At 49.1% G+C, this 214,254-nt stretch overlaps 1 protein-coding gene across 2 annotated transcripts; it reads right to left on the reverse strand.

The window, feature by feature from the left end:
* Window positions 1-4,842: 4,842 nt before the first annotated feature.
* On the reverse strand, window positions 4,843-151,662 carry cybb (cytochrome b-245, beta polypeptide (chronic granulomatous disease)). Of its 2 annotated transcripts, XM_072513893.1 has the most exons (15): window positions 151,286-151,662; window positions 128,643-128,905; window positions 113,296-113,606; window positions 70,408-70,503; window positions 70,214-70,324; window positions 66,937-67,021; window positions 46,080-46,219; window positions 37,911-38,092; window positions 31,203-31,332; window positions 31,002-31,094; window positions 25,289-25,542; window positions 20,344-20,506; window positions 15,836-15,982; window positions 8,986-9,110; window positions 4,843-5,794 (listed from the first exon to the last, which is right to left on the reverse strand). In XM_072513893.1, the coding sequence occupies exons 1-15, from the start codon at window positions 151,528-151,530 to the stop codon at window positions 5,668-5,670; spliced, it is 2,472 nt and encodes an 823-aa protein (XP_072369994.1). In that variant the 5' UTR covers window positions 151,531-151,662; the 3' UTR covers window positions 4,843-5,667. The 2 variants fall into 2 exon arrangements, with proteins under 2 accessions (XP_072369994.1, XP_072369996.1); XM_072513895.1 differs by lacking the exons at window positions 113,296-113,606; window positions 128,643-128,905; window positions 151,286-151,662 and adding an exon at window positions 81,586-81,670.
* Between the last annotated feature and the right edge of the window lie 62,592 nt (window positions 151,663-214,254).

Consider the following 214,254-nt stretch of genomic DNA (forward strand, 5'->3'; position numbering starts at 1 on the left):
AACCCCCCCCATCCCCCTCCCCGGCACGGACCCCCCCCCCATCCTCCTCCCCGGCACGGACCCCCCCCCATCCCCCTCCCCGGCACGGACCCCCCCCCATCCCCCTCCCTGGCAGGGACTGCCCCATCCCCCTCCCCGGCACGGTCCCCCCCCACCCCCCTCCCCGGCACGGACCCCCCCCCCATCCCCCTCCCTGGCAGGGACCCCCCCATCCCCCTCCCTAGCACGGTCCCCCCCCCACCCCCCTCCCCGGCACGGACCCCCCCCATCCACCTCCCCAGCAAGGACCCCACCACATCCCCCTCCCCGGCACGGACCCCCCCATCCCCCTCCCCGGCACGGACCCCCCCCATCCCCCTCCCCGGCACGGACCCACCCCCCATCCTCCTCCCCGGCATGGACCTCCCATCCCCCTCCCCGGCACGGACCCCATCCCCCCTCCCCGGCACGGAACCCCCCCATCCCCCTCCCCGGCATGGACCCCCCCCCCATATCCTCCTCCCCGGCACGGACCCCCCCATCCCCCACCCCGGCACGGACCCCCCCCATCCCCCTCCCCAGCACGGACCCCCCACCCCCATCCCCCTCCACGGCACGGACCTCCCATCCCCCTCCCCAGCACGGACCCCCCCCCATCCCCCTCCCCGGCACGGACCCCACCCATCCCACTCCCCGGCACGGACCCCCGGCATGGACACCCCCCATCCCCCTCCCCGGCACGACCCTCCCACCCCCCTCCCCAGCACGGACCCCCCCCCATCCCCCTCCCCGGCACGGACCCCCCCCATCCTCCTCCCCGGCACGGACCCCCCCCATTCCCCTCCCCGGCACGGACCCCCCCCCACCCCCCCTCCCCGGCACGGACCCCCCCCCATCCACCTCCCCAGCAAGGACCCCACCCCATCCCCCTCCCCGGCACGGAGCCCCCCCATCCCCCTCCCCGGCACGGACCCCCCCCATCCCCCTCCCCGGCACGGACCCACCCCCCATCCTCCTCCCCGGCATGGACCTCCCATCCCCCTCCCCGGCACGGACCCCATCCCCCTCCCCGGCACGGAACCCCCCCCATCCCCCTCCCCGGCATGGACCCCCCCCCATATCCTCCTCCCCGGCACGGACCCCCCCCATCCCCCACCCCGCGCACGGACCCCCCCCATCCCCCTCCCCAGCACGGACCCTCCACCCCCATCCCCCTCCACGGCACGGACCTCCCATCCCCCTCCCCAGCACGGACCCCCCCCCATCCCCCTCCCCGGCACGGACCCCACCCATCCCACTCCCCGGCACGGACCCCCGGCATGGACCCCCCCCATCCCCCTCCCCGGCACGGCCCTCCCACCCCCCTCCCCAGCACGGACCCCCCCCCATCCCCCTCCCCGGCACGGACCCCCACCCATCCTCCTCCCCGGCACGGCCCTCCCATCCCCCTCCCCAGCACGGACCCCCCCCATCCCCCTCCCCGGCACGGACCCCCCCCCATCCTCCTCCCCGGCACGGACCCCCCCCATCCCCCTCCCCGGCACGGACCCCCCCCCCATCCCCCTCCCTGGCAGGGACCCCCCCATCCCCCTCCCCGGCATGGACCCCACCCCCATATCCTCCTCCCCGGCACGGACCCCCCCCATCCCCCACCCCGGCACGGACCCCCCCCATACCCCTCCCCAGCACGGACCCCCCACCCCCATCCCCCTCCACGGCACGGACCTCCCATCCCCCTCCCCAGCACGGACCCCCCCCCATCCCCCTCCCCGGCACGGACCCCATCCATCCCACTCCCTGGCACGGACCCCCGGGCTGGACCCCCCCCCATCCCCCTCCGCGGCACGGCCCTCCCACCCCCCTCCCCAGCACGGACCCCCACCATCCCCCTCCCCGGCACGGACCCCCACCCATCCTCCTCCCCAGCACGGCCCTCCCATCCCCCTCCCCAGCACGGACCCCCCCCATCCACCTCCCCGGCACGGACCCCCCCCCCATCCCCCTCCCGGCACGGACCCCCCCCCATCCCCCTCCCCGGCACGGACCCCCCCCATCCCCCTCCCCGGCACGGACCCCCCCCATCCCCCTCCCCGGCACGGACCCCCACCCATCCTCCTCCCCAGCACGGCCCTCCCATCCCCCTCCCCAGCACGGACCCCCCCCCATCCACCTCCCCGGCACGGACCCCCCCCCATCCCCCTCCCGGCACGGACCCCCCCCATCCCCCTCCCCGGCACGGACCCCCCCCATCCCCCTCCCCGGCACGGACCCACCTCCATCCTCCTCCCCGGCACGGACCCCCACCCCATCCCCCTCCCCGGCACGGACCCCCCCCCAACCCCCTCCCCGGCACGGACCCTCCCCCCCATCCCCCCTCCCCGGCACGGACCCCCCCCCCATCCTCCTCCCTGGCACGGACCTCCCATCCCCGTTCCCGGCACGGACCCCATCCCCCTCCCCGGCACCGATCCCACCACCCATCCCCCTCCCGGCATGGACCATCCCCCATCCTCCTCCCCGGCACGGACCCCCCCCCCCATGCCCCTCTCCGGCACGGATGCCTCCCCCCATCCCCCTCCACGGCACGGACCTCCCATCCCCCTCCCAGGCATGGACACCCCCATCCCCCTCCCCGGCACGGACCCCCCCCACCCTCCTCCCCGGCACAGACCCCCCCACCCTCCTCCCCGGCACGGACCCCCCCATCCTCCCCCCCACTGGGGGGTCGGAGAATGACGCCCCTGATCTGCATCCTTCATCGGAACAGTCGGATAGAACGGATTAAATGATATTTTAAATCGGATAGAACTAGAGGAGGGAAAAATACACATAGGAAAATTAATAGAATGAGCTGTAAAGTGTTTAAGTGGAAAACAGGAGATAGGTGAAATGGCAGAAGTTATGTCAGCACAATGACAATGAGAGGACTGATGTGAAAAAAACCAAAGAAATAGGGGTGGCAAAGGTGTGAGTTCAGACACATGGGAAATGGGGAGTCCTTGGCTGAGGAAAATGAAGTCTTGGTGTGGGAGTTGGTATCAATAGAGCAGATGCAATGAAGACTGAGAATTTGGGAGCAGAGAATGTTCTTACAGTTGGCGTAGTGGAAAGAAAAACATCCAGATAATTGTGGGAGTCAGTTGTAAATAAGTGTCTGCTGGAAACCCATGCCCAGAGATGAAGAGAGCGAAGGCCAGGAAAGAAAGAGTCAAAAAATGGACTGTATAAAGGGAAGAGTGGAGTGAAAATTCAAAGTAAAATTAAATACATTTTTGAGAGCAGAGGAAGAGTAGGAAGCAGCACAAACACAGTCAATGAAAGAAGAGGCCCAGGAGGGAGCCTGTGTGAAACTGGACAATAGGTGGTTCAACATATCCTACACATAGGGTGGATTCCCCAGCCATGCCCGCCCACTGACCGGAAAATCCTGCCTGAGGTCAATGGACCTTTATATGGTCCACGTCCCGCCAGTGGCGATCTTGCGGTGGGCGGGGTGGAAGAATCTAGCCCATGGACGAGCATAGATAGAGCTCATATGGGTTCACATAATGACACCTTGGGGGGGGATTCTCGGTTTCTGAGACGGGCAGCACGGTAGCATTGTGGATAGCACAATTGCTTCACAGCTCCAGGGTCCCAGGTTCGATTTCGGCTTGGGTCACTGTCTGTGCGGAGTCTGCACATCCTCCCCGTGTGTGCGTGGGTTTCCTCCGGGTGCTCCGGTTTCCTCCCGCAGTCCAAAGATGTGCAGGTTAGGTGGATTGGCCATGATAAATTGCCCTTAGTGTCCAAAATTGCCCTTAGTGTTGGGTGGGGTTACTGGGTTATGGGGATAGGGTGGAGGTGTTAACCTTGGGTAGGGTGCTCTTTCCAAGAGCTGGTGCAGACTCGATGGGCCGAATGGCCTCCTTCTGCACTGTAAATTCTATGATTCTATGATAAGTGTTGACGCCAACGCAGAATTTGTGGACTTTCACGACATAATAACTGGTGCCAAGCCACACCTGGTCCGGTTCTGCTACTTTTAAGGGGTTAGCACCAGTGCTGTGTGGAACACACTCGATTCCAATGAAAAATGGTGCGGGATTCGCCAGGTCCGTGATTGACACTTGGGAGGCCGACAAGCTGCAGCCGCAGTTACACATTACACTCCCCACACACACGTGTCCCAGCCACAAAGATGGCACTGGTTGTGCTGGAGTGCGCCCATACAGCTGCTGGTTCAGCTGGGGCCAGAGAGCACCCATACCACCTGTGGCCCTAAGTTCACAGTGGGCCGCCAGCGGCGTGTGCAGCTGCATGGCCTCCTTGCCGGCCGCGGCAATGGTGTTCCATTTCCAGCCTCCCGGCCACTCTGACCACACTGTCCACCCCCGACCCTGGTAGAAGCCCCCCAGCCAGCGGCACAACTGTCAGCAAACTATGCTTATATTGGACAGTTTCCGTATCCCTCCCCTCTCCCTCAGCAGCCGCCATGCCGGTTTCACGATATTTAAAAGCACAAGTGAACTGCGCCGTCGGGAACTTGGCCCATCGGAGGCGGAGAATCGCGGAGAACATGGAGAACACCAGGGGCCCGCTAATGATATGCAAATGGTATCTACTGTACGTGCGTTCCGGAACGCATTGGTGCGCTGTCGAGGTGCTGGAGCATTGCGACTTGCCGTCAAATCGGCTCCTGCCACGATTTCGACATTGGAACCAATTCTCCTCCCAATTGCCTTTCCCGATTTTGCGTCGGCTAATGGAGAATCCTTTCCCTTTCATTTGGAGAAAGTGACAATTTAACTGTTGCACAGTATCCGTGCAAGAAATCATAGATAATCATTTGCATCTTCTCTTGGCCATCAAAATAAAAAATGATAATCTTTGAACATTTTTATTAAAGTATTCCTTAAATCCTATTCATTGACACTACACAGAATAGTATTGTGTGATATTCAATAAAATAGGTCCTTATTCTAAAATTTGAGTCTTTCATTACTCAAGGGATTAAACAATATACACAAATTACTTTCACTGTATGAGAACTAGACATATACAGCTTTGGCCTGCCATAGGAGTTCAACATCCAGTGGCAACAGTTTGTAAGGATGTATCTTACAGCAGTTCTTCAAGATAAAGCAGTTTGTCGATTTTCAAAAGCTTTGTGACCCCTCTTAGTCTGTTCGTTTGCATTTGAACTATTGCCTTGAAATTTGATTACCTCAGATGTGACAGTCAGAAAATTTAATTTCGTGCTCATTAGCTTGAGTTGGTCCTTGAACCTCTTTTTCTCCAATGTGTCAAAGGTCCATAAACATCTACAGACTCTGAAAACTCATAAGTAACCATAACATATTGGAAACCTACAAATTAAAAGTCGCATTGAAAATTCTGTTCTCTGATGCAAATGTTTCGCGAAGAGTGTGATCAAAGGTATTAGACATGAGTTTGGACTCATTGATATATGCTGGCAAGTACTACATTTGTCATCAGCTGTTTTCACACAATGTGGGGATTGGCACGATGCATTTGGGAACAGACTGATACAGGCAATTAGCAATAAGAAGGCTGGATATGAGCCAATTTAAGAAAATAATGAAAAATGAATGCCATTGTTAGCAAGTATAGATGCGTGAGGGTTATATCATGCATGAGAAAAATACTAATGGTGTGATCAGAAGAAAGGGTGAATAACAATTGAATTTAGAAATTTTCCTTGTTGAAAATAAAATGCACTCCTCTCGGATCAGCAGATGAATGAGCAATACTCATCTTATTTAAGGTTTTAGCGAGAGCCTGTGGCCCACAGAGGAAGACTCCCACATTAGAGCTGTAAAAGAAAAGATATTACTTTCAATAATGACACTTCACCTTTTTATAAACATACTCTATCTTCTATTTTTCCACTTATATTGCTACTTATGTTTACTATTCAGCTGGGACAGTAACAATTCAGGTAACACTTAAGAGCGTCATCACAGTGGCCAACAAACAAAATGTTCCTGCAGAGCACTGGCTGGCCCTGTCCTGCATTGAAAATGTAGTAGCCATTTTGTGCTGGCAGAGTTCCACAAATAGCCATGAATTGGATAACCAAAGACATTGATGTATTGATCAAGGAAAAAACATTGGAGAAAGCATTGGGGGAAACTTCTGTTCAAATCTTTAACATCCAATATAGGGAAGTTGCTTTCAATTAAGTATTTCTTTTGAAGAAATGCATATAGAACAGTTCAACACATCCTTAAATTGTCGCAAAATGACAACTGGGATTATGCATTTGATGCATTTGGTCTTTTGTATGGGGTTGGAAATCACCGCATTCTGACCTTGAGCCAATAGCTGACATACAATGATACAATAATTACTTTGTTAGCTTCTTGGACTAGTAATCCTAGCTGGTTAATCAAAGTGAGGCTCGTAGATTTGGAGTGTCCATTTGGATTAAAATAATTGGCTTAATTAAGGGCAGAAAATAGGGAGTCATGGTAAATGGTTATGTTTCAGACTCGAGGAAGGTAGATTCTGGTGTTCCCCAAGGGGCAGTGGTAGGATCACTGTTTCTTTTGTTATACGTAAATGAGTTGGGTCTTGGAATGTAGGATAGAATTTCAAAATTTGTCAATAATGCAAAACTTGGGGGAGTGGCAAACAATGAGGACGATATGAATCAGCTTAAAATGATAAAGGCTGGCAGAGCAGGTAGGCACGTGGCAGATGAAATTTAACAAAGAGAAGTGTGAGGTGATGCGTTTTAGGAGTTACTTAATGACACAGTATTACAATTATGAGGTATAAATTTAAAAAATATTTTCGGACTGTTAAATTAAAGTAAAATGGTGAGAGTCATATGACTTGGTTTGCAGTCTGTCCAACACCAAGCCTGGGTCAAAAACAGAAAATGCTGGTAAATCTCAGCAGGCCTGACAACATCTGTGGAGAGAGAAAGGAGTTAACATTTCAAGTTCGGATGACTCTGCGTCAAAGCCTGGGTGGTTTGATTAAAGGAATCGAGGTTGTTTTACTGGAAAAAGAAGCTGCAAGTTATTTACACTTGGAGACAATGGCAACGGACTGTGTGCTAACAGTGGATAGACTGTGAATCTCCAGAGTCTCAGAAGAGCGTTCAGAATGTCAGATTGTAAAGAGTTCTGCTTTAAAATTACCATTTACTTCTATGATAAAAGAGAGTTGGGATCTCAAGGATAGTTTATCAACATTTCCACTTGGAAAAAGGGCACAAATAATTAATCTTGCAGTGGAGATGGGCTTTGAAAGAGGAAGGGTCTAAGACATTCCTCTTAGACCCTTCTAATCGGTCCAGGATCCAGGAGAGGGAGAGCAGCAACAGTTAGCTAAATGCTGGGGTTCATCATGCAGGAGTGCAGGTGAGAGCTTGTGCTCAGATTGAAAAGGCCAAATTCATGATGAGTTAAAATGAGGCTTGGAGAGTGACCTAGCTTGTGCTAGAGGAAGAATCTCTGGGGGAACCCCACCTCCCCCCCCGCATTGTGAACGATAGTTCTGAGTTTACCAATTCCCAGGATGAGAAAGGTAAAGAACAGAAGCAAACTCTCAGCTGCTAAGAATCATCTTGGACTTGGAAGAATAGAATGTATTTTTGTTGTGTTTAAAGAAAAAGGGGAATGTTTCGTTTTGCATTTTAAAGAATAGGTTGTCTTCAAAGATAGTGTTCAGCCAAGAGTGATTTTCGTCTTTTGTTACAGTAAAACTCTTAATATGAAGGGTGGGATTCTCCACCCTTTCATGGCAGCGGGATTCTCTGGTTCCATGGCAGTGAATGGGAGATTTGGCTGAGCGCCAAATTCGCCGTACTCTCCAGCAGCGGTAACAGGATGGACATGCAACGGAGAATCAAGGCCGAAGTCTTGTATCATCCTTTCAACTATTAATTGTACGTTAATGTTTATTTTTGTAAAGTTATCACTCTCTGCAGTGGTTGCAACAATAGTTCTAAAGAGTGAGCAGGAACAGAGGGGTGCATGTGCATAGATCTTGAAGATGTAAAGATATCTTGAAAGAATGGTAAGTAAAGCAAATGGTATCTTGAGCTTCATAAATCGGGGTATTGAGGACGAAAGCAGAGAAATTATGCTGATCCTTATTAAAGCACCAGTTATGCCCCAACTGGAATATTGTATACAGTTCTGGTCATCACACTAAAGGATCCTTGGAAGGGTACAAAAGAGATTTACCCATGTTTCCAGGGATAGGGGGCTGAATTCTCCGCCGTCGGGATTCTCCGTTTTGCCAGCAGTCCGGGGGTTTCCTGATGGCATGGGGCTGCCCCACACTGGGAAACCCTATTGACTAGCCGGCGAAATGCAGAATCCTGATGGCGTGCCGCACCAGAAATCCAGTGCGGCGGGAAGGAAAAATCCATCCAGGGGATTTTGGTTGCAAGGTTAGGATGGAAAAGCTGGGGTTTTGTCATGAAGCAAAGAGATTGATTGGGGTTTTTATCGAAGTGAAAGCTGCTGGCATATCTTTTACATAAATGAAGTTGTGCAGTATCAGCAATGCTCTGAATATACAGTGATGAACACTGGAATCTAAAATAATGCTTGAAACCTTATGACAATACTGTTGACTGTGATTTCTTTTATAACTTGCAAGCAAATGGAGATGACCTTTAACTTAAAGGAAAAGTTGTTGTCTCAGCCCTAATTGGCTTTATTTAATTTTGCCACTTTTCAGCTTATATTCCCCAAGGGGTACAATGAAAATATGTTTGTCTTCCCTAGCTGCTGCCTAGCAACTACATCATAGAACAGTAAGTTATTCAGATATTGATGCCCAACCATGAAGAGGAGTCTTGAGATGTTTTAAATTGAGAGTATGATAATGTCAGGTCACTTAGTTAATAAAGGCTAGAATCCACAGCGACATTAAATATATACCTGTGTCAACAATACAGTTTGCAGAATTTTTTTTTCTTTTGAAGTATTGTCATATAATAAGCCAGCACTTTAGGTTCAGTTACTCTGTTCAAAGACCTACCTTGGGTGGTTGGTTGCAATGTTTTTGAACTCGTTCTCCCAGTTTGGTCTCCCATATAAAGTCTTTTGTTTCAGTCCTGTGATAACATCCGTTTGGGTTTCATGGTGCATGGCAAAGTGAGTGGCCTAACGGGGATGAAAATAAGATTTAACCTCTACGTTAGTGTCCATCGCTGAATGGAGCAGCAACCGTATGATCCAAAGATTATACAAATGGCTACGACTAATTCACTCAGACATTGCAGTGTAAAGCAAATGGATAGAGAGAATACGGTAAAAGATGTTATTGGTGATGTAATCAAGAAAATGTTTAAAATGTATCATTACTTCCTCTTTTATTTGATTAAAATAGTGGAGAAAGAAATCCGATACAATATCTGATAACAATTTGTATGCTAATTTCACCAACAATACTTTCTATCCTGTCGAATGGAAATGGATAATATTTCAAGGCTGTCACATTAACAAAACCGCTGCCAATGGTTACCGCATTAAAACAGTTTCTGGTGAAAGGCCATGCCTGAAATAGGTAACCATTCATTCTTCTTTCAAACACAGATCCACCTGGAATGTATTTTCAACATTTCCAAAATCATATAATAAAATAAATTTTAATTCTTCAGGTCTGTGTTTTGCCCATAATAACATAAGAACATAAGAACTAGGAGCAGGAGTAGGCCATCTGGCCCCTCGAGCCTGCTCCGCCATTCAATGAGATCATGGCTGATCTTTTGTGGACTCAGCTCCACTTTCCGGCCCGAACACCATAACCCTTAATCCCTTTATTCTTCAAAAAACTATCTATCTTTATCTTAAAAACATTTAATGAAGGAGCCTCAACTGCTTCACTGGGCAAGGAATGCCATAGATTCACAACCCTTTGGGTGAAGAAGTTCCTCCTAAACTCAGTCCTAAATCTACTTCCCCTTATTTTGAGGCTATGCCCCCTAGTTCTGCTTTCACCCGCCAGTGGAAACAACCTGACCACATCTATCCTATCTATTCCCTTCATAATCTTATATGTTTCTATAAGATCCCCCCTCATCCTTCTAAATTCCAACGAGTACAGTCCCAGTCTATTCAACCTCTCCTCGTAATCCAACCGCTTCAGCTCTGGGGTTAACCTCGTGAATCTCCTCTGCACACCCTCCAGCGCCAGTACGTCCTTTCTCAGGTAAGGAGACCAAAACTGAACACTATACTCCAGGTGTGGCCTCACTAACACCTTATACAATTGCAGCATAACCTCCCTAGTCTTAAACTCCATCCCTCTAGCAATGAAGGACAAAATTCCATTTGCCTTCTTAATCATCTGTTGCACCTATAAACCAACTTTTTGAGACTCATGCACTAGCACACCCAGGTCTCTCTGCATAGCAGCATGTTTTAATATTTTATCATTTAAATAATAATCCCTTTTGCTGTTATTCCTACCAAAATGGATAACCTCACATTTGTCAACATTGTATTCCATCTGCCAGACCCTAGCCCATTCACCTAACCTATCCAAATCCCTCTGCAGGCTTCTGTATCCTCTGCACTTTTTGCTTTACCACTCATCTTAGTGTCGTCTGCAAACTTGGACACATTGCCCTTGGTCCCCAACTCCAAATCATCTATGTAAATTGTGAACAATTGTGGGCCCAACACTGATCCCTGAGGGACACCACTAGCTACTGATTGCCAATCAGTAAGCAGTGGTTATGCAATTTTAAAAGGGCAGAAGCACTATATCATCTAACTTTCAATATAACCTGGCATGTCCGGTTTAGATGACAAAATCTAAAAGTAGACTTGTCTTGAGGTTAAGATCCAGAGAAATCAACAGAAAATGCCAGGCTTTCTTTTTCCCATACCATTGAACATACACAGAACATTTGTGAGGGGTAGGGAAATAGATAGAAAATATGGTCCATTTTGAAACTAATGGCATAGGTAGGGAGAGACTTGAGGTCCGAGCAGGGACCCTTTGTGGAGCTGGGAAAAATATTAAAGAGCAAGACATCAAAGGTGGTGAGCCCTGGATGATTTCCAGTTTTCCACTTGCCAGTGAACCCAGCAACAGGTTGGAAAAGTGGTGTGGGGGTGGGGTGGGAGGGGGGGGGGGGGGGTGGGGGGAGGGGCAGGCTTCAGATATCTCTGGCATTGGGACTAGTGAAGAACTTATACATGCCAAACAGATTAGCCCCAGACCTTGGAGGTGTAATGTCCTCACTAGGAGATAAATTAATAATAATAATAATAACCTTTATTGTCACAAGTAGGCTTACATTAACACTGCAATGAAGTTACTCTGAAAAGCCCCTAGTCACCACATTCCGCCGCCTGTTTGGGTTCACAGAGGGAGAATTCAGAATGTCCAAATCCCCTAACAAGCATGTCTTTTGGGACGTGCGGGAGGAAACCGGAGCTCCTGGAGGAAGCCCATGCAGACACAGGGAGAACGTGCAGACTCCGCACAGACAGTGACTCAAGCCGGGAATCGAACTTGGGGCCCTGGCACTGTGAAGCAACAGTGCTATCCACTGTGCTACTGTGCCGCCAAATTAGTGCTTTCAGTGACGGTTTAAATGAATTTGGCAGTAGGAGGGAATAAAGACAGAGCAGCTCAAAGGAGAAACAAAATGTTTAGAAATTTAGGGTTGATAAACAGCGAATAAGAATAGTGCAGAAGGAGCATGAACTTAAAGGAACAAAAAAGCAAAGTAGACTAGCATGGTGTTGGGATGCATGTGCATTAATAATAGTTTTACAATTACACTTGATGAACTGCAGCCACAAGTTAAGAATATAAATAGAAGGAGTAGACCATATGACCTTTCAAGCCTATTCCACCATTCAATATAATCATGCTGATTTTCCATCTCAACTCAACTTTCCCACCTTCTTCCCATGCCCCATGAATCCTTGAAGGAACAGAAATCTCTCTGTATCTAACCTTCAATATATTCACTGATGGACATCTACAAACCTCTTGGGCAGACAATTCCAAAGATTCACAAACCTCAGAGAGGAAATTTATCTTCATCTCAGTTCTAAATCATTATAACCAACTGTGCACCCATATTCTAGATTCTCCAGCCAGGAGGTTCTCCCCCTCCTCGGTGTGTTCTGCAGTGGTGGAAGGCGGCTAGTGGTGGGATCTTCTGGCCCCGCTGTTGTAATCAGGGTTTCCTGTTGAACTGCAAAACCCGCGGCGGGGTGCGCGATCGGTGGCACCGTAAGATACCGCCAGCTTGAACAGCCAGAAAATCCCGTCCATCCTCTCAGTGTCAACCCTATCAAACCCTTTGAAAATCTTATAGATTTCAATGAGATCACCTTCCTTAGTTTTCGCATGGTTTATGATAAAATGACTAGAAGAGAGACCTGGCTTTAAAGATGGGCTGGGGTGGGAATGAACATTCGTAGCTACAATATATTCAGGAACTATCGGGGAAGAAAAAATATGGTGGGGATTGTGGGTTTGGTGGCAGTATTGATCAAGGAATAATATTACAGTTGAACAGATGTATGATATACCTGAGGCTTCAAAGATTGAATCAATTTCATTAGAGTTAAAGACGGGAAAAAACACCAGGCAGAACACAGAGACTGGGATTTACAGGTCCCCACGGCATGTTTTCCCCCAGCGGAAGTGCTTGCCATTTGTTGCGGGATCTTCTGGTCCTGCTGATATCTGTGGTGTTTTGTCTGGCTCGCCTGCCCTGCTGTCAGGAATACTGCAGCCGGAGGGTTACCTTTGGCAGGACTGGCAGATTCCACCAGCAGGAAGGGCCAGAAAATCCTGCCCAGAGAGTGCAGAAAGAAATTCAAAAAGGAATTAAGAATGATGAAGAGAGGGCAGAGGGGAATCTTGTGGAGGCTAAGGACATGTCTGAGGTATTTAAATGAATACTTTGCATCTCTTTACAAAAGAAGTGGATGATGTTATTGCTGCAGTAGGCAAGAAGAAAACAGAGATGCAGGATAGGTTAAAAACAGATGGAAAGAAGATATTAAAAAGGTTGGTATCTCTCAAAGTGAACAAGTTGCCTGGTCCAGGTAGCATGCTTGTTCGGTTGCTCTTGGATGTGAAGGTGGTGGCAGAGAACTGGAGGCTTGAAAATATTACACCCTTGTTAAAAATAGGGGAGAGCGATAAAGATGGTATCGATAGGTCAATCGGTTTAATGTAATGAAAACTATGAGGGATCAGTGTCACAGACAAATATTTACTTGCAGAAGCATGGATTAATCAAGGGCAGCCAGTAGAGGCTTTTAAAAGTACCTGACTAACGTAACTGTTCTCTGTAATAAATTAACAGAGGATTGCTGAAGATAATTCAGCAGATGTTGAATAGATAGACTTTCAAAGGCATTTAATAAAGTACCAATTAACATACCTATATGCACATGACATAAAGGCTCAGTGGTAACTTGAGTTTGTAATTGGATAAGGGATAGATAGAACAAAAGAATAGCGCCAATCAGATGTTTTTCTGACCAGAGAGAAGCATGCACTTGAGACCCTCAGCTATCAGTATTCGGGCCATTTCCTTTCATGTTATATATAATTGATTTGGATGGGTTTAAGAACCATAGAATTCCTACAGTGCAAAAGGATGCCATTCGTCTCATTGAGTCTGCACCGACCCCCTGAAAGAGCACCCTACTAGTCCAATTCCCCTGCCCTATCCCCGTAACCCCACCTAACCTGCACATCCCTGGACACTAAGGGACAATTTAGCGTAGCCAATCCACCTAACCTGCACATCTTTGGGCTGTGGGAGGAAACCGGAGCACCCGGAGGAAACCCACACAGTCACCCAAGGCTGGAATTGAATCCGGTCCATGGCACTGTGAGACAGTAGTGCTAACCTCTATGCCAAATTTGATGATGATATAAAACCTAACAACATAATAATTAGTGAGAAGGATAGTAACAAGGTTCAGGAGGATGTGGACAGGCAGGTGAAATGAGAAGTCACATGGTAGGTGCAGTTGAATTCAAGATGGCAATCATCTAAATGGTACCACTTTGCAGTAGGATACAAACACAGAGGGGCCTGGGAATGCATAGTCACAAAAAAAATTGAAGATGGCAGGGCAAGTCGACGAGACATTTAAGTAAAATACTTTGGATATTTGACATCTTAACTAGGTACATTGAATACAAAAGCAAGAAAACTACAATAAACGTTTACAAATCATTGTTTAGACCCTGAATTAAGTATTGCTTACAGTTTGGGGCATCATTTCAGGGGAAGGATATCAAGATCTGAAAGACGATAGAGTGGAGATTCACCAGGACAATACCGGAGTGATGGTATTCAGAGGAGTTCTCAAAAGGCAATTGGATATGGAGAGGACTAGTTGGGAGGATTATGGAGGAAAAGGCTGGGGAAGTGGAACTAAACTGGATCGATCTTTTAAAGAACCGGCACGCAATGACCGTCTGCTATGCTGTAGGATTCTAGTGTGTTATGACCAGACAATCTCCACCATGTGACAGTTCCACAAACTTGAGTGTGTATACTATATATATCTGTGGTTTAAAATTTACCCAATTTCAACATCCAAAAGTCCTTGAGAGTGACTGACTGGGTTACTGGAAACTTACATTGCTGTAATATTTGGGGGTGTTTGAGTCACAAGAACTTTTCTTGATGAAGATCTGAACTAAATTTATCCACATGCTTAGAATACGTGAATCAATTTGTTCCATTTATCCACATGGCTTTAGATGTGCAAAAATATTAACGTTAAAGCTTGACATGGAAAGTATGTTGTTGCACACTAAGTGAACAATTAATTAAACTCCTAAATCCTATGTTCCAGTTATGCTTTTCCATTTTCTTTCTGACCAGAACCTTTGTAATAATACATTGACCACCAAAATATGTGTGAGGTACAAGTAAATACAGTGGTGGCACATACCTTATTAATCCTAATCATCTCTCATATGAAATTAAGTAAAATCGCTGTGAATCCAAAAGTCATGCCAGTACTATGATTTTGTTTATTTCACAGGAATATGCTGAAGCTGAACTAAGCTTTAGTGTCATTCCACTTTCAGGAGTGCAGTGTCTTCATACACTAATGCACTCACCAAATCATTTACCGCAATAAAGAAACATTGATCAACTGAAAGACATTTATTGGTTAGTATGGTGAATTATATAAATATTTGATTAGTGATACTATGTCAGGGGCTAAATTACTTGATACAAGGCAAGTTATGTCTGGATGCGGATCATTAGCAGAATTCTTAATTAGCCATACTTTCTTTTATATACCTCTGGAATGATCAGGTTAGTTGCAGTGCATTCACTGCTGACCTGACTGATATGGGCTAATTCAGCGCAGATTGAGAATAAGCTATGATCTTCCCTCTCTGTAAGGCTAAACCATTTAGGGTCATAGAATCATAGAATCCCTACTGTGCAGAAGGAGACCATTCGGCCCATCGAGTCTGCACTGGCCGCTGCTCTGATACCCTACGTAGGCCCAATCCCCCGCCCTATCCCTGTAACCCCACCTAACCTTTGGACACTGAGGGGCAATTTAGGGTGGCCAATTCACCTAACATGCACATCTTTGGGCTGTGGGGGGGAAACCGGAACACCCGGAGAAAACCCAAGCAGACACGGGAAGAACGTGAAAACTCCATACAGCCATCCAAGGTCAGAATCGAACCCTGGGTCCCTGAGCTAATCACTGTGCCACCATGCGGCCGGTCAGATAACCATTCTATACTGTTTGGTCATTGCAAGGCAAAGGAGGAGATAAACAAGAATCCAGATACATTTTTCATCAACTTTCCTTGATAAAATTGCTGGATGAGTTTGCTGGCAATAATAAATAATTACCTGATTTTCATCCCATCCAGTGAGATAAATGTTGTAGCTCAGGAAATCAGAATTGCCTCTTTCAAGCATTTGTGACTCGAGTGACTGGAGGAGGTCAGCAAACCATTCAAAGGCACTGGTTTCTCGACATAGCCAGTAAAAGTAGATCTAAGAAAGAAGCCAAGAACTAGAATGTTGTATTGTGTCAGTCGTGTAATTTATCTTTTTTTTTCTACCTTTCACAATTTGTCAATATCATTTTTCTCCATTTTTTTTGCCATTTCAGTTATCGCTTTGCCCAACAAGCAGTTTGATTTGACTTTATGGCTTGCCGTTCTATTTGTCCGAGAGCGTTACCCATCATTTTCAGTTTATTAGAGATAAAATATTAGAGATTCTACATCACAGTACTGTTAAGTGCGGAAACGAAAAGGTAGGATCCCCCGTTATCTTACCCAGAATAGAACATGGAACATATAGTGCAGAAGGAGGACATTCGGCCCATCGAGTCTGCACCTACCCACTTAATCCCTCACTTCCACCCTATCCCCCTAACCCAATAACCCCTCCTAACCTTTTTGGACACTAAGGGTAACTTTATACTTATTTTATGGTGAACTTATTTATCTAAAACTGCATATTTCTTTACAAGAAAACAAAAAAAAGTCAGAGTACATTGCTAAAAAGAGAGACATTTTTCTGAAGCTCTTTTTCTAGAAATGTTCAGGCTCTGTATTACCAAGAGAATAAGAGTACTTGTGATAGCCATTCAGCTTATTTATTGGCAAGAATAAATGATCTGACTGTGTGAAAGAAAGTGCCATATGTGACCCAACAAGCTAAAGAAGGGCTTTCGGTACAGGTTTATGGAGAAAATTTATTTAATTTTTGGGGTGTACAATTGTGGTGGTAAAATATGATCAACAATGGTTTTCAGAATCTAGCAATAGATTTAAAAGTATCAGGAGAGAGTGGGAACAGCCTCAAGGACATGAAACAGCAGCAATAATGAGTTTTCATTTACTACTACTGATCTTGCAATGTTAACTAGGAATGAAATGAGAATCTTATTAAAATTTAGTCTAAAGAAACCAATGAAGAGACGTTGACTTATAGCACTGGTAGTATGTTAAATATACTGGCTGTAATTCTCTGGTCGTCGCTTGCGGGCTTTGCGGAAACTTACTTCAATGGGAAATCCCATTGACGAGGGAATTCTGCTGCTAATGCAGCAATGTGGTTGATTCTTAATTGTCCCTTCAAGAACAAATAGGATTGACAATAAATGCTGGGCTAACCGGTGACGCCCACATCCCATGAACAAATAACAGACAATCTCCACCAATAATGGCTGGTTGATCCGCAAATTTTTAATAAAATTCTACAGGGAACCCATTGGACCGCAGCGCCTTACCCATCTGCATGTGCCCAATCGCTGTCTGGACCTCTTCCACCCCCAATGGCTCCTCCAACCCTTCCCTGTCCTCTTCCTCTACCGTAGGAAATTCCAACCCCTCCAGAAATTCCTGCATATCCGTCTCCGCCCCTGGCGGCTCAGACCTGTTCTTGTAAAATGCCTCAAAAGCCCTGTTAACTTTCTCCGACGCAAACACAAGTTCCCCACCTGAATCCCAAATCTGGAGCATCTCTCTGGAGGTTGCCTACCGCCTCAACTGACAAGCCAGGAGGCAACTGATCTTCTCCCCATATTAGTATGCTACCTTCCACGAGCACCACAACTCGCGAACCTCCTTATCACCAGATAATAGATCAAATTGCATCTGCAACTTCTTTCTACTAGCCAAAAGCTCTGGAGTGGGGTCACTTGAATACCTTCCGTCCATCTCCATGATCTCACCCACAGCCATTGTCGCTCTTCCCTTGCCTCTCTATCAAGCTGCGCCTTGAGCGAGGTTATCTCCCCTCTCACCACCATCTTCAGGGCCACCCATTGCACCGAGGGCAACATTTCCCCATTCTTGTTAAACTCCACATACTGATCAATCACTCTGGCCATCTTCACACAGAATCCCAAATCTGCTAACAGCCCCACATCCAAACTCCACGCCAGTCCACTGGACTAGCCCCCCGCCCCCCCCCCCCCCTCACGACCACATCCACCAAGTGCAGAGCATGCTCTCAAATCACTACTGCAGAATATTCCGCTTTCCTTACCTCTGACTGCAGAGACCTCCCCATCACAAAAAAGTTGATACGCGAGTACACGTTGTGCACCGGAGAGCAAAAGGTGAATTCCATGTCTCCAGAGTGCAAAAACAGCCACAAATCCGCTCCACCCATCTTCTTCATGAACACCGCCAGTACCTTTGCTACCCTTGAAAGTGCCAACGACTTTGGTTTAGACTGATCCAACTTAGGGTTCAGAATGCAGTGCCAATCTCCCCCCAAGATCAGCTAGTTCGTATTCATGTCTGGTATGGCTCCCAGCAACCTCTTCATCAACTCTACATCATTCCAGTTTGGAGCGTATTTGCTCGCTAAAATCACAACTTACCATCCAATGTCTCTGTAACTATGACATTCCTGCCACTCTGATCCGCAACCACCTTCCCATCTGGAACCAAACTCTTTTGTTAATTAGTATAGCCTCTCCACCGGGCCCTGCTGTCAAAGTACGAGTGGAACACTTGACTTACCCAAACCTTACGGACCCAGCCACAGGTGGGTCTCTTGCAAAAGCACCACATCGACCCTCCACTCTTCAAATGAGAGAAAACTCTTGCTTGCTTTACTGTGCCTCCAAACCCCCGCACATGCCATGTAACCAATCGAACTCTCCCCCTTCCAGTCAGCCAATTTGACCGCGAGGGAATTTCACCTCCAACCTCCATAATTCTAAAACCAGAACCCACCCAAGATGGCAGTCAGCCCCACCCTTTTGATGGGACAAAGAACAACCCCAAAGCGGCCCACCCAACGAACTTGCCTCTGCAATCTTCAATCCAGCAGGACTCCGCACCTTGCTCAATTCCTCAGGAGGGATGCTGCTCACGCCTTTTGACATCCTCACACGAAAGGCTCTCAAATAGGACAAATTGGTCTGCCAATTACCCCCAGGAACCGGGAAACCAGAACCAAACCCAAGGACTCTAGCAAGAGCTACCTTACATGCGACCCCCTTCTACATGTCGCCACCGGAATGCATGAAGCACATAACCTGCCAGCATTTTCAGTTTTTATGCCTGCTTGGTTTCCTGAGGCTCACTTAAAAATATAAATAAAATAGACAGGCCACCCTCTTCCCCCAGCACATTCCCATACAATCACAGAAGATGTAACACCTGCCCCTTTACCTCCTCCCTGCTCATCAACCAAGGGCCTAAATGCCCTTTTCGGGTGAAAGCACCGCCTTCATAGAATCATAGAATTTACAGTGCAGAAGGAGGCCATTCGGCCCATCGAGTCTGCACCGGTCCTTACAAAGAGCACCTCACTCAAGCCCACGTCTCTACCCTATCCCTGTAACCCAGTAACACCCACTTAATCTTTTTAGACACTAAGGGCAATTTAGCATGGCCAATCCACCTAACCCGCACATCTTTGGACTGTGGGAGGGAACCAGAGCACACAGAGGTAACCCACGGAGAGAACGTGCAGACTCCGCACAGCCAGTGACCCAAGCCAGGAATCGAACCTGGGACCCTGGAGCTGTGAAGCAACTTGTGCTAACGACTATGCTACCATGCTGCCATCTTCAATCTGGTCTATTGCATTTGCTGCTTCCAATGTGGTCCACTCTACATTGGAGATTAACGTAGACTGGGTGACCGCTTTGTTGACCACTTTCGGCCCATCTGCAAGCAACACCCAGACTGTCCAGTCACTTGCCATTTCAACTCACTGTCCTGCTCACATGTCCACATATCCATCCTTGGCCTGCTGCAATGTTCCTCTGAAGCCCCTCGCAAACTAGAGGAAGAGCACCTCACCTACCGAATAGGCACGTTGCAGCCTTCCAGAATTAACATTGGGTTCAACAACTTCAGACTGTGACTATCTCCTCCACCTTCATCCCATTTTTAATGTATCAATTCCTTTTGATTTCTTCCATCCATCCATTTTTCCCTCACCATTGTCTCTCCTCTCCACCCCCACTTGGGCCATCTATCCCCTGTTACAGGTTGTCCTTTGACACACTGCTTACCTTTGTTCTTCCATTAACACATTCTGATCTCTTAATGTGCCACTGTCAGCACCCTTCTTAGTCATTATCCCCCATTAGCCCCCACTTACATTCCTTTTGTCTTTCTGTCCACGACATCTTTGCTGGTCCTCTATCCAGTCCCACTGCTCCACCCCCCCACCACCCCCCAACAACAGTATAAATTCCAATTTCCAGTTCATTCTAGTTTTGACAAAGAGTTGAAACCTTAGCTCCCTTCTCTTTCCACAGTTCTGTCAGACCTGTTGAGATTGTCCGGTTATATCAATTATCAATTACAGTCTGGTAATCAATGCATGCAAGCAAAATAAATCTCCTTTAGTAAACGTGCTCACTGTGCGATTACCTTTTTCAGTTTGAGATCAGGATCAGAGTGAGTGTACTTGTACCAGACCGATTTGAGGATGGATGCAAAGGGAGTAACTCCAATTCCTGCACCAACAAGGACAGCGGTTTCGTACAGAAAGACATCCTCACTGGCTGTGCCAAAAGGACCATCAACTGCAATACTGAAACAAAAACGTTGTTTAAAAAATGGCCCTGTTAGCAATTGTAATCTCTTTGATACCAAAGTATCTCGACCATCAGCCGGGTCTCCCAAAGAAGAAGAGCACATTGGTGATGAGAAGGTCTTGAATGGGGTCAGTGTCTCTGTTAAGGCAATGGAAAGAGAGATTTCTGAAAAACACATTGTCAACATATCCTGCAGCATAATTTCAGGGTCACTGTGTTTGGGAATTAGGATTACTTTATGCCAGGGCTTCAGAGATCTACATTGTGAAATTCAATAACTGGTTGGAAAGCTGGAGGGAACTGCCAAACCTCCCTCCTGGGAATTGTCGTGTTATTCACCCTGGGGTAACATGGACTGCAACACGATGCAGATAAACGATAAAGCATACACCAAACGTAGGCGTTGGTTCAATAAGATTTATTGAACTTCAGTAATGAAGCACACAGCTGCCTGTGGGTTGACTCTCTACTACCCTAAGTAAACTAACTCTAACTATCTAGACCAGGCTAGCTCTGATCCACGTGGAGAGGGTGTTGAATGATTTGTACACCCTGACTGTCACTACAGTTGTCACCAGTGGAAAGAGGCAGAGTGCTGATGCCTCGTGTGTTTTATAGTTGGAAGCCCCTCTCTGGTGTTCTGTCTGGTGATTGGTTGTGTTCTGTTCTGTATGTTGATTGGCTCACCTGTGTGTCTGTCACTGCCTGCTTTTACCTCATGATGTGCATGGGTGCATATTAAGACATCACCCCTTTTAAAAAAAAAAAATTTGGAGGCTGCTTAGAGCATATACAACATATTTACAGAAGTAACTATTTACAGCAATTGGTGAGTGAATGCAGATATACATGTAAGGTGTCTAGCGTGCAGAAACATAACAATATATATACAAAGGAACTATTTATAAGTCCAGTTTTTGGGGCTGTCGTCGGATTCTTGTGGACCGCCTGAGAGGTGGAGGTGGGGATGATGGCGTCTTAACAGGCTGGCATGCAGCCAGACTGGTGGCCTCGTGGAGCGAGGTGTCTGGATAAGGCATAACGACATCTGGGAACGTGAGATCCGGTGGTGGGCAGGCAAGTTTGCATAGTGCCCTTCTGTTGCGCCTGATAATGTATCCATCGGCCATGCAAACCACAACCGACCTGGGAGCAGCCTGTCGAACAACAACAGCTGAAGCTGACCAGCCTCCACCAGGTAACTTGATGCGAACTGCGTCCTTCGGAGAGAGCACGGGCAGATCAGTAGCATCATATGTCAGCTTTTGCCGGGTTCTATTTGCTGCATCTTTTGCAGCACTGGAAGGTGATCCAGGTCAGGTAAATGAATAGCCGAAACAGTCGTCCTCTGGATCCATGGTGGGATCAGGTTCCAAATCCAGCAGCCCTTGCTGCACACTTCGAACGCATCTGCGTTGGAACTGGGATCGCTGGCCCCCTATCGGAGGTGCAGACCTGCTCAAGGCCGCATAATGGCCAGGCTTTTGCAGTTGAGACATCGCCTGCCTCTTGCAGAGCATTGCTGCTTTAAATGGGCGGTGCTGCAGTTGGGGCACGTCATCACGTCGACGTCGTGACGCTCCATGTGTCGTTGCACCTGCGCAGTGTGGTCTTCGGCCGCTTCGTTCTCCCGACCGTGGTGCGCATGCGTGGGACCCCTGGAAAAGCGCGCGAAATGGCCGCCTTCATCGATGCTCCGGCACCGCATTCAGGCGATGGCCTGTACACTCTCAGCCTCATGGGAGGCAAGTTGGTCCTGCTCTGCCGACTTAAGGCGGGAATAGCGACTTTTTGCCTGTTCATGGACTTTGCACGTCTCGATGGCCACTGGCAGGGTCATATTTTTTATTTTTAGGAGCTGCTCCCGCAGGGCGTTGGAGTGGACACCAAACACGAACTGATCCCTGATGAGGGAGTCAGCAGTGTCACTGTAGTTGCAGGATTGCGCTAGAATGTGCAGATGAGTGAGAAAAGACTGGAAAGGCTCATCCTTACCCTGAAGGCGCTGCTGGAAGACATAAGGCTCAAAGCTTTCGTTCGTTTCGACTTCACAGTGACTGTCGAATTTGGCTAAGATGGCCTGGAACTTGGTCTTGTCCTCACCATCGGCAAAAGTGAGCGAATTGAAGATTTGGATGGCCTGGTCCCCCGCAGTCGATAGTAGCAGCACGATTTTCCGGGCATCGGACACACGTTCGAGGCCCAAGGCCTCAATGTATAGACTGAATTTCTGCTTGAAGACCCGCCAGTTGGCACCAAGATTTCCAGAGATCTGTAGCTGTGGGGGTGCCTGGATCTTTTCCATGCCGCTGGAAGGCCGTTGCTGGTCGTCAGTGAATTTTCGAAGGTAAGTTACTTAGAAGCAGTAGCCACTCCTGGTATCATGTAGTATTATTCACCCTGGGGTAACACGGACTGCAACACGATGCAGATAAACGATAAAGCATACACCAAATGTAGGCGTTGGTTCAATAAGATTTATTGAACTTCAGTAACGAAGCACACAGCTGCCTGTGGGTTGACTCTTTACTACTCTAAGTAAACTAACTCTAACTATCTAGACCAGGCTAGCTCTGATCCACGTGTAGAAGGTGTTGAATGATTTGTATACCCTGACTGTCACTACAGTTGTCACCAGTGGAAAAGAGGCAGAGTGCTGATGCCTCGTGTGTTTTATAGTTGGAAGCCCCCCACTGGTGTTCTGTTTGGTGATTGGTTGTGTTCTGTTCTGTTTGTTGATTGGCTCACCTGGGTGCCTGTCACTGCCTGCCTTTACCTCATGATGTGCATGGGTGCATATTATGACAGGAATCTCTTGTGGAGAGACAGGTCAGTATTAAGAACCTAGACTCACTAACATCCCACTTCCCAGCATTAACGTCTCCCATTCCTCCATAAGAGTTCTAAATGTGCAGCTGACTGGCTGCAAACAGGGGAAGATCGAACAACCCAGGGATCACCCACCAGCACTCGGGTAAATCACAGGAGTGGGGGTGGGGGCTCAGCAAGACTTTGTGAATAGGTAGGGTCAGAAGGTAGGGGTGCCCAGAAATCTATACCTACCCTCTGGGGCCACTATGGGGGGGGGATTCTTTACCATGGATGTCCAACCCCTCTATATCTTCTTTCCTGACCAGGATGGTCTGCGGGCTCTCCACTTCTTCCTTGAACAGAAGCCTAAACAATCTCTATCCACCAACACTCTCCTCCATCTGGCTGAACTATCCTCTCACTGAACAATTTCTCCTTTAACTTGTCTCATTTCCTCCAAACCAAAGGTGTGACTATCGGTACCCGTATGGGTCCCAGTGTTTCCTGTCTCATTAAGGGGTATGTGGAACTTTCTTTGTTCCAGTCCTACTCCGTCACCATCCCACAACTCTTATCGGTACATTGACGACAGTTTCGGTGCCGCTTCATGTTCCCATCTGGACCTGTAAAGATTTTTTTATTTTGCTTCCAATTTCCACCCCTCTTACCACCTTCACATGGTCCATCTCTGACACTTCCCTTCCTTGACCACTCTATTTCAATTTCTGGGGATAGACTGTCCACTAGTATCCATTACACCCACTGACTCCCACAGCTATCTCAACTCCAGCTCTTCCCACCCCACATCCTTTAAGGACTCCATCCCATTCTCCCAGTTCCTTCACATCCATCGCATCTGTTCTGCTAATGTCACTTTCCAAAACTGTGAAAACGGACATGTCTTCATCCTCCCTTAATCGGGGTTTCCCACCCACTGTGGTCGACAGGACTCTCAGCCCTGTTCGACCCATCTCCTGCACCTCTGCTCTCACCCCTTCCCCTCCCTCCCAGAACCAGCATAGGGCCCCCTTGTCCTCACTTTTCATCCCACCAGCCTCCGCATTCAAAGAATCATCCTCTGCCTGTTCCACCAACTCCAGCATGATGTCATCCACCAAATACATTTTCCCCTCACTTCCTCTGTCAGGATTTCACAGGGACCGCTCCCTCCAAGATACCCTGGTCCACTCCTCCATCACCCCCAACACCTCACTCTCTTCCTACGGCAATCACAGAATGTGTAACACCTGCCCCATTACCGCCTCCCTGCTCCACCATCCCAGAGCCTAAACACTCTTTTCAAGTGAGGTAGCACTTCACATGCACTGCCTTCAATTTGGTCTATTACTTTTGCCGCTCCCAACGCAGTCTACTCTAGATTGGAGAGACTAAACGCAGACTTGGTGACCACTTTGCAGAATACCTTTGGTCTGTCTGTAAGCAGGACCCAGACCTTCCTGATCCTTGCCATTTCCACTCATTGTCCTGCTCCCACATCCACATGTCCGTCCTTGGTCTGCTGCAAAGTTCCAGTGAAGCCCGCAGGAACAGCACCTCATCCTCTGATTAGGCACGTCACAACCTTCCGACTTAACATTGAATTCAACAGCTTCAGGGTGAACACTCTCCTCCACCTTCAACCCGTTTTTATTTGTATCAATTTATTTTCATTTCTGTTTTTCCCTCACCATTGTTCTCTTCCCCCCACGCCACTTGGGCCATCTGTTCCCTGTTCTTCCCCCCCCCCCCAGACTCAAAGCATTAACTCCCTTCCTTCTCCACAGATGATACCAGACCTGCTGCGATTGTCCAGCATCTTCTGTTTTTGGTCCTACTGGGAGTTCCAGTTTGGGAAAATCACTCCTCAAATATTTAGTGGAATTTGCCCAGTAATTTACTTTCTAAAATATCATATTGACTAGCAGAAATAATATCAACCGGATGCCACAGTTTGCTAGTTCCCTTACCTGGGGAGCTTCCATGCTTCTTGGAATTCCATTTGGTCTCCACCACATACTTTGAACAAACTGTCAGTCCAGTCTCCCATTCTTCTCACATGAATGCTGAAGTGGTCTTCCTCTGGAGAGGAGGTCAACGTGAAAGGGTGCCACTCCAACCTCGAAATTTTTGAGCATTGGACAAAAACATACTGGCCAACCTCCATCTTAAAACCCCGCTTCTTCATCTGCAGCTCCAACACTTTAGAGGGATGGGTAACAACCTATAGGGAGAGGCATACGGCAACAACTGATTGAGCAAACAGCAATGAATTGTACAACTATACACAATAGCACGCAATTCTTGGTCAATATTAATCCTGTTACATAAAGGCTTTGGGTAATATAAATCTAACAGTAGCGAATTTGCTTTCTTTTTCTCAGGGCCATTCAGGTCTCTACACTTCCCTTCCACTTGCCCACTTGGCCAAACCTGTTCTAAAGTTCCTCCATGCGCCGGTCCTGGATTTGTGCCTTTCTTTAGTTTCTTCCTAACTCTCCTCACGCCCTCTTTTAGTTTATTTTGCTCCTTTGACATTATTACCACTAGAATCCTGATCCTAGCCATCCAACTTCCCATACATTATTTCCAAATTCCTCCATATCGCTCCCCACACCCTCCCCTAACATCTGTGAAATTTCTTCAAACCCCACAACCCTCTGGAGTATCTGAGCTCCTTTAATTCTGATCCCTTGCACATCATCAAATTTTAATTGTTCCACATTGCGTTGCCGTACCTTCAAACGCCTGTGCTCTAATTTTAGGATGAACTCTCTGCCTCTCTCTATGCAACTTTCCTCCTTTGCAATACTCCTCAAATCTGCCTCTTTGAGCCTGCTTTTGGTCATCTGACCTAATATGACATTGAGTCATAGAAGGTGACATTTTATGTTAATACTCCTGCGAAGTGCCTGGACATGCTTCATATTAAATATAAGCTGTTGTTGCTGCTTCAAAATTAATAGGAAAATAAATTGGATTTACATATTATACTGTTGAGTATTTATGAGTTGCAGTATTTGGAGTCTATTTTTAAAAATACACTTTCTATTCCTTTTCTTTCCTCAAGTAATATAGCTTTCAAAATCGCAATACCAGCTGGGCAATTGCTTCCATTCTAAAAATTCCTGAAAAGGTGCAAGGGATGTGCCAAAAGAAATTCTCCTTTGTTTCCCTCTTGGCAATTTCTGTAAGATAGGTTCTAATTGGTGCCTCTTCAGAACTCTGTGGCTTAGCTCATGTACTGAATGTGAGGAGTATTGTGGATGCTAACACAGATTTTAAATGTTGTGAAGCAATGCATTGCGGCAGCAAATTTTCGCATGAACCATTTTCCTGGTACGTTTTCCAATTTTCAATCCAGTTCTGGAGATTAAAATAAATAAAAGCAAATTGCTGCGGATGCTGGAATCTGAAACAAAAGAGAAAATGCTGGAAAATCTCACCAGGTCTGGCAGCGTCTGCAGGTAAAGAAAAGAGCTAATGTTTCGAGTCCAATGCCTCTTGTCAAAGCTAACAGACATAGAAAGTGTGGAGTGAGAATGAAACATGTCTTTCATTCTCACTCCACAGTATCCATAATTCCCACTTCCTCTGTCTGTTAGCTTTGACAAAGACAAATCATCGCTTTCAAAAATCATCGCTGTCAAAGCGCAAAGAGATAGGGAGGAACGGGCGGCTAGGCAGCAGCTGGTCGACTCCATACTGGAGGTAGAGCGTAAATACTCCGAGGCCCCGACCGTAGAGCTCCTGGCAGAGAGGAAAAAGCTACAAAGGAACTTTGATCTGCTCCCACCAGGAAAGCAGTGCACCAACTCTGCCAGGCATGTGGGACCCTATACGAGCATGGAGACAAAGCCAGCCGCCTGCTGGCACACCAGCTGAGAAAGCAGGCAGCCACCAGAGAAATTGCACCAATCAGGGATACCAGAGGCACATTAGAAACAGAACCAGAAAAGATCAACAAAACCTTCAAGGCCTTCTACCAAGGGCTGTACACCTCAGAGCCCCCAATGGGGGAGTCCGGGATGACACGGTTCCTTGATGGACTGGACATACCAGTCGTGGGGGAGGGCAGAAAACGGGGCCTGAAGCATCACTAGCACTGGGAGAGATCATGGACAGCATTAGCTCCATGCAGGCGGGGAAGGCGCCGGGACCAGACGGGTTCCCAGCGGACTTCTACAAAAAATTTGCGACAGCACTGGCCCCGCACCTGCGGGTGATGTTCACAGACTCGCTAGCTAGGGGCACACTGCCACCCATGGTAGCACAGGCCTCAATCTCGCTGATACCTAAGAAAGACAAAGACCTAATGGAATGTGAGTCATACAGACCCATCTCACTGCTGAACGCAGATGCCAAAATATTGGCCAAAATCCTAGCCAAAAGGCTAGAAGACTGTACCAGAGGCGGTCGCAGAGGACCAGATGGGCTTTATCAAAGGTATACAGCTTACCTGGAAAATCAGGCGCCTGCTGAATGTGATAATGACCCCGTCCAGGGAGAGAACACCAGAGGTGATCGTCTCCCTAGATGCAGAAAAGGCCTTCGACAGAGTCGAATGGAAATACCTCATAGAGCTACTGGAGCGGTTCGGGCTTGGAACAGGATTCACCTCCTGGATAAAACTCCTATACAACGCTCCTAAGGCGAGCGTACAGACCAACAACACCAACTCCCGATACTTCCAGCTGCACAGGGGCACTAGACAAGGATGCCCACTGTCCCCGCTGCTGTTCGCTCTAGCGATCGAACCACTAGCAATCGCGCTCAGAGAAGCAAAAAGCTGGAGGGGTATCCGAAGGGGCGGCAGAGAGCACAGAGTCTCACTCTATGCAGATGACCTGTTCCTCTACATTTTGGATCCACTAAGCAGCATGGACGGAATCATCGCGCTCCTGAAAGAGTTTGGCGCTTTTCGGGCTACAAACCCAACATGAGCAAAAGCGAGATCTTCCCGGTACACCCACAAGTAGGGGGGGCAACACTAACGGGTCTGCCGTTTAAACAAGCCCAACACAAATTCCGCTACCTGGGGATCCAAATAGCCCATGACTGGAAAGGGATCCACAAATGGAACCTCACCAGCCTGACGGAGGAAGTAAAAAAGGACCTTCAAAGATGGAAAACACTCCCACTCTCCCTCGCGGGGAAAGTCCAGACGATCAAAATGAACGTGCTGCCCAGGTACCTCTTCCTACTTAGATCCATTCCGATCTACATCCCCAAGGCCTTTTTCAAAGCACTGGACAAACTAATCATGGCGTTCGTAGGGGGGGGAAGAATGCTATGATCCCATAGAATGACCTACAAAAAAAAAAATCCGGGGGAGCTAGCCCTCCCAAACCTACAATTCTACCACTGGGCGGCGACGGCCGAGCGAATAAGGGGACGGATCAAGGAGCCAGAAGCCGAGTGGGTGAGTGCGGAAGAGGCATCCTGCAGGGGACCTCCCTCCTGGCCCTCGCCACAGCAGCACTCCCATCCCCACCCAAAAAACACTCCAACAGCCCGGTGGTGATAGCCACCCTCCAATCCTGGAACCAACTACGGCAGCAATTTGGCCTGACCAAAATGTCGGACAAAGCTCCCATCTGCAACAACCATAGGTTCACACCAGCGCTGACTGACGCCACGTTCAAAAGGTGGGGATAGGACGGCGGGACACTAACAGTCAGGGACCTATACACGGACGGCAGGATCGCAACACTGGACGAACTGACAGAGAAATTCCAGCTAGCCAGGGGGAACGAGCTAAGGTATCTACAACTCAAAAACTTCCTACGAAAGGGGACAAGGACATACCCACAACCGCCACGACAGACATTACTGGAAGAGTTACTGGATGCAAGCATACTAGATAAAGGAAACTGTAGCGACATGTATGAGCGACTGGTAGAAAGGGCTGACACCGTACTGGATGCAACAAGAAAGAAATGGCAGGAGGACCTGGGGATTGAAATAAGGTGGGGACTCTGGAGCGAAGCACTGCATAGGGTCAACTCCACCTCCAAGTGCGCAAGGCACAGCCTGACGCAGCTAAAAGTGGTACATAGAGCCCACTTAACAAGAACCCATATGAGGAGGTTCTTCCCGGAGATGGAGGATAGATGTGAACGGTGTCAAGGAGGCCCAGCCAACGGCGCCCACATGTTCTTGTCGTGCCCCAGACTTGCGGGATACTGGACAGCCTTCTTCGAGGCATTGTCCAAAGTGGTGGGGATGAGGGTGGAGCCATGCCCGAAAGTGGCGGTCTTCGAGGTTTCAGACAAGCCAGATCTATTCCTGGGGAGGAGTGCGGACGCCCTTGCCTTTGCCTCCCTGATCGTCTGCCATAGAATCCTGTTCGGCTGGCGGTCAGCAGCACCACCCAAAGCTGCAGACTGGCTGTCCGACCTCTCAGAATCTCTCCAAATGGAGAAAATCAAATTCGCCCTCCGAGGGTCAGACAACGGCTTCTACAGAACGTGGGAGTCATTCACCCAATTGTTCCAGGACCTGTTCGTGGCCAACAAACAAGCGGAAGAATAGCCAGGGAGCCAAGAATCAGGGGAAAGTAGCCAAAGCATGAGAGGCAGAGATAGACCGGGAGAGGGGGGGGGGGGGGGGGGGGACAGCTAAACCTGAGGAAAGAAAGGTGAACCACAGGAGGGGGGAGGGGGGGGGGGGAGAGGGAAGGGACAGGGAACAAGAGAGGAGAACCAGGGAGGTGGGGGGGACGCAGGGAAATGACAGCCGGAAGGAGGGCACGGGATACGATAACAAACTTGGCATCTCCTGGAACAGAGAACAGGGAGAATACAGACGAAAGACGGGAGGAACGGCTGAAGCGGAGGTGAGCGCGAGACGACAACGGCAGCGAGATCCGTCTGGGAGAAGCAAGTGACAACACCAAACCCATTCCAGTATTGCCCACTGTAATTGTTTCTCCGGCACCCAAATGTATATTTACCTCCCCAGTCTCCACCCCCCCAGTCTCCACCCCTCCCCCCCCCTTCCTTCCCCCCCCACAAACTGTTGCCTACCTATGTGTTGTAAATAATTTTGCCTGTTGTACAGAGTTGCTGCTGTTTGTTGAGCTGGTGCACAATACCCAATCGGGTATTCTATTTTATTTTTTATTTTATTTTTTATTATTATGTTTTTTGGTATGTTTGGGTGTGCCCTTCTCTTCTATATATGTATATAAATATATATATATATTCCTTAGGAGCTGGTTTAGCACACTGGGCTAAATCACTGGCTTTTAAACAGACCAAGCAGGCCAGCAGCAGCACGGTTCAATTTCTGTACCAGGATCCCAAACAGGCATTGGAATGTGGCGACTAGGAGCTTTTCACAGTAACTTCATTGAAGCCTACTTGTGACAATAAGCAATTTTCATTTCATTTCTTATTCTGTGTACATAACGGTAAATATACTTTGTTCAAAAACCGTATAAAAAAGCTTTGACAAAGAGTCATTGGACTCGAAACATTAGCTCTTTTCTCTCCCTACAGATGCTGCCAGATCTGCTGAGATTTTCCAGCATTTTCTCTCTCTGGAGATTAAAAACAAGGGTGCTACTTCTAAGCATGTTCATTTGTTTCCCATTTTTCCCACATACACCCTTTGGTTATACATCGGAAAGATTTTGTGGCTGCACACTTTCCAACAAACTTCAAATGATTATCTGCTTACCTTTGTGACGACAACTTTCTGGTGCGATCGCCAAAATCGCACAAATCTCTCGCAGACGTACAGGACCATTGGACCCACCACCCATTTCCAAGTCTGTAAAAAGGATCAGTTCGTTTAGGCAGAAAAATGTGAATAGTTTAATGTGATTACATTGTCTCCCAGAAACAGTACCATTAAAAAGTGAACCAAAGACACACGTACCATTGGTGGATTCCCTGAAAAAACAGGCTCAGGACATTGTGGGTTAGACCCCCATTCCGCATACTTATCCTTGCAATAGGTGGCATTATGCTGCTTCAGGCTGTTCTCCGTTTGACCACGAACAATTCGCCTAAGGATTTGAAGCAAAAATACATTCTTTGTCAGAATGTTAGAGGCTTTGGGCTTGTTTTAAAAAAAAATTAAACACCATTGAGCCCTGACTTCTATTTTTAGAATGCTTTCATCCAGGTCTACCTGGCATATGAAAGTTGAGAGTGAATAAGGGAGTGTGTGTGCATCTGCAAAATCATGAAAGATCTGCAACCATATTTAACTCCTATTATGTTTTGAAGGCTGATAATGGGATCGTTCACATTCTTCAGCGATGATTTTTCCCCCTTTTAAATGTACCATTAATTAAGTTTGTACTGTAGGATCAGTTGCCAGTTTCGATTGTGTTCAGAAGGCTATGGGTTCAAGTCCCACTTTGCATGGGGCTGGTTTAGCACACTGGGCTAAATTGCTGGCTTTTAAAACAGACCAAGCAGGCCAGCATGCATGGTTCAATTCCTGTACCAGCCTACCCGAACAGGTGCTGGAATGTGGTGACTAGAGGCTTTTCACAGTAACTTAATTGAAGCCTACTTGTGACAATAAGCAATTTACATTTCATGTTAGGCACATAACCTAAACTGATATTTCAGTGCTCCAGTGCTGCAATGCCATTTGGAATTTTCTCCATTTAAGGATAGAAGGCAGAGAGTAGCAATGGAAGGATGCTTTTCTAATTGGAGGGCTGTGACCAGTGGTGTTCCACAGGGATCAGTGCTGGGACCTTTGCTCTTTGTAGTAAATGATTTGGAGGAAAATGTAACTGGTCTGATTAGTAAGTTTGCAGACGACACAAAGGTTGGTGGAATTGTGGATAGCGATGAGGACTGTCAGAGGATACAGCAGGATTTAGATTGTTTGGAGACTTGGGCGGAGAGATGGCAGGTGGAGTTTAATCCGGACAAATGTGAGGTAATGCATTTTGGAAGGTCTAATGCAGGTAGGGAATATACAGTGAATGGTAGAACCCTCAAGAGTATTGAAAGTCAAAGAGATCTAGGAGTACAGGTCCACAGGTCATTGAAAGGGGCAACACAGGTGGAGAAGGTAGTCAAGAAGGCATAAGGCATGCTTGCCTTCATTGGCCGGGGCATTGAATATAAGAATTGGCAAGTCATGTTGCAGCTGTATAGAACCTTAGTTAGGCCACACTTGGAGGATCGTGTTCAATTCTGGTCGCCACACTACCAGAAGGATGTGGAGGCTTTAGAGAGGGTGCAGAAGAGATTTACCAGAATGTTGCCTGGTATGGAGGGCATTAGCTATGAGGAGCGGTTGAATAAACTCAGTTTGTTCTCACTGGAACGAAGGAGGTTGAGGGGAGACCTGATAGAGGTCTACAAAATTATGAGGGGCATAGACAGAGTGGATAGTCAGAGGCTTTTCCCCAGGGTAGAGGGGTCAATTACTAGGGGGCATAGGTTTAAGGTGAGAGGGGCAAGGTTTAGAGTAGATGTACGAGGCAAGTTTTTTACGCAGAGGGTAGTGGGTGCCTGGAACTCGCTATCGGAGGAGGTGGTGGAAGCAGGGACGATAGTGACATTTAAGGGGCATCTTGACAAATACATGAATAGGATGGGAATAGAGGGATACGGACCCAGGAAGTGTAGAAGATTGTAGTTTAGTCGGGCAGCATGGTCGGCACGGGCTTGGAGGGCCGAAGGGCCTGTTCCTGTGCTGTACATTTCTTTGTTCTTGTTCTTTTGTATAAGTACTTAGCTGAGCGTGAAAAATTTTTACGAATCCTCTGATTAGCAGCGCCCCCACTACTTTTACGACCCAGTTTGTATGTATAATCTTCAGACTTCTCAGCAATGTCTTGCAAAATGAGATGACATGGTAATAGCATCATTTGCCATTTGTCTGTCATTTAAATTCCCTCGCTTGTTTCAAGGCGAGCAATTCTCCCCATCATTCAGTCGGCCCCCTGGAAATACATCTTGTGCAAGCAGAGTGGAGTTTGCACTTCTACTTTCTCCCCCCAACATCTGTAAAGTATGAGGGCTCGAGATACAGGGGAAATTATCCTGTTGCCTTTATCTCTTAAACTGAAGTCCATTCTGCTTAATCGGGTAGATTTTAAAGTTCCTGTGCCATTTTTTGAAGAGCAGGTAATTTCTTCTGTGTGTTCACCAATATCTATCTGTCAACCAACATGACCAATACAGTTTCATTAGTCATTTCACTCTTGTGGTGACTTGCTGTGAACACCTCAAAATTAATTTGTGTGAAAAATTGAGATATAATAATATTTAACCTTTTATTGTCAGAAGTATGAAGTTACTGTGAAAAGCCCCTCGCCGTCACATTCTGGAGTCTATTCGGATACACAGAGGGAGAATTCAGAATTCTCAGCTGGTACGGGAATTGAACCCGTGCTGCTGGCCTTGTTCTGCATCACAAACCAGCTTTCTAGCCCACTGAGCAAAACCAGTCCCTCTATGATAAGATGCACTATAAATTGATTCCTTTACTTCCTTCTTATGGTGCAACCTGGCAAACCGACAGCCCTGCAAACCCGGGACATGTGCAGATGTAGTTATCCACCTCTTCCCACCCACCCATTCAATACACTGTTCATTGAATCGCTCCCCAACACCGTGTCCCCTCCTCCACAACATGATGATTTATTTTTCTCTCCTATATTGCAGCTACATCAATGAACCCTTCCTGATTCTATTCGCCTAAGTTAGGCAAACATGTTACAGGAGCATGGTTGGTAGAAACTAACTCTTCATGGCTCAGTGGCTAACACTCTTGCCTCCGAGTCATGGGATTCTGCGTTATGATCCCATAAATTGTTTGCCGTATTTCCCACGTTACAACAGCGACTGCACTTCAAAAGCACTTTGTGGCTGTAAAGCATGTTGAGCAGTCTGGTGGTCATGAGAAGTGTCATGTAAATGCAAGCCTTTCCTTTTTTTCCCCTTCGCGATGAGAAAAATCAGCAACTTCAAGTTTCCCAGAAATTCAGTTTATGTGGTGATGCACGATCGATAACTACTAAAACGAGGTTGTAGTACAACTGAAGGCTTTAATAAGCTAGAAGTGTTCGCCAGCAGCTCAGGTACAGAATGAGGGCTGCTGGGACGGCACGGGTTCTTATACCCCGCCTATCAGGGCGGAGCTACCATACTCTACAGCCAATGGTAAAACCCCTAGGTTTAACCAATGGCACTTCAGCCTCTCGGGTACCGTAATACCTGATAATACCACATTCACCCCCTGTTAAAAAGGAGTCCAGCGGGGGTGGTGGTCGGCAACTACAAAATGTAACAACATGGTATAATCAGTAATGGAGGTACCGTGATACCTCCTTACAGTGTTTAGTGATTATTTACAAACATGTCAGACATGTACATTCAGTGTTTAATATTTACAGATCAGTTAAAATGTTGCAATCTGTCGGTCGGGTGCCCATGTTGTCCTTTGTGATCGTCTGAGCCTTGGTGGTGACTCCGGTGGGTGCTTGGGCGTCTGCAACTCTGGGAGCGTGGCTTCGATCTCCATGGCAGCTTCGTCACCCCTAGACGGCGCTAGTGGGAAAAACGGGAAGGGGGCGCCTGTAGGGGACGTCGGTGGGTCGTCGGTGGGCCTAGGCAGGGGCGGCGGGAGGACTGATCCTCCTGTAAGGTGCTGCGGTGGAGGGGGGGGTGGGGGGTGGGGGTGGGACTGGTGGCTGGGATGTACGTGGGGTTCCGGCGGGCGGCAGGTCCTGTAGGAAGACCATATCTTGTCGGCCGTCAGGGAATGCCACGTAGGCGTATTGGGGGTTAGCGTGTAGCAGATGGACTCTCTCGACCAACGGGTCCGACTTGTGCGCCCGCACGTGTTTTCGGAGCAGGATGGGTCTGGGAGTTACCAGCCAAATCGGGAGCGAGGTCCCGGAGGAGGACTTCCTGGGAAAGACAAGGAGACGTTCGTGAGGTGTCTGATTGGTGGTCGTACAAAGCAGTGACCGGATGGAGTGGAGGGCCTCCTGGAGGACTTCTTGCCAGCGGGAGACTGGGAGGTTCCTGGACCGTAGGGCCAGTAGAATGGTCTTCCAGACCGCTCCGTTCTCCCTCTCTACCTGTCCGTTTCCCCAGGGGCTGTAACTGGTCGTCCTGCTCGAGGCGATGCCCTTGCTGAGCAGGAATTGACACAGTTCGTCGCTCATAAAGGAGGACCCCCTATAACTGTGTATGTAAGCGGGGAAACCGAACAGTGCAAAGACACTATGGAGGGCCTTGATGACAGTGGTTGCGGTCATGTCTGGGCAGGGGATGGCGAATGGGAACCGGGAGTACTTGTCAATCACGTTCAGGAAATACGTGTTGCGGTCGGTGGAGAGGAGGGGGCCTTTGAAGTCCATGCTGAGGCGTTCAAAGGGATGGGAAGCTTTAATCAGGTGTGCTCTCTCTGGCCGGTAGAAGTGCGGTTTGCACTCCGCGCAGATTTGGCAGTCCCTGGTGGCTGTCCTGACCTCCTCGATGGAGTAGGGAAGGTTGCGGATCTTAACAAAATGGAAAAAGCGAGTGACCCCCGGGTGGCAGAGGTCCTCGTGGAGGATTCGGAGGTGGTCCACTTGTGCGGTGGCACATGTGCCGCGGGATAGGGCATCAGGAAGCCCGTTTAGCTTCCCGGGACGGTACAAGATCTTGTAGTTGTAGGTGGAGAGTTCGATCCTCCACCTCAAGATCTTGTCGTTTTTTATCTTGCCCCGCTGTGCATTATCGAATATGAATGCCACCGACCGTTGGTCAGTGAGGAGAGTGAATCTCCTGCTGGCCAGGTAATGCTTCCAATGTCGCACAGCTTCTACTATGGCCTGAGCCTCCTTCTCGACTGAGGAGTGGCGAATTTCGGAAGCATGGAGGGTACGGGAGAAGAAGGCCACGGGTCTGCCCGCTTAGTTGAGGGTGGCTGCCAGAGCTACGTCGGACACATCGCTCTCGACCTGGAAGGGGAGGGACCTGTCGATGGCGTGCATCGTGGCCTTTGCAATGTCTGCTTTGATGCGGCTGAAGGCTTGGCGGGCCTCCGTCGACAGGGGGAAGGTTGTGGACTGGATTAGGGGTCGGGCTTTGTCTGCGTAGTTGGGGACCCACTGTGCGTAATAACTGAAAAACCCGAGGCAGCGCTTCAGGGCCTTGGGGCAGTGAGGGAGGGGGAACTCCATAAGGGGGCGCATGCGCTCAGGGTCGGGGCCTATAATTCCATTTCGCACTACGTAGCCTAGAATGGCAAGACGGTCGGTGCTAAACACGCATTTATCCTTATGGTATGTCAGGTTAAGGATGAACAAGATGGCGGCGGCGATGGACAAAATGGCAGTGTCCACCCGTCCAGCGTGGTGTCCGTGGGGGAAGATGACCACGCCTGTGGGTCACACGTGGCCCTAGGATCGGGGGGCGGTGGTGAGCGCTGGCCGGTCGGGGCCCGAAGGGGGGGTTGCCGCAGCGGTCCGGAGTCGCTGGAGACCGCGGCCATGGCACGGGCCTGGCAGACCCCCACAAAGTGGCCCTTCTTGCCGCACCCTTTGCAGGCGGCGGTGCGGGCCGGGCAGCGCGGGCCGGGGTGATTCAGCAGAAGAAACAGCGGGGCCCGGCGGCGTTAGCAGGCCGTCTCATTGCGCAGGCCTGCGGGGTCAGGGGGAAGGTCTGTGGGGCTGCCGCTGCGGGGTGCCACGCAGCCCAGGGGGCTGCCGCGCGGTCGGGCGCATAGGACTGCGCGTTTTTGTAGGCAACGTCCATGGACCCTGCCAGGGCCCGTGCCTCTCTAAGTCCCAGGGTGTCCTTTTCTAGGAGTCTTCGGCAGATATCTGAGGAGCTCATACCTGCTATGAAAGCATCTCTGATTAAAAGTTCCGTGTGCTCGCTCCCCGAAACTTGCGGGCAGCCACAGTTTCTGCCCAGCACCAGTAGCGCCCGGTAGAAATCTTCCAACGATTCCCCGGGCTTTGCCGTCTAGTTGCAAGCAGGTGACGTGCGTAGACCTGATTTACAGGGCGGATATAATGTCCTTCTAACAGTTCGATTGTGGCATCATAGTTCTCCGCCTCCTGGGATCTGGGTGTAGATCCCAGGGCTGACCCTTGAGCGCAGGAGATGCATTTTCTGTCCTTCTGAGGGGGTGCCTCTGGCCGTCTCGAGATAGCCTTTCAAGCACACCAGCCAGTGTTTAAATATTGCAGCCGAGTTCTCCGCGTGGGGGCTGAGTTGAAGGCACTACGGTTTGATTCGGAGATCCATCCTTCCAGCTTAAGTCTAGTAGATTAAATTGATGCGCAATCAATTACACTCAAGACGAAGTGATTTCATAACTGAAGGCTTTAATCTACTAGAACTTGTTCCCCAGCAGCTTCGGTACAGAAAGTGAAGGCTGCTGGGACGACACCATTTCTTATACTCCGCCTGTTAGGGCGGAGCTACGTAACAACAGCCAATGGTAAACTCCTGGGTCTAACCAATGGTCATCAGCCTCTTAGGTACCGCAATACCTGGTACTACCACAGGTATACAGCTGTATTGTTGTTTTATTTGAGTCATCTGAAAAGCATTTACTGAAACAAAGGAACATGGCACTTGAAAGACAGTTTCCATGTACAGTACGTACCCAATTCCATGGATCACAAGTCCAGCAAAAAAGATCACGAAAAGGTGGTGTGTGTACCAGAAGACTTCAAAGTATGACCTCCGGATAATTTCTGTTGATGAAGTTATCATCAGTATCAGAGCCAGAGTGATTGCAATCCCACTCAACCCAGCCACAGTTGTGAACGCCATTATCGTGGGATTCTAGAAAGAAAAGACAATAAATGTATAAACAACATCTTGCCTGATCATTGAAACAAAAATGAAGTCAGCTGCGGGATTCTCTGGTCAGCCAGCCGTGTATTCCACGGCGGTGCATCCTCACCGTCTGCGGAATTCTCCATACTCCAACCAAAGCTATCCCTTAAGATTGCACACTTTAAGCAACAAGAAATAAAACCCACTGAATTATATTTAAAGGGATCATCAACTACTTATAGGTTAGTTGTTGGTGAGTATCTGGCTGATGCTACAATATTACAAGTGATTGGTGCCTTCTATAATTAGGTTCAGTTTCAAAAGTCTACAGGGAGAAGATCACTTGGTGATGAAGTATTTTTTGTTGACTTTAAGGCATCTGCACCATTCAATTGCATGCCCATTTGGGTAGAATCATAATCCCCCCTCTTGGAATAAATCATAGCAGGGAGAATAAACAGAGACCAGTCTGAATCGGCGGTGACGCGGGAAATTCCCGCCACGCCGCTCCGACGGCGGGACATGATTCTCCGGCGACCGGAGAATCGGCACCAGTTCCGCCCGCATGGTCGACGCGGTGCCAGTCGGGGGCTGTTGAAAGGGGCCCCTGCGGCGATCTCCGCGGTCGACGGCCAAATTCGCACCGAGTTCCACCGGCATGGTTCCAACCAGGTACCACCCGGCGGGAGCTCGGACCCGCGGCTGCGTTAGCCGTCCTGGTCGTGGGGGGCGGTGGATCAGACTCGGGGGGGGGGGGGGCGGGGAGGCCTCCATGACGTCCAGGCCTGCGATCGGGGGCAACCGATCGGCAGGCCCCCGCAATCTGGAGGGGTCTAATCTCCTTCCGCGCGGGCCCGCTGTGTCGCTACGCCATGTTGCACGGCTCCAGTGTGGAAACGGCCACCACGCGCATGCACCGGCGCGGAAATGGCCGCTGCACGCATGCGCGGACGCGTGCCGGCAGTGCAGGGCCACGTATCGGGCCCCCTGAGGGCCGCTGAATCGCTGGGCCAAGAAGCCCTTTGACGCCAGCGTGAAACACTCCGGTATTTATGCTGGCGTCAACACTTAGCCAGGATTTTGTAGAATCCCAGCAGTTTGAGCATGACAAGTTGCTAGAAAAGAGATGAGAAGGCAGGGTAGAACGAGAAAACATATTTACCCAGGGGGTGTTCAGGGGGCAATTCTCCTACCTACACAAAGCAACAACCAAAGTTTGAGACAATTCAATGCCAGTAAGGAAGTCCTCACTGAAATTTATCATCTGCCACAACTCCAAACAGATTAGGGCAAGGGTGGCACTGCCAGTGGCTATGATAGTGAATGTGACTATGAACCTTTATGCAGCTGGTTCCTTCCAGGTTTCTATTGGAGGTATTATCATGCATCGTGTAGTTTGCTATCCACTGTTGATAAAGAAGATCACTGAGGTTCTCTATTGAAGGAGAGCTAACTTATTTCCATTCATTCTAGTTCGAAACAAGCAGACAAAGTGAGCACAAGAGTTCGCAAGATTTGCAGGCAACCACTCGGGAGGATTTAAACTAATATGGCAGGGAGGTGGGAACCAGAGCGTTAACTTAGAAGGTGTCATAACTGAAGGGGAAATAGAGAACAAAAATAATAGAACATCACCCTCAGGCAGAGCAAAAAAGGTGACAAGTGTGAGAAGGAAGGTGGTCAATGCAGGATTGAGGGTGTTGTACCTAAATGCGCGCAGTATACGGAACAAGGTAAATGAGCTTGTTGCGCACATTGGAAATTGGCCGGTACGATGTTGTGGGCATCACAGAGACGTGGCTGCAAGGGGATCAGGGCCGGGTTCTAAATATACAAGAATATATGTCCTATCAAAAGGACAGGCAGATGGGCAAAGGGGGCGGGGTTGCATTGTTAGTAAGGAATGAAGTTAAATCGATAGCAAGGAGCGATATAGAATCAGAAGGCATAGAATCTCTTATGGGTAGAGTTGAGCAATCGCAACGGTAAAAAAACCCTGATGGGAGTTATGGAAAGGCCCCCTAGCAGTAGTCAGGATGTGGGGCAGAAAATAAATCAGGAGATAGAGAAAGCATGTAAAAAAGGCAAGATCACAATAATCATGGGCGACTTCAATATGCAGGTGGACTGGGAAAATTAGGTCGGTAGTGGATCCCAAGAAAAGGAATTTGTGGAATGTTTAAGAGATGCTTTTTTGGATCAGCTTGTGGTAGAGCCCTCTAGGGAACAGGCAATTCTCGATTTGGTGATGTGTAATGAGGCAGACTTGATTACGATCTTAATGTGAAGGAACCCGTAAGGGACAGTGACCACAGTATGATAGACTTTACCCTGCAGCTTGAGAGGGAGAAGCTGGAGTCAGATGTAATGGTATTACAATTAAATAAGGGTAACTACAAAGACATGAGGGAGGAGCTGGCCAGAGTTGATTGGAAAAGGAGACTAACAGGGAAGACAGTGGAACAGCAATGGCAGGAGTTTTGGTGGGTTAATAATAACCTTTTATTGTCACAAGTATGAAGTTACTGTGAAAAGCCCCTAGTCGCCACAATCCGCCGCCTGTTCGGGTAAGCTGGTACAGGAATTGAACCCGTGCTGCTGGCCTTGTTCTGTATCACAAATCAGCTGTCGAGGCCACTGAGGCACAGCAGAAATTCATCCCAAGGAGGAGGAAACATGCTAAGGGCAGGACAAGGCATCCATGGTTGACGAAGGAAGTCAAGGGCAGCATAAAAGCAAAAGAAAACGCATACAAATTAGCAAGAATTAGTGGGAAGCCAGAGGATTGGGAATCATTTAAAAGAGAGCAGAGGACAACTAAAAAAGCAATAAGGGGAGAGAAGATGAAATATGAGTGTAAGTTAGCTAGTAATATAAAGGAAGATAGGAAGAGTTTCTTTCAATATATAAAAGGTAAGAGAGAGGCAAAAATAGACATTGGACCACTGAAAAATATGGCTGGAGAAGTAATAATAGGAAAGTACTGAGGGGGTTAATAATAAACTTTTATTGTCACAAGTATGAAGTTACTGTGACGAACTGAGTAGTTACTTTGCATCAGTCTTCACGGTTGAAGACACCAGTGGGATGCCAGAGCTCCAGGAGAATCAGAGGACAGAGGTGAGTGCAGTGGCCATCACTCAGGAGAAGGTTCTGGGGAAACATAAATGTCTAAAGGGCAGCACGGTAGCATTGTGGATAGCACAATTGCTTCACAGCTCCAGGGTCCCAGGTTCGATTCCGGCTTGGGTCTCAGTCTGTGCGGAGTCTGCACATCCTCCCCGTATGTGCGTGGGTTCCCTCCGGGTGCTCCGGTTTCCTCCCACAGTCCAAAGGTGTGCAGGTTAGGTGGATTGACCATGATAAATTGGCCTTAGTGTCCACAATTGCCCTTAGTGTTAGGTGGGGTTACTGGGTTATGGGGATAGGGTGGAGGTGTTGACCTTGGGTAGGGTGTTCTTTCCAAGAGCCGGTGCAGACTCCTTCTGCACAGTCAATTCTATGCAATTCTATGAAGGTGGATAAGTCACCTGGACCGGATGGTCTACACCCCAGGGACCTAAAAGAGATAGCTGAGGAAATTGTGGAGGCATCGGTGGTGATCTTTCAGGAATCACTGGAGGCAGGAAGGGTTCCAGAGGACTGGAAAGTGGCTAATTTAACACCACTTTTTAAGAAGGGAGGGAGGCAGAAGACGGGAAATTATAGGCCGGTTAGCCTGACTTCGGTCATTGGTAAGATTTTAGAGTCTGTTATTAAAGATGAGATTACGAAGTAGTTGGAAGTGCATGATAAAATAGGACTGAGTCAGCACGGCTTTGTCAAGGGGAGGTCATGTCTGACAAATCTGTTAGAGTTCATTGAGGAGGTAACAAGGAAGTTAGACAAAGAAGAACCAGTGGACGTGATTTATTTAGATTTCCAGAAGGCCTTCGCCAAGGTGCCGCATTGGAGACTGTTAAATAAGTTAAGAACCCATGGTGTTAAGGGTAAGATCCTGGCATGGATAGAGGATTGACTGACTGGCAGAAGGCAGAGAGTGGGGGTAAAGGGTTTTTTTTCAGGATGGCAGCCGGTGACTAGTGGTGTACCTCAGGGGTCGGTGCTGGGACCACAACTTTTCACAATATACATTAATGATCTGGAGGAAGTTTGCAGATGATACAAAGATCTGTAGAGGGACAGGTAGTATTGAGGAAGCAGGCGGGCTGTAGAAGGACTCGGACAGGCTAGGAGAGTGGGCAAAGAAGTGGCAGATGGAATACAATGTGGATAAGTGTGAGGTTATGCATTTGGAAGGAGGAATTTAGGCATAGACTGTTTTCTAAATGGGGAAATGATCAGGAAATTAAAAGCACAAAGGGACTTGGGAGTCATTGTTCACGATTCTCTTAAGGTTGACGTGCAGATTCATTCGGCAGTTAAGAAGGCAAATGCAATGTTCGCATTCATGTCAAGAGGGCTAGAATACAAGACCAGGGATGTACTTCTGAAGCTGTATGAGGCTCTAGTCAGACCCCATTTGGAGTATTGTGAGCAGTTTTGGGCCCCGTTTCTAAGGAAGGATGTGCTGGCCTTGGAAAGGGTCCAGAGGAGGTTCACAAGAATGATCCCTGGAATGAAGAGCTTGTCGTATGAAGACCGGTTGAGGACTCTGGGTCTGTATTCGTTGGAGTTTAGAAGGATGAGGGTGGATCTTATTGGAACATACAGGATACTACGAGGCCTGGATAGAGTGGACATGGAGAGGATTTTTCCTTTTGTAGGAAAAACTAGAACCAGAGGACACCATCTCACACTAAAGGGACGATCCTTTAAAACAGCGATGAGGAGGATTTTCTTTAGCCAGAGGGTGGTGAATCTGTGGAACTCTTTGCCGAAGAAGGCTGAGGAGCCAAATCATTGAATGTCTTTAAGACCGAGATAAGTAGATTCTTGATTAATAAGGGGATCAGGGGTTATGGGGAGGGCAGGAGAATGGGGATGAGAAAATATCAGCCATGATTGAATGGCGGAGCAGACTCGATGGGCCGAGTGGCCTAATTCTGCTCCTATGTCTTATGGTCTTATGGAGTGGCAAGAGGAGGAAGATGTGGTGAGTGAGGAAAAGGAAGGGAAGCTGCAACTTTTACAGCTTCTTTCTACCTGGCCTGGACTTGAGAACTAATTGAAGTGCGATACCAGTAAATTCAATTCCAATTCTAATTCACCAACAGTGCCACCAGTAACCATGAAATGAAATAACCCCTGAAAACAGGAATTAAAGTATGAAATTATCTGGCACCCATTTGGACATTCTGAATTCTCACTCTGTGTACCCAAACATGCGCCGGAATGTAACTTCATTACAGTGTTAATGTGAGCCTACTTGTGACAATAAAGATTATCTTTTCTTTTAATAAACATTTTATTGAGGTATTTTTGGTATTGTAACAACAACAAAATAAACAATGTACATGAAACTATAAACATAGCGCAAAAGCCATCTCCCTTCCTTACAGGTCCCACCTTTATTAACCCCCTACTCTAAGCTAAACTACACCCCCCCCCCCCCCCCCCCCCCCACCCCCCACCTCAGCTGACGATTAATTTTCTGCGAAGAAGTCGACGAACGGTTGCCACCTCCGGGCGAACCCCAACAGTGACCCTTTCAAGGTGAACTTGATTTTCTCCAAACAGAGAAAGCTAGCCATGTCTGATAGCCAGGTCTCCGACTTCAGGGGCTTTGAGTCCCTCCAAGATAATAATATCCGTCTCCGGGCTACCAGGGAAGCAAAGGCTAGAACGTCTGCCTCTTTCTCCTCCTGGATTCCCGGGTCTTCCGACACCCTGAAAATCGCCACCTCTGGACTCAGTGCCACCCTTGTTTTAACACTGTGGACATGACATCTGCAAACCCCTGACAAAATCCCCTAAGCCTTGGACATGTCCATACCATGTGGACATGGTTGGCTGGACAATAAAGATTATTATTGGAACCATTTAAATGAACAGGCAACAATTCAGTCATGATCTCATTGAATGGCAAAAAAAGCTTGATGTGCCAAATGGCCTACTTCTGCTCCTATGTCTTATGGTCTTTGTAGCATACAGTCAGTGCAAAGCATGCTGTCGAGTGGATGTCGGCCTGAGCAGTGGATGTAAAATCATGAGAGGTTAGCAACACTTAATGGGGAGGTGCATTTGGCAGCAGCAGGTCCTGAAATCCAGTGTAAAACTGATTTTCGTGCATGGAAACACATACGAATGGCACAAGATTTTCCTCACACTGTACTGGAAGCCTTCTAGAAGGAGATGGAGAGGAGGAAATAAGTTTTTTTATCCATCAGGGGCCAAGAGGCTTGCCAGATAAAATGTGCGAAGACAATAGAAGCAGATAGCCATGGTGGTCGATGCCAGCAGTCTTGCCCCAAAGAGCAGGTTGCAGTGCCACAAGATGTTCAAGGACCACATTCGAGTTGTCAACATCAGTGAATGTATCTTCAAAGCCAATAATTGCATGATTTGTCTCACAAACTGTTTAATATATTACACCTCTATCATTCCCCTAGCCTAAATTCCTATCAATCACAACCCATACTGAACATTCACAACTGGTACAATTCCCTCTCTCTTGCAGTTCAAGGTGGCACATAACCTCAGGCTGCAATATTTAACTGGGGAGGGGGACAGACGTGGCCGCATGTTCTCATCCTTCAGAGGAGACAGTGCGTGCCATCATTGGAGCAGCCATAACTGAAGCCATGGCCAGTGACAAAGCTGGATTGAAAATAACACTCATAAAAAGTCCTCTTTCTCACATTCCACACACCCCTTATCCTTCTTCTGATTTACAAGCTGCAGATACTGTAAACATGAACCTCTTGATTTCTCTCCATCTCCTCACTACAACCCTTATACCACCTGGCCAGATACTGGTGGAACAGAAAAAGGTGGAAGATCAGGAAGTTAATGATGAAGAAGAAGAAACACTGTCACTCATCCTGAGGAATTTCAGGAACCCTCTCCTGGTTCTACAGTATTATAACTGTCCAATTTTGCTTAATTTCCTCTTACCTGTGCCCACCCTTCCCCAGGATTTATCTTCAGGCTGCTACCAATCAGCAGGAGGCCAACAGCGACCTCCTTCAAATTGCCAGGCTGCCTGTGGAGATGTGACAGCTACTGTCAGCTTGCTGAATTAATATTAATGTGGCCCAGTTAATGGGCTGGCCCCCAACCTCTTGGTAACTTCATCACCACATTCAGGTTGGAAACTGGGAGCTGACAAATTTATATCTCTTTCCTTCAAACATCTGTAAGAATCCTAACCAAGGTGAATGTTGGTCAATCTACCTAGAGCCAAGCTCACTTTGACACAAAATGGCACCAAAGTCTGAATCAGACTCAGCAATGGATGTTGCCCTCTGAGAGTTACACCCACACGAGAGCTTGTAGTAAGCTGTGCAGCACACTCACATCTTCCCATTAGAAAGACAATTGCCTGGTGATGATTAAAACAGTAGTATGTGGAAAAAATTAAATGCTATCACTCTTTTGCATATTACCTGCTGAAATGAGAAGATCACCTTTAAAAGTTAGCAACTATTACTGTATCCAGCAATGTCTGCAATTTTCAGGGACTTCAGAAACATCAGTAGAACATAAAACATAGAACATACAGTGCAGAAGAAGGCCATTCGGCCCATCGAATCTACACTGACCCACTTAAGCCCTCTCTTCCACCCTATCTCCGTAACCCAATAACCTCTCCTAACCTTTTTGGACACTAAGGGCAATTTCGCATGGCCAATCCACCTAACCTGCACAGCTTTGGACTGTGGGAGGAAACCGGAGCACCTGGAGGAAACCCACGCAGACACGGGGAGAACGTGCAGACTCCGCACAGAGAGTGACCCAGCGGAGAATTGAACCTGGGACCCTGGCGCTGTGAAGCCACAATGCTATCCACTTGTGCTACTGTGCTGCCCTTTAATAGAAAATTAAAGCTTACCGTTCTTGGGTTTTGAATTGGATTCACATAACTTCCGTTGTTTTCCACTTTAGACAACGCGGTATTAAGTGGTCCCTTTTCACCCAGCTGACAGTCCATAAACCGCTCAAAGTTGAATAAATGTGCAATGATGTGAATGGCTGTGAAGGAAGTGATGTACAGACTGTCATAACCTTGTACAAATATTACAATATATAGGTGAAAACCAAGACTAATGGGATTGATCTATTGTTCAAAGAGATTGTGCATTAGTTAGATAATAATGAGATATATATGGCCAACGGAGTCAGTTCAAACCACGGTTCTCAATCCATTAGTAAAAATGTTTGAATGAAAATCTGATAAAGTTAGCATGGCGCAGTCTGATTTCTTGTTGCTCTGTGAAAATTGCGCGAATGATTTTTTTTTAGATTGCACGTTGCAGTTATAAAACACCATCAAGTATCACAAGACCAACATAATATTATCTTAACTCTATTCTTAATCTTAACCTTAAATTTGTAACGTTTGACTAAAGTTATCCTCTTCAATTTTTCAGTTCCATCACTCCTTGTAGATTGCTGCTTTGTGGAATTGAAGGGATACTGAGCAGAGAACAATGATGTCAAACAAAAGTTAAATGCTGTGGATGCTGGGAATCTGAAATGGAGACAGAAAATGCTCGAAGCACTCAGCATGTCTAGCAGCATATCTGTGGAGAGGGAAACATAAATAATGGCCCTGTTATTCAGAGAGTTGGAAGGGTGAAGGAGAGGCCGGAAGCTGCTGAAGAACCTACAAGGCTGGAGTCTGGAACCCATGCGCACAATCCCCAGAAAACAGGATGTTACCTAAGCCTGAAATTCAGAGGTGAGGGGAATTGCGCAGGCCAGGAGGATATCAGTAATTGGGAGGATTGGGGTTGAGGAAGACTTGTGATTGGAGCTGTGAGGCTGAAGGTGTCTTTGAGGGGCTTGGCTACAAGGAGTGCTGAAAACATTTGTTGGTGTATTCAGCTTTAAGACAGAACATGCTGTATTTCTTGTTCCCTTCCCCCACTCCCCACCCCCACTTTCCCTCTCCTCGCCCTTACCTCCTCCTTCTCTATTCCCCTTCTCTCTCCTCCTCTATCTCCCCTCTCCCCACTTCCTCTATCTCCCTCTTCCCTCCCTCTCTCTCCCCTCTATGTCTCCCCCTTCGCCATCTCCCCTTCCTTCTCTCTCCCCTCTTTCCCATCTTCCCCACCCTCTCCCCCTCTCCACCTCTTGGGTCCTCTGCCCGCTTCCTCTCTCACTCACTCCCTTCTCTCTCACTCTCTCCCCCCTTCCCTTTCCTCTTCCTCTTTTTCTCTCCCTCTCTCTTCTCCCGCTCTCTTTTCTCCCTCTCTGTCTCCCTCTCTCGCTCCCCACCCCCACCCTGCCACCGTCTCTCGAGTGCTATGCTTTGATACAAAGCTCAGGTAGGGATCACAATGTAACTCCAAACATTCTTTCCCGAAAGGGACAATTTAAAACAAAATCTCAACACTTGTTCTTGCATTAAGGATATATTCCTGGAAATGTGATGCCCTGAGCTGGATGTGTGAATCTAAAACACATTGTGTAAATTTGATATCTTTATACTTTGTTCCCTCGAGACTTATCAGGAGATTAACGGTCAGGGCATCATAGGAGTCAAGGGTGCTGAGGATCATTGACACTGCTGTTGAGACAGACAGCAGCGGTGAAGATATTCCCTGGCACGGAGTGAAGGGGGCACTGGAGGATATGGATACGGCCAGGGTAAGCGGAACATAGGAACATAGGCACAGGAGTAGGCCATTCAGTCCATCAAGCCTGTTCTGCCATTTAATTCAATCATGGCTGATCAGACATGTCAATGCCTTTTACACACACTACCTCCATAACCTTTTACGCTATAAAGGCCTGGCCTTCTGTTATAACCTGCCTGCTTACCTCTGGCTGGGGACTAATAGCAATCCCACAATCCTTTGGGAGTATGAGCTTCCCCAATGAAGGGGGCGGAGAAATCATGAGCAGATTCCCATCATAAATAAAGCTGGCCAGTTTGGAACCGGCTAGAGAGTGAGTAGCAAGGGAGTTGCTGCTGCTGTTGTATATATATATGTTATTGTAAATAAATGTTATTTCTGTCTAACCTTCAACTCGTGCTGGATTCTTCGTGGCCCTCATAAAACTGGCGACGAGGGTTAAAGTGAATAGCTGTCTAAACTGCTGAAACCACCTCCCTGGATTTTTGTTGGACAGAGGTTGGAAGTTGTTTTCTATTACACCATGCCTCTATATGGACGTTTGGATGTTTTTGACGCTGCACTGGAAAGCTGGAACCAGTACGCACAACGGATGCGTTACTATTTCCGGGAAAACAACATCACTGAACACGAGCGCCAAGTGGTCATATTGCGCCAGAGGTGCCGTCGTTCCGACAGAAACTGGGGCCAGCCCAGGGGCCGTACCTTCCATTTGGATGAACCTGCGGCGACTACACCCGAGGATGTGGAGACGGAGGACGACTGCCTGCAGCTGCATTGTGTGGCAGCTCCCCGTGTGGCCCCCATTAAGGTGACAGTACGGGTCAATGGTCACCCGCTTGAGATGGAGTTGGACACTGGCGCAGCGGCCTCCGTGATCGCCCAGAGGACATTCGACCGCGTCAAGCTGGGTATACAGACCCTTACATTAACCGACACACAGGCCAGGTTGGCCACCTATAACGGGGGAACCATTGGACACTGCCGGTACTACGATGACCACTGTTGTTTATGGACGCCAGGAGGGGCGTTTCCCACTTATCGTGGTGCGCGGCCACGGGCCCGGCCTGTTGGGTCGGGACTGGTTGCGCCATTTGCGGCTGCAGTGGCAGCACATCCTCCAAACAGTTTCTGGAGGGTTGAGGAGGTACTAGGACAGTACCCAGATGTATTCCAGCCCGGTTTGGGGAAAATAAAAGGGGCCGTAGCCCATATCCAAGTCGAACCAGGAGCCTCGCCGCACTATTTCCGGGCGTGCCCGGTGCCTTACGCCTTGTTCGAGAAGGTAGAAGGGGAGCTCACTCGTTTGGAGACTTTGGGTATTATCAGGCCCGTCCGTTTCGCTGACTGGACAGCACCAATTGTACCTGTAATGAAGCCAGGTGCCACAGATGCTTGTGCGGCGACTATAAACTTACAGTGAATACGGCTTCCTGGCTCGACCGATATCCAATGCCTCGCATAGAGGATCTCTACGCGAAGCTTGCAGGTGGACTCTCGTTCACAAAATTAGATATGAGTCACGCCTACCTACAGTTGGAGCTGAACCCTGCCTCCCGGCCATATGTAACGATTAATACACACCGGGGCCTATATGAATACACACCGGGGCCTATATGAATATACACGGTTGCCCTTTGGGGTATCCTCTGCCTGCGCTATTTTTCAACGCGTCATGGAGGGCATTTTGAGAGGTTTACCGCATGTTGCTGTCTACTTAGATGACGTTTTGATTACAGGGATGTCGGAGCAGGAACATTTGGAAAATTTGGAGGCTGTCCTTAGACGCTTTTCGGAGACTGGAGTCCGTTTACGTTCAGGCGAAGGAAGTAGTCTACCTGGGTTATCGAGTGGACCGTGAAGGTTTGTACCCCGTCGCAGAGAAGGTGTGTGCAATTCAACAGGCCCCCACCCCAACTGACACTTTGCATCTTTGTTCTATTCTCGGCCTCGTAAACTATTACGGGAAGTTCCTCCCCAATCTGGCAACTAGGCTGGCCCCGTTGCACCTTCTGCTAAAGAAGAATCACATCTGGGTTTGGGCTCAGCCGCAAGAAACCGCTTTCCGGCGGGTAAAACAACAATTGTCGTCGTCTGGGTTACTAACTCACTATGATCCTGGAAAGCCTTTGCTCATCGTAACCATTGCTGACGTAGGGAAGTTGTTTCCATTAGCAGGGGAGACTAGGACTCGGGGGCACAGCCTTAGAATAAAAGGGAGTCACTTTAGAACAGAGATGAGGAGAAATTTCTTCAGCCAGAGAGTGGTGGGTCTGTGGAATTCATTGCCACAGAGGGCGGTGGAGGCCGGGACGTTGAGTGTCTTTAAGACAGTAGTTGATAAATTCTTGATTTCTCGAGGAATTAAGGGCTATGGAGAGAGAGCGGGTAAATGGAGTTGAAATCAGCCATGATTGAATGGTGGAGTGGACTCGATGGGCCGAATGGCCTTACTTCCACTCCTATGTCTTATCATAAGTCTTATGGTCTTATCACATGTGATGCATCCCCGCATGGTATTGGGGCCGTCCTGTCCTACAAAATGGAGAACGGGGCTTAGCGGCCGATAGCTTTCGCCTCCCGCACATTGACTGCAGCGGAAAAGAAGTACGCGCAGATCGAGAAGGAGGGCCTGGCGGTGGTCTTTGCGGTGAAATGCTTCCATCAGTACATGTATGGCCGCCACTTCACTATCGTGACTGATCATAAGCCTCTGCTGGGACTTTTCCGAGAGGATAAGCCAATATCACCCATTGCTTTCGCACGGATCCAGCGCTGGGCTTTGTTGCTCGCTGCATACGAGTATTCTCTGGAGCACAAACCAGGAACCCAGATAGCGAATGCCGACGCACTGAGCCGATTGCCTTTATCGACCGGCTACATGTTGACCCCATAACCGGTGAGGTGGTTGCAACCTTAGATTTAATGGACACTTTGCCTGTCACGGCATCAAAGATCCGTGAGTGGACCCAGGCGGAGCCAGTCCTGTCAAAGGTTCGGCACATAGTCCTGTATGGTGGGCAGCATAGACAGCTCCCAGGCGAGTTGCGGCATTTTGCTCCAAGCTGTCAGACTTTAGCGTGGAAGACGGTATCCTCTTGTGGGGGACGCGTGTGATTGTCCCGGAAAAAGGACAGGAGCTGATACTAAGAGACTTACACAATGGCCATCGGGGTGTGACCAAAATGAAAATGTTGGCCTGGAGTATGTCTAGTGGCCAGGCCTCGACACCGACATTGAGAAGGTGGCCCAAAACTGCTCAATTTGCCCGTTTTTTGTTTTCATATAGGACCACCCCACATGCGGTGACTGGAGTAGCTCCCGTGGAACTCCTAATGGGCCGGAGACTTTGCACCCGCCTTAGCATGGTTTTCCCGGACATTGGCGCAAATGTACGCCGCACACAAGAACGGCGGGGACATGGTTTTTCTCGGCATCCGCCGATTCAGCAGTTTGCGCCCGGTGACCCAGTGTTTGTTCGGAATTTTGCTGGTGGTGCCCAGTGGGTCCCTGGCATAATTGTTCGCCAAACGGGCCCTATCTCGTACCAGATGCAAGCCCAGGGTCGTCTCCAGCGCAAGCATGTAGACCATGCTCGGTCCAGAAGACCATCCCTTCCAAAGATTCCCCGCCCCCGGAGCTCATTTCTACAGCCACAGAGACCAGAGACAATGGAAAGTATTCCTCACAATCTTCCTCTGGTGCCGCACTCAAAGCCTGCGCAGGTCGTTGCAGAACCGCATGCAGATAGGGATGCCGAGATGACGGAGGCAGCGGACTCCGAGATGGAGACACAGGACGCCTCAGAGGGGGAATCCTCGGGCCCACGGGCCGTGGATGTACAACCGCTACGCCATTCATCACGGAAGCGCCGTTCTCCGTCTCGTTACACGCCGCCCGATCCAGCGCCTCGTGCAAATGGTGTCCGGCCTGCGGCAAAACGAGTCCGACGCCCTCATTCGCCAGGGTCTTCGGTGGATTCCTTGGACTTCGGGGGGGGAGGGATGTTATAACCTGCCTGCTTACCACGGCTGGGGACTAATGGCAATCCCAGAATCCTTTGGGGGTATGATCTTCCCCAATGAGGGGGGCGGAGAAATCATTAGCAGATTCCCTGCATAAATAAAGCTGGCCAGTTTGGAACCGGCAAGAGGAGAGTGAGCAGCAAGGGAGTTGCTGCTGCTGTTGTATATATATGTATGTTATTGTAAATAAATGTTATTTCTGTCTAACCTTCAACTCGTGCTGGATTCTTCGTGGCCCTCACAAAACCTTCTCAACCTTGTCCCTCGCCTGAGGCGTGGTGACTGATGTACCATCAATTACCACGAGGCGAGAATGGTGGAACAATCGAGGCTTTATTGAACAAGATGTTGTGCCTCTTGTAGCTGGAACCAGAATGGCTGCAGCGCAGGAGAGCACACGCTTTTATACGCCACCTGCTGGGCGGAGCCAGCAGGCAGGGATTTACCGTCGTACCTGTAATATACAGTCAGTGCTGTAATACATATAATATACCACTAGTGGTGTTTACCACAGTAACCCTCAGGTTAATCACCACCAGTCAGCTGTCTCTCAAAAGGGGCATGCAGCCTCTGGTCCTCAGGGACTATGGTGACTTTCATTTCACAGACAGGCAAAGCTCACCAGCGATGACAGATTCCAATCGGCAACAGCTAACTAGGCAGCAACCAACGGCAGCTGTTTCCAACTGGAAAAGACAAGTAAAGCAACGGGAATCAATTCTTTTCAACCAGTCTCAAGTCACTTGTTGGTGGCTGTTTCAGACACCACGGGCCGGATTCTCCTTCCTGATTAGCGACTTCTACAACAGCAAAACTGGTGCAGCATCTGGACCAATCCACCGACCGTTAAGGGGCTAGTACTGCCGCCACGTGGAACATGATCGATTCCAATGAGAGTTGGGATTAACACTCAGGAGGCTGACAAGCTGCAGCTGCATATACACACTTCACTCCCACACACACCATCCCAGACAATAAGATGGCAGCAAGATGAGCGGCACAAAGGTTTAGAGATGCCGAACTGGAGACCCTGCAGGACACCATTGGAGGAGAGGTGGGTGACCCTGTGATGCTCGATCAATAACCCCAGAAGCGAGATTGGAGACAATTGAAGGCTTTATTACACTAGATGTTTCCCCCAGCAGCGCAGGTACAGAAGGCAGCTGCTGGGGAGACACGGGCTCTTATACTCCGCCTTACTGGGCGGAACCAGCAGGCAGGCTTAACCAATGAAAACGGTACCTCCTACACCAATGGTCTTACAGCTTTACAGGGTACCGTAATACCTCTAATACCGACTACCACACCTTGTACCCTGGGGTGGGAAGGAGGCTGCCAACTGCCACTGTTCGCCGGGCCAGGACGCAGGTGGCAGATGTCATCAGCGCCGTGGGCAACACCAGGAGGACCGGCCAGCGGTGCTGGCAGAAACTGTACAACCTCCTCAAGGCGGCCAGAATGAGTAGGGACCATTGTGCCCCTAGCACCAACCCCTTCCCTTCACACCTATAAACCCACCCCCCAACCTGGATGGAGGCTGAAACCACCCTGCATACATGCCGGCATCCATACCAGCTGCCATGGCCAGCTTCACTGGCCACTGAAGCCACCAGCTGGGTTGCATGATTTGGACTGTCTAACACTGAGCGTTTTCTGTTTCCCCCCCCCCCCCCCCACCCTCCCAGGAGAAGGCCGCATACAACCGCTGAGAGGGAGAAGACTGGAGGGTGACCACTGGACCTGCAGCCCCTCATCGTGGCAGAACAGAGGGCATTGAACAAGTTTGGAGGAACCGAAGAAAGGGCATTCGCTGGAGCGGAGGTTGGCATCGAGCAAGGAAGTGAGACCCCACTTGAGTTGCTGTTCCCCATGACACGTGTGTCACCCCCCCCCCTCCCCCACCCACTACCACCCAAACCCACAACAGTCCCACACCCTCCAACAACTTCCACCATCTCAGAGACACTCACCTCGGTTGGGCACTTTAGTTAAGAGGCTCCTGGGACTCTTGCTGGTGCACACCACACACATGCTGCAGTACAACAGGTGGGGGTAGGAACCCGCGAGGAGGCAGACAGACGGAGGGCAGGCTGACCCCAGGGACTAGCTGCCGTCCAGATGGGCTTCGGGCTTCTGGAACAGATAGGCCCATCGATCGTGGAGATGCAGCCGCAGAGCCAGGGACTACATGAAGGGTTGTCGGCGAGCATCCAGCACCTGGAAGTGCAGTTGGAGGAGTGCAACTGCGTGCAGCAGGAGGTGGTGCTGAGGGAGGTGATGGGGCCCATGCTGGTGACTCACGCAGGGGAGCTGCCAGAGCACCGCTGCACCTTGGACCCCCCCACACCCCCTCCTGTCCCCCCCCCCCCGCCAACCCCCTCCTGTCCCTGGTGCTTCGCATGGGTAGCGGGCCCATTTAGGTCTGGTCACCCCAGAAGATGGCCACCAAAGGGGACTCAGAGCACAAGGTGGGAATCGCAGCAGGCCATCTCCACTCCTGATTTACCACCTGGGGCTCCACCCAGCATAATGTTAGGAACTGTAAGGCCAGAAATGTAAACACCAGTTACGTTGGCACGGGTGCAGTGCACATTGTAGCGTTAGGGGCTAGGGCACTAATCTGTATATGTTGGTTCACATTAAATACCTGTGCACAATGTTACAACCTGCCTCGGTGCTCTGTCAGATGGGTGTCAGGTATGGTCTGGTCTGGGCTGGCCGCAGGGGCCATCCGAGGGGGGGAATGGACAGATCCTGAGGGTGGGCTTGGCCCACGGACCACAGTTCAGCCAGCGGTCACTGCTCCAGTTCCACCCCCGCCCCTCACACCGTTCCTACCTCCGTCATACCATTAATTTGATGGTACCGTGTGATGGAATGGTCAGCCCGTATGTAGGGATCACCGAGGTGGATGGTGGGAAGTGCGACCATGGGCAGGAGGCAGATGTTGCCAAACGATGTGGAGCACCAGAGCTCAACCCAGAGGGGCTTGTCATCATCCTCCATCTCATGGACCAGACCCGCTGTTACTGCCAACCCAGGGCCTTCACCCTGTAGTGAGGCTGGTAGGAATTACAGATGGGGTTTGCGGGAGGGGGAGGGGGGGGGGGGGGGGGGGGGAGGGGGTAGGTGGTGCAGCGAGGATGTTCATGGGAAGGAGTGTCGGGGGGGGAGGATGCAATATCGGTTGGCAAGTCTCCCAATCGGTGAACCTGGAGGCATTCAGAGCGGGTCCTGTGTGCGTTGGCCCTGGTGCACGCGTCGTGTGGCCTCCCATGCCTGCCTGGGCCCATGATGTCCCAATCCTCCCCTCCCCCGCATCCTCTTTGATAGAGGAGACCTGGTTTTCATCCCCCTCCTCCAGCATGCCGCCCGTCTGTTGCACGATGTTGTGGAGGACGCAGCAGATCATTACGATGTGGGAGACCCTCCCAGCGCTATAATAATAATAACCTTTTATTGTCACAAGTATGAAGTTACTGTGAAAAGCCCCTAGTCGCCACATTCCGGCACCTGTTCGGGAATTGAACCCGCGCTGTTGGCCTTGTTCTGTATCACAAACCAGCTATCTAGCCCACTGAGCTAAACAAGCTCCTATACTGGAAGGCCCCTCGAGAGCGGTCCAGGCACCTGAACCACGTTTTCAGGATGCCGCAGCACTGGTCGATCACGCTCCTGGTCGCTGTGTTGGCGTCGTTGTAGCGGGTCTCCGCGTCGGTCTATGGCCTCCAGATAGGCATCCTCAGCCACGACCTCAGTGGATAATCCATGGGGCTGGTTTAGAACAGTGGGCTAAATCGCTGGCTTGTAATGCAGAACACAGCCAGCAGCGCGGGTTCAATTCCTGTACCTGCCTCATGAACAGGCGCCAGAATGTGGCGACTAGGGGCTTTTCACAGTAACTTCATTGAAGCCTACGTGTGACAATAAGTGATTATTATTATGTTACCCAGAAGCCTGACCCCCCTGCCGGAGGCATGCCTCGAAGAGGTCAGGAACCGTTGAGTGTGCCAGGATGATGGCTTTGTGCACACTGCCTGGGTATCCGGGGCAGACGTGCATGATGCACATCATAGTCACACACCAGTTGAACATTTATCGAGTAGAACCCCTTTTGATTTGTGTAGATCGGCCTGTCATCTGCAGGTGCTCGCAGGGTGACATGCATCCCATCAATCACCCCCTGGACCCGGGGCGTCTTGGCAACGGCAGCCAACCCCGCTGTCCGGGCATCCTGGTGGGCTCGATCCACATTGAAATGGATGTATTGTGCCGGCGAGGTGTATAGGGCCTCCGTGACTGCACCAAGCTCTGTGAGATTCCAGACAGTTCCCCACTCGGCGCCTGGACGGACCCCATGGCCTAGATGTTCTGGGTGACCATCACCTTGACGGCCGCTGGGAGCGGGTGCTCTCCCCCATTCCCCATGGTGCCAGGTGTGCCATGATCTGGCAGATATGGCGTATTGACCCCTGCTCAGCCGGAGTCTTCAACGGCATGCCCGGTCCAGCAGGTCCTCGAATGACAGGCGCTGCCGGTACACTCGCGGCCTCATGTGGCGCTCCCTTTACATCTCCTCCTCGGCCTTTTGGGCAGCCTGCTCTCCATCTTCTGGTGCAGGCTCCACTGCTGCATGGTCCTGCTCCTTGAGCAACTCTAGCTCGGACAGCTTCAGTGCATCCCCAGGGCTGCGGTGACTAAGAGGAAGCCCACCATTGCTGGTTTAATTCCAATATCTATTGCCTGCAGGGAGTGAAATGCCGACATGTTAGCATGATGCATATCCCCATGCTCAGCCAGGTCCAATGGGCTACATCTTCTGTGTTAAGGCCGTAGTACAGATGCACACAGAACATCTAGTTCTTTGACTAGTAAAATGATCTATTAACAAACATGTGGAAAGATAACGAACGAACTATAATATAGAAGTAATGAGCAAATGAATTCAGTGAATTGTCCTGGAGATACTTGTAGTGCGACTATCCTCTTATACGACTTACTGCCAACTGCCGAATCTCTCCAGTCACATGATGGACCTCTATCACCACCTGCTGGTTGGAGGGCGTACCGATAACTATATACATTGATACATAACATACATATGCATAGCACCACACATGGTGGCCCCGGTTAGGACTGCGGCCCTGCCCCGCAGGTCCCCCTCCCCCTCCCCCATCTCCGCACCCCTGGCCTCATTGATGTCCAGCACCATGGAGGCCTCTGGCTCTGGAGCGCATCCCTGCTGCCAAGGGTACAGTCGACTGGCGCTGCCCTTGCTAACTGTACATTCCGTGGCCCCCCTCCGCCGCCCCCCTATGGGGGCTACTGTGGGTGTTGCCCTTGGATGGGCCATGTGATGACTTGCAGTGGGTGGTGGGTGGTGGCTGGTTGGGGGGGGGGGGTTGGTATGGCAGTGGGTTGAGTGCGGGGGCTGCTGGGGTAGAGGGTGGGAACTGAGTTGCAGGGAGGGGGTGAGGTGCAGGGAGGGGGTGAGGTGTAGGGTGTGGGCTGGGATGCAGGGGTGGCAGGTATTGGTGGGGTATGGGCACCCATATGGCTGGTGGCACTCTGCAAAACCAGGGGCCACGGTGGGTGGTTTGTGGGGTGCACAGCAAAATGGCTGCCTTGCAGGCCGCGGCAATGGTGGTCCGTGTCTGGACACCCAGTCCCGTGGGGAGTTATCCCAGCCCCACGCCCCACCCCGGTCACCGCCCCTCCCCCAAAAGCACTGACAGGCCCCTTCTCACCCCACCACCCAGCCCGGTCAGTATCAGGACTAGCAGCCCACGGTCGCGCCTCTGCACATCCTACTGTGGTGATGTGCATCACTGTGGGTACACGGGAGGTTAATGTAAATACATGTAGGCTAGCTAGACACTAGAGGGAGCACCAGAGACATCACACACACACACACTCAACCAATAGATCAGTTAGATAGGACATGACCAATGGACATTCACGATACACACAGAGCTGACACGACCACAAGAGGGCATTACACCAACCCATATATAAAGGACACCACACACATGATCTGCCTCTTTCCAGTGGAGACAGTCAGTGAATACAGACACAGGGTTGATTCAATATCACTCCCACCACGTGGATTGCAGCAACTGGTTGGTCAGTCTGGGTAGCTACAGTAGAATTAGCAGTAGTGTCAAACCCGAGTAATACAAGTGTAAATAGTTTAATAAACGTGTTGAAGTTATCTCCACATTTGAACCTTCCTTTGTCAAGTGCACCATAAGGAAGCCATTTATGCTACACCTAGGGCATAACAAATCATGGTACCGGCAGTGAACTGTTTCAATCCAGATAGCCATACCTCAGCGTATAGTGACAACCAGTAACAACACCCAGGCAAGATGTTTGAGATCCGGGTTCCGCAGCAGCTCCAGTGCCACGGCGGTCTCCGCGAAAACTGGCGGGCATTCCGGCAAAAGTTTGAAATCTCCCTGATAGCAGCCGACCTACAAAACATGGCCGATGCTGAAAAGACAGGGCTTCTGCTCATCATCGCCGGTGCCAGAGCAGAGGAAATCTTTTAAAAATTCAAGTTCTCCAAAGGGCAAAACAGGAGCGACTTCCAGGCAGTCCTGGACAAATTCGGCAAATACTCTGAGGAAAACACACTCCAACCAGCAAGTAAAGGTAAGAGAAGCGCCAGTACTCACCACGAGGCCGAGATCCCGGAGCAGAGAACAATTTTGATCGGCGGCCATCTTTCTAAAGGGACTGCAATTGCGCAATTGCGCGAGAAGCGCACAGAACGGGAAGGTCCGTTTGCGCATGCACGAAACGCCACGCATGCGCAAACGCTTCCTGAGTATGAAGTCACATGCGTCATGACGTCTGAGGCCCCGGACCACGCCTATTTAAAGGGGAAACGTCCCAAATCAAAGAAAAAATCTTTTAAAGCCGTAAAACAACCTTCTTTCACCTGGAATGACAGCACAATGTCTCAAATTGAACCAGGAAATGAGATTAACTTCCGAAGAACCCTGCAACAAGCAGTTACCTACGCCCAAACCGATGATTCCGACCTTGAATACTTCAAAACCGACTTTTACATTTTCTCTGGACCTCGCGAGCCCAATGCCACCTCCGACGCAAACAGGGATGATGTGGTCCTAGAAGAATACGACTCGGACAAAGGTTTTTTCATTAGAAATGGCGATCCCCGTACTGAATCCGATGCAGACGCAGATTCATTCTTCGCATTTGAGGATCTTCAGCTCAGCATCTACGACATCCCGACTCGTGAGTGCAGGATTATGCTGCGGCCTGAAACCAAGAGACAGAGAGCGGTACAAGCCCTCAGAGAGCGGCCTGCTGCCACACAAAGCGTGGTCTATGCACCGCTCAGGGTTCCCAACTCTATGAAAGAAGACACGCAAGACTCCACACCGCAGTCCTTGCATGAACAAGAAGTGACTCCAGTGTCACAAGCCTCCACAGCGAGCTCGTGGACAGACTCCACAATTGCAGAAACGCAAGACTCCAGAGCGCAGTCCTTGCACAAACAAGAAGTGACTCCAGTGTCACAAGCCTCCACAGCAAGCTCGTGGACAGACTACACGATAGAAGAAATGCAAGACACGAGAGCGCAGTCCTTGCACACAGGACGTGACTCCAGTGTCACAAGCCGCCGCAGCAAGCTCGTGGACAGCCTCCACGATAGAAGAAATGCAAGACTCCGACGCGCAGTCCTTGCAGGAACAAGACCATGAGGGTCTAGCAACGTCCTCTGACCAACCAGCAGCAGACGATGCAAGTCTGCCATGCTCAAGTAAACAGCAAGAAGACTATGACAGTCTACCATGCTCCAGTGCACAGCAGGACGACCATGACAGCCTATCATGCTACAGTGAAGAACAAAGCGACGATGACAGTCCAAGCCCAAATGAAGGACAATAGCAAGACAATGACAGTCCACCCACAATGTTTGCACCATCAGATGAAGACTCTGACAATTTACCCAACCCAAGTGAACAACAAGAAGCTACTGAGGCTCTACCCACTGTATGTGAGACGAGTGATGACAGCATCCCACTTCCCTTGCAAGATGTGCAAACTGACAGACCTCAGCTAGTGTGTACAGAGGCACTCGACGATCACTGTGAGACCACTGGTGACTCCGGTGACACCACGATACTTCCACCCTCATTCGCTCAAACCTCTCCACAAGTTAATGCATTCCTGCATGTTCCGACTCCAGAAATCTCAGCTGACTCCAGTGAACCTGCTAAGACTCCGAATGGGGAGCATCAACATACCACCACTGACTCAGTTAAAACAGACCAGACTCCAGATGGGGAGCAACCAAACGCCGACTCTGATTCACGTAAGCCGGACTTTACTCCAGACAGGGAGTGCCGCAACCTCAGTGACAGCACGCTCAGGGTGACAGCAGATGCCACAATGACAGGAGATGGATCACTTAATAATTACACTGGGTCAGTAATAACAAGCAGCGGCTACAGTCCAAGAGGAATACACAAATATTCACCACAGCTATATCCACACCAGCTATTTTTTCCACACCAGCAGTGCAGCCAATGACAGATCATGCTGGACAAACCCAGTATGCAGGCATGCAGCAGCCAGCAGTCTATGCAGCATATTCTCAAACAGGCCAGCGCTACGGATTGCCCGCTAATGGAATCAAGACCGAAGGAGGACTACCGCAAGCACAATCTGCACTACAGACTGGATGCCTTAGTTATTGCCCAGGATTTGCTGCACCCCAGCCTGGCCAGACGGCATATTCCTATCAGATGCAAAGTTCTAGTTTCACACCATCATCAGGTATTTATGCGAGCAACAATTCTGTCTCCAATTCGACAAGCTTCAGCGGTTCTCAGCAGGATCACCCTGCCTGCACAGCATGTGGCCAGAACCAGTATGTACAGTCTTATCCAACTTCAACATATGGCACATCCATGACCTCGAATGATACCGTTGATGGTACCTCTTCAACGTCAACACCTTATCAGCTACAAGATGCCATCCAACATCACCATCACAAACATCGAAAAAATAAAGGAACTCCAAATCAGACAGCGAAGTGATTTGACCACTTCTTGGTTCCTGTGGCACAGGGATGTTGATGGAGTTCATAACCAAGAGAGACATTTGACCATGATGATTGATGGTTTTTGGACTCACATGAATGATTTGGACTTATTGTTTAATCACTGTTCCCATGACTTGTATATACCTTAACTTATCTACCTGTTTTTTGTTCAATTTTCTTAAAGTGTACAGAAAATATGTAACATATAAAAAAGGGGAGATGTGGTGATGTGCATCACTGTGGGTACACGGGGGGGTTAATGTAAATACATGTAGGCTAGCTAGACACTAGAGGGAGAACCAGCGACATCACACGCACACACACTCAACCAATAGATCAGTTAGATAGGACACGACCAATGGACATTCACGATACACACAGAGCTGACACGACCACAGGAGGGCATTACACCAACCCATATATAAAGGACACCACACACATGATCTGCCTCTTTCCACTAGAGACAGTCAGTGAGTACAAACACAGGGTTGATTCAATATCACTCCCACCACGTGGATTGCAGCAACTGGTTAGTCAGTCTGGGTAGCTATAGTAGGATTAGCAGTAGTGTTGAACCCGAGTAAGAGAAGTGTAAATATTTTAATAAACGTGTTGAAGTTATCTCCACGTCTGAACCTTCTTTTGTCAAGTGCACCACAAGGAAGCCGCTTATGCTACACTTAGAGCATAACAAATCACCTACCTCCTCCCCCTTCCCCACGCGCCATAGCACATGTTTCAAGAATTTTAAAAGCACAAGTGAACCTCGCCGTCGGGAATTCCCCCCAGAGGACACGGAGGATTTCGGAGGCCCTGGAGAATACTGAGTCAGGCCCACTAATTGTATGCGAATGGCGTTTACTATACGTGTGGAGTGGAACATATTGACGCCGCTGCCAAGGCAACGGCGAATTGTGATTTGGCGTGAACCCAGCGCACACCACGATTTCAGCATCAAAACCGATTCTCCACCCAATCAGGTTTCGCGATTCCAGCATTGGCCGACGGAGAATCCACCCCATGAATTAGGTTTTGTTGCCTTGTATATACAAAAAGCTAGTCTTTATTCTAACTACAGGCCATAACTTCCCCGAACAGTGGTAGCACAGTGGCACAGTGGTTAGCTCTGCTGCCTCACAGCACCGAGGTACCAGGTTCGATCCTGGCTCTGGGTCACTGTCCGTGTGGAGTTTGCACATTCTCCTCGTGCTTGCGTGTGTTTCGTCCCCACAACCCAAAGATGTGCAAGGTAGGTGGATTGGCCACGCTAAATTGCCCCTTAATTGGAAAAACATTAATTGGGTACTCTAAATTTATATTTAAAAAAACTTCCTTCAAGTGGCAATCAACATGCATTGCCACTCCGTACCACTTATCTGTGCTAAAATTCTGAAGCGCCTGTCTCTGATTACCTTCCTGTCTCAGGCTGGGTGAGATTCAGGCAGTGTAGCTCCAGCGTAAAGTGTAAAAGAAGTGGACCAAAGGAGGACACCCCTCCCTTTTATGGCCCTAGCTGTCGGAGAGCAGGCTGGTTTAAATGTCCCACTGAAAATAACAGGCCAGAGAGAAGGTAAGTATTTAAGGTAAATTAATGGAATGCAGGGAATTGGAGTTTGGACATGGGTGGGGAGTTGGACATGTGGGTGGGGAGTTGGACATGTGGCAGGGCAGTTGGACATCGGGAGAGTGGCGGAGGTCAGTGGAGAGTTGGACTCGGGGTGCTGGAAGGTGATGGTTGGGCCAGTCGTGAAGTTAGCGTTTCTGGACAATTGCTGGGTAAAGTCTTACCCGGGAATAGAACATAGAACATAGAACAATACAGCGCAGTACAGGCCCTTCGGCCCACGATGTTGCACCAAAACAAAAGCTATCTAACCTACACTATGCCATTATCATCCATATGTTTATCCAATAAACTTTTAAATGCCCTCAATGTTGGTGAGTTCACTACTGTAGCAGGTAGGGCATTCCACGGCCTCACTACTCTTTGCGTAAAGAACCTACCTCTGACCTCTGTCCTATATCTATTACTATCCCTCAGTTTAAAGCTATGTCCCCTCGTGCCAGCCATTTCCATCCGCGGGAGAAGGCTCTCACTGTCCACCCTATCCAACCCCCTGATCATTTTGTATGCCTCTATTAAGTCTCCTCTTAACCTTCTTCTCTCCAACGAAAACGACCTCAAGTCCATCAGCCTTTCCTCATAAGATTTTCCCTCCATACCAGGCAACATCCTGGTAAATCTCCTCTGCACCCGCTCCAAAGCCTCCACGTCCTTCCTATAATGCGGTGACCAGAACTGTACGCAATACTCCAAATGCGACCGTACCAGAGTTCTGTACAGCTGCAACATGACCTCCCGACTCCAGAACTCAATCCCTCTACCAATAAAGGCCAACACTCCATAGGCCTTCTTCACAACCCTATCAACCTGGGTGGCAACGTTCAGGGATCTATGTACATGGACACCTAGATCCCTCTGCTCATCCACACTTCCAAGAACTTTACCATTAGCCAAATATTCCGCATTCCTGTTATTCCTTCCAAAGTGAATCACCTCACACTTCTCTACATTAAACTCCATTTGCCACCTCTCAGCCCAGCTCTGCAGCTTATCTATATCCCTCTGTAACCTGCTACATCCTTCCACACTATCGACAACACCACCGACTTTAGTATCGTCTGCAAATTTACTCACCCACCCTTCTGCGCCTTCCTCTAGGTCATTGATAAAAATGACAAACAGCAACGGCCCCAGAACAGATCCTTGTGGTACTCCATTTGTGACTGTACTCCATTCTGAACATTTCCCATCAACCACCACCCTCTGTCTTCTTTCAGCTAGCCAATTTCTGATCCACATCTCTAAATCACCCTCAATCCCCAGCCTCCGTATTTTCTGCAATAGCCTACCGTGGGGAACCTTATCAAAAGCTTTGCTGAAATCCATATACACCACATCAACTGCTCTACCCTCATCTACCTGTTCAGTCACCTTCTCAAAGAACTCAATAAGGTTTGTGAGGCATGACCCACCCTTCACAAAGCCATGCTGACTATCCCTGATCATATTATTCCTATCTAGATGATTATAAATCTTGTCTCTTATAATCCCCTCCAAGACTTTACCCACTACAGACGTGAGGCTCACCGGTCTATAGTTGCCGGGGTTGTCTCTGCTCCCCTTTTTGAACAAAGGGACCACATTTGCTGTCCTCCAGTCCTCTGGCACTATTCCTGTAGCCAATGATGACATAAAAATCAAAGCCAAAGGTCCAGCAATCTCTTCCCTGGCCTCCCTGGAATGTCTGAGAGGAACCCAGCGCTTCTTTGGGGTAGTCCCCAAATCTGACATTGGGAGCCAGGAAGTTAAGGGCCAAATATTTACATAAATATATATATATATATATATGTATATAACATATATTAGAGGGTACAGGTATGGTGCCAACTCCAGTTGAGGTCTTTACTCTGTTCATCTCTAGATTGACTTTGGCTCTGGGTCATGTATCTTCGTACATTTCTGTGTGGGTGGATAGTACTCAGTCCCACATTAACCCTTTATGTAGCAGACTACACTACTACAGTGACTATTTCATCTGTTCCAGTTGCACTGTTTGGTTCCTTCTGTTAATTGTGTGGAACCAGCAGCCCAACTCCCTCTCACTGCCAGATTTCTCATCTCTCGGGAACCCTGTGTAGTACCGATTAAGTTTAAATCATGGGCGTCAATTTAAATATGTCAGTGTACTGTAAAATGGAAAATGTGTCTGGAGAAGTAATAATAGGAAACAAAGAAATGGGAGAGGAGCTGAATAGTTACTTTGCATCAGTCTTCACGGTGGAAGACACCAGTGTGATGCCAGAGCTCCAGGTGAACCAGGGGGCAGAGGTGAGTGCAGTGGCTATTACGAAGGAGAAGGTCCTGGGGAAACTGAATGTCTGAAGGTGGATAAATCACTTTGACCGGATGGACTACACCCCAGGATTCTAAAAGAGATAGCTGAGGAGATTCTGGCGGCATTGGCGATGGTCTTTCAGGAATCACAGAAGGCAGGACTGGAAAGTGGCTAATTTAACACCACTGTTTAAGAAGGGAGGGAGAGAAGACGGGAAATTATAGGCTGGTTAGTCTGACTTCAGTCATTGGTAAGATTTTAGAATTCATTATTAAAGATGAGATCACGGAGTACTTGGAAGTGCCTGATAAAATAGGACTGAGTCAGCGCGGCTTCGGCAAGGGGAGGTCATGTCTCACAAATCTGTTAGAGTCCTTTGAGGAAATAACAAGGAAGTTAGACAAAGGAGAACCTGAGGACGTGATTTGTTTAAATTTCCAGAAGGCCTTTGACCAGGTGCCGCATCGGAGACTGTTAAATAAGTTAAGAGCCCATAGTGTTAAGGGTAAGATCCTGGCATGGATATACGATTGGCTGACTGGCAGAAGGCAGAGAGTGGGGATAAAGGGGTCTTTTTCAGGATGGCAGCTGGTGACTAGTGGTGTGCCTCTGGGATCGGTGCTGGGACCACAACTTTTCACAATGTACATTATTGATCTGGAAGAAGGAACTGAAGGCACGGTTGCTATGTTTGCAGATGATACAAAGATCTGTAGAGGGACAGGCAGTATTGAGGAAGCAAGGGGCTGCAGAACGATTTGGACAATCTAGGACAGTGGGCAAAGAAGTGGCAGATGAAATACAATGTGGAAAAGTGTGAGGTTATGCACCCCCGCCCCCGCTCTTGCTCATCTTACAGTGGTTAACATCGGTTGATGAGTTGCATCAAAATTGAAGTCACAGTTTCTTCTCCTTTCAATGTTGCACTGATGTCTATCTGCCCACTTTAGTTTCACAGCTGACTGATTGAATTAGTCACTTTAATAATAAGGTCAATTCTTCAGCATGGCACATCGGGGCACCTGATTTCAGATCAAATTTGATCATGGTCCCTCCAGAATACATTCAAAAATTAGGATAAAATCCCATATAGTTGGAAACATCAATGTTGTCATTTTACAATCATGGTTATCTTTGTGTTTGATGCGGCCAGCAAGTCATCTATGCTTCAGCATGGTGTCATGTGAGAGTACCTTTAAGAAATGGATGTTTAAGCAATGTACCTTTAAGAAAACAGTGATGTCAGAGAGTGGGTGGAGCTGAGCTCAGGTCAGCCATTTTGAAGTTTCAGTTTTGAGGAAAAGAGCTTGATGTGTGTGTTTGCAGTGAGCTGGATCTGCTGTGATCTCTGCCATGAAAGACTATCTCTGGATCATTTGGGTGATTTAAACTCATAATAATGAAGCCTTTAACCTGATGTGTTTCTGTTTAAAGGTGTTAAGTCTCTCTTGGATGTTGAAAGGAATAACTGAAGGATTATTTAGTGTTGTAATATTTTCGGGGTTATCTTTGAAGTAAGGGGATGTTAAGAGATCCAATGTTTATTTAAAAGTGTTAAGTTGAGTTCATGGAATAAACATTATTTTGTGTTTAAAAACCCACGTGTCCATAATTGTAATATCACACCTAGGGAACAAGGCGTGTGCTCGGAAAAGCAACAATCGCATTAAAGGGAGAGGTTGGTTGAACTCCATGATACATTTTGGGGTTCTGAAAATGCCTCTCCCATATCAATGGATACAGAATGCACTTACAAACAGAAGCAGGAGTGTGGCGACTAGGGGCTATTCACAGTAACTTCATTGCAGTGTTAATGTAAGCCTACTTGTGACAATAATAAAGATTATTATTATTATTACTTACACAAAGCTAAGTTAATTTCCATGGAGGGGATGTTTTGAAGTCTTTTCTGTGGTGAAGAATTTGATTAGTGCCTTCCAAAACTGATTGATTGATTAAATCCAAAGTTTTCTGATTATAAACACATGTTTTGCTTTTGATCTAAAGAAAAACATTTAAGTATTGCAGCTGACTTTGTCTGATTTCTTGACTTGAATTCAGGAAGAAATAAAACAATGGTGTAAGAGAACTCTCCATAATTTACCTGTGTGCAGGGCAATCATATAAGCTACCAGCTTATGGAAGGAAAGGTTCCTGTCCAATTGTCTTCTGAGAGTTCTTCTGCAGCACTTTAAATTAAAACAGATGTTACAATAAAAGACGGTGACAGGTGGGTGTTTAAACTGATTGCACTGCTGATATCAGCAACACCTGGAACAATGTACAAGCTAAAATAAATCACATCAAAAATTGAGTCCCAGTTTTTTCCAGTGATCCTTGTTGAGTGCCATGTCATGTTGTTGATAATTGTTTGTGTCTCACTCTGAATGTAATGGCAACGAGATCTGACAAAACAGCCAAGGAGCTGGTGTCCACTTTCAATCTTTGCAATGAAGCTTTAATCTCATCAGGAACACAGCATAATCCCAGCAACAACCGGGATTCCTGTGCCGTTATTGTATTTTGCTCCAGTTGCCAAAACAATGGCTTGGACTTTGTGGTCAACAGTGAACGTATAGCAGTAGCCTTTTATTACATTAACACTTGTCTACTGAGTCTCTGTAGGTTTTTTTGCCCTGGAATTTGTGTAACTAGGGAGTCAGTCTAATGTGGGTACCTCTGCAAGGGATCCACTAATCATCGTGCCATACACAAAGCAGTGCTGTGAAAGGATTGAGCCTGGGTTTCCTCAGCTATATGTGACATGACTCAGACAATGCGGCCCAGGGAAAGTATGTATAACAGTTTTTATTAATTTAGAGTAGCCAATTAATTTTTTCCAATTAAGGGGCAATTTAACGTGGCCAATCCACCTACCCTGCACAGCGACCCAGGGCCGGGATGGAACCTTGGACCTCAGCGCCGTGAGGCAGCAGTTCTAACCACTGCGCCACCGTGCTGCCGTGTGTTTAACATTTTGATTTAGTGGTGAATGATGCAGAATAAAAGTAGCAATTTTCTAAAAACAAAATGTACTTAGCACTTGAATAGGCAAATCTAACTTTTTTTGTGAGTTTATTGCATGTCTGTAGGTAAAGCAACTTCAGGCCATTCCATATGTTTCAAAACTGAATCTCTTCCTGCAATACTGGTACAGAGCAGCGTGTGGGTAAGCAGGGTGACTTGGAGAGCAACATTCTGACTAATTGTGTTTAACTGTGCCAATGTGTTACTCAAAGTTGCTGTCTGATTTTTACTTCAACAATTATCTCATGTTTATTTCTGCCACAATATCGAGAAGTTGTGATGTTAACCCCATTCACTCAGCACCAACACTGTGAGCAAGTGTTTCAAATGGCAGACAGATGGTAACCCCTGCCTTTCTCCCGTGCTGCTGCCACCTGAAATTTTAATCCTTTGAAAAATTCATTCACAGGATGTGGACATCGCTGGCTAGGCCCGGATTTGTTGTCCTTTGCTAATTGCTCTTGAGAAGGTTGATGCGACCATCAAATCACTCGAAGACACGTGGAGAAGTAAACCGTGGTTTTAATTAGCTTAGAACTGAGCCTGCCTGTGACCGGTACAACACTGAAGGCGGCCCCGCAGGTCAGCAGCTCTTATACTTCCTGTAAAGGGGGTGGAGCCATGGGCAGAGCCCGTAAATGCCCCAACATATCCCCTGTGGGTGAAGCCACACAATGGCCCATAGGTAGAGCCCACAGGGTTTATAACATAACACAGTGCACTGGTGAATTATCAGTAATTAGACATTCACCACAAAGGTGGTGTTGAACTGCCTCTTGAACCGCTGCAGTCAACTTGGTGTAGGCACACCCACAGGGCATTCCAGTGTTTTGACCCAGCGACAGCAAAAAAACGACGGTATAATTCTAAGTCAGCATGGTGTGTAGATGGAAACTTGCACGTGGTGATGTTTCCGTGCCTCTGCTGCTCTTGCTCTTCCAGGTGCTGTTGAGGGAGCCTTATTGAGTTGATTGGGTTAAGCAGTGATCTGCTGGCTGTAAATCTGGCAAAGATTTTTCTTTTAAAATGGCGTATGGATTTCAACTTGTACCACCATCCTATTAGCTAAAAGAAGCCTGTCTCTACTCTCTCATCATTTTGGTGTATGCATACCGAGTGGTGAAATATTCTCATATTTGAAAGTGTCTTGAAAAATATGCTTCGAGCTCTCCCAGCACGTTCGTGAATAAAGTTAAAACATTGCAGCACAGAAATAAGCCATCTCAGTAAGTCTGCATTTGTGTTTCCGTCTGGCCTAATCCCCCTCTTCTTTTCGCCCTAAATTCCATTTAATATCCAACTATTTCAGGCAACTACTTATTTTTTTATTAAAACAACTTCAGTTTTTAACTTCAAATTTTAACCTCTCATTAAACCTGTCCTTTAAAAGTCTGGTCAGTTGGGTAAGATACTGGAGCACACATGGAATCATTCTTCGACATCAGTCAGTGTCTTCAATGGATGGGAAAAAGGAGATAAAATATTTTTGTCTTGAGATATTGTTTTCCAATAACTAATAGGTGCATGGGAATACCACCAGCCGTAAGTGCCCCTCCAAGCCACACATCACCCTGACTTGGAAATATATCACCGTTATTTCAATGTTGCTGGGTCAAAATCCTGGAACACCCTCACTACTAGCACTGTGGGTGCACCTACATCATACGAACCATAACGGTTCAATTAAGGCAGCTCATCACCACCTTCTCAAGGGCAATTAGGGATGGGCAATAAATGTTGGCCTCATAGGATGCCCACATCCCGTGAATGAATAAATAAAAAGCTCAAAAACTATAACCAGAAATAATCCAGATCAGCAGCATGGTGATGCAACTTTGTGCTGTGCCTTGACTGGTCATGTAGAACCTTAGCTGTGATTTCCAGGCTTCAGTTGAATGATATACCAAGCACGGAAACTGAAAACCAGGTGGAAAGTCCTATGGAGCATCTATCAGCCTATCCAGGGCAGCACAGTGGCGCAGTGGGTAGAACTGCAGCCGCACGGTGCCGAGGTCCCAGGTTCTGGGTCACTGTCCGTGTTGAGTTTGTACATTCTCCCCGTGTTTGCGTGGGTTTCGCCCCACAACCCAAAAGATGTGCAAGCTAGGTGGATTGGCCACACTAAATTGCCCGTTAATTGGAAAAAAATGAATTGGGTACTCTAAATTTTTTTTAAAAATTCTATCAGCCTATCCCACTGGCTGCACCAAAATTAACATGGGAGGGAGCATGGAAAACTCATCACCTGCCAACTTTCTCAACTGAGATGTTGCAAGTAACTGAAAGACGGAGGGGTGGGGGTTTAAAAATATTAAAAAGAAATAAATATGTACACATATTTGTTTCACGCTTACCCCACATGATCCTCTCATGAATGACAACAGGTTTCGGCATACTGGCAGCAGGATCAGCATGCAGTTGAAGTTCAAGCATGCAGCAGGCGCTCGGGCCCATGCCAGAGCAGACTACATTAAATAAAAAGAAAACACATGAGCAATCGTGCTTATGCAGGAAAGGAATTCTGGTGTCTAAAGGGACGCCAACTTACTCCAACAAGTTCCCGTGTGTAATAAAACTTCTCTCCATCCTCATACACGAAAAAGAAATGCACAAAGAGAAATGCATTTATTCCAAGCCACACCAGCTGCAAAAAGAGAGAAATGAACACAATAAGGAATCATGTCACATAGGACTGAGGATAAAATTATTCTCGAGCCTTTTGTAGCTTAACTTCATTCAATTTCTCTATTTCGATTGCAGTCTTCTATATTTTGTTGATATTATGGGCTTTGCTCCTCTGGAAGAGTCACATCTAAAATCTTGTATCAACCATCCTGCTCCCTGCATCGTCCCTGGTGCAGACTTTTATCAATACCAACATTGTCTTTATGGTGCAGAGAGCAAACATTTAGGCAAGGAGGATTGGACGCCTTGTTCAGCTTTCCCACTAGTTAAATTAATGGTGGAAAAATCACTTGGGCCGTGTTACACTCTTGTGAAAGCCTCCTAACTCAATTTTCCTCAGAGCACGTGGTCCAGGCAATAATACATGCTGGTCTGACAGAGCAAAACTTACCTCATTATGAAAGCCTAGCCCATTCTGCCCTCTCCAAATCTAATTGATTGCTTCCCAGAACCTTGGAACTGTGGGTTTTGCCACATCCCTTCCAATTCCACACCAGTCTTTTCTGCCTCATGCACTCTTCAGGCGTGGCCGCACCAGCCACTGTTTTGCTTGATTTAGCTGATCCGAACTCCTCTTCCTTTTACCTGTGTCGCATGCTCAGGTTTTATCCTAGATTTCCTAATTTCATAAAAGGAACTGAAGCACCTTAAACTATTGGACTAAAAATTACACCTGGGTTATGAGAAAGAAACAATTTAGGGCTTTTCTAATTTAAAAAAAACCCATGATGCTGAACACTAATCAACACCAAGACCAAAGTAACAGGGTATAGAGTAATTAAAGGTGAAAAAAAATAACTTTCACAAAAAAATGAGAAAGCTCTTGTCATGTGCAGGGCTAAGGTGAATGATTTTGTGCTCTGATTTTGGCACAGTGAACAATTCATTTTCTTTTAACCACCCAGAATGTGCAAAAACAAAACACAAAAGCGACCCCAATGTAATAACTACTCAAACTTACCAAATAAAATATTAGAAATCTGATTGGTCTTTATTCCTGGATAAAAATGTAAGCAATATTTCCTATCCACAGCTTATTAAGGCATGTTATGATCTTGACATTCTAAGGGCAATTTTAGGAACACAAGAGGAGGTCATTAAGCCCCAGGAGCCTCTTTAGCCATTCAGTGGCTGACAGGCAGAACTCCATCTTGGTTCCATTACCCCTTATGCTTCTGCCTACCAAAAATCTTTCAATTTCAATTTTGAAATTTCCAGTTTACCTCGCCGCAAAAGTTTCAGATTTCCACCACCCTTTCCGGACATCATTCCTGAAAAACCTAGCTCAAATTTTCAGGTTATATTCTCTTGCTTTGCTTTCCTGTGAGATGGAATAGTTTCTCGCTATCTATCCTATCAATGCCCTTGATTACCTTAAACAGGTCAATTAGATCATCCCTTAACCTTCTATACATTTGTCTATGCAACTGGTCTTCATATTGAAACTTTTCAAAACATATTCAACACTTTAGGCAGCTTCCACACTCAGTCATATTTCCCATGAACCAAAACTTGACCTTATTTACAAGTTTATTATGTCAACAATATATCTTTTTATCACTGGAGTGGGAGCACTACCACCATACACTCCTGATCCCTCCAATTATTTGGATACCGCATGCTGACAAATCATATAGTACAGGATGAAAATTATGCTTACTTAGAAGTACGACAAATATAAGCAAGAACACAATCAGTAGGTTCCCCCAAAGTACAATCCTTTTTTCAGTATCTTTGCACTGCACATTCATGATGAATAGTATTAAGTGGGATTGAACTACATCAGTCATAATATATATTTATAACATAACGGCAAGGCAGGAAAAATCATAGAAGAATTTTAATTGCAAGCCTGGATTATATGCTAGCCAGCACTTTTATCTTCAAGAAAGTGTATGGATAAGCTTCAAACATTCAAACCTAATATTTAGGTTAGCTATAGCAAAGGACAAGGAGCAATTTGAGTAAAATTGCTTAATTGGAAGAGGACCAATTTCAGTGGAATGAGAACAGATGTGGTCCAGGTAAACTCGAATAAACAGTTAGCAGGGAAAGCTTACATTGAAACAATGGGCTGCCTTTAGAGAGGAGATGACTTGGGCACAGTTGAGGTTCATAAGGGTAGTGCAAGCAAAGCCAGAACTATATGGTGAACGAGGCAGAGAGTATGAAACAGAAAAAGGGTACTTGTGACAGATGTCAGGTTAATTATACAAATAAGAACCGGTCTGAACTTGGAAAGTTTGAGAGGAAGTGAGAAAGAAAATAAGAGTGGCAAAGAGAGAAAATAAGAAAAGTCAGGTGGGTAAAAGAGGAGATAGTTGAGGCACTGAGCGCATTAGAAATTGATAAAGAATAGATTTAAAAAAGACTGGCTGTACATAAAGGTATTAAGTCACAAGGACCAAATGGGATGCATCCAAGGGGATTAAGGGAGGAAATTGCAGAGGCCATACTAGCCATAGCCTTCTAAACCTCCTTTAATACACGAGTGGTGCCAGAGGAATGGAGAATTGCAAATATTACAACTTTGTTCAAAAAAGGTTGCAAAGATAAATTCAGCGACTACATGTCAGTCAGTTTAAACTCGGTGGTCAGAAAACTTCTAGAAATTATAATCCAGAACAAAATTAACAGTTACATTGGTAAGTGTGACTTGATTAAGGAAAGCCAGCATGAATTTATTAAAGGCAAACCATGGGCAGAATTTGCCGGCCGTTGTGACTCTCTGTTCACACCGGCAGCACAGCCCGGCCCATGGGTTTCCAAGCGGCATGGGGTGGCTTCAATCGGAGATCCGATCGACAAGCGGTGGGAAGAGAATTCCGCCCCCAGCGAACGCTGTGCCGCCAAGAATCACATGGCTGAGGCCTGGAGAATCTCGCCCCATGTATAACTAACTTGATTGGGTGATAGAGAGGGATGATGAGGACCACGCAAATATGCCCGTATATGGATTCCAACAGGTATTTGATAAAGTGCTACATGTTGGTTTGCCAGTAAAGATGACGCCTATGGAGTGAAAGGGACAGCAGCAGCATGGATATCAAGTTGCTGGAGTGAAAGAAACCAGAGAGAAGTTGTGAATAGTTGTTTTCGTATTGGAGGAATGTATATAATGGGGTTCCCCAAGGTCCTCAGGGAACCATTACATTTCTTAAATTAATGATCTTGGGTGTACAAACCACAATTTAAAAACGTTCAGATGACATAAAACTTGGAAGTATTGTGGGCTGTGTGGAATATAATAACAGATTTGCAGAGAGGGTTTGAGGAAGACTGATGGAATTGGCAGACAAGTGACAAATTAAATTTAATGCAGCAAAGTATAAAGTGATATATTTTGGTAGAAAGGACAAGGAGAGATAATGAGTGAAAAGGTACAATTCTGAAGGTGGTGTAGGAATAGAGAGACCTGCGGGTAAATATGTGCAAATTGTTCAAGGTGGCAGGGCAGGCTGAGAAAATGGTTAAAAAGCCATACAGGATCCTGAGCTTTATATACAGATGCATAGGAGTACAAAAACAAGGAAGTTCTTCTGAAATTTAAGCTGCTTAGGAATATTTCATACAATTCTGGGCATCACACTTTAGGAAGGCTGTGAAGGTTTAGAAAGGGAGCAGTAAAGATTTAAGGTGGGATTTTCCACCCGCCTGTGGTGTGTTTTGTGACTGCGGAAATGTCCTACCATTGGCCGGTGGCGGGGGTTTTCGGTCCTGCTGCTGTCAATGGGTTTGCTGTTTGCACTTCCACCACTGGGGAACCCATGGTGGCGGGAATGGGGGGTCCAAAATCCATTCTCTAGAATTGCTAATTGAATCTTGTTCTTCAGTTCAGCTCTCATTAGGGTTTTTGCAAGTTACATTTTGTTTAAAAAAAAGAACGGACTAAATGTTGAAGATGAAGCAAGAGGGTAGCCAGGGAAAGGGTTGGCCCACTGAAGGATAGGCAAGGGAATCTATGTGTGGAGCCAGAGGAGATGGGCGAGGTACTAAATGAATACTTTGCATCAGTATTCACTAAAGAGAAGAAATTGGTAGATGTTGAGTCTGGAGAAGGGTGTGTAGATAGCCTGGGTCACATTGAGATCCAAAAAGACGAGGTGTTGGGTGTCTTAAAAAATATTAAGGTAGATAAGTCCCCAGGGCCTGATGGGATCTACCCCAGAATACTGAAGGAGGCTGGAGAGGAAATTGCTGAGGCCTTGGCAGAAATCTTTGGATCATCACTGTCTTCAGGGGATGTCCCAGAGGACTGGAGAATAGCCAATGTTTTTCCTCTGTTTAAGAAGGGTAGCAAGGGTAATCCATGGAACTACAGGCCGGTGAGCCTTACTTCAGTGGTAGGGAAATTACTGGAGAGAATTCTTCGAGACAGGATCTACTCCCATTTGGAAGCAAATGGACGTATTAGTGAGAGGCAGCATGGTTTTGTGAAGGGAAGGTCGTGTCTCACTAACTTGATAGAGTTTTTCGAGGAGGTCACTAAGATGATTGATGCAGGTAGGGCAGTGGATGTTGTCTATATGGACTTCAGTAAGGCCTTTGACAAGGTCCCTCATGGTAGACTAGTACAAAAGGTGAAGTCACACGGGATCAGGGGTGAGCTGGCAAGGTGGATACAGAACTGGCTAGGTCATAGAAGGCAGAGAGTAGCAATGGAAGGATGCTTTTCTAATTGGAGGGCTGTGACCAGTGGTGTTCCACAGGGATCAGTGCTGGGACCTTTGCTCTTTGTAGTATATATAAATGATTTGGAGGAAAATGTAACTGGTCTGATTAGTAAGTTTGCAGACGACACAAAGGTTGGTGGAATTGCGGATAGCGATGAGGACTGTCAGAGGATACAGCAGGATTTAGATTGTTTGGAGACTTGGGCGGAGAGATGGCAGATGGAGTTTAATCCAGACAAATGTGAGGTAATGCATTTTGGAAGGTCTAATGCAGGTAGGGAATATACAGTGAATGGTAGAACCCTCAAGAGTATTGAAAGTCAAAGAGATCTAAGAGTACAGGTCCACAGGTCATTGAAAGGGGCAACACAGGTGGAGAAGGTAGTCAAGATGGCATACGGCATGCTTGCCTTCATTGGCCGGGGCATTGAGTATAAGAATCGGCAAGTCATGTTGCAGCTGGTTAGAACCTTAGTTAGGCCACACTTGGAGTATAGTGTTCAATTCTGGTCGCCACACTATCAGAAGGATGTGGAGGCTTTAGAGAGGGTGCAGAAGAGATTTACCAGAATGTTGCCTGGTATGGAGGGCATTAGCTATGAGGAGCGGTTGAATAAACTCGGTTTGTTCTCACTGGAACGAAAGAGGTTGAGGGGAGACCTGATAGAGGTCTACAAAATTATGAGGGGCATAGTCAGAGTGGATAGTCAGAGGCTTTTCTCCAGGGTAGAGGGGTCAATTACTAGGGGGCATAGGTTTAAGATGAGAGGGGCAAGGTTTAGAGTAGATGTACGAGGCAAGTTTTTTACGCAGAGGGTAGTGGGTGCCTGGAACTCGCTACCGGAGGAGGTGGTGGAAGCAGGGGCGATAGTGACATTTAAGGGGCATCTTGACAAATACATGAATAGGATGGGAATAGAGGGATACGGACCCAGGAAGTGTAAAAGATTGCAGTTTAGTCGGGCAGCATGGTCGGCACGGGCTTGGAGGGCCGAAGGGCCTGTTCCTGTGCTGTACATTTCTTTGTTCTTTGTTCTTTGTTTTGATGAGTGTCTCACTGAGGTTGGGGGAATGAATGTCATAATATGGGTTTATCATGCTGCTGTGGTGGTATGTCATTGATGAGACCTTGAGGCTTGTGAGTTGAAACATAAACACCTTTATTGGTAAGCTATAATTATTTACAGTTCCAAGTATGGTCTTGCATGGTGTTGCTCCCACCATGCAGGCTGGCTGTTTACAGAGTGTTCTTCAATCGAGACTGTTCTCTTACCATGTGACTACACACATCGCACTGTGGGGGCTGCCAATCTTCAGAGCCACGTTAACCTTTGTTCTGCCAAGCATCTTACATTGATGCAGGCAGACACATATCACAATGAGTAGAGTGTTGATGCCGTCGCCCACAGTGATACTACATAGTGAAGTAGTACAACGGTTCTTGCACTGTGTGGGCAGAAAACGCAGCATTTTTTGCTTTTCTTGCTTTGCCCAAGAGTGTTCTGGGGGCAGATTCAATCATGGCATTCAAAATGAGATTGGATAAGCATCTGAAGGGAAACAATATTCCAGCGTTGCAGGGAAAGAATGAGCCCAGCTGAACTGTTTTTGACAATCTGGCATGGATGTGACAAGCTTTCTTCTGCACTGTAACCATTCGATGTTCGTATTCTGATCAATTTCAAAGACACAATGATATCAGCAGCATTTTATGCCAATGGGCAGCGCAGAGCATCTTCTGACATAATGGGGGTAATTTTGATCCCCAATTAACAGTGACTTTGGGGCCGGTGAGATGTTAAAATGTAAAAATTTTAAACATGAACCAAACCCAGTTTGAACCTTCCCACCTCTGGTTTTAATGGAGGTGAAATGAGGAAAGCATCCAACCCAGGAGACTTCCAGGAGGCAGGACAATCCCTGAAATATTTTAATGAGCATTAATGTCCAGATTCCTCTTACATTCTGTAATCCTTGGAGCAAGGAACCTAGCTAATCTTGGCTGGTGGTCTTTTCATAGAATCTTAGAATCCGTAAAGTGGTGATCTTTCAGGAATCACTGGAGGCAGGAAGAGTCCCAGAGAACTGAAAAATGGCTAATATAACACCGCTGTTTAAGAAGGGAAGGAGGCAGAAGATGGGAAATTATCGGCCGGTTAGCCTGACTTTGGTTATTGGTAGGATTTTAGAATCCATTATTAAAGATGAGATCGCGGAGTACTTGGAAGTGCCTGATAAAAGAGTACTGAGTCAGCACGGCTTCGTCAAGGGGAGGTCATGTCTGACAAATCTGTTAGAGTTCTTTGAGGAGGTAACAAAGAAGTTAGACAAAGGAGAAGCAGTGGACATGATTTATTTAGATTTCAAGACGGCCTTTCACAAGGTGCCGCATATGAGAGGCTATTAAATAAATTAAGAGGAAATGGTTTTAAGGGTAAGATCCTGGCATGGATAGAGGATTGGCTGACTGGCAGGCGTCAGAGTGGGGATAAAGGGGTCATATTCAGAATGGCAGCCAGTGACTAGTGGTGTGCCTCAGGGGTCGGTGCTGGGACCACCATTTTTCACAATATACATTAATGATCTGAAAGAAGGAACTGAAGGCACTATTGCTAAGTCTGCAGATGAGCCAAAGATCTGTAGAGGGACAGGTAGCATTGAGGAAGCGGGGGGCTGCAGAAGTGGTAGATAGAATATAATGTGGAAAAGTGTGAGGCTATGTACTTTGGAAGGAGGAATGGAGGCATAGACAATTTTCTAAATGAGGAAATGCTTAGGAAATCAGAAGCACAGGGGGACTTGGGAGTCCTTGTTCAAGATTTTCTTAAAATTAACATGCAGGTTCAGACGGCAGTTAGGAAGACAAATGCAATGTTAGCATTCATGTTGAGAGGGCTAGAATGCAAGACCAGGGGTGTACTTCTGAGGCTGTAAAAGGCTTTCGTCAGACCCCATTTGGAGTATTGTGAACAGTTTTGGTCACTGTATCGAAGGAATGATGTCCTGGCCTTGGAAAAGGTCCAGAGGAGGTTGACAAGAATGGTCCCTGGAATGAAGAGCTTGTTGTATGAGGAACGGTTGAGGACTCCAGGTCTGTACTCGTTGGAGTTTAGAAGGATGAGGGGGGATCTTATTGAAACTTACAGGATACTGTGAGGCCTGGATTGAGTGGATGAGGAGAGGATGTTTCCACTTTAGGAAAAACTAGAACCAGAGAACACAATCTCAGACTAAAGGGACGATCCTTTAAAACGAGATGAGGAGGGTTTTCTTCAGCCAGAGGTTGGTGAATCTGTGGAACTCTTTGCCGCAGAAGGCTGTGGAGGCTAAATCACTGAATGTCTTTAAGACAGAGATAGATAGGTTCTTGATTAATAAGGGGATCAGGGGTTATGGAGAGAAGGCAGGAGAATGGGGATGAGAAAAATATCAGTGATGATTGAATGGCGGAGCAGACCCGATGGGCCAATTGGCCTGATTCTGCTCCTATGTCTTATGGTCTATGGTCTTACCACCCAATCAGGATTGTACATTCTTCCCTCTATTGGAGGACCAAGTTCCCTCCCTCCCCCTCCACCCTGGTACAGATCCTTTCAGGTTTCAACGCCTCCATGATTGAACCTTTTCTCCACCCACCCAGGGTCATAATTCAGGCCTACCTGATCCTGCAGGTCTGCTGTGGAATCCTCCCTGCCCGACTCTAAGTTAAGCCTGTCAATGAGGGTGCTGTCTGATGCTGTTCTGTTCCCCATGAACATGCTGACCTGGATTTCCATGTTTCATGTCTGAATCTCCAATCCCTCGCTTACCAAACCTGCCCCAGTAAATATCCAGCCCATAATGGCTCAGTTTTAAACCAAACTGAATCACATGGCTGCCACAAAGCATTCAATTGAGCAGATAGCAGAGAAACCAACTCTAACTCAACCCATTGAGGTGGAAAAATTATGAAAAATGAGACAATTTCACAATGTTCAATTAAACTGAGCCAGGACATTTTCACATAAATCATGGGCTAAAATCTCTGAGGTTCTGCATTTATGAGCTTTGCCTTAAATACAAAAAGTATTGGAAAATTACAGCTCTTTTTGGAAAATTTTGCCAATCATTGCCTACTTGCAACAACAGATGAAAGCATCAAAGTACCATTTCAACAGGACATGCATCAAACCACCCGTTCACATGAAAAACTCAAAGATTACAATATAAATAGTGATGACAGTATAAGGCAGTCATGCAGACCGAACATTAAGTGAAACTACATTTTGATTTGTGGCCACCAGCCAGGACCACCCTGATACAATCTGTTGCACAAAAACTATGGCTAGGATCAAATGCTAAAATGGCGGCTGCAGATGATAATTGGTAATTGCTAAAATTAAAGATAGACACCAAAGGCTGTGACTTTGTCTTCCTATTCACAATATCAATAACTACTGTGCCATCACTGGGATATGTTACAGGAATTGAAGGGAGCTGGCTTGGCTATGAGACTTCTCCTTTTATTCCAGGGTAGCAGAGAGCAGCAGTATCATTATGGGATATCTAGATGCCCACACCCTCTGGCTAAGAAAACAGTTGTGACCAGGAAAGACTCAGATGTGTGTCTTCAGCGGTTGCTAAAGAGGATTGTGTTTGCTTCCTATTTTGTGCCTGCAGACGCATCATGTTACAAAGGGGTGTTGGGGGGGGCGGGGGGGTTTGAGTGATGTCAACACTAAAGTGTAAAAGACTAACAAAAAGACTTGATCAATTCAAACATTTAAAAGTAAACACCTTCTTGATATTACCAGCCCTGGATTTATGAATAATAGTAACTGAACAGCTTGTCAAGAATCAATAGCACCCGTTTTTTATGGAAATGGTTGACCCCTTTTTTGTGCCAAGAACTATTCGAGAAGATCTGGATAGCTCTCTATCCATTGTCACGTCATTTACCTTTCTGTGCCCTCAGGCACAATCAGGTACAAACACCAGAAAAGAGGAATTTGGGGTACAAATCAGAAGCAGAATGAGAACATGAGTTAGTAACAAATTTTGGATGCGTTTTGGGAAGAGGATAGAGGAAACTCACCTTTTTTATAACACATACTGGGTAAAATAATCGCACTTCATCGCAAACTGTTATGCAAAAGTTAATTTCCAAAATCTTAACCGGAATAAAAATAGTAAGAAGTTCCCAACTTCACTTCCTAAGTTACATCAATCTGGATAAAACATATTTGCCATTTCTCCTTGCGCTATTAATAACAATTTGTACAACTCATTTTAATATAGTTCAAATCTGTTGACTTCACATTCTAACATTTATTGAATGAAGCTCTCCAGACTCCTTTGTAAGATAATAGAGGAGCTAATCAAACATTACAACAACTTTTTAAATAATCTCTCAACTCTCCCCCCAAAATAGAAGATTCTGGGATGTGGGCATCAATGGTAAGACTATCATTTGTTGGCGATCCCTAAGTGCTCTGGTACAATTATTTCTATTTTTCTCGACAGTGGTTTTGATACAACTGGATACCTGCCTAGACCACTTCAAACAGTTGCGAAGAATCAATCGCATTGGGGTGGGCTTTGTGTCACATAAATGCAAAGAAGGCAGGGTTCCTTCCCTGGAAGGACACAGGTGAACTGGTTTATTTTTAACTGGTTTTGGGCAACTTCAAGATAATTTTAAAAATGTTTTCTTTCTAAATTTTTGTAAACTGAATTCAAATTCTGAAACTACGGTGGCGGGGTTGAACTGTACATTTATTATTCCAGCTTTAGGATTTTGGATTACGAGTCCAATAACATACATGATTTTGTTGGTGTAAATATCCAATTAACAATAAACACACAAACTCACTAATTCAACAAGCTTATAGCTCCCTTGCTAACATGGATAATTGCAACAATACCTTGATGAAAACACACTTTCTGTTTGGTCAAGTGATAACAAATTTACTGCTTGTTATTTGACTAGTTTTACCGACAACATATTGATTGAATTCCATGGCAAAGCAAAGGCATCAAAGGGAAATACCGGAATCATAATGTTCATTATTTAGCTAATGCTGTTCATTATAAAGCAGCACCAGAAAGGAAGTTGTATTTCCAAATTAGAACAAATTTCTAAGAATTTCTCTGTACGATCAAAATGTTGTTATTTATATTTTATTTTCTAAAGAACACACAATTGAAAGCATCTCACTTCTCCAAAATGGCAGTCACAAAACTAACAAGACATAAAATTAACTCAACGCAGCTAGCCTTAAAAATGCTTAAAGCTGTTTTTTAAATTTTTCTTTAACACGAGTAGTAAAAGAAGAATGAAGCAAGATGTAAAAATGTGGAACCATGAATTTTCCTTTTGGATTACTTACAATCACAAAGATGGAAACTCCCTCATTCACCAACCAGTTTCCCATGCTTGAAGTAATGAAGAACTCACGCGCCCACAGATGTAAATTTAACGAAACATAAAAGGAAGTGAGAATTTTGTCTGTGAGCCGTACAGATCCTTCTTCTCTATTGGACAAGAAATGAAATGAATAAAACTAACTGCGTGACTGCATGGCAGCACGGTAGCATTATGGATAGCACAATTGCTTCACAGCTCTAGGGTCCCAGGTTCGATTCCCAGCTTGGGTCACTGTCTGTGCGGAGTCTGCACATTCTCCCCGTGTCTGCGTGGGTTTTCTCCGGGTGCTCCGGTTTCCTCCCATAGTCCAAAGATGTGCGGGTTAGGTGGATTGGCCATGCTAAATTGCCCATAGTGTCCAAAATTGCCCTTAATGTTGGGTGGGGTTACTAGGTTATGGGGATAGGGTGGAAGTGTGGACCTTGGATAGGGTGCTCTTTCCAAGAGTCGGTGCAGACTCGATGGGCAGAATGGCCTCCTTCTGCACTGTAAATTCTATGATTAATTATGAGTACTAAAAATTAAACGTTGTCTCTGATGGATTATTAAACTGAACACCGGACCATCAACATTCTGGGAATCACTGTTGACCAGAAACTGAACTGGACCAGCTGTATAAATACTATAGATACAAGAGCAGATCAGAAGCCAGGAATTCTGTGGACAGCTATTTACCTCCTGTCATGTGAGGGTACCTTTAAGGCATGGATGTTTAAGCAATGTACCGTTAAGAAAACAGTGATGTCAGAGAGTGGGTGGGGCTGGGCTCAGGTCAGCCATTTTGCAGTTTTAGTTTTGCAGTTGGAAAAAGCAGTTGGTGTGTGTCTGTGTGTTTCCAGAGAACTGCAGGAAAAAAGCAAGGTGCTGGAGTTAAAGTCAACCAAGTTAATATGTCTCTGCCATTCTACAGAAAAAATATATATCCTTTAACCTGATGTGATACTGTTTAAAGGTGTTAAGTCTCTTGGAAGTTTGAAGGAACATTTTAAGGAGTTATTTACTGTTGCAATATTTTCTGAGTTATCTTTGAAGTAAGGGATGTTAAGAGATCCAATGTTTATTTAAGATGTTAAGTTGAGTTCATGGAATAAACAGTGTTTTGTGTTTAAAAACCCATGTGTCCATAATTGTAATCCCACACCTAGGGAAAAAGCCGTGTGCTAGGAAAAGCAACAAATCCATTAAAGGGAGAGGTTGGTTGAACTCCATGATACATTTTGGGGTTCTGAAAACGCCTCCCCCATAACAATTGGGGGCTCGTCCGGGATAAAAGTCTATCTATTGGATTGGCTTTTGTGAACTTAAAGACAGTGAAGGATTATTGCTTTTTCGATGTGGTATTTTAGTTTAAGTGGGGAGAGTGTTGTGAACAATGGCTCTTTCAGAGGCTCAGAAGTTTTTCGGGGTGGAGAATGTCACACGTAATACTTTACGGACAGAAACGAAAAACAGACGGTTAGATTTAGCAAGAACATTGCAGTTAACATTACCTGACAAAATGCGAAAAGATGAGGTAATTATGGCGGTGGCTAAGCATTTAAAGTTGCCTGAGATAGAGTTTGACTCATTGGAAATGGCAAAAATTCAGTTGCAAAGAGAACAAATGGAACATGAGAAAGAATTAAAGTGGCTGGCATACGAGAGTGAGAGAGAGGAAAAAGAAAGAGAAAGAGAGAGAGAGGAAAAAGAAAAGGAGAGAGAAGAAAGGAGGAAAGAAAGAATATCACTAGCAGAACAAAAAGAAAAAGAAAGGGAGATACAGATCAGGGAAAAAGATAAAGAGAGGGAGTTTGAACTTCAGAAAATGGCCATGAAACATGACAATCAGTTAAAATTGGCAGACGTAAAGGGAAACGTACAGTTGGATGATAGTGATGAGGATAGTGAGAAAGAACATCATAGTCGAAGGCTTGGTGGGAATCTATTTAAATATGTCCAAGCATTGCCAAGGTTTGACGAGAAGGAAGTGGAAGCCTTTTTCATTTCATTTGAGAAGGTAGCTAAACAAATGAAATGGCCACAGGACATGTGGGTGTTACTGATTCAAACAAAGCTGGTAGGTAGAGCTAGTGAAGTGTTTGCATCACTACCAGAGGAGGTATCTGGGTCGTATGCGGAGGTGAAGAAATCCATCTTAAGTGCATATGAGCTAGTGCCTGAAGCTTACAGACAAAGGTTTAGAAATTTAAGGAAAGAATTTGGTCAAACATACATGGAGTTTGAAAGGCTCAAACAAAGTAATTTTGATCGGTGGATAAGGGCTTTGAAAATAGACCAAATGTATGAAGCTCTCAGAGAAATTATACTTTTGGAGGAGTAGTGCACCAGTGCATCCATGCAGTGGCAGACGCCCTGTATGACATCACGGACCACTATATTCAGTTCCCTGTGGACTGCGCCCACTAGGATGCTCGGGCAGCGGGCTTTGCTGCCGTGGCCAGGATGCCCATGGTACAGGGGGCGATCGACGAGATGCACGTCGCCATGCGGCCACCGGCGGATAACAGGGCTGTGTTCACGAACAGGAAGGGGACCTACTCCATGAACATTCAGGTGGTCTGTGACCACTGCATGAGGATCCTGCACGTCTGCGCCTGGTACCCGGGTAGTGTGTATGACTCCTCCATATTGGCACAATCGTTCATCCCTGCCATGTTCGAGGGAACCCCCCCCCCCCCCCCCCCCCCCCCCGCCCCGACTGAGGGGCTGGTTGCCTTGCGACAAGGGTTGCCCATTGCGGTCATGGCTGATGACGCCTATACGGAGGCCACAGACTGACGCGGAGAACCGCTACAACAATGCCCATGCAGCGACGAGGGGTGTGGTCGAGAGGTGCTTTGGGCTGCTGAAGATGCGCCTGGACCGCTCTGGAGGGACCCTCCAGTACCCGTCAGATAGGGTCGGCCGCATCGTTGTGGTCTGCTGCATTCTGCACAACATAGCCCAGCAGAGGGGCGATGTGCTAGAAGAACCTAGATTGTGGGTGGATGTTTGAGGAGAAATTAACATCTGACATGTGGGAGGCTTTCAAATGTCAGTTGAAAGGAATTCAGGACCGTCATGTTCCTGTGCGGAAGAAGGATAAATACGGCAAATTTTGGGAACCTTGGATAACGAGAGATATTGTAGGCCTCGTCAAAAAGAAAAAGGAGGCATTTGTCAGGGCTAGAAGGCTGGGAACAGACGAAGCAAGTGTGGAATATAAGGAAAGTAGGAAGGAACTTAAGCAAGGAGTCAGGAGGGCTAGAAGGGGTCACGAAAAGTCATTGGCAAATAGGGTTAAGGAAAATCCCAAGGCTTTTTACACGTACATAAAAAGCAAGAGGGTAGCCAGCGAAAGGGTTGGCCCACTGAAGGATAGGCAAGGGAGCCAGAGGAAATGGCGAGGTACTAAATGAATACTTTGCATCAGTATTCACCAAAGGGAAGGAATTGGTGGATGTTGAGTCTGGAGAAGGGTGCGTAGATAGCCTGTGTCACATTGAGATCCAAAAAGACGAGGTGTTGGGCGTCTTTAAAAATCTTAAGGTAGATAAGTCCCCAGGGCCTGATGGGATCTACCGCAGAATACTGAAGGAGGCTAGAGGGGAAATTGCTGAGGCCATGACAGAAATCTTTGGATCCTCACTGTCTTCAGGTGATGCCCCAGAGGACTGGAGAATAGCCAATGTTGTTCCTTTGGTAAGAAGGGTAGCAAGGATAAACCAGGGAACTACAGGTTGGTGAGCCTTACGTCAGTGGTAGGGAAATTACTGGAGAGAATTCTTCGAGACAGGATCTACTCCTATTTGGAAGCAAATGGATGTATTAGCGATAGGCAGCATGGTTTTGTGAAGGGGAGGTCGTGTCTCACTAACTTGATAGAGTTTTTCGAAGAGGTCACAAAGATGATTGATGCAGGTAGGGCAGTGGATGTTGTCTATATGGACTTCAGTAAGGCCTTTGACAAGGTCCCTCATGGCAGACTGGTACAAAAGGTGAAGTCACACGGGATCAGGGGTGAGCTGGCAAGCTGGATACAGAACTGGTTAGGTCATAGAAGGCAGAGAGTAGCAATGGAAGGGTGCTTTTCTGATTGGAGGGCTGTGACTACTGGCGTTCCGCAGGGATCTGTGCTGGGACCTTTGCTGTTCGTAGTATATATAAATGATTTGGAGGAAAATGTAACTGGTCTGATGAGTAAGTTTGCAAAAGACACAAAGGTTGGTGGAATTGCGGATAGCGATGAGGAGTGTCAGAGGATACAGCAGGATTTAGATCGTTTGGAGACTTGGGCGGAGAGATGGCAGATGGAGTTCCGGACAAATGTGAGGCAATGCATTTTGGAAGGTCTAATGCAGGTAGGGAATATACAGTGAATGGTAGAACCCTCAAGAGTATTGACAGTCAGAGAGATCTAGGTGTACAGGTCCACAGGTCACTGAAAGGGGCAACACAGGTGGAGAAAGTAGTCAAGAAGGCATACGGCATGCTTGCCTTCATTGGCCGGGGCATTGAGTACAAGAATTGGCAAGTCAAGTTGCAACTGTATAAAATCTTAGTTCAGCCACACTTGGATTCTAGTGTTCAATTCTGGTCGCCACACTACCAGAAGGATGTGGAGGCTTTAGAGAGGGTGCAGAAGAGATTTACCAGGATGTTGCCTGGTATGGAGGGCATTAGCTATGAGGAGCGGTTGAATAAACTTGGTTTGTTCTCACTGGAACGATGGAGGTTGAGGGGCGATCTGATAGAGATCTACAAAATTATGAGGGGCATAGACAGAGTGGATAGTCAGAGGCTTTTTCCCAGGTTAGAGGGGTCAATTACTAGGGGGCATAGGTTTAAGGTACGAGGGGCAAAGTTTAGAGAAGATGTACGAGGCAAGTTTTTTATACAGAGAGTACTGGGTGCCTGGAACTCGCTGCCGGAGGAGGTGGTGGAAGCAGGGACGATAGTGACATTTAAGGGGCATCTTGACAAATACATGAATAGGATGGGAATAGAGGGATACGGACCCAGGAAGTGTAGAACCTTGTAGTTTAGTCGGGCAGCATGGTCGGCACGGGCTTGGAGGGCCGAAAGGCCTGTTCCTGTGCTGTACTTTTCTTTGTTCTTTGTTCTTTGCTTGAGGCAGAGGAGGTGGAGGGGGAGGGGGAGCAACACAACGAAGGGCAGGCCTCCCCAGATGAGGATAGGGGCAATGTACAGGACAGATGGGCTGGACATGGACGGGAGGCTGCCCATCGTTACTGGCTGGGCCAGTGGACACGGGACAGGTTGATAGCCGCACGGTTCACAGACTAGGGGGTTGTGGGAATCGCTGAGTCTGGGCACCGTCAGCACAGTACGGCACCAACCCATCACCATTACCAACCCACTACCAACCACCCTCACCCCGCCCACCACCAACCACCCTTATCCCGCCCACCACCAACCACCCTCACCCCACCCACCACCAACCACCCTCACCCCACCACCACCAACCACCCTCACCCCACCCACCACCAACCACCCTCACCCCACCACCACCAACCACCCTCACCCTGCCCACCAACCACCCTCACCCCACCCACCACCAACCACACTCACCCTGCCCACCACCAACCACCCTCACCCTGCCCACCAACCACCCTCACCCCACCCACCACCAACCACCCTCACCCCACCACCACCAACCACCCTCACCCTGCCCACCAACCACCCTCACCCCGCCCACCACCAACCACCCTCACCCTGCCCACCAACCACCCCCACCCCGCCCACCACCAACCACCCTCACCCCGCCCACCACCAACCACCCTCACCCCGCCCACCACCAACCACCCTCACCCCGCCCACCACCAACCACCCTCACCCCACCCACCACCAACCACACTCACCCTGCCCACCACCAACCACCCTCACCCCACCCACCACCAACCACCCTCACCCTGCCCACCACCAACCACCCTCACCCTGCCCACCAACCACCCTCACCCCGCCCACCACCAACCACCCTCACCCCGCCCACCACCAACCACCCTCACCCCGCCCACCACCAACCACCCTCACCCCACCCACCACCAACCACCCTCACCCTGCCGACCAACCACCCTCACCCCACCCACCACCAACCACCCTCACCCTGCCCACCACCAACCACCCTCACCCTGCCCACCAACCACCCTCACCCCGCCCACCACCAACCACCCTCACCCTGCCCACCAACCACCCTCACCCCGCCCACCACCAACCACCCTCACCCCGCCCATCACCAACCACCCTCACCCCACCCACCACCAACCACCCTCACCCCACCCACCACCAACCACACTCACCCTGCCCACCACCAACCACCCTCACCCCGCCCACCACCAACCACCCTCACCCTGCCGACCAACCACCCTCACCCCACCCACCACCAACCACCCTTACCCTGCCCACCACCAACCACCCTCACCCTGCCCACCAACCACCCTCACCCCACCCACCACCAACCACACTCACCCTGCCCACCACCAACCGCCCTCACCCCACCCACCACCAACCACCCTCACCCTGCCCACCACCAACCACCCTCACCCTGCCCACCAACCACCCTCACCCCGCCCACCACCAACCACCCTCAACCTGCCGACCAACCACCCTCACCCCACCCACCACCAACCACCCTCACCCCGCCCACCACCAACTACCATCACCCCACCCACCACCAACCACCCTCACCCCACCCACCACCAACCACCCTCACCCTGCCCACCACCAACCACCCTCACCCTGCCCACCAACCACCCTCACCCTGCCCACCGCCAACCACCCTCACCCTGCCCACCAACCACCCTCACTCCGCCCACCACCAACCACCCTCACCCCGCCCATCACCAACCACCCTCACCCCACCCACCACCAACCACCCTCACCCCACCCACCACCAACCACCCTCACCCTGCCCACCACCAACCACCCTCACCCTGCCCACCAACCACCCTCACCCCACCCACCACCAACCACACTCACCCTGCCCACCACCAACCACCCTCACCCCACCACCACCAACCACCCTCACCCTGCCCACCACCAACCACCCTCACCCTGCCCATCAACCACCCTCACCCCGCCCACCACCAACCACCCTCACCCTGCCCACCAACCACCCTCACCCCGCCCACCACCAACCACCCTCACCCCGCCCACCACCAACCACCCTCACCCCGCCCACCACCAACCACCCTCACCCCACCCACCACCAACCACCCTCACCCCACCCACCACCAACCACCCTCACCCCGCCCACCACCAACCACCCTCACCCCACCCACCACCAACCACCCTCACCCTGCCCACCACCAACCACCCTTATCCCGCCCACCACCAACGACCCTCACCCTGCCCACCACCAACCACCCTCACCCCGCCCACCACCAACCACCCTCACCCCGCCCATCACCAACCACCCTCACCCCGCCCACCACCAACTACCATCACCCTGCCCACCACCAAACACCCTCACCCCACCCACCAACCACCCTCACCCCGCCCACCACCAACCACCCTCACCCCACCCACCACCAACTACCATCACCCTGCCCACCACCAAACACCCTCACCTTGCCCACCACCAACCACCCTCACCCCACCCACCAACCACCCTCACCCTGCCCACCACCAGCCACCCTCACCCCGCCCACAATGGGCAGGGCTTACACGGTCACCAGTGGAAGCGGGCCATGGACGATGATGACAACCTGCTCTGCAATGAGCTCTGGGCTCTACATCATGAGACAATGTCTGACTCATGGCCACAGTAACACCCTCCACCTGGACCGTCCCTGCAGGCGGCCTTGACACTGCAGTGCACGGTCCCGTCGTCTGCCCGGGGGGATGGCGAGGGCGACCTGGGGAGGGAGGGAGGGAGGGGGGGGGGGCACACTCACCTGAGCGCGACGTCCTATCACTCCTCACATATACACTGGCGCTCATCTCACACCCCACCCCTGCACACATCGGACAGAGCACAGAGGCAGCTTCTGTAGGTGTGAAAGTGATTTTAATGACAAACAGTTCATACCACATGCCCTAGCCCCTATAACTAATCTGTGCCCTGCATCCGTGGCAACTTATACAGTGTCTAATATTTTGGCCTTACGGGCCCTATGACTACGTCTAGGTGGTTCCCCAGATGGTACAGCAGAACAGGAGGTGGACTCCTGTGATTCCTGACCTGTGACTAGGGACCGCTTTGACTGCCATTTCCTGGGGCAGCCAGGCCTAGATGGGCCAGGCTGCGGCCCGGGTGACTGGGATGGTGAGCTGCCAGCCTGTCCTGCCCGTTGCCCACCAGATGCACCTAGGACGGAAGGGGGGGAGACCGAGGGGTCGCAGTGTTCCGGGACCTCCCCTGCAGGGGGACCCGGAATGGGCCCCAGCACCTCCTCCTCCCTCGCGGTGCCCGAGGATCAGGGGTGCAAACGGATCCAGCACCCGAGACACCCCCGGCACCTGGCGCTGCCAGTCCTGGTGGTCCGCCCTGGTATCGACGAGGGTCTGCAAGTTTGCAGCCATGGAGCTCAGGGAGTTGGCCATCCCTGTCTGCGTCTGAGCGACGCTGGCCAGCACCTGGGCAATGGCACCGATGCCCTCAGTGATGGCCTGCTGGGACTGTGCCATGGCCTGTTGAGACTGGGCCACGGCGTTGAGCGCCACTGCATCTGGCTCTGGCTCATGGCTGCCTGTGAGAGGGCAGCCATGTCCTGGGCCACAGACGCCGCCTGCACGGAAAGCCCCAGGTCCTGCATACTGCGATCCATGTTGGACACCGTCGTACCCATTGCCTCTACTGCGGACGCCACCCGTGCGGTTTCGGCCTGGGTGGCACGCATGACCGGCACCACTCCCTGTTCCTGCATGTGGGTGGACTCCTCCACCTGCGTCTGCAGCTGCTGCAAGCTGGCCATCACCCCCTTTGATCGTCCCTGGGTCGGTGACTGCATCGGGTCTAGGGGTGGGATCGGGGGGGTGCTGTCACATTGTTTGTCAGGCATGATTTGTTAAGTACAACTGTAACAGGCTGTTGCTTGTGTTATGGGCCAGGGTTTAGAGAACCCCAAAGTGTATCATGGAGTTCACGTGACCCACAACTTTTAATAGATTGTGGTCACTCTACAGGTGTGTTACAGCAGAAATGGAAAAGTATTTTTTAAAGCAAAACAATGTTTATTCTTTGAACTCAAGTTAACCTTTTTAAAACATACAGTGAACATCTTAGCAACCATCAATTCAAATACAACCCCCAAAGAATAAAACACTAAATAATCCTTAATAACTTCCCAAACAACATCGAGAAGACTAAAGAAACACCTTTTAACAGAAGCACATCAGGTTTACATTCACTACTGAAAACATTTATAATTCCGAATTCACCAAATGATCAAGTGATAGTCTTTTCATGGCAGAGAGATCAACAGTACACCTGCTTTGTCTGGCTTCAGCTCCAACACTGAAAACGAAACTAAAACACACCTTGCAGCAAACAGCCAAAAACAAAAGTAAAAAGCTGACAGACAGCCCAGCTCCACCCACACTCTGACATCACTGATAAACATCCATTTCTTAAAGGTACATTTCTTAAACACCCATTTCTTAAAGGTACTCTCACATCACGCTTGTCTAGCCTATGGGACACCTCTCCTCTGTGTTTCTGTCTGTCCAAATCCAATGACTCGGTCAAATCCATGTGTTCAGTCTGCTTTTCTTTTTGTTATACTTTGCTGTAGCAGTTTGATAAAACGGAGTGGTTTGCTGGGATATTTCAAACAACATTGCTGTGGGTCTGGGGTCACCTCTAGGACAAAATGAGTAAGGGCAGCAGACTTCCTTCTCTAAAGGACATTTGCAACAATCAGGTCATTCCTGACACTAGTTTTGCGATTCCAGATTTATCTAATTAACTGACGTTAAATTCATCAGTTACCTGTGGTTGATTTGAACTTGTGTCTTTGGACCACTAACCGAGGCCTCTGGATTACTAATCCACTATGATCCCACAATACAACCATTCAGAAAGGTCGCTGGAAACCTGTTGGTCTTCCAGTTCAGAGCAGTCCCCAACTGAGTGTTGCAGGCGGGAACATTCCTAAGCCCAGGACGAGGTGCTGAGGGCTGCACTAATGCTTGGGGCAGCTGCCACAGATTTGATTTGATTTGATTTAATGTCACATGTACCGATGTACTGTGAAAAGTATTTTTCTGCGGCCGAGGGAACGTACACTGTCTGTACATAGTAGACAAAAAGAATAATCAATAGAGTATATTGACAAATGGTACATCGACAAACAGTGATTGGTTACAGTGTGGAACAAGGGGCCAAACAAAGCAAATACATGAGCAAGAGTAGCATAGGGCGTCGCGAATAGTGTTCTTACAGGGAACAGATCAATCCAAGGGGGAGTCGTTGAGGAGTCTTGTAGCTGCAGGGAAAAAGCTATTCTTATGTCTGGATGTGCGGGTCTTCAGACTTCTGTACATTCTGCCTGATGGAAGGGTCTGGAAGAAGGCAAAGCCTGGGTGGGAGGGATCTCTGATAATGCTGTCTGCCTCCCTGAGGCAGCGGGGGTGTATACAGAATCAATGTGAGGGTGGCAAGCTGTGTAATGCTTTGGGTTGACTTCACCACACTCTGCAATTTTTTTGCGATCTTGGGCTGAGCAATTGCCATACCAGGCTCTGATGCAGCCGGATAGGATGCTCTCTGTGGTACATCTATAGAAATTTGTGAGAGTCGATGCAGACATGCTGAATTTCTTTAGCTTCCGTAGGAAGTAGAGACATTGTTGGGCTTTCTTGACTGTTGCATCAACGTGAGTGGACCAGGACAGATTGTTGGTGATGGTGACCCCCAGGAACTTAAAGCTGTCGACCATCTCCACTTCTGAGCAGGGTGGGCGGGGGGGGGGGGGGGGGGGGGGGGGTAGTCTGGTTCGTCGTTGTTTGAGATACGGCCCACCACAGTCGTATCATCCGCAAACTTACAGATTGTGTTGGAGTTAAATCTTGCCACACAATCTTGTGTGTATAGGGAGTGCAGTAGATGACTGAGCACACATCTTTGCGGGGCCCCGGTGTTGAGGACTATTGTGGAGGAGGTGCTGTTACCTATCCTGACAGATTGTGGTCTGTTGGTGAGGAAGTTAAGGATCCAGCTGCACAGGAAGAGGTCAAGTCCAAGATTGCAGAGTTTGGTTATTCGTCTCATCGGGATAATGGTGTTGAAGGCAGAGCTGTAGTCTATGAACAGCAGTCTGACAAAGGTTCCTTGTTGTCGGGTATTTGAGCGTTGATTGTAGAGCCAGGGAGACAGCATCTGCTGTGGACCGGTTGCGATGATAGCGAAACTGCAGTGGATCGAGACCGCCTGGGAGGCTGGCAGTGACCGGTTCATGACCAGCCGCTCAAAGCATTTCATGATAACAGACGACAGGGCCACCGGTCGGTAGTCGTTGAGGCAGTCTACCTTGTTCTTCTTTTGTACTGGTATTATGGTGGTCTTCTTGAAGGAGGTGGGGACCTCAGAGCAGAGGAGTGAGATGTTGAATATATCTGCGAATACACTCGCCAGCTGGTCTGCGCAGGCTCTGAGTGTTCGCCCAGGGACTCCGTCAGGGTCCGTTGCTTTCTGTGGATTCATTTTCAAGAAGGCAGTTCTTACCTCTGATGCTGTAATAGTGGGAATGGTTGTGTCCAGGGCAGTTGGGGCAGGTGGCACTGATGCATTGGCCGACTGCTCAAGGCGGGCATAAAACTTGTTCAGATCATTGGGTAGGGATACTCCAACCCCAGATATTCCGCCTGGCCTTGCCTTGTAGCCTGTGATCTTGTGTAGGCCCTGCCACGTATGTCGTGGATTAGTGTCGTTGGCCTGGGACTCTAGTTTGATGCGGTATTGTCTTTTTGCATCCCTGATGGCTTGCCGTACGCGCATTGGGGGGAGATCGCTGTCTGAGACCTTTCAGCCACAGAGAATGAGGAGAGTGGAATTGTACAGAACCCCCTTGGGCTCACATTGAAGGTGCACAGTGAATATTACAGATATCACAATTGTATTGAAACGCCTCAGAGTGCAACTTGATTTTTGTAGAGAATCTGAATATTATTGCACTTTCCGTGATGGCCATTGTGAAATGTTTGCAATGTTCTTTCAGATATTTTACGAATAAAGTATACTTTTGCAAAATAAAAAAAAAGGCCACTGTCACACAAAGTGATCAGCATTTGGAATGTAATGCTTGACAAGGTGATTTTGGCGAACACTTCAGAATAATTTAAGAAATAATTAGATGCTGCAATGAAGACAGTGTGAAATTGTTCTGGATAGATGTTGTGAGATGGGCTGAATGGCTTCCTTGAAGGTAGTTTGTGATGAGTTCTAACTTACTTTTAGAACAATGGGATTGTTATAATATAATAAGGTAAAGGTAAAGTTGCCATAGTCGCAGATGACTACAGGCTGCTTTCCCCTTTGAGGAGGAGAGCTGACTGGTGGTGATTTAACCTGAGGGTAACCACACCTCAGGCGAGGGGCAAGGTTGAGAAGGCGGGACCATCATGAATAACCTCAGCCGGTGCGGGAATTGAACCTGTGCTGGTGGCCTGGCTCTGCATCACAAACCAGCTGTCAATATATTAAAACCTGAAAGGAAGGAAGGATTTTTTTGTTTTAGCACATTTGAGTGAGTGTCCAGTGCCACCAAGTGGAAGGATAGTGATTTGCATCTGCCCGTCTCGACTATGTGATCTGATCACTCTGGAGAGCAAAGTGTTGTTGAAGGAACACGCCCTGCCCTCAGGAATGGAAAAACCAGAGGGCAAGCGGCCCTGGGATATTCTTATGTTTTCCACTTTTCCCTTCTATTTTACTATTTTTAAAAAACCTCTGCTCTACAAGAGCGGAAATTGATAGATTAAGAAGGATTTCTGATTGGGTTTATCCAATTGACAGTGTTGATTGTGGAAAAACTGGGGCAAAGTTGGAGATGGGTGACGCTACTGATGTGGAACTATGCTTTCTTTTTAACGGGTATAAATATGGGTTGAATTTTGTTCAATGCCTGTTTAATTTGATGGTAGCCATGATGTGGAGATGCCGGCGTTGGACTGGGGTGAGCACAGTAAGAAGTCTTACAACAACAGGTTAAAGTCCAACAGGTTTGTTTCGATGTCACTAGCTTTCGGAGCGCTGCTCCTTCCTCAGGTGAGGAGCAGGGCTCCGAAAGCTAGTGACATCGAAACAAACCTGTTGGACTTTAACCTGGTGTTGTAAGACTTCTTACTGTGTTTAATTTGAGACAGTGTCCAGAGAGCAGGATGGTATAATTGGCAAAGGATCGGGTTTGTGGGGAGGAGAACGGAATTGACAGCAAGAGAATCGAGTATGCTGAGGGTCTGAAGACATTCGCCTGGATATTGGGATGAGATACACAGCACCGTTATTGTGCTGGGCATTATTAAAGATCAATGGAAAGCAGCACGAGAGCCTGCACTTTGTGTTGTTAAATGTGGACGCTTCCACCCTACCTCAGTCGCTTTCTTTTTCTAACAGCAAAACACTACTTGGACAATCCTCTGTGCAGTAACTCATTGCTTTACCTTGCGCAGCAAAGGGACGATGTGCTGGACGAGGAGGAGGAGCAAGGGCAGGTCTCGACAGACAAGGAGAATGAGGGGGAGGGGGACAATAAGCGGGACCTGGGCAAGCACGGGAGGCTGCACAACACCATCACCAGGGCCAGCGCGCACGGGACGCCCTTGTCGCCTCACGTTTCACCGACTAGGTGGGGAGGGGGGTTGCTGGCCAGGGGCATGGACACCACCATCCCAGACCCACCCCACCTCACCTTCCACACCACCAAACCCCCTCACCTCCCACACCACCAAACCACCCACATTCAAACCCCCTCTACGACACATACCTGCAGCACTACGAGCTGGGGGCACTGGGTTGGCAGTGACAGCAGGTATGGTCCATAGGATGGAGGAGGATGACAATTCGCTCTGCGATGAGCTCCGTGCTCCATATCGTATGACAATAGCTGACTCATGCCCACTGTAGCACCTCCCACCTGGGTGATCCCTGCATGCGAGCTGGCCAGTCCATCAGACGGTCCCATGGAATCTCTGGGGTGGGGGTATTGGAAATGATCGGGGCAGGGGAGGCGTAGGGGGGGAGCACTGTCCACCCACAGGGCCTTCACTCGTCCTCCACCTCCCACTCCCACTGGCCAGCACTGACCGCCCCACCCCCGCACCCATCAGACAGAGCTCCGAGGCAGGTTTCAACGGTGTTAACAGGTGTTTATTGTGAACAAATATATACAGTCTGTGCCCTAGCCCTTATAACTCAATTGTGCCCTGCACCCGTGTCAACTTAACTGGGGTCTAACTTTCTGGCCTTACGGGCCCTAACATTGCGCCTAGGTGGTTCCCCAGACAGTACAGCAGGAGCGGAGGTGGCTGCTGTGACTCCTGCCCTGTGACAAGGGTTCCCGTTGGTGTGCGTCTCCTGGGGTGACCTGGCCTGGATGGGCCCGGCTGCTTCTCAAGCATCCGGGGTGGCGTGATGCCACCCTGTTCTGCCCACTGCCCACTAGATGCACCAGGGACAGGAGGGGGGGGAGTCCGAGGCGCTGCGCTGTTCCGGCACTCCCTTGCGGAAATCACCAGCACGGGCCCCAGCACCTCCTCCTCCCTCGGGGTGCCTGATGGCCCCTAGTCTACTCCATGGGGCGGGGGTGCGGCGGGGCCACACCCTGAGGCCCCCCGCCATCTGGCGCTGCCAGTCCTAGAGGCCCTCTCTGGTCTCGACCAGGGTCTGCATGTTCGCGGCCATGGAGCACAGGGAGTGGACCATCTCTGGGACTGTGCCAGCACACTGAGGTACGTGCCACATCAGCCAATGACTGGGTCCCATCCCTCTGGGTATGGGCCACGTCCTTCTGGGTATGGGCCACGTACCTCTGGGTATGGGTCACATCCCTCTGGGTATGGGTCACGTCCATCTGGATATGAGCCACGTCTCTCTGGGTATGGGCCACATCCCTCTGGGTGTGAGCCACCTCCTTCTGAGTCTGCACCACATCGTTCTCTGCAATGGCCTTCTGTGACTGGGCCACACTGAGGAGCGCCTCTGCAATGTCCAGGTGGCTCTGGCACATGGCTGCCAGAGAGGGCAGCTCTGTCCTGGGCCTCGGCCCCCGCCTGCACAGAATTCCCCCGGTCTTGAACATGCTACCCCATATCCGACACCGTCGCCCCCATCGCCTCCACCGTGGACGCCGCCCATGCAGTGTCGGCCTGGGTGGCACGCATGACTGGCACCACCCCTTGCTCCTGCACGCAGATGAACTCCTCCACCTGCAGCTTCAGGTGCTGGAAACCGGCCGTCATCCCCTCCTGTAGTCCCTGGGTCTCTGACTGCATCGCCACTGTGGCTGGGACTTGATGTTCCAGGAGCATGGGACCCGTCTGGGTGGCAGCTGGTTCCTGAGGCTGGTGGCGGGGGGGGAGGGGGGGGGGGTGCATAGGGAGTGGGGGGTTGGGGGCGTTGGGGGGGAGTGAGGAGGTGTGGGATGCGGGGGGGGGGTGGAGTGTGGGGGGTTGGGGGGTGGGATGTGGGGGTGTGTGGAGTGTGGGGGGTTGGGGGGGTGGGATGTGGGAGGTTGGGAGGTGGGATGAGGGGGTGGGGAGTGTGTGGGGTACGGCTATGAGTCTCACCTGATGAAGGAGCTACGCTCCGAAAGCTAGTGATTCCAAACAAACTGTTGGACGTTAACCTGGTGTTGTAAGACTTCTTACCACCCCAGTCCAACGGCAGCATCTCCACATCATAGTATATAAATGAATATTAGAATCAGGTGATCTCAGACTGACTGGGGAGCTGGGTGAGATGTTGTTTGTGCATGATCATACTTGTGCATTATTCATCTGTTGTTTTGTATATATTTGACCCCCAGTTAATGTTAATAAATCGTTTATAGCTTTAGTTACAAGTGCTCTTGTAATATAAATCAGGCCATCCGACAAGAACATTACAGTGTTGTTTTATGGTGTCTCACTGCTCTCTCTCTCTTTCTCTCTCTTCTCGTGTTGTTTTATGGTGTCTCTCTGCTCTCCCCCTCTCTCTCTCTCTCTCGCTCTTGTTATATTACTCTTTGGTAATATATCATTACTCTGCTTTATATATCCAGAATGGCCTGATGGTGTGATTCTTAAGAAACCACCAATCTTCAACTTAAAGCAAAACAGATTTATTGAATAACGAATTGATTAATATTGAGTTTGCACACTCTACAGAACTATAACTAGTAATCAAGTAATCTATATTAAAGTATTAACTAATTTAAACTACACGTGCTATCTATGCTGTGATCTATCTCTCTAACACTCTGCTGTCTAGTCACTCCTGGTTGGAAGAGACCCAAGATCCTTTGAGTTCTCATATTTATAGTGGAATCTAGTGTTGCCCTCTAGTGGTTGTGTTACACTATGATGTAATCATTAACCCTTTACATGTCCCTATATATACATAACACTACTTCCCCCCACTTTTTTAACATTTCTTTCTTATGTGTCAGAAAAGGAAAAATGTATAACAATAATATAACCAAACTTGATATGTATATCTTTGTAGTAGCAACTGAGTAACGATCACACAATTTACTGTAAATATTTACAAATTCAGTCTATTAGGTTTACTTCTTCTTCTCTTTGATCTTCTTAATTGACGAGGAGGTGACGATGATGTTTTTACAGTTATTTGCGTGTCATCACAACTTTGAGTGTTGGTTAAAGTTTCTTGAAATGTTTCATTTAGTTGTATGTCCTGAAAATTTTTAATACGTAGCCTAATTTTTTGAAGTGCTCGACGATTTCGTCGAAGAATGTTTCCTTCAGCCATATATTTTCGATGTACGAGCGTGGTGAAGTTTGTCTTATGATTCTGGCAGGAGCAGACCATCCTCCATCGGTATCTTGATCCTGACGGTGCCACCTGGAGGCAATATTTCCAGCTGAGTTGCATGCATGTCATTGTACATTTGTTGACGAGTACGTTGCTTTTTCATTTTCTGTAGCACTGGCAGATGATCGGGATTTGGAAGTTGTATTGGTGGTAATGTTGTTCTCAAATCTCTGTTCATCAACATCTGTGCCTGTGAAAGTCCAATTGCTAGAGGAGTAGCTTTGTCAGATAGAAGCGCAAGCTGGATGTCTGAAGCAGAATCCAAAGCTTTACTGATGAGTTGTTTTATTATGTGTACTCCTTTTTCTACTTTACTGTTCGACTGTGGGTAATGTGGACTTGATATAACATGTTTAAAATTGTAGAGTCTTGAAAACTCGGTCCAGTCGTTGATGTCAAAACACGGTCCATTGTCTGACATAACAATAGTAGGTATTCCATGCCTTGCGAACGTTTCTTTGCTGGCTTTGATGACCGATTTGGATGTTAGATCTGGTACCTTCATGACCTCTGGATAATTGGAGTAATAGTCGATGATCAGCACATAATCACGATCATTTGAGTGAAATACGTCTATACCAACTTTGGTCGAAGGAGAGGTTACCAACTCATGTTGCTGTAGAGTCTCATTGCACTGCGCAGGCTGAAACTTCTGACGCGTCTCACACGCTAGAACCATGTCAGTTATGTCCCGATTTATTCCTGGCCAGTATACTGCTTGTATTTACCTTCACTTGCACTTCTCAATTCCGAGGTGACCCTCATAAATTTGATTAGTTATCATTAGTCTGGAACTTCCGGTGACGGCGGGCGGGAGGCAGCCGCGCGTTGGAGGGTTCCCGTACGGGAACGGCATTGTCGGGGGTTAATGCCCGGTCCTAGGGCCAGCGAAGGCAGTAAAAGTCGGGAGACAGCACAGAGGAGGGGAATGTCGAAGACCAGCAAAAAAACGGCCGTGAAAAATGCGGCTGAAAGTCCGTCGGAGAGGGGAAAGGTCACCGCGGGGTCAGTAAAGAAAATGGAGGCTGGAGCACCAGGGGAGGACGCATTGCTTATGGCTGAAGAAATAACTAAGGTGATGGCTGCGGAATTCGAAAGGCAGTTTGCAAAATGCATGGAGACGGCGAGGAAGGAGATTAGGGAGGTTTTGAGTGCGCTGGTGGAGGAGGCGATTTCCCCGGTGATGACGGCGGTGGCGAGTGCAGTGGCGGAGGTGCGAGAGCAAGGGGAGGCGCTGAAGGAAGTGGAGGAGACGTTATTGCAGCACGGTGATCAACTTGCCTCGATGGGGAAGGAGATGCGGAAGGTGATGGACATTAACAAGGATCTGCGAGGAAAAATTGAAGACCTGGAAAACAGATCCAGGCGACAGAATTTGAGGATTGTGGGGCTGCCCGAAAGAGTTGAAGGACCGAAACCGACTGAGTATTTTGCCGCGATGCTGGCGAAATTATTGGGGGCGGGGGAGGATCCCTCCCGAAATGAACTGGATCGGGCTCATCGGTCGTGGAAGCCTGTACCAAAGGCGAGTGAGCCGTCAAGGGCGGTGACTCTGTGCTTCCGTAGGTACAGTGTGAAGGAGAAGGTCCTGAGCTGGGCCAAGCAGAAGCGGGTGGTGCGGTGGGCTGGAACTGGTATACGTGTATACCAGGACTTTACGATGGAGCTGGCGAGGAGGCGGGCTGCCTTCAACTGGGTGAAGAGGGAACTGTACATTAGCAAGGTGCAGTGCGGCATTGTATAGCCAGCGAAGCTGAGGGTGACTTATAAGCTCAGGGACTTTTATTTTGGAACGGCGGAAGCAGCGGTGGAGTTTGCGAAGGCAGAAGGACTGTGGCAGAACTGACAAATTGAGGAATGGCCATGTGCCGATGTAACCTCATGACTGTATTTTCTTCTTTTTTGTTTCACTGCGTGCGGGTGCAGAGGCTAAAGGAGCCAATGTTGTATATATTTGGACACGGGAAGGGATGGGATTTTCACTCAAAATGAGGGCTCTTTGGGGTGTAGGTGGATATGTGGGGTGTGTGTGCTAGAAGGGGATCTCTGGGCTTTCCTAGGACCGGGCAAGGGGGAAAGGGACCCGGGCGGGGGCCTCCACGCTGGCTGGTTTAAGCTGGCCAGTGAACGGGAGTGAGGTGGGGGAGTGGCTGCGGCCATCGGAGCCTGGCAGAACAGGGTCCGAGTGGTCTAGCTGGGGTGGAAAGTTGGGGGGAAGGAACCGAGGTTGGGAGGAGGAGCTTTACAAGAGGCAGTGGACGGGAGGAGCTGAAGACTTGGGGGGGGGGGGGAGGGGGAGGGGGGGAGGGGGAGGGGGGAGGGGGAGGGGAGGGGGAGGGGGGGAGGGGGAGGGGGGAGGGGGAGGGGAGGGGGAGGGGGGGAGGGGGAGGGGGAGGGGGAGGGGGGGAGGGGGAGGGGGAGGGGGAGGGGGAGGGGGGCGGGGAGAGGGGGAGGGGGGCGGGGGTAGGGGAGGGGGAGGGGGGAGGGGGGGGCGGGGGGGAGGGGGAGGGGGCGGGGGGAGGGGGAAGGGGAGGGGGAAGGGGGGGCGGGGGAGGGGGAGGGGGGCGGGGGGAGGGGGGAAGGGGGAGGGGGGGCGGGGGGGGTACAACTCTTGGGTATCATGTACGGTACTCTTTCAGAGGCTGGATGGCATTGAGTGTAGGGGGGGGAGGGGGGAGTGGACTCAATAGGTCAATGGTGACCATGGGCGGTCCCGGACTCCTTTTTCTATTTCTCCTTTGTTTTTTGTTTCCACCGTGGGAGGGTTTGGTTTATTGGAAGCATATATTGACAGGTGGGCAGTTGTTTGGGGTGGTGGGAGGATGGGATCATTGGTATTGTTAAGGGGATTGATTTTGTATTTGTTACCATTTACTACTGTTTGTGGGTGGGGTGTAAATGTTTGAAGGAAAATGTGTAAAAGTAGAATAAAAAAATATTAAAAAAAAAAAAAAATTATCATTAGTCTGAGACACAGTGGTATGACTATCCAGTCGAGTCGAAGAAGTAGTCCATCCATGATGGTCAAATCTGTCTGAACATTTCTAAATTGAGGACGCTGCCCTTTCCGCCACCCATTATTGATATGGCGAATGACGCATTGCATCATTGCATCCTTCTTTGTCTCAGTTCGGATTAGGTTGATCTTTTCATCCGAGGCAGGAAGAGTTTCTGCACACAGCTGTGCTTGAGCTTCAACATCTTGTATGAACTCGAAAGGTTCAACTTGCAGACTTTATGGAGCGTGATAACGCATCTGTTATGATCAGATCTTTTCCTGGTGTGCAGATGAGGTTGAAGTCGTACCTTCTGAGCTTCATCAAAATTCTCTGGAATCATGGAGTCATGTCATTGAGATCCCTCTGAATTATATGCAGCAACGGTCTGTGATCTGTTTTTACAGTGAAAGTGGGGAGTCCATAGACATAGACATGGAACTTCAATATGCTTGTTAGTAGTCCAAGACATTCTTTCTCAATTTGAGCATATCGACATTCTGTTGGTGACATCGCTCTGGATGCATATGCAACAGGAACCCAAGACGAGCTGTCGACTTTTTGCAACAGTACTGCTCCTATTCTGTCCTGACTTGCATCAGTCGAAATTTTTGTCTCCTCGTTTGGATCGAAAAACGCTAATATAGGTGCAGTCATTAATTGTGCTTTTAAATCAAACCACTCTTTTTGATGATCACTTGTCCACTCGAAAGAGGTTGATTTATTGATCAAGTTTCTAAGAGCTGTTGTTCTGGTTAACAGATTAGGTATGAATTTGCCTAAGAAGTTGACAACGCTTAGAAATCATGGTACTGTTTTTTCATCCTTGGGGACTTTCATGCCCTGAATGGCTGCAATCTTTTCAGTGTCGGTTTGCACACCATGTTCGGATATTTGGTCTCCCAGGAACTGGAGCGCTGAAGTGCCAAAACTACACTTGGATTGATTCAACTTAAGACCATGCTTGTGTATGCACTGAAAAACCTTTCTCATTTTTCAATATGTTCTTCCTTTGTTAATGACCATATGATAATGTCATTGACGTAGAAACGAACACCCTCTATTCCCTCAGTCAACTGTTCCATAATGCGGTGGAATATTTCAGATGCAGAGATTATTCCGAAAGGCATCCGATTAAAGCAAAATCTTCCGAAAGGTGTATAGAAGGTCCAGAGCTTTCTGCTTGAGTCATCCAGTCGCATTTGCCAGAAGCCTTGCGATGCATCTAAATTGATGAAGATGCGTGCATTTGCCATCTAGCTGGTGATCTCCTCTCGTTTTCGAATGGGACAGTGTTCCCTCGTGATGTTTTTGTTGAGATCCTTGGGGTCTATACATATCCGTAGATCACCTCACAGTTTCTTCACGCAAACTAGCGAACTGACCCAGTCAGTCAGTTTAGTGACTCTTCAAATTATCCCTTGTTGTTGCAGCCTTTCCAATTCTAGCTTTAATCTTTCTCTTAGTGGAGCAGGAATTCTCCTAGGAGGATGCACCACAGGTTTGGCATCCATCCTTAACAAGATCTTATACTTGAATGGAAGCTTACCCATGCCTTTAAAGACACCTGGATAATGATTTAAAATACTTTGGATATCATCATGCAGTATAAGTTGATGCGAAGTTGCAGTATAAATTTGCTGTATTAGGTGTGACTCCTTGCAGGCTTGTGCACCTAAGAATGATGATTTATCTGACTTGACAATCTCGAATCTTAATGAAGTCACGATATTCTTGTTGGAAACGATCAAATAGCATGATCCAATGGATGAGATTGAATTGCCATTGTAGTCTTTTAATCTACAGGCCGCTGGAAGTATCTCAGGTGTTTGCTTAAGCGTTGTGAGATCACGCTTTGAGAGCAAGTTAGCTGAAGCCCTTGTATCCAACTTGAATTTAATTGGACAGTTGTTTACTTTCAAAACAGTGTTCCATTCAGTGTCCAAATTTATGGAGTTAATTAATTTAGGAGGTGTTGTTACTTCAGTGAAGTCTTCCAATTTCTCTATTATTCCTACAAAGAATGTGTTTTCCAGAGTGTAACTATCTGTGTCTGTTGAAAAATTCTCTTCTAAATCTTCTTCTTTGGATTCAACACTACGTATATTAATCTGTCTTGAAGCCTGCTTAGCAGATTTAAATGCGAGTGAGGATCTGTACAGCACTGTGCAGTAAAATGGTTTCATTTGCCACATTGTGAGCATTGTTTTCCTCTGGCAGAGCATGTTTTTTGAAAATGGGAGGTTCCACACCTTGAACACGTCATGACGTTGACGTCCTTGCGCACTTCACTTCTTCGCGCATGCGCAGATAGGCTTTCGTCCGTCTTGCATTTTTTTATGAAGTGCGCATGTGCAGGGTTAGGGTGGGCACGGGCAAGATGGCTGCCATCCGAAACGTGCATCTTCTTCATCTGCGACACTGCCTTAACACACTCAACCTTGTGGTGAATTTTCACGCCCTTTTCACGGAGATAATACTCTTGGTGCTGATTTTTTGATTGATGATGAACACAACACTTTTCGATCGCGATTTCTAGAGTTAGATCCTTTTGCCTAAGTAATCTTTCTCCGATCTGTTCATCATTAATACCAAACACTATTTGGTCCCAAATCATAGAATCATGCAGTGCAAAAAAGTTACAGGATTGTGCTAGCAGTCTCAGATCAGCAACAAAGCTATTAAATGATTCACCTTTGTTTTGTAATCTCTGCTTAAATATGAAGCGCCCCAACATTTCATTAGTTTGGGTTTTACAATGGTCATCAAATTTGGCAAGAATTACATCAAACTTTGTTTTGTCTTGACCTGAGTGTACTGAAAAGAATTGTAGATCTCAATTGCTTATTGACCAGCCATAGTTAATAGCAGTGCAATTTTGCAATCTCCGGTTGCATTAGTCAAATCAGAGGCTTCTAGATAAATTTGAAATTGCTGTTTGAATAAATGCTAGTTTACATTTAAATTACTGGTTATCCTTAGTTGTCGAGGAGCTTGAGCTTTATCTATCGATCCTTTAGTCTTCGAAGTTCTGTTGTTTGCTGATGATGCTTCTCAAGGCGAATAGCTTCTTAGTTTTTCTTTTTTCTGATCTTACTAGACTTTGCTAGCTAGTTTCTGTAGCCAATGACCTGGTACCATGTTATATTACTCTTTGGTAATATATCATTACTGTTTGCTTCATATATCCAGAATGGCCTGATGGTGTGATTCTTAAGAAACCACCAATCTTCAACTTAAAGCAAAACAAATTTATTGAATAACGAATTGATTAATATTGAGTTCGCACATACTACAGAACTTTAACTAGTAATCAGGTAATCTATATTAAAGTATTAACTAATTTAAACTATACGTGCTATTTATGCTGTGATCTATCTCTCTAACACTCTGCTGTCTAGTCACTCCTGGTTGGAAGATAACCAAGATCCTTTGAGTTCTCATATTTATAGTGGAATCTAGTGTTGCCGTAGTGGTTGTGTTACACTAAGATGTAATCATTAACCCTTTACATGTCCCTATATATACATATCACTACAGCTCTCTCTCCCCGCATGTTGTTTATGGGTCTCACTGCTCACTCGCTCTTTCTCTCTCTCTCCCCTCGTGTTATTTTATGCTGTCTCATTGCTCTCTCTCAGCTCTCTCTCTCGCCCCTTGTGCTGCTTTAGGTGGTTATGTTGTTCCGCCACTCTCATTTAAAATATTGCTTCACTGTTGCCTGCCCATTTTCTGTACTTGTGTTCGCAACAGGATGTTTTTCAGTGCTTCCCTCCCTCAGCCTCTTCACTTAACGACTTCTCATTCTTTCTTGCACTGAATCCCATTCAGTGATCGCATTATGTTCTCTGGTCTCCACTGACTCTGGTTAAATAATGTTTCACTTTTAAAATTCTCATCTTCAATTCCCACCCTTCATTTTAAATCTGCCCCTTCCTTTGATGTTGATTTCTGTCTTCAGCCTCCTGCAATGTTCCAATGAGTCTCAACATAAGCATATTTTGATTCGATACTTTCTAGCCTTCTAGACTTAACATTCAACAATTACAGTCCATCATTTCTACCCCCAATGCATTCCCTTTCCCTTTGCGCGTTTCAATTTTACTCTCATTTTTGATTTTGGATGACAGCCGTTCATTATTCTGCCATTCACATCTCCTCTAGGCGCATTGGGCAGAATTCTGAGGCAGTCCATATCCAAATGCAGCAAGACCTGGACAATATCCAGTGTTGGGCTGGGAAGTGGCAAGTTACATTTGTGCCACACAAGTGCTGGGCAATAACTATCTCCTACAAGAGTAGATCTAACAATCGTGCTGAATCCCCCACAATCAACATCCTGGGGGCTACCGTTGATCAGAATTTGAATTGGACTAGCCATATTAATACTGTGGCTAACAGGGCAGGACAAAGGCAAGGAATCCTATGGTGAGCAACTCACCTCCTGAACCCCCTCCGCCAAAGCCTGTCCACAATCTACAAGGCACAAGGAGTGTAATGGAATACTTTCCACTTGCCCAGATGAGCGCAGCTCTAACAGAACTCAAGAAACTTGACACCATCCAGGACAAAGCAGCGAGCTTGATTGCTCCTCCTTCCACAAACATTCAATCCCTCCACCACCGAAGAACAGTGGCAGCCGTGTTCACCATGTACAAGATGTACTGCAGGAATTTGCCAAGGTTCCTTAGGCAACACTTTCCAAACCTACAACCACTACCACCTAGAAGGACAAGATCAGCAGATACCTGGGAACCCCACCACCTGGAGGTTCCCCTCCAAGTCACCCACCCCCCTGATTTGGAAATATATCATCGTTCTTTCACTGTCGCTGGGACAAAATCCTGCAACTCCCTCCCTAACAGCGCTGTGGGCGTACCTGCACCTCAGGGACTGCAGCGGTTCAAGGAGGCAGCTCACCACCACCTTCTGAAGGGAAACTAGGGATGGGCAATAAATGCTGGTTTAACCAGCATCACCCACATCCTGCAAGTTAATTTTTTGTTTAAATTCTCTGGCCTCCCAGCCACATGTTTCTTGGCGGCAGGAGTTGGTGTGCGTTCACTGGAAGTAGCATTTTCTATTCCTGTCGCTGTCAATGGGAATTCCCATTGAAGCCACCCACGTTGCCGGGAAACCCACGGACGGGAGCGCTGCTGGTGGGACGAGAGAATCCCTCCACGAGCGAATTCCTGTCATTGTTTTTCACTTGTTCCATTACCACTTCCTTTGGCCCTGCACCTCCAACTGTTCTGTTCTTCTCTCTTCCACCCTATCTCAGTCATTGAATCATAGAATCTCTACAGTGCAAAAGGAGGCCATTCAGCCTTCGAATCTGCACCGACCCTTCGAAAGAGCACTCTACCTATGTCCACTTCGCCATCCACTCTGCTCTATCCCCATTGCCCCGTAACCTAACCTACACATCCCTGGACAGATGGTCAATCCACCTAACCCGCACATCTTTGGACTGTGGGAGAAACATGGAGCATCCGGGGGAAATCCACGCAGACACAGGAAGAAAATGCAAACTCCACACAGACAGTCACCCAAGGCCAGAATTGAACCCGGGTCCCTGGTGCTGTGAGGCAGCAGTGCTAACCACTTCGCTTTTGTTCTTTCTTCACTCTTTGCTCCTACCCCCCCCACCCCCCCAACCCCCTCCTTCACTTGTGGTGGGGAAAATGCTGGAGTCAATTATTAAGGATGAAATAACTGAGCATTTGGAATGCGGGGACAGGTTTGGTCCAAGTCAACATGGATTCACAAAAGGGAAATCATGCTAGACAAGTCTTCTGGAATTTTTTTGAGGATGTGACCAGTAGAGTGGACAAGGGTGAACTAGTGGATGTTGTGTATCTGGACTTTCAAAAGGCTTTTGACAAGGTTTCACACAAAAGATCAGTGAGCAAAATTAAAGCTCATGGTATTGGATAGAGAACTGGTTGGCAGACAGGAAGCAGAGAGTGGGAATAAATGGGTCCTTTTCAGAGTGGCAGGCAGTGACTAGTGGGGTACCGCAGGATTCAATGCTGGGACCCCAGCTGTTCACAATATACATTAATGATATGGACGAAGGAATTGTATGCAATATCTCCAAATCTGCAGATTACACTAAACTGGGTGGCAGTGTGTGCTTTGAGGAGGATGCAAAGAGGCTGCAGGGTGACTTGGACAGGCTGGCTGAGTGGGCAAATACTTGGCAAATACAATATAATGTGGGTAAATGTGGGGTTATCCACTTTGGTGACAAAAACAGGAATGCAGATTATTATCTGAATGGTGGCAGTTTAGGAAAAGGGAAAGTGCAACGAGACCTGGGTGTGATGGTGGAACAGTCATTGAAGGTTGCCATACAGGTTCAGCAGGTGGTGAGGGAAGCTAATGGCATGCTGGCCTTCACAGAGAGAGGATTTGAGTATAGGAGTAGGGATAGGGATGTCTTGCTGCAGTTATACAGGGCCTTGGTGAGGCCACACCTTGAATATTGTGTGCAGTTTTGGTCTCCTAGTTTGAGGGAGGACATTCTTGTAGTGAGGGTGTACAGCGAAGGTTGACCAGACTAATTCCCGGGATGGCAGTTCTGACATATGAAGAAAGATTGGATCGACTGGGCTTGTACTCACTGGAGTTTAGAAGAATGAGAGAGGATCTCATAGAAAGATATAAAATCCTGATGGGACTGGATAGACTAGCTGCAGGAAGAATGCTCCCAATGTTGGGGATGTCCAGAATTAGGGGTCACAGCCTAAGAATAAGGGATAAGCCATTCAGGACTGAGATGAGGAAGAACTCCTTCTCTCAGAGAGTTGTGAACTTGTGGAATTCTCTACCACAGAAAGCTGTTGGAGTCAGTTTGTTGGATATATTCCAGAGGGAGCTGGGCCTGGCCCTTGCGGCTAAAGGGATCAAGGGGTATGGAGAGAAAGTGGCAGTGGGATACTGGATTTGCATGATCAGCCATGATCATATAGAATGGTGATGCAGGCTCAAGGGGCCATATGGCCTACTCCTACACCTATTTTCTATGTTTCTATTATATTTCTAACTGTTATCAGTTCTGATGAAAGCTCATCAATGTGAAACATCATTCTGTTTCTCACACCACTGATGATGCCTGACTTGCTGAAATCTTCCAGTACTTTCTGATTTTATTTCCGATAACCAGCATCTGCAATATTTTCCTTTTAGAATACCCACTGTTGTTCTCAAATCCCCCATGGCCTGGCTCCACCGTATCTCTGGCCTCCTCGAGCCCGTACACTCCCTGAGATAAAAACAAAGCACTGCGGATGCTGAAAATCTGAAATAAGAACAGAAAATGCTGGAAGGCCACAGCAGGTCTGACAGCATCTGTGGAGTTAACATTTAGAGTTTGTATGATTCTTCTTCAGAGGAAGAGTCATGCAGACTCAAAACACCCTCTGAGATATCTACATTGCTCCAACTCTGGGAGGTTTTTTAATCGCTCCAACATTGGTACTGTGCCTTCAGCTGCCTAGGCTCCAAGCTCTGAAATTCCAACCTCCCCAAACCTCTCCTCCTCGCTTTACTCCTTTAAGGCATTCCTTACAACCTATCTCTTTGACCATGTTTTTAGTTACCTGTCCTAATATCCCTTTATGTGGTTCAATGTTGTATTTTGATTTATAATTCCACTGTGAAGCAGCTTGTGACAATTTGCTAAATTAAGAATGCTATACAAACACAAGTTGCTATTGTTGTCACTCAGGGAGTGACTTCAGTCGCAATTTCAGTATGCAAGTTAATAGAAAGGATTTGATTCATATATATGTAGATGGTACATACTGTGGTAGATGGAAACTTTCACCAGTCAGTGCATGTTACGCTGGACTCATGATATTTTGATTCTTATATAACGTGAAATTAAATGGCGCAACCCTCCTATAGTTTCCCCAGCTAGCCTAACTTGTATAATCCTGGTGAATTCCAAGTAGTAGCAACATGTCTGATTGGACACTTACCATTTATGGTGGAATGCAAGTGTTGGGGAAGGGAAGAAAACTTGTGCGCTGTACAATTTGTGCCAATAGTACCCAGATTATTCCTACATAAAATATACACAAAGAACACACCAAATTGCTGTTTTCAATACATCCATTTATTTTACATTACAGTTACAGTTGTCAAATATTCGTAAAATAATCAACTTTCATTAGTTCCATTTGAAACACATTGGCCGGAATTCTCTGGCCGTTCGATGGCAGCGGGATTCTCTGGTATCGCCGGCAGTGCATCCCCACCACCAGGTTTCCCAGCCGCATGGGATGGCTTCAATGGGAATTCCCATTGACAGTGGTGGGAGCAGAGATTCCCGCTGCCAGCGAACAGCACACTGCCTCCCACTGCCGAGAAACACATGGCTGGGAGGCCAGGGAATCCCACCCTATATACCTTTAAAAAAATTTATATTAATATTTACAAACTTAATTCTGTATTCATGTCTATTATCTCCATTGCAAATATTTACAAGGTTCTGCTTTTATCTTTGAAATAGTATATTTTCTCACTATTTTTTAAGAATATGTTCCTAAGTGCATCTCATCAACACCCAGTTAAGGTGCCTAAGTATGCACCCATTCCAGTAAAGATTCTGGTCTTTAAACTTATAAATATTTGTTTCTGATATTTACAGCATTACTAGAATTAATGTGCAAAATGTCAAAACCTTTTTCCTTTGAAAATTGATTCATGCGATTTTTTTCTAAGTTGTTGGCACAATCCTAACCTCAAGTGAAAGGCTGCTTGTGTCAGCTTTTCCTTGTAGCAGAGGCAGGGTAGGATTCAAGGCATTTTACCCAGCTATCCGAGTTATAAAATCCAGTTTAAGGGACACTATCTGACAGGTAGGTTGAACCAAAGAAAATATCCTGTCAAGAGCTCAACTATCAGGTTATGGGCAGCACGGAGGCGCAGTGGGTAGCATTACAGCCTCATGGTGCCGAGGTCCCAGGTTCGATCCTGGCCCTGGGTCACTATCCGTGTGGAGTTTGCACATTCTCCTTGCGTTTGCATGGGTTTCGCCCCCAAAACCCAAAGATGTGTAGGGTAGGTGGATTGGCCACGCTAAATTGTCCCTTAATTGGAAAAATGAATTGGGTACTCTAATTTATTTTTTTAACTATCAGGTTATTAGGTTTCCACACTGTCGGTGTTCCAGAAGTCCATGTTAGTTGTTTTGCATGTAGCATTTTCTCACATACAAGGCAGATAAATTTGCTATGATATCAAACAGTTTACCACATAAATCCCAAGTTGAGTGAAGAATCTTAAGCTTTGATACAGTTAATTATTTTTTGTAAAATGTCCCAAAGAAATATACATGGTATCTGATTTTCTGCCCTCCGCTTGTCTTCCGGCAGCAGAGCCAATTCACCATTGACGCCAATCGGACTTTCCGGTCCCGCCGATGTCTAAGGCATTTTGTGTGGCTGGAAAATCCCACCCATTTACAAGTCAATTCATTGCATTTTCTGTCCTACTGACCAGCATATACTGGGAAATCTTTTGAGACTTTTTAGACATTGCTTGCATGGGCTTTTAAGAACTTTGTCATCTTTAGAACTTATATCTTATAATGAGGCTTTCACATTTTACTGAATATGCTAAACCGGCTTTAGCACAATATAAGATTCAAAAACTCCACTTTTCTACTTTGCTATCAAGGAACAATATAACAGTGACTGACTTTGTCAAGCAAGTACACAAATTAATTTATCTTTAATGGTAAATATATATTGACTGTTTATTACATCTAAATCTACAGTGAACAATTCAGCAAGTTCTACATTTCCTATTCATTCATATATGACAACTTTAGTGTGTGATTCATGAACATAGTGTTAACATTTGAAAAGGCAATTCAGTCCATTAAGCATTTCTCTTTCAATCGACTGTAAACCCTGCATTGTCATGGGTTTTCCCCAAACAAATTCTATGATGAGGATAACAATTAAGCATACCGCCACCCCTGAAGGTCATTGATAGGGGCAAGACTAGGCAAGGAGTTGGGAGTTTCTGTTCTTTGATGCTCAGTCAGCACCTGGTGTAGTATTGGCACTAGAACAAGGAAACACGAAGTCTACCTGAGGCCTAAGTTTTACAAATGGGAGGCACATTCCTTTTCTGTGGCCATGATTCACTGCTTTTTTCCTGGAAGTGTGCATTGCATAGATGAAAATCAGATTGGGCTTAGCTTTCACATTGTAAAGTCTGCTGACTCCCACAGGCTCACAAGTCAACCTACCTGTGGAACCACACCCCAGAAAGAGAATCAATTCCTTCAGAAAAGGGGAGTTGGGAAAATTAAAATGAGAGAAAAACAAATCGGTTTAAAAATCTATGTAGCAACCAACCCCTAATGAAAATAAAGCCAGCATTCCACAATGAACGTTGGTTAAATTGATAATGTTGAGACCTAAGCGTAGTTAAACAAACAGAATTTAACTGAGCGTCTGAAGTCACATGTAGGCCTGACCAGGTAAGGATGGCAGATTTCTTTCCCTAAAGGGCACTTGATGGGTTTTCACAACAAGTGGTTTTGTTAAGATTTTAATTCCAGATATTTATTGAACTCAAATTTCATGATCTGCTGTGGTGGGATTCGAACCGAGGCCTCCAGAGCATTACACTGTGTGTCTGAATTACTAGTCCAGTGATAATACCATTATGCCACTGTCTCTCTGCATAGCGAAGTGATTTTTTTTCTACTCTGTTTGCCGTTCATCTCCAGTTCTACTTCACTTATGCACATTCAATGATCAAAACAAGAAAAAGCTAATGAGCTAACAGTAGCAACTGGAAATGGTACTTCATTTAGGATTGGTACTAGAGTATCTTTCACCTATTGGGGGGTGCATATTCTCAAACTAAGGCTACATTAATGGTAAATTTCCATTCGCTAATGCTAATGAAGTTTTAAAAATTCACATGAAGTACACCTATAATTTCTTACTATGTCTTCCGGGCTGGTGAGGCTTCATGTTGGAAACCTGCACCCATTAAGACTACTGTCAAATCTCACTGAAATTAAGAGGAGATGGAACCTTAATCATTGCAACACAACTACCTTTCATTTGAATCATAAGCTGCAGAGACAATTGAAGACAAGCTTATAACTTATAGTGAGAACTGTATCAAAACAAAATGGATGCCTACAAAAAAAACGTTGTGCCTTGACAATTGCACTTTGAAGGTTCCCCTAATCTTGCAAATTACTGGTAGGTTCAGTCCCTTGTTCATGGTCATTGGCATTGCTTGATTCCAAGACAGCCTTTTCTGTGGGTTCAGAAGATTTGCGACAGCAGCATATAAAACAAACAAAACGGATGCAAGCTAATAATCCTTCAGAAATACTGGAGGAGAAAAGCTTTTTACACGGGTGGCAGAATTGGTAAAACACAAGCATAAAAAATATTGCAATACAATACCCTATTAACAACTGCAGTACCAACAAAGGGGCACATACATAAGTATAGGCATCAGTTTTGTAGATGTACCATAAGAGAATAAGAACAGCATTTTCAATGAATCTTAACATATAGTACACAGCTAGTCTGTACCAATTCTGGGATTTATTAATCAAATCAGGGTCATTTAGCTTGAGTTGAACTGCTGACCAACAGAACATATTAACACCAGCATAAAGAAATGTGAGGCAACACAATACTATTGTTGTACCTACCCTGGTAAATGTTTTTTCTATGTTCTCAGGGAAAGATGATTTACTGTTCCAGAATAATATCCACGGATAGAGAGAAAATATAAAAAAGTTCAAAAGAACCACAGGAAGGATCCATATCTGCAACACAGAGCTGAATAGGACTAAAACAACAACTCTAGTGGCAATCTCAAAGCCCCGCCATAGAAATATGCAGATGTAGGCCGCAGGCTTCACTTGCACCTCATATTCATCATACTTGATTTTGATAGCAAGGATATTGCACCGCAAGGCTCCATATACAATGGTAAGCAGAGAAATCACCATTAGAACTCCTGAAAATGAAACAGGATTTATAGTATCTTTTTATAAGAATGCAGCGTTAAAACAAAACAAAACTTGTCATGAAAATCTGTGTTTGTATAAATACATTAAAGTATAGCCCAGTATTAAAAAAATATTTTTTTTGAAAAGTTTAGCCCAGTCACAAAATTTGCTAGCCAAGTGAACAGCGGCATCACCATTTCCCCAGTCCTTCTTTGTAAGTTATCATGGACAATTAGGAGAATCCCTATGGCAATTCACCCTTAGGTATTTTTCGAAACTTGTGGCAACATGGATTGAAAACGGCTTAAATTTCACAAAACAGAAATGAATGGTGAACGGAGTTTTTTTGACCAGTTGGATATGTAAATAGTGGCATCCTTCAGAGATCAAAATTGTTCTTCTCCATAATTATCCTGGACCTGGGAGTACAACATTGACAGGCAACACAAAATATGGAATGTGAGGAAGGCTGCGTGCGGCATCAGAAAGACACAAGCCAGACGGATAATTAATAGATAGAGTACAGAGATGTCAGCTAAATGTTAATGCAGAAAAATGAGATGATGCATTATTGGGTGAAGAATAAAGTTAGGAAAGATGCACTAAATGGTCATACCTAAATATAAAAAATAAAAGAAACACTTGGAGATCAGATACATCTTTAAGTAGCACAGTGGTTAGCACTGTTGCTTCACAGCGCCAGGGACCCAGGTTCGATTCCCGGCTTGGGTCACTGTCTGTGCGGAGTTTGCACGTTCTCCCCGTATCTGTGTGGGTTTCCTCCGGGTGCTCCAGTTTCCTCCCACAAGTCCCAAAGGGCGCGATGTTATGTGAATTGGACATTCTGAATTCGCCCTCAGTGTACCTGAACAGGCGCCGGAGTGTGGCGACTAGGGGATTTTCACAGTAACTTCATTGCAGTGTTAATGTAAGTCTCCTTGTGACACTAATAAAGATTATTATTATGAAAGCTTGAAGGAAAAGTTGATTGAACCTGCAAAATAAGAGCATTCAGGATTCTGGGCCTATCACATGGGAGTGCGCGAACACCAACCAATGGGGGGAAAGTGCGGGGCCTTGGGAGCAGGGACCTGGGCAGTGTGGACCCAGGAGCCAGAGAGTGAAGACCTGTTTTGTGGCTCTGTGTCTGTGTATAGTTTACCTTTACTTGTTACCATTAAACCCTTGTACCCTGAGGATTCGGGGTAGACCATTTAGGACAGAGATGAGACATTTCTTCACCCAAAGAGTGGTGAGCCTGTGGAATTCATTACCACAGGAAGTGGTTGAGGCGAAGACGTTGAATACATTCAAGGGGCGGCTAAATATGGCATTTGAGGCGAATGGGATCAAGGGTTATGGAGAGAAAGCAGGATTAGGCTATTGAGTTGGACCATCAGCCACGATCGTGACGAATGGCGGAGCAGACTCAAAGGGCTGAATGGCCTCCTCCTGCTCCTATTTTCTATGTATCTATGTTCAGTTATATTGGAAATCTCAACGGTATTGCCTCATGCCACCAGATTGGCGGCGAGTGTAAACCGGATCGATCACAAGTTCTCATTAGTTCAAAGTTTAAGGGGGAAGGAAAAAGCCTTCAAAACAAACAGAGAAATCAAAAAGCATTGACAGCATCATAAAAGAGTGAGCTAAAAATGCCCAGGATTGAGAAGTTCGATCCATTTGACCAGGGGACCGAAGACTGGAGCAGCATATTGAATGGCTCCGCTACTTATTTTTTTACAGCAAATAAAATCACGGGGGAGGATGAACAAAAGGTTATTCTATTATCATTTGTGGGCCCCAGACCTACAACCTCATAAGGAATTTGACGTCCACTGAGGCTCCTGACACAAAATCGTTTGACCAATTGGCAATGCTTGTGAAGGAGCACTTCAACCCCATACTCTCAATCATACTACAGCATGACCAGTTTAATTCAACAGTCAGGGGCCCAGGAGAGACAATCTCCACCTTCATTGCCAGACTTCGCCAGATGGCTGAACATTGTGAGTTTGGCACAGCGCTCAGCGATAAGCTGTTTGGCCGCTTAGTATGCGGTATTAACAACATAAATGTGCAAAAGGAGCTCCTGCCTGAAATCAAGATTTCCCTAGATAAGGCAATTGAAATAGCTCAGGCAAACGAATGCACCAAGAGGGGCGTGTCAGTTCTTCAAAGCATGCAAGAGGGTGACGTAAACCAGCTGGAGGGTGGCATAGATTTCATAGATTTCATAGAATTTACAGTGCAGAAGGCAAAGCTGCAAGGCATGCAGCCAGATGACAGGCACAGAGGACGTTCAGCCATAATCTCAGGAACAGGATCGTAGTCTTGGTCAGGAAAAAAAGTGGGTCATCAGCGTAAAAGTCATGATAAATGCTATCGATGTGGGGGCGACCACCCCAAGATGCATACCACTGAAGAGAGTTTATTTGCTTTTGGTGCAATAGGAAGGGTCCTCTCCATGTACATTGCCTATCAGGCAGAGGCAATCAAATTTAAAAAAACAAGTCATGACTCCAATGAACAAAATGGAGAGGGACTCCGATGAAGAACCTGAACTGTTCTTCCGTGTCAGCACGGTAGCACAAATGGCTAGCACTGTGGCTTCACAGCTCCAGGGTCCCAGGTTTGATTCCCCGCTGGGAAACTGTCTGTGCGGAGTCAGCACGTTCTCCCCGTGTGTGCGTGGGTTTCCTCCAGGTGCTCCGGTTTCCTCCCACAGTCCAAAGACGTGCAGGTTAGGTGGATTGGCCATGCTAAATTGCCCATAGTGTCCAAAAAAAAGGGTTAGGAGGGGTTATTGGGTTACGGGGAGGGGGAGGAAGTGGGGGCTTAAGTGGGTCGGTGCGGACTCAATGGGCTGAATGGCCTCCCTCTGCATTGTATGATATATGTACAGATTAAACATGATGAAAGTATGTAAAACATGCCCAATTGAGATAGTCCTCACAGTAAATGGAAGACCACTAAAGATGGAGGTTGACATCCGGATCATGGTTGTGGGCAAACAAAAGTCCAAATATTTCCGAGAAGGAGTTCAATCTTTGAACCTACGTAACACAACAGACAAGTTGGCGACATATACAGGGGAATCTTTTGAATATTTTGGGGACAATCACGACACCAGTGCCATATCAACAACAGGACGCCCAGCTATATACATTCATTGTCAAGGACATTGGTCAAGTCTCATGGGATGAGATATGGCTGCACCATAGAACATAGAACATTACAGCGCAGTACAGGCCCTTCGGCCCTCGATGTTGCGCCGCCCTGTGAAACCACTCTAAAGCCCATCTACACTATTCCCTTATCATCCATATGTCTATCCAATAACCATTTGAATGCCCTTAGTGTTGGCGAGTCCACTACTGTTGCAGGCGGGCATTCCATGCCCTTACTACTCTCTGAATAAAGAACCTACCTCTGACATCTGTCCTATATCTATCTCCCCTCAATTCAAAGCTATGTCCCCTCGTGCTAGACATCACCATCCGAGGAAAAAGGCTCTCACTGTCCACCCTATCCAATCCTCTGATCATCTTGTATGCCTCAATTAAGTCACCTCTTAACCTTCTTCTCTCTAACGAAAACAGCCTGAAGTCCCTCAGCCTTTCCTCATAAGATCTTCCCCCCCATACCAGTCAACATTCTGGTAAATCTTCTCTGCACCCTTTCCAATGCTTCCACATCCTTCCTATAATGCGGCGACCAGAATTGCAAGCAATACTCCAAATGCGGCCGCACCAGAGTTTTGTACAGTTGCAACATGACATCATGGCTCCGAAACTCAATCCCTCTACCAATAAAAGCTAACACACCATACGCCTTCTTAACAACCCTCTCAACCTGGGTGGCAACTTTCAGGGATCTTTCATGGACACCGAGATCTCTCTGCTCATCCACACTGCCAAGAATCTTACCATTAGCCCAGTACTCTGTCTTCCTGTTATTCCTTCCAAAATGAATCACCTCACACTTTTCTGCATTAAACTCCATTTGCCACCTCTCAGCCCAGCGCTGCAGCTTATCTATGTCCCTCTGTAACTTGTAACATCCTTCCGCACTGTCCACAACTCCACCGACTTCAGTGTCATCTGCAAATTTACTCACCCATTCTTCTATGCCCTCCTCCAGGTCATTTATAAAAATGACAAACAGCAGTGGCCCCAAAACAGATCCTTATGGTACACCACTAGTAACTGGACCCCAGTCTGAACATTTCTCAAGACCCTTTGTCTTCTTCCAGCTAGCCAATTTCTGATCCAAACTGCTAAATCACCCTGAATCCCATGCCGCCGTATTTTCTGCAGTAGCCTACCGTGGGGAACCTTATCAACCGCTTTACTGAAATCCATATACACCACATCAACTGCTTTACCCTCATCCACCTGTTTGGTCACCTTCTCAAAGAACTCAATAAGGTTTGTGAGGCACGATCTACCCTTCACAAAACAGTGTTGACTATCTCTAATCAAATTATTCATTCAAGATGATTATACATCCTATCTCTTATAAACCTTTCCAAGATTTTGCCCACAACAGAAGTAAGGCTCACTGGTCTATAGTTACCGGGGTTGTCTCTACTTCCCTTCTTGAACAAGGGGACAACATTTGCTATCCTCCAGTCTTCTGGCACTATTCCTGTAGACAAAGATGACTTAAAGATCAAAGCCAAAGGCTCAGCAATCTCCTCCCTAGCTTCCCAGAGAATGATAGGATAAATCCCATCGGGCCCAGGGGACTTATCTATTTTCACACTTTCCAGAATTGCTAACACCTCCTCCTTATGAACCTCAAGCCCTTCTAGTCTAGTAGCCTCAATCTCAGTATTCTCCTCGACAACACTATCTTTTTCCTGTGTGAATACTGACGAAAAATATTCATTTAGCACCTCTCCTATCTCCTCGGACTCCACGCACAACTTCCCACTACTGTCCTTGACTGGCCCTACTCTTACCCTAGTCATTCTTTTATTCCTGACATATCTATAGAAAGCTTTAGTGTTATTCTTGATCCTACCTGCCAAAGACTTCTCATGTCCCCTCCTGGCTCTTCTTAGCTCTCTCTTTAGGTCCTTCCTAGCTAACTTGTAACTCTTGAGCACCCTAACTGAACCTTCATGTCTCATCTTTACATAAGCCTCCTTCTTCCTCTTGACAAGTGTTTCGACTGCTTTAATAAACCACGGTTCCCTTGCTCGACCACTTCCTCCCTGCCTGACAGGTCCATTCTTATCAAGGACACGCAGTAGCTGTTCCTAGAACAAGCTCCACATTTCCATTGTGTCCATGCCCTGCAGTTTTCCTCTCCATCCGATGCATCCTAAGTCTTGCCTCATCGCATCAAAATTGCCTTTCCCCCAGATATAACTCTTGCCCTGCGGTATATACCTATCCCTTTCCATCACTAAAGTAAACGTAATCGAATTGTGGTCACTAAAACCAAAGTGCTCACCTACCTCCAAATCTAACACCTGTCCTGGTCCATTACCCAGTACCAAATCCAACATGGCCTCGCCTTTCGTTGGCCTATCTACATACTGTGTCAGGAAACCCTCCTGCAGAGATTGGACAAAAACGGACCCATCTAAAGTACTCAAACTATAGCGTTTCCAGTCAATATTTGGAAAGTTAAAGTCCCCCATAACAACTACCCTGTTGCTTTTGCTCCTATCCAGAAGCATCTTTGCAATCCTTTCCTCTACATCTCTGGAACTTTTCGGAGGCCGATAGAAAACCCCTAACAGGGTGACCTCTCCTTTCCTGTTTCTAACCTCAGCCCGTACTACCTCAGTAGACGAGTCCTCATCAAACGTCCTTTCTGCCACCGTAATACTGTCCTTGACTAACAATGCCACCCCTCCCCCCCTTTTACCACCTTCCCTGAGCTTACTGAAATATCTAAACCCCGGCACCTGCAACAACCATTCCAGTCCCTGCTCTATCCATGTATCCGAAATGGCCACAACATCGAAGTCCCAGGTACCAACCCATGCCGCAAATTCACCCATCTTATTCCGGATGCTCCTGGCATTGAAGAAGACACACTTTAAACCACCTTCCTGCCTGCCGGTACACTCCTGCAACTTTGAAACCTGACTCATGACCTCACTACTCTCAACCTCCTGTATACTGGAGCTACAATTCAGGTTCCCAAGCCCCTGCTGAACTAGTTTAAACCCTCCCGAAGGGCATTAGCAAATTTCCCCCCCCAGGATATTGGTACCCCTCTGGTCCAGGTGTAGATTATCCCGTTTGTAGAGGTCCCACCGACCCCAGAATGAGCCCCAATTATCCAAAAATCTGAAACCCTCCCTCCTGCACCATCCCTGTAGCCACGTGTTCAACTCCTTTCTCTCCCTATTCCTCGTCTCGCTAGCACGTGGCACGGGTAACAACCCAGAGATAATAACTCTGTTTGTCCTAGATCTAAGTTTCCACCCTAGCTCCCTGAATTCCTGCCTTACATCCCTATCCCTTTTCCTACCTATGTTGTTGGTACCTATGTGGACCACGACTTGGGGCTGCTCCCCCTCCCCCTTAAGGATCCCGAAAACACGATCCAAATCAAGTTGAACTAATTGGAGATCGTCAAAATATCGGACAGGAGACTTCCGGGTGCGGCTATGCAGAGCTAGGTCGCATATTCGGCAGCTCCTGCTTGGAACGGACTTTTGGGCTCTTTTACAGGGCCCCCACGGCATTTGTTTGACATTTCCCGGTGTGGGAAGAAGGCTGCAGCATTCCCCTGACAGTGTCCCCCAGGAGGGTTGTGTCTTTTGGCTACCAGACCCGGCAGAAACAGTGAAAGCTTTGGCTTGAGCTGCAGCAGTAGACAAGGGCCTCTTCCAGCATGCAGGCAGGGGAAGGGCAAGCTTAAAGCTGCAATCTGGCTTGACTCTATCAAAGGTGAATTCTAGCAGCAGAGGGAACAACTGTGAAAAGATCTACCAGGGCCATTGAAGAAGCAGGGACAAAGCTTCTGGTGGCGTCCATGGAGGAGTAGGTCGCGCATTCGGCAGCTCCCGTCTGGAGCCGACTCTCAGACCTTTTTCAGGGGTTTCCATAGACTTTTTGGGGCAGACTGGTGAAGCAAACACTGCCAACTTCTATGAAAGGGACCAGAAGTGTACCGGCCAAAGGAGCGGCACTGGAGCAACGGGAGAAGCGAGGGAAAGAAAACAAAATGGCGGCGGCCAGGGACAAAGGGGAGCTGCAGGAGTTCATCAAGCGCTGCTTCGAGGAGCAGCGCGAGGCGATGCGCAAAGAGATGTTGGCGCCTATGCTTTCGGCAATTGAAGGACTCGGGATCACCCAGAAGGCCCACGAAGCTAAGATCCAGGAGGTACAGAAAAGAGTCAGTCAGAACGAGGATGAGCTCGTGGGCCTGGCGGTGAGAGTGGAGCAGAACGAGGCGCTACACAAGAGGTGGGCGGGAAGACTCTGTGAAAGCAGGAGAAAGAATCTGTGAATCCTGGGTCTCCCTGAGGGAGTGGAGGGGGCTGATGCCGGGGCCTACGCGAGCACGATGCTCGAGGCGATGATGGGCACGAAGGCCCCTTCGAGGCCGCTGGAGTTGGACGGGGCACATCGAGTGCTGGCGAAGAAGCCCCAGGCAAATGAGCCGCCAAGGGCGATGGTGGTGAGGTTCCACCGGTTCACGGACAGAGAGTGGGTCCTGAGATGGGCCAAGAAGGAGCGGAGCAGTAAGTGGGACAATGCAGAGATCCGAATATACCCGGACTGGAGCACGGAGGTTGCAAAGCGGAGAGCGGGTTTCAACCGGGCCAAAGCGGCGTTGTACCGGAAAGAAGTGAAATTCGGAATGCTGCAGCCTGCGCGACTGTGGGTCACATACAAGGGCCAACACTATTACTTCGAAACGCCTGAAGAGGCGTGGACCTTTGTACAAGCCGAAAAGTTGGACTCTAACTGAGGGTTTGTGAGGGTGGGGGGGATGTTTTGGGGTTTGATGTGTGATGGTTGTTGTATATAGGGGGTCAATCACGCGCAGGAAATGTTACATGGGCTGGGGGAGAGAGACAAGGAGCTGCGCCAGAGGGGGCGGAGCGGGCTTTGGAAAGCGCGGGGTTTTTTCCCGTGCGCGGGAAGAAAGGCGGGAAGGGGAAAGAAGGAATGCATATGGATTGGGAGACTCCCACGCGGGGAGGTCAATGGGACGGCGAGGGAAGCCGGGGTCAGCAGGCGTCAGCTGACTTACGGGAGTGACATGGGGGGAGCAAAAAAGCTAGACAGGGGTCTAGCGGGGGGAGGGGAGGGGGGGAGGGGGGGGGAAAAGGGTTGCTGCTGCACTGGCCGAAAGGGTATGGGACACAGAAGAGGTGGACGGGACGGGGGTCCCCCCTCTGGGGGACTGGAGGGTGAGGGAGGCGTGTACATGGGACTGGCCCAGAAAAGAAGATGGCTAGTCGGTGGGGCGAGGGGGGGGTGAGAGCCCCTCCAATCCGGCTGATAACGTGGAATGTGAGGGGCCTGAATGGGCCGGTGAAGAGGGCTCGAGTGTTCACGCACTTAAAGGGACTGAAGGCGGATGTGGCCATGCTCCAAGAGACACATCTGAAGGTGGCGGACCAGGTCAGGTTAAGAAAGGGATTGGTAGGACAGGTATTCCACTTGGGACTGGACGCGAAGAATAGAGGGGTGGCAATATTGGTGGGAAAGCGGGTGTCATTTGAGGCCAAGACTATTGTAGCGGACAATGGAGGGCGATATGTAATGGTGAGCGGTAGGCTGCAAGGGACGTGGGTGGTGTTGGTAAACGTCTCTGCCCCGAACTGGGATGATGCAGGATTCATGAAGCGCATGTTGGGGCGCATTCCGGACCTGGAGATAGGAGGCCTGATAATGGGAGGGGACTTCCATACAGTGTTGGATCCAGCACTGGACCGCTCCAAATCAACGACTGAAAGAGGCCGGCGGCGGCCAAGGTACTTAGGGGGTTTATGGATCAGATGGGGGGAGTGGACCCATGGCGGTTTGCAAGGCAGCAGGCCAGGGAAATTTCTTTCTTCTCCCATGTACACAAAGCCTACTCCCGGATAGATTTCTTTGTTCTGGGTAGGGCGCTCATCCCGAGGGTGGAGGGGACGGAGTATTCGGCTGTAGCCGTTTCGGACCATGCCCCGCACTGGGTGGAACTGGAGCTGGGAGGGGAGAGGGACCAACGCCCGTTGTGGCGGCTGGATGCGGGACTGCTGGCGGACGAGGTGGTGTGTGAGAAGGTGAGGGGGTGTATCAAAAGGTACTTGGAGGCCAACGACAACGGGGAGGTGCAGGTGGGGGTGGTATGGGAGGCGTTGAAGGCGGTGATCAGGGGAGAGCTAATCTCCATTAGGGCTCATAGGGAGAAGACAGAGGGTATGGAAAGGGAGAGGTTAGTGGGGGAGATTTTGAGAGTGGACAGGAGATACGCAGAGGCCCCGGAGGAAAGATTACTTGGGGAAAGACGACGGCTCCAGACGGAGTTTGACCTGTTGACCACAGGCTAGTCGGATGCTGGCACGCCAGCTCCGTAAGAGGATGGCAGCGAGGGAAATAGGGGGAGTCAAAGATGGAAGGGGAGCCACGGTTCGGAGTGCAACGAAAATAAACGAGGTATTCAAGGCCTTTTATGAAGATCCCAGCCCCCAGCGGGGGAAGAGAGGATGAGATGATTCCTAGATCAGCTAAGATTCCCGAGGGTGGAGGAGCAAGAGGTGGCTGGTTTGGGGGCACCAATTGGGTTGGAGGAGCTGAGCAAGGGTTTGGGGAGCATGCAGGCGGGGAAGGCCCCGGGACCGGACGGATTCCCGGTGGGGTTCTACAGGAAGTACGCAGACCTGTTGGCCCCGCTACTGGTGAGGACCTTTAATGAGGCAAGAGAGGAGGGGACCCTGCCCCCGACAATGTCGGAAGCGACAATTTCTTTGATCCTAAAGCGGGACAAGGACCCACTGCAATGTGGATTGTACAGGCCGATCTCGCTCCTCAATGTGGATGCAAAATTGCTGGCAAAAGAGCTGGCCACGAGGATCGAGGACTGTGTCCCGGGGGTAATCCACGAGGACCAGACGGGATTTGTAAAGGGCAGGCAACTAAACACCAATGTGCGGCGGCTCTTAAACGTGATAATGATGCCATCGGAGGAGGGAGAGGCGGAGATAGTGGCAGCTATGGACGCGGAGAAGGCCTTTGACCGAGTAGAGTGGGAGTACCTCTGGGAGGTGCTGCGTAGGTTTGGGTTCGGGGTAGGGTTTATCAATTGGGTTAAGCTCCTTTACAGAGCCCCGATGGCGAGTGTAGTGACGAACCGGCGGAGGTCGGAGTACTTTCGACTGTATCGAGGGACGAGGCAGGGGTGCCCCCTGTCCCCCCTGTTGTTCGCATTGGCGATCGAACCATTGGCCATGTCATTGAGGGAGTCTAATAAATGGAGGGGGGTGGTCCAAGGGGGAGAAGAGCATCGGGTGTCGCAATATGCGGATGACCCGTTGCTGTATGTGGCGGATCCAATGGAGGGGATGGTGGAGGTCATGCAGACTCTAAGGCAGTTTGGGGAGTTTTCGGGCTATAAGCTCAATGTAGGGAAGAGTGAGCTCTGTGTATTACAGGCGGGGGACCAAGAAAGAGGGATAGGGGACCTACCGCTCAGGAGGGCGGAGGGGAGCTTTCGGTATCTGGGGATCCAGATAGCCAGGAGTTGGGGGACCCTACATAAACTGAATCTGACGAGGTTGGTGGAGCAAATGGAGGAGGATTTCAAAAGATGGGACATGTTACCGCTCTCGCTGGCGGGTAGAGTGCAGTCGGTCAAAATGGTGGTCCTTCCGAGGTTTCTGTTTGTGTTTCAGTGCCTTCCCATCGTGATCACTAAGGCCTTTTTTAAGAGAGTAGGCAGGAGTATTATGGGGTTTGTGTGGGCGAATAAGACCCCGAGAGTAAGGAGAGGGTTCCTGGAACGCAGTAGGGAGTAGGGACCGAGGAGGGTTGGCGCTGCCAAACCTGGGGAGCTACTACTGGGCAGCAAATGTGGCGATGATCCGCAAGTGGGTTATGGAGGGAGAGAGGGCGGCATGGAAGAGGATGGAGATGGCGTCCTGTAAAGGAACGAGCCTGGGGGCGTTGGTGACGGTACCGCTGCCGCTCTCGCCGACAAAGTATACCACGAGCCCGGTGGTGGCGGCAACGCTAAGGATCAGGAGCCAGCGGAGACTGCACCGGGGTGCAATGGGAGCATTGGTGTGGTCCCCAATCAGGGGTAACCACCGTTTTGTCCCGGGGAAGATGGATGGGGGGTTCCAGAGCTGGCATCGGGCGGGGATTGGAAGAATGGGGGACCTGTTCATCGACGGGACGTTTGCGAGCCTAGGGGCACTGGAGGAGAAGTTCGAGTTACCCCCGGGAAATGCCTTTAGATATATGCAGGCGAGGGGTTTTGTGAGGCGACAGGTGAGGGAATTCCCGTTGCTCCCGGCACAAGAAGTTCAAGATAGGGTGATCTCGGGTGTATGGGTCAGGGAGGGCAAGGTGTCGGAAATGCACCAGGAGTTGAAAGAAGAGGGGGAAGCGCTGGTAGAAGAGTTGAAGGGTAAATGGGAGGAGGAGCTGGGGGAGGAGATCGAGGAAGGTCTGTGGGCTGATGCCCTAGGTAGGGTTAATTCCTCCTCCTCGTGTGCCAGGCTCAGCCTGATACAATTTAAGGTGGTCCACAGAGCGCACTTGACGGGGGCAAGGTTGAGTAGGTTCTTTGGGGTAGAGGACAGATGTGGAAGATGCTCAGGGAGCCCGGCGAACCATGTCCATATGTTTTGGTCATGCCCGGCACTGGAGGGGTTCTGGAGAGGAGTGGCGGGAGCAATATCTCTGGTGGTGAAAGTCCGGGTCAAGCCAAGCTGGGGGCTAGCAATATTTGCAGTAGTGGACGAACTGGGAGTGCAGGAGGCGAAAGAGGCCGGCATTCTGGCCTTTGCGTCCCTTGTAGCCCAGCGAAGGATCTTGCTAATGTGGAAGGAGGCAAAGTCCCCCAGCCTGGAGGCCTGGATAAATGATATGGCTGGGTTCATAAAGTTGGAGAGGATTAAGTTTGCCTTGAGAGGGTCTGCGCAGGGGTTCTACAGGCGGTGGCAACCGTTCCTAGACTATCTCGCGGAGCGTTAGAGGAAGGTCGGTCAGCAGTAGCAGCAACCTTGCCGGGGTGGGGGGGGGGGGGGACGTCCTGGGAGTGGGGGGGGAGGGGGGGGGGGAAAGGGGGGACTGCCTGGGAGGGTGGATGAGCAAGAGATAACATGAAGGGTTGTGGAAACTGGCACGTACGGGTGAGGGCCAGTGTACAAGTCTGTGTAAATATATCATTTTGCCATGTATATATCTTGCTCTGCGCGATTTCTCGTTTTCTTTTGTTATGTTTTGAAAAAATAAATATCGGACAGTGTCTTCCAGACCGTCTTTGGCAAATATAACAGTCTTATGCAAATATATGCAAATATAAATCTGTATTCCAGGACTGGTTGGGTCAAACACGAGGAGTAAAGGCTAAGATTTACATCAACCCAGATTCCATTCCGAAATTCTTCAGGGTGAGACCTGTCCCTTCCACCTTCCGACAAAATATGGAAGCCAAACTTAAATGCCGATGGCGCAGGAGGGAGCTGGAGAAGGGAATGCCCCCCCCCCCACCCCCCCCCCCCCCACCCCCCCCCCCCCCCCCCCCCCCCCCCCCCCCCCCCCCCCCCACGGTCGCCACCAATGCTACCTGAGGTGGAAGAGTCAGTTGGGGGAGTAAGGCAGTCTACGAGATCCAGAAAATCCACTGAAGATTGACATTCTGATGATCTTTTATGGACCCTCCTTGTGTTTCTCATCCCCTTTTATTGTACACATTGACTGTATATAACCTATTTTGTAAATATATTATTGAGGGGCTTAAGGGGGGGGGGAGGGATGTGGCAGCATGACCCTTTACGGGCGAGCCCTCACGGTCCACTTAACTGGATCTGGGCCTATCGTGCACATGAACCCCGGCCAATGGGAAAATTATGCAGGGCCCTGGCAGCAGAGGCTGGGCAGTGGGAACCTGGGAGCCAGAAAGTGAAGACCTGTTTAAACTCGGTGCCTGTATACAGTTTATGTACTTGTTTTCAACAAACCTTTGTTCAGTTATACTGGAAGTATCCACAGTATTGCCTCAAGCCACCACATGGAGGCATCAAATGCAAAAGCAAATATTCATTTAAATTATTGATTAGACGACTGTTTGAATATTCTGTCCAATTTGGGGACCATACTTTAGATAGGATGTCAAGGCCATGGGGAGGGTGGGGAAAAGATTCACTAAGCTGATGCCAAGGATGAGAAGCTTGAGTAATGGAAAAAAATCTGGAGCAGCTCTCATTAGACCAAATAAAAAAGGTTAAAAGTTACAAAATAGAGAATTAGAAGCCGATTTGGTAAGGCAACCTGAACTGACAAATCGGCATGTGCAAATACATTTCTCAGCCTATTAGTGGAGTGTGGGTTATCAGCAAGGGAACAAGCCGAAGTGAGAGGATAATTAGGGTGAGATTTTAACAAAATTAGTGTGTGACTGTTACAAAATAATAGCAAAAAACCTGGAGCAATGAGTAACAGATGCAAATAAATATTGTAAATGCAAAATACTGCAAATTGGAAATAAAAACATAAAGTGCTGAAATGCTCAGGAAATTTGGCAGTGTCTATGGAGAGAGAAACAGAGTTAATGCGAGTTGATGCTAAAGAGCCTTCGAAGTAGCCAGGATGCAGCCTTAAACTGTGATGCCAGATGAGCGCAAAGATAACTTATTATCTTTTGTTGGAGCCTGGAATCATCATCTAGAGGCTGGTTGAATAGTTCATTGTCACTTAGCATGACTGCTAGCACTCAGTAAAGAGTCAGTACGGTATTTGGATAGCTAGCACTTCCATTTACCGCTCCCACCTAACAGTGGCCGGCTGTTTTGGAGTAAATAACACATTGATGTGTATTTCACTTGCTACTTAGCGGGACACTCGCCATTTAATTGCTACTGAAGCTTTGAAGCTGATCTCTGAAACACAACAGGAGACTTTTTGGGTATACTTTGTTGAGGCTTTGCCAACACTCAAATATCATGTTTTCTGGAAATTACTTGAAGTTTCACTTACTTGAAAACAGTAAGTGCTGTACTGCAACACCCTATTGGGCACCTTCTAGGAGTCACCAGGAGCAAGGCAGTGCTTGGTGCTGGGCATTTTGCCAGGGCCTCCCCTTGGGCTGGACGAGGAATGGGAGGAAGACATGATGCCAGCAGAGCAGCATCAACAGCCGCAGTGGAGATGAACAGGAAGATTGGGGGGGGGGGGTCCTTCCCCTCTGTGGGTACAGGGCGTCCCTCCTCTCTTGGTCTTTCCCCAGCAGGACCTCCAACCAAGAACCTGTTTGCCCTCTCCCTTGCCCCTTCAGTGATCCAACAGTGTGCTAGCCACACCATTCCATACCTTCAGGACAGGTGCACTGAGCCCACACACACTGCAGCATAATCAGCACTGAGTAGGAAAGCGGCAGGCGTGGGCTCAGAACCTTCAGGAAAGTTCAAATTATGGTCATCGGCAATTAGGAACAAAATTACAGACTCAATCCAGACTTTCAAACAGGTTAGTCTTACTGCTACTGCATTCATTTTGCATCTGTTGTAGTCATTTTGCAAAAATAACTCCTTTTTTGTTGTAAGGAGATTATTCCAGTCACATAAATAATAAAAGATGAACTGTATTAGTTCTATTGAACACATTCGTGATGTTGCTTTCCCTGACGACTAAAATAATTATTTGACAATGTTTCTAGTGTTATAATAAAAATTAAAAGAAAAACGTAGCAGAAGGTTCAACAGATGCAATGCTGATGCCTGAATATAATGGTGACCTAATAATAGACCTTCATCCAATTAGTATGGATAAATTCAAGCCCAGATCCCAAAGATGTTCCATTGGGTTAAGTAACTTTAGATCGACGTGTAATTCCAGTGTGACAAAAATACGTACCTCTACCTGGTGTTACAAACTGTTGCTTTACACTAACATAGAGCTGGAGGGTAAGTTGTGGCGCAGAGCCTATGAAAGCCTGGATCACTGAAGTCCTGTTAAAAGCAGCTCTGTGGGTGAACATTTTGCCTTCTGCTTGGCCCACTTCCTTCTCAATTTCTTCACAATAACCATTTTGTCGCACCTGCTTCTTTCTGGTGATGCTGACGTAAGGCTCTTCAACTCTCCCAACATTTAGGTAAATGCACAATGCTTCAAGACACCTAAAGATATTAAACAGAAAGGAGCACAAAAGAGGTATTGTGAAGTTTTGTTAAATTAGTGCATCATGTTCCAATCAAAATAAACTAAAATTACTCAGCAGATCAGGTAGGACCTGCGGAGAGAAACAGCGTTAATGGGCGGGATTTTCGAGATAACCTGAACAGCTGAATGGTTTTTGATCGAAGGTCATCACAACCTGGATGCTGCCAGACCTGCTGAGTATTCCAGAACTTCTGTTTTATTTTCAGATTTCCAGAATCCGCAGTATTTTGTTTTGGTATTTCTGTTCTAATTAATTCTGTGGCTGACAGGAAGTAACCAGTACAAACCTCAGCTGCTAAATAAACACTGTGATACTGAGTTCTGATATTGAAGGTTTTTCTTTGCTGACTAAATGGTTCTTTATAATAGACAGGTGCCTCCAGTAGACTGTCACAAGCCTTTTTATTCCTGCCACACTGCTGGAGGTGCAGTAGTTTTACAAACATTTACCAGTGGCATGCCTTATCCATTTTCCATTTTGTGCGTGCTGCTCCTGAAGGCTGCCCCAAGTGCTCCATAACACATTTTTTAGCTGACAAATAGTGAACAACATGACCACTGACTTATGAACATGACTGGTGCCTCCCTGCACATTCCTGTTACATTAAAATTGTTTGTTTTTTTAACCATTTTACTCTACTGCACTTACTTGATGTCTAAATCATAGACTCCCTACCATTCGGCCCATCGAGTCTGCACCAAATCTCTAAAAGAGACCCACACTCTCCTCATAACCCAGTAACCCCACCTAACCTTTTAGATGCGAAGGGCAATATAGGATGGCCAATCAACCTAACCGGCACATCTTTGGACTGTGGGAGAAAACCAGAGCACCGGGAGAACACCCATGCAGACAATGGGAGAATGTGCAAACTCGACACAGACACCCGAGGCCGGAATTGAACTCAGGTCCCTGGCGCTGTGAGGCAGCAATGCTAACCACTCTGCCACCACCTATAATAATAATAATCGCTTATTGTGACAAGTAGGCTTCAATGAAGTTACTGCAGAAAGCCCCTGTCATAATATCCACTCATGTATAAAATGAGATGCAGACAGGCAGTGATTGACACACAGGATGACCAGTAAGCACACAACACAGTGCAGCCAATCACCAGACAGGACACTACCACTATAAAGCCAGACGGCACTAGGTTTCCCGCTCTCTCGGGACCCAGCCACTGAGACAGTCAGAGTCCACGAGCTAGCACAGTGCAAACACCATGCGGTAGCTAGTAAGTCTGGTCAGGCTACTACAAGGTCTCCAGTCAGTTCAGTATAGTGTCGACCCACAGCTGAATATGTATATCAGTTCTATCGTTGAATAAAACAGTGTTGGATCTTCTCCAGTGTTAGACGTCTGTTTCTAGCTTCCCTGCATCGAGTGCAGTCCACATCGAACCTACCTGTCTAACACATCAGCCCCTAGTCGCCACATTCCAGTGCCTGTTCGGGGAGGCCGGTACAGGAATTGAACCTGCGCTGCTGCCTTGTTCTGCATTACAAGTCAGCTATTTAGCCCACTGTGCAAAACCAGCTCCAAGAAAAAGTGATTTAAATGTTTTAAATTAAATCATGTGTGTGAATGTGGCATTGTGGGAACTGTATGGCTGATTCTATAATTTGATGGTTTGAGGATAAATCTACACAGTTATGGCACCAATTCACTGGCCACGCTTTCTGCAGGTGAAGCTCCCTAATGGAAAAATAGGATCAATAAATCACATCCAATTTATAGATATTCGTTCGGGTCATTCAATCTTGGATTATAAAGAGCCTTAAGACAATTTGATAACAGAAACATTATTAGAAATTAACTTGGGTGTGCATTTGTTTTTTTTTAGTAAATCTTCATGCCATTTCTCATATGAAACCCAATGGCTGCATTACCATTAGACATTATTTTAATTTGATATTATTCAATCTGCAATTTTACAACATTGATATAAATTGATTGATTGATTTTGAATGAAGAATGATTCTACTATTGGTGTCTGATTGTTGTGCCAGATCGTTTGGATCTCACCCACTTTTCAGGTATCATGCCTGAGGGGGTTGGTGACCATGGACTTCCATGTGTTGATCCATGGTTATACTTGGCAAGGTACTGCACTGGTTTGCCTTTGTCTTGCTCAGGTTCTGGCTGACCGGGGTCTCACCCACTCTTACTGCCTGCCATAGATGTATTGGAAGGATCTAGAAGTTGCTACTCAACCGGTTTGGCCACATTATGAATGCATCATCCTTGTCCGCCAAGGGACTCGAATACGGAGCTTACGGCCCAAAGGCAGGGACATTACTGACTACCCTTATCATATAACTTAGATCTAGTTCTCATGAATTAATTTAAAATGTCCCAACAGTTATAAATATTTTAGTTCCTCCATCATGAATTCTTTCAATAATTTCAGTCTATGGTCACAATTTTCAGAATAAAATGTGAGTGCTCCTCTGTATTCACTCATGGAATGTGGTAATCACTAGCAAGGCCAATCTTTGTTGCCCATCTCTAATTGCCTTTGAACTGAATGGCTGCCGAAGCCATTTCAGAGGGCAGTCCAAGAGTCACCTCTGCTACAGGAAGTCTGGAATCTTGGCCAGGTAAGGATGGCAGATTGCCTTCACTAAAGGGAATGAGTGAATCAGATGGGTTTTTATAACAAGTGATGATAGCTTCATGACATGGGGTGGCATGGAGGCTTTACTGCCTCACAGCGCCAGGGACCCAGGTTCGATTCCGGGCTTGGGTGACCTTCTGTGTGCAGTTTGCACATTCTCCCCGTGTCTGTGTGGTTTTCCTCCAGATTCCTGGGTTCCCTCCCACAGTCCAGAAATGTGCAGGTTAGGTGGATTGGCCATGCTAAATTTCCCCTTAGTGTCCAAAGCTGCGCAGGTTAGATGGGGTTAGGGGGACAGGGCGAGTGAGTGGGCCAATGTAGGGTGCTCCTTCAGAGGGTCCGTGCAGACTCGATGTGTCGAATCTGTACTGTAGGGATTCTATGACATGAATCTAACGTTATGCTCCATAATTATTAATTGAATTAAAATTCCACCAGCTGCTGTGGTGGGATTTCAACCTGTATCAACAGAGGAATAGCCTTGGCCTTGAACTACTCATCCAGTGACACAACCACTTTATCACCATCTCCTTAATTGGAATGTGATAAAGACAATTGTGGAGGGCTGGTGCCTTTGTTCAGAATGGGATGAGGAAGAGCCTCTATCCAGAATAATTAGACCATCAAGAACACCATGGGCGGTATTCTCCCATTCGGCGACAGAGTGTCCACGCCGTCGGAAACGCCGCCGTGCCACTGGGAGTACCGATTCTAGCCCCTACAGGGGGCCAGCACGGCGCTGGAGCGGTTCACGCCGCTCCAGCTTCCCATCCCGGCGCGAACTGTGCGCCGCAGGATCCGCGATTGCGCAGTGGCGCTGCGTCAACGAGGACATGCGCAGTGACGCCAGCGCCAACCCGCGCATGCGCGGTGGCCTTCCTCAACACGCCGGCCCTGACGCAACATGGCGCAGGAGTTCAGGGGTCGGCGCGTAAGCAAATAGGCCCAGGGAGCGAGAGACCGACCCACTGATCGGTGGGCCCCAATCGCGGGCCAGGCCCCATCGGAGGAACCCCCTGGGGTCGGAGTCCCCCCCCCCCCACAGGCCGCCCCCGACCCTGCGCGCAGAGTTCCCGCCGGCTGCGAGCAGGTGTGGACGGCGGCGGCGGGACTCTGCCTTTTCAGAGCGGCCGCTCGGCCCATCCGGGCTGGAGAATCGGCGGCCCGGCCGCCCAGAGCGGCCAGCGGCCGGCGCCGCGCCAAATGCCCCAGCGCCAATGGCACTGCGGAGAATCGCGTGCCGGCGTTGGGGCGGCATGGTCCGATTGTGGGGATTCTCCGGCCCGGCGCGGGGCTGGGAGAATCCCGCCCCACATATCTCAAGTGTAAGAACATGCCCCCTTATGCTGCATTAACTGCACTAACCACAGCCCTAAGAGTCAAAACTAGTTTTTTTTTAAAAAATATGTTTTTATTCTCCTCCTTTTTCACATTTTCTCCCAAATTTACACCCATCAATAAACAACAATCAGCAACGAATGTAATGTCAATCCCCATATCAATAACAACGATCCCATCTTCCCACCAAACCCCCAAACATTAGCCCACATGTTAACATAAAGAAATGGAGACTTCCGGTTGCGGCTATGCGGAGCTAAGCCGCACGATTCGGCAGCTCCCGCTACCACGGACTTTCGGGCTCGTTAGAGGAGCCCCAACGGAACTGTTTTTTGACGCAACCCGTGGGGGAGGGAAGAGAGAGGTCCCCCTCCAACTTCTATGAAACGGACCAGAAGTGTAACGGCCAAAGGAGCGGCACTGGAGCAATGGGAGAAGCGAGGGAAAGAAAACAAAATGGCGGCGGCCAGGGACAAAGGGGAGCTGCAGGAGTTCATCAAGCGCTGCTTCGAGGAGCAGCGCGAGGAGATGCACAAGGAGATGTTGGCGCCTATGCTTTCGGCAATTGAATGACTCGGGATCACCCAGAAGGCCCACGAAGCTAAGATCCAGGAGGTACAGAAAAGAATCAGTCAGAACGAGGACGAGTTCGTGGGCCTGGCGGTGAGAGTGGAGCAGAACGAGGCGCAACACAAGAGGTGGGCGGGAAGACTCGAAGACCTGGAGAACAGGTCGAGGAGAAAGAATCTGCGAATCCTGGGTCTCCCTGATGGAGTAGAAGGGGGCCGATGCCGGGGCATACGCGAGCACGATGCTCGAGGCGATGATGGGCACGAAGGCCCCTTCGAGGCCGCTGGAGTTGGACGGGCACATCGGGAGCTGGCGAAGAAGCCCCAGGCAAATGAGCCGCCAAGGGCGATGGTGGTGAGGTTCCACCGGTTCACGGACAGAGAGTGGGTCCTGAGATGGGCCAAGGAGGAGCGGAGCATTAAGTGGGACAATGCAGAGATCCGAATATACCCGGATTGGAGCACGGAGGTTGCAAAGCGGAGAGCGGGTTTCAACCGGGCCAAAGCGGCGTTGTACCGGAAAGTAGTGAAATTCGGAATGCTGCAGCCAGCGCGACTGTGGGTCACTGAGGTACCCTCAATAATGATGCTTAGAGATTAAACTGTAAAGAAGGCTTTATTAGGCTAATAACTGTGCTACAGATATGGACGAGAGCTGACTGCTATACAGACCATGAGGCAGGCCTTTATGTATGGCTCCCAGATGGGCGGAGCCAGAGGCGGAGTCTCCAGGGTTCCAAGCCTGGTCTTAAAGGGGACATCACCTTACATGATGATAAGGCAGTAACCGTTCATCACATTCACCACGTGTTTAAAAAGGAGTCCGGCGGGGGTGAAGTGCCATCATAGGTCCATCCGTCTCGGCGGCCGGATCGTCCTCCTCGATCTCCTCAATTTGGGCGGTGGTGCGGCGGGCACGGACGTCCCGGTTGAGGGCACATCCGGGAGCACAGCGGTCGGAGCTTCGGTCCGGGTCGGGGCAGGGGAACTAGGCAGGGCCGGGGGTAGCGGAGCCGGCGCCGGCGGGGTGTGTAAAGGGGGGGCGCACGGTAGGAGCTCACCAACGGGTGGTAGGGCCGGAAGGGGGTGTGTTGTAGGGGGCGACGGGTCCTGCAGGGGTGCGGCGCGGGAAGGGGCGTCTGTGGTGGAGGATCCAGCGGGCGCCAGATCCCGGAGGGAAACCGTATCTTGCCTGCCGTCGGAGTACTCCACGTAGGCGTAACTGGGGTTGGCGTGGAGCAGTCGGACCTTTTCAACTAGGAGGTCCGTTTTATGGCTCCTCGCGTGCCTCCGGAGAAGAACAGGTCCCGGAGCCGTCAGCCAAGGTGGAAGCGAGACCCCGGAGGTAGACTTCCTGGGGAAGAGAAACAATCGCTCATGAGGGGTCTCATTTGTGGCCGTGCAGAGGAGTGACCTAATGGAGTTTAGGGCATCGGGTAGAACCTCCTGCCAGCGGGTGGTTGGGAGATTTCTCGACCGCAGGGCCAGAAGGACAGCCTTCCACACAGTCGCGTTCTCCCTCTCCACCTGCCCGTTTCCCCGTGGGTTATAGCTGGTCGTTCTGCTCGAGGCGATGCCTTTGCTGAGCAGATACTGACGCAGTTCATCGCTCATGAACGATGTACCCCGGTCGCTGTGGATATAAGCAGGGAAACCGAACAGGGTGAAGATGCTGTGCAGTGCCTTAATCACCGTGGCTGAGGTCATGTCGGTGCAGGGAATGGCGAATGGGAAACGGGAGAACTCATCGATGACGGTGAGGAAATAGGCATAACGGTTGGTGGACGGGAGGGGCCCCTTGAAGTCCACGCTCAGTCACTCAAAGGGGCCGGGGCCTTCACGAGCCGAACCTTGTCTGGCCGATAGAAGTGCGGTTTGCACTCCGCACAGACCTGGCAGGCCCTGACCATGGCCTTGACCTCCTTGGTTGAGTAAGGTATGTTGCGGGACTTGATGAAATGGACAAGCCGGGTAACCCCCGGGTGGCAGAGGTCATTGTGGATGGCTTGCAGGCTGTCCTCCTGCGCGTTGGCGCATGTGCCGCGGGACAGGGCATCTGGGGGCTCGTTGAGCTCCCCTGGACGATACTTGATATCGTACGAGTAGGTGGAGAGTTCGATCCTCCACCTCAAAATTTTATCGTTTTTTATTTTGCCCTGTTGCGTGTTTTTTTTAAAAATATGTTTTATTGAAAACATTTTTCCAAACCACAATTTTTCCCCTCTTACAAAGCAAACGCAACAATAATACAGAAATTTTTAACAATACACAAGTAACAAAACCCCTTTATCTTTGACCTAAACTAAACTAAACCCCGCCCCCCCCTTCCCCCTGGGTTGCTGCTGCTGGTCATCTGTCTTCCCTCTAACGTTCCCCTAGGTAGTCGAGAAATGGCTACCACCGCCTGCTGAACCCTTGAGCCGATCCTCTCAGGGCAAACTTTATCTGCTCCAGTTTAATGAACCCACCCCCCCCCCCCGTTGCGTGTTATCGAACATATAGGCAACCGACGGTTGGTCGGTGACGAGGGTAAACCTCCTACCGGCGAGGTAGTGTCTCCAGCACCGCACAGCCTCCACAATGGCTTGTGCCTCCTTTTCGACTGCAGAGTGTCGAATCTCGGAGGCGGTGAGGGTTCGGGAGAAGAACGCTACTGGTCTGCCTCCTTGATTGAGGGTAGCAGCCAGGGCGATGTCTGATGCATCGCTCTCTACCTGGAAAGGGATGGTTTCGTCCACCGCGTGCATGGCGGCCTTGATGATGTCGGCCTTGATGCGGTTGAAGGCCAATTGAGCCTCAGCCGAGAGGGGAAAAGTGGTGGTCTTTAGGAGTGGGCGGGCTTTGTCCGCATACTTGGGGACCCACTGGGCGTAATAGGAGAAAAGCCCCAAGCACCGTTTGAGGGCCTTGAGGCTGCGGGGGAGAGGGAGTTCCTTAAGGGGGCGCATGCGGTTGGGGTCGGGACCTAGGGCCCCGTCTTCCACGACATAGCCGAGGATGGCCAGCCGGGTGGTGTGGAAAACGCATTTGCCCTCGTTATAGGTCAGGTTAAGGGCTCGGGCGGTCTGTAGGAACTTTTTGATGTTAGCGTCATGGTCCTGCTGATCATGGCCGCAGATGGTGACATTGTCCAAGTACGGGTATGTAGCCCGCAAACCGTACTGGTCCACCATTTGGTCCATCGCCCTTTGAAAGACGGAGACCCCATTTGTGACAACAAAGGGGACCCTGAGGAAGTGGAAGAGCAGGCCGGCTGCTTCGAAGGCAGAATAGGGGCGGTCTTTTGGTCGGATGGGGAGCTGGTGGTAGGCAGATTTGAGGTCAACCGTGGAAAAGACTCGGTATTGGGCGATCCGATTTACTATTTCCGCGATGCGAGGAAGGGGGTACGCATCAAGCTGCGTGAATCGGTTTATGGTCTGGCTATAATCCACGACCATCCGTTTCTTCTCCCCGGACCGGACTACCACCACTTGCGCTCTCCAAGGGCTGTTGCTAGCCTCGATGACCCCCTCTCCCAGTAAACGCTGGACCTCTGACTTGATAAAAGCCATATCTTGGGCACTGTAGCGCCGGCTCCTGGTGGCGACGGGCTTACAGTCGGGAGTGAGGTTAGCCAATAGCGAGGTGGGTGCGACTTTCAGTGTCGCAAGGCAGCACACCGTGAGGTGGGGCAAGGGTCCGCCGAACTTCAGTGTCAGGCTTCGGTGGCTGCACTAGAAATCCAGTCCGAGCAGCAGGGGGGCACAGAGGTGAGGGAGGATATAAAATTTGAAACGGGTGCATTTGGCACCCTGGATCGAGAGATCCGCAATACAGTACCCCGTGATGTGTACCGAGTGGGACCCAGATGCGAGGGCTATGGTTTGGGATGTGGGCTGGGTGCGTAGGGAGCAGCGCCTTACCGTTTCAGGGTGGATAAAGCTCCCCGTGCTCCCGGAGTCGAAGAGGCATGCAGTGTCGTGCCCGTTGACCTGGACCTGCATCATGGAGTTCTGCAGGTGTTTTGGCCGAGTTTGATCGAGGGTGATCGCTCCCACTCGCGGGTAGTCGGAGTCGTAAAATGGCCGCTGCCGTTGGTCGCACGTGTCGGGTCGAGAAGATGGCCGCCGACCAGATGGCCGCTCCCATAATTCGCACGAGGCTGATGACGCGTCAGAAGGGGGCGTGTCGGGTCGGTGCGCAGCAGCATTGCGAGGCCTGCGGACCTGAGAGCCTGATTTTCGGGCCGGCTGTTCTTTGTTTTGCTGGCCCCTGGGTCTGGCCAGTCAGACCCTCGCAAAGTGCCCTTTCTTCCCGCAGTCGCTGCAGATCGCGGAGCGGGCTGGGCAGCGTGGGCGTGGGTGCTGGCCCTGCCCGCAGAAGTAGCAAGGTGTGCCGCCATGGTGAGCGGGTCGCCGCGTGGCGCAGGCCTGTAATACGGGCGAGTCTGAGGAAGTCCGGGGGGGGCTGGCAGAGTCCGCAGGGTACGTACCCAAGTTACGTCGGGCCACCTCCAGCGAGGAGGTGAGCGTTAGCGTCTCCTGGAGGTCTTTTGCCCCGTTTTCGAGCAGTCGCTGCCGGATGTAGGTCGAGCGGATGCCGGACACGAAAGAACCTCTGATGTGCAGGTTCATATGGACTTCCCCTGTCACATCCTGATGGTCACAGTCCCTGGCCAGCGCGGTGAGTTTCTCAACAAACTCGTCGAGCGATTCCCCCGAGCGCTGCCGGCAGGTAGAGAGCAGATGCCGGGCGTGCACCTCATTGATGGGTTTGACAAACCGCTTGCGGAGCAACTCAATCGCTTCCTCATAAGTCGTCGCCTTTTCGAGCGTGGCGGAGATTCTGTGACTCACGCGGGCGTGGAGTAGACGCAGCTTGCGTGGCCCCAGAATGGGAGTCTCTGCGGAGTCCAGGTAGGCCTCGAAGCACCGCAGCCAGTATTTAAAAATTTCCTTTGCCTCCGGCGTTCGTGCTTCCAGATTGAGCTTCTCTGGTTTTAGGCCTGCGTCCATCCTGAATCTAGTTTAGCCTAATAAATTGAGGTACCCTCAATAATGATGCTTAGAGATTAAACTGTAAAGAAGGCTTTATTAGGCTAATAACTGTGCTACAGATATGGACGAGAGCTGACTGCTATACAGACCATGAGGCAGGCCTTTATGTATGGCTCCCAGGTGGGCGGAGCCAGGGGCGGAGTCCCCAGTGTTCCAAGCCTGGTCTTAAAGGGGACATCACCTTACATGATGATAAGGCAGTAACCGTTCATCACAGTCACATACAAGGGCCAACACTATTACTTCGAAACGCCTGAAGAGGCATGGACCTTTGTACAAGCCGAAAAGTTGGACTCTAACTGAGGGTTTGTGAGGGTGGGGGGGATGTTTGAGGTTTGATGTGTGATGGTTGTTGTATATAGGGGGTCAATCACGCGCAGGAAATGATACATGGGCTGGGGGAGAGAGACAAGGCCGCGACAGGAGCTGCGCCAGAGGGGGCGGAGCGGGCTTTGGAAAGCGCAGGGTTTCTTCCCGCGCGGGCGGGAAGGGGAACGAAGGAATGCATATTGATTGGAAGACTCCCACACGGGGAGGTCAATGGGACGGCGGGGGAAGCCGGGGTCAGCAGGCGTCAGCTGACTTACGGGAGTGACATGGGGGGAGCAAAAAAGCTAGACAGGGGTCTAGCGGGGGGGAGGGGAGGGGGGGAAAAAGGGTTGCTGCTGCACTGGCCGAAAGGGAATGGGACACAGAAGAGGTGGGGGACTGGCGTGGACACGGGACTGGCCCAGTCGGGGGGGGGGGGGGGGGGGGGGGGGGGGGGGAGAGCCCCTCCAATCCGGCTGATAACGTGGAATGTGAGGGGCCTTAATGGGCCGGTGAAGAGGGCTCGACTGTTCGCGCACTTAAAGGGACTGAAGGCAGACGTGGTCATGCTCCAAGAGACACACCTGAAGGTGGCGGACCAGGTCAGGCTAAGAAAGGGATGGGTAGGACAGGTATTCCACTCGGGACTGGACGCGAAGAATAGAGGGGTGGCAATATTTGTGGGAAAGCGGGTGTCATTTGAGGCCAAGACTATTGTAACGGACAATGGAGGGCGATATGTAATGGTGAGCGGTAGGCTGCAAGGGACGTGGATGGTGTTAGTAAACGTATACGCCCCGAACTGGGATGATGCAGGATTCATGAAGCGCATGTTGGGGCGCATTCCGGACCTGGAGATAGGAGGCCTGATAATGGGAGGGGACTTCAATACAGTGTTGGATCCAGCACTGGACCACTCCAAATCAAGGACTGGAAAGAGGCCGGCGGCAGCCAAGGTACTTAGGGGGTTTATGGATCAGATGGGGGGAGTGGACCCATGGCGGTTTGCAAGGCCGCAGGCCAGGGAAATTTCTTTCTTCTCCCATGTACACAAAGCCTACTCCCAGATAGATTTCTTTGTTCTGGGTAGGGCGCTCATCCCGAGGGTGGAGGGGACGGAGTATTCGGCTATAGCCGTTTCGGACCATGCCCCGCACTGGGTGGAACTGGAGCTGGGAGGGGAGAGGGACCAACGCCCGTTGTGGCGGCTGGATGTGGGACTGCTGGCGGACGAGATGGTGTGTGCGATGGTGAGGGGGTGTATCGAAAGGTACTTGGAGGCCAACGACAACGGGGAGGTGCGGGTGGGGGTGGTATGGGAGGCGTTGAAGGCAGTGATCAGGGGAGAGCTAATCTCCATTAGGGCTCATAGGGAGAAGACAGAGGGTATGGAAAGGGAGCGGTTAGTGGGGTAGATTTTGAGAGTGGACAGGAGACACACAGAGGCCCCGGAGGAAAGATTACTTGGGGAAAGACGACGGCTACAGACGGAGTTTGACCTGTTGACCACAGGGAAGGCGGAGGCACAATGGAGGAAAGCGCAGGGGGCGACATACGAGTAGGGGGAAAAGGCTAGTCGGATGCTGGCACACCAGCCACGTAAGAGGATGGCAGCGAGGGAAATAGGGGGAGTCAAAGATAGAAGGGGAGCCACGGTTCGGAGTGCGACGAAAATAATCGAGGTATTTAAGGCCTTTTATGATGAGCTGTACAGATCCCAGCCCCCAGTGGGGGAAGAGGGGATGAGACGATTCCTAGATCAACTGAGATTCCCGAGGGTGGAGGAGCAAGAGGTGGCTGGTTTGGGGGGCACCAATTGGGTTGGAGGAGCTGAGCAAGGGTTTGGGGAGTATGCAGGCGGGGAAGGCCCCGGGGCCGGACGGGTTCCCGGTGGAGTTCTACAGGAAGTACGTAGACCTGGTGCTACTGGTGAGGACCTTTAATGAGGCAAGAGAGGAGGGGACCGTGCCCCCGACAATATCGGAAGCGACAATTTCTTTGATCCTAAAGCGGGACAAGGACCCACTGCAATGTGGATCGTACAGGCCGACCTCGCTCCTCAATGTGGATGCAAAGTTGCTGGCAAAAGTGCTGGCCACGAGGATCAAGGACTGTGTCCCGGGGGTAATCCACGAGGACCAGACGGGATTTGTAAAGGGCAGGCAACTAAACACCAATGTGCGGCCGCTCTTAAACGTGATAATGATGCCATCGGAGGAGGGAGAGGCGGAGATAGTGGCAGCTATGGACGCGGAGAAGGCCTTTGACCGAGTAGAGTGGGAGTACCTCTGAGAGGTGCTGCGTAGGTTTGGGTTCGGGGGAGGGTTTATCAATTGGGTTAAGCTCCTTTACAGAGCCCCGATGGCGAGTGTAGTGACGAACCGGTGGAGGTCGGAGTACTTTCGACTGTACCGAGGGACGAGGCAGGGGTGCCCCCTGTCCCCCCTGTTGTTCGCTTTGGCGATCGAACCATTGGCCATGTCATTGAGGGAGTCTAATAAATGGAGGGGGGTGGTCCGAGGGGGAGAAGAGCATTGGGTGTCGCTATATGCGGATAACCTGTTGCTGTACGTGGCGCATCCAATGGAGGGGATGGTGGAGGTCATGCAGACTCTAAGGCAGTTTGGGGAGTTTTCGGGCTATAAGCTCAATGTAGGGAAGAGTGAGCTCTTTGTATTACAGGCGGGGGACCAAGAAAGAGGGATAGGGGACCTACCGCTGAGGAGGGCGGAGGGGAGCTTTCGGTATCTGGGGATCCAGATAGCCAGGAGTTGGGGGAACCCTACATAAACTGAATCTGACGAGGTGGGTGGAGCAAATGGAGGTGGATTTCAAAAGATGGGACATGGTACCGCTATTGCTGGCGGGTAGAGTGCAGTCGGTCAAAATGGTGGTCCTTCCGAGGTTTCTGTTTGTGTTTCAGTGCCTTTTCATCGTGATCACTGAGGCCGTTTTTAAGAGAGTAGGCAGGAGTATTTGTGGAGGGATTTGTGTGGGCGAATAAGACCCCGAGAGTAAGGAGAGGGTTCCTGGAACGCAGTAGGGACCGAGGAGGGTTGGCGCTGCCAAACCTGGGGAGCTATTACTGGGCAGCAAATGTGGCGATGATCCGCAAGTGGGTTATGGAGGGAGAGGGGGCGGCATGGAAGAGGATGGAGATGGCGTCCTGTAAAGGAACGAGCCTGGGGGCGTTGGTGACGCCACCGCTGCCGCTCTTGCCGACAAAGTATACCACGAGCCCGGTGGTGGCGGCAACGCTAAGGATCTGGGGCCAGTGGAGACGGCACCGGGGTGCAATGGGAGCATCGGTGTGGTCCCCAATCAGGGGTAACCACCGGTTTGTCCCGGGAAGATGGACGGGGGTTTCAGAGCTGGCATCGAGCGGGCATTGGAAGAATGGGGGACCTGTTCATCGACGGGACGTTTGCGAGCCTAGGGGCACTGGAGGAGATGTTCGCGTTACCCCTGGGAAATGCCTTTAGATATATGCAGGTGAGGGCTTCTGTGAGGCGACAGGTGAGGGAATTCCCATTGCTCCCGGCACAAGAAGTCCAAGATAGGGTGATCTCGGGTGTATGGGTCGGGGAGGGCAAGGTGTCGGAAATACACCAGGAGTTGAAAGAAGAGGGGGAAGCGCTGGAAGAAGAGTTGAAGGGTAAATGGGAGGAGGAGCTGGGGGAGGAGATCGAGGATGGTCCGTGGGCTGATGCCCTAGGTAGGGTTAATTCCTCCTCCTTGTGTGCCAGGCTCAGCCTAATACAATTTAAGGTGGTTCACTTGACAGGGGCGAGGTTGAGTAGGTTCTTTGGGGTGGAGGACAGATGTAGAAGATGCTCAGTGAGCCCGGCGATCCATGTCCATATGTTTTGGTCATGCCCGGCACTGGAGGGGTTCTGGAGAGGAGTGGCGGGAACAATATCTCAGGTGGTGAAAGTCCGGGCCAAGCCAAGCTGGGGGCTAGCAATATTTGGAGTAGTGGACGAGCCGGGAGTGCAGGTGGCGAAAGAGGCCGGCATTCTGGCCTTTGCGTCCCTAGTAGCCCGGCGACGGATCTTGCTAATGTGGAAGGAGGCGAAGCCCCCCAGCCTGAAGGCCTGGATAAATGATATGGCTGGGTTCATAAAGTTGGAGAGGATCAAGTTCGCCTTGAGAGGGTCTGTGCAGGGGTTCTACAGGCGGTGGCAACCGTTCCTAGACTATCTCGCGAAGCGTTAGAGGAAGGTCGGGCAGCTGCAGCAGCAACCTTGGGGGGGGGCGGGGACTGCCTGGGAGGGTGGATGAGCAAGAGATAACATGAAGGGTTGGGGAAACTGGCACGTACGGGAGAGGGCCAGTGTACAAAGCTGTGTAAATATATCATTTTGCTTTGTATATATCTTGCCCTGCGCGATTTCTCGTTTTTTTTTTATGGGGGGGGGGGTGGTTATTGTTTGTAAGGGAGAAAAATTGTGTTAAAAAAACTTTAATAAATAAATATTTTTTAAAACATAAGCAAATGACAAAGAGGAATCAGGAATCACCCATAGTCACCATTAACACATCCAGTCCTTCTCCCCCCAGCCCTCCGAGACCCCAACCCCCCTAATGTTCGATGTGATCCAATTCTCGAAAGTGCAAAATGAATAACGCCCATGAATTGTAGAACCCCTCCATCCTTCCCCTCAGTTCAAATTTGACCTTTTCAAGTGTCAAGAATTCCAGCAGGTCCCCCCACCACGCCAGGGCACAGGGTGGAAAGATTGATCTCCATGCTAACAGGATTCGCCTTCGGGCGATCAATGAGGCGAAGGCTACAACATCTGCCTCCGCGCTCGTTTCCAACCCCGGCTGGTCTGGTACCCCGAATATGGCCTCCCGAGGGCCCGGGTCCAGTTTCACGTGCACCACTTTAGAGATTACCCTAAACACCTCCTTTCAGTAATCCTCCAGCTTTGGACAGGGCCAAATCTTATGAACGTGATTAGCGGGGGCCCCCCCGCAACGTTCACACACATCTTCCATACCCTCAAAGACCCCGCTCATCCTCGCCCTCATGAGGTGCGCTCCATACATCACCTTCAGCTGTATCAGCCCCTACCTCGAACACGAGGTGGAGGTGTTCACCCTCCGGAGCACCTCACACCAGAACCCCTCCTTCATACCCTCTCCCAACTCTTCTTCCTCTTTGCCTTGATCCCTTCTAGTGGCGCCTTCTCCTCTAAAATAGCCCCGTAAACCGTCGATACTACCCCCTTCTCCAGTCCCCCTGTCGTCAGCACCTCCTCCAGCAATGTGGAAGACGGCTCTACTGGGAAGCTCTGTATCTCCTTTCTGGCAAAGTCTCGAACCTGCATGTATCTAAATATTTCTCCCTGCTCCAGCCCATACTTCGCACCAGCTCCTTCAATCCTGCCAAACGATCCCCAAGAAACAAATCTTTTAGTGTCCTAATTCCTTTCTCCTCCCATCTCTGAAAATTTTCATCCCACTTCCCTGGCTCAAATCTATGGTTCCCCCGAATTGCATTTCCCTTGACCCTGCCCCCAACCTGAAGTGCTGCCGAAACTGCCTCCAAATTCTCAACAAAGCTATTACTACCAGACTCCCTGAGTATCTCTCCAGGGCTGTCGCGAGCGCCGGTGTCGCTAGCGCCTTCAATCCTGACCCAAACTCTCCTCCATTCTGACCCATTGGGAGTCAACCCCTCTGACCCAGCTCCGTACCTTCTCCACATTCGCCGCCCAGTAATAATACATCAGGTTCGGAAGACCCAAACCCCCTGCCTGCCTTCCTTTCTGTTGTAGCACCTTTTTAATTCTGGCCACCTTCCCCCTTCAATCTCTCTCAAAAATGCCTTTGGCAGGAAAGTCAGCAGGCATTGAAACAGTCAAAACAAGTTATGTGAGAAAGTCTGAAGGCCAAACCTTGAGCAGACAAGGCGCTTGCGAGAACCGTATAATTGAGCAATATGATGATGGATGTAAGTCAATGACTGGTCTGATAAAACGCTGCTTTTGAATCAAAGGTAGGGCTATAAGAAGGGGGTCTGAACAGACAAAAAGTATAGAAGACTTCAGAGAGAGTTTAGGGGAGTTGAGAATATAACAATCCCAGACCAGAACCCCACAATGGCTCGGATACTGGACCAAAACCCCAATATTTTAGTTTATTTTGTAAGACTGAGAAAAGAATTATTCACTCCAGGGGTGATTGTATGAAAAAATAGGGCTTGGGGTAGCATTGTGGATAGCACAATTGCTTCACAGCTCCAGGGTCCCAGGTTCGATTCCGGCTTGGGTCACTGTCTGTGCGGAGTCTGCACATCCTCCCCGTGTGTGCGTGGGTTTCCTCCGGGTGCTCCGGTTTCCTCCCACAGTCCAAAGATGTGCAGGTTAGGTGGATTGGCCATGATAAATTGACCTTAGTGTCCAAAATTGCCCTTAGTGTTGGGTGGGGTTTCTGGGTTATGGGGATAGGGTGGAGGTGTTGACCTTGGGTAGGGTGCTCTTTCCAAGAGCCGGTGCAGACTCGATGGGCCGAATGGCCTCCTTCTGCACTGTAAATTCTATGATAATCTATGAAAACAAAATTTTGTTATGAATACAATATTAAACTCTTTAATTTCACATCCAAAACGAACAGCCCTTATCCTTTAACGCTACTACTGAATTTCCTATTAAACAATAGGAAGAAAAACACGCCGCTCTCAATCCAGTTTAAAATCAGCAGGGCATAGAGTTTTGAGCCCCGGTTAGAATCAGCAGGGCATAGAGATTTGAGCCCCGGTTAGAATCAGCAGGGCATTGAGATTTGAGACCTGGTTAGAATCCCTGCACACTCTGGTTGAATATCTCCAAATTGCTGCTTCAACCGAGTTGTTCAAGCTTCTTCCTTGTCTTCAGACGAGACTGCTCTGCTTTAAAATATTATTACAATGTTTTTTAACTATCCTACTGGGAGGGAAAACTGCCTGTACTTGTGGTATAAAAAAGACAAGAGTTGCCAGGCCAGACTTCAACTCTTCTCTCCAAAAGCTTTTTCAAAAAGTCTCTCTCCCTTAGCTCCACCCAGCACTGACATAATCTCCCCAAGCTGACAAAACAAATGAACCTTTCATGGACTGACATTAACTCCCCAGGGACTGCCCCAGACAAATCATAGTCCATTAGTCCAGATTGAAAAACATATTTCTCTATCAATTTCACTTCTGGCTGCTAAAAACTCCCAGGACCTGCAAAACAGAATCCTTTAAAAAAAACAGGACCACTGCAGTCAATCACACTCCAACCCCAGACTTTTAATCCTTAAATTGCCCAATACATTTATTGTTCATTTTTCCTAAAAATCCTCCATTCATCACAAGAAACACTCAGAGGATGATATGGTATAAACAAGGAAAAAAACAGTAAATTACAGCTCAGATACTGTAATAAAATTTAACTACTGTTACCAATGCAGATTAATGACAAAACATTGGCTCAGGTTCATCAAAATAACCCATGATTAACCCAATTCTTTCACAAACATTATTTAATTCACTAGCCACATACTCCATCATTACTTGCTTACTCAGCCCTTATTGTCAGTGCTTTCCAATAGAAACATTCCCTTTTTTGCCATGGTTGATACATTGGAGTTAACCTCACATTCCAATCTGCTAGCACGCATTCACAATTGATGATGGTGAGGTATTTTTCCCAAAAGACTGAGGGCGGGATTCTTCGGCCTCCCAGTCCTCAGTCTTTTGGGAAGGCAGCGCGCTGTTCGCTGGTGGTGGGTTCTCTGCTCCTGCTGCCGTCATTGGAATTCCCATTGAAGCCACCCCATGCCACCAGGAAACCCGCAGGTGGGAGTGTGCTACTGGTGAGCCCAAATAATCCCATAGCCAGTGAACGGCCGGAAAATTCCGGCCTGAATTACTGCAACTTCCTTATCCTGCACTGCTCTTGACCTTTCAATATTTTTTTTAGTTGGCAAATAAATGCTTCAAGAGCATTTTAATTGTAGGCCTCCCCCTGCATTTCTCTGGAATTAAGAGTGCAGGAGGGTGTGCCAGGAGCAACACCAGGCATATCTAAAAATGAAGTGCCAACCTGATGAATTTACAACACAGGACTACTTGATTGTCAAACAGCATAAGGAGCAAGTGATAGAGCTAAGAGGTCCCACAACAAATGCATCAGATCTAAGCTCTGCAGCCCCGCCACATCCAGCCACGTATGGTAGTGGACAATTAAACAACTCACTGGAGAAGGAGGCTGCACAAATATCCCATCCTCAATTATGGAGGAGCCCAGCACATTAATGCAAAAGATAAGGCTGATGCATTTGCAACAATTTTCAGCCAGAAGTGCCGAATGGATGATCCATCTCGGCCTCCTCCGGAGTTCCCCAGCATCACAGATGTCAGTCTTCAGTCAATTTGATTCACTCAACGTGATATCAAGAAGCAGCTGAAGGCACTGGATACTGCAAAGGCTATGAGCCCTGACAATATTCCAGCAATAGTACTGAAGACTTGTGCTGCAGAACTGGCTGCAACCCCTAGCCAAGCTGTTCCAGTACAGCTACAACACTGACATCTACCCTGCAATGTGGAGAATTTCCCAGGTGTGTCCTGTACACAAGAAACTGGCCAAATCCAATCCAGTCAATTACTGCCCCATCAGTCTAAAGTGTTGGAAAGGGTCGACAATGAAAACAAATGGCACTTGCTAGCAATAGCCTGCGCACGGACGCTCAGTTTAGGGTTCCGCCAGGGCCATTCAGCTCCTGACCTCATTGCAGCCTTGATTCAAACATGGACAAAAGAGCTGAATGCCAGAGTGAGGTGAGAGTGACTGCTCTTGGCATCAAGGCAGCATTTGACCAAGTATGGCATCAAGGAGCCCTAGCAAAAGTGGAGTCAATGAGAATCAGGGGGGAAACTCTCCACTGGTTGGAGTCATACCTGGCACAAAGGAAGATGGTTGTAGAGGTTGGAGGTCAATCATCTCAGCTCCAGGACATCACTGCAGGAATGTTTCAGGGTTGTGTCCTCGGCCGAACCATCTCCAGCTGCTTCATCAATGATCTCCCTTTGATCATAAGGTCGGAAGTGTGAATGTTCACTGATTATTTCACTATGTTCAATGCCACTGGTGACTCCTCAGTCACTGAGGCAGTCCACTTGCAAATGCAGCAAGGCATGGACAAAACTCAGGTTTGGGCTGACAAGTGGCAAGTTACATTCATGCCATACAAGTGCCAGGCATTGGCCATCTCCAGCAAGTGAATCCAACCATCTTCCCTTGACATTTAATGGCATTACCATCGCTGAATCCACCCCCCCCCCCCCCCCCCACCACCACACACAATCAACATCCATTGACCAGAAACTCAACTGAACTAGCCATATAAATACTGTGGCTGCAAAGTCAGATCAGAAGCTCAGAATCCTCTGGTGAGTAACTCACCTCCTGACTTCCCAAAGCCTGTCCACCATCTACAAGGCACAAGTCAGGAGTGTAATGGAATACTCTCCACTTGCCTGGATGAGTGCAGCTCCAACAACATTCAAGAAGCTCAACACTATCCAGGACAAAGCAACCCACTTGATTGGCACCCCTTCCACAAAAAAATCATGCCTTCCCCCACCGACACAGTGGCAGCATGTGTATCATCTATAACAGTGTTCTTCAAAGTCGGGGGCGCGACGTACGGGTGGGTCGCGGGCAGGTGTCTGGAGGGTCGCGGAGCCGTTGTCCGCGGCGCTCCCGATCACGCAAATCCCCGCGCAGCAGCCAGCGTTTCATAACACCGGCTGCAAGCGGCCGCGAACATGTTTAAAAAAAAATTCGCCCGCATTGCGCATGCGCACCGATAATCGGGCATGCAAGCGCAGTGTGGCCGCTATTCTTTTTAATGGTTGCAGCTTTTTGTTTTACAAGTTCGGGGGAGGTTTTATTCATTTTTTTCATTTATTTTACTCATTTTATTATTTTTTTTTTACAAGTTCGGGTGGGGTTATTTGATAAAATTTTTCAGGAAAAAAATTCAGAACTTTGGACAGATAGAGACTCCATACTTTCCGACACCAGAAGGCTTCACCTTCATCCAACAGGTTCCATTGGAGGAGCGTGTACGAGGGCCAAAGGGACCCAAAACCATTTCCTCCATTTTTGTCGGCAGCAAACAAGGTAAGAGAAAACGGTGGGTCGCGCAGGTCAACCGGCGTGGGTCGCGATGGTCGGCCGACGTGGGTCGCGAAGGTCGGCCGGCGTGGGTCGCGAAGGTCGGCCGGCGGGGGTCGCGAAGGTCGGCCGGGTTGGGTCCGGAAGGTTGGCCGGTTGGTAAAAATGGGTCCCGGAAAAAAAGTTTGAAGAACACTGATCTATAAGATGCACTATAGGAACTTACCAAGGCTCCTTAGGCTGCACCTTCCAAACCCATGACCACCACCATCTAGAAGTTCATAGGCAGCAGTTACATGGAAACATCACCACCCAGAAGTTCCCGTCCAAGTCACTTACCATCCTGACTTGGAAATATATTACCCTTCCTTCACTTTCTCCAGGTCAAAATCCTGCAACTCCCTCCCTAACAGCACAGTGGGTGTATGTACACCACATGGACTGCAGTGGTTCAAGAAGGCAGCTCACCACCACATTCTCAAGGGAAATTAAGAATGGGTAATGAATACTGGCCTTGCCAGCGAAACCCACATCCATTGAATGAATACAAAATAATGGAGGGCATATTGGTTCCAAAAGGAGGATTCGCACCAAAGTGTGATTTTAATAGCATTATGGGAAGTCGTCCAGATTATATGCAATACTTAATATATTATTAGATATTGCAATTGAATTAATTTGTCTGCGGTATTATTAGTTATGCCACGCACGGAATAGTCCAATTGGCGAACGATCCTTTGAAATATATTATTTAGCGGAGATAAAAGGGTTCGACATGGCCAGCAACTCAGTGTTTTCCCGATATGGTTAAACACAACTCGCACCATCTCCTCGGTATCATTCGCAGCCGCGATGTATTGCTGCCGTGAAAGTTTAATCAGGAGCATCAATATCCATTCCAGCACAGGCAGCTCAGTGAGATGGGAAACAAGAGACAGAGAGGAGCTGGAGGATTAGACACGCCAGGATAAACATGCAGTGATGGCTGCCCGCGCAACACAGCCCAGCACAGCGCAGCTTGCAGGTTAACACTGCCAGAACCGCACCAAATGTTGCTGCATCAGAAATATTTCAAGGATGGCTACATGAAATATCGCGATTTTGCAGTGCTGTTTAATTTTGGCGCAAACCCCACCCCACATCTTCCGCAGCCCTTTCTGGCAATGCCTATTGTTTAATAATAACATGTTTGTTTTTCTAATAAACAGGCTTTCCTTGAGATATTGTTTGGATCACATTTAGCTGTTAATTCCTGCCAACGGCTTTGCTGTTGTGTGTGCGGGGGGGGGGGGGGGGGGGGAGCAACGCTGCGAATCTCCCGCAATATGTGAGCATGAGAACGGCTTCTCAATTCCAGGGCCACGCTGGACGATTGATTGCATAGGGAAGGTCGGTTTTCTGTGTTTCCGAGTTTCAGAGTGCTGATGGGTAGATGACTTTAGAACCTGATCACTGTGCAGATTCCAGCACATCGTGTACAAGATGTTCTGGTTGTCGGGTTGCAGTGATGGAGAGTGGACAGTGTTTCACCAACGGTGATTTTGCTGTTCAAATACTTTAGACCCGCAGGTGATTTCTTCCTAAAATGGTTTAATGCGAACTTCAATGCGCAGGAATGAGCCCACGCCCAGACTCTCGCCCCTCTCGCTGAATAGCGCTTGCAAATCACAATAATGTTGGTGCAGGGTTCATTAATGGTCCTCCAAGCTTCACAGCCTCACTGAAATGTCCAGTGTGCGCACGTATCTGTGTACAGTACTCTCCCCGCCTGTAACCCACAAGGCAGCTATTCTGAGTTCACCAAGTGCTTGACACACATTCTGTTATGTACAGGAACAGGACAAAGACGGCCCCCCTCCTTTTTACAAACATTTCCTCGATTATAAACAGACCTTCCTTCCGCCTGTGGTGTTTACATTATCTGCTCTGCTGTTGAAATCCATGATGTTATCTGACAGAACCAGAAAACATAGGAAATGAGAGTGCTGAGCTGTTAGCGAGCGCAGTCTGAATAAAATAGCTCTGGATTCCGACCTATCAACACAATAGCCTTTATTTCCTCCCCATTCTGAAGATAAAATCGAATTCGTAACACTGCGGGTTGAAGCGGTGTTGAGATCACAACAACCGATCCTATTTTAACTTGAACCCATCTTCCCACTCCCTGTTCATCACTGAGACACCCTAGACACCGAGAAGGCTTGTTCCCGGGGAAATACACCCCAGTCACGGGCATTTCCCCCGGAGATTCCTCATCCAGCTCCCAGGCACATCACGGAATCCGACCAGCAGCAACCGGGAAGGCTGCCCTACCTGACGAATGGTCCCAGCTGTAAGAGGTGAAGGAACAGCACCAGGGGTCTATCCCTGCTCACATCCCGGTGGACGAAGGTGAGAGTGAACTGCACCAGAATCGATGGCACCAGCACGAAGACCAGCGTGAGCCCCTGCCAGATCCTGTCCCCAGCAGAGCTGTAAGTGCTGCTCAGGTACAGGGCTGCGACCAGCTCGGCGGCGAACAGGAAAACAGACACTAAGATACCGCCCGGCGGTCTCATCCTCAACACCTTTCACTGCGAAAAGGAAGGGAAGGAGATGCTTCAACAGCCGCGAAAAGAGCTGAGAGCATCCATTGCCTCTGCTGTTGTTTTGCCGCTGAACTGCAGCAGAGGAGGTGGTTCAAAGCCACGTTGAGTAATATTCCACTAGGGGGAGTTTTAGAGACCTTGCTATAGAAGTGCCACAGTCTCAGACTGAACCAAATTCAGACTCATTCATTATTGACAGGGATTGCACCATGTGGAAGCTAGCGGTTCATATTTTACCACAATAAATTATTTGATTAAAAAGTGGCAATAGCGAAGGCCAGAGGAATAGCATGTGTAAAACACAGGCATTTCACCAGGAAAAGAGTGAGTGAGTCTTGGCTCTCCAGAGAGTGACAATGAGGAGTCAGTGGGAGATAATAAGGAAATGGCTGATGAAATGAACAAATGCTTGGCTTCTGTCTTCACTTTTGAGGATACAAGAAACCTTCCAGTAATAGCTGGAAGGGAGAGAGGAGCTTGGTGAAATTACAGTCACTGGGGAAGTGGTACTGTTGTGAAGAAGACACGTGGGGTGGATTCTCCGCTTCGCAACTCAGTGAATCGGGCATCGGCCGAAAATCAAATTTGGTACCAGGCACTAAGCCGAACTCCATGCTCCGGTATTCAATGGCGGCGTGAACGTGCTCCACACCCGCATTGGTGTCGTCGTGCAAAATCTGCATTTGCATTCATTACTATATCATTACTGGGCTTGGCCTAGTATTCTCCGGGCCTCTGCGATGCTCCACCACTGCCAGGTGGAAGTGGCACCAGCAAGGTTCACTTGTGGTATTTAACAAAGGGGACCTGTGGCACTGTGCCTGCCGAGGGAGAGCGAGGAGTTAATAATAATCAGAATAATAACCTTTTATTGTCAGAAGTATGACATTACTGTGAAAAGCCCGTAGTCGCCACATTCCGGCGCTGTCCGGGTAAGCTGGCACAGGAATTGAACCCGCACTGCTGGCCTTGTTCTGCATCACAAACCAGCTGTCTAGCCCAGTGTTCTTCAAACTTTTTTTCCGGGGACCCATTTTTACCAACCGGCCAACTTCGGGACCCAACCCGGCCGACCTTTGCAACCCACGCCGGCCGACCTTCGCGACCCATGCCGGCCGACCTTTGCGACCCATCATTTTCTCTTACCGTTAATGCGAGAGGTGAGCCTGCTTGGTCCTCACGATCTCACTCCAATCAAGTTCACAGGAAGAGAGGGCTATGCGCATATCGGGTGAAGGATTCAGCTGGTTCCTTTGTGGCGTCTTCATCTTTGTGAGGACGGAAAATCCAACCTCGCACATGTAGGTCGTTGTGAAGGGCAAGAGCAACAAAATGCTTGTTTTACTCAGCTCCGGATACTCCTCAGAGATGCTACTCCAGAATTCTGACAGCCTCATTCACTTGTGCCGTGTTTTTACTGTGCTGTCTGAGCTGAGACGCATAAGCTCAATTTCTTCATTTGGAGTCAGCTGCAAGTTAAGAACTGATTCGGTGGTCTCAAACTCAAAGGGATTTTTCACCCACCTCTTCTCTTTCAAAATCTTAAACTTCTCCTCTGGAAAGCAACCAAAATTGTTGATCAGCGCATCCAGACGCAACTGAATAAGGCTTGCCAATCCATTTACAGTTTCCTTACTAATGCTGTTTTCTTCGATGTGTCGCAGCAGTGTGGGAAACATGTAGTAGTTTTTGGCTTTGCACTCGCAATTGCCAAACTTTCAAGATCTTTTGGAAAGCTTCGATTTCTTCAGAGTGCTGAAAGCAATCATCATCCTTCCCTTGCAATTTGAGGTTCAATTCATTTAGAATTGAAAAGATGTCTGCAAGGTAAGACATTGTTAGCATCCAAGTTTCATCAGCAAACAAATCAGCCAGAGGGGACACTTTCTCGAGGAGGAAAGCATGGATTTCGTACCTCAGCTCGTAAATTCTGAGTAGCACCCGACCCTTTGACAGCCAACGTACTTCTGTGTGGAACAATAAATGTGTGTGCTCAGTCCCCATATCGGAACACAGAGTGTCAAAAAGTTTGATATTGAGTAGGCTGCGTTTAATGAAATTCACAACTTTCACTATTCCTTTCAACACCACTTCAAGATTGGATGGAATTCCTTTCGATGCCAGTGCCTCACGGTGAATAAAACAATGATACCAAACAATGTCCTGACCAGCTGCCTCCTTATCTGATGCACGATCAATTGAATAAAGACTAGAGTTGGATACAATTGAGGCTTTATTGCTCTAAGATGTGTGGCCTCCCACAGCAGCTGGTGAAATGGCTGCTGAATGGAGGACACACATATTTATACTCCGCCTACTGGGCGGAGCCAGCTGGCAGGGACTACCGGCGAACCTGAAGTACAGGTCATACCTTACATCACCTAATATAGGTGAAACAGTGGTTTACCACATTCACCCCCTGTTAAAATTGAGTCCGGTGGGGGTGGTGGAGAACTATATCCAGCAATGAATCTATACTTACAGTATTTGAGCAGAAAAAAAATGTCTTTTGAAATCCAGCGGACCAGTTAGAGGTTTAACTGGTCCGGTGCCTCGATGTTCCGCTGGGAGCGACGTAGTAGTGGTGGCGATGTCAATGCTGGCCCGATGTTCAGTGACTCCGGGAGCGTGCCAAAATCTTCTTCATCCTCGGGCATGGGCATGGGAAGGACGGATGGTACTGGTGGGGTTAATGCTGGGAACACCGGGGAGGGAGGGTGGCACCGGGCCGGAGGGGTGTGTGTGTGTGGAACCTGCTGGTGCCAGATCCCTGAGGGAGACAGGATCCTGGCGGCCGTCGGCGTACGCCACGTAGGCATACTGGGGGTTTGCATGGAGCAATTGCACCCTCTCCACCAACGGGTCCGCCTTGTGGAGCAGGATTGGTCCTGGAGCTGCGAGCCAAGTCGGGAGCGACACCCCGGATGTGGACTTCCTGGGGAAGGCAAAAAGACGTTCATGGGGTGCGTTGTTAGTGGCGGTGCACAGCAGTGACCAAATGGAGTGGAGTGCATCAGGGAGGACCTCCTGCCAGCGGGAGGCCGGGAGATTTCTGGACCGCAGGGCCAGTTGGACGGCCCTCCATACCGTCCCGTTCTCCCTCTCTACCTGCCCGTTTCCCCGGGGGTTATAGCTGGTCGTCCTGCTGGAGGCAATACCCCTGCTGAGCAGGAACTGACGCAGCTCATCGTCTGGCCGGTAGAAGTGCGGCTTGCACTCTGCAGAGACTTGGCAGTCCCTGGTGATTATCCGTACTTCCTCGACGGAGTAGGGCAGGTTCCGAGCCTTGACAAAGTGGTACAACCGTGTGACTCCTGGGTGACAAAGGCTGTTGTGCAGGGCCCGGAGTCGGTCTACTTGTGTGCTGGCACATGTACCTCAGGATAGGGCATCTGGGGGCTCGTTGAGTTTGCCGGGGCGATACAAAATCTCATAATCATAGGTGGAGAGCTCGATCCTCCACCTCAAGATTTTATCGTTTTTGATCTTGCCCCACTGTGTGTTATTGAACATGAAGGCTACCGACCGTTGGTCAGTGAGGAGGGTGAATCTCCTGCCAGCCAGGTAATGCCTCCAATGCCGCATAGCCTCAACAATAGCTTGGGCCTCTTTTTCAACGGATGAGTGCCGAATTTCTGAGACATGAAGTGTGCGGGTGAAGAATGCCACGGGTCTACCTGCCTGATTGAGGGTGGCGGCTAGGGCGACGTCCGATGCATCGCTCACTACTTGAAAGGGCAGTGTCTCGTCTACTGCGTGCGTCCCGGCCTTGGCGATATCGGCTCTGATATGGGCGAAGGCCTGTTGTGCCTCGGACGCCAGGGAAAAGTGTGTGGACTGGATGAGTGGGCGGGCCTTGTCCGCATAGTTTGGGACCCACTGGGCGTAGTATGAGAAGAACCCCAGGCAGCGTTTGAGGGCCTTGGGGCCGTGGGGAAGGGGGAAGCTCCATGAGAGGGCACATGCGGTCAGGATCGGGCCCCAGAACTCCGTTCTGGACCAGATAGCCAAGTATGGTTAAGCGGGTAGTGCTAAACACGCACTTCTCCTTGTTGAAGGTGAGGTTGAGGAGAGTGGTGGTGTGGAGAAATTTGGCAAGGTTGGCATCGTGGTCCTGCTGGTTATGGCCGCAGATGGTGACATTGTCTAGGTACGGGAAGCTGTCCCACAAAGCATACCGGTCGAACATTCGGTCCATCTCCCTTTGGAAGACCGAGATCCCGTTAGTGACGCCGAAGGGATCCCTGAGGAAGTGATAGAGACGACCGTCCGCCTCGAAAGCGGTGTATGGACGGTCCGATTTACGAATGGGGAGCTGGTGGTAGGCGGATTTTAGGTCTACCGTTGAGAGGACCCGGTACTGTGCAATCTGATTTACCATATCAGATATGCGTGGGAGGGGATAAGCGTCGAGCTGCGTGTACCGATTGATGGTCTGGCTGTAGTCCATGACCATTCTTTGTTTCTCCCCAGTTTTAACGACTACCACTTGGGCTCTCCAGGGACTGTTGCTGGCCTCGATGATGCCCTCCCAAAGCAGCCGCTGGACTTCGGACCTGATGAAGGTCCTGTCCTGGGTGCTGTACCGTCTGCTCCTGGTGGCGACGAGTTTGCAATCTGGCGTTAGATTTGCGAAGAGAGAAGGCAGATCGACCTTTAGGATCGCGAGGCACAGTAAGGGGTGGTAAGGGCCCGCCGATTTTCAGGGTTAGGCTCTGGAGGTTGCACTGGAAGTCCAGGCCTAGTAGTAGAGCAGCGCAGAGGTTAGGGAGGACGTAGAGGCAAAAGCCGCTGAATTCTATGCCCTGGACCGTGAGTGTGACCGTACAGTACCCCCGGATCGCGACGGAATGGGATCCGGAGGCCAGGGAGATTCTTTGGTTGGCTGGGTGTACCGCGAGGGAGCAGTGCCTTACCGTATCCGGGTGTATGAAGCTTTCGGTGCTCCCGGAGTCCAGCAGGCAAGAGGCCACGTGGCCGTTGGTTTTCACGCTGGTCGATGCGGTGGCCCGGTTGTGCGGACGAGACTGGTCGATCGTCACTCAGGCGAATCGTGGTCGGTCGTCGCTGGTGTCAGATGATGGGGAGCCTGGGGGGCCCAGGTCCTGGAATGCTGTTGGTGTCCATGCCCCGTGGGGAAGACAAGATGGCGGTGCCTGAAGATCCTGCGAGGGACAAAATGGCGGCACCCATGGGCCACACGTGGACTGAGGGGGAGAAGATGGTGGTGCCCACTGGCCGTGCGGGGTCCGGGGAGATGAAGATGACGGCGCCCACTGTGCAGGCCTGGCACACCGCGGCGAAGTGGCCCTTTTTGCCGCAAACCTTGCAAACGGCCGCGCGGGCCGGGAAGCGTTGGTGAGGGTGTTTCTGCTGGCCGCAGAAGTAACATCGGGGACCCCCGGGGTGCGCGGGCTGGCGCGTGGCGCAGGCGTACTGGCTGGGTAAGGCCCCCACTGGGGCGGCCGTCTCTGAGGTCCACGATGCGTAGGAGGGGTGGGCCGCGCGGCTGGGGGGATAAGCCTGACTGTTGCGTGAGGCGACCGTCACAGAGAGCGCTAGCTTCTTTGTCTCAGCTAGGTCGAGCGTGGCCCCTTCTAACAGTCTTTGGCATAAGAGGTCCGACCCAATCCCCGTAACGAACGCGTCCCGCATAAGGAGGTTCGAATGTTCAGTGGCCGTAACGGCCTGACAGTCACAGTCCCGGACGAGTGGGATTAGGGCCCGCTAGAAGTCTTCTATGGACTCACCAGGGAGTTGAGAGCAAGTGGTGAGTACGTGCCTGGCGAAGAACATGTTCGTCTTCTGTTCATAGTTTTCTTTGAGAAGGGCCATGGCGTCGGCGTAGTTCGGGGCGTCCTGAATCAGCGGAAACACGTTGGAGCTCAACCTTGAGTACAGGATCTGTATCTTCTGAGCCTCCGGAACAGGGGTGGTCGCTGAGTTGATGTACGCCTCGAAGCAAGCTAGCCAGTGATTAAAGTTCTTTTTAACATCGCTTGATTGCGGATCCAGCTGCAGGCGATCTGGCTTGATACGGAGGTCCAATTTTATGAAAATCTTAGAGCAATAAATTGATGCACGATCAATTGAACAAAGACTAGAGTTGGATACAACTGAGGCTTTATTGCTCTAAGATGTGTGGCCTCCCACAGCAGCTGGCGAAATGGCTGCTGAATGGAGGACACGCATATTTATACTCCGCCTACTGGGCGGAGCCAGCAGGCAGTGACTACCGGCGAACCTATAGTACAGTCCTACCTTACATCACCTAATATAGGTGCAACAGTGTTTTACCACATTATCCTTCCTATAACTCCGCTGTTTTTCCCAGTCATGTTGGCTGCTCCATCACTTGTGATTCCTCTGAAATTACCCCAGTCGAGCCCGCACTTTCCAACCACAAAACTATTCAAAACTTCCAAAATTTCTGCGCCAGTCGTGTGGGTTGCTAAAGTCAGGTAGCACAGCAAATTTTCAACAAATTCATTGTGCCAAACATACCTAAAGTAAACTAGCAAGGTTGCACAATCTGAAATTTCAGTACTTTCATCCAATTGTATTGAGATCGCCTGCGCTGATTTTAAATGAGAAATAAGCTGGGCTTCTAAATTCTCAGCAATAGCAGAAATTTGGCGAGTCACTGTGCTATACTAAGTGGGATGCATTTCACTTTTGCAACAAACCTCTCATCTATGACCGTACAATCTATATCTAATGCTGCAGGGAGAATTAATCTCTCTGCTACAGTGTGGGGCATTTTCTCTTTAGCTACACGGTAAGCTACCATGTAAGAGGCTAATTGTACTTTGTCGTTCAATGTAACATTTCTGCTGAGGACTTCAGCTGACGATTTTAAGTTCTCATTGCATCCTTTGGAAAAAATCAAGAGGTTTGTCCTCGAACTCGCCATGCTTAGTTTTTAAATGCCTTTGAAGTTTTGAGGGTATTAAACTTTCATTTGTCAGCACTTCCCTGCATATATCGCACATGGGCCTTGCATCCTGATTTGCATTGGCATACCTTAAAAAATCGTCTTTTACTGCTTTGTGCCTGATTTCAGTTTCTTCTTAATGGGCTGTTCAGTAGAGGCCCTGGAGCTCACACCAACTGCTTTGTCCTGGTGTGAACCCTCCTGAACAGCTCACACCAACACTGCTTTGTCCTGGTGTGGACCCTCCTGAACAGCTCACACCAACTGCTTTGTCCTGGTGTGGACCCTCCTGAACAGCTCACACCAACATTGCTTTGTCCTGCTGTGAATTCTCCTGAGCCACTCTCTTCAGCAGGTTTAGTTGTGAGATCCTGGCATGTTTGTGTCTCTGGCCCTCTCTTCCTTATAACAAAACAATCCATTTTAAATTTTACTGTCCTGTTGCTTGTTTGCTGCTAACAAAATTGAGGAATCGCAATCGCGCCCAAACTCGTGACGTCGAAGTTTGAGGGGCGTGACCTGCTCTCTGCCTCCCTTTAGGCAGGAAGATTAGGTAGCATTTTTTAAAAAATCTTCTGCGTCTCCGCAGCAGCCGGCTATTAATAAAGCCGGCTGCAAGCGGCCTTCAAAATGGGCGTTAACATGTAAAAAAAATGCGGCCGCACTGCGCATGCGTGCCCGATCATCGGCGCGCATGCGCAATGTGGCCGCAATTATTTTACATGTTCGCGGCCATTTTGAAGACCGCTTGCAGCCGGCGGTATTAAAAGTTGGCTGTTGTGCGCAGGTTTGCGCAATCGGGAGCGCCACGAAGGACGGCTCCGCAACCCTCCTGACACCCGCCCGCGACCCACCTGCAGGTCGCGCCACCGAGTTTGACAATCACTGGTCTAGCCCACTGAGCCAAACCAGCCCTGAAAAGTTTCCAAAACCACAATCTCTGACAGTTGTGCAAGTGACTGGGGGGAGTACCGGGAGGTGACCCGGAGACGGGCTGTGGGTTTGGGGTGTTGCCCCTGGGACTGGGGTGGCCGGGCATGGGCTGCAAGACAGCCACCTGGCTGCGCACTGCACTGACTGCCCACTGTGTCCTGTAAATGTGTGGAGCGCCACCGGCCGTATGGGTGCCCAACCCCAGGAACCCCCAGACCCCTGAACTGGATGGGAGTGGCCACGCACACCCAGTGTCAGCCTTTGGCACCCTCCCTGGCACACTGCCCATCTCAGGGCACAGGCCCCACCAGTGAAACTATCAGCTATCCCACTCTGGAGGCCTAGCTGCTGTCTCTAGGCCCTGCCTGCCCACTGAGCCTCTACTCCCATTCATCCTGACCGTGGTCAGGATAGCACAACATGTGCGTTGCACACAGGGCCCACAGCATACTACAGCTATGGTCCCAACAGGTGCCCCCCCCTTGCCCAGCCCTACCTGTGGGCCCAGCCCACACGCATGCCACCAAGCATGGAAGCAGTCGGTAGCAAATGGTGACCCCCCCATCCCCACACCACAACCCAGTGTTACCCTGCTGGCGGGGTGTCACATGGCCCACTCAAGGAAGGCACCCACAGGAAGGTGCGGGACTGGGGTTGTAGTGCGTATTGCTGGCATGGATATTGCCAGCCACTGGCACCCCTGCGGCAGTACGGGCGGTGGGGTCAGAGGCTCCCTGTGCCAAGCACCAATGGGGCTAGGGATGCGGTGTGGAAGGCAAAGTGTTCTGGGCTATGGCCGATGGGTAGGGGTGGGATTGGGAGGGGGGACATGCGGTGCAACCCAGTCCCACCATGTAGTCGGTTGGACTAGTATGGGCGGGGAGTATTCACCATGCTACTATGTCTGCCCTTTTCACCCTGCAGAGAATGGACTTTGGTATTGAGCCTGCAATGGTGCCATCTGCCTGGCCGCAGCAGCCTTTGCGGATGCATTGAGTCTGCACACACAGGAGCTGCTCAGAGAGGACCCTGCAGAACAGGAGCCTGCCCCAGAGGAGCAGGGGCCTGCCAGTGAGGCTGGGGAGCCGCTGTCCAACAGGCCGAGCTGGTCAGCGCCTGTACTTCGAGGACCTGCCGGACCGAGCGTGTCACCGAAGACTCCGGCTGATCCTGGAGACCGTGCGGCATCTGTGCCAAGTGGTGGTGCACCAGGAAGCGCAGAGGCATGGTGATGGTCGCTCTGAACTTCTTCGCCAAGGGGTCCTTCCAGACGCCAAGTGGGGACCTGTCCGGGAACTCACAGATGTCTGTGCACAGGTGCATCCACGCCATCATGGATCCCCTATATAACCGAGCAGCAGACTATATTAAATGTGGACCAAGCCCCTGGTAATGAGATTCGCCGTCATTGCTGGCATACCCCAGCCAGGGGGCAATCAATGGGACACATGTTGCCCTCTGGACACCGGCGCAGGACAGGGTGCCCTTCACCAATAGGAAAGGCTTCCGCCCCATGGATGTGCAGTTGATGTGTGACTGCCGACTGCACATCATGCATGTCTGCACCCAATATCCAGGCAGCATGTACGGCGCATTTATCTTGGCACACTTGATGGTGTCCGACACCTTCAAGGTGCTCCCTCAGGTGAGGGGTTGGCTCCTTGGTGACAAGGTGCATCCACTGCGGTCGTGGCTAATGCGCTTGTCAGGAGGCTTCATATTGATGCGGAGAACCATTACAACGATGTCATGCGGCAACCAAGAGCGTCATAATAATAACAATCTTTATTAGTGTCACAAGTAGCTTTACATTAACATTGCAATGAAGTTCCTGTGACAATCCCCCAGTTGCCGCATTGTGGCACCTTTTGAGGTACACTAGAATGCCCCACCGAGGTGAGAGTCTCTGGGATGATGGAGGGTGCCGGTGACAGCTGTGATGAAAAGTCAGTATCGTCCACAGGTCCCCAGACTGGCGCTCCAGGGTTTTGCGGGGTTGCTGTTGGGGGCAAGGGACCCCAGACAGTCCGGCCTTGTCAATAGTTTTATTGCAGGGTTGGATCTGGGGGCGTGGGACCATGGATGGCCCTGCCTTGTCGGAAGCTGAGCCTGCAGGACAAAAAACAAACTGCATGGTGAGATCGCGGGTAGATATGGTGTGGAGGAGAGGGGTGACTCGTGTGCCATAGGGACATTGCAATTCATTGGGAGCTCACTTGGTTGTCCCATGCCGACCTCTGCCAGGGTGAATGCTTGCTCTCCAACCCCACCGGCCAGGTCCATCGCCCTCCGCTTTGCGACAGTGACAGCGTGCAGGACCGGCGAGCCGCCTCTGCTCCTCTCCCGCTCTCGGTGGTTGTGGGCCGTCCTCTCCTGGGGGGACAGAGAATGCACAGTGTGAGACACCCAGATGTGGGCTGCTCAGGGGGGGTCCGCAAATGCGGGCGGTACAGGTGTTGGCGTCTGGTGCAAGGTGGGGTGTGAGGGGGCTGCCAGTGGTAGGGTTTGATCATCCTCTGGTGGGAGAAGGGGGCGCGTGCAGGGTGTGGGACAGGGGTGGTGCAGGGGGTGCAGAGGTGGTGACTTACCCTGGCTGGTCTGGGGGGTTGCCAATACAGCATCTTGAATACTTTATACAGTTTTGGTCACCTAATTTAAGGAAGGATGTAAATGCATTGGAGGCAGCTCAGAGGAGGCTTACGAGATTGATACCTGGAATGAACAATTCCCACACTCCTCAGTCTGCAGCAATTCACCCACCCCAGCCTGCAGCATTCCCCTCCCCCAGCCTGCAGCATTCCCCTCTCCCAGTCTGCAGCATTCCCCTCCCCCAGCCTGCAGCATTCTCCTCCCCCAGCCTGCAGCATTCCCCTCTCCCAGTCTGCAGCATTCCCCTCCCCCAGCCTGCAGCATTCCCCTCCCCCAGCCTGCAGCATTCCCCTCCCCCAGCATTCCCCTCCCCCGGCCTGCAGCATTCCCCTCTCCCAGTCTGCAGCATTCCCCTCCCCCAGCCTGCAGCATTCCCCTCCCCCAGCCTGCAGCATTCCCCTCCCCCAGCATTCCCCTCCCCCAGCCTGCAGCATTGCCCTCCCCCAGCCTGCAGCATTCCCTCCCCCAGCCTGCAGCATTCCCCTCCCCCAGCCTGCAGCATTCCCCTCCCCCGGTCTGCAGCATTCCCCTCCCCCGGTCTGCAGCATTCCCTGCCCCGGCCTGCAGCATTGCCCTCCCCGAGCCTGCAGCATTGCCCTTCCCCAGCCTGCAGCATTCCCCTCCCCCAGTCTGCAGCATTCCCCTCCCCCGGTCTGTAGCATTCCCTGCCCCGGCCTGCAGCATTCCCCTCCCCCAGCCTGCAGCATTGCCCTCCCCGAGCCTGCAGCATTCCCTCCCCCAGTCTGCAGCATTGCCCTCCCCGAGCCTGCAGCATTCCCTCCCCCAGTCTGCAACATTCCCCTCCCCCAGCCTGCAGCATTCCCCTCCCCCAGCCTGCAGCATTCCCTTCCCCCAGCCTGCAGCATTCCCCTTCCCGGCCTGCAGCATTCCCCTCCCCAGCCTGCAGCATTCCCCTCCCCCAGTCTGCAGCATTCCCCTCCCCCAGTCTGCAGCATTCCCCTCCCCAGGCCTGCAGCATTCCCCTCCCCCGGCCTGCAGCATTCCCCTCCCCCAGCTTGCAACATTCCCCTCCCCAGCCTGCAGCATTCCCCTCCCCCAGCCTGCAGCATTCCCCTCCCCCAGCCTGCAGCATTCCCCTCCCCCAGCCTGCAGCATTCCCCTTCCCCAGCCTGCAGCATTCCCCTCCCCCAGTCTGCAGCATTCCCCTCCCCCGGCCTGCAGCATTCCCCTCCCCGGCCTGCAGCATTCCCCTCCCCCAGCTTGCAACATTCCCCTCCCCCAGCCTGCAGCATTCCCCTCCCCCAGCCTGCAGCATTCCCCTCCCCCAGCCTGCAGCATTCCCCTTCCCCAGCCTGCAGCATTCCCTTCCCCCAGCCTGCAGCATTTCCCTTCCCGGCCTGCAGCATTCCCCTCCCCAGCCTGCAGCATTCCCCTCCCCCAGCTTGCAGCATTCCCCTCCCCCAGCCTGCAGCATTCCCCTTCCCCAGCCTGCAGCATTCCTCCCCCCTACCTGCTGCATTCCTTGCCCCCTCCCCCACAATCTCCCCTTCCCTCTCAGAAATTTCCCCTTCACTCTGAGTAATCCCCCCCCCCCCCCAATCGCAGCAATTTCTGGCATCACGGTGGCACAGTGTTTAGCACTGTTGCCTCACAGTGCCAGGGACCCGGGTTCAATTCCTGCATTGGATGACTGTCTGTGGGGTGTTTGCACATTCTCCCCATGTCTGAGTGGGTTTCCTCTGTGTGCTCCGGTTTCCTCCCACAGTCCAAAGATGTGCATGTTAGGTGCATTGGCCATGGTAAAATTGCCCCTTAGTGTCCAAAAGATGTGTGGGTTGGGTGGTGTTTGGGGAATGGGGCCGGTGGGCCTAGGTAGCGTGCTCTTTCAGAGGGTCGGTGCAGACTCGATGGACCAAATGGGCTACTTCTACATGGTCGGGATTCTTTGTTCTATGAATTCCCCCTCTCACTCTTAGCAATTCCCCCTCTTTCTCTCAGCTATCTCCCTCTCGCTTGCAACAATTTCCCCCCTCAGAGGCACCATCAGTTCATCAGCAATTCTGCTGGTGCAACTCCTGTTGTCACAATTGGCGCAGTTTTGTATTTGAAAAGGAACTGAGCCAGTTTGCTGTCGAGTGAGCCGGTGGTCTGATTCTTCAAACTGTTTTGACTAAGTGGTGGTAGGGTGCTGAATAAATTTGATGCATCCCATTGGACTTCGTGAACACTTTGAATTCTCCACTAGTGAAGGGGCTCTCGTTGTTGAACACGAGGACGTCCAATATCCAATGAGTGCAAGACGATTGGCAGAGTTTTTCTGTTGTGGCGCTGGAAGTTGTGGGGGACATCCGATGTATGTCCATTGAGAATGGACATTGACCAAGGGCAAAAACATTGGCCCCATAAATAACTTAGTAACGTCCGCACGTACCTGTACTCAAGGCCTCCTGGACATTCCAGGGGTGTAGTGAGGCCGACAGCAGGAGTTTCTGGTTCTTCTGATATGATGGGCGCTGTTTCACCAAACTTTCAATGTCAGAAGCAAGCCCGGGCCACCAGACATAGCTCCTTCCGAGTATCTTCACCTTGGAGATACCCGGGTGACCACTGTGGAAATACTTCAAGATCCGGTGCTGGCCAGTGCGGGGGACAAACACTAGGGGTCTCTACAAGATGGTGCCAGCCTCCACGCTGAATTCTTGGCATTTGGATAGGAAGGACTTCAGGTCCTTCGTGGGGTGTCCTTGGATTCTGCCACTTAGGATCATGTGGCAAAGATTTGAAAGCGTGGGATCTTTCTGGGTCCACGTGATATCAAGAAGTGGCTGAAGGCACTGGATACTTCAAAGGCTATGGGTGCTGACAATATTCTGGCAATAGTACGGACTACTTGTGCTCCAGTACTTGTCGCACCCCTAGCCAAGCTTTTCCAGTACAGTTACAACACTGGCATCTACCCGGCAATGTGGAAAATTGTCCAGCAGTGTCCTGTACACAAGAAACTGGACATATCCAACCCAGTCAATTATTACCCTATCAGTCTACTGTCCATCTTCAGCAAAGTGATGGAAGGAGTCATCAACAGTCCTGTCAAGCAGCACTTACTCAGCAATAACCTGCTCATGGACACTCAGTTTGGGTTCCGCCAGGGTCACAGCTCCTGGCCTCATTACAGCCTTGGTTCAAAATGGACAAAAGAGTTGAATGCCAGAGGTGAGGTGAGAGCGACTGCCCTTGACATCAAAGCAGCATTTGACCGAGTATGGCATCAAGGAGCCCTGGCTTAACTGGAGTCAATGGGAATCGAGGGGAAACTCTCCGCTGGTTGGAGTCATACCTGGCACAAAGAAAGATGCTTGTGGTTGCTGGAGGTCAATCTCAGCTCCAGGACATCATTGCAGTAGTTCTTCAGGATAGTGTCCTAGCCCCAACCATCTTCAGCTGCTTCATCAAGGAGCTCCCTTTAATCATAACGTTAGAAGTGGGGATGTTTGCGGATGACTGCACAATGTTCAGCACCATTCATGACTCCTCAAATAATGAAGCAATCCATGCCCAAATGCAGCAAGACCTGGACAATATCCTGGCTTGGGCTGACAAGTGGCAAATTACATTCGCGCCACACAAGTGCCAGGCAATGACCATGTCCTACAAGAGAGGATATAACCACCGCCCCTTGACATTCAATGGCCCTACCATCGCTGAATCCGAAAATCATCATCCTGGGGTTACCATTGATCCAAAACTGAATTGGACTAACCACATTAATACTGTGGCCACCAGAGCAGGTCAAAGACTAGGGTCCTATGGGGAGTAACTCATCTCCTGAGCCCCCAAAGCCTGCATTCCATCTAGAAGGCACAAGTCAGGAATGTAATGGAGTGCTCTTCTCTTGCCTGGTTGAGTGCAGCTCCAACAACACTCAAGAAGCTCAACACCATCCAGGACAAAACTGCCAGCATGATTACTACCCCTTTCACAAACATTCAATCCCTACACCCTGACGAACAGTGGCACCCCTGTGTACCATCAACAAAATGCACTGCAGAACCCGCTAAGGTTCCTTAGACAGCACCTTCCAAGCCCACAACCACTACCATCTAGAAGGACAAGTGCAGTAGATATCTGGGAACCCCACCACCTGGAGGTTTCCCTCCAAGTCATTCACCACCCTGACTTGAATGAAATGAAAATGAAAATCACTTATTGTCACAAGTAGGCTTCAAATGAAGTTACTGTGAAAAGCCCCTAGTCGCCACATTCCGGCGCCTGTTCGGGGAGGCTGGTACGGGAATTGAACCGTGCTGCTGGCTTGCCTTGGTCTGCTTTAAAAGCCAGCGATTTAGCCTTGTGCTAAACCAGTCCCATGGCTGACTTGGAAATATATTGCCGTTCCTTCACTGTTGCTGGGTCAATATCCTGAACATGCCTCCATAAAAGCACTGTGGGTGTATCTACACCTCCAGGACTGCAGCGGTTCAAGAAGGCAACTCACCACCACCTTCTGAAAGGCAACTAAGGATGGGCGATAAATGCTGGCCTAACCAGCGACGCCCACATCCTGTAAATTAATTTTTTTTAATGTCTGGATCTGCTTGGTGGACTCAGTGAAAATGTCCATAAAATTCAAAGTCATGATGACTTTGTCCATTCTCGGTGGAGTGGGACACGAGCTTGCGGGTAATGGTAGGCGTCTCAAGGCATCAGCATTGGCTATGTGAATTCCCCAGCGGTGCTTGAAGGAGTATTCGTATGTCACCAAAAAGAGTGCCCAGCACTGAATCTGGGCCATGGTGAAAGGTGGGATCCCCTTGTTCTCCTTACATAGTCCAACAGGAGTTATGGTCTGTGATTATCATAAAGTGTTAACCGCAGACATACAGATCAAATGTTTTTACTCCCAATATCATGACCACGCCCTCGTTTTTGATTTGTGCATAGAGTCTCTCTGCGTCTGCCAGGGTTCGTGACTCGTGCAATTGGCTGCTTTGTGCCATCGTCCCCCCGATGGGAGAGGACTGCCTCTGGTCTGCAGGGAGAGGCATCACACATTAGTGCCAGCAGCCTTGTAGTGTGCCAAGAAATTGGATGACAGCAGCTGTGGCTTCACTTTTGCCAATGCTTCGTTCTGTGCCACCCGTCACGACCAATTCTAGTTTTTTTTTCGCAACGCGTGGAGGGGTGCCAGTAAAGTGGCTATGCTGGGGATACATTTCTCATAATAATTGATGAGGCCTAGGAATGACTTTAATTCTGTTGTGTTCTGTGGGGTCAGTGCCCCTTTTATGTCCTTCACTTTGTCCTCTACAGGGTGCAGTCTGTCTTTGTCGATGCGGTTGCCAAAGTATGTCACCTCACCCGACTGAAACTTGAGGTGGACGCCTGCATCCGAGACTCGTCGCAGGACTTCCTCCAAGTTTGCCAGGTGGGCTTTGTCATTGGCTCCTGTGATTACCACATCATTCAAGTACACTGCCACCATTACATGCTGAAAAACGGCACCCGCCAATGAGACTTCAAAAGGCAGGCGGGTGTATCCATACAATCCCTTATGGGTGTTGATGGTGACGAACCTCCTGGATACTGTATCAAACTCCATCTGGAGGTGCAGATGGCTCATGTCCAGCTTGGTAAACGTGTTTCCTCCACCCAGCTTTGTGTAGAGATCTTTGATACGCAGCATAAGGTACCAGTTCACGCGGAAGGCCCTATTGACAGTCAATCTATAGTCCCCACAACAACAGACGACTTGTTGGGTTTTAGAACTGGCACCACTGACACAGCCCAATTTGCAAACTGAACAGATGTATTATGCCAAAGTGCTCCAGATGTGCAAATTCTGCCTGTATCTTGATGCGCAAGGCATATTAGACCAGTGTTACGCTGATATATTCAGATAGGGCCTCCGGGTCCACAAAGATCTTTGCCCTTGCTCCTTTGATCGCCCCAAGGACCTCATATAGGTCCCGGTTTGCATTCTGAAGATCTGCTGCCAGTCCAATTGTATTTTTTGCAGCCAGCTCTGTCCAGAAGACTGGGTCCTGCTCCTTGCACAACTATTAGGGGAAGTCAGACCACCTTGTTTCACTTGGGCCACCGGGGTCACAGTGGTTCCTACGATTCGTAGAGACTCCCCGTGTACATGGCCAGCCTGGCTTTGGTGTCCTCCAGGCACAGCAGTGCGATGCTGGCTCAGAGGTGCCTGAAGGTCTGTTCCCCTAGAATGGAGACAGCAGCTCCTGTGTCTACTTCAATTTCCAAAGGGTGAACGCTAACCTGGAATTTAGTTTTGATAGGGGCAACTTTGGGTGTTGTGATGAGTTCAACTGCATTAGTTCATCCTGTTTGGCCTGGTGGATTTGCAGGTCCCAGGCCTGGTTTGGGTAGTACATGTACTGATGATTCCGGCAGCCTTGCCTTGGGCACATTCTTCAGCCGCAAGTACAACACTCTCGTGACTGCTCCCCAAAGTCTTCTGGAGGAGCTTCTCGAACAGTCCTGGAATTTCATGGTCGTCGGCCCATGTCCTGGTGTGCTGTGGCTGAGCAATGACCAGCTGGTGGGTGGGGTGCGGAGGTGCTGTCTACAGGGAGTCCGGTTTTCTGATATGAGGGACGCCCAATACTGAGCACGCTGCAGTCCATTGATTCTTTTGAGTTCCTGGACCCCTTTTTCAGCATTTTCCAAGGACAGCTCCAGTTATATAGCTCTTTTAAGATCAAGGGCAGGTTCTCCAAGCAGTTTTCTCTGTGTCACATCATTGTTTATCCCACATTTCAGCCAGTCCCATAGCATCTTCAGCAGGGATGGCTGTTAATCACAGTGCTCAGCCAGTTTCCTGAGTCTGGTCAGGAACTCCGTTACAGGCTCTCCAGGGATTGTTCCGGCTGTAGTAAACCTTAGCGCTGGAGAATAACCAGTGATCTTGGGACGTAATGGTTTTCCACTAAATCTACCAGCGCACTAAAAGTTCTTGAGTCCAGGGCTGCCGGGTAAGTTAAGCACTTAATGATGCTGGAGTTCTGGGCTTGACAGGCAGTCAAGCGGATTACCTTGGTCGTCACCTTCTATGCCATTCGCACAAAAGAAATAACACATTCTTTTGGGGTACTGAGCCAATTATCCTCGCCCGTATTATACGGCTTCAGTTTTCCGAATAATGGGATTTCCAGGTTCCCTGCATACACTTCTTACCGGAGGCATCTTTTTTTAAAGCAGCGCTGTCCAGAATTCCATTCTTGCTCCTCGTCGCCAGTATGGCAATCCAGGAGACACAGAGATAAAGGTTAAACCAAACTTATTTCAACTCAAATGTAAAGCCGCAGCCTCGCCGTACAACACTAGTGTCTCAGCCCAGGACTAACAGAAATTCCCAGTCCGGGTCAGGGATGATATTTAAAAGGCTCGATAACAAGTTCCAGCTAGGTGGGCCTCCGCCCGCTACCATGGGAACTCGTACCCCACGAGTCTCACAGGGAGGGCAATGAGTGATTCCTCGTGGTACTCATGAGGCGAATCACAATTCCCTTCCCCGCTTGCAGCAATTCTCCCACACCCGCAATTGCAGGATCCCCCAGAAACCTTTGTCTGCCAGTGAAAGAGTCAGAAACAGAAGCGATATCAGAGTTCATAGGGTGCAGTGCTCCAATGGTTGAACAGGGCAGCAATTTTAAACTGCGTGAAAATCGCCTATGAAAACAGTGATAAATCTGAAAAATGGCTCTGAAAAGCACAACCTGTGACACATTGAGTAACATTTGCAAAGAGTCAGGACAATGATGTTGGTGACGGGAAACCTTAGAGGCTGCCAGTGGCATTAATATTCTGTTGTGATAAAGTGGGATGAGAGAGGGAAATGGGCATAAAAGCGAGTGTGAGGGAAATGGGCATGAGAGAAGAGACAGAGAGAACATATGTGACAGAGAGTGGGGTATGGGCAGAGAGTGTGTAGACGAGAGAGGGGAGAGGGGATCAATGAGCAGAGTGCGTATGAGAGAGACAGAGAGGATGGGCAGAGACAGAGAGTGGGAGAGAGGGCATTAACGGGCAGAGTGCGTAGAGAGAGAGGGGCTAAAAACTATTGAATGCCAATAGAGGATTGGCTGACTGGCAGAAAGCAGAGAGTGGGGATAAAGGATTCTTTTTCATGATGGCAGCCGATGACTAGTGGTGTACCGCAGGGGTCAGTGTTGGGACCACAACTATTCATTATATACATTAACAATCTGGAAGAAGAAACTGAAGGCAAGTTGCTAAATTTGCAGATAATACAAAGATATGCAGAGGGACAGATAGTGTTGAGGAAGTGGGAAGGCTGCAGAAGAATTTGGACTGGCTAGGGGAGTGGGCAAAGAAGTGGCAGATGGAATACAATGTGAAAAATGTGAGGTTATGCACTTTGGTAAGAAGAATAGAGGCATAGACTATTTTCTAAGTGAGGTCCTAGGAGGCCTAATTCAGGATTCTTGCAAGATTAACATGCAGGTTCAATTGGCAGCCAGGAAGGCAAATCCAATGTTTACATTAATTGTGAGAGAGCTAGAATACAAGAGCAGGGATGCACTGCTGAGGTAGTATAAAGCTCTGGCCAGATCCCATTTGGAATATTGTGAAGAGTTTTGGGCCTCAATACTAAAGAAGGATGTACTGGCCTTGGAGGGGGTCCAGAGGAAGTTCACAAGAATGATCTCGGAAATGAAAAGCTTGTCATATGAGGAGCGGTTGAGGGCTCTGGGCCTGTACTCATTGGAGTTTAGAAGGATGAGGGTGTCATGATATGCACTCATGCACATAATGAAATACAAACAGGCAGTGACAGACACCCAGTACAGCCAATCAACACACAGGACAGAACACAACCAATCACCAGGCAGAACACTAGAGGGTGGTCGCCCACTATAAAACACACGAGGCATCAACACTGTGCCTCTTTCCACTGGTGACAACTGTAGTGACAGTCAGGGTGTATATATCAGTTAGCACCTTCTACACGTGGCTCAGAGCTAGTCTGGTCTAGTTAGTCATAGTAAGCACGCTTAGATTAGTAGAGTGTCAAACCCACAGCGAACTGTGTGCACTGCTCAAGAAGTTCAATAAAGCGTATTGAACTAACATCACAGTTTGGAGTCTACTTTCAAGTACAACTGCATCCAGTTGCAGTCCGTGTAACCCCAAGGTGAACAACACAACATGGTACCAGTAGTCTACTTTCTCTCAGTGGTTTACCTCGGATGATTCCGTGACGACCAGCAAGTGCCTTCCAGCGGCATGGAGAAGATCCAGGCCCCTCCACAGCTACGGATCTCCAGCAATCTTGGCGCCAACTGGCGGGTCTTCAAGCAAAGGTTCCTTCTCTACATTGAGGCCTCAGGCCTCGAGGATGCGTCCGAGGCCAGAAAAACCGCGCTGCTCCTATCAACTGCGGGGGACCAAGCCATCCAGATTTTTAACTCGCTGAATTTTACCGATGGCCAGGACAAGACCAAATTCAAGACCGTTTTAGAGAAGTTCGACAGTCACTGTGAAGTCGAAACAAACGAGAGCTTTGAGCGCTATATCTTCCAGCAACCTTTCCAATCCTTTCTAACTCATCTCCGTATATTAGCGCAGTCCTGCAATTATGGTGACATCGCTGATTCCATCATCAGGGTTCAGATCATGTTTGCGGTGCACTCCGATTCCTTGCGGGAGCAACTCCTCAAAATTAAGCACATGACCCTGCCAGTCGCAATCGAGACATGTATAGTGCATGAGCATGCGAGAAATCAGTACTCCCGTCTCAAATCGGCAGTATACAAAAAACTTGCCTCCCACGAGGCAGAGAGTGTACAGGCCGTCGCCGGATGCAGCGCCTCAGTATCGATGAAAGCGGCCATTTTGCACGCTTTTCCCGGGGCCCCACGCATGCGCACCACGAACGGGCGAACGAAGCGGCCGAAAACCAGACTGCGCAGGTGCGAACGTCGACTGACTGCATTGCGCATGTGCAATGACGCACGGAGCGTAATGACGTCAACGTCATGACGTGCCCGAACTGCGGCACTGCCCACTTAAAGTGGCAATGCCCTGCAAAAGACAGGCGATGTTTAAATTGTGGGAAGCCTGGACATTATGCAGCCTTGTGCAGGTCTGCACCACCAGTCAAGGGTCAGCGATCCCAATTTCAATGCAAGCGCGTTTGATGTGTACATCGATGAACATTTACTGGGTTCTGATCCTGGTAGCACTACGATCCGGAGGACAACTGCCTGGAGTCCCCCTGTCGCGTGGGCATCATCACTACATGTGAGCATACCTCCTCAAATTCAGCAAGATGCCTATCTATCCTCAATGTGGATTCCGCAGATGAATGGCGTTCTGTCACACACGTAAATCAATGCAGCATACAGTTCAAGCTGGACACTGGTGCTTCTGCCAATCTCATCTCTCAAGCTGATTACGATGGGATTAAAAAGCAACTCAAAATTCGTCCGCCAGCCTGCCAGCTCCTCGATTATAATGGCAATGCCATAACTGCACTAGGATCTTGTCATCTATTCGTCTCCAACAAGACCATCACTGTCACACTGCGATTCAAAATCGTCAAGCCTGATAAGGCATCCCTGCTTGGTGCCCATGCATGCAAGCTACTCAACCTCATACAGCGAGTCCATGCCATGTCTTCATCCAATGTGGATATTCAGGCTGACATTGATGACATCCTTGATCAATATCCGGATGTGTTTGATGGAATGGGCACTCTGCCATACTGCTACAAGATCCTACTCAGGCCTGATGCCACGCCTGTAATCCATGCACCACACCGGGTGCCGGCTCCTCTGAAGGAATGTTTAAAGGCACAGCTACAGGAGCTCCAGGACCAGGGCATCATCTCCAAAGTGACGGAACCGACTGACTGGGTCAGCTTGATGGTCTGTGTGAAGAAGCCCTCAGGAGAGTTGCGGATATGCATAGATCCCAAAGATCTTAACCAGAACATAATCATAGAATTTACAGTGCAGAAGGAGGCCATTCGGCCCATCGAGTCTGCACCGGCTCTTGGAAAGAGCACCCTACCCAAGGTCAACACCTCCACCCTATCCCCATAACCCAGTAACCCCACCCAACACTAAGGGCACTTTTGGACACTAAGGGCAATTTATCATGGCCAATCCACCAAACCTGCACATCTTTGGACAGTGGGAGGAAACCGGAGCACCCGGAGGAAACCCACGCACACACGGGGAGGATGTGCAGACTCCACACAGACAGTGGCCCAAGCCGGAATCGAACCTGGGACCCTGGAGCTGTGAAGCAATTGTGCTATCCACAATGCTACCGTGCTGCCCTATAATGCGGGAACACTACCCAATCCCGAAGCGGGAGGAACTGACCAATGAGATGGCACATGCCAAATTCTTCACGAAGCTAGATGCATCGTGTGGTTTCTGGCAGATACAACTGGACGAGTCCAGTAGGAAGCTCTGCACGTTCAACACACCATTTGGCAGGTATTGTTATAACCGTATGACGTTCGGCATTGTCTCAGCCTCTGAAATCTTCCACAGGATCATGGAGCAGGTGATGGAGGGCATTGAGGGAGTGCGTGTCTATGTAGATGATGTAATCATATGGTCCACGACCCCCGAGGAACACATAGAGTCATAGATGTTTACAGCATGGAAACAGACCCTTTGGCCCAGCTTGTCCATGCCGCCCATTTTCTATCACTAAGCTAGTGCCACTTGCCCACATTTGGCCCATATCCCTCTATACCCTCCCTGCCCATGTAACTGTCTAACTGTTTTTTTAAAGGAAAAAATTGTACCCGCCTCTACCAAATGAAATGAAATGAAAATCGCTTATTGTCACAAGTAGGCTTCAAATGAAGTTACTGTGAAAAGCCCCTAGTCGCCACATTCCGGCGCCTGTTCGGGAAGGCTGGTACGTGAATTGAACCGTGCTGCTGGCCTGCCTTGGTCTGCTTTAAAAGCCAGCTATTTAGCCCTATGCGAAACCAGCCCCTAACCACTGCCTCTGGCAGCTCATTCCAGATGCTCACCACCCTCTGTGTGAAGAAATTTCCCCTCTGGTCTCTTTTGTATCTCTCCCCTCTCATCTTAATCCTATGCCCTCTAGTTCTAGACTCCTCTACCTTTGGGAAAAGATATTGACTATCTACCTTATCTATGCCCCTCATTATTTTATAGACCTCTATAGAACACCCCTCGGCCTCCCATGCTCCAGGGAAAAAAGCCCAGCTTATTCAGCCTCTCCTTATAGCTCAGACCACCAAACCTGGTAGCATCCTCGTAAATCTCTTCTGCACTCTTTCTAGTTTAACAATATCCTTCCTATAATAGGGTGACCAGAACTGAACGTAGTATTCCATGTGTGGTCTTACTAATGTCTTATACAACTTCGATAAGAGATCCCAACTCCTGTGTTCAATATTCTGACCAATAAAACCTAGCATGCTGAATGCCTTCTTCACCACCTTGTCCACCTGCGACTCAACCTTCAAGGAACGATGAACATGTACCCCTAGATCACTTTGTTCTGTAACCCTCCCTAACTCCCTACCATTAACTGAGTAGGCCCTGCCCTGATTTGATCTACCAAAATGCATCACCTCACATTTATCCAAATTAAACTTCATCAGCCATTCATCGGCCCACTGGCCCAATTGGACAAGATCCTGTTGCAATCTTATATAACCTTCTTCACTATCCACTATGCCACCAATCTTGGTGTCATCTGCAACTTACCACATGCCTCCTACATTCTCATCCAAATCATTAATATATATAACAAAATAAGTGGACCCAGCACCGATCCCTGAGGCACACCACTGGTCACAGGCCTCCAGTTTGGAAGCACGTGGCTTAGTGGTTAGCACTGCAGCCTACGGCACTGTGGACCCCGGTTTGAATCCCGGCCCTGGGTCACTGTTCGTATGGAGTTTGCACATTCTCCCCGTGTTTACGTGGGTTTCACCCTCACACCCAAAGATGTGTAGGTTAGGTGGATTTGCCACACTAAATTGCCTCTTAATTGGAAAAAAGTAATAATTGTGTACTCTAAATTTTTTTTAAAAAAATCTTTCAGCAAACGGCCTCAAGCTGAACAAGGCCAAGTGCTCCTTTGGCATGTCATCCATCAAGTTCTTGGGCGACCAGATATCCCAGCAGGGTGTGCGACCAGATTCGGACAAAGTCAAGGCCATTAACGCCATGAAGACCCCGGAAAACAAAAAGGCGGTACTACGCTTCCTCGGAATGGTGAACCTCTTGGGAAAATTAATTCCCAACATGGCCTCACACACCGTGGCTCTCAGGCATCTGGTGAAGAAGTCCACTGCATTCCAGTGGCTACCCACACATCAAGCAGAGTGGCTCGAGCTAAAGCAAAGCTCACCACTGCTCCGGTACTAGCGTTTTTTGACCCGGACAGGGAGACAAAAATCTACAAGGACGCAAGCCAGGACGGCATTGGTGCGATGCTCCTCCAGAGGGATGACTCCTTGTCCTGGGCTCCAGTTGCTTATGCGTCAAGAGCCATGACTCCCACTGAACAGAGGTATGCTCAGATAGAAAAAGAGTGCCTGGGCCTCCTAACCGGCATTGTAAAGTTCCATGACTACGTCTACGGTCTACCTACATTCACAGTGGAGACTGACCACAGACCCTTGGTCCATATCATTCATAAGGACTTGAATGACATGACGCCCTGGCTTCAGCACATTCTCCTTCGACTCCGCAGGTACAATTTTGAGTTAGTATACACACCAGGCAAGGAGCTGATAATTGCGGATGCCCTGTCCCGCTCCATCACCTCGCCCTGTGAACAGGTTGACTTCATCCCCCAGATTGAGGCACAGGTACAACTGTGTGTCAGCAACCTCCCGGCCTCAGATGAAAGAGTGATCAGCATTCGTCCAGAGACTGCCAAAGACCCTCTTCTGTAGCATGTAATGCACCACCTTACAAATGGCTGGCAAAAAGGGCAATTTTTGGGAGCGTGGGCAGGCGCATAGGAAGTTTGGGCAGGCGTGTAGGACGCATTATTGTCATAGGCTGCCTGTTGGGCCTCTGCCATAGTGACTGCCGTGTCCAGAGTCAGGGTAGTTTGTGCCAGTAGGAGTTGGCGAATTGGAACGGAAGCGATGCCGGCTACAAAGGCATCGAGCGCCAGGGCCTCAGTGTTCTGCTCAGCGGAGACTGCTGGCGCATTGCAGGTGAGCGCAAGGGCACGGAGGCCCCGAACGAACACGGATAGGGGTTCACCCGGCTGCTGGTGCCGGGAGGCGAGGCGGTGGCGGGCGTAAATAGAATTAACAGTTCGTGCATACCGGCTTTTGAGCTTCACGATGGCATCGACGTAGGTCGTTGTTCCCGTGATGAGGTCGAAAAGCCCGTAGTCGAGCTGTGAGCACAGGAGGTTGAGTCGGTCAGCGTCCGTTTTGGCGAAGGCGGAGGATGCTTCTAGGTAGGCCTCGAAACACCGGAGCCAGCAGTTGAAAAGGTGATCCGCGCGTGGAGCGTGGGGGTCGAGCGAGAGCTTGTCGGGTTTCAGAGCAGCCTCCATTATAACTGCAGTGTATTAAATTGATGCACTAAGCGTCAAGAACCACAAAGACATGTGAGACTTTAACCAAGGCTTTAATACACTACATAGGAAGCTTACCCGACACAGACGACCCCAGACAAAATGGGTCAGGTCTCAGAAGCTGGGTCTTATACCTAACTCCCGGAGGAGTGGCCAAGGCGGAGCTCTCTGTGGCCAGGTCAGGTTACATACAGGTGACCGAACCTCTACAGAGCTACAGTACAATACACAGTACAATACACAGGATTACAGGGCCACGTTACACACAACTATTATATAACTATGTACAATGCTAGGGAAGTATAGTGGTGTATCACCACACAACCATTAAGTGAATTGGACATTCAGAATTCTTCCTCAGTGTACACGAACAGGTGCCGGAATGTGGCGACTAGGGGATTTTCACAGTAACTTCATTGCAGTGTTAATGTAAGCCTATTTGTGACAATAATAAAGATTATTCTTCAGGACCAGAGAGTCTTCTCTCTCTGTCTGCTTATATAGATCATAAGAAGATCACAAGAAAAAGGTACCAGAGTAGTCCAGTTGGCTCTTACTGCATGCTCCACCTTTCAGTAAGTTTGTGGTTAATCTGACAGTGGCCTTAACTCCACTTTCATGCCTCCCTCCTCATAGCCCTTGACTCCCTTGGTAGTTCAGAAATCCTGCTCAGCCTTGAATATATTCAATGGCCTAGCCTCCACTGCTCTATGGGGAAGAGAGTTCCAAAGACTAACTATCTCTGAGAGAAAAAGCACCCTTCTCTTAGTCTGAAACGAGAGACAACTTATTTTTGAATTTTGTCCCCAGTTCTAGATTCCCCTACAAAATATCCTTTCGGTATCTATCTTCTCAAGCCCCCTCAGAAGCCTAGATCTGTCGATAAGATCATCTCTCATTCTTAGAAACTGCAATGGGTATGGACCCAACCTGCTTAACTTTCCCTCATAAGACAACCCCCTCATTCCAGGAATCACGAGTGAACCATCCATGAACTGTTTCCACTGCTAGTATATTCCTCCTTAAAAAACGAGATCAAAACTGCATGTGGTATTTTAGGTGTGCTGTCACAAATGCTCTATGCAGTTGTAACAAGCCTTCCCTATTTTTATACTCCCTCACAATTGCAATAGAAGCCAAAGGCGGGTATTCTGCGCAACCCGCTGCGTGTTTCGCGGTGGTAGAATTTTCTGGTTCCGCCATTGTCAATGGGGTTTCCCATTGAATGCACCCTTCACAGCAGGGAAACCCACGGCAGAATGTGCCGTCACTGAGACCGGAAGATCCCACCGGCTTGAACAGCTGCAAAATTCCAACTTAACTGTTAAAAACACAACTGATGGTAAGCGCCGGGTTACTCCAAATCCCAGAAGGGAAACTTGAAACACTTGGCCTCAACTATATTACAATTAGATACAATGTGAGGAAAGTTTTGAAATCCAGGGAATGATGTCCCAAACATTTTAGATAAAGTAAAGGGCCGGAACTTTCCGCCGTTCACACTTGTGAAATTTTCCGGTCCCGCCGATGGCGCACCCTGTTGCAGGTTTCCCGGTAGCGAGGGGAGCATTTAACGGGAAACCCTGATGGCAAATACGGCATCAGAAGATCCTGCCGCTGGTCAATGGATGGGCCGCTTCCATCGCTGTGAAACATGCACCCGTGGAAAATCCTGCCCAAGGTTTATTATGCAATAAAATAAACACCAATAAAGTAAACTAGAAGTACCCTTAACTGAGACAATGGTAATACACAGTAGGCAGGATTTTCCGCACCCGCTGTGGTGTGTGTTGTGGCAGAGGCATCCTGCCATTGGCCAACAGTGGTATTTGCTAGTCGCACCGCTGGCAACGGTGTTTCCTTTAGTATGTACCTTCCACTGCCGCAGAACCCGGATCAGATAATCCTGCCGGCGGGATCAGCGGGTAAATTCTGGTCAGTATCTCTAACTTTACCCAGTTTACTTCACCAGCTTCAGCATTAATTGCACCCCCCCCCCCCCCCCCCCCAACCCGGTCCATTCCACAACATCTTACCGATTTTTTAGAACTACAAAGAAATCCAGTAACAGTTAACACACCAGGCAGTTATATCTCTTTGGGGTTTGCTTCTGAGGTAACCAACTATTGGCTTCTAAAGACAGGCTTTCTTCACAGACCTGGCATGCTGGGAGTTAACTGGTATTACTGCTATATCTGAGGTTGGATAGGTTTAATCATTGCCTGACATACAATTTTTCCGTATGGATCTTGTCTTATCTGAACTTCTTTTTTAAATTTAGAGTACCCAATTCTTTTTTTTCCAATTAAGGGTCAATTTGGCATGGCCAATCCACCTACCCTGCACATCTTTTTTGGTTGTGTGGGTGAGGCCCACGCAAACATGAGGAGAAGGTGCAAACTCCACACGGACAGTGACCCAGGGCCGGGACCGAACCGGATCTGCGACGCCATGAGGCAGCACTGCTAACCACTGCGCCATCGTGCTGCCATTCTCTTATGTGAACTAACCTCTTCAGAAGTCAAACTTAATTACCATCATTTTACGAGTCTACCTTTTAGAATATAAACAAAAAGTTTACACTTTGTTTCCTCCTTTGAATCTCTAACACCTTATTCAAACCCTTTATGTTCTATTTCCCAATATGACCTGCTTTCTTTCGGTAAAAATGTGCAGTGTCGCTCATCAACATATCAGAATTATTAGTTCCAATAGCATAATCAAACTGTCCCTGCCTTTAAGCAGTTTACATTTTACAATAGTTTTAAAAATATATATATTCAGCAGAGAACATTCCAATTTCTTGAATTTCCCTGATATTTTAATATCATCATCATTTTCCTGACATAACATTCGATATCCTTTCTAATTACTTGCTGTACCTGCATGCTAACATTTTGTGATTATATAACATTTCCTCACACGTAAATGAACAGGTTTTGATAATGCTTCTGCCTGGTCCCGAACCGAGGGCACTTTACATGCAAAGCAAATTACATTAATTGCACAGCCCTTCAACGGAGCATCAGTGACTGCCTTAAGGCAGTGGTGAGTAGCTACCTAACTAATGTGACAAATGTTACCAGACGTTGACTGGAGAATTCTAGTTGCAAAGCGATTAAGGGCACTGGTGACTTTGATTGGCATGGACAACTGTTCTCCTGGCTGTAGCTCCTCAGAAATCAGTTGAAAATTTTGCCATAAACCTTCAGAAATGGCACTGTCGCACAGTGGTTAGCACTGCTGCTTCACAGTGCCAGGAGCCAGGATTCAATTCCAGCCTTGGGTGAGTGTCTGTGTGGAATTTGCACTTTCTCCCCCTTATTGCATATTCTCCTGCATGGGTTTCCTCTGGATGCTCTGGTTTCCTCCCATAATCCAAAGATGTGCACGTTGTCATAATATACACCAGTACATCATGGTGCAGACACACACTGATGGACACACAGTGGGACCAATCAACACACACAACACCGCAACCAATCACCAGTTAGAGCACACGCACTATAAAGACAGGGGGCATCAGAGTTCCCGCTCATTCGAGCTGCAGCTAGATAGTAGGACAGAGCTCACAGCCTGCAGCACAGACATTCACCATGTGCTGAGTGCATCGACTGGTTAGAACAAGGCAAAGGTCTTTAGTTAAAGCTAGTATTGTGTTAACCCACAGTGAGAGTATGCTAAACAATTAATGATTCAATAAAATAGTGTTGCACTATTTCAAGTGTTGGTGACCTGTATGTGTTCCACAGATCCAGAGTGCCCAACACAACACATGTTAGGTGGATTGGCCATGATAAAGTTGTTCCTTAGTCTCCCGGGATGTACATGTTAGGTAAGGAAGGGGGTTATGGGAATAGGGTGGGGGGAGTGGGCCTAGGTGGGGTGCTCTTTCTGAGGGTCGGTGCAGACTCGATGGGCCAAATGACCTCCTTCTGCACTATGAGAATCATGCAGCCTTCTAAGATCTGGGGCGGGATTCTCCGCCCCCCACCCCCCCACCCCCGCCGGGTCGGAGAATCGCCGAGGGCTGGCATGAATCTCGCCCCCGCCGGTTGCCGAATTCTCCGGCACCGGAGATACGGCAGGGGCGGGAATCGCGGTGCGCCGGTTGCTGGGCCCCCCCGGCGATTCTCCGGCCCAGATGGGCCGAAGTCCCACTGCTGGAATGCCTGTCCCGCCGGCGGGGATTAAACCACCTATCTTACCGGCGGGACAAGGCGGCTCGGGTGGACTGCGGTGTCCTGGGGGGGTCGCAGGGCGACCTGGCCCCGGGTGTGCCCCCCACGGTGGCCTGGCCCGCGTCAGGGCCCACCGATCCGCGGGCTGGCCTGTGCCGTGGGGGCACTCTTTTCCTTCCGCCTTCGCCACGGTCTCCACCATGGCGGAGGCGGAAGAGACCTCCTCCACCGTGCATGCGCCGCCCGACAATGTCATTTCCGCGCCAGCTGGCGGGGCACCAAAGGCCTTTCCCGCCAGCTGGCGGGGTAGAAATCAGTCCGGTGCGGGCCTAGCCCCTCAAAGTTAGGGCTTGGTCGCTCAAGATGCGGAGGATTCCGCACCTTTGGGGCGGCGTGATGCCGGACTGATTTGCGCCGTTTTTGGCGCCGGTCGGCAGACATCGCGCCGATTACGGAGAATTTCACCCATGGATTGTAAGAAATGCCGAAGGAAGACAGTGATGGGGCGCAATTCTCCCATCGGGAGACTAAGTCCCGACGCCGGAGTGAAAACCGGAGTGTTTCACTCTGGCGTCGGAGGCCGCTCCCAGCCCCTATTCTCCCGCCCCCAGGGGGCTAGTAGCAGCGTTGCGTCATTTACTCGCGCCGGGCCTTGGCGCCGCATAAAAGCGGCGCCGCGTAAACGACGTCAACCACACATGCGCGGGTTTGCCGGCGCCAACCCGCGCATGTGCGGTTGCCGTCCTCCCTGAGGTCGCCCCGCAAGAAGATGTCGGATGGATCTTGTGGGGCGGCTGAGGAAAGGAGGTCCTCCTTCAGAGAGGCCGGCCCGCTGATCGGTGGGCACTGATCACGGGCCAGACCCCTTTTGAGGCCGCCCCCGGTGCAGGAACCCCCTCACCCCCCCCCACAGGCCGACCCCCAGCGTTCCCGCGCTGTTCCCGCCAGCAGCGACCAGGTGTGGACAGCGCCGGCGGGAAGCTGTCGTGTTGGGCAGGCCGCTCGGCCCGTCCGGGCCGGAGAATCGCCGCTCGCCCGTTACAAACGGCGAGCGGCGATTCTCCCAGTGGCCAGCCATGAAAGTGAAAGTGAAAATCATTTATTGTCACAAGTAGGCTTCAAATGAAGTTACTGTGAAAAGCCCCTAGTCGTCACATTCCAGGGCCTGTTCGGGGAGGCTGTTATGGGAATTGAACCGTGCTGCTGGCCTGCCTTGATTGCCATCAAAGCCAGCGATTTAGCCCTGTGCTAAACAGCCCCCTTCTCACCACGCCTGTTTGGGGGGTTGTGGGAGAATCGCGTGCGGGTGCCGGGGCGGCGCGGCGGGACTCGCGCGGCGCCCCGGCGATTCTCCCACCCGGTGTGGGGAGGGGAGAATTCCGCCCATGGTTTGTAAACACTGATGAGTGGATATGTGTGGGTGGGGAATAAAGGCCTTCTATGTTGCTTGATGAAGAACACCTAATCCAGCCTCTTCTATGCTCTTCTCCTCCACTTCATAGCACAAGAATGTATATTAATATCGAGAAATCCTTGACCCCAGTGTAAATCAGAACTTTGAGCAGAATAAAACTATCAGTTAAAGGGCTGGTGATAAGGAGGGACAAGAACAAAAAGGAATTTAAAGAAAAGGAAAATTATTTTACGTTTGAACCCTTGGAACTAATATAGATTGGTGCAGAATAGGATAAGAGCAACAAAGTTTTAAGTCAGTTGGAATTCATGGAGGGTAGAAAACAGGAGACTGATCATAGAATTTATCATAGAATTTACAGTGCAGAAGGAGGCCATTCAGCCCATCGAGTCTGCACCGGCTCTTGGAAAGAGCACCCTACCCAAGGTCAACACCTCCACCCTATCCCCATAACCCAGTAACCCCACCCAACACTAAGGGCAATTTTGGACACGAAGGGCAATTTATCATGGCCAATCCACCTAACCTGCACATCTTTGGACTGTGGGAGGAAACCGGAGCACCCGGAGGAAACCCACGCACACACGGGGAGGATGTGCGGACTCCGCACAGACAGTGACCCAAGCCGGAATCGAACCTAGGACCCTGGATGTCCCATCAAGAGGATATTAGAGTAATTGAGAGGCAACTAAAGGACAGAAAACCACTGTGATGTATGATATCTGTATACATATGTACCTTTAATGCGTAGGCCCCTTTAAGACCGGGTTTGGAACCCTGGGGGACTCCGCCTCCAGCTCCGCCCCCAGGAAGCTGTATATAAGGTTACGTTCAGTAGGCAGCGTGCAGTGAGCACACTTCTCGGCAGCTGTCTAGTTTTCTGGTTATTAAAGCCTTTGTATTATCGAACTCCTCTCCTGAGTCGCAATTGAGGGTATCTCAATTTAATAACCAGACAACATCATGATGGACAGCGGTCTAAAGCCGGAGAAGCTCAATTTGGACGCTCGGTCGCCGGAAGCCACTGAAATTTTTAAATACTGGCTCCGGTGCTTTGAGGCCGATCTGAATTCCTCAGAGACTGAAGTTGACGGACCTCGCAAGCTGAGCTTACTACATGCCCGGGTGGGCCACCGACTATCCTCCATGATCGAGAAAGCTACGATGTACGAAACGGTTGAAATCCTACAGAAGCGCTTCGTAAAGCCGATAAACGAGGTACACGCCAGACATTTGCTCTCGACCTGCCGCCAGTGCTCCGGGGAAACGCTCGATGAATACTTGGAGAGACTCACCGCGCTCGCCAGGAACTGTGACCACAAAGAGGTGACGGCAGACGTCCACATGAACTTACATATTCGTGATGCTTTCGTGTCTGGTATCCGATCCACGTACATCCGGCAGCGGCTCCTAGAAGACGGAGCGAAGGACCTCCAAGGCACGGTAACGCTCGCCTCTTCCCTGGAAGCGGCCCACCATAATCTTCGCACGTACTCCGCGGACCTTGCGAACCACTCTCGATCCCCTCCAGACTCGGCCACGCTTCAGGCCTGCGCCGCGTGGCGACGCGCTCATACCGGGGGCCCCAATGCTATTTCTGTGGGCAAGGCCAGCATTCACGCCAGCGTTGCCCGGCCCGCTCTGCTATCTGCAGCGAATGTGGAACGAAGGGGCACTTCGCAAAGGTCTGCCTGGCCGTGCCCAAAGGCCAGAAACAAAAGTCTCATCGGGCCCAGAAATCGAACTCCCGGGACCACAGGCCCCGCAATGCGGCCGTGCGGCGGCCAGACACACCTACTTCCGACGCGTCAACGGCCTCATGCGAGCCATGGGGGCAGCCATCTTGGCGGCGGCCATCTTCAAAATCCAAAACGTGCGACCGATGGCGGCGGCCATTTTGCGAGTCCGATTCAACCGAGGACTCTGACTGCCCGCAACTAGGAGCAATCACGCTTGATCAATCTCGGCCGAAGCACCTGCGAAACTCAACGATGCAGGTTCAAATCAACGGCCACGACACCCCCTGTCTTTTTGACTCCGGGAGCACGGAGAGTTTTATCCATCCAGACACGGTAAGATGCTGCTCCCTGTGCACCTATCCCGCCTCCCAAACTATCGCCCTCGCATCTGAGTCTCATTCGGTCCAAATCACGGGGTATTGTGTCGCGAACCTCGCTATCCAAGGCGTCAAATACGCCCGTTTTAAACTTTATGTCCTCCCTCACCTCTGCGCCTCCCTGCTGCTCGGTCTGGATTTTCAGTGCAGCCACCGAAGCCTGACCCTGAAGTTCGGCGGACCCCTGCCCCCGCTCACGGTATGTAGCCTGGCGACACTCAAAGTTGCACCGCCCCCCCCTCTTCGCGAACCTCACCCCCGACTGTAAGCCCGTCACCACCAGGAGTCGGCGGTACAGTGCCCAAGACATGACTTTCATCAAGTCAGAGGTTCAGCGGCTACTAAAAGAAGGGGTCAAAGAGGCTAGCAACAGCCCTTGGAGGGCACAAGTACTGGTAGTCCGCACAAGGGAAAAACACCGTATGGTGGTGGACTATAGCCAGACCATAAACCGCTTTACGCAACTCGATGAATACCCACTTCCCCGCATAGCAGAAATGGTGAACCAAATCGCCCAGTATCGAGTATTCTCCACGGTCGACCTAAAATCGGCCTATCATCAACTCCCTATCCGCCCAGAGGACCACCCCTATACAGCCTTCAAAGCAGCCGGTCGGCTCTTCCACTTCCTCAAGGTCCCTTTCGGTGTCACAAATGGAGTCTCAGTTTTCCAAAGGGCAATGGATCAAATGGTGGACCAGTACGGCTTATGGGCTACATACCCGTACTTGGACAACGTCACCATCTGCGGCCATGACCAGCAGGACCATGACGAAAACCTGAGGAAGTTCCTCCAGACCGCCCGGGCTCTCAATCTGACATACAATAAAGAGAAATGCATGTTCCACACAACCCGACTAGCCATCCTCGGCTATGTCGTGGAAAATAGGGTCCTAGAGTCAGACCCCGACAACATGCGTCCCCTTAAGGAACTTCCCCTCCCCCGTAGCCTCAAGGCACTCAAACGGTGCCTGGGGCTCTTTTCCTATTATGCCCAGTGGGTCCCCAGATATGCGGACAAAGCCCGTCCACTCATTAAGACCACGGTTTTTCCCCTGACGGCTGAGGCTCAGTCGGCTTTCAGTCGTATCAAGGCCAATATCATCAAGGCCGCCATGCACGCGGTGGACGAAACCATTCCCTTCCAGGTAGAAAGCGACGCATCAGACATCGCCCTGGCTGCTACCCTCAACCAGGCGGGCAGACCGGTAGCGTTCTTCTCCCGAACCCTCACCACCTCGGAAATTCGACACTCTGCAGTCGAGACGGAGGCACAAGCCATAGTGGAGGCTGTGCGGCACTGGAGGCTCTACCTAGCCGGTAGGAGGTTCGCCCTCGTTGCCGACCAACAGTCTGTCGTCTTTATGTTCGATAACGCACAACGGTGCAAAATAAAGAATGATAAAATTCTGAGGTGGAGGATCGAACTCTCCACCTACACGTACGATATTACATATCGTCCGGGGAAGCTCAACGAGTCTGCAAATGCCCTGTCCCGCGGCACGTGCGCCAACGCGCAGAAAGACCGTCTGCGGGCCATCCACGATGACTTCTGCCACCCGGGCGTCACCCGGCTTGCCCATTTCATCAAGTCCCGCAACCTACCTTACTCCACCGAGGAGGTCAAGGCAATGACCAAGGCTTGCCAGATCTGTGCAGAGTGGAAACCGCACTTCTATCGACCAGACAAGACTCGCCTGGTAAAGGCCTCTGGGCCCTTTGAGCGACTAAGCGTGGACTTCAAAGGGCCCCTCCCATCCACCAACCACAACACCTACTTCCTCACTGTCATCGACGAATTCTCCCGCTTCCCATTCGCTGTCCCCTGCCCAGATATGGCCTCGGCCTCCGTAATTAAGGCACTGCACAGCATCTTCACCCTGTTTGGTTTCCCCGCTTATATCCACAGCGACCGGGGTACATCGTTCATGAGCGATGAGCTGCGTCAGTATCTGCTCAACAAGGGCATCGCCTCGAGCAGAACGACCAGCTATAACTCGTGGGGAAAAGGGCAGGTGGAGAGGGAGAACGCAACAGTTTGCAAGGCTGTTCTTCTAGCCCGACGGTCAAGAAGTCTCCCAATCGCCCACTGGCAGGAGAGCCTACCTGATGCCTTACACTCCATTAGGTCGCTCCTCTGTACGGCCACAAACGAGACCCCTCACAACCGTTTGTTTGTCTTCCCCAGGAAGTCCACCTCTGGGGTCTCGCTTCCACGTTGGCTGATGACTCCAGGACCAGTTCTACTCCGGAGGCACGTGATGAGCCATAAGACAGATCCACTGGTCGAGAGGGTCCAACTATTACACGCAAACCCTCAATACGCCTACATCGAGCACCCCGATAGCAGGCAGGACACCGTTTCCCTGCGAGACCTGGCACCCGCTGGCTCGCCCACCGACGCCCCCCTTCCACCGACGCTCCCCTCCCCGCACCAGCGGTCAACTCAGACAGACCCCCCCAGCCGGCGCCGGCACCAATCACCCTAGTCACCCCGGATACCCCCCTGCTCCAACGCGGGCAAAGGCTCAGACAACCGTGCTCCTGGATATACCACCACCGATGATGACCGTATTCACCGCACCACCGCCGGAGCTGAGAAGGTCGACACGGGCAATCAGACCACCCAAAAGACTGAACTTGTAATTCCACTTCACCCCCGATGGACTATGTTTTTTTTTAAATAGGGGGTGAATGTGATGAATGATATCTGTATACATATGTACCTTTAATGCGTAGGCCCCTGTAAGACCGAGTTTGGAACCCTGGGGGACTCCGCCTCCGGCTTCGCCCCCAGGAAGCTGTATATTAGGTTACATTCAGTAGGCAGCGTGCAGTGAGCACACTTCTCGGCAGCTGTCTGGTTTTCTGGTTATTAAATTGTATTGTCAAACTCCTCTCCTGAGTCGTAATTGAGGGTATCTCAACCACCACTTATGATGCAGCGCTCAGACAAGTGTGGCAGATAACATAAACAAAGAGGCTACCAAAGTATTCTGAAAGGTAGAATCAATACAAAACTCTATAGACTGTCTCCTACACTCACTGACTGCTTGCCAAATTTTCTGCTCAATACGTATGCAAAATAAATCATTTGTTTAACAAAATGGTATCTTGCAAAACTATATTCCTTTCCTGGGATGGGTTGAAATGGGTGAGGTGCTGCAAAAATAAATTAAGTGTGCGAAACTCCAAAAGTGCATTTTTGGTTTGGGTGTAAAGTAAGAGTGTTAATCACCTCAAACCTGATTTCCGGCTTTAATGAAGGCGGGACGATCTATTCGGCCCCACCCATCATGATTTCCACACTTCTTCACTAAATCTACTTGCAGCATTTTCTGGAGCTCATCTTCAGATAGCCAAGCCTGTCAAGCAGGCCAGCTTTCAGAGCAGGGAACCTGGGGGGGAGAAGAATCATTGAGATACCTTCACATCCCCACCCACCCCCACTTTGAATTCCCACCTCGGTAAATGTCAGGGTTACAAAGTCCTCCCAAATTTTACCTAGTTATATGTTTACAAACTGAGGGCGCGATTTAATGGAAATATTTCTAAGTGTCATTTTGGGTGTGATTGATGGGGTGTTTCTCGACGGTCGTGTTGTCAAGATCGTGGCGTTTTTAACGGCACTTAGTGCTGAAAATGAGCTGCCACAAGCTTCTTGCCACTACCGGCTGTCTCGCCAGATTCATCAGACTGGTGCCTCAGTGTCTCGCCTCTAACAGGGGGAGCTGCTTTTAAACGCTCCCTCACCGCTCACTCAGTCAACACACATGCATGGCAGGCTGCAGACCTTCTTCTGGGGCAGCACGGTAGCATAGTGGTTAGCACAATTGCTTCACAGCTCCAGGGTCCCAGGTTCGATTCCCAGCTTGGGTCACTGTCTGTGCGGAGTCTGCACGTTCTCCCCGTGTGTGCGTGGGTTTCCTCCGGGTGCTCCGGTTTCCTCCCACAGTCCAAAGATGTGGGGGTTAGGTGGATTGGCCATGCTAAATTGCCCTTAGTGTCCAAAATTGCCCTTACTGTTGGGTGAGGTTACTGGGTTATGGGGATAGGGTGGAGATGTGGGCCTGGGTAGGGTGCTCTTTCCAAGAGCTGGTGCAGACTCGATGGGCTGAATGGCCTCCTTCTGCACTGTACATTCTATGATTCTATGATTCTCACTTTGTGGATGCCGACTTGTCCAGGCTTCTCGACACTGTGGATGTGAGGTGGGACATCCTATTTCCCCGATTCGTCGGAGCGCAAGCATCAGGGTCACCAATACCACCTGGGAGGTTGTGAGTGGCTGTCAGTGCCCAATGTCGGAAGTGCAACTACTTCCACTGAGCTCCTAGGGTGTTACCAACTCTCACCTGGCATCAGCTCTACGTGCCACCCCTCCCATTTCCCCCCCCCCCCGCCAAATCACTGGCTGACACCTTGCACCCTCCCCACATCCGAACTTTGTGCTTGTTCCTCAGAACTGACTTACACCTATCTGCACAACCCTTTCATGTCCAGATGCAGTGCCCACACATGCCCACACATGCTATAGAACCCCCGACTCATCAAGCATGCGGCTCACAATGCTCTCTTTGTCCCCGCAGAAGAAGATGGCCCATTATAAGTGGGCTAGAGCCAAGATGGGGGACAGAGTACCAGGGATATGAGTCCTCCCTCCTTCTGAGGAATGGGCCCTGGAAATCGCAGGGTTGACCGTGGAGAGAGTGGTCATGATAGCGAGGTTGGCCTGTGCCACATAGGTGAGGATCCACTGCCCCTTCACCCAGATGACCTGTCTCAAATGAGTTGTTCATGTCAGACAAAATGATCCTTCCCTCTCACTGACCACATGTCCATTGTCTCAGAGGATCTCCATCTGATGTGGCCGGGCCATCCGGAGTCGTTCCCCCCCCGCTGCCACCCAAGAGACCACCTCGGAGGAGAGCTCAGAGGAGACCACCATCGATGTGTCACAGTTATCACCCCCACCTTCCCCCAGCGCAGAGACACACACCTTGGTGGAGGACATTAATAGACAGGCTTCTGGGACACAATCTGGTGAGCAGCACACAGTTTCTGATACACATCAGATGGAGGCTGGAACATCCAAGGGAGTCAACAGTTGGAGATCTGCTGGATCCCAGCACTTAGCTGAATCCCAGTAGATGCAAAGCCTCTGGACAAGGTTATCCCAGAGCTGATGCAGATGATAGGACACAGGTGTGAGATTCAGGAGGGGATGTCAGCGACATTCCAGAGAGTGCACAAACGATTGGAGGAGTCCCAAAGGCTACCAGCGCAGGAGATGATGCTGACAATGCGTGGCACCGAGGCCAACACTGCTAAGGTGGTGACTGCAGTGGGAACCTGGAGCACGGCATCAGCGTCTTGAGTGATGGCACCCAAGACGTGGCTCAGTCTGTGTCGACCATGGCAGAGGGCACCAGTCAATGAGGACATGTCCCAAACACAGGTGAACATTTCCGAGGCACTCCAACGCATGGCCCAGTCACTGAGGGACGTGTCCCAGACACAGGTGAACATTGCCGAGACACGCCAAAGCATGGCCCAGTCACTGAGGGACGTGTCCCAGACACAGGTGAACATTGCCCAGACACTCCAAAGCATGGCCCAGCCACTGAGTGACGTGTCCCAGATGCCGCTGGACATTGCCGAGGCACTCCAAAACATGGCCCAGTCACTGAGGAGCATCACTGAGGGCATCAATGCCACGGTGCAGGCAAAGGGGAGTTGCCAGGACTGGCAGAGCCAGATGGCACAGAGGAGCTTACACCAGCTGTCCCTCCATCCCATGCAGACCCCCAGGGCCTTACAGGCATGTCTGGGAGGAGGAAGCGCTGGAAGTCAACATGGGGCCTGCCACCAAGGAGAGGATGGCCATCTCCAGTTCTTCCCAATCTCCCCATTCTGATACTGCCACATCTCAAGGGCAGGGAGCAGAACAGGGTGGCATGGTAACGCCAGTGACACTGGTAAGTAGGCTGCGCCCCTCCAGCTCCAGGCCCTCCAGAGAACATCCACCAAGGGTATCAAAGTCCACAGGGTGCAGAGAGCAGCAGGCTGCCTCTGATATGCATCCTGGGAACACACCTAGACATAGCAGTAGACCATGAAAGATCAAGAAGAGAGAGGATCACTGAGTGGGCACTGGGGGGAGGGGGGTTCACTATCTGGTTGGAGGAATGGAAATTTCAAATATTTAGTATTAAAACATGTTACACCTGAAACATGTGAGGCTTCTGTCATTTTATTCTTCACTGTGGGCCTGCCTGGAACCTCCAGCCTGCGTCGATGCTGCTGCCACCTTCTCTGGAACTGGCTGCCTGGAATACGACCAGCACTGCGAGGGCAGTCTCTGCGAGGCCAACATAACCAGCCATATTTTGTATATCTTTGGTTTAAATTTAGAGTACCCATTTCTTTTTTTTTCCAATTAAGGGGCAATTTACAGTTGCACAGTGGTTAGCACTGTTGCTTCACATCTCCAGGATCCCAGGTTCGATTCGGTCACTGTCTGTGTGGAGTCTGCACGTTCTCCCCGTGTCTGCGTGCGTTTCCTCCGGGTGCTCCGCTTTCCCCCCACAAGTCCCCAAAGACGTGCGGCTGGATTCCCTGTTTGGGGGACTAAGTCCCCACCCCGGCGTACAAAAAGGTGGTGTTTTACACCAGGAAAACTGGCACAAAACGGCCATCGATTCCCTGTTCCGGGGGGGCTTGCAGCCGGGCAGCGTGGAGCTCCCAGCTGAAGCTGCCGATAAGGCCTGCAGAATTGCTGGGTCCGTGGACGCGCATGCGTGTGGCGGCGGTCTGCAGTGGCAACGCCGTGCTCCATGGCGGACGCAGCCCCCAGACCCGGCCCGCAAAAGTAGTTCTCCCCTTCGGCCGGCTCACGCGCCCCGGACCGCCCCACCACAGTGCCCCCAGCCCCAAGTAATGCTGCCCCTGTCCGCGGATTGGTCCTCCCCAGACTGTGGTGGCGCTGGACTGAGTCTGCAGCCGCCACGCTGAGTTCCCGGTGGGTGAGACCATGAGAGTCCCACGCCGCCGGGAACCTGTCCGGTCGGGGGTGGAGCATCGAGGGACGGGCCTCAGCATACATTCGGAGGCCGTGGATGGAGTATGCCGCTTTTCAGGGGACGGAGCATCGCGAAAGCGGCGCCACCCCCTAATTTTGTCGTCATTGGAGTTTCTCCACCCCGACACCGATTGCGATTTCGGCGTCGGGGATTAGAGAATCTAGCCCGTGCTGTCAGGTGAATTGGACATTCTGAATTCTCCCTCCGTGTACCCCAACAGGCGTCGGAATCTGGCGACTAGGAGCTTTTCACAGTAACGTCATTGCAGTGTCAATGTGTGCCTACTTATTAATAAAAATTATTATTATTATTAAATTTACGTGCACATCTTTGGGTTGTTGGGGTGGGACCAACGCGGTCATGGGGAGAATGTGCAAACTCCACACGCACTGATATTTTGTATATCTGTAAGGAATTAGAGAAGGAAAGGGACCGCCAATCAGTTAGGGCTTCCACCACCTGACCCTCAAATCCCCCGAGCCTCCCCCATCCTTATGTGCCCCACCTTCTCTCAGAATGCCATCCACCGAGCCAGTTGTGCTGAAAAATCTTGCTCTGCACACTCAGCCCCGACCACAGCAGGAGCGCCACACCAGACCCCACACCCATACTGGGAACATTAGAGGGAACGTGCTCAGATGCCCTCCAGTGATCCACACACTTATTCTATGGTCGCGAGGAAATCCCCAGTCCTGAAGCCCAGCTCTTGAATGTTTGATTGCTGGCCGCTGCGTGCTTATGGAGTTCAGGCAAACTGTTCAGGCTTGATGGAATTGCAATGCAATAATCACTATCTCAGACATTTAAAAAAATTTTTTTAGAGTACCCACTTCATTTTTTCTAATCAAGGGACAATTTAGCGTGGCCAATCCACCTATCCTGCACATCTTTGGATTGTGGGGGCGAAACCCACGCAAACACGGGGAGAATGTGCAAAGTCCACACTTATAGTGACCCAAAGCCGGGATCGAACCTGGGACCTCGATGCTGTGAGGCAGCAGTGCTAACCACTGCACCACCATGCTGCCCCACTGTCTCAGACATTGCACAGTTACCCATGAGAATCTACTTCAGTAATATTTTATTGGCAAAACAGTGAACAGTAACAAAGATTTGAAAATCAAATACGTAACATTCCACTTATCGCACTAACCATTAAACAACAAGGAAACGTCACGCTCAATAGTGGTACCACTTCCGGTGACGGCGGGCGGGAGGCAGCCGTGCGTTGGAGGGCTCCCATTTGGGAATTGCATTGTCGGGGGTTAACGTCCGGTCCTAGGGCCAGCGAAGGCAGTAAAAGTCGGGAGACAGCACAGAGGAGGGGAATGTCGAAGACCAGCAAAAAAACGGTCGTGAATAAAGCAGCTGAAAGTCCGTCGGGGAGTGGAAAGGTCACCACGGGGTCAGTCAAGAAAATGGAGGCTGGAGCACCAGAGGTGGCCGCATTGCTTACGGCTGAAGAAATAACTAAGGTGATGGCCGTGGAATTCGAAAGGCAGTTTACAAAACATGGAGGCAATGAGGAAGGAGATGGGGGCGGTTTTGAAAGTGCTGGTGGAGGAGGCGATTACCCCGGTGAGGACGGCGGTAGCGAGCGCAGTAGCGGAGGTGCGGATGCAAGGCGAGGCGTTGGAGGAAATGGAAGAGACATTACTGCAGCACAGTGATCAACTCACCTTGATGGGGAAGGAGATGCGGAAAGTGATAGAGATCAACAAGGATCTGCGAGGTAAAATGGAAGACCTGGAAAACAGATCGAGGAGACTGAATTTGAGGATTGTGGGGCTGTCCGAAGGAGGGAAGGACTGAGGCCGACTGAGTATTTTGCCACGATGTTGGCGAAACTATAGGGGGAGGGGGAGGATCCCTCCCGATATGAGCTGGATCGGGCACATCGGTCATGGAGGCCTGTACCAAAGGCGAGTGAGCCGCCAAGAGTAGTGACTCTGTGCTTCCATAGGTACAGTGTAAAGGAGAAGGTCCTGTGCTGGGCTAAGCAGAAGCGGGAGGTGCAGTGGGCTGGAGCTGGTATACGCATATACCAGGACTTTACGGTGGAGTTGACAAGGAGGCGGGCTGCCTTCAACCGGGTGAAGAGGTCACTGTACGTTAGCAGGGTGCAGTGCGGCATTGTATATCCAGTGAAGTTGAGGGTGACCTCCAAGTTCAAGGACTTTTATTTTGAGACGACAGAAGCAGCGGAGAAGTTTGCAAAGGCAGAAGGACTGTGGCAGAATTGAGAAATGGTCATGTACCGATGTACCGGGGGTTTACAACTCTTGGGTGTCATTTACGGTACTCTTTGAAAGGTTGGATGGCATTGAGTGTCGTCGTGGGGGGGTGGGGGGGACGGACGGACCGGGGGGGGGGGGGGGGGCGGGGACTCTATAGGTTAATGGTGGCCATGGGCGATTCCAGACTCCTTTCTTTTTTTCGCTTTTGTTTTTTTTTTCACCGTGGGAGGGTTTGTTTTATTTGATGCATACATTGACAGTTGGGTGGGGTGGTGGGAGGATGGGATCGTTGTTGATGTTAAGGGTATTGACTTTGTATTTGTTACCGTTTGCTGCCTTTTGGTGGGGTGTAAATTTTGAAGGAAAATGTGAAAATGGAGAATAAAAACATTGAAAAAATATATAGTGGTGCCAATACAAAGCTATATCAGCTCATTTTCATAAATAAAACAACACACGGAATTGCCCCTCGCAGTTTCGGCAACAGAAACGGAGGATCAGCCTGAGATTGTTTTATCATGTCCAAAACTTTGTCATAGAATTGATCTGTTCATCAATGCCATACTTGTTGTTGTTCCACATATCAGTGCCATTCTCTGTCCATCAGCTGCAGCTGTGCAGGCCCTCCCACATGGCCCAATCTCATTGGAGCCAAATCCTGGCATCCACATATTCCACTGGTGCACAAGGTGCAGTTAAATATCCTTGACTTCCAGCGTGTTTGACCCGTGGTGTTGTGCTAGTTACGCGCAGCACTCACCACACCAGCAACAAAAGCATCAGCAATCTGCGGAAGTATTTCTTCAACATCTTCATCAGTTGGCCCATTTGGATCAAAGTTGCACACCGGGTCCTGCAGCATCTTCTTGCTTCAAACCGGATTGCCTTATGGACTCATATGTCTCCCTGAGTCCAGTGTTCCAGGTATCTTAGAAATAATTGTCCTCCAGGCCATAGAAGCAAAGAAGAAAAAGAAGGAAATAGGCATTTGCAGCGACAAGCAGCAGCAAGCAGCAAACACAACCTACAGCACCATTTAAGAATATTTTGTTGAGAAGCTAGAGGCTGCTCACAGTCAAAGGGAGTAAAAGTGACCTTCAGCATAGACCATAAGACATAGGAGCAGAATTAGGCCTCTCAGCCCATCGAGTCTGCTCCGCCATTCAATCATGGCTTATATTTTTCTCATCCCCATTCTCCTGCCTTTTCCCCATAACCCTGATCCCCTTAGTAATCAAGAACCTATCTATCTCTGTCTTAAAGACTCTCAGTGGTTTAGCCTGCACAGCCTTCTGCGGCAAAGAGATCCACAGATTCACCACCCTCTGGCTGAAGAAATTTCTCCTCATCTCTGTTTTAAAGGATCGTCCCTTCAGTTTGTGATTGTGTCCTCTGGTTCTAGTTTTCCCTACTAGTAGAAACATCCTCTCCACGTCTACTCTATCCAGCATTCTCAGTATCCTGTAAGTTTAAATAAGATTGCCCCCTCATCCTTCTAAACTCCAACGAGTACAGACCCAGAGTCCTCAACTGCTCCTCATATTACAAGCTCTTCATTCCAGGGATTATTCTTGTGAACCTCCTCTGGACCTTTTCCAAGGTTAGCACATCCCTCCTTAGATACGGAGCCCAAAACTGCTCACAATACTCCAAATGGGGTCAGACCAGAGCCTTCTACAGTCTCAGCAGTACGTTCCTGCTCTTGTGTTCTAACCCTCTCGACATGAACACTAACATTGCATTTGCCTTCCTAACAGTTGACTGAACCTGCATGTTATCCTTAACAGAATCTTGAACGAGGACTCCTAAGTCCCTTTGTGCTTCTGATTTCCTCAGTCTTTTCCCATTTAGAAAATAGTCTATGCCTCCATTCCTCCTTCCAAAGCCTATAACCTCACATTTTTCTGCATAGAACCAAGAGCAGGGCTCTGCCTGGAAGTGTTTGGTAGTACAGACAGGCAGCAGCAGTAGTTGCCCCTATTATGAGTATCCACAATATTTAAAGATGGCTTGAAGGCTTCACAGACAAAAAGCCCCCCAAACTCCCACCCCGGCCCAGGGGCGACCCCTGACCTGTAACACTTCAGGCCCCCCTCCAAGACTCCTCCCCACATCGAGTACTGGGCAGCAGCTCATGCGCTGGAAATTTATAATGGCTGTACACCTCCTTAGTTCCCCTCAGCAGCCATTGCGCTAGCTTCACATTTTTAAAAAGGAGAACTAAACAACACCCATGTGATTTCTTGCTGGGGAGTCGGTTAATTCCTGGGAGACCGTTGCATTCAACTTCAATCTCACTGATGAGATGGATATTAAGGCGAATGATACGCTCGCCATATTTGGGTGTGATCTGGAACTTGCCTTCGGGAGCAGGCCGGTTAGATAGCAAAATGATTCGTGTGGCTAGAATCTCGATTTTGTCCTTTCCCACTATTTAACTAATGCGTCCAGATCCGCGCCGGGCGCAACTCAGTGGTTAAATCACACTCTAAAAAACTCACAGGATACTGACTCAAATAATCAATTTATATTGTGGCGGTAGCTCCACTAGCATTCACTTGATGGTTTACCCCAATTCCCTGCTGCCAAATTTGCTCCATTTATAGCAAGTTCAGCAACAATGGATAATTGTTTTGTGAGACCAAAATATGCACAATTAGTCCACAATAATAAACTCAATTTTTAAACCACATATGCTAATCTCATATGCATGTTACATTTAGAACTTTGTCAGTCTGACTAGGATTTTCTTTTCCGATATAATAATAATAATCGCTTATTGTCACAAATAGGCTTCAATGAAGTTACTGTGAAAAGCCCCTAGTCGCCACATATTATGTCAAGGTCTCCACAGACCTGCAACGGGAGAAAGATATTGGACGGAGCTTTCGCAAAAGATGGCACTGTCAGGTTCTGACTAAAAATTGGTGTGTTTCACCTCAGATCTTCTGACACTTTAAAAGCAGGGGTGGTGGTTGGGTGATTCCCGCCAGCGTGATCTGACACCCCGGAAGATATAGAGTTAAGCCGTATAGTGATATTTCAATCTATTTAAATTCATGGTAATCAGATTCACGCCTGGGTAGCATTGTAGGGCAGTGGTTAGCACTGCTGCCTCATGGTGCCGATCCCGGCCCCGGGTCATTGTCTGTGTGGAGTTTGCACATTCTCTCTGTGTCTGTGTGGGTCTCACCCCCACAACCCAAAGATGTGCAGGGTAGGTGGATTGGCCACACTAAATTGACCCTTAATTGGAAAAAAAAATCAGATTCACGCCCTGCCTCGCCACCGCAAATCCCATTTTAGCCCTCTCGCGAGAGTTAGCGCCCATAACGGGATTTGTGCCTGCGGCAAACGGCCCCAGAAAAACAGCCCCATTGAGTTTGATGTTCCCACTGCTATCTAATACAGTGGAGACAATTGCTTATTTTGTGTTTTGCCAGCACCCAGAGGCACTTCAGAATGTTTATTGAATATAAATCTTTGTGTCTCCAATGACACCAGGGTCAGATGACATAAAACATGGAAGTGATACAGACTGTGAGGAGGATAGTGATAGATTTCAAAAGGATATAGACAGGCTGATGGAATGGGTGAAATTTGACGCTGAGGAGTTAATGGCACTGTGGATGTACCTCCACCACATGGACTGCAGCAGTTCAAGAATGACGGTTCACCACCACCTTCTCAAGGGCAATTAGGGATGGGCAATAAAAATGATGGTCTAGCCAGGTTTCATGAATGAATCAAAAAAAGTGTGAAGTGATGGATTATGGTAGGAAGAATTCGGAGAGCATTTTAAACTAAGGGGTACAATTTTAAGTGGGTGCAGGAACAGGTCATTGAAGATGTTGTTGCAGGAGTTCCTCATGATAGTATCCTAGACCCAATCATCTTCAGCTGCTTCATCAATGGCCTTCCTCCCATCATAACCTCAGAAATGGGAATGTTTGCTGATGATTGTGTAATGTTCAGCACCATTTGAGATTCCACAGATAATGAAGCATTCGATGTCTAATGCAGCAGGGGCATGGGAACCTGGATTGTAGTTTTAGGGTAAGGGAGAATGAGAGTATAGAGGTCAGGAGCACAGATTTGACGTCGCAGGAGGGGGCCAGCGTTCAGGTAGGTGGTTTGAAGTGTGTCTACTTCAATGCCAGGAGTATACGAAACAAGGTAGGGGAACTGGCAGCGTGGGTTGGTACCTGGGACGTCGATGTTGTGGCCATTTCGGAGACATGGATAGAGCAGGGACAGGAATGGATGTTGCAGGTTCCGGGGTTTAGGTGTTTTAGTAAGCTCAGAGAAGGAGGCAAAAGAGGGGGAGGTGTGGCGCTGCTAGTCAAGAGCAGTATTACGGTGGCGGAGAGGATGCTAGATGGGGACTCTTCTTCCGAGGTAGTATTGGCTGAAGTTAGAAACAGGAAAGGAGAGGTCACCCTGTTGGGAGTTTTTTATAGGCCTCCTAATAGTTCTAGGGATGTAGAGGAAAGGATGGCGAAGATGATTCTGGATATGAGCGAAAGTAACAGGGTAGTTATTATGGGAGACTTTAACTTTCAAAATATTGACTGGAAAAGATATAGTTCGAGTACAATAGATGGGTCGTTTTTTGTACAGTGTGTGCAGGAGGGTTTCCTGAAACAATATGTTGACAGGCCAACAAGAGGCGAGGCCACGTTGGATTTGGTTTTGGGTAATGAACCAGGCCAGGTGTTGGATTTGGAGGTAGGAGAGCACTTTGGGGACAGTGACCACAATTCGGTGACGTTTACGTTAATGATGGAAAGGGATAAGTATACACCGCAGGGCAAGAGTTATAGCTGGGGGAAGGGCAATTATGATGCCATTAGACGTGACTTGGGGGGGAATAAGGTGGAGAAGTAGGCTGCAAGTGTTGGGCACACTGGATAAGTGGGGCTTGTTCAAGGATCAGCTACTGCGTGTTCTTGATAAGTATGTACCGGTCAGACAGGGAGGAAGGCGTCGAGCGAGGGAACCGTGGTTTACCAGGGAAGTGGAATCTCTTGTTAAGAGGAAGAAGGAGGCCTATGTGAAGATGAAGTGTGAAGTTTCGGTTGGGGCGATGGATAGTTACAAGGTAGCGAGGAAGGATCTAAAGAGAGAGCTAAGACGAGCAAGGAGGGGACATGAGAAGTATTTGGCAGGAAGGATCAAGGAAAACCCAAAAGCTTTCTATAGGTATGTCAGGAATAAGCGAATGACTAGGGAAAGAGTAGGACCAGTCAAGGACAGGGATGGGAAATTGTGTGTGGAGTCTGAAGAGATAGGCGAGATACTAAATGAATATTTTTCGTCAGTATTCACTCAGGAAAAAGATAATGTTGTGGAGGAGAATGCTGAGCCCCAGGCTAATAGAATAGATGGCATTGAGGTACGTAGGGAAGAGGTGTTGGCAATTCTGGACAGGCTGAAAATAGATAAGTCCCCGGGACCTGATGGGATTTATCCTAGGATTCTATGGGAGGCCAGGGAAGAGATTGCTGGACCTTTGGCTTTGATTTTTATGTCATCATTGGCTACAGGAATAGTGCCAGAGGACTGGAGGACAGCAAATGTGGTCCCTTTGTTCAAAAAGGGGAGCAGAGACAACCCCGGCAACTATAGACCGGTGAGCCTCACGTCTGTAGTGGGTAAAGTCTTGGAGGGGATTATAAGGGACAAGATTTATAATCATCTAGATAGGAATGATATGATCAGGGATAGTCAGCATGGCTTTGTGAAGGGTAGGTCATGCCTCACAAACCTTATTGAGTTCTTTGAGAAGGTGACTGAACAGGTAGACGAGGGTAGAGCAGTTGATGTGGTGTATATGGATTTCAGCAAAGCGTTTGATAAGGTTCCCCACGGTAGGCTATTGCAAAAAATACGGAGGCTGGGGATTAAGGGTGATTGAGAGATGTGGATCAGAAATTGGCTAGCTGAAAGAAGACAGAGGGTGGTGGTTGATGGGAAATGTTCAGAATGGAGTACAGTCACAAGTGGAGTACCACAAGGATCTGTTCTGGGGCCGTTGCTGTTTGTCATTTTTATCAATGACCTAGAGGAAGGCCCAGAAGGGTGGGTGAGTAAATTTGCAGATGATACTAAAGTCGGTGGTGTTGTCGATAGTGTGGAAGGATGTAGCAGGTTACAGAGGGATATAGATAAGCTGCAGAGCTGGGCTGAGAGGTGGCAAATGGAGTTTAATGTAGAGAAGTGTGAGGTGATTCACTTTGGAAGGAATAACAGGAATGCGGAATATTTGGCTAATGGTAAAGTTCTTGAAAGTGTGGCTGAACAGAGGGATCTAGGTGTCCATGTACATAGATCCCTGAAAGTTGCCACCCAGGTTGATAGGGTTGTGAAGAAGGCCTATGGAGTGTTGGCCTTTATTGGTAGAGGGATTGAGTTCCGGAGTCGGGAGGTCATGTTGCAGCTGTACAGAACTCTGGTACGGCCGCATTTGGAGTATTGCGTACAGTTCTGGTCACCGCATTATAGGAAGGACGTGGAGGCTTTGGAGCGGGTGCAGAGGAGATTTACCAGGATGTTGCCTGGTATGGAGGGAAAATCTTATGAGGAAAGGCTGACGGACTTGAGGTTGTTTTCGTTGGAGAGAAGAAGGTTAAGAGGAGACTTAATAGAGGCATACAAAATGATCAGGGGGTTGGATAGGGTGGACAGTGAGAGCCTTCTCCCGCGGATGGATATGGCTGGCACGAGGGGACATAACTTTAAACTGAGGGGTAATAGATATAGGACAGAGGTCAGAGGTAGGTTCTTTACGCAAAGAGTAGTGAGGCCGTGGAATGCCCTACCTGCTACAGTAGTGAACTCGCCAACATTGAGGGCATTTAAAAGTTTATTGGATAAACATATGGATGATAATGGCATAGTGTAGGTTAGATGGCTTTTGTTTCGGTGCAACATCGTGGGCCGAAGGGCCTGTACTGCGCTGTATTGTTCTATGTTCTATGTTCTATGTTCTATGTCCAAAGGTAGCATGGCCGGGACAATATCCAGACTTGCGCTGGCAAGTGGCAAGCAACATTCACGGCACAAAGTGACAGGCAATGGCCATCTCCAACAAGAGACAATCCAACCATCACTCCTTGATATTTAATGGCAATAGTACTGCTAAATCCCCCATTACCAATATCATGGGAGGTACTGGTTACCAGAAACTTAACTTACCGGAGTTGAAAGGATTGGCTTATGAGGAGAGACGGAGTAGACTGGGACTATACTCATTGGAATTTAGAAGAATGAGGGTGGATCTTATGGAAACATATAAAATTATGAAGGGAATAGATACGATGGAAGCAATGATGTTGTTTCCACTGGCAGGTGAAACTAGAACTGGGGACATAGCCTCAAAGTAAAGGGAAGCAGCTTTAGGACTGAGCTGAGGAGGAACTTCTTAAGCCAAAGGGTTGTGAATCTGTGGAATTCCCTGCCCAGTGAAGCAGTTGAGGCTACCTCGTTGAATATTTTTAAGGCAAAGATAGATAGATTTTTTAACAACAATGGAATTAAGGGTTATGGTGAGTGGGCGGGTAAGTGGAGCTGAGTCCACAAAAAGATCAGCCATGATCTTATTAAATGGCAGAGCACGCTCAAGGGGCCAGATGACCCACTTCTGCTCCTAGTTCTTATGGACTAGCCATAGAAATACTGTTGCTGACTTCCGGGTGCGGCGATGACCAGCTGAGTCGCACGTTTCGGCAGCTCCCGGTGAAACGGACTTTTGGGCTCTTGATAGGAGCCCCAACGGCAATTTTGACGGCTAAAAACACTGCGGTAAACCAGAAGGGAATCCCCCCTGGATACGGATGAAAAAAGGAGGAGAAAGTGGCCGGATTGCAGTGGATCCTTTAGAACAGCGGCAAGGAAGGCAAGCAAAAACCAAGATGGCGTCGGAAGGTGGCAGTTTAACATGGGGCCCTGAACAACAAGAGTTCTTGAAATGCTGTGTGGAAGAGCTCAAAAAGGAAATGAAGAAAGAGCTGTTGGCCCCGATACTACAGGCGATCGAAGGGCTAAAGGAGGAACAAAAGACCCAGGAGCAGGAGCTTCGGGTCGTGAAGGCAAAGGCAGCCGAGAATGAGGACGACATACAGGGCCTGGTGGTGAAGACGGAGATGCATGAGGCACATCAGAAACGATGTGTGGAAAGGTTGGAGGCACTGGAGAACAACGCAAGGAGGAACAACTTGAGGATTCTTGGTCTTCCTGAAGGTGCGGAGGGAGCGGACGTCGGGGCATATGTGAGCACGATGTTGCACTCGTTAATGGGAGCGGAGGCCCCGGCGGGTCCGTTGGAGGTGGAGGGAGCATACCGAGTGATGGCGCGAGGACCGAGAGCAGGAGAAATTCCCAGAGCCATAGTGGTGAGATTCCTCCATTTTAAGGATAGAGAAATGGTCCTTAGATGGGCAAAGAAAACTCGGAGCAGTAAATGGGAGAACGCGGTGATCCGCGTTTATCAGGACTGGAGTGCGGAGGTGGCGAGAAGGAGGACGAGCTTTAATCGGACCAAGGCGGTGCTTCATAAAAAGAAGATAAAATTTGGAATGCTGCAACCGGCAAGACTGTGGGTCACATATCGAGGGAGGCACCACTATTTTGAGACGGCGGATGAAGCGTGGACTTTTATTGTGGAAGAAAAACTGGAATGAGCGGGTTATTAAAAAGAACGTTTGAACAAAGTGGTGGGGCGAATGTGGGGGGCGAAGAGGGGGGTTAAAAAGGGGGGAAAGAGGAGTTTTATGTACTAATCCTGCGATGTGGTAACTTTTCTCTCTTCCACAGGTGGTGATGGGGGGAGGAGGGGAGGTGGAGGAGATGGGGCGTTGGCCATTGGGGGCGGGGCCAAGGGAAAAGCGCGGGCTTGGTTCCCGCGCTATGATAATCATGGCGGGAATAGAGAAGCAGGAAGGAGGGGGCATCGCACGGTGCGAGCCGAGGTCACGGAGGGAAGCCGAGGTCGGCCAGAGTTTGCTGACTTCTGGGAGCAACATGGGGGGAGTAATTACGCTAGCGGGGAATCTAGCGGGGAGGGTGGGAGGGGGGAATTACTGGGTTGCTGCTGCTGGGGAGAGGGGGGAGCTGGTATGGGAGGGGATGGGCGGGGGGGGGCACCGCCTGGGGGAGATACAGCTGCGTGGGAACTGGGTGAGGAGCTGGAAAAAGGGGATGGCTAATCGACAAGGGGGGGGGAGTAGGAAGCCCCCCAACCAGCCTGATCACGTGGAACGTGAGAGGGCTGAACGGCCCGATAAAGAGGGCACGGGTACTCGCACATCTTAAGAAACTTAAGGCAGATGTGGTTATGTTACAGGAAACGCACCTGAAACTGATAGACCAGGTTAGGCTACGCAAAGGATGGGTGGGGCAGGTGTTCCATTCGGGGCTAGATGCGAAAAACAGGGGGGTGGCTATATTAGTGGGGAAGCGGGTAATGTTCGAGGCAAAGACTATAGTGGCGGATAACGGGGGCAGATACGTGATGGTGAGTGGCAAACTACAGGGGGAGACGGTGGTTTTGGTAAACGTATATGCCCCGAACTGGGATGATGCCAATTTTATGAGGCGGATGCTAGGACGCATTCCGGATCTAGAGATGGGAAAGCTGATAATGGGGGGAGATTTTAATACGGTGTTGGAACCAGGGCTGGATAGGTCGAAGTCCAGGACTGGAAGGAGGCCAGCAGCAGCCAAGGTACTTAAAGATTTTATGGAGCAGATGGGAGGGCAGCACGGTAGCCTTGTGGATAGCACAATTGCTTCACAGCTCCAAGGTCCCAGGTTCGATTCCAGCTTGGGTCACTGTCTGTGCGGAGTCTGCACATCCTCCCCGTGTGTGCGTGGGTTTCCTCCGGGTGCTCCGGTTTCCTCCCACAGTCCAAAGATGTGCAAGGTAGGTGGATTGGCCATGATAAATTGCCCTTAGTGTCCAAAATTGCCCTTAGTGTTGGGTGGGGTTACTGGGTTATGGGGATAGGGTGCCGGTGTTGACCTTGGGTAGGGTGCTCTTTACAAGAGCCGGTGCAGACTCGATGGGCCGAATGGCCTCCTTCTGCACTGTAAATTCTATGATAATCTATCTATGATAGACCCGTGGAGATTTAGCAGACCTAGGAGTAAGGAGTTCTCGTTTTTCTCCTATGTCCATAAAGTCTACTCGCGAATAGACTTTTTTGTGCTGGGAAGGGCGTTGATCCCGAAGGTGAGGGGAACGGAGTATACGGCTATAGCCATTTCGGATCACGCTCCACACTGGGTAGACTTGGAGATAGGGGAGGAAACAGGAGGGCGCCCACCCTGGAGAATGGACATGGGACTAATGGCAGATGAGGGGGTGTGTCTAAGGGTGAGGGGGTGCATTGAAAAGTACTTGGAACTCAATGATAATGGGGAGGTCCAGGTGGGAGTGGTCTGGGAGGCGCTGAAGGCGGTGGTTAGAGGGGAGCTGATATCAATCAGGGCACATAAAGGGAAGCAGGAGAGTAAGGAACGGGAGCGGTTGCTGCAAGAACTTTTGAGGGTGGACAGACAATATGCGGAAGCACCGGAGGAGGGACTGTACAGGGAAAGGCAAAGGCTACATGTAGAATTTGACTTGCTAACTACGGGCACTGCAGAGGCACAATGGAGGAAGGCACAGGGTGTACAGTACGAATATGGGGAGAAGGCGAGCAGGTTGCTGGCACACCAATTGAGGAAAAGGGGAGCAGCGAGGGAAATAGGGGGAGTGAGGGATGAGGAAGGAGAGATGGAGCGGGGAGCGGAGAGAGTGAATGGAGTGTTCAAGACATTTTATAAAAAATTATATGAAGCTCAACCCCCGGATGGGAGGGAGAGAATGATGGGCTTTTTGGATCGGCTGGAATTTCCCAAGGTGGAAGAGCAGGAAAGGGTGGGACTGGGAGCACAGATCGAGGTAGAAGAAGTGGTGAAAGGAATTAGGAGCATGCAGGCGGGAAAGGCCCCGGGACCGGATGGATTCCCAGTCGAATTCTATAGTAAATATGTGGACTTGCTCGCCCCGGTATTGACGAGGACCTTTACTGAGGCAAAGGAAAGGGGACAACTGCCCCCGACTATGTCTGAAGCAACGATATCGCTTCTCTTAAAGAAGGAAAAGGACCCGCTACAATGCGGGTCCTATAGACCTATTTCCCTCCTAAATGTAAATGCCAAGATTCTGGCCAAGGTAATGGCAATGAGAATAGAGGAATGTGTCCCGGGGGTGGTCCACGAGGACCAAACTGGGTTTGTGAAGGGGAGACAGCTGAACACGAATATATGGAGGCTGTTAGGGGTAATGATGATGCCCCCACCAGAGGGGGAAACGGAGATAGTAGTGGCGATGGATGCCGAGAAAGCATTTGATAGAGTGGAGTGGGATTATTTGTGGGAGGTGTTGAGGAGATTTGGTTTTGGAGAGGGGTATGTTAGATGGGTGCAGCTGTTGTATAGGGCCCCGATGGCGAGCGTGGTCACGAATGGACGGGGATCTGCATATTTTCGGCTCCATAGAGGGACAAGGCAGGGATGCCCTCTGTCCCCATTATTGTTTGCACTGGCGATTGAGCCCCTGGCGATAGCGTTGAGGGGTTCCAAGAAGTGGAGGGGAGTACTTAGAGGAGGAGAAGAACACCGGGTATCTTTGTATGCGGACGATTTGTTACTATATGTGGCAGACCCGGCGGAGGGGATGCCAGAAATAATGCGGATACTTGGGGAGTTTGGGGATTTTTCAGGGTATAAATTGAACATGGGGAAAAGTGAGTTGTTTGTGGTGCATCCAGGGGAGCAGAGTAGAGAAATAGAGGACCTACCGTTGAGGAAGGTAACAAGGGACTTTCGTTACCTGGGGATCCAGATAGCCAAGAATTGGGGCACATTGCATAGGTTAAATTTAACGCGGTTGGTGGAACAAATGGAGGAGAATTTCAAGAGCTGGGATATGGTATCCCTGTCACTGGCAGGGAGGGTGCAGGCGGTTAAGATGGTGGTCCTCCCGAGATTCCTCTTTGTGTTTCAGTGCCTCCCGGTGGTGATCACGAAGGCTTTTTTTAAAAGGATTGAAAAGAGCATCATGGGTTTTGTGTGGGCCGGGAAGACCCCGAGAGTGAGGAAGGGATTCTTACAGCGTAGCAGGGATAGGGGGGGGCTGGCACTACCGAGCCTAAGTGAGTATTACTGGGCCGCTAATATTTCAATGGTGAGTAAGTGGATGGGAGAGGAGGAGGGAGCGGCGTGGAAGAGATTAGAGAGGGCGTCCTGTAGGGGGACTAGCCTACAGGCTATGGTGACAGCCCCATTGCTGTTCTCACCGAAGAACTACACCACAAGCCCGGTGGTGGTGGCTACACTGAAGATTTGGGGACAGTGGAGACGGCATAGGGGAAAGACTGGAGCCTTGGGGGGGTCCCCGATAAGAAACAACCATAGGTTTGCCCCGGGGGGAATGGATGGGGGATATGGAATGTGGCAAAGAGCAGGAATAACGCAACTGAAAGATCTGTTTGTGGATGGGAAGTTCGCGAGTCTGGGAGCGCTGACCGAGAAATATGGGTTGCCCCAAGGGAATGCATCCAGGTATATGCAACTGAGGGCTTTTGCGAGGCAACAGGTGAGGGAATTCCCGCAGCTCCCGACACAAGAGGTGCAGGACAGAGTGATCTCAAAGACATGGGTGGGGGATGGTAAGGTGTCAGATATATATAGGGAAATGAGGGACGAAGGGGAGACTATGGTAGATGAACTAAAAGGGAAATGGGAAGAAGAGCTGGGGGAGGAGATCGAGGAGGGGCTGTGGGCAGATGCCCTAAGCAGGGTAAACTCGTCGTCCTCGTGTGCCAGGCTAAGCCTGATTCAGTTTAAGGTATTACACAGGGCGCATATGACTGGAGCACGGCTCAGCAAATTTTTTGGGGTGGAGGATAGGTGTGCGAGGTGCTCGAGAAGCCCAGCGAATCATACCCATATGTTTTGGTCATGCCCGGCACTACAGGGGTTTTGGATGGGGGTGACAAAGGTGCTTTCAAAAGTAGTGGGGGTCCGGGTCGAACCAAGCTGGGGGTTGGCTATATTTGGGGTTGCACAAGAACCGGGAGTGCAGGAGGCGAGAGAGGCCGATGTTTTGGCCTTTGCGTCCCTAGTAGCCCGGCGCAGGATATTGCTAATGTGGAAAGAAGCCAAGCCCCCGGGGGTGGAGACCTGGATAAATGACATGGCAGGGTTTATAAAGCTAGAGCGGATTAAGTTCGTTCTAAGGGGGTCGGCTCAAGGGTTCACCAGGCGGTGGCAACCGTTCGTCGAATACCTCGCAGAAAGACAGATGGAATGGAAAAAGAAGGCAGCAGCAGCAGCCCAGGATCTGGGGGGGGGGGGGGGGGGGGGGGGGGGGAGAGGAGGAACCAGAAGGACTCTCAGGGTTGTTAATATATACTGTATAATATGTATAGGTCGTTGCTACAGATAATTATATATTGGACTGTTAAATTATATTTTTGGAAAGTGTTACTTGTGATAAGGCAGTTGCCAATTAGGGTTAGTTTTCATTTTTGTTATTTATTATTTATTCTTTTTCTGTTTATAAAATAGGTCATTGTTATTTGTGTTGTTATAATATTGTGTAAAGGATGCACAATGTACTGTGTTGGTTGACCAAAAACTTTCAATAAAATATTTTATTAAAAAAAAAGAAATACTGTTGCTAAAAGAGCTGGTCAGAGGCTAGGAATCCTGTGACGAGTAACTGACCTTCTGGCTCCCCAAAGCCTGTCCAGCATCTGCAAGGTCCAAATCAGGAGTATGATGAAATACTCCCCACTTTCCTGGATTAGTGCAGCTGCAACAACCCTGAAGAATGTCATCACCACCCAGCACAAAGCAGCTCACTTGATTGGCACCCCTTCCACAAATATCCACCACCGATAAACAGTGGCTCTAGTGTGTACCATCTACAAGATGCACTGCAGGAACTCACCAACACTCCATCGGCAGCACTTTCTAAACTCATGACCACTACCATCTAGGAGAACAAGGGCAGCAGGTACATGAGAACACCACCATCTGGAAGTTCCCCTCCAAGTCACACACCATCCTGATGTGGAAATATATTGTCGTTCTTTCACTGTTGATGGATCAAAATAATGGAACTCCCTCCCTGACAGAACTGGGATATATCTATACTACAGGGACTAAAGCGATTGAAGAAGGCAGCGCACTACCAGACCATCCCTTTTCTTTGCAAGAGAAAAGAACTCAATGTATTTTACTGGAGTAACAGTTGCGTATTTTCTCTTTTATCTGGGAGTGTTGACAGGATCATTTAGTCAGTCGTCTTCTATCAAACTTGTTTTTCAGAAGGATGTCCTTCATTACCATTGAGGGCAATTCTTTGTTTCCTTTAACTACCCTGACTGATGTGTAGTATCTGTGAATTTTGCATGGTCAATAATTCTCCATTTCATCGGTATACAGTTAGTCATCCACCACACATCTCAGGAGAAGCGACACAGAACCTCCATACAGATCGAATACTCAACTGGAATTCTTCTCATCTTGGCAAGACTCCAGATCATCATCTGTTTCTTCTGAAGCTAGGGGGTTGATGCGAAAGACCTCCACCGCAGTACACCTGGCCCCTTCCACCTTGACATCCTCGAACTCCTTGTGCTCTGTCCCCCACCATGTATCAGTTCCTCATATACGTCAGTTCCTCATATACATTCTCTGTATTCCCTCAACTCAATGTGTCTAGCCAGATAAGTGAAAAAGAGTGGGTGAGGAGCAATGTGAGGTTGTCATTGCTGACAGAGGTGGAATGGATTGCAAGGTCTTTCTCTTCAACAGTCTTCAGCCACAGTTACTTCCTTCCATATGGTTGATGCTACTGCATATGATGGTTTCATCATGGCACTCTGACACATTTATCTTTCTCTTGTTTGAGCCAGCAGCACATTAGAATCAAATGAAATGCACATCTTTTCCCTTTTGCACTAAACCATTTCACTCCTCTTCACATTGCTTGAATGTTTCTGGGTTGTAGTAAATGAAATAATTGGCAATAGTTAGCTAACCAACAATGACGGGTTTATTATAGATAAAAACTACATACAGAACAATTTATCAATGTCTTCATTCTCAGCACTAGGTTCACAATTAACTGCAAAAGTCCACGCTCGGCACCAAGAACCCCATGCTCGTTCCCCATTGGATGATAAGGTCACATTACCCTTAATGAAATGAAAATCGCTTATTGTCACAAGTAGACTTCAAATGAAGTTACTGTGAAAAGCCCCGAGTCACCACATTCCGGCACCTGTTCGGGGAGGCTGGTACAGGAATTGAACCGGGCTGCTGGCCTGCCTTGGTCTGCTTTCAAAGCCAGCACTTTAGCCCAGTGCTAAACCAGCATGCACACCCTCTTAAAGGGGCTAGCTATTACATGGGCCAAGACACATTATGCCATATTATACCTGAAAGAACATTGTTCCCCTTTTACAGTATGGCCATTTACTTTTCTTTGATTCAGTTAGTTTCCCTTTCTGAATGTTCCATTCTCTCCCTGTGTATCAGGCCTCCTGTTGAAAGGACTCCCACATTTGCCCTGCCATCGTCATTGAAGTAAGCTGACCCTGGGATTTCTTAGCTCGCCTTTATTCTTGAGGTGTTTTTAGCACAGTGGGCTAAGACAGCTGGCTTGTAATGCAGAACAAGACCAGCAGTGCGGGTTCAATTCCTGTTCCAGCCTTCCCAAATAGGTGCTGGAATGTGGCGACTAGGGGCTTTTCACAATAACTTCATTGAAGCCTACTTCTGACAAAAAGCTATTATTATTTTTATTTATAAATTGAAGAGGATGAAAGTAAGCATGAGAAGGAAATGAGCTTAAAGTCATTTCCACACAGGGTTGTGTTTAAAGGCATGCAGATCTAGTTGGCAATATCAAAACAGAACTTCCTTTACAGGTTAATGTTTACTAAGAAAGCAGTGATGCAATTATGCCACCTGCTACAACTGACTTACAGATAACTTTCATTATAGTAATGGCACTGCCTGCGATTCTGAGGTCATCACCACCCTAAAATTTATGTCTCGATATTATCCTTAGCTGCAACCGAAAATGTTTGCAGCTTTATCTAATGCCTAGATGCATCAAGGAACCCATTGATATTTTGCTCACCAGGGAGAATATAATCTACAAATACCAATGGAAAATCAGACTGAGAAGGAAGGACCCTTTCAATTCCTGCACTTGTGCGCCAAATTCCTCCCACGGCAAATGTGTGAGTTCCTAGCATTTGACTCGAACCGTTCTGGAAATTCACTTTGCTTTGTTAATGAGCCATGACTCAGAAGTTGGAGCTCATTGTCATGTGTATCATTTGAGTGCATGCAAATTGTGCATTGGTCCTGTCCTACACATTGTATGGCCTACTTCAGTCAACCACAGCAGCAGCATCCAACAGTGACAATAGTTCTGATTTTTACACAAGCTTTTTCTCTTAGTACCCCTTACTTTCAGGTCAATCTGGAGCTTCTCCCCAGACTGCAGACTGTGATTAATTTGGTAGCAATCAGAATTTTACATATCAATACATTACGGTGCTGATACCATCACCTGCACAAGCAGCTCAGTTTTCTTCTTTTCGTTATTGCACCCAGTCATCCCTTGAACACATATTGCTGTCTATTTCAATGGCCTTGCTGATGAATTTAATCTATCATTCTTACTGCTCTTGAAATGGAACTCTGTGACTTCACTTTTTACTCTTGTGAAAGAAAATGTCAAGTTAGAATACCGTGTTTTTTTACTATTGGGGAAACCCAACATTTTTCTACTTGCAGATCACATTGCTGAATCTTAGGTGTGGTCCATGATATTCAGAGAATGCTGATTCACTGAATGTAAAAACAAAACATTCAGCAGCCATTCAGCTAAGGGTCTGTGCAACAGCTCCCTCTGGTGTTTACAATTTGTTTAAAGCCACTTTGCTTTCCATTTCTCATACAAACCGAACCGCACTGCACAGCCTGCCCCTAAATTCAAATTCCTGGAGAACTACATTTTGAACTATGTTAAGAGAGCTACAGTATTGTTGTTTTCCAGTTCTTTATTTTGAAGTCGTGAAATGTTTCCATTTTAGTTTTAGTGGGGGAAAAAACTGATCAGGTGTAATTATTTCCAGCACTGTCTTTTTATTAGCCAAATTATTCTGGTGCTTGGTTAACTTGTGTTCACCATTATTTCCTTTATATAACATACTGACAGGTCAAAGCTTTTTCAAGCACTTTACATAATTCATTACTTTTGAAGTTTAGAAACTTGTTAAATAGGGAAACACAGTAGCCATTTTGTGTCAGGTATAGTCCAATAATAGCGACAAAATTAATGACCTTTTTTGGTGGTCCTGATTGAGAGAGGAATGTTAGCCAGGACTTGAAATTTTAGAACAGGTAGACAGGGTCTTAACATCACACCTAAAGCATATCTCTGCCAATGCAGCACTCCTTCTGTACTGCACTGAAGTGCCAACCTAAATTAGGAATTCAAACCCTAATCTTGGGATATATTTTCACACTTTGTGATCAAGATTCAAAAGTGATATCAAATGAGTCAATGCTTCCTGAGTACTAATTGGTAACTGCTCACACACAGGGAGGCAAAAGCTGTCTTCAAATTCTTGCTTTTCTCTTTTCCTCCTGAAGATAGCTCTTGTTGTGAAATTGGATGCCCTCCATTGATCATTCAAACAGCTAATCTCCGTACATAAGCCTGGTGAATGGAGCCCCCAAATCCCTCTCTGAGGGCTATTAAAGTTGTGCTATAGTGAAAAGGAATTTAGAGCTGAACCAAGTTCCATTGTCCTTTTATGCACACTCCCAAATTCTGCTGCAAGTGGGATCCTAAAGAACAGCTTATGGAAGAGGAGGAACTGCATGGATGACATTATCATTAGAATTCTACCAGTTCTCCCTGCCCAGTTGGCAGCAACACTAATATGTTTGTATGTAGCAGCTGTACTGACATGTCAGGCTTTGGCCCTGGATAAAGTGAGGCTCAGGGTTATTTAAATGCAATTGAGGCGCATTGTTGAAGTATACATGAATGAGCTGTGTTCAGTAGATGTAGGAAAATTCAATTTTTCCTACATCTATTGGACACAACTCATTCACATATACTGCAACAATGCACCCCAATAAAATTCCTTCATTTCCAGCTCAGGCAGTTAATCCAATAGTGCTGAAAATAGGAAAAGATGCATGTTACTTTATAAGCCCGATATGCTCCCAGGATGCCAGAGATGCAAGTATAGGGCTCTGGGATCAGTGGCCTTTTCAACCGAGCCCAACCAGTCTCAACTGACATCCAGATGTGCACTTCCAACAGGCATCACTAAATTGTAATCACGACCACTGATAGTGGTCTAACTGAAGCTGATGAGTTCAGTTTGGTCATTTTCACATTGCTGCTTGTGGGATGGGTACAGTCCGACAGTGACTGCAGCTCAAATAAAAAGCACTGTATTGGCTGTAAAGTGCTTTGAGGCATCCAGTAAAGCATTTATTTCTTCCTTTGTCCCAATGAAAATTTATAAGCCTATTTTACCAATCATGGCATAGAGATGTTCATTGACAAAGGTACTTCTGGAATTAACTGATTTAAAAAAAATACTGATACAGCGACGACTAAGCAGCATTTGGAAAGGGGGTTATTCTCAAAATAGTTTTGTTATGATATAGTGAGCAGTGTCATGTCAGAAGAACAGATTTACAGATAGTCGCTTGGTAGTATAGAACTTGAATATTGCTGAAAAGAGAGACAGGTTGTCAAAGATTTTTGTCTTGCGCTCATCAAGACAAATACAAGAATGCCAAATTTCAAATGAGTCATACTACAGGAGAAAAGGGCACTGATTGGTTGGTAAGTTGACCTCTGATTGGCCAAAGCGTTGCTATAGGGAAAACAATGGGGAACTATAGATTCTGCATGCCTCTGGACCAATCAAAAAATGTGCGAGGCTTAGACATATTATTTCTGTTTGCATAGGATGGGTTCCTACATTTAAATGTATGGAGCTTCTAGCAAGCATAAATAAGCCATGTTATGAGCTCAACTGATTATCTTAAATTGATTGTTAGTGCAGCTGTTGGCACACTCAGGATTGTTCAGCAAGTGCTGGTCAATCTCAGAATCACATCAAACAATTGACATTTCGTTTTGGGTTTGCATTGTTTTATGGGTATTGCACACACACTGTTCCTTGGTGAAGTGGAGTTAGGAGAATTGCCCCCTGAAGACTCTTGGTGGATATGGCCTTCTGGGGCTGGCCCTTCTCCCCTTCCTCCTTTCTCTTCTTTGAGCGACTTGTCCTCCTCTGTGTCACGTATGGTCATTTTCCCCGCCATGCTGCAGGCCAGGTGGGATAGGAGCTGCAGCATCCAAGATCAGGAGCGAATGGTCCAAGCAAAACCCGTGAGTGCCTTCACCACTTGCCATTCCATGTGGACTTCAGCTAGCCGTACCAATCTCCAAAAACACTGCTGCTAACTTTTAAAAAGGTCATTCACCTGAGGAAGGAGCAGCGCTCCGAAAGCTAGTGACATCGAAACAAACCTGTTGGACTTTAACCTGGTGTTGTAAGACTTTGTACTGTGCTCACCCCAGTCCAACACCGGCATCTCCACATCACAACTTTTAAAAAGCCAGCCAACAAAAAACAATCAACAATTAACCTGAATGTCATTAATGATCACGTTAGGTAGCACTGGTGTGGGGGTCCTTCTTGCTGCTGAATGCACGTTCATGTGTGTCAGGTTAAGAAAATACATTAGCTGGAGTTTTGAGGAAGAAATCCAACCACTTGAGTCAAATCTGCTGACTGATGTCATGGTTTGCCCACAGGTCCCATACTACCAATGTGGCATTAACAAGCTGAACAAAATGATACCCCAGTGCAGTCTGCACCAGAATTATGTGCATGCAGCATGGATGCCATCTTTGGGCCTGAAACAGTTGACTATCCTGGTGGGACATAATCAAATTTTGTTGCTATCCTGGTGGGACACAATCAAATTTTGTTGCAGTGTACAGCATATTAAGAGATTCTTTCAACCAGTTTAACAATTATTCCCACTTCCCTATTGTGTTCTTCTCCATGGCCCTGCATTTGTTTTCCCCTCTTCAGGCATATCCAACTCTTTTTTGAAAATTACCATTGAATCTACCACCACGTTTGCAGACAGTGCAAACCAGATCATAATGATACACTGCCTAGATTAAAACCTCCTACTCACTCCTCTGGTTATACATTGCCTGTATTTTTACTTTGCTGTTTCCATGTATTAAAATGGAAACAATTAAACTGAGGATGAAATTGATGAAACAAACACAATGTACAAAGTGGCCCGTGCATCGTTTATAATTGTATTCCTTTCTGTGCATTTAATTCTCACATTTTGGATGATGTTTTATCTTTTTCCCTGACATCTTTATACACTGATTCTCCCTTAGACTTTGATTCAGTCCTCTCTCTGACCCTTTCCCACTTTTCGAATTCTCTCTTTTAATTATCTCTG

Source organism: Scyliorhinus torazame, chromosome 8, assembly GCF_047496885.1.
Source record: "Scyliorhinus torazame isolate Kashiwa2021f chromosome 8, sScyTor2.1, whole genome shotgun sequence".
NCBI lineage: Eukaryota > Metazoa > Chordata > Chondrichthyes > Carcharhiniformes > Scyliorhinidae > Scyliorhinus > Scyliorhinus torazame.

Coding starts and splice junctions, on each gene's coding strand:
- cybb (XM_072513893.1), bottom strand. CDS start 151,530: ATGAGACCGCCGGGCGGTATCTTAGTGTCTGTTTTCCTGTTCGCCGCC. Junction 128,906..151,285: donor CAGCTGGGACCATTCGTCAG/GTAGGGCAGCCT, acceptor TAATATCTTTAG/GTGTCTTGAAGCATTGTGCA. Junction 38,093..46,079: donor CAATTCAAAACCCAAGAACG/GTAAGCTTTAAT, acceptor TTTTCTTTCTAG/AATCCCACGATAATGGCGTT.